Source organism: Artibeus jamaicensis, unplaced genomic scaffold, assembly GCF_021234435.1.
Source record: "Artibeus jamaicensis isolate MK-2021 breed Jamaican fruit bat unplaced genomic scaffold, CSHL_Jam_final contig_781, whole genome shotgun sequence".
Taxonomy (NCBI): Eukaryota; Metazoa; Chordata; class Mammalia; order Chiroptera; family Phyllostomidae; genus Artibeus; species Artibeus jamaicensis.
The window spans coordinates 6,777,446-7,006,772 of NW_026521968.1; the positions used below are offsets into that span (position 1 = coordinate 6,777,446).

The 229,327-nt window shown below is 43.0% G+C and overlaps 3 protein-coding genes and 2 pseudogenes across 7 annotated transcripts; 3 read left to right on the forward strand and 2 right to left on the reverse strand.

The window, feature by feature from the left end:
• Positions 1-1,068: 1,068 nt before the first annotated feature.
• On the forward strand, positions 1,069-148,821 carry MYH10 (myosin heavy chain 10). Of its 3 annotated transcripts, none has more exons than XM_037164952.2 (41): positions 1,069-1,276; positions 7,924-8,299; positions 25,839-25,995; positions 37,528-37,555; positions 51,650-51,752; positions 62,374-62,466; positions 73,625-73,688; positions 75,406-75,504; positions 77,311-77,454; positions 77,699-77,794; positions 82,935-83,053; positions 83,676-83,828; positions 87,902-88,075; positions 92,754-92,927; positions 93,178-93,292; positions 108,091-108,284; positions 108,380-108,501; positions 112,402-112,471; positions 112,556-112,716; positions 113,183-113,291; positions 113,386-113,517; positions 114,424-114,630; positions 117,524-117,661; positions 118,149-118,272; positions 119,424-119,595; positions 121,018-121,230; positions 124,026-124,170; positions 125,411-125,617; positions 129,457-129,561; positions 130,864-131,016; positions 131,443-131,691; positions 131,969-132,181; positions 133,935-134,147; positions 135,270-135,431; positions 139,375-139,503; positions 142,205-142,293; positions 143,145-143,268; positions 143,352-143,560; positions 144,783-144,891; positions 146,174-146,346; positions 147,185-148,821. In XM_037164952.2, the coding sequence occupies exons 1-41, from the start codon at positions 1,218-1,220 to the stop codon at positions 147,327-147,329; spliced, it is 6,021 nt and encodes a 2,006-aa protein (XP_037020847.2). In that variant the 5' UTR covers positions 1,069-1,217; the 3' UTR covers positions 147,330-148,821. The 3 variants fall into 3 exon arrangements, with proteins under 3 accessions (XP_037020847.2, XP_037020848.1, XP_037020849.1); XM_037164953.2 differs by lacking the exon at positions 1,069-1,276 and adding an exon at positions 1,316-1,543; XM_037164954.2 differs by lacking the exon at positions 1,069-1,276 and adding an exon at positions 2,211-2,227.
• LOC119063569 (60S ribosomal protein L30-like) lies at positions 12,422-14,558 on the reverse strand (annotated as a pseudogene).
• On the forward strand, positions 60,534-61,091 carry LOC119063565 (ferritin light chain-like). The gene has a single exon (XM_053672657.1). It carries the CDS (start codon positions 60,584-60,586, stop codon positions 61,082-61,084), a length of 501 nt encoding a protein of 166 aa, XP_053528632.1. The 5' UTR covers positions 60,534-60,583; the 3' UTR covers positions 61,085-61,091.
• Positions 148,822-154,332: 5,511 nt separating the features above from the next.
• NDEL1 (nudE neurodevelopment protein 1 like 1) lies at positions 154,333-213,971 on the reverse strand. Of its 3 annotated transcripts, XM_037164949.2 has the most exons (10): positions 193,164-193,344; positions 180,713-180,810; positions 179,251-179,404; positions 176,713-176,861; positions 174,851-174,987; positions 170,168-170,341; positions 166,429-166,520; positions 162,230-162,381; positions 159,117-159,151; positions 156,027-156,120 (listed from the first exon to the last, which is right to left on the reverse strand). In XM_037164949.2, the coding sequence occupies exons 2-10, from the start codon at positions 180,796-180,798 to the stop codon at positions 156,113-156,115; spliced, it is 987 nt and encodes a 328-aa protein (XP_037020844.1). In that variant the 5' UTR covers positions 180,799-180,810; positions 193,164-193,344; the 3' UTR covers positions 156,027-156,112. The 3 variants fall into 3 exon arrangements, with proteins under 3 accessions (XP_037020843.1, XP_037020846.1, XP_037020844.1); XM_037164948.2 differs by lacking the exons at positions 159,117-159,151; positions 193,164-193,344 and adding an exon at positions 213,905-213,971 and having other exon boundaries at positions 154,333-156,120; XM_037164951.2 differs by lacking the exon at positions 159,117-159,151 and having other exon boundaries at positions 154,335-156,120.
• Positions 187,053-189,120, forward strand: LOC119063598 (bifunctional methylenetetrahydrofolate dehydrogenase/cyclohydrolase, mitochondrial-like; annotated as a pseudogene).
• Positions 213,972-229,327: the final 15,356 nt, after the last annotated feature.

A 229,327-nucleotide genomic window follows, 5' to 3' on the forward strand; every position in this document is an offset into this window, starting at 1 on the left:
ACCAACCCTTCCTTATCATTTCCTGCCTTTTTGTTTTTTGCTTTAGTCACATTTTTTTTTTTTTACTCCAGGCTGGATGTTTCCTGAGCTTAGCCACTTACATCATCTCACACATATTAAAATGCACAATGTACCCATATCCAACATGAAGTAACTATATCTTGCTGTAAAATTTTTTCATTTTGATAATTTTTAGTTTTTGTAAAAATAAATCATTTTTATTCTTGTGACTTAAACTTTGTTATATCTATATATAATCATTTGAGTCATGTGGCAGTTGACTAGATTCTGCAGACATTCCACTAAATAGTTATTTAATTTGATCTTCCCAGTTTCCTTATTTTGGAGCCATTTTTTTCTTCAAGTCTCAAACATTTCTAAGGCTTTTGAAAAGCTTATCGGACCTGAGGGGATTTGACCGCCCAGCAGAACCTCTCTAGACCTTGTCACGAAGGAAACTCTATTTGATGAATGAATGAATGAATGAATGAACAAATGAACAAACGAGTGAGGTGAATTAAGTCCTTCTCCCAAGTCTTCTCTTTAAGGCGGGTAGGTTTCACATTCTTCTGGAATCTAAACCCAGCCTGGAGGCTGGGTAGGAAGTTCCCTCCCCTCGAAAACACTAGAACTGGGGCAGCGGAGGAAGCTGTCCCGCATCCAGACCTCAACAGACCTGGAGATCCAGAATGGAGACAGTGGACAGAGCGTGAAACACAGTCGGTGCCCTAGCGGAGCGGGTGCGCATGGGCAGAGGTGTACCCCGAGCCCTGCCTCCCCTCCCCCATTGCAGGTGAGCCTCTGAGCCGCGGTCCCCACCCCCTGCAACCCCGGGGGTGACGTAAGGCCTCTGGACTGCGCTCCTGCCCCGCCCCTGCCGGCAGCGCTGGGGGCCGCGACTCCGCGGTGGAAGCCAGTCCTGCTACCGGACTCGCGGGTTGCAGCAAGCACAGAAAGAGAGCAAGGCGCTCAAGTGGGCTGCTGCGGCGGCCCGACGCCAATGCGAGGCACGTCAGGTGGAGCTCTGTGCTCCCGCGGGGCACACCTGCCCCACTGTCCGCACTGCCGCCGCCCCAGCAGAGTCCGCACTAGCTGCCCGGCGAGATAGCAGGGCGTTCTGCCAGCCTCAGCTGTCCATCTCTGCCCAAGCCAGCCAATCGCCCAGGACTGCTCCGGCCGCACCTCCCGGAATCTGTGACGGGCGTGCGGAGCAGCCTATGAGATTTGGGTTTCGGCGTCCAGGGTTGGGAGCGAGAACCAATGAGCATAATTTCAGGTGGGTGGAGGGCGCGGACCTCGGGAAGGTAGCTTCGTTCGGGTTGCTAACGTCTTCCCTTGGAGATGGGCGCGCAAACGGACCAGTGGGTCTGGGGGCGGCGGTGACGGGCGTGGAGCTGGCCCAATGAGGCTGGGGGTGGGTGGGGCAGTCCCGAGCAGCAGTGCTAAAGGAGCCCGGCGGAGGCAGCGGTGGGTTTGGGACTGAGGCGCCGTATCTGTGGTCGCGGCTCGGAACGTGCGCCGGCGCCACCATCTTCGGCTGAAGGTGAGAGGTGTGGTTGTCCGGGTCAGAGAGCGGCGGCTAAAAGCCTAGGGACGGTTTGTCGGGTAGGGAAGGATCCTGGGTTGGGGGACCCTTTGGCTCTGGACGGCAGGAACGGAGCCGAACTGGGATCCGGTGGGAAGCTAGAGGGGTTCTAGGCAGAGGATTTGTGGTGCGGGGGTCGTAGATTCTTCCAGGAAGGGACCAGGGAAGTGGGGTAACGGAACCCCAGTGGGTGGAGAGACTCCTGGAAAGGCCGGGAATGAGGCCCTTGAGAGTGAGACCCCTGCAAGGATCAGGGCCTGGGTGTGCGGGAGGACCTTTGGGGGTCTGGGGATGGAGATCTGGGGGTGGGGATGTAGGGAGCTGGTACTCGTTGTGTGGGGTCCAAGTGCCCCAGGGTTTGGGGGCCTGGTGCTTAGTCCCAGGGTGTCCCGCGAGTCTGTGTCTGCCCCCCGGGAGGGGAGGGAGTCTTGGGCGGGCTGTAAAGCGCGATCCTAGTTGGGGGTGGGGAGACGCTGGACGTGAAGGGCTCCTGGTGGGTTCTTGGGGTTAGGCCGGATTGGGCACTCCGAGTACGCTAAGGGGTTCGCCGAGGGCTCGGAAGGCGGGCGGAGCGCCCCAGACCTGTGGGGCTGGAGGAACCAGAGGGCAGGGGCTCTGCACCGCCGGGAAAGCGCGCCGCGGGTGAGGGTCAGAGGAGCCAGCCGCCAGCGTAGGGAAAGTCGGGCTCAGCTGGTTGAGTGAAAGGAGGGCAGGAGCGGGCGTCCTATAATGCGCTCCGTAGCCCGCGGGGGCCGGGGTGGACGCCGGGCAAGGCCCCGGCGGTTTGGGGGGCGAGGCGGGAAATGTGGCGGGGGCGCGCTGCAGCAGGGCGGCCGGGGGGAGGGTCAGCCCTAGCTTCGGGATCCCTTTATTGTGTGTAAGTGGTCTGGGAATGGCTCACCGCGGAGTCTTCCTGGCCTTCTGCATTTGGGGTCACAACCGGATCCCATAAAATCAAACTGGAATGGGGTCGGAGGGAAGTTGAAGCCGCGGAGTCCTAGACTCTGCAGGGCTTTGTGGGCCTGTGGTGGGCGGATGGGGCTCAGGGACCCGGGAGGCCCCCAGCCTGGCCTGCCTGGGAACTAGGGCCTTAGGAAGGAGGTTGGCGACTCGGTGGGTTTGAGCTTAGCTAGGGAGGTTTGGGTAATGTGGCCTCTGCCTATGACCGTTATCTGTTTCTTAGGGCCTCTGCAGCTCCCTTCAAGATCACTGCGGTTGGTGGAAGGGGGTGGGGTGGGGTGGGGTAGGGGAGAGCAGGCGGGGTAGATCCAGACTGCAAATGAAACAAAGACTGCTGTTTTCGCTGAAGAATATAATACTAAATATAATACTTTGGCTTTGCTGAGATTTTGCTTTTTAACGTTGAAACTGAGGATTCTGGAGTCAGGCTTAATTGTTCTTGATAGTATCTCAGTCTGGAAAACTTTAATCTATTTATTGTTTTATTTCCTTAACCAGTCTGTCCTTATTAATTATGCTTTTAGTCCCGTGCTTTTAGTGTTTACGTATGCCCTGTCTGTCTCAGATTCTGGAAAAGTGGCCATTTTATGCATCTCCTTACTTCTGCATCTTAAATTCAGTTCTTCCCCGTGCTTATCTGGAGAAAGCATATGGTGTAATTGTGTGATATAACAGGAGCTTTTGCAGCAAAGGGATGTGACCCGAGAGCCTGGCTTTTTATTTGGGCTCCTTGGGGAAATAATTACAATGAAGACAGACTGCATGGAAGGTGAGATGGAGGAAATTTTGAAGGGCATGTTGTATGGTGAAAGACTATGCTGCTGCGGTTTATGTACTTTCTCATCATATATGAATTAAAATTCCTGGTGTTGAGTTCACATCTCAAAAATATGTGACACAAATATTAACTGAGAGGTGGTGCATGCCATGAATAGCCATAGCATCCTTTTGCATCTGGTTTATATTTGTGATCATTTGATTAAGCAAAATATTGATAAATTAACAGACTTGCACTATGTCTCTAGTGCAAGTGACCTCCACAGTAGCATTACACAATTGGAACAGTTCTGTTCTTACCTGTCTTACAGGGATGCTGTATCATGGAATATTTATCCATCATCTTTGTTTGACTTTTTGTACAAGATATTCATAAAATTGAATTGTTTTCCAGGAGCCATACTGATAGTAGGTGCTGGGAGGCAGTTGAGAAATTTTCTGTGTGGCATATCGTTGGGAGTGGGAGGGAGTCAGGAGCGTGTGCACCTAAAACCAGTGAAGGGCGTGGGGTTTGGACTGTTCAGATAAATGATTTAACTCTATAATTAGGCAGTTATTTCAAATAATGCCAAGAACCTTTGCATTCTTTATGTCTCCTGTAAAGAGGTTCCTATTTATTCTCCCCCCACCAAGTATAAGGGTTTTTTCTTTCTATAAAATGTAAAGCATTGCCCAGATTGTGCAGGTGTGTTCATTGGCTGAGCCTCTACTCTTGAAGCCATAATCGATAGGGTTTTTATTTAGTAGAGAGGCAGTATATAGTGTACCTTGTGCCCTTGAAAATTTCCTCCTTCTTACCTTCTTTCGCTGGAGAATGAACCCAGGAGCTGAATTTAGGGTTTAATCCCAGCTCTGCTACTTGTTAGCGCTGTGATCTTGGGCTGGTTTTTGGCTTTCTCTGTACCTCAGGTTCCTCATTGGTTAAAAAGAAGATATACATAGTACCTACCTCATAGGGCTATTGTGAGGATTCAGTTGATATATGTAAACTGCTTAGAATAAATATTGTCTGGCCATAATTAGTGATATATAACAACAGTATTTGCTATTTTAAAAATTATGGTGTTATCCTTTCTGCAAGGCAAAGCATTTGGGAGTGGTTCACTATTAAATACCAGTTTTATCAAGATCGGGTTCCAAATATACAACGGAATGAAAAAATACGGCATATTTGGCAATCACAAGTGAAGAGTAAAAATGAACCCAAAAAAATCTTCACTGGCCTCGTGAACACTATAAATTAAACAGCAGCTTGAATACCTACTACCTGCTAAGCCCTCTGGGACATGCAAGGGAGGGCAAGAAAAATGCCGGAAGGGCAGCACAGAATGTTAGAAGGATGAGGATTAAATTGCCAGATTGACCTGAAAAGAATTTCTGAAAGGGTGTCATTTGGGTCAGGCTTTGAAGGCACGGTAGGTTTTTGGTTGTGGAGGAGAAGCCTACTGTGAGAGAGGGTGAGGACAGGTTATGTAATGTTTAGTCAGTGCGTCTAGGCCCCTCGTTGGACAGGGAGTAGACCGAGTGCTTACCATATAGCAAGGGACAAGAAAGTGTCCTCGCAGCATTCTTTATTTCATTGTGGGAAACTCTGGAAAAGTAAAAAATATGTAATCAATTTCACTACCCAATGAGGACCCATGAATAATTTGTTCCTTCTTTAAAAAAAAGTACATATATGTAATCTCCACCTACAAAACCAGGAACATTTTGTAACTACACTTTTGTGATCTGTTGGATTTTTCTTAAATTATAGGCATTTCCTCACCAAAATAGTACTGATTTAATCCATTTTAAATCCATAATTTACTTTTTAAAAAATGACCTGCTATAGAAATAATCTAAATTATTCTAATGTGCAGGCACCTGCTGAATTTAAGTGTGTGCCCAATGTAAAATTAAGGAGCTATGTAAGCCTGCCAGCGGCAGGGCAGTTTCCTGAGTGTTGTGTGGGGTGTGCAGTTAATACCTGCCGAGAATAATAAGACTGACCTGTTACCGTGTTTTATTATAGTTGGATATTTTCACTTTTGATAGACTGTCCTTTAGGCAGGATGTTTGCCTGGATGTCTCCAAATTCATCCAGGATAAGTCCCACTTCAAAGCCGAGCCTCCTTAGCAGTGTTTAGTGTAAAAGACAGAAAGCTTGTTAATAATCTTACAGAGCAGTCCCTAGAGGGGCCAGGCTTTTGAAACCATTCTTCAGACAGATTGTACATGTGTCCATGAATATTTTCTATAAGAAGGCAAATGCAAGTTTGGTTGAAAAACATGTTCGCAGTTTTATTTGTAGAAGTCTTAATGTTACATGTTTTGGGATTTTTTGTTATTTCATCTTGTGATTTTTGTGTTATCCAATTCCATTATCCTTAAAACATTAGCATAGTCTTTAAATCTTGGTCTGAGTTGGTCTAGAACATTGGTTTCCAACCTTTTTTTTTTTTTTCCCTACCTCAAATACCTGTTAATGACTGTGGGTCACCATGGCAGCCCGAGAACTATGGAGCAGTAATTCTCAGTGTGCTCCCCGGACCAGCAGTGTCAGCATCATCTGGGAATTTGTTAGAGGTGCAAATTACTATTCTCCACCCCAGATTTACCTAAATCAGAAATTCTGGGGATAGGGCCTGGCAGTCTGTATTTTAATGAGCCTCGTAGGTGCCGCTGACTGGTAGACATGCCAGAATTTGAGAACCGTGCTCTAGAGCAGTGGTTTTCAACCTTTTTCATCTCATGGCACACGTGGACTAATTACTAAAATTCTGCAGCACACCAAAAAATATATTTTTGTCAATCTAACAAAAACCAATAGGTATAATTTTGATTCATTCACACCGAATGGCTGTTGTTGGGTTGGCTGTTGTGCAGGGGACAAGAGGTCACCTGACTAGTAGTCACATATTGCATGTTTTGAAAGTGCTCGCAGCTCACCGGTTGAAAATCTGCTGCTCTAGGGCATGGGTGTTCGTGGTGCATTACAACGTGACAAATAATTTCTGAAGACTCTTAGTTATTTGATTTAGTAAATTCTTACTAGAGGGAAAGGGGTAGTATCTATACCCGCTATCAGTGATTATTAATCTTTTAGGACACAAATAGATCCCTTTAAGAATCTGAAGAAAGTCATGAGTTTTCTCCTTTTAGAAAAGCACGCACGTATATAGTAAGTGTACAACATTTTTATACCATTTCAGCTTGAAATTTATCTATGGACTCAAGGTTAAGAACCTCTTAAAACTTTGGATTACTTTATGGTAAACCTCTCAGCCTTCTATTTTGCATACAAAGAATCCCCATCATTTGGGGAGTGGGATAAGTTGGGAGGATTTGATGGAGCTAGAGCAGGTACTCAGTTGGCGTCTTGCATTCACTTGGACGAGGTCATGGATGGAATCCCTGCTTACGAAGTTTGTAATTTGGAGTGATAACAAAAGTGTTTAATAATGTTATTGGATTCCAAAAAGATGCTGTCAACTAGAAATGATTAGTCACATACGAAAGGTGAGTGAGGAATGTAAACTCTGGTCATTTGATCCAAGAAGCTAGTTGCGTAAGTGTAAGAGGCAGGGAGGTGACTTAGAACAGCACATGTGGAGCTTTGGCTGACAGTTCATTGTGAGCCAACAGTGAACGAATGCTAAGTATACCAATTAGGGCTTGCGATACATTAATTGTAGAAGTCATAGAAACTGCTTTCCCTAGTGTGGCCCTATGGTTTTTAATGGTTCCTTTTTCTTCTGTACTGGTGAGACTGTATCTAGAATGTTATGTTTGCTTCTGGGTTCCACACTCCAGAGGGGCGTAAGCACATGGAGTCTGTTTAGAGGCAAGAGCTCAGGGTAGTGGAATGAGTCTTGATGAATGACGGAATGCTGAAGAGACACAGGGAGTAGGAGCAGCTGCAGGGATGGGAGTGGAGACCTGAATAGCTACCATCACATACTTGAAAGGCTGTTGTGTGAAGGCTGTTGTGTGAAGCCAAGTTACGCTTATCCTCCGTGGCCTTATTTGATCACATTAAGACCACGTTGGCCATAGGTAAGCTCTGGGGGCCTGCTTAGGGGTATTTGTAAGACAGAACCTTAAGTGTGTTGTCTGAGGGTAGAAAGGGAGGCCTGTTTTAGCCCCTGTGCTGTACTCTCCTGGCCTTCCTCATGTGCTCTGTAGCTATATCCTGGTGGTCAAACTAATTTTGGTACCACTCCATAGGCCGTTCCTTATGAATCATTTTCTTTTTCTTCATTCTCCTTTCCCTTCTTAACTCTCTGTTTGATTTGTGGTGAGGGTGAAAGAGGAGATGAAGAGGAAAAAAGGTCAAACTAGAACTTTACTTTTTCCTTCTGCTTGTTTTTCAGTCCTCAGTAACTCAGGGCATGTCTTGAGTGGCCTTCAGACGACCAGTCATAATTTGTGGTCACCCCTGAAATTTACCTTGGAAATCTGGTCAGTATGGCTGTAAAGAGGAATACCCCAGCTTCTTAACTCAAAGTGTATGTTTTCTGTTTACCAAAGGTTTTGTTTTCATTTTCTTAGAAGAGTAAAATTTGTGGATCATTTTATATTTTTAAGTATCTAACTTTATCCTTCTCCTCTTTTCATAGAGGCGATTGCTCTTGGATCCTTGTATTTACAATGGCACAGAGAAGTGGACTTGAAGATCCAGAGAGGTATCTCTTTGTGGACAGGGCTGTCATCTACAACCCTGCCACGCAGGCTGATTGGACTGCGAAAAAGCTAGTGTGGATTCCATCAGAACGCCATGGCTTTGAAGCAGCTAGTATCAAAGAAGAACGGGGAGATGAAGTTATGGTGGAGTTGGCAGAGAATGGAAAGAAAGCAATGGTCAACAAAGATGACATTCAGAAGATGAACCCACCTAAGTTTTCCAAGGTGGAGGATATGGCAGAATTGACGTGCTTGAACGAAGCTTCTGTTTTACATAATCTGAAGGATCGTTACTATTCAGGACTTATCTATGTAAGTATGCTCTCTAAATAAACATGTGAAATGTGGTGACTGGGAATTAATGTAAATTACACCTACGGTCATAATCAAATGAGAATGTGGACTGCCCACACTCTCTATTTAACGTTATTTCTATTGCAGATAGTCTCTTGCTCACCCCAAATCTTGCTGTGCTTTAAGTTTTAACACATGATTTTAAATAATCGAGTCTGCAGTTAAACAGACTGAATGGTATGTGAAGACTTTTGTGGTATTGCTCTGGAGCATAATGAGATGGGGACAGCACGTGGCAGAAAGGCCAGGGAGCTTACTAGGGGGCTGAGAGTTGCATTGACGGTGGGATGCAGGCAGCAAATGGGTGGGAAATCCAGAGTATATCCGGGAGTGGAAGGGCTGCGAGGAAGAACAAGTTCACTGGATACAGAAAGTGGGAAAGATGAAACTGAGGTTTTTAAGAGGAAATAGTTCAGGGCAAGATTGAGGCTGGGGTTGTCCTGTGGTTAGTGGTCCACCGTACACACGTGGCAGTCACTGACAGTGGCGCTGACCATATAAAAGTTATTGAAAATAATAAGGGGTAAGGTAGAGAGGAAAAATGCAAGTCAGGTACTGAAAAATCTAGGGTGACAAAACAGGTTTAAAGGGATGGTAGATGTAGTTGGCAAAGGTGTAAAGAAGGTGGTATAGCTAGAACTTAGACTTAGAATGAAGAGAAGTAGAGAGAAAAGTTGACATTGTAATGGTCTGAGTTGGGAAAAGAATTTTTTGCAAAGGCCATGATAGTGAAGCTCATGTGTAACCCAAAACGTCAACAGGTCAGAACTAGCTTTACTGTAGGAATTAGTTTATTTGGTGAATACTTGCTGAGCACCTTCTGCTGGGAAGAGTGTTGTGGACAGGACAGGTCCCTACCATCCTGATACATCCTATACGGAAATGAAACGTGATAGAGTGAATAGGAGACCGACTTTCCACAGCAGGTCAGTGAAGGGCTCTTTGAGGAGGTAGCATTAGACCTAGAATATGACAGATAGGAGGGAGCTAGCCATGGGAAAATCTGAGAAATGAATAGTTCATTCATGACCTTTGCCAAAGAAGTTTCAATCAAGCCCAATGGTCTCGGTCTCTCTCTCTCTGTTCTGCCATGAGGTAGGATGTAAAGTAAGAGACCAAGAGGCACCAGGTTTGGGAAGGTGGCTTGAGGGGAATGGGAAAGGTATGGAAAAGAAGAGAAGCCAAAGATAAGGAAACAACTGGAGAGTAGCATTGAGAATCCAGCTGAGACTGAACGGCGTGTGTACAGGGACCACATTTTTGTCTGGCTGTGTGGTTTTGCCAGATTTATAGGCTTGCCCCAGGTCTGTGAAGGCGGGGAACCTATTCACTGTTGTGTCTCCAACTGCTAGCAGTTCCTTTCTCTCCTGTCCCTTGCCAAACAAGGCGAAGGGGCCTGGAGCAAAGGTAGTGGGAGTGAAAGAGGGAGAGAACTGGAAAATTAAGAGAGTGTGGTCAGATCTTAATGTTGACAGCAAAAATTTGAGCTGTTGGTCAATTTTGGATGACAAGTGGTGCAGCGAGGTGTGCAAGGCTGGAAGCGTGATGGCACGAGCACGAAGCTGTGGAAGACTGGAATGTGGGGCGGAGCCAGGCTCTTTCCGCCAGTCTTCACTTTGCTTCCCCACCTTGGACCCCGTGGGTTCCTGCAACCAGGAGGAAGAGGGAGAAATGGAAAGGGAAGGAGATCGTAGGTGAAAGACATGGGGTGAGGGAAAAGACATTTTATTTGTAGTCAGGCTTCATGATTCTTCTACAGCTTTCTTTGCAAGTACCTTTTATTACGTTTCAGTTTTTCCAACTTAGGTACAAATACAACCTGAGTGAATTTCTGAGTTTCCTTTCAAAAGCATGGACCCCTTGGTCTTAAAGAAGGAAAATGAGAGTTTTTCTTGAAGTATTAAGGTCACAGCAGAAGGGAGGTTTTCGAGGATCATGTCTGCAATTCGTGGGATGGAGAAAGTGTTTCAACCTAAGGTTTAAGTTGGAGCACTGGACTCTAGAGAAATCCTATATTGAGAGCACAGGGCTGTGGACAGCCATGGTTGCTGGAGTTGTGATGCGTGTGTAGGGCTTTGGAATTAACCAGTCAGTTGAATTGATCAGTTGAGGTGCCAACATATCAGCACTCTGATAACTTGCATTGGACCTTTTTGTACATATATATTTCTATAGATAAGATACAATATATGTTCATTTAAATAAGTTGGTTATTCACAGGTTTAGTTTCCTTATTTTTTCTTTTATTCTCCCCAACATACATCTTCTCATCCAATATTCATTTTTTCTAATAAAACAATTTAAGAGCCATGAATATTTCCTCTGATATTGATTTAGATCACCTCACATGTTTTGATCTGTAGTATTTGTATTATTTAGTTATAAATATTTTCTAACTTCTATTATAATTTCTTTAACCTATGAACCATTTAAAAGTATACTTTTAGAAGTTCCAATGTTGGTATCTAACCTATGTTTTTGTTGTTTTTAAATTAATTGCATTGCAGTCAGAATTAATTGCAACTAACAATGGTACATTGTCGGTTTTTATGAGCGTTCAAAATGTGTTGGTAAAGAAGGCATATTCTGTTATTATTGGGTGTGGAGTATATGGTCCTTAGACTAAGATTCTTAATTGTTTAAATCTTCTATAGCCTTACTAATTTTTGTCTGCTTGGTTGATCAGTTGCTAAGAAGTACCTTAAAATCTTCCAGTGTGTTTTATCAACTAAGTATGCATTCCTAAGCAATACAGTTGAGTTTTACCTGTTTATGAAATTTTTATATGAATCTTATATAGCCCTTTGTGTCTATTTTTTATTTGCTCAGCATTACATTTTAAAGATCCATCCATATTGCTTTGTGTTGTTACAATTTAGTAGTTCTCAAAGCGTGGTCTGTGGACTCCTAGGTTTTTTCCCAAGACTCTTTCGGGGGATCTGCGAGATCAAAACTGTTTCCGTGATTATGAAAAGATGTTATTTGCCCTTTTCACTGTTGTCATTGGTAATGATATCAACAGTGACAAGGCAGTGACCCCACTAGATGGAATGACCTAATGGTCACTTTAACTCAGTTTCACTCAAGAATGTCTTTGATAACACTCCTCCTGGGAGCACACCCACACCTACGTATCTTCCCCCACAGGCGCATCTCCTGAACTCAAAGGGTCCCCACAAGATTTGCAACCAGGGGAGCAGTGGGCACTGGCAGCTCACCTGGCTGACCCCCCGAACCTGTCTCTAAGGCCCCTTTCTCTGATTTTCTGAGGAGCTGACAGCAGCCCCGCCCAGACTCTCCCATTGCTTCTTCTGTCCCGAGCTTTTCCTTGTTTCACTATCCCCAGCTTTCATAGACGTACTTTCAAAATAACAATAAAAAATAGAAGAATGTCTTTGATAAAGCGGAGAAATGATTGGTTTCATTAATTCTTAACCCTTGAGTATCTCTTTTTAATATTCCCTGTGATGAAGTGGTAAGTATGCATTAAGCACTTCTGCTGTGTGTTGAACTATGAGGGGCGCCCTGAGGAAAAGCATGTAATTATTTACGTTGCAAGATAATTTACTGCTTTTTAAACAAAATGCCATAGTTATTTCATAGAATGACTAATAGGTAAACTGTGGTTCCTTCCATTGCAGTATTTGGCAGACATTTTCTTGAATATAAACAAAATGAACCTGTCACTTTAAACAACTGATTGTATTTGCTACCAATGATAAAATTTGAGTTTTCCCGTGAACGTTAAAATTTGGAGAGACTTGTGTCTACCACTGTGAACTTGATATCAATATTTAAAAGCCTTTCTGATGAGATAGATGAATGCAATTATGAGTGCAATGTCATTATTTGGAAGACTTTCATACTTCAGTGAATCTGTTTTCCAAGTGATGTGTGTAGATATTCCAAAGTCCTGCGTGGGTAAAAGATTTCATTCAACATGCAAGATAAGATGGTGGGTTTCGATGAACACAGTGTGGAAAGTTCATCGACAGGTTTTCAGAAGCTATACTGCCCCTGAATGTTAAGAAATGGTCAGTTGTTGAGTTTCGGTGTAGTATCAAAGAAGAATATCCACCATTAGTTGAAAAGACTGTTTAACTGCTTCTTCCTTTCCAACCGTATACCTGTGTAAGGCTGACTTTCTTCATATGCTTCAAAACAAAATATCACGACAAATTGAATGTATAAAAAGGTATGAAAATTGTGCTGTTTTCTGTGAAGCCAGATAATAAAAGATTTGCAAAAACATAAAAAAGTGCCACTCTTCTTACTTTTGTTTAGAAACATAATTTTTTAAAAAAAAAAACAAGAAATGTTACTTACATTAACCTATATTCATTGTTATTTAAAATGAATATGTATTTTAAAAGCTCAGTTATATAAAACAAAATGTCTTCGGAATCTTTTTCTAAGAGTGTAAAAAGGGCTCTGAAATAAAAAAAGTTTGAGTTTTTTGTTTGAATGTAATATTTCATTATACTTTCTTTTTTTAAAAAAAGAGAGGGAGAGAAACGTCAATGTGTGGTTGCCTCTCACACGTTCCCCACTGGGGACCCAGCCTGCAACCCAGGCACGTGCCTGGACTGTGAATCAAACCAGCAACCCTCCACCTCGCAGGCCAGCACTCAATCCCTGAGCCATACCAGCCAGGGCCCATTGTATGATTTTTTTGACCCATTTTTAAAAATCCAAATGTTTTTGGACATTTGTTTTTTCCAGTTTGGAAACTGGAACATTATGAACATTGATCATTTTAATGAACAGCATCGGATATGTACCTACTGCATATAATCATGCCTTTCTGTAAGTTATAGAACTAGGAGTAGGGTTACTGGATGTTAGAATATGCATATTTTTAACTCCTATTTTGAGCTTTTTTAGATGACACCTGATTTAGTCAGAGTCTAACCGGAAACAGAAGGGCCTCAAAGTAGATATTCTAAAAGGTTTATAAGGGGACGATTTACAAACATGTGGGTAGAGTTTAGAAAACAAACACTAGTTGAACAGTATCCAGCTCTAGTGGTGGCGGAGAGCCCTTGATACAACTCGATCTTTAAAGGAGCAATAGCAAAGAGCCGTTGCCTCAACCAGAAGAGGATAGCTGTGTGGAAAGGGCTTCCTGGTAGGAATTGTGTCCGCAGCTCATGACAGCTGGCAGGGAAGATCCTGGGGCATAAATATCCTATCTCTTTTCACCCCAAGTCTCCTGCTAATGTCTCAGCTGGTCAAACTCAGTTTGAAGCCAGAGGAGAGGAGAATTTGTTGATACACATTTTAGGTCATTCTCAGCCCATTTGCAATTGAATTTATGTACAGTGAAAGATTAATTTTCTTTTCCTTTCCAAGTGGCTCTCCAATTGACCCAGTGCTATTTAGTGAAACTCCAGTCTCTACACTCTGACATGTCACCTTTGTTATAAACCAGGTGTTCCTAAATTTGTTGCCTCCCTTGTCTGTTTCATGGGTCTGCATGCTTGTGCTTGGACCAGTAGACAGTGCTATTTAAAAATGGTGTTCTAAATGTTCCTTTTTAATTGTTATCATTATGTACAAATACAGTTGCTGTATATTTCTTCTGTAGATGAGAGTAAATCCAAATCTATAGATAAATTTACAAGAGTTTGAACCAAACAATTGAGGACCGACCCAGAGCAAAATCCCAAAGGATTGAAAAAATGCTCTAGAGAATGACAGTTTTGCCCGCCCTCCCTCCCTCCCTCCCTCCCTCCCTCCCTCCTTTCCTTCCCCCCCCTCCTTCCTTCCTTCCTTCCTTCCTTCCTTCCTTCCTCCCACCCTTCCTTCCTTCCTTCCTTCCAGCTTTTAAACCAGGCTGTGGCCAGTTTTATTAAAGAAAAATTTTTGCATGATTTACCTTCAGCAGTCTGTTCTGACATGCTTCTGATGCCTGAATCGCCTGGATCAGTCATAGCTAGTGTGCGGACTTGGTAGTATTTTCCACACACTGTGCCCAATTCAGTATCATTGCCACTTTAGTGGTGGGCAGCAGCAGTCTTCGCCAACATGGTGTAGTGCTCTATTTCAGGTTTCCTCAAGGGTGGACACTGCTGGCAAGCATGACCAGTTTCTCTTTGCCTTGTCTGATCATCAGAGTCTGCTTGTACCCCACCACGTACTTTCCACTTTTCATAGCAAGTAGGAGCCTAGAGTCAATGGACTCCAGTGACTTTTTCATCTCCTTTGCAGCCACCATCTTCCTGCCTTAAGAACAGGATGGCCTCTAACCGAGAGAAGCCTTTTTATACATTTGGAATCAAAGGAGGTTACATTCAGTCCATTAGTAGTGAAGAGGTGGGAGAAAACCAGGGAGAGGTGTTTCCAGGATTGATAAAAAGCAAAATGGAGAGATACATACTTGTTTCACGTCAGTGGGTACAGGACAGTTAGCACTGACCTTTTCCAGTAAATAGAGATGGGACGGGACAAGACAGTGAGGAGTTTGGGGGTCATCCTGTGAAGGAGGGTGGTTATGCCTCTGGCATGTCTGGAAAAGATACTGACATTCCAAGGGTATGTTCTCTTAGATGCACGAAAACAGTGGACAGGGCTCCCTTAAGGCAAAGGTTGACCTTTTATTAAGGCATCTAGAAGCCCAGAACATGACTACGCCCCATGACCTGCCCAGTTAGGAAATTTATGATCAGACCATTCTGTGTGGCTACGTGGTCCCTGCCTTTGTCAGGCTTGGTAAAAGCCCCTCTTTTCCATTCACACTTTAACTTGCTTATTGCACTGTTCAAGACCCTCACTAAATAAATGCATGCTGAATAGGACTGATTGGAGTCATCTTTCTACCATTTCTGACTTCAGAGGGAAAGCTTTCAGCATTTCACCATTAAGGATGATGTTTGCTGATGAAAGGAGACTTGGCTTGGGGTGAACACAATGCAGGGGTACAGATGATGCACAATAGAATTGTACACCCAGCCCTGGCTGGTGTAGCTCTGGATTGAGCGCAGGCATGCGAATGAGAGGATCACGGTTCGATTCCCAGTCAGGGCACATGCCTGGGATGCAGGCCAGTTCCCAGCAGGGGACGCATGAGAAGCAACCACACATTGATATTTCTCTCCCTCTGCCCTTCACTTCCCTTCCCTTCTAAAGATAAACAAAATATTTTTTAAAAAAAGAATTGTACACCTGAAATCTATATAATTTTGTTATCCAATGTCACTCCAAAAAATTCAGTTTTAAAAAATACCGTTTGGAGAGTTCTTACTCTGTTCTTCAGTTCTCCACAACATCTTTTTTTTTTTTTTTTGTAATTTTAAGTGTTAGAGGCATTTGTGAGAACAAATATCTAATATGGTAAAATATCCCAACAATAAAACTTATTTATATTTCTGTAATCTATGAAACATTCACAAGGTTCAATGATCATGAAAGATATTTTCTTAGTAAGAATAGAATTCTAGATGAGTTCTCTTGTGTTCTATGGGGTAACTTTTATGGAAGGTCACTGACAATGAACAAAAAGCAATGTAAACTGACTACTTAATTTCTACTATTTTAATTGACATTATAAAACAATTTATGTTTTTAAAAATGCAAAATAAAGGTTTGCTAAATTAATAAAAAATGAATGCTCTTTGCAATGAACTATTTTTCAGCCATTAAAAAAGCCATGAACTCTTGCCATTTAGGACAACATGGATGGATTTAGAGGATATTATGCTAAGTGAAATAAGTCAAACAGAAAAAGACAAGTACCTCATGATTTCACTTATATGGGTAATCCAAAAATCAAACAATGGTCACCAGAGGGAGGGAAATTGAGGGATCAGGTGAAAAAAGTGAAAGGGATTAGGGAGTACAAATTGCCAGCTATAAAAATAGTCACAGGGATGTAAAATATAGCATAGGGGATATAGTCAGTAATACTGTAATCATTATTTATGGTGTCAGATGGGTGTTAGACTTATCAGGATGGTCACTTTTTTAAAAGTATTTTTATTGATTATGCTATTACAGTTTTTCCAATTTTCCCCCTTTTATCCCCCCTCCACCCTGCTCCCCACAACCCTCCAGCATTCCCCCTCCTTAGTTCATGTCCATGGGTTGTACATAGAAGTTTTTGAGTTCTCTGTTTCCTACACCATTTTTTATCTCTCCTTGTCCATTTTATGCCTACTAATTATGCTGCTTCTTCCCTGTACCTTTTCCCCTCTCTTCCCCTTCCCCTCCCTGCTGAACGCCCTTTGTATGATGTCCATTTCTCTGATTCTGTTCCTGTGAACTGGCTGTTTGCTTAGTTTTTGTTTTCATTGTTTTTCTTTTAGGTTCATTTGTTGGTAGTTATAAGTTTGTTGTCCTTTTATTGTTCAGATTTTTTGTCTTCTTTTTCCTAGGTAAGTCCCCTTAACGTTTCATATAATAATAACTTGGTGATGATGAGCTCCTTTAACTTGACCTTATCTGGGAAATACTTTATCTGCCCTTCCATTCTAAATGAAAGCTTTGCTAGATAGAGTAATCTTAGATGTAGGTCCTTGCATTTCATGACTTGGAATACTTCTTTCCAGCCCCTTCTTGCCTGCAAGGTTTCTTTTGAGAAATCAGCTGACAGTCTGATGGGAACTCCTATGTAGGTCTCCTTTTCTGTTGCTGCTTTTAGGATTTTCTCCTTCATCTTTAATCTTGGCTAATTTAATGATGATGTGCCTTGGTGTGTTCCTCTTTGGGTCCAACTTCTTTGGGACTCTCTGGGCTTCCTGGGCTTTCTGGAAGTCTAGTTTCTTTGCCAGATTGGGGAAGTTTTCCTTCATTATTTGTTCAAATAAGTTTTAAATTTCTTGCTATTGCTCTTCTGCTGGCATCCCTGTACTTCTGTTATTGGAACACTTCAGGTTGTCCCAGAGAGTCCTCAGCCTCTCTTCATTTTCTTGGATTCTTGTTTCTTTGTTCTGATCGAGTTTGTTTATTTTTCTCTTTTGTTCCAAATCATTGCTTTGAATCCTGGTTTCCTTCTTGTCACTGTTGGTTCCCTGAATATTTTGCTTTATTTCATTTTGGGTATTTTTCATTTTTCGACCAAGCTCAATCAGTTCTGTGAGCATTTTGGTTACCAGGGCTTTAAATTCTCCATCAGTTAGTTTTGCAATGTCCTTGTCACTTAGTTCTGAGGTTTTGCTGTGTTCTTTCATTTGGGTCATATTTCCTTGTCTTGGTGCCCCTAGGATGGTCACTTATTAAGTTATGTAAATGTCTAATCACTATGTTGTACATCTGAAACTAATAATATTGTATGTCAACTGTAATTCAAAATTAAATTTAAAAAATATTTTAAATGGTGCTTGCTACAGTTTATATTTTGAATATTCTTTTATCAAATTAAGAGAAGTTTCACTCTACTCTTAGTTTTTACGCTGCATGGATGATAGTGTGATTTTTCTGGTTATTTTGTTATTGTGGTGAATTTTAGTGTTAAAACTAGCCTTGCAAGGACCCAAGTATTCTTTTTATAGATATGCTTTATGTATTTTACTAGATTCCTAGATTCTATATTTTGTTTAGGATTTTTGCATCTAATGAGTGAGGCTGACTTACAATTTTCCTTTCTTGTACTGTCCTTGTCATATTTTGCTAGCAAAATAATGCTGGCTTTATAAAATGAGTTGAGTAATAGTTTATCTTCATGTGTTCTCTGGAAGACTTTGGATAGGATTGATGTTATTTCTTTTAAAATAATATAGTTTTCTTTGTGGAGAAGTTTTTCTTTAATAGTTGTATCAGTTTTGGTAACTTTTTCTAGGAATTTGTTCATTTTATCTAAATCTTCAAATTTATTGGCGTAAAGTTGTTTGTAGTACCCTCTTATTTTTTCTGCAGGATTTGTAGTGATGTTCATTTTCATTTCTGATACTAATAATTTGTTCTCTGTTTTTTTAATGAGTCTCATCAGAGGTTTATCCATGTTATATGGACAGAAAGGGGCTGCCTGCTAACCTCGACAAGCTCAGGGAGGTCTGCATGACGGCCTCACAGACTCAGAGACCAAAGTAGTCACTTAGGATGGTCTGAAATGAAAAACTTTGTAACTAAAATTAAGTCGTGGCAGGCAATCGTGTCCTAGGCTGGAATTTTCCTGGACAAAGTCAGTCTTGACCTTAACTGAGCCTGTCTCTTGCCTTGTTTTTTGCATCTACAATAACAGACCTCGGGAATATTACGTTTCCTTTTCCCAGCCCCCTTCAGTGCACAGGCACTGCCCCAGGTCTCCTCATTGTCATCGCTGTTGTGTCCTTTGCTGACTGTTAACCACCCTGTACCCGCCTATGTAAAAGACAGCCCATCATTTTTACTTTTTATCCAATCCCAGAGGTTTCTCTGCTTTGCTTTCTTCCACCTCTCTAATCAACAACGGCTTTCGTTGAACCCACTTACGTCTTCTCTTTTGATGTAATGTATAAAATAAGGTGCAAAACTGCCATTTTCCGGAGCATTTCCTCAGTCTGTTGAGGTTATGCTTTCCAGCAATTGTTGTTAGTTGGCTCAACTAAACTCATAAAAATTCTTCCAGGTTTGGCCATTTCTTACGATGGCAGTTATTAGTCTTTTCAAAGAATTGGCTTTGTTGGTGCTCTCTTCCTTCCCTCCCTCCCTCCCTGTCTCACCTCCTTTCTTCCTTCATCCAACCACCTTATTCTTTACCTATCTCTCTACCTTTAATACATTTGTTTTCTTTTACAGTCATCTGCCACATGATGTTTTGGTCAGTGATGAACTGTGTTAATATGACTGTTGTCTCAAGATTATAATGGAAGTGAAAAATTTCTGTCACCAAGTGAGGTGGTACTGTTGGAGCACAAGGCATTACACAAAGGCTCACCATTTGTATAATGGTGAGCATTACACAAATGTAATTCAGCTGCCCACGGCATTCAGCACAGTAATGTGCTGTACAGGTTTGTAGCCAAGGAGCTTATAGGGGAACAGAATTTGTCACCCCAAAATAATGTCCCTGGCTTAGGGATTATTTTAGGCTGGTTAATTTTTAAGAAACAGCAGACTTGGGAGAAGCTCTGAAAGCCACGTAGCAGTCACCCTTTGTAAAAGGTGACTTAAGTTTGTCAGGGAGGTCTCCGCTCGTCAGGGTGCCTCCCTCCTGTACCTGGAAGAGGGGGTGACCTTGTCTCTAGAAACTCAAATCAAGTTGGAATACTTATATTGGCATAACAGCCTTACCGTGTTTACTGGCTTCTTTTCCCTAGTAAGCTTCCATAAACGACACACCCACCCCCAAATCTTTTGTCTTCAGCTGACGATGGTATTTAAGGTAGTGGCTCCAGCCATTTTGGCAAATTACTCAGCTTTCCTGGGTCTTCCCATGTATACAGGAAGTATACGTGTTACTAAGCTTCCTTTTTTTTTCTCCTATTAATCTTTTATCGCAAGGATGTCTCAGCCAGGATCCCAGTCAGAGAGAAAATTATTTTTCCTCCTCTGCAGAGCAGTAGGCTGTACTGTGCAGCCAGGTGTGCAGTGGTTATCACACCCAGGTCTGTGTAAGTGTGCCCTGTGGTGTTTGCACGGGGACGCAGTCACCTGACACCATGTTTCTCAGGTGTGCCCTTCTCATAAGTGGGCACCATGCTGTACCATTAACCTAAAAATAAAGGGCCAAAGTGAGAGACAACATGCATTTATCTTGAGATTTAAAAAAAACAGCTGTTTGGAAAGCACTGATTAGGCAGATGCCCAAATAATCCTTCCATTAGGAGACAAAGGCAAGGGGCGTTTATGAGAAAGGGAAGGGGAGCAACCACGTCAGTGGACGGAAGGCGTTTCTACAGGTGCAGATGAGCCAACTAGTGACTCTAATTCTAAAAAAGGTTTTTTAATTTTTTAGTCTGGTAGTCATTAGTCCTAGTAGTCATAATAGCTGATTTCTTGTCATCTTTGCAAACGATTGAGACACAGTGCATTAGGGTTATTCCGCGGCTTTAAGGTTCTGAAGCTTCGAGGTACGCGATCTGCAAGGTAGTTCCTCCAGGATGCGGCTCCGACTCCATCTGAAGTGGTCTCCCCCCCCCCCGCCCCCCCCCCACACACACAGAGTCCGGCAGAAGTAAGGCCTGTTTGAGTGTGGTCGGTAGGGTGATAGTATGGGTGTAATAATTTACAGCTTTAATTTAAACATTTCATCTAAAGTGTCATATGGTGTGCTTGAGTGTGATATTGTTATGGTTATAGAACTACATGCTTATGATTTTGTAATAAAAAAGCGTTATTTGTGCTGGATGCTGTACTTCTTTTTTATAGTACTTTCTATGAGGTAATTTGTTCATTATCTAATTTTTGAGATGGATACTTAGATCACTGATTTTTTTTTCAGCTAGTCATTTTCTAATAGGTACTTTAAAGGCTATACATCTCATTCTAAGTAATAAACTTTAGCAGTATTCTACAAGTTTTAATGTGTTTCATTTTTATTGTCATTTGGTTCAAAATAATGAGGACATCTTTGTTGCCTTCACAGGTTATTTAAAACTAAATTGCTTAATTTCCAAACACAAGATGATTTTCAGGTTTATTTTGTTATTTCTAATATAATCTGCCCTTGGTCAGAGAACATACCCTGAATGATTTTAGTCCTTTGAAACCTATTAGACTTGCTTCGTGGTCCATCTTATGATCGGTTTGGACAAGGGGTCTTCGTGTACCTGAAAAACGCTCACGGCCATCATTGGGCGCAGTATCTCTTACACGTGCATTGTCACTCAGTCTTACGTGTTCCTATGATTTTTTATTTTTATCTGCTTGTTCCATGTTACTGGCTTTGTTTCTCTTTTTAGTTCTGTCAATTTTTTGCTATATACTGCTGAGGTTATCACATATGTACAAATGTAGAATTTTTATATCTTGCTGGTGAATCATCATGATTTCTTCTTTTTTTAGAGAGAGAGGGGAAGGGAAGGAGAAAGAGAGGCAGAAAAACATTAATGTGTGAGAGATACACGGAGCCTCTCGCATGGCCCCAACTTGGGACCTGACCTGCAACCCAGGCATGTGCCCTGACTGGGAATCAAACTGGGGGGTGACCTTTCGTTTCACAGGCCTGCACTCAATTCACTGAGCCACACCAGCCAGGGCGATGATCTTTATTTTTCAGTGTGCAGCTTTGTCTGACATTAGTATTAGATTGGACCTCAGAGCCCTTAAACTCCATTTACTCCTCCCTCCCAAATTATGTGCCACCGCTGTTTAACACTCTGTGTTTCAAAACCCACAAGACACTTATTCCTTCTCAGTCGGTACCCACTTAGTCTTATCCATTTACTTTCTATTCTACTGCTTTTAATTTTTTTCTACATCTCTTAGCTTTCATCTTTTAGAAAGGGTTTCTTTATTTGTGTGACAGTGCCTGTATTTCATCTTCATTTTAAAGTTCTTTTTTTCCCCTTGTTTAGAATTTCAAGCTGGCAATTATTATTTTTTTTGCCTTTAAAGATACCATTGCAGTGTGTTATCCCTTCCACTTTTTAATTTAATTTAATTTATTTTTAGAAAGAGGAGAAGGGAGGGAGAAAGAGAGAGAGAGAAACATCAATGTGTGGTTGCCTCTCACTCACCCCCTACTGGGGACCTGGCCCATAACCCAAGCATATGCCCTGACTGGGTATCAAAACGGTGACCCTTTGATTCACAGGCTGGTGCTCAGTCCATTGAGCCACACCAGCCAGGGCCCTTCCACTTTTTATGTTAAGAATTAAGCTTATCATTGTATTACTATTTTTTTAAAGATAATCCTTTTTTCCACACACACACCCCATTGGTGGTTTCTAAAATTTTCTCTTTGCCTTTGGCTTTCAGCAAGCAGTTTTACTTTGATGTTCTGATGTGCTTAGGTAAGGTGTTTTGTTGTTGCTGGTTTTGTTTTTGTTTTTTTTAGAATACATTCTGGTTGGAGTTTGTAGTGTTTTTGAATCTGTGGTCTGATGCCATTTGTGAGTTCTGGAAAATTCTTAGCCATTACCTCTTCACATATGCTTCTACTCCATCCTCTCTAGTTTTTCTTTCTGGACTCAGATATCTTGTATTTCGGACCTTTTCATCATGTCCCATATATCTCTTACATTCTTCTATATTTCCATCCTGTGTTCTTCCATAGATATTTGCTTCTAATTAAAATGTCAAGTAACTAATTCCTCAGCTGTATCTAATTTGCTGTTACACACAGCCACTGAATTCTTTTTCTTTTTTTAAGATTTTATTTATTTATTTACAGAGGGAGGGGAAGGGAGAAAGAGGGGGAGAGGAACATCTACCAGTTAGTTGCCTTTCTTGCACGAGCCAACTGGGGATGTACCCTTACCCTGACTGGGAATTGAACAAGTGACCTTTTGGTTCACAGGCTTTAGCAATTCAGTATTTACTAGACATTCTACTGGCCTCACCTATTATAATGAGTCTTCTGTTGATATAATATACTACAGTCTCAAAATGTAGTACTCAATACTGAATCTTAAAAGATTCAGTATTTTTCCCACAAATTATTTCCCTTGTCCAACAGTAACTTTTTACTCTCTAAAGCTTGCAAACCCTAGAGTCCTTAACTTGTATCTTAAGTAGTTTTTCTCTGGTCCGAGTTCCTAAGTACTGTTTAGTCTCCGCCCAGCTTTCTCCGTGACTCATCCCTTCTCCGTTCTTGCATTGCCTCTTCTCTCATCGAGGCTGCTCTCGGCCGGGGCTGCCCCGCAGTCTCCATTTCCTGCCCCTCACCTCTTGCCCTTCACTCTGTTTTCCACATGGCTGCCAGATTTATACTGTTTCAAAAATGCTTCTTTCTTTTCATCACTCTTCTGTGCCGAACCTCTAATACCTAATCACCGATGGAGAACAACATCTAAATTCTTCAGTGTGACCTTTTAGGTCATTACCTCTCACATTCCACTGTACGAACAATTTTCAGCAAGACTGGACTTCTCACTCTGCCTTGGATATATCCTATCACCACGTTTTATGCTCTTACTATTTTAATAGGGTTTCCTTTGTCCTGCCTTTTGACCTCATAGTCTTTAAAAAGAACATCAAAGACTATGTAGGTCTGAATTTTTGTACCTAGTCTTCGAGTTTCTGGCAAGATGGCCATGGGTTTCAGTGCCTGGGGCTTATGTGTTCTGCTTCAGTAGTTTATTTATAATTTGTATAAATCTTTCTCTGTTTGTACCACGCTCTTTTTAATGCCGTATATTGTGTCTTGTTTTTTTTACCATATATTCATTGTCCTCATCTCTAGAGTGTGTGTTTTTAAATACTTCAGTGGAGTTTACTTTGAACTTCAGGGTGTCAAAGAAATCACTGAGACACGCTGCCCTCCTAGCACGTGCCTTAGGGAAAAGACAAAAGCGATACATATCGATTATGCAGGAGCCTAACATTTGAGCTAATTTTCTAGATAGAAGTTACTTCTTTAAGTACTTTGATTTAATATTTCGACTTAAACATTTATTACTGCCTCTCTTAGGCACATGTAGGATACTGGTGATTATTTAACCTTGTGCTTTGATGACTTACTCATATTTGTGAGACTTACTCATTTTTGTAATCCTAGTCCTCAGAAAAGTATCCAACACATGGTAGGCACATGTTAGAATTATTTCTGAATAAAGATATCATTGTTACGATTTGTTACCATGTCATACATATAGAATGTATGTTTCTGGGAGCCTCTTTTTCTCTTTTTTCTTTTTGCCAGTCTGTAATTATTTGTTTCCTGTAAAAGTAAAGTATAAAATCTGTAGCTTCATGAAGATATATATATATATATATATATATATATATATATATATATAAGTTCATTATGATATATAGTTATTATTTGTAAAGTTTATGTAAATAAACCCAATAACAAATTATTCAGATTGCCTCTCCTCAGCTGTCTCACCCTTCTTAATACAGTAGTCTTTGTTTTTATTGTCCCTCAGTGCCTCTTAGTCACATGGTTAGTGGAGAGAGGCTGGACTACTAGGTGAGAGACTTGATTAGGGAGACAGAGCCAAGTCGGTGGTATGAGAGGCCCAGGAGTTAGCCAGCGCTGTCTGAGCTCTGTGCTACCCTATGGGAAAGCCAGCAGTCTGAAGACCTAAGTGGTCAGCAAGGAAGGGGCAAGTGCAATCATTACTCTGGCTCAGGCAGACAGGGGCGCATGTCCGTCTCATCGCTTCAGATGTAAGGTGGACAGCCCAGATCAGTGACCTTCAGCAGGGGCTCTTTGCCCTTTGTTCTCTCCTATAGCTCTGATCTAGGTAAGGAAGGGCAGTCCACGGTAGAGTCTACCATGGTGAGTTAAGGAAAGATAGGGAACAACTACGGAGACAGTTCTGAGCACACTTAACAGCCATTTCTGGCAGGGTTTCAGCCTCTTGTTTTAGCATTAGTAACTGCCGTATTCAAAATAGAGTGGTCTCCAGAATGCCTTCTGGTGGCAACTGCCAAGGGTTTCAGTCCTTCGCACGCAGCTGTGGTGAGAGTCTCCCTTAGTGCTTTGGGGAGGCAGGCCGTGGAGCTGGACACCATCAGTTCTCGTCCTGGGTTAGCGTCCTCCTGCCTTTAGATTTGGTTTACCCCAACCACCTTAATAAAAGGTCTGCGTCATAATGCGACTGAGTGTGCTTTCCAAGTACCTTCAGTCCCTCAGAGGACTGCAGCATCTGGCAGCAGTCCTAACTGACCTTGTTTTTCTGTGTAATTTCCCAGGGTCAACTTTGCAGATTGTTCTCAGAAACTATTCCATGTGCAATTACACCCACAAGTCATAAGTATCAGGTCTGAGTACTGATATGGATCAGGAAAGGATTGTATCTTTCAGACTAGTGGCTCATGAAAGTAATTGAGGACCTCCAAAGAGATTTTGTTAATGTGGGTTATATTTATTTATATTTACTATTAGAAATTAGACCAAAATTTAAAAATATTTATTAGTTCATTTATTTAAATAAATTCACTTAACTATATAACAGGTTAATGTACATTATTTTAAGGAAAAAAGCTATATTTTAAAAAAATTCAGAAGAGTGAAAGGTTTTCTATGTTGTGCATTTCTTTTAATAATTACCTTTTCAGATAATTATGGATATTTTTTTGATAGAATACCCAACTTAAATGGTATTTTCTTTACGATGTGTAATCTGAAACTATATTAATGAACTATCCATACCCAGTACTCTCGGGAAAGAATGAGCATGAAGAGACCAATAGCCTTGTTTGAACCTTATAGTAGCCCTGTGAAGACATGAAACATATATTATTATTTCCCTCTTACAGATGAGGGATTGAATCCAGGAGAGACTCACTTAATAATCTCTCTGTGACAAAACTACTTGTGGTTTGGAATTGCCTGTTGTGGGCTAGATTTAATTTTGGGAATAGATTAATTATCCAAAGGATAGAGTCTCCCTGTTCAAATTACTGTGTGATTACTGTTTGTCCAGTGTATGAGTTTTTTAAACATTGTATTTTATTTTTATTCTAGACTTATTCTGGACTCTTCTGTGTAGTCATAAATCCTTACAAGAATCTTCCAATTTACTCTGAGAATATTATTGAAATGTACAGAGGAAAGAAACGTCACGAGATGCCTCCTCACATCTATGCTATATCTGAGTCTGCTTACAGATGCATGCTGCAAGGTAACTGGGAACGTTAGCACACTAAATGCTTAAGATTTCTTAAGTGTGGTTAGGTATTTTACTAGATGCTAGTCTTTTCAAAAAATTTAAATTTTAAGTCTTTTTTAAAAGATTAAAAATTAAAGTAACAAATGTTATTGTAAAAATGTACGAATTCTTAAGATTAGAATGGGTGAAATGGCCATTTTTATAGGAAGCTGGTATATTTGTTGCTTCACATGTTAATTTTTACCTTAAAAAGCACCTAGTTTTTAGACATCTGGTCAAGATTGAGGTATAGGTAGACACAGCTTTGCCTCCTTGCACAACCATATAGAAAGAATTACAAGTAGATCTAAAAAAACCCCACCCAGAATCATCAGAAATCAAGCTGTATGGAAGTATGACAACCAAGGATTTAAAGAAGCCACAATTGTGCAGATGGTTAGGAGGGGTGGAGTCGCGGAGAAGGGTGGAGATCCGGTGTGGCAGGGAGAGGCGGGGGTGGCATAACAGACAATTCCACATTCATGTGTGGTGGATGAACATTGGGAGGGATCACTTGGGAGCGAGCAATCTTAGCTCCAGGCCCAGCACACAGCTCAGGGTTCCAGCACTGGGAAGACAGATCCCCATAACTTCTGACTGTACAAACCAGTGGGGGTTGGGGCAACAGAAGAAACTGCCAAATTTTCAGGAGACTCAGCTTAAAGGGCCCACACTGACTTAGAACATATGCACACCCACCCATCACTCTAAATATTATTGAAATGTAAAGGAAAAAACAGATGCCTCCTCACATCTAGCTATATCTAGTCTCTTACATCATGCTGAGGTAACTACTGCACACTTGGATTTACCACCAGGGCAACAGCCAGAAGAAGGGCACCAGTTGCCTATGGGAAGTGGGTGAAGTGACTGAAAATGGGGCAAGTGCCAGGCAAATCTCCAGAAACCAGGCAGTGACATTGTCCCCTCCCCCTACACAGAGACACAAAGCGAAGCAGGTTGCCCTGCCTTGACGATTACCTAAGGCTCCGCCCCACACAATTTATACACAGGTAACTTTTCTACAATAGGCCATACTACTAAGAAAGGGAGTCAAAGCAGCTCTACCTGAAACACACAAATAAACACAGGAAGGCTGCCAAATTGAGGAGACAAAGATATAGCCTAAATGAAAGAACAGAACAAAACCCCAGAAAAAGAACTAAATGAAATGGAGATAGGCAGCCTATCAGGTGCACAGTTCAAAACATCAGGATGCTCAAAGAACTCACTGAATATGGCAACGACATAAAGGAAGAAATGATGGTTACAGTAAGTAAAAAAGGAAAACCTATAGGGAACCATCAGTGAAGAGGAGGAAGCCGGGATTCAAATCAATGATTTGGAACATAAGGGAGAAATACGCATTCAACCACAACAGTAAGAAGAAAAAAGAATTTAAAAAAACAAGGGTAGTATAAGAAGCCTCTGGGACATCTCCAAACGTGCAAACATATGAATCATAGGGATGTCAGAAGGAGAAGAGGAAGAGCAAGAAATTGAAAACGTAGTTGAAAAAATAATGAAAGAAAACTTTCCTAATTTGGCAAAGGAACTAGACCTACAAGTCCAGGAAGCACAGAGAGTTCCAAACAAGTTGAACCCAAAGAGGACCAGACCAAGATACATAATTAAAATGCCAAAACGTTAAAGATAAATAGAGAATCGTAAAAGCAGCAAGAGAAAAGCCGAGTTACCTACAAAGGAGTTCCCAAAAGACTGCCAGCTGATTTCTCAAAAAGAAACTTTTCAGGCAAGAAATATTCCAGGTGATGAAAAGCAAGGGCCTACAACCTAGAGTACTCTATCCAGCAAAGCTGTCATTTAGAATCGAAGGGCAGAGAAAATGCTTCCCAGACAAGATAAAGCTAAAGGAGTTGATTAACACCAAGAACCCTTATATGAAATGTTTAGAGGGACTTACCCAAGAAAAAGAAGATAACAACCATGAACATTAAAATGGCAACAAATTCACAACCATCAACAACTGAATTGAAAAAAAACGAACTAAGCAGATAACAAGAACAGGAACGGAATCATAGATGTGGAAATCATTTGGAAGGTTATCAGCTAGGAGGAGGGAAGAGGAGAATGGGGGGAAAGGTACAGGAATTAAATATAATTGGTAGGTACAAAATAGACAAGGGGATGTTAACAGTATAGATAATGGAGAAGCCAAAGAATTTATATGTATGACCCATGGACATGAACTAAGGGGGGGATTGCTGGAGAAAAGGGGGGTACTGGGCAGGGGGAATGGGGAAAAATTGGGACAACTGTAAAAAAATTTTTAAAGCATCTAGTTTTGATGTACATTTGATCTGCACCACAAGCCAGTATAGTAAAAGCTCTTTAGGTTTTAAAACCAACAGGAATGGCCAACAGGAAGAATAATAGAAAAGGTGAATGCTTCATTGGGGAAATAAAAATTGTGAAATATTTCTGATTTAAATTCATGTAAAAGAGGCAGCAAAAGTTAAATTAAAATGTATGTGTTGAATTGGTTGGTTTTGATTGTTTTCTTTTGGATTTAGAATGAAATATAAATTCGAAGAGTCATTCATTTGAATCATGGCTTTAAACACAGTGGTTTATGGAGGGATGTGTTTTTAAAAAGACACAATGTGGCAGTTTTGAATGCATTTAACATTGCTCAAAAAGGCTACATTATACATGGGACTTCCTCGTGCTATGTGAAGTCTTTTATAACTTCTCCCTCTATATCCTTTTATTTCTTTAAAAACAAATTCTATAAAGTATATTAAAATCTATGTGGTTCTTATACCACAGTAGTTCCCTGATCATCAGGAAATAGGATACACTAGCCCTGGCTGCTGTGGCTCAGTGGATTAAGCACCATCCTGCAAACTGAACGCTGGTTTGATTCCCAGTCAGGGCACAGGCCCAGGTGGCAGGCCAGGTCCCCAGTTGGAGGAGTGTGAGAGGCAACCAATTGATGTTTCTCTCCCTCTCTCCCTCCCTTCCCCCTCTCTAAAAATAAAGTCTTAAAAAAAGTAAATAGAGGATATGCTATATCCACCTGTCATCAAATTTTATAGGTCATGAAAAGGCTGTCATGGTGGCTGGTTCTGAAGGAGAGTGTGAGAGAGTGAAGTACACTACCCATTTCTACGTCAAGTTTTACTTGGATAGTTTTACTTACCAGGTTTTCTGAGACAAACAGATACTTCAAGACTAGAATAGAATAGTGTCATAGATTGGTAAGGACAGGTTTGATATCGGTTCGATATCCAAAATCAGTTTAGGCTTAAAAAAAGATTAGATTTAAAAACCTTTTCTTGCCCTGGCTGGTGTGGTTCAGTTGGTTGGAGCATTGTCCTGTAAACAGAAAGGTCAGGGATTCGATTCCCAGTCAGGGCACTTATGAGAGGCAACTGATTGATGTTTCTCTCTCTCTCTCTCTCCCCCCTTCCCCTCTCTCCTAAAATTAATGAGCGTGTCCTCAGGTGAGGGTAAAAAAATGACTTAAAAACCTTTGTTAAGTTCAGAGCCAAAGAATACTAAGTGACTATGGCAGTGATACTAGAGAATGAAGAAAGAAGCATTGTCAGCTTCTTTTTTGAGTTTGTGTCTCTGTTAAGAATAACCTTTGTGTTCAGAAAAGCATTTGTATGAATGAGCAAACTTCGCCTTATATGGGAAAAGAAACTGGAGAGAGTTCACTCCTCTAATTGAATCATAGTTCCTTGTCTAAACAAATGCATCCTTACTGTTGAGATTGCTGACTCCCTGGTCTTTGAAGTGTATAGAAGGGGGGAGTATTTAGAAGGCTGGGGTAGGCTCACAAATGTAATTCTAATTTTTAAAAGGGAAGAAGTTCCAGGCTACTGAGCGTTAACACACCTGCCAGGAAAGATTCTAGACTCTATTGTTAACAGTCTGAAAACAACATGAGAACATTCCCCATGTTACTTCAGCTTAGTAGGAAGGGAAATAGAATAGACAGTGTAAACAGACAACTAGGACACATGGCATGTCATAGTCTGCCGTGACATCCTTGTGGCTGTATGCTAAAAAGTTGCACTTGAAGTGCTGTTATTGATTGAGGTTGGCTGGGTTTTTCAGGGTTTGCACAAAGGCCTTGTGCCCTTTTATCAAGACACTTTAAAGATGTGGGATGCATGCCCATAAAATTTGTAGATGATGCAAAACTGGGAAGGAAAATAAATACATTTGATGAAGTAGAATTTTAAAAATATCTTGGCAGGCTGAATGGGGAGTTAGATCTAACAAAATAGTTATCAAGGATAAACGTTAATGTCCCAACACAGAATGAGTGGCTCTCTGGCTACACAATACCTGAGGCTGATGTCACCAGGATCCTGGGGGTGGGAGCTCCGCTCTCCTCATCTTTCAGTATAGCTGTTGGTTTAAAAAAAAAAAAGAATGAAGATGTGGCTTATCAGTACATTATAGTATTATTAATATTATTAATGCTAGAATGAATATTTATTGAATATTACTATGTGCTAGGCACTGAGGTAATTGCTTATATGTATGATTTAATATACAACAACAATCCTATAAAGTAAATAGGATCACTTATCCCTATTGTATGGGGGACAAAAAGTTAAAAATTTGACCAAGAAAGCGTAAACAGTAAGAAGTATGATCTAGGATTCAAAACCAAGGCAGTGTGACACATTCTTACCCACAGAAATAAACTTCTTTGTGAAAGTTAAAAAGTGTTACAGTAGTTGATAGTTTTGATTACATAATAATTTTAAAAATTGATACAGAAAAGAAAAAAAACATGCTAAACAATTTGGCTGTATTCCATTCTGTAATTAGGGTCTGCCGGCTGATGTACTCTATACACAATGCAATTGGGTGGAGACATCTGCTAGGGTGGTCAGGTACACCTAGATTGGCTGATGAAGCTTATGCTGCCTTTTAGTACTGATGAGTCTAGGCTTTCAGTTACAAATGTGAGCAAGTAGCTAAATATAACTGGGCATGTAAAGAGGATCTATGGCTAGAGAGGGTACAATGCAGAGGATTCAGAGCGTACAGTCCCAGTGAACAGTTTGTTTATTTAATGCAAAAACAGAAAGCTTAAAAAAAAAGAAAGAGCTTAATTTATTTTCTTAGGTTTGCATTCTAGAAGATACTGTATCAATGAAATACTCAAAGCAATAATTTATTGAATGAATGAATGAATGAAGGTAAAGTTCTTAGACATAAATTTTATTACAGAAATTACAAATTTGCCCTGGCTGGTGTGGCTCAGTGGACTGAGGGCAGGCCTACAAACCGAAAGGTTGCCAGTTTGACTCCCAGTCAGGGCACATGCTTCGGTTATGGGCCAGGTCCCTAGTAGAAGACCTGCAAGAGGCAAGACAACTAACTGATGGATGAATCTCTCACACATTGATGTGTCCCTCCCTCTCTTTCTTCCCTCCCTTCCCCTCTAAAAATAAATAAGTACAATTTTTTAAAAAAATTACAAATTCAGATTTTATTAGGTTTATATTTAAATATATACCTTAATATAACTAAGTACTTCATGTTTTTAGTATTAAGTGGAGCTTTATTTTTTTTAAATTTTTTATTGATTATGCTGTTACAGTTGTTCTATTCCCCCCTTCATTCCCCTCCAACCTACCCCCGTCCCCATTAGCCCCCTTTTAGTTTATGTCCATGTGTCTCAAGTTCTTTAGATTCTATATTTCCCATGCTATTCTTGCCCCCATCTATTTTCTATCTACTGTCTATGCTACTTATTTTCTGTACCTTCTCCCCCCCTTCTCCTCCTCCCACTCCCCTGTTGCTAACCCTCCTTGAGATCTTCATTTCTATGTTTCCACTCCTGATCTAGCTGTCCTTTTAGTTTGCTTTTATTTTAGGTGTGGTTGTTAATAACTGTGAGTTTGTTGTCCTTTCGCTGTTCATGTTTCTTTAACTTCTTTTTCTTAGATAAGTCCCTTTAACATTTCATATAATAAGGGCTTGGTGAGGATGAACTCCTTGAATTTGATCTTATCTGAGAAGCACTTTATCTGTCCTTCCATTCTAAATGAAAGTTTTGCTGGATAGAGCAATCTTGGTTGTAGGTCTTTGGATTTCATGACTTGGAATACCTCTTTCCAGCCCCTTCTTGCCTGTAAGGTCTCTTTTGAGAAATCTGCTGACAGTCTGATGGGGACTCCTTTGTAGGTGACTGTCCCCTTATCTCTTGCTGCTTCTAGGATTCTCTCCTTCATTTTAATTTTGGCTAATGTAATGATGATGTGCCTTGGTGTGTTCCTTCTTGGGTCCAACTTCTTTGGGACTCTCTGAGCTTCCTGGATTTCCTGGAAGTCTATTTCCTTTGCCAGATTGGGGAAATTCTCCTTTATTATTTGTTCAAATAAGTTTTCCACTGGTGGCTGTGCCTTTCCCCCTTCTGGTACCCCTATAATTCGGATGTTGGAGCGTTTAAAGATGTCCTGGAGGTTCCTAAGACTCTCCTCATTTCTTTGAATTCTTGCTTCCTGACTCTTTTCTGTTTGGCCATTTGCTTTCTTCTGGTCCAGTGCATTGATTTGAGTCCCAGTTTCCTTTTCATTGCTATTGGTTTCCTGTGCAATTCCATTCATTTCAATTAGTTTCGCCTTCATATATTTGTCTAATTTGTGGCTATAATCATCCAGTTCTGTGAGGATCCTGATGACCAGTGTTTTAAACTGTGTGTCTGAGAGTTTTGCTATTTCTTCATCGCTTAGATCTATGGGCTCTGGGGCTTTGAGATCTTCCTGAGCCATTTTTGGTATGTTTGCGCCCTTTAAGTGTGAGAAGCGGAGCCTTGGACTCCCAGGTCGCTGGGTTGTGACGCTGTATGTGGGGGCGTGGTCAGAGCGGGGAAATGGCGGCCCCCTCTGCTGTTACGGGCCTCTGGGTGAGGAGCAGAGGCTTAGGTGGTTCACCTGGGCCGGGCCACTCAGAGTCGCTGGGTTATGACGCTGTATGTGGAGGTGGGGTCAGAGCAGGGAAATGGCGGCACCCTCCCTGCCGCTGGCTGTGGGACCCGCTGGGTCCCAGTCCAATCGCCCACTCCCTCGCTTGTCTATCCGCGCACAAATGCGCAACCGCAGTCAACCCGCAGCCCTGCTCCCTCGCTGTTTCCCCGTGGTGGCTCGCTGAGTCGCTCACTAGGTCCAACCCTGCGCCTGGATTCCTCTCGCCTGAGTCCGTCTGACCGAGTTTTCCTGTGCAACCCCGCTCCACCAGCTGCTGGTTTCACCCCTTACCGGTCAGGCTGAAGAATTTGTTGTTAACGGACTTCCGAAAAGTTCAATTTTCTGTGTTCTGGCTGTGTTTTCTGTTGCTAATATTTAGTTGTCTCTAAACTTGGTTGTGTGAGAAGGCACGGTATATCCACCTATGCCTCCGTCTTGGCTGAAGTCCCTGGAGCTTTATTTTTAATATCTGTTTCCTGTTAATGTATAGAAATATTCTTTTTTAAATATCCAGTATATTGACATTATATTTTGTGACCTTGCAGAACTCATTTATTCTGGACAGTTTTTTTGTAGATTGGGATTTTCTGTGTAGACAGAAAATTGTCTAATCTTATCCTCTAGATAGAGGCGTTATTTCCTCCTTTCTAAGTCTGTTTTTATTTATTTTTTTTCTTGCCTTGTGATGTTGAATAAGTATGATGAGAACAGACATCCTTTTGTGTTCTAGAACTTAGGAGGGCGGCCTTCAGTTTTACACTATTGAGGATGATATCAATGAAAGGGTTTTCTGTAGATGCCCGTTATCATGGTGATGAAATTCCCTGTATTCCTAGTGTGCTGAGGTTTTGTTTGTTTGTTTAATCATGAGTGGATGTTGAGTTTTGTCAAATGCTCTTTCAACATCTATTCAGATGATTATATGATTTTCTTCTTAGTCTGTTGATACAGAGAATTAGATTGTTTGCCTTTTGGATGTTGAGCTAACTTTGAATTTCTATAATAAATACCACTTGCTCATCATGTGCATTATCCTTTTTATATTTTGTTGGATTGGATTTGCCAACATTTTGTTAAGAATTTTTGTGCCCTTGTTTATGAGAGATATTTATATGTCATTTTCCTTTGTATAATGTCTTTTTCTGATTTTAGTATCAGGGTAAGGCTTGTCTTTTAGAATGGGTTGGAAAACGTTTCTTCCTCTTCAGTTTTTCTGAAGTTTATATACAATTGGTATTATTTTTTCCTTAAATGTTTTATAGAAGTCATCAATGAAATTATGTTTTCTTTGTGGGAAGATTTTTAATTACACATGCAACTTATTTTTTTACTGAGGTATAATTGACATATAATACTGTATCAGTTTCACACATTCATTTTCTTTAATAGGTACAGGACTGTGCAGGTTATTATTTCTTCTTGAGTGAGCTTTAACAGAAATTGTCCCTTTTATCTTGGTTATCTATTTTTTTTGACATACAGTGGTTCCTAATATTTCCTTATTATCCATTTAGTATTTGTGGGATCTGTAGTGGTGTTGCCTTTCATATTCCAGATACTGGTAATTTGTGTCTTTTTCCTAATTGGTCTGTTTAGAAGTTTATTGGTTTCATTGATTTTCCTCATAGAACCAGCATTTGGTTTCACTGGGTTTTTTTTTTCCTTCCTTTCTGTTCCTTATTTCATTGATTTCTTTATCATTTTCTTTCTTCTACTTACTTTGGGTTGGATTTGCTCTTGGCTAGTTTTTCTATAAAGTAGGCACTGACATCATTGATTTGAAACCTTTTTCACTGTTGAAAATATGATTTAATTTGTCATGATTTATTAAGTACCCCCATAAATGGTAGGTGATTTGGGGCAGGTGCTTTGGAAATATGTGTTATCAGATGAATCACTAGTCTTCAAAAGGCTAGTTGCATTTTTTAGATTGAAATTGTTTTCCTTAAATATCAACATAAGGCTGTATCTGGTCACATTGGTAAGTTTTTAAAGATCTTTGTGTAAACTGTTGTAGTGCTGAGTTGGCCCTTGAAGGGCATTGGACTGAATGAAGCAGAAGGTGGGAGTGAGGCAACCATGGTTGGAGGGAATCTTGGAGGTCACAAAGCCTGTCCCCTGTTGCACTGATAGTGACACTGAGGCCCGAAGTCCGTAGAAGACCAGACAGACAAATAACGAAAACAGACGAGTCTTACTGGTGGTGGGATGGGGAATTGAGCAGCGGGGGGGAATGCAGTCTGGGGCAGATCTGAAGGGCAGATTGCAGTTGTGTAAGGCCTCAAATTTTGGACAATGATAACAGCGTGTACAAATGTGGGAAGAGAGCCATTCTGAATGAATTAAGAAGCAATTTGATTTTGTCTTTAACTTTTTTGTCTTTCAGTTTCTTTAAATCTGTAAACCAGTTCACAAAAGCCATAAAATTAATTAATTAGTTAATTAATTAATTAGTTTTAAAACCCTTTGGCGTAGTGGAGTTCTGTAGATCTTGCTTAGAGCAGAATTTACCAATCTGATAGTTCATATTTAGAGTGAATAAGCAGACTTGTTAAAACCTAGTTTATGGGTAAAGAAGTTGAAACCAGTAAGGAATCAATGCCTCATTTATAGACATACTGGTCAGTTTGGGGCAGAGCTGGAACAAGAACAGAAGAGTCCTGTCCCCACTATTTTGCCGGTGCCCAGCATGGGACCTAGCACTGAATCTCTCAGCAGACCTAAGCCAACTGGCAATTCTGGTAATAAAGAATTAGACAGTTTCCGATCTCAGTCAGCACATTCTACTGGGCAAGCGATTGGCAGAATTGTTTGTCTATCTCCAAAATATGGTTCAAAGAGGGCAACAGTGAGGAGGCAGAGGGAGAGTATGTGGGAAGGTTCCCCAGAGGAGATCCAGCTGAGCTGATCAGGAAAAGACACTGGGGATATCCAAGTATTCGTGGATCCTGGAGGAGTATGCCAAAGAAGTGATGACCTCTGGGAAAGGGAACCGGCAAAAGAGGCAGACACCCGCTGTGCGCTAGGAACGCTGCCTCCAGCAGCCAGAAGGAAGGGACTGGGTGGGAGCTGTAGACATGCCACGTTTTACTGTACTTGGTTGTGCTTCACAGATGTTGCATTTTTTTTTTTTTCCTTTTTTTTTTTTTTTTAACAAATTGAAGGCAAGACCCTCCACCAGCAAATTAACCACTTGCTTAATTGCAATATTCGTTTGATTGTGGTGGTCTGGAACCCAGCCACAGTATTTCCGAGGGATGCCTGTTTTAGGAATTAAATTAGGCTTAAGGGATCAGGCAGTAATATAACTCAGTTTATACATAGAATATATGAATGGATTTGCTCATCTTGCTAATATTATGTGAAAAGAGTGTGACATAGTGATAAACTATTTCTCCTTCATGGCATTTATTTGTACCTGAATGACTGTGAGACCCTCATGGGCACGCGGTGGCGTCCACCGGAGGGAAAGCAAGCACAGCATAAGGGAGTGACAAAAAAGCAAACTGGCCTTGTTGGGAGCACAGGCGCTAGGAGCAGACCTAGCTGGCTGTCACCCCAGCATCCTTGCCCTTTGGTGGCTGTGTAACTTGGGAAGATTACCTACTCGGGGAACAGTTCTCATCTGTCAACTGGAGATAGCAATGCTTGTAAGTGATTGGAAATCATACACCCTATATTGGTGGTTTTGCCCACAGGCTAGATGTGAATTTAATTTCACCTTTTCATTTTAAAAATTGAGTTGAATACTTAAATCATTAATCACTTTAAAGTCATGTTAGACTTTTTTCATTGTGCTCTCTTTCCTTATTTTTAGTGTATGTAACACTTGATAGTGGCTAAACTTCATATAGATATTTATCCTCCTTCAACCTTCTTTTCTGCTCAGTGTTTGATACTGGTTTTTTTTTTCCCTTCAAGGTCACATCAATACTGGTTGTGGGTATTCTTTTTTTTTTTTCATTTGGGTTTCCCTTTTATTTCATTTTGGGGGGGGGATTTATTTATTTATTTTTTTATTGATTATGCTGTTACAGTTGTTCTATTCCCCCTTTCATTCCCCTCCACATGGGAAATATAGAATCTAAAGGACTTGAGACACATGGTTGTGGGTATTCTTGAAGCCATTCTGAAAGGCATTAGTTTTCCAAAATTGGCCCTGCCTCAGACTCACCTAGGGAATTTGTTTAAAGTGGGATTTTTCAATTCCTACAGCTCCTGAAAATGATTTAGCGAAGGTTGGAGCTCCAGGAAGTACGTTGCTACAAAACTTCTGAGCTGAATTTGATAAGCATGAAGGTTTAAGAATCAAGGTTGATTAGGTATATAAAGTCTTCTAAGCCTGGGTTGTTATTTACTCCCAGAGAATTTGGCAAAAGAATAAATGAACTTGGCTGGACAATGTAACAGGGTTGGGGAGAATTAACTTGACCTGAGAGGTGTAGAGTTACTAATAGGCTGTTGCTGTAGCTTTATTATATCGAGTATTTTAAAAACCAGGCAAATGGTCACTCTCTTCTTTTGTTTGTTTTGTTTTGTTTTCTAGATCGTGAGGACCAGTCCATTCTTTGCACGTAAGTAAATGTTGAATGTTCAGATTTATTTTTGATTCTGTTGAAAAGTAAAGCAATTACTTTTTTTGTATGGAGGGAGGGAGGTAAAATAGAGTGGTAATTTTTAAGAGTTTGATGTAAACCTTGTTGATACTGTTCTAAGACTAAGATTATATAAATTGCTTAAATTTGGTATTACTGTTTAATTCTGAAACTGGGCTTTTCACACATAATCTGTGACATCTTTGGTTTGTATGTCTAAATGTTTACCTACTAAACATTTCAGTAGTTTATCCATGTTACCCAATAGATATTATTGGTTATTATGTGCCTTGTGTGCTATATGCTAAGTACTGAAGACTCAAGGTTGAATAAAACAATATCCACAGAAGGAAATTATGAGACTGACGTGCTACCTAGTACACTAACGAGGCGCCTTGAAGGAAATTATTAGATTTGCATATTAGAAAGACCTCTTTAGCTGTGGTGTGAAAAATGGATTGGAGGAAGAGTTAAAACAGCAAAACCAGCAAGGAGGCTGGCTGTTCAGTTGTCTAGGCAAGAGGTGATAGGTAGGAATTTCAGGTGGAGGAGTTACCATGAACCTAGAGAAAAGTGGATGAATTTAAGTGGCGTTCAGTTGAGACAACTCACCAGGCCTTGGTAGTTTGTATGCCTAAGAAAGAGGAGCTGAGAGAGAAGGTGGGGTTACGATGACTTCGGGATGTTTCCTGACATGGGAACATGGGAGAAAAAACAGACTTGGAGTGGAAGATAATGAGTTTGGTTGAGGACACACTGGCTTTGAGGTGCCTGTGGCTCATCTAAGTGGAGCTGTCCACCGGCTCTTGGGTACGTGGATGTGGAGCCCAGAAGAAAGAGCCCCGTCTCACCGGGGACTCACTCCCACGCCTGAGTCGCCTGCGGGGCTGCCTGGGGCTGGCTGGCGACTGGCTGCGTGTCTCGGTTCCTTCTCCACACTCCCCTGGTGTCCGCCTCCTAGCCTGTTTCAACATGGTGGCGGGGCTCCAAGGGCAGCAAGAGAGCAAACTCTGATGTGGGACCATTCAGGTTGCTGCTCGTGTCACAGGTATTGCTGTCCCCTTCCCAAGCAAGACACATGGCGAGGGCCGGGGCCAGGGTCAGTGTGGGAAACATGGCCAAAGGCAGTAGATACAGTGGGACTCTTGCTTAGTTCACTATGAGGGTGTGGAGTGGAGCCGGATCCAGTCCACCAAGGGTGGAGCAGTTGCAGTTGTAGCAAGTGGGTGCAAACGGGACCGTGGAACACAAGGGTTGAAGATATGGCCAGGAGAAATCACCACAGTGGGCACGGGCCACGGGCAAAGAGGAGGGGATTGATAGGGAAGAAGTACATGGGTCAAAGAACCAGAGATCTGGAGGAAATGGAACCGTTCATCTTGGAGATCCTGGAGTGTCAGAGCCGGGAGAGGAGGCGGCGTGGCCACACAACATGAGAGGTAACACCTAGTGTGTGGCAGTAGGAGTGGGTGAGTGAAGAAGAGGGGTAGGAGGAGGGTGCAAGGAGCCAGGCGGCCTGGGGTTTGGGACCTCGTTCTCATGAGCAGTGGGGTTTGGCAACACACACACCAGTGACGTGAGCAGTGGCTACTGGCGAGCACTTCATGAGGCTTGGAGGAATGTTCTTTATTCCGAGGTAACGTGCTTTTTACTCTTTTGGAATAAAAACTAATTGCTTTTTTGAAACAGTAATGGGGGGGTTGTTTTTAATGATCTTACCAGTCAAAATAAATCTAAAGGGGGAACCAGTGTTCCTACTACATGTGACGTCAGGAGGGGTAAGGGGGAGGAGCTTTTATGATAAGAGGGTCTGGAAACATTATTACGGAGAATAAAAAGGGTGCTGCCAACTTTCTCCCTGACGTGTGTGTGTGTGTGTGTGTGTGTGCGCGCTCATGTGCACGCATGTGGGCGTTTGTCACATATGTGAGGGGAAAAGGGTGGTGTTCACTCGAGAAGGCTGCCTGGGGGAGTGCCAGGGCTCGGCTGGGCCAGGAAGGGGGGGGGAGCTCAGGGAAAAGGCTGAGGGTGTAGGTAACTTTGCTCACCATGGTCTGGGGGTCTCAGAGAGTACAGAGGAAACAGTGGGGTGGGGGCAGGAGATAAGGGCTTGGTATCAGGAGAAAGGAAATAGTGCGAGAGCAAAGTGTAAGAGTGAAAAGTGACCAGAGGAGCTGACGTTTGTAGCAGTGAATAAGGATGGGGGTGTAAGTCTGAAGGAGTCCCCAAAGTGTTTATGTCTGTACGCCCCTGGTGGATAGAAGAGGGAGACTGGGCCTTGGGCAGCAAATGCCGTGGCTGGTACTTACCGCCTTCCTTTCCAATGGATTCCTAGCTCAGGTGGGCAGGCACTCAACCAGGTTAGCTTCTAGACCCTCATCCTTGTCACAATCGCTGGTGGCTTTTTGAAGAATCAGTGTGCCATGTGTACAAGGGTGGCCTGATAAACCTTCCAGGCGTAGAGGACAGCAGATGAGAAATAGTATCAGGCAACTTACAAGTAATTTGAGCATAAGATGTGAAGTAGGGCATCAGTGCCAGTTAAAACTCAACATGTGTTATTCCTGTACAAACACAACTCACCTCCCAATTTTCTTATTTGTCATCAACCCTGTGTGTTTTAGGACTTAAGACTTAAAGTCGTGCCGTCTGCTTTGACTCCCCCTCTTTTATGCCCCTGTGTCTAGTTAGTCGCCTCATTTGACATTTCTTCTTTCTGCCTCCCCCTGGCCTGACCCATCATCACCTGGCGGCTCGCTCATTTTGGGGCCCCAGCTGACTTCCTGGCCTGTAGCCTCTTTTTCCCTCCAGGAAGGAAACGGGGCCAATGTGGAATCCCACCTGTACGAGAAGTTCCAGCCCACATTGCTTTTCTTGCACCAGGTCCTTCTTTATTTGGGTCACATTCCTTATTTGGGCCATATGTGTATTGTTTTACAAATACATGGTGAGATAGGAACTGACTTACCTTGATTGCCTTTTAATTATCCCTTGAGAACCTAGCACAGTGTAAGGGGAAACAGTGGGGGTGGGGCGGACAGTAATATGTACTTAGAAAATGGATTAACATTCCGGACAACAGGGTGAGTCTTGTAATTAAGTAGGAACTAAGCAACAAGCTTCAGTATAGATTAGAAAAATTTATAAACTAATGATACTGTATGTATTTTCAAAGGGTAAAACCTTTCTGATACCATTTTAAAAAGGCATTTTATTTTGAAACTGCAAACCTACACACAAATAGAATAGCATGTGACCCCTTAAATGCCCATCTCCCAACCTCAATGTTGTAAGAAAATTTTACTGCCTTTTCTTTACTTCATTTTTCCTCTTTTAACCTTTGCTAATGCATTTCCCCAAGTTTTTATTGTAAAAAATTCAAACCCTGAAAAATGCAAAATTTTACTGGAAAGTTGGGAAAATGGTACTTTATGTACCCGTATAATCTTCACTTATATTTGTCAGTTCACTCTCTCTACACACAAGCACTTTTTTAAAAAACCATTTTCAAGTCAGTTGCAGACATCTAGACACTTGACCTCTAACTTCAGCAGGCATCTCTTAAGAACAAAGGAAAGTTCCATCTTACCACAGACCATCACCACACTTAAGAAAGAAGATTAACATTGATTCAATAATAGCATCTTACACAGAATCTATATCAAATTTCTGTAATAGTCTTCAACATGTTTTTGTAACTTTTAAAAATCCATGGTCCTGTCGAGGTTCACTTCTCAGTGAAAACTCAGATAAAGCTCATTTGTTTTATCTGTTAATTTTTATTCTGTATTCTACAGTAATCTCTCTTTCTCTCTCTTTTTATTTGCTTTAAAAAAATTACCTTGGCTTGGATTGTTCAAAAAAAGTCACTTGTTGAGAACCTGATCTGCGAACATCTTTTAAAAATTCTGTTGCAATGCAGGTCTGACACTGCTGACCTCCGAGGGCACTTGGTGCTCACACTATAGGTACCAGCTGCAAGCTCAGGGGTTTGCAGGCCATGAGTAGTTCTGACAAAATAACACAAATTTGAGGGTTGCCACTACCCCTTCAGATTCAGTAATTCTCTAGAATGGTCTTTCTGAACTAGCTGAAAGAAGAGACACAGGGTGAGGCCTGGGAGGGTCCCAAAGAATCGGTCTCCGTGCCTCCTGGACACTTCCTCACCAGCACATCACCAACCGGGAAGCTCCCCTAAGCTTCCAAGTCCAGAGTTTTTATTGGAACTCATTTTGTGGGCATGATTAATTGAATCACTGGTCACAGGCTGAATTCAGTCTCTAGCCCACTCCCCTCCCAGGAGACCTGGCCGATACTGCAAGGTTCATCAGCCCAAACCTCTAAACACCCTTTTGATCTTTCAGCCAGTTCCCCTGCAGGAACTATCTTGGTGCCACTATGAGTCCCCTCATTAGCATAAACTGTCAGGGCCCAAGTGAATCAGAGAAATTCCAAGGACGTAGAGACTCCCTCCCGGGAACCAGGGACAAAGACCAGCCAAATTCTTTTTTTCTTTTTCTTTCATTTTTTCAATTTCTTTATTATTCAGCATGAGCTGATAGAGGAAAGTCATAACCAGAATCTAGTCACTGAAACTCTCTGTGGAATGGGGCTCGTGTGTCCCTGTCCGCAGCCCCGCAGTCAGGGCTGTGCGGCACAGTCAGCCGGGGGCAGTGCAGGCCGCCTGCTCTCCTTGACTGGGTGCTGGGAGCTTGGGTGGCCGTTGGGGAACGTCTGGGAGCAGGAAACATTTGGGGAGGGAATGACTGCCGTTGGACAGAAGGAAAGGTCAGTGAGCCCTAATTTACTTTTGTCACCAAAAGTGACTATTACAGGCACTAACACGTGTAATCAGATGGTTATTTTTATTTTAGACTGACTTTCTTCAATTCTTAGGCTTCGATTTATGAGGTGAATCTCCTTAGCAGCTGGTTGTCTCTTGGGCACAAAGTAGCAGCCATCAAACACCATATTTGTTTTGTTTCTTCCCTCCCTCCCTCCCTTTTCTTCTCTCCGTTCTTCTTTTTCTTTCATCTTTTCTGAACATCTTGTTATATTTTTACGTAAGCAAAGTTGAAAGAACTTTGCATTCAAGACCCAAACATCCACCACCTAGATCCTACCATTAGTACTGTTCTATATGTGCTTTATTATATACTAGTCTGTTCATTCCTCTAGCCAGAAACCCATTTTATTGTTTTTGTGAGAGGAAAACTAACTTTGGCAACTGGGGTCCAGTGGTTGAGGGGCTAGCCTGCACAAAAGATGGGTTAACAGTAGAAGACGGTTTATTACACACGTGTGCGATGGGTAACTTGCTGAAGAACCAGAAGTAAAAGGCTTATAAAATATACTCAACTTTGGCAAAAAGGTGAGAGTGGGATGATTGGGGCTTCAAGGGGAGAGTATGGGCCTCACGATGCTAATGGACAGCACTTGATGGTGCTAAGGACCGGACTCTTCCCATTAGGAAGGGAAACTGTCCGGGGTGGGGATCCATTGGCAGCTGTATTTTCAAGAGGCCCTACTTAAGGTTAGATAATGTTTCTTTCTGTGGCTGCTGAGTGTTCAGATGTTTTCAGTTTAAGTTTTCATCTCACTTTGATGGGCTATTAATCCCTTAATTTGATGCATTTCAAGTTAAACGTAGACATCCACCTTCCCCTTAAATAACTTCAGCATATGGTACATTAACTAAAGTCCAGAATTTTCTTCTTCGTCTTTAGAAACAGTTTATACATAATGATTGAAGTGCATAAATCTTAAGGGTGCAGGTGCTGAGTCATTTGTGTAGCCTAAATCCTTGTCGAAATGGAGAATGTGAATGTTAACCGTCCCCCCAGAAAGTTCCCTTCCAAGTCCTTCCGGCAAAGCCCTGCCCACACTTCTGATAGTGTTGCCATGTTTCCTTAATTTTAGGTAGATATTTAATAGCCACCTGTTGTGTTTGTATCTAGTATAAAGCTACATTGTAACTTGAGAAACATGACTATGTGCAACACATGTATTCTAGGTTTGAGAAAAATATGCTCTGTGGTTCCTTTAAGAACCCACCAAAAAAAGAGCTCCAAGAGTGTAACTAGGGTCTTCTTTAACTGAGTACATAGCCAACCTAATTAAGTTTTCTGTATGAGAAGGATTGTTTAGTGGATTTTATTTAATAGTTATTTTATATTAAGTGTGTGTGTTTGCATAGCATCATAAACAGAAAATACAATCGGAAGCAACATTTCCTTAAGTAGTTTGATAGCTTCTGGTTAAGGTTTACTTTTTTAGTCATTTACTTTCTCATTTACTTTTCTTCCCGAAATGGTGAACATGTAATTTACCCCCCGGCCTCATCTGCCTGAAACTCCCCAGCCAGCCTTTATTTTGCAGACTCAGGCCAGGCAGTGCGAGCTCCCACTCCAGGGTCCAAGCCTCCTGCTTCGTTGCTGTTCTAGCGTCCTGACAAGCGCTTTGGTGAAGGCGCCAGAGAACAAGCCAGACGGGGCACTTCTGCACGTGCACTCCCTCTCATTGGAAGTGAGGTCCCATGAAGAATATAGTCCTGTTGAATTTCCTTCTCATTAGAATTAAAATTCACAAAACAGTCACTCCAGGTGATAAATTTACTTTGTTGGTTAAGCCCCTCCTTTTAAAGAACGCTCTGTTTTCATTTTATAACTAACTTTTGGTTAGCTCAAGTTATTTCCTTTAAAATATATTTGAATATAGTGCAGCAGTTATGAAACAGTGTTTACTTCAACCTTCTATCATGGTGTGACAACAGATATTTTTCGCTAAGGAGTTTTACCTGTCATATATAAATATCACATTAAATGGTGAGGACCAAGCCAGTTTGGATATAAAACAGTTGATACTTGCTACGAGTGACATATTTTTACAATGTTAAGATAATCATATCAATAGGATTGATCAAATAGCTAAGGCAACACAGAAATAGACCCTGTCAATGTCTATCATGGGAGCGAAGGCAATACGATGGAGCAGAGAGAGTCTCTTTAACACATGGCGCCGGAACAACAGACATCCACATGCAAAAAAAGATCTAGATCCAGAACTTAACACCCTTCACAAAAATGACCTCAAAATATATCATAGACCCTAATGCAAAATATAGAACTATAAAACTCCCAGAAGAAAACCTAGCTGCCATTTTTTAAACAACATCGAAGACACAATCTATGAAAGAAATAATTGATAAATTGGACTTTATTAAAATTAAAAACTGCTCTGCAAAAGATATTGTCAAGAGAATGACAATAGCTTCTCAGATAAGCTACAGATTGGGAGAACATTTTTGGAAAAGATGACATAAAAGAATATTATCCGAAATGTACAGAAAGCTCTTAAAATTCAACACTAAGGGGAAAAAAACAAATAAATGGCCAAAGAGCCCTGGCCGGGTGGCTCATTTGTTTGGAGTGTCATCAAAAGACTGGGGGTTCAATTCCTGGTCAGGGCACATACCTAGGTTGGGAGTTTGATCCCCAGTCAGGGCCCACGTGGGGGGCAACCAGTCGATGCTTCTTTGTCACATTGCTGTTCCTCGCTCTTCTTTCCTCTCTCTCTAAAATCAATAAACATTTTTTAAAAACCTTTTAATGGCCAAAGACCTTTACAGACATCTCACCAAAGCAGTTGCACAGATGGCAAACGAGCACGTGAAAAGACGTTTCAGACCACACACTGTCATCACTGTGCACCTCCCAGAACGGCCTGGACCTGGACCGCTGACAGCAAGTGAGACGCAAAGCAACAGGAACTCTTGTGTGTTGTTGCTGGGAATGCAAAATGGTACAACCACTTGATATTTGGGTGATTTCTTATCACACTAAACATACTCTTACAGTGTAACCCAGCAATCAAACTCCTTGGTATGTACCCAAAGGAGTTTGCACAGAAGAGTTTGTAGCAGTTTTGTTCATAATTGCCAAAACTTAGAAGCAACCACGATGTCCTTCAGCAGGTGAATGAATAAACAAACTGTGGTACATCCAGACATTCAGTGCTAAAAAGAATGAGCTCTCAAGCCATGAAAATACACAGAGGAACCTTAAATGTGTATTACCAAGTGAAAGAAGCTAACCTGAGAAGGCTGCATACTATGCAATTCCACCAAGATGACATTCTGGAAAAGGCAAGACTATAGAGACAGTGAGCTGATCAGTGGTTGTGGGGGCGGGGGAGGGGTTGAAGATGAGTAGGCAGAGCACAGGATTTTTAGGAAAGTGAAATCACTGCGTTCCACTACAATAGTAGATACAAGTCATTCTACATTGATCCAAACCCATAGAACACCCAGAGTGACACCCAGAGTGAACCCTAATGTAAACTATGAACTTTGGTCTCATCCTGGGTTAAAAAGTAAATGTTCCATTCTGCTGAGTGATGTCGATAGTGGAGGAGGCTCTGCATGTTGGGGCCAGGGGCAGGGTGCAGGGGCGTATGGGATATCTCTGTATCCTTCTTGCAGTTGTATTGTAAACCTAAAACTGCTATTAAAAAGTCAAGTCTTGAAAAAATAGCTAAGGCAGCCCTAGCTGGTGTGGCTCAGTGGATTGAGTGCCGGCCTGCAAACCAAAGGGTTCAATTTGCAGTCCAGGCACATGCCTGGGTTAGAGGCCAGGTCCCTAGTTGAGGGCCTGTGAGAGGCAACCACACATTGATGTTTCTCCTTCTCTTTTTCCCCCTCCCCTTTTCTAAAATAAATAAATAAAATCTTTTTTAAAATTAAAAAATAAAAATTCATTTTTAAAAGAAGTAGCTCAGGCAAAAGCGTGGAGCAGGGGAAGTGTCCCTGTGTTGTCAGATCCTTCCTGGCGCCAATCGAGTGCTCTTTCTTGTCGTACCTTTACTGTGAACCAGCTCCGTGACCCCAGGTCAGACAGTTAGCTTTTTTAGACCACAATTTGCTTTTCTTATAACTCTTTGTTTTAGATGTTCTCACATCTTAAAACTATGGGAATTTTTAGATTATTGTAGCTGTGTCTCAATGATAGCTATGTTATAGGGGGAAAGAAGTATGCAAATCAACTTATATTTCTAAGTTTGAAATATTCTAGGCAAATCTACGAGGAAGGGGAACTAACATCTTTGCAGATACTACCTCCCTTAATCTATACAACACCCCAGTTATTCCTGTTTGCATGTGTGATGGGAAAATTGAACCCAAGCCTATCTTGATCATAAAGTTTCTGCTGTTCCTAGTAGCCTGCTTTTTAACAGAAGAAATTGACTAATGTTTTACATATATATGTGTAATATATATCTTGTTTTTCAGATTGAGGTCATCTAAAGCAAGAACTTCAGGCAAAGGTTCTTTTTGAAGCTAGGCTGAATTTGATGTTACAAATAGCTAGAGAGTAGCTAGAGAGAATAAAAACAAAATAATTAAGACCTGGGAGAGGGGTTGCTGATTGAGGAAGCACCTGTGGTCCAGAGGGATTCAGAGCCAGATCCCAGAACTGATCACTCACTAATGATCTGCTTTACCGCTACTCACTGCTCTTGTTTCTTACTTTTTTGTTTTGGGTTGCACATCCCTTTGAGAAGCCAGTGAAAGCCATGGACCTCTCTAGAAAACACAGATACCTCCAGATTACAGACTCCTGGTCTTTTCTCTCTGAAAGTGCTGCTACAGACACAGGGGACCCCTCCCAGCAGGCTCCTTGTTTTGTTCTTCCGTTAGCCTTGCCCTTGGACCACGGAGACCAGCAATGAAACAAGCAGCCACTCATGTTTAGAACCTGCTACATCAGCAGATCGTGCATTGTTGATGGAAGTGAGGTCAGATTCCCTTTGTCCTCCTACTCTTTGAGATCTTGTCCTCTTCTCTCAAGATTCTCCTAATTTCTTCAAGGGAAGTCAGCTGAGCTTTCTTTTTGGTTCCTTTTCCCTGTTACTTTTGTTCGAGCTGTTTTATTTGCTTTGCTTCCATCTGGGACAGATGTGCCATTGCCCTCTTAAAAAAATATCTTTTTCCAAGAATTTTATTCCTTTGATATGGCCACCTCTTTCATATTCAAGTCAGGGATTTTTATAAAACTTATGTTAATAAATATCTTTATCATTGCCATTGTTAATCATCATCATAGCTATTACCACTGCTACAGCCATTTACTGAGAGACGTGGCCAGGTACAGGGCCAGGCTCTTCACATGTGTAATCTCAGTCCTATGAAGTAACTTAATCTCATTTTTTTAAAGATTTTATTCATTTGTCTTTAGAGGGAAGGGAAGGAGAGAGGGATAGGAATATCAATGTGTTGTTGCTTCTCATGCATCCCCTGCTGGGAACTGGTTTGCAGGCCCGCACTCAATCCACTGAGCTATACCAGCCAGGGCTTAATCTCATTTCTAAAGGAGTGTAAACTGAGGTTCAAAGAGCTAAGCAACTTGTCCAAAGCCCCATAGCCTGGAAGTGGTAGAGAGGATTTGATTATAGGTAGGTCATTTTGACACCGTAGCCCATACTCTTAACCACTACACTATCACTGTCAATTCATAAAGTAATGTGGAGTTTAGTCAGATGACCTCATGTATAGTGGATGAATAGTGGAAGGGCCAGTAATGGTAATGTTTGTTGAATAATAATTATGTGCTTTAGATGGATGGTACTTTTCTTCACAACAACCTTACACAGTAGAGGCTATCCCATTTTAAGACGGAGAGTATAAGGCTGGTCATCCTCCCTTCTTGGGAACTTGGCAGTAAGGTATTGGAGTACATCTAACTTTGAAACAGTATTTTCTATAGCAAAGTTACCACAGACCTGAAATATGTAAAAGGTAGTAGAGTTCACAAACAATTGCTGAAGTAGAGCCTAGAAAGTGTGCTGGTGGTGAAAGGATGCTTTCGTGACAAACAAGCATGTCCGGTGGAGAGGGCTTCGCTGAGAAACTGCAGAGGCCAACTCAGCTGAAAAGTAACAGCAGAGCATAACTGTTTTCAAGTCATCATCAGTCTAAGTGAGAGGCTCATTTCTTAGCATAATAAAAATGACCTCTTTAAAACCGATAGCCAACATCGTAACTAACCTTGAAACACTTAAGTATTTTGAGTAAAGTTAAGGAAAACACAGAGAAAACCACTACCATAACTATTAAGAAATTACATGAGTAAAATCCAAATTCTTTCCCACGACTCCTGGGTCCATCACATCTACCTGTTCGTACATCAGTGTCTCCTGCTGTTCTCTGCCTTGCTGGGTATTTGTTTCACATCCTCCACTCTGGCTGCCAGTTCCTAGAATATATACCAAGCCTTTTTTTGCTTTGGAGCTTTTGTGTTTGTCTTTCCATCAGCCTGTACACTGTGTCCCCTGCAAGTTCCTGCTCATCTTTCAGGAAGCTCTTCCCGGACCCTCACATGGGCGGGGAGGGGTCCTCGGCCCTCCTCTGCTTCCCTCTTCGCCTCCTGGTAGCATCCCTCATGTCCTGTAATCATCCTATTTTTTGGTTTATTTTCTGTCTCTTCTCCTCAATTTGAGCTTCCATGAAGACACAGTTTTTTTTCACAGCTGTATCTGTAGCACTTAATGCCCAACACATAGAAGTTGTCTTGTAAATATTTGTGGAATGAATGAATGAAAATTATTATCTGTGTACCCGTGGTAGCCAGGTAGAAAATAGAATGGTGATAAAAACACATTAATGACAGGAACAAAAATTATTTAAAGGGGCCTAGAAGTAAACATAACATTACGTGTGTAGGACCAATATTCATATGTTCAACAGCATATACTGTGATTTTAAACATGAACAAGGCAAATAAATGGCCCTTGCTTGTTTTGAACTTAGAAAAATACAAAATTCCCCAAGAGTCAGAAATGAAGACATCATTTCTTCTAAAAATAGCATGTATATTATTATTTAACTCAAAATTCCACCTGTTCTTTTTTATTTGGCGGGGGCAGGAAATGGGAGATGCATAGCAGAACAAAATTATATGAAATTTATCTGAAAAAGTAAACCTCAGAGACTACCTGGTATTTTTTTCTTGAAGAAGAACAATGATGGATACTTTGATTAGTCATATTTCAGAGCTACTGCAATATGGTACTGGCTTTGGAATAAGCTATATGTATAAGAAGTAAGTGTAAGATAAAGATAACATTTTTTTTAAAGATTTTATTTATCTTTAGAGTGGAAGGGAAGGAGAGAGGGAGAGAAATATCAATGTATGGTTGCCTCTCATGCGTCCCCTGCTGGGAACTGGCCTGCAACCCAGGCGTGTGCCCTGACTGGGAATCAAACCGCGATCCTTTGGTTCACAAGCCCGCACTCAATCCACTGAGCCACACTAGCCAGAGCTAAAGATAACATTTCATATCAGGGGATAATGACTGTCTTTGTGAACCATTGATATTAGGATATAGGCTGAAGCATTTGGAGGGAAATCAAATTAAATCTTTACCTCTAACCATGATTTTTTTAACTGATTAAAGATTTAATTATGAAAAGTGAAACCCTTAGAGTTCTGGAAGAAAATACAGATAGATTGAATAAAGTAGATAGTTAAAAATGAGAATATAGATGGTTATAATCTTTGTGCAGAAAAGGCCTTTTTAAGCCTGACTAGCAGGCAGAACCTGGCAACAAAGTTTGTAAATTTGAGTACCTAACAGTCAAAACTTGCACATGGCAAAACAAAGAAGGTGAAGAATTTTAGTGTAACATAGATGATGGTTAATAAGCATAACATATAAAATAGTCTCATAAACCAAAAGGTGGCTTGTGTCCAGAACCATCAAATCTTGGAGCTAGAAAGGGTCTGCTCCAGTTCCTCCACTGTGCAGAGGGCGATGCTGGGCCCAGAGAGGGTAGTTTTCTCACTCGAAGCCGTACGACCAGTGGGTCAGTAGGATGGGTCCCTGTGCCCGGTCCCTCTGCGGTTGAGACTGTGGGTATCCGTGCAGAGAGTTAGGAAGAGAGTGCAACCAGTAAACCTACTGAGAAATTTAAGTTGGTGGACAGTTCAAATAGTTTAATTCTAAGTACAATTCCAAGGAAGGGTCAGAGTTTGTTAGAAAAATTAGATTTTTCACGCCTTAGCTAAAACAGGCTTAGAAGGTTGTTAGTTGGCAATGTGTCAAAAGATTTTTGAGTATCTGGTTTTTAAAAAAATAATTATATATTAAATTTTACATTGTGATCTAAATTGCGATTTTGATTGTCGGAGTAGGTTTGCTTAGATTATGTCTTAGGGAAACTTAAATATTTGAGCAGAGAGACCACAATTCAGGTATTATTGTATGCCAGCAGCTTACCTGAATTTCCAGCTTAGCCCTCAGGAGAAATAAGCGAAATATGCCAGTCCTATTTAAAAATATAAATCATATAAAACGATGGCATTTGCCCCACCTAATTCAAAATGAAATTCATAGTATTCACTCATTTTCTCTACAAAGTGCCTACTGGCCACACGTCGACACTGCACAAGGTTGTACAGAGCAAACAGAAACCTATGCAAACAAACACGGACACACAGGTAAACAAATGCACACAGCCCTGGTCCTTGCCACAGGGAGCGCGGCGGGAGGCCAGCAGTCACTGTGCATGTGTCTAACTAGGATGTGTACCCAGCAGTGAACACTACCGGGGAGAGAACCGTCCTTAGGGTGGAGTAAGGGGCAGGCTGGGAAAGCGTTGGCTGGTTCAGCGGGTGAGTATCAGTGATCAGTGGGCACTCTGCAGTTTGCTCAGTTCCTTCAGATTAATTATTCACATAATTGTTTGAGGCGTTTCATTGCCAATGCTGGATATGTTTCTTCAAAAACTTTCTAATAAATGGCATTTCTGTGGCAGAACCCATAACACCAAGGGGAAAAAAAAAGTGTTATGAACATTTTCCTGTATCTGCTTACTGCCCTCTACCAAAAAAATACTTGGCTTCATTTAATACCTTTTAAAAATAATAATTTTTAACGACCGCTGACAGTTTTTTTCTGTTTATGTTCTTTTTATTTTCTAGTAATTCTTGTTTCAACTCGTTTAATTTTGTCAAGTATAGTTTTGGAATGTGTGCGCTATGCTTTCTTAAAGGCAGCCTATGTTAATATTTCTTCCAGGGGTGAATCGGGTGCTGGGAAGACTGAAAATACTAAGAAGGTCATTCAGTACCTTGCTCATGTTGCCTCTTCACATAAAGGACGAAAGGACCATAATATTCCTGTAAGTTTTTGTCCTATGGTAGTTTTAAATCTTACATTTATTCTTTTATAATTTCAGAAACAGTAAGGAAGCAGATCTGTGCAGTGCCGCTGTGAGGGGCAGCTGCCTTGTTCCCACTGCTCCCCCCACCCCCACGTAAAAAGGAGCAAACTGCTCAGAAAATTGCTGTAAACTAGTTGTTCTAACAGGGAAAACTGGAATTATGATTGTGGTTTGAAGCCTAATTTCTTGCCAAGATTTGGTAAGAATTGTTAATGGATAAGCAGTGCCCGTGAAGACTCATTTTCCACCAAAAGAAGACCCTCAAATACTTTTAGCAATTCTTTGTGAGCTTCTCAGGGCAGCCTGTTGCTGCCCACAGTGGCTTGCGGGGAGGGTAGAAATTTGGGAAGAATTTCCCAAAGATAGAAAAGGGGTAAGAATATAAATGTCATTTATCCTTAATTTGTAGAGGTGCAGAGTGTTAGTCAATGTGGCCTGAAAATGCGCCCACCAAACCAGCGCTCACGGTTTTCACCGGCACGGTGGCGGGTGCTTTGGATGTGGCTTTACTGCTAGGAGAGACCTGGCCTTGCTAACATTTGCATTTATCTGTTTGTAACAAACAGCAGGAATCGCCTAAACCGGTGAAACACCAGGCAAGTGCTTTTCTGTGTGCTTCTTAGTCTTGAGTGTTTGCACTAATTTTTGTCATTAGATCGAGTTTCTACTAGAAACAAATGCCATTAGTTCTGAGTAAAATCTATCATGAAAAAAATTGAAAACGTGTTGCTTAGATGCTTATTCTTTTCATGAGAAGCAGCATGCCATTTTGCTTTAACTTTATTTTCTAGATGAATTTTAATAACTATTTACCCTTTTATCATGACATTGAATCGCACATTAATGAAGTCGATAAACTCAAGGTTTCACATGCCAAGTACTTGGTGGAATTAAACACATGGAAGCCTGGCTTTGTGCCATATTTTAAATTTTGAATTTAGGGCTGCAACTTTAAAGATGGTACCTTTTGTGTTAACACATTTCTAGTCTATTAAAATTTATGACCATGTGTGTTTTGATCTAAAGGCCTTGTATTTTATAAAATCAGAATTTTCTAAGCCACAGCAAGTAGTAGGGTACTGTCATTCTTCCCATCAGATGCCCACTTTGTTAGCTCCACAGAGCAGAGCAGTGAACAGACCTGAACTGGAGCATGTGCCACTACCTGGGAGGAGAGGAAGGGCAGAGCCGGGCCAGGTACCTGGAGTAGAACAGTCGTCTGTACGGGATTTAATCCTTTCCCTAGCACTGGAAAGGTTTTGGTTTGTCTGTCTTCCACAATCAATACTACAAAGCCAATAGAAAGCAAGAAAGGATGTTAAGTTATGGAAACAATCCATAATATTACTATAAAGAAACTATCATAAATTTACATTCTAAATAGAATAGAAAAGAAGTAAAGGACTCATCATAGATACAAAGATTTTCAGATCTTTCTTAAAATGTTAAGAAATCCTCAGATTCCCAGAGCTGTACTCTATCTCTGAAGGCCTGTGATGTTCTTTTGCTCTTTTAGCTGCACACCAGACCACTTACAGTCATTGGAAAGATTAATAAAATAATGCACTACAGGATATTTAAAGGCTTCTCTTCCAGTTAAAGAAGGAAAAGCTGGATCAGAAAGCAGCTTTTCTTTGTGCTTTATAGGTACATGCTAAATGACCTTTTAATATGTTGTTAGATCACCACTTCAATGAAGTACAGATTTAGGTTTCCCCAGTCCTCTGTTGAACACAGAACTCACTGTTAACATTTTGTTTCGATGTCATTGTAAACTACCGCGTGGATCCTTGTTGTATGTGAGTTGCATGCCTGCCCCTAGATTTTACTTTGGGTCCCATCGATCCCTGGATAGCGAGCTCCCTCGAAGAAGGCAACAGCTACTCTGGGCCGTGCTTCACTGTCGTTGATTTGCATGTCTTACTGCATGTGTTTCCTGTGCGTCAGTGCTGCTTTCCCCAAGTTTACTTTAATAATAGTAAGGAGTACCTATGCTCACGTTTTTAGAAACGTGAGAAGAGCCCTGGTTCTCAATGAATTGTTCTTTCCCAGCACACTTAAGGACTATATGATACTCAGGAGTAGTAGGGAATGGTTACACCCTGGAGAGGGTTCTGTCAAGAAATTCTCCGCCCACACTCCCTTCTCCCTCGGGGGGTGTCCCTACGCATCACTTCAGTACTCCATTTTAATGCTACATATCAAAGTAACAGCTATAATGTTGAAAGTCTGTGATTGGAAGGCAGTGTTTCTTCTGGTCTGATGTTACTGGTTTGGGAATTTACCTTGAACTTCATAGACTTTGTATAAATTTCTAATATTTAATCATCAGTGGTCTGAGTTGTAAAAACTAAAAGGAAAGCATTTCGATGCTCCTGATTTTGTGAGTCTTATTTACTACTTTGTGTATTTGCTTATTCTTAAAAATCGGCTTTATTTATTCAGGTTTAATTTATGTATTATAAAATTTACTCATTTAAAGTATACAATTTAGTGTTTTTAAGTATATGGAATTATCACTACAATTAATTTTAGAACATTTTCATCGCTCCAAAAAGAAGCCCCTGTACCTATTAGAAGTCATCTTCCATTTCCTCCCAGCCCCTGGAAGTCACTAATCTAACTTCTGTCTCAATGCATTGGCCTATTCTGGGTATTTTATATGAGTAGAATCATATAATATGTGGTTCCCTGTGACTTTTTTCCCTTAGTGTAATGTTTTCAGGGTTCATCTATGTTATAGCATGTATAAATATTCCATTTTTTAACTCTGAATAATACTCCATTATATTAAACATGGCACATTTTGTTAATAGACATTTGGAATGTTTCCATTTTTTGGCCATTATGAATAATGCTACAGGGAACATTTGCATGCAAGATTTTGTGTGAACAGATTTTTCAATTGTCTTGGGTATATTCTTAGGAGTGGAATTGGTGGGGGTCATGGTCATTTCTGTTTAACATTTTGGGGAACTGCCACACTTTTTTCAAAGCAACTGTGCCATTTTACATTTTCACTGGCACTTCAGGAGGGGGCCAGTTTCTCTGTATTCTCGCCGACACATGTCATTGTGTTTTTATCATAGTCATCCTGTCATGTAAAGCGACCCGTCATCTTTATATTTGCCTTTGACACTTAATCTTCATTGTGGAAATATGAACAAACATACGAGACATCAATTTTTAAAATTAAGCTCACAGTATTTAAGTAAATGTTACATAAACATTTACCTATAAACTTTTTATGTAGTTTTTGTAATAATAAATCTTATTTGGCTTTATCCCTCAGCCACCCGAAAGCACGGTGTTCAGTGCCGCAGCGAAGCCTGAGCACAGTGAAAGTTCAGAGAAGATTTGAAAACGACTAGTTTCTAAAACTTGGCCATTCCCTAACAATACCTCCTTCAAGCCAATTCACCTTCCACACTGGCTGTTGAGTCATCCAAATCTAGGCAACAGCTTCCGGAAGACTTTGCATCTACTGGTCTGGACTGCCCTGAACTAAGACAAAAGTCTGTTAGCTAGCAAGTCCAGGAGCGAGGGCCTGCCAGTTGAGACTAGAGTCCGTTTCTCATCGCCTTGACTAACTGCTGCTGCCTAGGTTCATCCCTTCTCTTGTGGTTAGTGAGACACCTGCGTCCTTGCCCTGTCAGGCCACAGAATGGTACGGAATGATCTCAGCCCAAGTCCCCTTGGTGGCTGAACCAAAATTTTGATAGAGGTATATATATATTTTTACCAGTTTTAAACTCATCCTCTGCCTATCCATAGCACGAGTATATTACGCACTATATAATAAAACACAGGGTTTCCATTATGATTGGTAAACCTTTAACACATAATGTAATTCTGAACACTTAACATTTAAAAAATAACTTCAAACACTAATACTGCTTTTTTCTACATTCCCAAATGATATTTCTCATTACATTGAATAGAAATAAAAGGGACACTGCCCACCCAGTTCTAGTGGGAAGGTTAACAGTTAGTCACTGCCCCCTGATGGCTAATGAGTGGTTTCATAGCTTGGTTTAGAGATCTTGGCACTGTTTAAATATGAAATGGCTCAACACAGGAATGATCAAACTTAGTGGTAATTTCCTAATTTAAGACCATTTTTGTATATTCTATGGTATTAGCTTTGTGTCAAGCTTTTTTTGTGATTCATCTGTGAGTTTCACAGACCCATTAGGACAGAGGATGCACCACAACACTGTTAGTGTGGTGGCCCCAACAGCAGGGACACGGGAGTGCCCACATCCACAGTTAATACCGCGACTATGAGGACACTTAACCCAAATGTTATTACCACCTTTCAGCTCCCCACCATCCCCTCCTCACATACTCCTAGCATGTCTTAGGGTCCCAGATTATACAGTCATTCATCAAATATTCCTGGCACATCATCTTGACTTGTTACTGACTGAGCTAGGTACAGGAGATAAAGCCGGTGACTACGCACACAAACTGGTGTGCCACAACAGGTTTTAAAACATGCAGTACTTGGCTATTTAGTTAGCGGCACTGACCTGTTCCCCTGAGACTGTCAAATTTTAAAAAATGACAATAGCCAACACAATAGTCGTCCAGTGTGAATGAGTCAAAATTAAACCTATTTATTGTCAGATCAGCAAAAACTACATTTTGGGGGTGCTGCAGAATTTTAGTAATTATATGTGCCACAAGATGAAAAATGTTGAAAATCGCTGCTATAAGCCAATAGGAAAAAGAATAGAATCAGGAGACATCTCTCTCTATCTTTGTCTTTCTCACTCACACACACACACACACACACACACACACACAAGGAAAAGAAATCAATAAATTTGACCCAAAGTATTCTTGTAGCCATGACTAGGAAAAATTAAAATGTGATATGCAATACTTGTTTCACCTCCAAAGTTAGGGAATTTTAAAGGCTATATATATGGCATATGGTGTTATTACTTAAAGCATTTACACTATGGTTTTATTTGGCAGGATAGTGTGTGATCTTGAGGAATCTGTATTCTAATTACTTGACCTAACAGTAGATGTTTAGTGTTGTAGAGGTAACACGCCCCGTGCATCAGCAGTTGGTTTTCTGGCGGTCGATGCACTCTGCTTACATACCCTGAGTGAGGTGACGTGGTCGCAGAGCCAGCACTCCAGGGCTTCTGTGGGATGTTAGCCATGGGCACACTGACAGAGGAGACCTCAAGGGGAAAGGCACTCGGTTCCGTCATTGAATGACAACTAACATTTTTAGTGATGACTCTCAGTCATTAAAGGTGGTTCAGGGCATCATATTTAAGAAATTTTGGTAGCATATAATATTTAGAAAAATTTACATTAGAAATAATCTGGTGTTTTGAAGTTAATAAACTAAAAGATTCACTGTAAAGGGAGCATATCATCTAATGCCAAGAAAGTGACCCAGTACTTTGTAGTGAGAAATTCATGTAGCTCAGGGCTCTTAAAAGGACTGGTTCCTGATGGTCTCAATTAAACACAATCATAGACCATAATTAAGACCTGTGAAAGCCTGGGCAATCCAGAAATATGCTAGGGAGTAGACGTAAGGAACATATCTCCTCACTGTGTCACGTGCCTCACCCTTAGGAACACTTCCTCACCTTTTCAGCTGAGTACAGGAAGCCAAACTAAGAATGAAGGCTGAGACTGTAATATGCATGGCATGTAGTTTTTGGATTGGATTAGGTTGGCCAAAAAGTTCATTTAGTTTTTTTCCATAAGATGACTCTAGTAGTACTTAGTTGTCTTTAACCTCATTTGAAAACATTTTTCTTAGATTGTATTATGACAGCTGTTCTATCAACATGCATTTTAAAAAATTTATCAAAATTGATGAATTTTTGTGTAGCTATTTTAATATTGAAGATAGAAGAAAATATGCAACATTTTTGGTATACTGTGCCTTTATTATTTCAACAAAGGTAAAAATGCAACTGAAATGAAAAAAAAGATTTGTGCAGTGTATAGAGAAGGTACTATGACTGGAATGTGTCAAAAGTAATTTGGGAAGTTTCATGCTGAAGATGCTTCACAGTTAGGTAGACCAGTTGAAGTTGGTAGCCACCAAATCAAGACATTGAGAGCAGTCATCATTTTCCCACACAGGATGTAGCCAACTACTCAGAATATCCAAATCAACAAAGTTATTGGTAAAAATGAAAAATACATCTTTTACTTTATGGGGAAAAACTAAACAGACTTTTTGGCCAGCCCAATATAATTAATCACATAGCAACTGGCTGTTAGTTAACAAATCTTATGTGAGGTTCTTTATATTCTTTTTTTCCTTAAAGACTCACATTTTCTAGTGGTTTTTACTACTTTCTTTTGTTAGGTCTAGAATACTGTGGGTATTTTAAAACATAGTGGTAAGATTTGTGTTTGGAAAAAGCAGATTGATTGAAATCATACAATATATTTCTGGAATGACATTCCAGGAACATGGCATCACTTTCTAGTGCTTTTATGGCCAGAAATGACATCATGCTTTCTCATACAGCTTTCTACTGTATTTCATGATTAAAGCACTTATTAATATACACACATCTTTTTGTGAAATCTGTTTTATAGCCTAATTTGTATATTTAAGACACTGATTGAAACACTTTATACTTAGCCTTTTAAATTTGACTTCTTAAATTAAGAAGTCAGTAGTATTGCCATCTTTGTCATATCCGATCATGGAGATAGATGAGGACATTGCCTGGTCTACATTATTAAAATAGTTTGAGAAACTTCCGGTCAAGATGGCGGCATGGGCAAACATGGCTTTCCTCTTCACACAATGACATCAAAATTACAACTAAAGTATACAGCAACCATCACTCAATACTGTCAGAAATTGAGTTGAATGGAAGTCTAACAACTACGAAGTTGAGTTGAATGGAAATCTGACAACTACAGAATTAAAGAAACCACATCCATCCAGACCGGTATGAGGGGCACAGATGAGGAACAGGTTAGTCCCACACCCACATGTAGTGGGTACAAATTCAGAAGGGATATCTCGGGAGCCAAGAGTCCTAGGCTCCCTGGCCCAGGGTTCCAGTTCCAGGAGGATAAGCCCCTACAACTTCTGACTGCAAAAACCCATGGGGATTGAGTTGGTAAAAGAAACTGCTGGAGCCCCAGGCAGTTCCTCTTAAAGAACCCACACACAGACTCACCTACCGGATTCACTCTGAGCTCCAGCACCAGAGCAGCAGCTTGAAAGGCACCACTGATATACAGGGAGAAACTGAAGTGTCTGGCTTCAAGGTGAACTGAGCCCATTTTCCCTTTTCTAAACTCTTCTCCCCACAAAGCCATTAAGCTGGTGCATATGAGACCCCATCAACCTGGGTAACATGGTTTGATCTGCCTTGGAGATCCCCAGAGACTCTGACCCACCCAACTTATGGGCCCACCAAAACTGCTTTTTTGTATGAATGGCTGGTCTTGGCTTATGCCTTACAACTTCCTAAATCCTATCAAATGAGCAACAGCAGGCCTCCATGAAACTCAGGCTGAGCCTCAGCAGTAGCCAGCTTAGATTCACAGCTTGGCTTTGCCTGGGAAATTCTAAGCCCAGCAGAGTAGCAGCCATCTCAGATTGCTCAATAGCTCAGGCAAGGTGACCCAGGCTAAAGATAGTGAGGGCTGACCTTGGCCTGTACCACCTGGGAAACCCCAGGGCCAGTGCACCCAGTGGATAGCTACAGACCACATTGGAGCACCACCATTCTGCCCTGCACAGCTAATCCTCCACTGGAGGTCAGGTTATGGTCAGTGGTCACAGCCAGACTTTGTAGCTAGCTGGCCTAGGTAAATTCTCCCATTGGTGTGCCAACAGCAACCAAGGCTCAACTACAAGAAGAGGGTGTACTCAGCCCACATGAAGGGTGCACCTCAAGTAACAGTAATATCCTTGGGTGATAGAGGAGGCTGTGTCACTGGACCCTACATGACACCTACTATGTGAAGCCACACTGCCAAGACACAGAGTCAAAGCAGACCTACCTACACAGAAACAAACACAAGGAGGCTGCCAAAAGGAGGAGATAAAGGAACATGGCCCAAATGAAAGAACAGATCAAAACTCCAGCAAAAGAGGTAAGCTAAATGGAGACAGACAAATCTATCAGATGCAGAGTTCAAAACACTGGTTATAAGGATGCCCAAGGAACTTAGTGAGGACCTCAACAGCGTAAGAAAGATCCAGTCAGAAACAAAGGATGCACTAATTGAAATGAACGATTTACAAGGAAACAACAGTAGAGTGGGTGAAGCCAAGAATCAGATCAATGATTTGGAACATAAGGAAGCAAACAAACAACTAATCAGAATAAGAAGGGAAAAGAATCCCCCAAAATGAGAATATAAGCAGCCTCTGGGACAAATTCAAGAGGTTCGACATTTGTATCATAGGAGTGCCAGAAGGAGGAAAGAGCAAAAAGTTGGAAATCTATTTGAAAAAATAATGGAAGAAAACTTACCTAATTTGGCAAAAGAAATAGACATGCAAGTCCAGGAAGCATAGAGAGTCCCAAACAAGATGTGAAGAGGCCCACTCCAAGACACGTAATGAAAATGCCAGACACAGTGCCCTCGGCGGTCCTGGGATCTGTCTCTTGCTTCAACAGGGTTTGGACAGAACAGACCTAGGGACACCCCTCCTTTCCAACTCCCTTCCACCTCCTTTTTTAGTGACCATCTTCGAAACCACCTCAGCCTCCGAGACCAGCTGGCACCGTTTTTTCGACCTTAATTCTTCACTGCCGAACATTTGTATCATGAGCTCCCAAATTCACCAGAATTATCCTACTGAGGTGGAGGCGGCCATCAACTGCCTGGCCAACGTGCATCTGCGGGCCTCCTACACCTACCTCTCTCTGGGCTTCTATTTCGACCCGGACGATGTGGCTCTGGAGGGAGTGGGCCACTTCTTCCGAGAGTTGGTGGAGAAGAAGCGTGAGGGCTCTGAGCGTCTCTTAAAGCTGCAAAACCAGCGCAGTTGCCGCATTCTTCTCCAGGATGTGGCGAAGCCTTCCCAAGATGAATGGGGTAAAACTCAGGACACCATGGAAGCAGCCTTGGCCTTGGAGAAGACCCCGAACCAGGCCCTTTTGGATCTGCATGCCCTGGCTTCTACCCACACAGACCCTCATCTCTGTGACTTCCTGGAGAACCATTTCCTCAACAAGGAGGTGAAGCTCCTCAAGAAGATGGGCGACCACCTGACTAACATCCATGGGCTGGGTGGCCCAAGCTGGGATGGGAGAGTATCTCTTTGAAAGACCAACCCTCAAGCACGACTAGAAAGCCTTTGGAGCGCAGAGACCTTCAAGGGGCCCCTCTGCATTTCCCTGGTGTCTGGCTTTTGTCTGAACCTCATAACCCTGGAACCCTCTCCCATGCATTGGACCAAATGGAAACAATAAAGCTTTCTGCAGCAAAAAAAAAGGAAGGAAGGAAGGAAGGAAGGAAGGAAGGAAGGAAGGAAGGAAGGAAGGAAGGAAGGAAGGAAGCCAGCCAAAGGTTATAAATAGAGACTCTTAAAAGCAGCAAGAGAGAGGTTAGTTACCTGCAGGGGAGTTCCCATAAGGCTGTCAGCTGATTTCTCAAAAGAAACTTCTCAGGCTAGAAGGGACTGACAAGGAATATTCAAAGTCATGAAGAGCAGGGACCTACAGCCAAGATTGTTCTACTCAGCAAAGCTATGGTTTAGAATTGAAGGGCAGATAAAGAGCTTCTCAGAGAAGAAAAAATTTAGAGTTCATTATCACCAAACCATTACTATATGAAATGTTAAAGGGACTTATTTAAGAAAAAGAAGATCAAAACTATTAATAATGTGGCAATAAATACATATCTGTCAACAATTATCTAAAAAGCAAATGAAGCATACAAGAAGAACAGAGACAGAATCATGGATATGGGGAGTGTTTTGATGGTTGCCAGATAGGAGAGGTGTGGGGATTAAGAAGTACTAATAGGTAGTTACAGAATAGCCGCGGGGATATAAAGTACAGTGTAGGAAATGGAGTAGCCAAAGAACTTATTTGCTTGATCCATGGACACGAGGGGGCAAAGGAGGAAAGATTGGGAACTGTTAACAGCATAATCAATAAAATATAACTTTAAAAATAAAATATGTGAAACCCTTGGAAAAATGGCAAGCTTTATACCATTAATTATAAGTATTAGTATATTCTTAATTAAAATGTCATGTTAAATTTCATTCTGTGAGAGCCAGTTTCTTTGTTTTTATTTTCAGAATCCTCTGCCTAACTTATTTGCCACCCTTTAATTTATCTCCTCTGTCAATGTGACATCTTCTTCGTGTGATCACTTTATAGATGCTATTTTTTTTCCTTCAGCAGAGTCTCTTGTGACCTAAAGTAAGAATCCAGTAAAGGTTGCTGGACAGCAAACTAAGTGATAGAAGTGAGGGAAAGAAACAGTTTTGTTTAGCTTTGTTTTTCCCCTGAGGACTGGGATCAAATCACTGGATTAACATGCATCTGCTGTGTGTGTGTGTGTGTGTGTGTGTGTGTGTGTGTGTGTGTGTGATGTCTTTTAGGGAGAACTTGAACGGCAGCTTTTGCAAGCTAATCCAATTCTGGAATCATTTGGAAATGCGAAGACTGTGAAAAATGATAACTCATCTCGTTTTGTAAGTTGAAAAGGATCAGAAACTTTTCATTCCTCAGTTCTCTAGTTAAATGTCTGCTATGATTAACTATACTTTCTAGAGTTTTAGAAGAAGCTAATTAATGTAGTATGAAAAAGTACTAGCTAATAGAAATATAATGCAAGTTCCCTGTAATTTAAAATTTTCTAGTAGGCATATTTTAAAAAGCAATGAAAGGGAAAAATGTGAAGATAATTATAATCACATTTATTCTATATAAATATATAATTATATATTATTGAATGGATATATATAATGATATAACCTCTCCGAGTTTAATTTATTACCTTTGATTGGGGATGATATATAATGCCTTTAGGGGGTTGGTGTGGAGATTTAAAGATGCTTGTTTTCTACTAAACCCAGTAGTGGGCAAAGTAAATGCTCAACAAATAAGGTTGGTATTCAATATAGTAAATTGTCCTTTTTGTACCTTACTGTTTCTATGACATATGGACTTCAGAATAATTTGTCATTACTATTACTTTTCTTTAAAAATTCTTCTTCCCCTGGCCAGGTCACTCAATCACTTGGAGCATTATTCCATACTCCAAAACATTGCTGGTTTGATTCCTGGTCAGGGCATGTACCTAGGCTGTGGGTTCAGTCCCTGGCCAGGGCATGTACAGAAAGTACCGTATTTTTCAGACTATAAGATGTGCACCCTCTCTCCGCTCATTTGGAAGGAATAATGGTTGTCACTGCTGGTGTTGAGTTCTGTTTACATTAACATTGGTGAAATATTGTTATTTATTTTATTAAATATTTTACCACATTTTTTTGCTTCAAATTTTTGTTTCCTATTTTCCTCCTCTAAAACCTAGGTGTGTCTTACAGTCCAAAAATATGGGTAACTGATGTTTCTGTCTTACATTGATGTTTCTCCTCTTCTCTTCTCTTCTCTTCTCTTCTCTTCTCTTCTCTTCTCTTCTCTTCTCTTCTTTTCTCTTCTCTCTTTCAAATTGATAAAAACATATCCTGGGATGAGCATTTAAAAAAAAAGTCTGTTCAACTATCTTAATTCGTTGAAAGCTTTACTTGCTCCTTCAGTGTGATCAACTATAACAGTTTGCCTGAGAATATTGTTGTAAGTGATAGCCACATTGGTATTAGTACGAGGATACCATCCTCCCCAGTCCACCTGCTCAGAATCAACCTTTAATGGCAAATCATCTCCAAACACCCATTCAACAAAGTAAAATGGGCATTCCTTCAGTAACTGTTTACTCTGGATTATAGTCATCAAGATTCAATGACCATTTCTGTGGTCATTTTGAAAAGGGTCTACAATTTCAGTTATTTCTACTTGAATTGTTTGAGTTAATTCTGTTTTTTCTCCTTCTGATATTAGAAGTATTGGCAAAAGTATTGGGAAATCTAAAATCATTGTCATACACTTTTTTATTCTGGAAATGTAAAGTCATGGGTTGCATGTAACCTTTCTGATGACATGGTCTCTTTGCTCAGTGGAAGTGACCAGATTCAAGATCACAGAGGGCCTGGTAAACAGAAAGGTAGCCCGACAGCCCTCTGAGTTTGCCAGGGTGGCCCTAAAAGCACCACAGACTGGGGACTTAAACCACAGAAATTAGTGTCCGCACGCTTAGAGGCTGGAAGTCTCCGGTTAAGGTGTTGGCAGGGTTGGTTTCTTCTCAGAAGACCTCTCCTCTTGGCTTGCAGGCGACCATCTTCTCCCTGTGACTTCAAGTGGTCTTCCCTCTGTGTGTGCCTGTGGCCTATTCTTACAAGGACCACCATCATTTTGGATAGGATTAGGAACCTCCATAATAACCTCATTTTAACTTCATTTCCTGTGAGAGACCTGATCTCCAAATATCCTCATGTTCTGAGGTGCTGGGAGTTAGTGCTTGAATATATGAACTAGAAGGATGGGGGCCAAATTTAGCCCATAACACCAGCAGAGAGAGTGGAAGTACAAGAGGCTTCCCAAGCTGTGTAACAAATAGGGATCTATTTGCTTGGAATATTGTTTATTCCTAGTAAGGCAAAATTTGACGATTCACTTAATCCACATTCATCTAGTAACTATTTTATTTTTTATGTACAAAGCGAGATAACAAATGTGCCTGTGGCAGTAGGAAGCCTGGCTGTGACTCCTGGATTTACAGAACATCTGGGGAAGCTGCACTTTGTTTACAGAGTTTCTGCCATTCCATGGGTCATCACCACTGAGCCTGAGCCACAATTAAATCTTAAAGTTTTCCTACCGAAAGCCCTGTGTTTAGCGGCTGTATCATGAGACAGAAGAAACAGTGAGCTGCCCGCTTAGGTATGTGAATCTCCGTGAAGATTTTCAAAGACTTCGTAGTGGAAAATATTTTATTTCACCACATAATCAAGTTACTAGTCCATTCCGACTTTCTCCCCTAAACAACACTTTAAATTCAGGAGGAAGAGTTTTGAGCTTGTTTGTCTCATTTTTGCACAGAAAAGATAAATTGCTACTAATCAGTCGTTTGTGTCTTAGAATGTAGTGATTCTGTTAGTAAGTGGTAAGGGTTCATATACTTGCCAGGGTTTCTGCATTTGAGACAGTCAGAAGTGCAATTCTGTGTCAGTGACCATTGCTGTATAACAAACTACCCTAAAACCTAGTGACTTAAACAGAGTCCCTGTGCGGTGGGTGGTTCTGGCTCAGGATCTCTCATGAGGTTGTCGTGTAGATGTTGTTGGCTAGAGCTACAGCATCTTCTTCCAAGCTTACTGAGGTAGCTTTTGTCAAGGAGCCTCAGTTCCTCGGAGTGGTCGCCTTCGGTCCTCACCTTGAAGGCCTCTCCATAGAGCTGCATGCTCCTGATATGACCCCTGGCCTCCTCCCAGAGCAAATGCTCCAAGAAGGCAAGACATGAGCCACACAGCGTTTTTATGACCCCACCTCGGAAGTCACAGGCCATAACATATTCTATTGGTCACACAGACCCACCCCAACACAGTGTGTGAGGGAACTACATAGTGGTGTGGATATCAGAAGGTAGGGGTTATTCGACTCACCTTGGGAATTGGCTACCCCAAATCATTAGTGAGATTTCCATGCTGATATATGTAGGTTATAATCTCTAATTTGCAACATTTTGGATCAGTACTTCTCCACTGCGGACCCCCCAGGGGGCATTTCGTAGTGTCTGGGGACAGTTTTGGTGGTTCAACTCAGGCAGTGGGTAGTGTGTGCATCTGGCGTCTGCTGGGTAGAGGCCGGGGTTGCCACCAAACATCTGTGGTGCACAGGCAGGCCCTGCAGCAGCGGGTTACCGAGCCCAAAATGTCAGGCATGTCGAGGTTGAGAAACCTTGCTGTAGCTTGTTCCTTTAAATTATAGTCTAAATTAGGGTAGTTAACTTGCCGAAATTTATTTGCAAAATAACTACTATACATGAATCTACTTAATGCTTGTTATTTATATATCCTAGTTCAAAGATTAACAGTTCTGGTAGGAACTCGTATGTTCCATTGGTAGGAAGAATTCCTTAGACTGTTTACTAGCAAGATTGATTCTAGGCAGAATCCCCCATCCGATCTAAATTCTCAGCAAACCCTGTTTCAGTTGAAGACCCACCTACCACAGTGCATGTGCTGCTGTGCAATAATCTGTAAGTGTGCTCAGTCTAATACATTGAAAGCTAATCATTTTAGAAAAAAAATTTTTTTTTAGAAAAGATATTTTTGATTAAGGCAATATTCTTAGACATAGCTCTTCAACCAAGGAACAAAGGTATCTTTAAATTGTTGACTTTGGGCTTTAATTTTTAGAAAATCAACTTTATATTGATTAGGATAATATCTTTTTAAAAGAAAGCTTAGTAGCTGGCTACTGCTGTCTTAAGGCATTGACTACACAAGACTATGACAAGTGGCGATTTTAGTGATTCCATAAAAAAATAGTGAAGTAATTGGTTCCACTGATTGACTGAGGTTCGGGTAAAACATCCCTTTAGCAGTTGTCCATGGGTGTTGCCAACACTTTGGTTCTCAGGGGTTTAGAGAATAGCCAGTATTGGCTCATTTTTTAATTAAATTTTGTATAATTTATGTATATATGTTTTGTTGTTATTGTGCATTTTGGTTCATTATTAAGCACCTATTCCTTGCCAGGCACCATGCTGCCTATGTGTTATCTCTACTTGGATGTCTAATACACTTCTCGGATTCAACATACTCCACACGGAACTTTTTTTTCCTGTTCAAAATTTGTTTAAGTCTTATCGTCAATATATGGTACCATCAAATCACCTAGTTGCTTAAGCATAAAATTTTTAAAAATCTATAAGAACAAAATACCTAAGAGTCACCCTTCATTCAGCCTCTTTCTTGAGGGCCATGTCCAGGCCAGGGGTAAACCCTGTTGGTTACACTTCCAGCATGTATTTCAGATCTGTCCACATTTCTCCTTCTCCCTCTCTTAAGCACCGAGTTAGTCTAAAACCCTATCTGAGGAATTTCGTCTGTTCTCTATCACAGTGTCTTACTGACCTCTCTCATAGCCCTAATCATAATCTATAGTTAATTTCTCTGCTTATGTCTGGCTTTCCTGTGAGAATGTGAGATCTCTGCTAGGGAGCTGCCACGTTTTCTGGATCCCCAGTTTCTGTCTGTGCCTCTCACACATGAGTACATAGCGGTTGTGGGATCCCTTTAGTTGAAAGGCCTGCTAAGTGCTGGACACTCTTCTAAGCCCTGGGAATATGTCAGGGGGTGAAAACCAGTCTCTAGTCTCATAGAGCTCACCTTCATTTGGATTTTACCTTTAATCTACTTTCAGTGACATGCCATAAGGTAGAGCTGAGCTCAGGGAGCATGTTGTGTGTGCATGCTCCCGTGTTCCAAGGAATGGCAGATGTGCCAGATGTGTTTGGAGTATGTGGCAGAGGCGGTGACTCTGGACAGGACAGGCCTTGGGTTGGGACTGGTGTTAGACCTCATACTGAAAGAGTAATGAGATATCAGAAAAGTGAGTTGGGTTTACAGTGGAATTTCATGTAGTCAGTATTTACAAACCACAGCCTTGCAGTGAAAAATATTTGAAACTGTAAACTGGGTAAGCTTTAGTACCCATTTGTTTCCATTTCTTTGATCTGAAATAGACAAGTAATTTCCTGAAGAATATCTTTCTTTCCAAGCTGCTAACATACGGTTTGTATTAAGGGGGATTCCTTAGGAGAGCATTACCTTATGAAAATAATCGTTTACAGTTACTCCAGTTCTCAGCTTATGGGGAAGTAAAATGCAGTCCAGATGGAGGGGATCTTACATAAAATGAATCTCTTGTAATGAAACTTTAAAAACAGGGATTTCAATTTCAAAAAGATTGTATCGGCAGATGCATCTTCCTTCAGAAAAGCTTTAGTAGAAATCACTTCCTGTATTTGTGCAAATCTTTTTTTCCAGACTTATGTAAGCCACTTTGGCTATTCCCAAGTTTATGTGCCTTTGGTAATTAGCTTCCAATAGTTACAGCTATATCAAGGCTCTAGGTATACTACCTACCACTTGGCTACCAGATTACAATGAAAGAGAGAATTCTGCACCCTCACATACTTCGTTTAGCAAGCAGACATCAAAAAAGGTTTTGTGAGTAAATTGGATGCAGCCCCTACTCTGTCATTAGTGCTCTCACCTACCTTTCCCTGAAGATTTACTGATGCAAATGGGACAGTGTCAGAGACAGGTGTGGTTTGTACCAGGCAACCAGCATCCTCCAAATCGGTGGCTGCACATAGCCATTTTTTCCCTTTTAAAAATTGTATTTTATTGATTATGCTACTAGAGTTTTTTCCCCTTTGCCCTCCTCCACCCAGCACCACCACCACTCCCAGGCAATCCCCACACCGTTGTTCACGTCCATGGGCCATGCATGTAGGTTCTTTGGCTACTCCTTTTCTTATACTGTACCAAGGTCAGCCCCCACCTGTGTTCTGCCCAGGGCCACACTGCCTGAGCTATTAAGCAATCTGAGAAGGCTGCTACTTACACTCTTCACTTGAAGATCCCCAAGTGAAGCCAAGCTGTGAATCTAGGCTGGCTGCTGCTAGTGCAGAGCCTGGGGCCACTTGGCAAGAGGTACAGGGGCTGGGGGCTCCCTGAGACTGGCTGCTGCTTGTTTGAGAGGATTTAGGATGTTGTGAAACATGAGCCCAGACCAGCCATTCAGGACATGGCCATTTGAGTGGAGCCCTAGACAGCCTTCCATCACTACAGACTCCAGGCCTTCCTGAGTCTTCGATACCTTGTTCATGCCGGAGTGGGGTGAAGGGTGGGCTATGTATTTCTAATCAGTCCATGTCTCTTAATGCCACTCATTTTACCCCAGGAATTTTTAATATTCATGATACTAAATAATAAAGCTACTTAGTTCATACAAAACTCATTACCAAAGCTTCTGGGGTAGTTTGGAGATTAGGATAGCAGAAGCATATAAAATAGTCATAAAATAGTCATTCTGGTCTTTAGGTAAAATTCTAGCTAATTACTCCTAGAATGGGTTTTCCCATTTACAGTGAAGAGCTGCCTCTAGACAGTGAAGGTTTTTAGTGGAGTAACTAGCACACATACATAGCACACTATGCTGGCATGTTTTAAAGTAAATTACAGCCCTGGCCAGTGTGGCTCAGTTGGTTGGAGCATAGTCCTGTGGCTGAAGGGTTGCTGGTTCAGTTCCGAACCCAGCTGTGTTCAGGTGCAAATGGAAGGCACCCAATCAATGTTTCTCTCTCTCATCCATGTTTCCCTTTCTCTCCCTTCATCTCTCTCTAAAGGCAATGAAAAATGCCATCAGGTGAGGATTTTAAAAAAGTAAATTACAGATTTTATTTTATAACAACTTTAAATACCAGATTAGGAAGGAGAAAAATATTTTCAAAGTGTGAAACAAACCTGCATTACCCTGTAGTACATTGCTGACAATCTAGGTTTAATTACTACAGATACATTGTAACCACCCAGACAAAAAGATCTAGAAAATTAATGTGGATTCAAAAGGAATAACATTTTAATAAGATAATTTTCTTATTATTTTCTTTTTTAAAGTATATTTTATTGATTATGCCATTACAGTTGTCCCATTTTTCCCCTTCACTCCCCTCCACCCTGCACACCCCCTCCCACCCGCATTCATCTCCAAGTGTCATACTTATAAGTTCTTTAGCATCTACATTTCCCATACTATTCATACCCTCCCCCTGTCTATTTTCTACCTACCATCTATGCTCCTTGTTCTCTGTACATTCTCCCCCCTTCTCCTCCTCCCACTCCCCTGATAGCTGTCCTCTTAGTTTGCTTTTGTTTTAGGTGTGGTTCTTAATAACTGTGAGTTTGCTCTCCTTTCACTGTTCATATTTTTCATCTTCTTTCTCTTAGATAAGTCCCTTTAACATTTCATATAATAAGGGCTTGGTGATGATGAACTCCTTGAATTTGATCTTATCTGAGAAGCCCTTTATCTGTCCTTCCATTCTAAATTAAAGCTTTGCTGGATAGAGCAATCTTGAATGTAGGTCTTTGGATTTCATGACTTGGAATACTTCTTTCCAGCCCCTTCTTGCCTGTAGGGTCTCTTTTGAGAAATCAGCTGACAGTCTGATGGGAACTCCTTTGTAGGTGACTGTCCCCTTATCTCTTGCTGCTTCTAGAATTCTCTCCTTCATTTTAATTTTGGCTAATGTAATTATGATGTGCCTTGGTGTGTTCCTTCTTGGGTCCAAGTTCTTTGGGACTCTAAGTTTTCCACTCGTGGCTGTTCCTCTTCCCCTTCTGGTACCCCTATAATTTGGATTTGGAGCATTTAAAGATGTCCTGGAGGTTTCTTAGCCTCTCCTCATTTTTTTGAATTCTTGTTTCTTCATTCTTTTTGGTTTGGTCATTTTTTTTCTCCCTTCTGGTCCACTCCCTTGATTTGAGTCCCAGTTTCCTTTCCATCACTATTGGTTTCCTGTGCATTTCCCTTCATCTCAATTAGTTTAGCCTTCATTTGTTCCTCTAATTTGTGACTAAAATCAACCAGTTCTGTGAGCATCCTGATCACCAGTGCTTTGAACTGTGCATCTTATAGGTTGGCTATCTCTTCGTCACTTAGTTGTGTTTTTTCTGGAGCTCTGATCTGTTCTTTCATTTGGGCCATTTTTTTTTTTGTCTTGATGCACCTGTTAGGTATGAGGGGCAGAGCCTTAGATGTTCGCCTGGGTGGGGCAACCCAGTCGCTGGGTTGTGATGCTGCATGTGGGGAAGGTGTCTGAGAGGGAACAATGGCACTTGCTCGACTCTCTGCCGGATTTCAGTCACTTCCCCCACTTCCCCCAAGCAAACTGGGCCTTTCTGGTGCTGATTCCCAGGTGGGTGGGCCTGTGTACATTCTAGGACCCCGTGGGTCTCTCCAACAAACTGTACTCTGAGGTTGGGAATCTCTCCCAGCACCTCAACCCCCACAGGTGTTTTCAGTCAGTGTTTTGAGGCCTTATTTCCCCACACTAGGGCCCTGGGTTGAGTGGTCTGTCTCGCTCCTCAGTTTCGCCTGGTTTATCTGTGTGAATGTGGGACGCCCGGCCCTCCAGCTGCCTTGTGCGCTGTGCCCCTCCACAATCCACAGCCTGGCTGTCTGCCTGCTGCTGCTGTTATGTCCACATGGGATCCACCAGCCACCACTTTTTTTTGTGTGTGAGAGTGTGTGTGTGTGTGTGTGTGTGTGTGTGTGTGTGTGTGTGTGTAGACCCCTTTCTGCCCCGCCCCTCCTACCTGTCTGGATGACTGCGTCTACTTTAACTCCTTGGTTGTCGGACTTCCATACAGTTCAATATTCTGTCAGTTCTGGTTGTTATTTTGTTTCTAAATTATTGTTGTCCTTATTTTGGTTGTGTGAGGAGGCCCAGTGTGTCTATCTACGCCTCCATCTTGGCCAAAAGTCTTCTTATTTTCTTGACAATATGTCAATATATCCAGGTTGTCCAATTGCAACTTTTAAGTGAAGTTTTTGATTTCTGTTTTACATACAGGAGAGGATTCTAGTTGTTACTGCCCAGAGCTCTGGCAGGGAGTGCGTAGCCTCAGTGGTTCTTGGATTGGCATTCAACACATGTGTGACGTCAAATGCGTGCTCTATAATTCATACATAATGTACTTGTCATGTTTTTGGCTTTTTTCTTTTTGTTTTTATAGCTGAAATTCTAGTCGAATAGTCTGAGTACCATAATCTAACCTGTGGAAATCGTATACAGAGGGGGCACTTTTACCACCAGTTTGTTTACATAATGTTTAAAAGATTAGCAGACCCACTTCAAAGAAAAACTCTTTTTTCCATTTTAGTCTAGATCTGTATTTTAGTAAAAATGTTAATTCTGAAAGAATACTTATCATTGAAGAATAGGCTTTTTAACTTAAACATTTTATTTCACCCCTTCCAAAGAGGAAGCGATTTTGTAGTCCACGGCCTGCTTCTTGGCTACTTTGTCGGGCTCATCAACGTCCTGGACTGTTTGGGGATGTTCAGTAAACTGTTTCTTTTTAGTCCTGAAATTTCACTTTGTCAAGTTATCAAATGGCTTGGATAGATCTCATAATGTAACTGAATGTGAAAGTCACTTAGCATAGAGAGTTGATGATTTTCAACTTTGTAAGGTTTTCGTTTTGTTAAAATGTTTTCAAAAGAATCAATTTTAGAAGTTTTGGCTTATAACCGGGACTTATTAGTTACTAAGTATGCTGTTTTGTGAGACTCTCGGTTTCTTTGGGGTCTGGATAGAAGAAGCCGGGGGAGGGCAGAGGAGAGTTGGAGGGCTCCCCTAATCCACTCTCCCTCCTCCCCACACGGCAGGCTTCCACTGTCCCATCTCTGCCCTCATTCTGTCCCTTTTTCATTACTCTCTGCCTGACCATTCTCATTTAGCCAAAAGCTACCTCTTTGCACTCTCCGTGTTGGCTGGAACAGTGGTGGGCACCAGTCAGCTACAAGAAGAAAGGGAGCAAGCAGAGTTGACGGGGGTACCAATGATGAAATCAGATGTTGTATGTTGGTGACTTCTTTTATTCAAGTTACTGACCACATGTATAAATTATTTTGAGACATTTTTTTTTAGCTTACCTGTTCAAAAAGCCAAAACCCTTTGTTTCTTCCACTTCTCCCTTGACTTTCTTTTCTATTTTATAATTTCCCTAGAAGTAAGGAAAAAAATAAATTTACTTAGTATAAAATGAGGTAATGTTCAGTTTTATATTTTAAATTTATTAGAGTTCTAAGTTATCAATATAATAACTTTGTCTTATTTGTCAAGATTATCTTGTTTAATGAATTTGGACATCTAATTTAGGTGATCAGGAAAAATGAATAGGAAATACTATAAGAAATAGAAAGCTTAAACAGCATGTTGATATATACATAATAAAAAGTTAGACATGTTGAAATCGGAAAGTCTGTATCTCTATGTAATGAATTCTTTATTTTCTTAAGTGAGAATTATGTGATGCCATATGATTTTGATTAACCTTTCTGCAGTGTTAAAATGAGTTTGAGAAAGTTTTTCCTTAAATAGTTACATTGACAATGTATTCCTTGCAACTTTAAGTAATAATGTTGTCTTTTGACTACTGTCTCTTAAAAATAGCAATTTATTATTAACTTGATGAAGTAGTGTATAGATAATACAGCTGTTTAAAATGTGTAAAGAATTTTAATGCACAGTATAACATCAAGACCCGATTTTAGTTTCTGAGTTTCTTTTTTGAGGCGTTCCAAGTATTTATAAGGCCTAATTATTTTTTATCTATTCTTTTTAGGGTCTTTTGAAGAACAAAGACAAAATTTTTTTTGGGGGGGTGGCTTAAGCAATGGGTATCTAAGGTAGTTTCAATTTTCTCCCAGTTCATAAGGCTGACATCAATTTTTTAAAAGTTCTTGACTATTAGAGTTTCACTTTTATTATGCTATAGTCCAGGAAGGTTGCCTGGCCTACTGCTACTGTTTTGGAATTTACTGAGGCTTTTTCTTTCTTCTTTTTCATTTGAGGCAATAGTTAAGGTTCATTTATGTAACCAACTCATGGATACTTTGCAGGGCACCTGGGCTTATTATTTTATGATAGTATTCAGATCCTGTATGTCCTTATTTATTTTCAGTTTCTTCTTTGTAATTTATTTTCAGGGCAAATTTATTCGGATCAACTTTGATGTAACTGGCTATATCGTTGGGGCCAACATTGAAACATGTATCCTTTTTCAGACAGTATAATCCAAGCTAAAGAGTCATCTAATCCTCCCCTGGCCACAGAGCAGCCCTTTGTGATATCACTCCCACGATCAAGATGTTAGACTCCAGCCCAGAGAGACTTCGACCTGGTCAGATACTTCCAGCTACTGAATATTAAGTCCAAAGTGATGTTTAATTGTTGTTTGTTTGTAACGCCAGGTTGTAACCTAATGACATGGCCGAGGAGGTGGAGAGCCCTGCTGAGGCAAGGATTACCTGACGGTCGTTATATGGAGCTACTCTTCAGTTGCTGTTGTGTCCACTTGCTTTTTACCGTCCGTCTCTGAGGTTCATAGGGTGGGCATGTGCCCATTGAAATGAGCCTTATACAATAAAAGTACAGAGTTAAAGCAATTTCAGGTAGTGTTAAGCAAAATAAAACTAAAGGGGAAAAATAAATACATAGACTAGTCCTAAGAAATGATAGGTCTACATAGAATTAATTGAAGAGATAGTAAAATAGAAATGGTTCTGGATTGGTACTGTGCCGGTTAGGAAGGGCTGCAGATGACAGGTCCTGATGCTTGTTAGAGTGACTTCCAGTGATAGCAGTGTGTTGTTCCTGTCCCTCAGTTACAGGATAGATCGACATTTTCTTGTGAATACAGAACTGTGTTTCACATTTCTAAATACATTCAGCCAGAAAACACAAACACTTGAAAATGATGGGACTGGCGCTCGAGTTTCTTCTCATTGGTTTGCTGTGGCATCATTCATCTGAGTGTGCTTTTTACCAAATGTGGAGGATGTGTTTGGTATAGTGTGATTTAAATTTCAGGCCGTGGGGCACAAACAGAATTAAATCAGTTGGTGGCCCCAGCAGTGGCGGTCATCTTCCCAAGCAGTGAAACGGGGGGGGGGGGTGTGAGAGCCCAGTGTGACTGTGGACCCAGTGACAGCCCGGGAGCAGCAAGGCAGGGCGGACCAAACAGGTCTCAGGCACGTGCTTCGAATACACAAGCAGGTGTGCGTGCTCCGAAGGAGGAACTGACTGGGGCAGGGCAGCTTGCACCGTGGAAGCCCGGCCAGAGTGGGCAGCGGCAGGCTCCAAGTCCTGGCAGTGGCGGGTCTCTAGAGTGTATGTGGAAGGAAGGCCAATAGGTCTTCCAGTCCTGGGTCTCTTGAGGCATCGTGTAGAAAATGTGCGTGAGGTGATGGGTGGTAAGTGGCTGGCACCACTTCTGTGAAGCTTTTGATGAGGGGGGGCTCTCATGGGTAGCCCAGTGGAGAAGCACATGTATTTTGGAGTTTGAGTTTTGATTCCTAGCTCTAACACTTACTACCTTTGCTATTTTAAGTAATGTCTTTGTGTCTTGGTTTCCTTACTTGTAAAATTGTGATAATTCTGATATTATAAGGCTTTTCCTGTCTTAAATAACTCAACATCATTTTTTATAGATTCTTACAGTCCCTTGTATGGTGCTGTGTTCTTTGAATATAATACAGGTCAGGAGCAGTGTGGGGCTGAGTGGGTGTGGGGAGCACGCTGAGCTTTACACTCCCTATTAGTCCAGTAGTGAGAAACATAAGCTGCATGTATTTTCTTTCTTTTCTTTGTTTACAAAGTTTCTTGCAGGTTAGTTGATATATATCAGAGAGAGAAAATGTTTTATAAATTAAAGAGCCACAGGAAGAGCACCACCTTTTCAATTTAACCCTTAACCGTCTTTGCTCAGACCTTCTGGAAAAATCTCGTGCTGTTCGTCAAGCAAAGGATGAGCGTACTTTTCATATCTTTTACCAGCTGTTATCCGGAGCAGGAGAACACCTGAAGTGTACGTTACAACATTTTTTACTATTTCACATTCATTTAAATATCTGTTAATGTTAATTTTTTTTTCGAGAGGGAAACATTTGGGGAAATAAATGTCTCTCAAAATTCTAGCTGGTCACATTATGAATATGAAAATGAAACTGAATTTCAGTGCCCAGGGGGAAATACTTTTAAGTGGCAGGCATATGGGTGCTGTTATGTTATTTCTTGTCCTTTTGCTTCTCTTTAAAACATCTCATTAAATGAGAAGAGAAATGATGCATTTTCATAAGGTTTCTGTGTCAACATTTATATAAATATAAGAAAAAAATTAATTTCCTTAAAAAATTTAGTTGAATAAACATTTGTATTACTAGATTAACCATTAAATATATGTTATGCTTCTACCAGTAGTAAGAAGAGCCTATGGTAGATTTTCTTTCTTTCTGTGGTTTTTTGTGGGTTTTTGTTTTTTGTTGTTGTTGGGGGTTTTTTGGTCATGAATCACAAGAACTAGATGCGTGGGCCTGAGCAGGGTAAAATGTAGAATTCTGTTCTGGATCAGAAATTTGCTGGGTATTTGAGGGAGAAGAGAAGATGCACAACTTTCTGGTTTTTCTTGAGTCTCAAATTCAATGCTTTTGTGTGACAGTTATATACGTTCTCTAACTCTCACAAATAGATACATGCACAGCTCTGCTTTTCCCATCAGAGGTGTAGGCTTTCTCAATAAAATGCTTTTGCTGTGAAAGCACTGAACCCAGAAGTTGATTAGAAGACCTGCAAAGGGTTGAATGTAATTTCAACTCCTTAACAGTTAAGGAGTGGTTACATTTATACAGTCCTAAAATTACGTTATAGCAAGCGATGCTGAAGAGAAGAAAACCCTTAGGCTACCAGATGGTGAGTTAACTCTGCAATAGTAATGATCAAAAAAGTAAAATCAAAGTGTTAAAGATAGAGAAAAAGAAAGCAAGCAGTACACAGTTGAAGTTAATAAAATGTGATGTTGATAAGAATTAAGGGCCAGGATGATCAGAAATTATCTGTAGGTGAGCATTACAAAGAAAGCTGTGAGCATGGGATAACATCCATTACAGGGATTAAATAGCCCTGTCTATTTTGACCCCTCCCGAGAAACATCCTTCTGCTCTCAAGGAAACGTGTTTATCAAAAGATTAAGTTTTCTCTAACCTGTGGTCCCTAAAGTACAAGTAGGCAATGGGGGTATCCATTATAATATTCTGTCATAGTATTATACAAGTCGTATGTTGCACATCGTGCAAAAGCAGATTTGCCGCTGACTGGCTGGGAGAGCTGGTTTCAGGGCTTTGGCCGGGCGTGCCTGGCTCATCCCTCTGTATCTGCGACCTTGTCTTACATCCACCTAATCTTCATGTTGATCCTGTATTGTTTGCTATTAATTACATGCTAAAATAAGAATAAGGAATATGGATTAAAAGCTTTGTAAAATACATATTTAAATCTGAAAACAATAAGGTTTTAGTTTTCTGGAAAAGCTACATCCTTTGCCACTATCTGATTTCAAATACAGTATTATATAAACCACCGTCCCCCAAACTCTAGTTGAGATGTTTGCAGTTTACATTATTATTTTCTGGTCCTGATACAGATGATGGAAAACTGTGTGTGTTTATTTACCACGAATATCTAAAGAAAGAGAAAGTGCGGGGGTAGGAAGGACGTGGGGGCGACGGCAGGGTGGTGAGCTCCTGTTCTCCGGGGCTGCCAGTGCCGCCTGGGGGTGGGCATGCTTCAGCCTGCTGTTGAGTATTTACCTATTGTATTCCATTCTATTTTCTTTTAGCCGATTTGCTTCTTGAAGGATTCAATAACTACAGATTTCTCTCCAATGGTTATATTCCCATTCCGGGACAGCAAGACAAAGATAACTTTCAGGAGACAATGGAAGCAATGCATATAATGGGCTTCTCTCATGAAGAGATTCTGTGTATGTGGGATTTCTCTTAAGATTCTGATACTCATTTACTCATTTAAATAAGACCTAAATTGGGGGTAAATAACCTAAACTAGAAAAGGATTGCATAACTGAGAACTGCCTGTAATTTTATGAAATCCTGAGGCATATCTCACTGAAAAGTTTTGTACAGCTAATTTTTAGTCAATAAATTAGAATGTGTCTCTGCTGTATGTTGATGCAATATTTTTATTAGTTTTTTTTCTTTTTAATAAAGCAATGCTTAAAGTAGTATCTTCAGTCCTTCAGTTTGGAAATATTTCTTTCAAAAAGGAGCGAAACACTGATCAAGCTTCCATGCCAGAAAATACAGGTAAACTGATGACTGATGATTTTGTATTTCTTTTTTTATTATATTTTATTGATTATGCTGTTACAGTTGTCCCAATCTTTCCCCCTTAATCCCCTCTACCCACCACCGCCCACTTCCTGAGGCAATGCCCCCAGCCTTGGTCATGTTCATGAGACATGCCTGTGAGTTCTTTGGCTGCTCCATTTCCCCTGTAACTACCTATTTGTACTTCTTAATACCCTTAATTCTCACCCATTCTCCCCTTCCTACCCCCCCATCTCTTTATCTTTAACATTTACATTTTAATTATGCTGTGTCTGCATGGGCCTCTTTGTATGCATCTTGTTTGCGACTCTCTGCTTCCTGGACTTGCATGTCTATTTCCTTCACCGAATCAGGGAAGTTTTTCTTCATAATTTTTTCAAATAGATTTCCAAATTCTCGTTGCTCTTTCTCTTCTCTTTCTGGTACCCCTATGATGTGAATGTTGGATTGCTTAATGTCGTCCCATAGGCTGCTTACACTATCTTTGTTTTTCAGATTCTCTTTTTTCTGTTGTTCTGGATGGTTGTTTTTTGTTTTCCTTATGTTCCAAATCATTGATTTGATTCTCAGCTTCATCCACTCTACTGTTGTTTCCCTATAAATTTTTCATTATTTCAATTAGTGCATCCTTTGTTTCTGACTGGATCTTTTTTATGCTGTTGAGGTCCTCACTAAGTTCCTCGGGCATCCTTGTAACCAGTGTTTTGAACTCTGCATCTGATAGATTGATTATCTCTATTTAGTTTAGCTCTTTTTCTGGAGTTTTGATCTATTCTTTCATTTGGGCCATGTTTCTTCGTCCCTTCATTTTGGCATCCTCCCTGTGTAATAGATAGATCTGCTTTGACTCCGTGTCTTGGCGGTGTGGCCTAAAGTAGTAAGTGTCCTGTAGGGTCCAGTGGCACAGCCTCCCCCATCACCCAAGATGGTTACTTGAGGTGCATTCTTCACGTGGGCTGAGTACACCCTCTTCTTATAGTTGAGCCTTGCTTGCTGTTGGCGTATCAATGGGAGGGGTTTACCCAGGACAGTCAGCTATAAGGATTGGCTGTGACCACTGTCCACCAACCTCCACCCTCTGTGGAGGATCAGCTGTGCTGGGGCAGGGTGGTGGTGCTCTGACGTGGTCTGTAGCTGTCCACTGGGTGTGCTGGCCCTGGGGTTTTCTGGGGGGTGCAAGCCGAGATCAGCTGCCACCTGAATTTTGCCCAGGGCCATCCTGCCTGAGTTATAAAGCAATCTGAGATGGCTGCTACTTGTGCTGGGCTTGGAGATTTCCAGGTGTAGCCAAGCTGTGAATCTAGGCAGCTAGTTCCGGGCCGGCGGCTCTTACCTGGAGGCCAGCTGCTGCTTGTTTGAGAGGATTTAGGAAGCTGTGAAACATGAGCCAAGACCAGCCATTCATAAGGAAAAGCAGCTTAGGTGGGTCCATAACTTGGGTGAGGAAGAGCCTCTGGGGATTTCCAAGGTGGGTCACACAGTGTTAACCAGGTGGATGGAATCTTACGTAAGGTACCTGTCTGCCAGCTCTTTGTGGGGATGGCCCTGGAAAGGGACAATGATGAGATCTTATGTTTGTAGTTAGATGGTTTGTTGTTCTGTTCTCCCACAATATGTTTCAGTGCAAACATACAATACACTCCTGAAGCATTTCCACAAGGCTGCGAGCCTGCGAAACGGCCAATCTGATGTCATAAATGAGGGAAGAGGGAACGTGCAGGACAAAACGTGGTGCCGGAGGCTGTGCCGAAGCACTGGGGAGCATTAGGAATTGGTGGACAGGAGGAGACGAGAGCTGCGGCTACTGAGTTCTGACTGGTTTTACCTTGGAACAGAGGCCCAGTCTTTGTCTCTTGTGGCTTTGACACTTTTGAAGAATGCCAGCCAGTTATCAATAGTTTGAAAAGTGTTCCTGCTTTTGGGTTTGTTTGATGTTTCTTCCTGATTAAATTCAGGTTACGCACTTGATATGAATATCACAGAAGTAATTCTGTGTCCTTCTTGACACATTGTATCAGGAGGCTATGTCAATTTGCCTCATTTTGGGGATGTTAACTTTATCGCTTGGCTAAGGTAGAGTCTGCTAGGTTTCTCCCCTATCAGATTACTATTTCCCCTGTGTAACAAGCACTTGGGAGAGGAGGGAGGGAGACACTTTTTGACCTACTAGTTAGAGCACAGGTGTCAAACACGAAGCCCGAGGGTTGGATCCAGCCTCCACCTTGTTTTATCCGGCCTGGCACCTTGTTTCTACCTGGCAGCGCCAAGCTCCTTGCCCCTAGTTAAGGAGTAGTTACACTTATACAGCCCTAAAATTGTATTAGGCCCTTTGAAGGCAGCCTCAAGGCTGATGTGGCCCCAGGTGAAAACGAATTTGACACCCCTGACTTACAGCATCCATTTATGATTCTTACCTGAAACAGTATTGCTTGTGGTATATGTGGAGTGATAACTTTCTATTTACATCATTCTTTTATAGTTATTCCCTGGAATTCTACTGTAAGGAAGAGCTTTCACTTATTTATTTATTTAATTATTTATATTAGTATAGACACATGGACTCTAATTTAAACAATTCTATGGGTTTGCAATTCATTTTATAGTTATTTATTTTACCTTGTCCTAGATTTGGTCATTAGAAGTTAGAACCCCTTCAGGTTAGCTCTTAGGTTATTTTGACACAACTCTGTCACTTTTTTAGGTTTTTTTTTTTTTTTTTTTTTTTTTAAGATTTTTTTTTTTTTACAAGATTTTATTTATTTATCTTTAGAGGGGAAGGTGAGAAGGAGAGAGGGAGAGAAACATCAATGTATGGTTGCCTTTTGTGCGTCCCCCTGCTGGGAATTGGCCTGCAGGGAACCAGCCTGCAACCCAGGCATGTGCCCTGACTGGGAATCGAACCGCAATCGTGTGGTTTGCAGGCCCGCGCTCAATCCACTGAGCTACACCAGCCAGGGCTTACAACTCTGTCACTTTTTTAAAAAGCAGTTTCTTACTTTATGGCACCACAAAATGTTCCAGCCTCATCTTGTATTTTTCCACCCCCGGCCCTGGCATTGGCCTTTTCTCTCCTCACACTGAAGAATGGTGTTTCACTTCCAGGGTCTGGGTGCTGGTGGTGCGAGGGTCTCGTTTGTTTCTGGCTTCTCTCAGAGGACACACACATAGTCTCACAATCCTCTTGTCATTTTTGTGTGTATGTATATTAAAGACCGCAGACTTACACTGATCCAACACTAAAGGTTTACTCTAGCCATCTCCTGCGCTTTCTTTGAAACCCCTTTCTCTGACACCAAGAAATCTGGCTTCTCTACGATCTATTTGTTTACTTTCGTTCGATCCTAGAATACCCGTAAAGTAGCTTCATAATCACTGACATCTAACCCTCTGAAAAACAAACATGCTACTCAGTGCGCAGTATCTGTGCGGTTCTTTAGCATTAGAGTGTGTAGTCAAAACACTGCTGCACTCTTCTCGCTGCCTTCACATGTTTTCATTCATACTGTAGGTAGCGTCATTGATTTGTTCATTGCATTTTGTACCTCCCACTACCATCCTTTGTTTGCTTATTTTTTAGTATATGCGACATATAAATAATTCAAAAAGTCAGAACTACAGAAAAATGTGTAGTTCTCTTTTATTTTGTTTCCCCCAACCACCATCTTTTCCACTCTGTCCCCTCCCTCCACCCTTTCTGCCCTGTTTCCTCCTGCCCGTCAGAATCAGTCTCATTTGTTGCTGATTTATTCTTCCTTGAGCAGCACTTTTCAACCCTGCAGTAAGTGTTCAGCCCTCAAGGTGCCATCTCTCCATAAGATGAATAAGTTCCGACGTCTGTTTAAACATTTAGTCACATTTCTTTATGATAACATCATAAAGTCCAAGTGTACTTGCCATGGCCCAGATGACTAGTAAGTTTTCTGTTTCCTAGGCTTTAATTATTGTGTTTTATTTTACTTCTGGGACTTTTCCCCCTAAGCTTGGCTCTTTGAAGTAGTCAGTCTCAGTAAGAAGGAATAAGAGGTAGACAGAACATACATTGTGCCGAAAGATACGTGCTTCAGCATTTTAATGGCAAAAAGGGAGCTACCTTAAAATATCCAATAGAATGAAGTAAACCAAGATATAACCACACTGTGAAGTATATTTGTTAACTGTTAAAATGGCATTTATCATGATGCAAAGCAAAGGCGTATGGGCAATTTCCCTTTGGCACTTCATATTTTTTAACTTCCTGCCCAATACATATACGTGTGCATTCATACACTAACTAAAAGGAGCCAAGACCGTGCAGCTCAGGCAGAGCAGTCAGTGAGAGGCTGTGAGAAGAGTCCCAGAGCAGAGGAAGTGCTCGCTGAGGCCCAGCCCACCTGGTCCAGCCCGGCCCAGACAGGGCACCTGGTCAGGGGCCAACAGCTAGCCTGGACTAGGGCTTTGAAATAACTTGGGTAGGTTACGCTCATAATAAATATAATGCAAAGTATGCTTACCCTTGAGAATTTTATTGTTTTTTAACACTTAATTCAAAAGTAATTGTAATAATTTGTACACTCCTTGGACCTTGGCATATTAGACAGTGAACTTCTGGTGAGGCAGGTGCCCTAACGCTGATGAGAATCAACGGTAATGGAAGTCACAGCGATGTGCTGGGAGCTGCATGGATAGCCATGTATTCACATAATTACTTTTTCTAAAGCTTTTAGATTTCTTGCCTACTAAAATGTTATTAGGATCATTATGTGAGCATACCCAGTTATCTTAGTAACATGATGATTTCAACTGGAATCAACACCGTTTCTCTCATTCTGTGTGTTACCTTATGGGTTCTAAGACTTGGTGACCTGCATTATTAGCCATAATAAGTCATTGTTGGCTAACCATCTCTCACAGCCTAAAGTGAGTGTTATTCATCTGAAAGAATGAGGTGCTTTTTCATCAGACCTAAAACTTTCATGTAGTTTATTTCTTGACGTAAATTAACAATCATTAATTTTTATATTAAATTAAATTACATTGTATTGATTATGTAATTAATTGATTATTAAAGGTTTTTCAAGTGACTGTGACCAGATAATAATTAGGAGTCTAGTATTTAGGAGACTTTTTTACACTCTAGCTGCGCAGAAGCTCTGCCATCTTCTTGGGATGAACGTGATGGAGTTCACCCGGGCTATCCTTACGCCCCGGATCAAGGTCGGCCGAGACTATGTGCAGAAAGCCCAGACCAAAGAACAAGTATGCTTATCGTTAATTACTATGCATTTGTTTGAATGATTGGCCTGTAACAAACTGAATCAGTTAACTCTGTATGGTGTGGACGTTTCTTGGTACTAACTGAATTTTTTTTTCTCACATATTTTTGTTTTTTGTTTTTTTAGAAAAATTTTAAAGCTGACTTTTTTTTATTAAAGGAAATTTGAGATACCACCTTGAGTTTTCCCCAGGTAGACAGATTTTCCAGGGGAACAAAACTGTATACTTCTGGAGCCCACCCAGCAGGGAGGATCCTGCCCCCGTCCCTGCTTGGGCGGCGCAGCCTCAGGAACAGGAGTGGGGTTCGCCGTTTCCTGGCGGACTCCTGTAAGACTCCAAGCAGATGTGCTGCACAGAACCCCAGGGACAGGGGGAGGGGCTTATTTTCCGTGGGCATCTTCACCCTTCCTTTAAATTCATAATCTCTAGTTTACATTTAATTGTACTGACACCCTTTATTGGTGTGTAAAATTGAGCTATGATTAAGCACTTAATTGCTATTTCAATTTTTTGAGTGCTGTAGAACATTAAACTCCATATAACAGCCATTAATGCTTTGTTGAGATCATTTTCAGAATAAAAGGTTGGTGTTGTGTAATTATAGGCAGATTTTGCAGTAGAAGCTTTGGCAAAAGCTACCTATGAGCGGCTCTTTCGCTGGCTTGTTCACCGTATCAATAAAGCTCTGGATAGGACCAAACGCCAGGGAGCATCTTTCATTGGAATCCTGGATATTGCTGGATTTGAAATTTTTGAGGTATGTCTCTTCCCTCCTGCTCTTCCTTCGGCTTATTCTTATAACAGCTATTAATTAAGGTTCACTGTGTACATTCACTGTGCTGTGCCAGGCACTGGGGATTAACGGTGGACAAGCAGGTATAGTCCCTGCCATTCTAGGAGAGAGTCAAACAGTGAATGAGAAATAATCATTAAATTCTCAGAACTGTAAATAATGAAGTGGAGGGGGTGCTGTGACAGGAAAATTGGGGGGACCCACCTTGGACGGCTGAGTTATGGGAGGTGTCTCTCCAGTGGGGACATGAAGCGTGCTTGAAGGAGGAGACGCCCCAGCCTCTGCAGTTTTCTAGGCAGCAGTCCTGTCTGGGAGAGAATCTGTCAAATGTTAGAGATTTCTAGAAAGCCAGTGTGACTAGTTGTAGCTGACCAAAGGGAACTGTAGTGTGGTATGGGGCAAAAGCAGAAGTATGGAGACCACTGAGGCCATTGGCCATTCATTGTAGCAGACTGGGGCGGGGGGTGGCGCTGGCTCAGGAGTCAGGAGGGGGCAGGTGAGATGGGGAAGTGAGGTGAGGTCGTGATCTCTGTTTTGAAGATAAAACCACAGGATGTGATGATGGGTTTCAGTGTATTTTATTATTGGTCTGACTAGATTTTTCCAAACATTTACTCACCATCAATCCATCAAAAGCTTGTACAATAGCTATATACCTGCAAAGAAAAGTTGATAAAATTTTGGTCTCATAAATATATCTTTACCTCTCCTTTAATAGGCTGACTGTATATATACATAAGGAACAAATAATAAATTAAGTACTCCTTGGGATCACTGTGCTAGTTTGACTATTCGGTATGGAATTGCTTTTCTAAGTCTATTTTTAGAAATTGGTAGTGTTACTGGTATAAGCAGTTTTGTCTGAAACTGCAGCTGCCGCAATAAGAAATGGCTTTAATCTGTACTGATTTGTAAACAATTTGAGCAATCATGAAAGGTGGCTGGGTAAATGGGCAGAGTTCACAGGGAAGAAAACAGAAATGTCCATAACTTAGATATTTCATTGCCTTTCTATATATAAACAACCAGAAAATACAACGAATGGAAAGAATCCTATTTCCAGCTGGAATACAAACAGATGAAATATATAAGAATAAATTTCAGAGGACTCGCGCCAAGATGGAGGCATAGGTGGATGTGCCGTGCCTTCTCACACAACCAAGTTTAGAGACAACTAAATATTAGCAACAGAAAACACAGCCAGAACACGGAAAATTAAACTTTTCAGAAGTCCGTTAACAACAAATTCTTCAGCCTGACCAGTAAGGGGCGAAACCAGCGGCTGGTGAGGGGTTGCACAGGAAATCTCGGTCAGACGGACTCAGGCGCGGAATCCAGGCGGAACCTGCAGGGTTGGACCTAGTGAGCAACCGAGCGAGCCACCAGGCGAGCGACCGCGGAGGAGACAGCGGGGAAGCGGTGCTGCGTATTGACTGTGGTCGCCCATTTGTGCACGAGCGGACAGGAGAGGGAGTGGGCGGTTGGACCAGGCCGGCGGGTCCCCACAGCAAGCAGCAGTGGAGGGCGCAGCCATTTCCCCACTCTGACCACGCCCCCACATACAACCTCACAACCCAGCGACCTGGGAGGCCAAGGCACCGCTTCTCACACTTAAAGGGCCAGAACAGACCAAAAATGTCGCAAGATCTCAAAGCCTCAGAGCCCATAGATCTAAGCAATCAAGAAATAGCAAAACTCTCAGACGCACAGTTTAAAACACTGGTCATCAGGATCCTCACAGAACTGGATGATTATAGCCACAAATTAGACAAATATATGAAGGCGAAACTAATTGAAATGAATGGAATTGCACAGGACACCAATAGCAATGAAAAGGAAACTGGGACTCAAATCAATGCAGTGGACCAGAAGAAAGCAAATAATGGCCAAACAGAAAAGAGTCAGGAAGCAAGAATTCAAAGAAATGAGGAGAGTCTTAGGAACCTCCAGGACATCTTTAAACGCTCCAACATCTGAGTTATAGGGGTACCAGAAGGGGAAGAGGAACAGCCACAAGTGGAAAACTTATTTGAACAAATAATAAAGGAGAATTTCCCCAATCTGACAAAGGAAATAGACTTCCAGGAAATCCAGGAAGCTCAGAGAATCCCAAAGAAGTTGGACCCAAGAAGGAACACACCAAGGCACATCATCATTACATTAGCCAAGATTAAAATGAAGGAGAGAATCCTAGAAGCAGCAAGAGCTAAGGGGACAGTCACCTACAAAGGAGTCCCCATCAGACTATCAGCAGATTTCTCAAAGAGACCTTCCAGGCAAGAAGGGGCTGGAAAGAGGTATTCCAAGTCATGAAATCCAAAGACCTACAACCAAGATTGCTCTATCCAGCAAAACTTTCATTTAGAATGGAAGGACAGATAAGGTGCTTCTCAGATAAGGTCAAATTCAAGGAGTTCATCATCACCAAGCCCTTATTATATGAAATGTTAAAGGGACTTATCTAAGAAAAAGAAGTTAAAGAAACATGAACAGTGAAAGGACAGCAAACTCACAGTTATTAACAATTACAACTAAAACAAAAGCAAACTAAGAGGACAGCTAGATCAGGAGCAGAACCATAGAAATGAAGATCACATGGAGGGTTAGCCACAGGGGAGTGGGAGGAGGAGAAGGGGAGAGAAGGTACAGAAAATAAGTAGCATAGATGGTAGGTAGAAAATAGGGGGAGGGCAAGAATAGTAGGGGAAATACAGAATCTAAAGAACTTGAGACATGTGGACAAACTAAAAGGGGGGATGGTGGGGGAGAGGTGTACAGGGTGAAGGGGAATGAAGGGGGAAATAGAACAACCAATGCATAATCAAAATAATTTTAAAAGTATGGATTTGACACATAAATATATAAACAGTAGAAAAATGTGTGTTGATGCTAGACAGGCACGGTTGCTTATTGATTATTATTCATCACAGGAAAGGAATAGAAAAAGCCTAAATGCCCACCTTTAGGAGGTTGGTTCAGTCACTTATGAGATACCCATAATACTGAGCACTAGGCACTCGTTATAAAGAATGGGGTAGCTTAACTTACTGATATGGAATAACTCCAAATACACTGCTAAGTTATAAAATAAGACAACACACATTTATAAGTGCATAGAACATTTCTGGAAGGGTCACAAGAAACAAGTGACAGTGCTGGACTCTAGGGAGATGATGAGGCAGTGCAATTCTTTGTACGGTTTTAATTTTATACCATGCATCATCCATTTAAAAATTGATTATTTTAGTTGGTAGCTTAAATATGGAAGAAAATAGAAATTTATTTTTAAAAAATACTACCACACATAGCAGGCTAGACAGAGAGAAAAGGCAGAGCAAAAACCCGTTCACATAAACATGAATAAGCACAATTGGCAATCCGCAAATATTTCTGTGCTTCACTAGAAATACTGGGTTTGAGTAAGCAAACACCACCCCAGCCTTGCTGGCATGACCTCATTCCAAAATAGTGAGTGTAACACCTCTGTGGGGGTAGAAGACCGGAATGCCTTCTCAGACTGTAAATTATTCCTCGGAGACTGATTATACCTGCCCTGATTAAGGATCACTCTTCATAATGAAAAAGGTTATTAATGGGCATATGCTATTGTGTGAATAGTGTGAAGGCAGGAAAACAGGTTAAGTACTTCTAATATAGAAGGTGATTGTTTTAAGAATATTGTACCTATCGATTCATCCATTGTCCATTTATCCCATTTATAGCACAATAGAAAAATGGGCAGAGTTCACAGAGAAGGAAACAGAAATGTCTATAACTTATGAAAAGATGCTCAAGTTCACTTCATAAGAGCAATGCACTGTCACTTTTGACACTGGCAAAGGTCAAACACTTGGGTGTGTGTGTGATGGGGAGATTGAGAAAGACCCCCCCCCTCAGTTTAGTCACTGTCATTAGATAGAAGCAATAATGTAGATGATACCTAATTAGCTTCTAATGAGTTTTTTGATAACTAGGTGACTATTCCTGTTTTTCCTTCCCCTCCCCATGTTTGGAAAATCATTCTTTCAACATTGTAGCTGAACTCCTTTGAACAACTTTGTATCAACTACACCAACGAGAAGCTGCAGCAGCTGTTCAACCACACCATGTTCATCCTGGAGCAGGAGGAGTACCAGCGTGAAGGCATCGAGTGGAACTTCATCGATTTTGGCCTCGATCTGCAGCCGTGCATTGACCTGATAGAGAGACCCGTAAGAGTATTTACTTGTTATTTGGCTTTCAGTTACTCTGCAGGCAGGGCCTTGAGTTTTTTCTTGGCATAATCTGAGACAAATTACCCTTCTAATCAGCATTAATTTTCTAATCTAAATTTCCCTGGAAGGTGATACTTTGATAAAATACCTATTTAAAAAGTAAGTAACATGCCCATACGAACCTTCTTTGGCTCTCTTTTCTTGCAGCCTTATTCTTTTGCTTGTGCGTGTGAATATATTGGCTAATGTACCCTGGGTCTTCACAGACTGCAGATACCATGGAGGTGGTAGCGGTCACATTTGCCTTCAACCCTCAGCACCTGTCAGAGGGCGTGGGGCTCCACCTGGTTCACTTCCCGGGCAATGTGGGGAGACTTCGTTTAGCCAAAACTAAGACATGGCATGTGAATCCATTTTTTAGGTAACTAAAACCTATCCTTGTAGTACAGAGATATTCTCTTTTGGAAAATAGTTTATTTTTTTTTTAATTTAAAAATTACTTTTAAAGTTGAGGCAGATATATTTTTTATATCAATCTTAGCAAGTATTAAGAGATTAATATTTCTTTTGGTCCATTGTCATGTAGAAGTACATGAAACATGTATGACTAATTCACTTAGGAAACTATGACCTCAAGCATATTGATGATTTGGTTTTGTATACCCTGGTAGCAGGTAGCTTGTGCTCATTTTATTTTGCTGACTACCAAAATGTAGGAAAACTACAACAGAAGTTTTCCTGATGCCAGTAATTGACATTAAGTTCTATTGCTAGTTCAGTAGGTGTGTTCTTACCACGAGGGGTCTCCGGTGAGGGGCTCTGGGCTTTGAAGCGGTTCTTTTTTGTGCTCTCGGGTCTCTGCCACCTGTGCTCTCCATGTGTGAGGGCATCTAGGGGCTGATGCCCGCAGCCTGGATGGCATGGTGCCCACAGTCAGAAGCAGGGAGACAAAGGCCTAGAGGACTGCCACCGTGGTAGAGGTACATTGGGGCACGTGAGGAACTGGGGGTAAGGGAAGTCACAGAGTTTTGTTTCACTCATACGTCCGAGGTGCTTTTACCTTTCCAGGCACTCGAGCTGCTGGTTTAGAGCAGAACTTGGAAACTCCCGGTGGTTGGGAGGAACCTGCTCCCACGCGCCTGACCGCACGGTTTAGAGGAAGCGGTCCAGGCGTTCTCATAGTGGCTGCCAGCGAGTGCCCCCATGTGCACAAACATGTGACTGCATTTGCTTGCTGCTCTGTTGTCCAAAAAGTTGTTTGGAATTTATATAAATAAAAGAATGGAATATTTCATGTTAGTATTATCAATGATCATACAATTTATTTAAACAAATTTATGTAATGTTGGAAGCTCTGTGTTTTAAAGTATGAGCTATGTAATACTGCACTCATACTTTAGGATGGAAAAGAATCTGTAAGAGTTGCTAAGGGCATCTCTGCAGGAATAATTGTACCAAAACTCTTCCAAGTGGAAAATTATCAACTCTGTTTTTAAAAATAATTTTAGAGGGTTTTAAAATCTGATGGTTTTGTGACCTTTAAATGAATCTTAGGAATATACATTAATTTTTTTTTAATCCTTGCCTGAGAATATAGTTTTTAAGTTGATTTGAGAGAGAGAGAGAGAGAGAGAGAGAGGAAGGGAGAGATGGGGGTGGGGTGATAGAGAGAGGACATCAATGAGAAAAACACCAATCAGTTACACACCTGTACACACCCCATCTGGGGATTGAACCTGGAACCTGGATATGTACCCTGACTGGGAATTGAACCCACAACCTTTTGATGCTCTAATCAACTGAGCCACTAGCCAGGGCAGGAATATACATTTTTAATGTTACTCTACTGCATTCCTTTTGCTTTATCTTCTAAAACAAAAGTACTTTATCTTTTTTCCTCACTCTCACATGATGCTTTCACTGTAAAAGTGAGAATAACAGGGAAAAGTAAACATTTCCACCTTAGTGATTAACTCACAGGAAAAATAGGTGAGGCAGAAAGGGTTTGGTGGTCACATTTTTAATTGTTTTTATTGGATTTCAGTTATTTTATTGGGTATTGTTGGGTTAGGATAAGATCAAGGCAGCAAAAAAAAATTATTAAATCCTCAATCACAGCCTGGACATAAAAAGATTGGGGGTGTTGTGGGGTTGTGGGAGTAGATAGCATGGCCCTGGTCTAAGCTTAGGGGCCTTGAACTCTAAGCCAGGGACCAGAACAAAGTGTGGTGGTTAGTTCATTGGTTTCATGATTCCTGGTCTCAGTGATGCTGTGAACTGAGTGAAGGTAAAGGCCACGCGTGGCTGCCACTGTCACAGGAGGTCTCACAAGGTGGGTCATGAAGGCAACGGGAGCACATTCCAGAGCTGCATTCCCAAAATCAGCAGGGGAGCAATGGATTGATAGTAGTATTTAAGGAAAATTATTCAGTCAGGGTGTTCAGAAAGTATTGGAACGGGGAGGATATGCCAGCGACGTCTAGATATTGAAGAACAATGAGCAGAATAAAGTACCTCCTTTTTCTCCTCCTTTCCTGCTCCCTACCGCCACTCCTCTCCCCCTCCCTCCTCTCCCCCTCCCCCCTTCTCTCCCCCCTCCCTATACTCCTTGTACGGGCACTGCTGGACTTTTCCCAAAAAATCTTATAGAATGTACCTTTTTATTTCTTCCCTGAGTAGTCATCGTAAAGGAGAGCCATTTCTTAAAGGGGAGGGAGGGAATTTAGGACATAATGCTGACTTGCTCTTCAGGTCAGTTGTTCTTTAGGGTTACCTTTTTCTACTTATCCATAAAAACCTACAGAGTGCATAATAGTAGCAAATTTAACTACAGCCTGTAGAGTGATAATGGATAATGATTCTGTTGATGGTTCTTTCAAAATAGAGAGTGAGGACACTTTCCAGAAGGAGAATAAATACCTGAAAGCGACTTGCCAGTCTTCGCCTCCTCTCCACAAACCCAGCCCCTACCCGGCTTGGGGAGGGGCAGCAAGAGGGGAGCCTCTATGCTCAGAAAGCTGCTTACAAAGCCCATGACAGTAACTCTGGCCTCAGATGGAAAATAGTCTCTCGTACTTATAGCTCTTTAAGAAACCCCTAATTGAAAGAAGTGTTACCAGTGAACTTAACATTGAAGGATGAAGCAGGGCAAATAAAAAGGAGACACGATAATGGATACTCATAATTATGCTGTCACAGAGTCTTTTAGAAAAGACATTTGGGATCCTATTTTGTAAGCTAGAAATATTTTTATTAGAAGGGAATTGAAAATGTAAAAATTGTGGTCAAAAATGGAATGTTGCTTATCTTAGTATTAATATGGTACTTCATTTCTCAAAGTTGTCAGGTGACTAGGGCATTGAGTTATCTGCCACTCTGAACCTTTGTTTTTGTAGGGTTTTCCGAGTCCCAGTTGCCTTTGATTATAATCTCCTTTTAGCTGCTTCAAAACCCTGCAGTTTCTTTTCAGTAGGAGAGCCACAAACGAGACAGCCGTTTGGTTTGGGCCTGGGGGTCAGGGCTCACTGCAGAGTGGTTCTCAGCTTCTGCCTGCTGCGTTTGGTTCCTCCACCACCTTCCTCTGACCATATTACTACGTTATTTCATTTATATTTAGCTATAACCTCTTGTTACTTCTTAAGCAGTATTTGTATAGAGCCTTCTCTTCCCCAGTAAACATAAAGGAAAGGCTTTGTGAATTGAAGAAAACTGATCCTAGGGATTTATTTAAAAAACTGATACACCCCAGAATTGGTAAGTTCAGTCTTATATCACAGATTGCCATGTTGGCATCATGGCAATGAATAATGATCCCGAAACATGACAAAATAAACCACAATTTAAATATTTTATTTAGCTTGCGTGTGTGCCCCCACCTTCCTCCAAAAAAGAAGTCACTGCACTGATTCTTGAGTTCCCAGAGAATGGCAGGCTGGAGGCACATACCCTAAAACTCACTCTTTTAAAGTATACAGTTCAGTGGATTTGAGTGTATTCACAAAGTTGTGCAGTCATTACCACTGTCTAATTGCACGTTTTCACCAGCCCACAAAGAAACGCCCTACCTGTTGGCAGGCGATCCCTGCTCCCCTCCCCCCAGTGCCTGGCTGCAACTCATCCACTAGCTGAGTGAAATAAGCCTCTCAAATCTTTGTTGAAATAAACATATAAAGTATTTGATAAATCATTTCATCACCTTCCATATACTCTACTTAGTTTAAAATATGTCACCAAGTGTGAAATAGTACATCCTATTTAATCTTTACTTAACCAGAAACTTAAATTGACACCTAGTGGAGGTTTTTGAATAATTTATCCATCCAGTCATTAAATACAAATATTCAGTTTCATCTTTTCATATCCTGGTTCCTTTTTGGTGTCATTTATTTGCTGTGTTTTTGAGACCACCTACTTGGAATAAATCACCTACAATTTACAGATAACGTGTTTATGAGGGAAGTTGCCCATCTGTTGTCCCCCCAGCACTCGATTAGCTGTCTGAGACCTCTGTGTTTGGATTATACGCATGGTGTGGACATTGCCATCTCCCTCTCCTAACAGTTTGTGTTTCATAGATCTTCCTAAAACGCTGTTTTGGGAAGTTAAACAGCCAAACCTAATGGATATTTAAAGTGACATGCAAAACTTGTCAATTCCTATTGCCTCTCATTACCAGGCTAACCCTCCTGGCGTACTTGCCCTTTTGGATGAGGAGTGCTGGTTCCCTAAAGCCACTGATAAAACCTTCGTTGAAAAACTAGTTCAAGAGCAAGGTTCCCACTCTAAGTTTCAGAAACCTCGGCAGCTGAAAGACAAAGCTGACTTCTGCATTATCCATTATGCAGGGAAGGTAAGAGTGGACTAACTGATTAAAAGTTCTGAGTTTGAAGTTTCAGTACATTTGGTGAAGTTTATAAGAAATATGCTAATAAACATTTATAAATCCTTAAATATAGTATACATTACAGATGCATTGCCTTTGAGATGATCCATTGTTTTAGATCGATCTGTGAACATTTGTGGGGAAGACTTTAAATGTTTCTTGGGTTTTTGTTTGTTTTTTTTCTCCATCTCACCACGTTTGCCTCTGCTGTGGGCAGGTGGACTACAAGGCAGACGAGTGGCTGATGAAGAACATGGACCCGCTGAACGACAATGTGGCCACGCTCCTGCACCAGTCGTCGGACAGATTCGTTGCAGAGCTTTGGAAGGATGGTAAGAATGTGCTTGTGTTTGTGGTTAGGATTGGCCAGAATCGTTTACAATTAAGGATTATATATGGTTCTTTTATTTATATAAATGTGCATATATATCAATAGTTTACTTTAAAACTCTTTCCCTAGAGCAGGGCTGCCGTTCTCTAGGAATCATCCCACTTTAAGAATACGTGGGTAACAAGACATCTGCCTCCTCGGGCAGACGCTATCGGGGGTGTGGAAACATTCTGGCTCGGAGACAGAAAGACCTGCGCCTATGCCTCAGGCCACCCTGGTCGCAGTTAGGTTATAATCCCAGGGTCCTGAGTCGTACTGTGCACTTCCTCTGTGGCCTACAGGTCAGCTGAGCTGTGTCCTTAGCCATTGCAAGCCTTCCACACACACACACAGTGACTGATGAGCACACTCAGACACCTGAACATAGATCAGTTTCTATTTCCATAAGTCCTCCTAGTTCTTTGTTTACATGAACCTCAGGCAAAGATTTTAGCAATTTTTTTAAAAGACTTTATTTTTTAGAGAGAGGGGAAGGGATAAAGAGAGGGAAAGAAACATTAATGTGTTGTTGTGCCTCACATGCCCCACAGGGGGGACCTGGCCTGCAATCCAGGCATGTGCCCTGACTGGGAATTGAACTGGCAACCCTTTGGTTCTCAGGCCTGTGCTCAATCCACTGAGCCACACCAGCCAGGGCTTAGCAATTTTTTTTTCTTTTTATCATGGACTAGAAAGTTTTGCTAGTACCAGAGAAACAGACCATCTTGTGTGTATATGGCTAGTGGGATCCCGTGTCTTTCAGAGCTGAGCTCTCACTGCCACTTTTCCTCCCGATTTTGTCCCGCCTCTTCACGTGGCCTCAGGCCACGCAGGACCTTAGCTCAGATCTGCCCCTTGTGCAGCCTTGACCCCGAAGCAGGGCCTGTTCAGTAACCTGCCTCGCTGGCTCCCTTCTGCGTTTTCTGTATTAGATATGGAGCTGGTAATCTATCTAGCTGTCTTCTCAGAGGTAGAGAGAAGGAAATACAGAAAACAGAAGCGTTTAGCCAGCTGGGGCAAAAGGAAAGACATAGAAAAGAAGAGTGGAGACAGAGAAAGTGAGTGGGGGGAGAGATGACCCTATCCAAGGTAATCCAGTCAAGAACGATCTTGTACATCAGCCCAGGTGAATGTGAGGAGCCTGCAGGGTGGGGTGCACTGTACACAAGGGGGTGTGGGTCCTGGGAGGAGACTGTAAAAGGAGGGATTTGTGAAACACGTTAGGTGTCCAACAAGTAAAACGGAAGCTTTTTACCATTATGCCATTGGGTGAGTCTTCGACCATGCTGAGTGTCATTGTGTTTGCAGTGACCCGGTCAGGCGGATGCCGCAGGAGGAGGAGGAGAGAAGCAGGAAGCTCATGTGGCATTGGCGGTGCTTCATAGCTGTGGGAGCCCTGACCCTGTCGCTATGAAATGTTAGAGTGGAATCTGAGGAACTGGAGCCAGAGCAGGAAAAGGACTCTGAGCTCCACTTGTCATAGGGTGTCCACAGGTGCTCAAAAACAGCACCAGAGGGTGAAACTGCGCGTGGGAAGTGCCACAAAGGGAAGAGGAAGGAGTGATGCCCGTTGTGCATGGCTGCACTCTGTCAGGAGTCGATTCTGTTGTGCCTGGACTGGGCACGGTGTGGGTTGGAGTTGCCCCTGGTTCCCCTCCTCCGGGCACTCTTCTTAGGTCTGAGAGCACGGGACAGGGAGTGAGCCACGTAGCCAGGTTCGAGGACCGAAGATACCCGGTGAGCGCTGTGTCAGTGGTGCGGAACGAGCTTGTAGCTCTGCACAACACAGCAAGGGCCTGCCTTTTTCCTGGGGTGCGGAGGTAAAGTGTCATGGAGGAGGAGGCAGTTTTCCTTGTCTTGGAAAGATAATAATTCGGTGAAAAAATAAGGAAAACTGACATGTACTGAACACTTACTGCAGTTTTTCAGCACTAATTTATGAGTGTCTGTCCTGATCATGCCTTAAACGTTGAGCAATGAGTAGGTTCGCGTGAGCTAACTCAGCTAGGGCTGGGGAGCGTTTAGGGGAGTGAGGTGGGCATGGGAGAAGGAGGGGGTGAGCGATCACACTCGGAAGTGGGAGATCACAGCCCAGGGTAAGTGTTCCCTTTGGGCTTTGGAGCAGAGCTGGGGCAAAAGGGTGTGAACAGGAAATGAGGCCGGTGACAGGTGTAGACAAAACCGAGCAGAAGCCTGGCTGCCAGCCTCAATGGACTGGACTTGATGGAATAAAGAGCTTCGGCTGGTTTGTGAGCAGGGGCGCGGGGAGACGGTGTGGACTTGAAGAAGTGAAATTGGCAGTGGTGGGCTGGCTGGATTGGTGGGAAATAACCTGGAGGTGGGCCTGGAAGGAATGAACGGGAAAAGAGGAACAGAGGACACTGGCGTTTTTATTCTGGAAGCCTCAAAAATTGATTTTTTTCCTTCATTTTGAAGGGAGGAAGATGCAGGTAGTTGGGAAATTAAAGATGGTGATAGAAGAAATTATGTCCTGAGTTTACATACTGGTTATTTCTTAACCCAAAATGATCTGTGGAAGCCCCTGTGGAGCACGTGAGCCATTCAAATAACACTGCATGTGTAACCATGTGCACCCTGGTTGTCATCTGTGAGGTCTGTCAACTTGGGAATGCAGAAGGACATGGCCCCCCCTGGCCTTGCAGCCTGTCCATGGTTAGACACTTGGGATGGGCACAGACACGGTCATAGGACTGAGCGAGCCTCTGTCTTGGCTCCCAGCTTCCATGGCTTCCTCCTTCCACTCTTCCCCTGTCACTCCAGGCCCTGCCATCCCCCAGAGTGGGAGAGCCTTTGGCAGCAGTGGGTCAGAGGCTTCAAGAATATAAGGTCTGGCCGGCAGTTGTGTCAAAGATGATGTGCCCAGGGGCAGGGCCAGGTCTGCAGAGGACTCCCCCCGCCTTTTTGTGCTTTCCAGAGCTGCAGGGAAGCTACTTGCTTGATTCCAGAAATGCTGAGTGAAAACCCTTGCAGCCTCGAGGAGCCCCTTCAGTCCTGGCCTGAGCTGGACTGAAGTCCCTCTGTGTTCAGTCCACAGCTTGGACCCCAGACTGTATAGCCCTGTATAACCCCGTGGTTGCCCTTGCCTTTCTACAGATAGGTGTTTGGCAGCATGTGTGGCCACTTTTGTCAAGACAGGCTGATAGGAATCCTACCTACCCTGGTTTGATTTGGCTGTGTTAATATCTGCTCTGGTATATTTCCTCATGCCTGCTCTACTGATAATGCTGCTATTTGTAGGAAGTCCTCTTGCTCATCAGCTTAGGTGGACAGTGATTTGGTGTCATCTGAGTGACAGGATCTGGGAGGTCACTTCCTGTTGCGGGAAGGGCAGGCAGAGCAGCAGTAGCGTGCTGGTGCAATTTTGAGGGCTGCGTGTTCCACACATGAGGTCTGAGGAGGGTGCTAAGGTGGAGTTCATCACCGCTCACTCCGAGTGTGGAGATCACTCTGGACCAGGGTAGCTTTTTCTCCAGGAATAGAAAATCACCTTTTCTACCTTTACAACTACATAAATTCAAAGGCAGAAAATAACAAGTGGACTTAAGAGTGTGTGGTATAGGAGTACAGTTTGCCTGTGAGGGTGCCATGCCTTGAATATAAAACATTATATGTTGAAATAACTTTGTGTTAGAGTTTTACAGAGTTTTCTCAAGGCCAAACCAGGACAAATAAAATTTTTTCGTGGCAGCCCTGCCCTAGAGATTCATAGTGCCCTCCTTTTTACTAAAAGATGTTTTGGGATCTTGCTACCAGCTGCACAGGACTTCTTTGCCACTTCTTGGGGCTTATATACAGGGAAAAAAACCAACTAAAGATTGCATTTTTAATGTAAATGTACCCCATCGGCTGTTTTTAGGAGGAATGGTATGATAAGTTCCCTCCTTATGATTTAAAGTTATTTTAACATTTTCTTGCCACAGAACTTGAATTTTGCTTTCCTTAATTGTAGTTACCTGTTAGTAATTTGTGTTTGAAGTAAATTATATTTCTAAAGTCTGTACTGGAAGCAGTGTAAATTTTGACAGTAAAAGCTACTAATGTATACATTTCCCAGAGTGCCGTGATTTATTGCAGCCTTGCTCTAATTTGCTAATTGCGGGATCATTTTATGAAGAACAGCTCAACTAGTACCTTATAACGCTTAGAATTTCATCCTGCATCTACATGGGGGTAATCATTTAACATTGTTGTGATTAAATGTTCACACCTGGAGTTGGGAATATGCATTTTTTATTCAGATTAAGTTTATTTTATAAAGAACTTTGTCCGAATGTGCAAGTTCTCTAAATAGTAATGTTTGCATGGGATCTGCCCTGGACTGGCTACTTTCGTAGCTCGATTTCAAAGTTTACTTGTGATGTCGAATGTCTCTCGCACTAACTGAAGTGTTTGTGTATTTGCTCTTCTGTCCTCCTGTTTTTGCTGTTTCTCTGCTTTAGAGATTCAGAATATTCAGAGAGCTTCTTTCTATGACAGTGTTTCTGGTCTTCATGAGCCACCAGGTGAATGTATGAAGCCTGTAGGTCTTCCAAAGCAGAAGGGTTTTATGCCCACAGGAAGAACGTGCAGGGGGGCGGCAGGGGGGCCTGGGAGGGCAGGGCAGACTGGGGGCGGGGCTGGTTTCTGGGTTTTTCCGTTTCCGTTTTGCTCATCGACCTGCATGAACCTTTCATTTCATGCTCAGTTTTATTCTCCTTCAAGGCGACTGTTTGAGTGCATAAACAATCCAATCGCTACTGCCTACACATTGCTTCTTATTTGACGCATAGCACTTGCAGCACTGCATATTAAAAGGTATGTCACTACCTTTTCCAGTAGTGCCACTTTGATACACAGTCCTCTAAGGGGATTGTTAGGAATTAATCTTCTAAATAAGGTCTTCTTTGTCACTGAGTTACCTTTAAATATTCAACTCTAAAAAATTCTAAAGAGGAGTTTTTTCTTGAAGTCATTAACATTTTGTGAACAAATAAGTCCATATTTATCTCCCGTGTGTTGGTCTCATCATTATACCTTTTGTTTGGGATTTATGTGCATACCTGGCTACTTGGCTTTTTCTTTTGAACTGGAAATAATGAAACTCTACAAGGTTTGATATATGTTAAGGCGAGACTAAGAATGGACTGGTGTCAGAATTTGTACATTGAATGTGACATTGAGCTCCATATGTGTGGGCCTTGTGGTCTAAATCCTCACCCTGCTTTAAAATACAGCCTAACTATGGCTAATGGTCCCCAAAAAAGCCCAATATAAAGTGAATATCACCCAGCCTTGCAGTTATTTAGTAAAGTTATCATGTAGAGAAATTTAAAAATACAGTCCAATTTTTTTTTAATTTCCATTTAAAATTTTTGGACCATGATAATGCTGAGATCTATATCCAATTCAAAAGTTTTTTTTAAATATGTTGGAGGAATATATCCATTTTCATCCAAGTCAGGATTCCTGCCATCTGTTCTAGTTCACGTACTATGAAAAAGTTGATTGCAGGCGTTGGGGGCGGGAGTGGGAGGAGATAGAGTATGCCAGAGATTATCCCGTGAGCGGGAATGAAGACTCCACAGGAGAACTCCAAAGGAAGAAATCTTCGTGCTGGGCCATCCTGGGCCTGGGGCAGTACTGGCAAAGCTGAGTTAGTCAGGAGAAGGGGAGAGAACCAGGAGGTAGTTTTAAGCGTATGGTCTGCCTGTGACTTGTGCTTGATTAAAGGGTTAGTGCTTGACCTTTTGGACTTTCTCCCAAAGCGGAGTGCCCTCTTTAAACTAATTCCCTTTACTTTTTTTGGATTTCTAATTTTTCAAGGGAATTCCAGGTTGTGAGCTCCTTGAGACCCAGGGCAGCGCCTGTGTTTGCTTACCCTCATTTCCTCGGCACCTGGCACAAAGTAGGCACCATAAATAAGTCACCAAGTGAGGGAACTGGTGCAGCAGCTTTGCCTCACATGCCCACTGCGGCCCTCCCCTCTCCTGCAGGGTAGATGTTCTTTCTTGCGTGTCATGATCTCCAGGGTGTATGAACCAGGTGTTTTCTGGGCCATCGGGATCAAGGACAGAGCCACTCTTAGATGGCATCATTCTGGCAGGAGCCTCACTGTGGCACTGACAACGCCTGGTTCTCTCTCTCTGTGAAGTATCCTTTGGTTGAATTACTCAGTGGAACTAAGCATCAGGGGTCTCAGCCTCTCTTCCCCTTAGAGGGCCTTCCAACCCCTATGGCTAAACGTGGTCTTTCTGTGGAGTATGAAGCGTTGCTATACCAGACGTCTTCCTCCTCTGTGTGTGTCCATGGATTCAAACCCCAGGTAACAGGTTTGACATGAAAATGTGGCCTTTCACATTTTCAGTGATTTCTCAGACGACGGTGGTAGGAAAATAGCATTATGAAGAATATGAAGGCTTTTGAGAATGAGAATGAGAGACTAGGATAAAGAGAGGTTTCCAAAACATCAAAGTAACAGAATTCCTGGGGACAAAATAGGGAGGTCATACAAGTTTGTGTTAAAACCAAAGGACTCTTTTCTTCCAAATATAAGTCTAGACATCTGAGCTAGCTAGTAATGGAACATGTAAGCCCAGTGAACCAGTGAAGAGGGATCTTAACCTCAAAGTTACAGGCGGGGTGTTTAGATTCAAAGGGTCTGTGACAGGGCTTATCTGTGGCTTTAGTTCTGATCCAAAACCATGTGGGAGGAACAGTTGTGGCTAATCTACCCTTATGCAGGTTTGAACCCACCATCCCCCTCACGGAGTAGTGCCCATTTAGGTTCTGTGAGCTGTCAGGAGTGCGGGGTGGCCGCTGACACCTGGGAGGTACCACCAGAGAAAATGTGAGAAGTATGTGAAGCAAGTTTTAATTATTGATACAGAAGTCCCTCAATCTTCCATAGAAGCCCTACTTGAAAAGTGGTCGCAGCAGTTCAGCTGAGACTTCGAGTCACCGAGGAGAGGCTGGCTGCCGCTGCAGGGGCCTTCCCTGGTTGCTGCTGGCTCCTGAGTCTTCCCTCATCCGCTGATGCCCACTGAGCCCTTAGCTGCCTCCTGTTATCTCAGGGAAAGGCTCTGCCTTAGCCACACTTCAAAGACATTCCAAAACTTTGAACCAACCTTTTTTTGTTTTGGGTTTGTTTTTGTTTTTTTTGTCCCAGTAAGTCATTAAAGGAAGTTCTACTTAGATTGAAGTAGCATGACTGATAAAATAGTAATCATTTATTCTCCTTGTAGGTTATTGTATCAACTGGTCATGAATCTCTATTTTTAGTGCCATTTTAGGATCTATGGTTTAGGCCCGACCTGGTTTATGTACTTACTAGTTCACTTGCCGTCATTTTCAGCAGCTGAAGGTTTGTTGTTGTTTCAGTACAGTCTACTCTCCCTATTTTATTTTGAGTCCTAATAGGAGTTGGGAGCCCTAGAAGAATCAGCTTTCGGGTACTGCAGCTTGAGTGAGTTCCTGAGGTCGAATGGGGACAGTGGCACTTAGTGCTCAGGGTTCTTGTGAGATTCACACAAGGCAATGTGAGCCTGCACCTGGCACACCTGGCGCCCAAGTGCAGGACATCTGGCATCGCGCTCGCCGAGGCTGCTCCGCAGTTGTTGCAGTTGCTGGTGCACTGTTGTCGCCGTTGTTGCCGTTGTAACTATGAAAAACAAAATCAAGTAATGTCTGTTTCCTTGGCCGTTATTTAATGCAAGTCCGCTTTTATTCACAGTGCCCCAAGGCCAAGCAGCTCAGCAGTCATGCTGCACTGCCCAGTGCCAGCATGAATTAAGTACGTGGGACCTGCCAAGGGGAGAGAGCGAGCGAATGAATGGGGCTTCCTGTTTGCCCAGCAGCTTTGGCTTCTGCCAGGGAGGGGAAAGTACAGTTTGAGGGAGCTAAAGGAGGCAAATTTAAGTTCAACTTACACTAGAGCTTGGGAGAAGGAATATTGCTGTCAACCTCTGGACTTCCTGCAGTTTTTCTAAAAATTTCCAAATATTGCAGAACAATGAACAGCCATTGTAAATTGATTATTGTTGTGTGATAGGGACATTGTGGAGATATTCTATTTGATGTTAAGATTGTTATTGTTTAGGAATTGATAGCAGTTAAATATTTGTTTCTGAATTTGTTTTTAACTGTTAGTTACATTTCAGTATATGTTAGAGTAGAATTGCCTTAATTTGTTTAAATAAATGAGTATTGAGAACATGCTGTATGCCTAGAACAGCATCAGGTACCTGAGGCCTTTTGAAGGAGTATTTGATGGAGTTTTTATTTATCATTGTCTGGCTATTAAAATAAGTTTTTCTTCCTTTTTGTAGTTTTTAGCTATCTAAATCTCACCGCAGTGAGATTTTTGAAGAGCCGGCTTAAATACTTTAAATTTAACTTAGTAACATTAATGTTTGGGCCCATATGCAGATTTGGAGAATGTGAAACTCTCACGTACCTCTTATCCCTGAGGCTGTGGGCCAGTGAGCATTCGGGCTGTAGACAGTGTCCTTTATTTGTAAAAACTGTTATTAATGGCAGCTTTATGAGGAAGATGATTACAAACTGCATTTTTCTTCTATTAAACTAATATGTGCTTACAGATTACAGGTCTGTGGAGCTCCTCTGATTTCTCACTGTCCAAATAAGTTTGTATATTAATAAATTAAGTGTGTAAAATACTTGGAAATCTTTTCAGGCTACTGGGCAGCCAGGTAATGGATTACGGTGCCCACCAGCAGCCATCACCAGGCCCCCCTGCTACCTCAGAGAGAAGAGTTGGCAGCAGGAGGATAAATAAAACCACTCTCCGCCCGGAAACCATGGGCACTGAGATACTTGCAGGTTTTAGCCGCAGTATTAAGTCCCAGAAGGAGCAATGATGCTCATTTCAAGGAGCTGCTAGAATCTTGTCTTTGCACTTTCTGCCTTTCTCTGTTTGATTCCTGCTTGAACCGTTTTCAACAATAACATGTTTTTGTAAAATTGAGGTTATAGTCTTGATTTTTAATTTTTTTAGTGAACTCACGTATTATTAATGTGACTCAAATCATTTAACGCAGTTCCCAAAGATAATTTTACCCACAAGATAATTTTGCTCATTGGTGAAAGCTGACCCTTAGTTTACCTTGTTTTTTTTTTCAAGTTGATAAAAGGCATCTCTTATTTATTTTTTAATATTTTTATTTCTCATTTTTAAGTACTTTTATTGGTTATACTATTACACTTTTCCCAGTTTTCCCCCTTTATTGCTTCTCTACTCCGCTTCCCTAGCCCTCCAGTATCCCCCCCGCCTTAGTTCATGGCCACGGGTTGTGCATGTAAGTTGAAGCCTCCGTTTCCTATACCGTTTATTTCTCCCCGTCTATTTTATGCCTCCTAATTATACTTCTTCCCTGTACCTTTCCCCCCTACTCCTCTCTTCCTCCTCCTCTTTGAAATCCCTCCATGTGATGTCCATTTCTCCGATTCTGTTCCTGTTCTAGTTGTTTGCTTAGTTTGTGTGAAAAGACAAACTTTGTCTTTTCCTTTAGGTTCATTTGTTGATAGTGTGAGTTTGTTGTCAGTTTACTGTTCATAGTTTTGATCTTCTTTTTCTTAGATTCTAAGGCCTTTAACGTTTCATATGATAATGGCTTGGTGATGATGAACTCCTTGAACTTGACCTTATCTGGGAAGCACTTTATCTGCCCTTCCATTCTAAATGAAAGCTTTGCTGGACAGAGCAATCTTGGATGTAGGTCCTTGCCTTTCATGATTTCAAATACTTCTTTCCAGCCCCTTCTTGCCTGCAAGGTTTATTTGAGAAATAAGCTGATAGTCTTAAGGGAACTCCTTTGTAGATAACTGTCACCTTTTTTGTTGCTGCTCTTAGGATTTTCTCTTTGTCTTTAATCTTGGGTAACTTAATGATGATGTGCCTCGGTGTGTTCTGCTGTTCTTCTCCTTCTGGCACCCATGTAATTTGGATATTGGAATGTTTCGGGTTTTCCCAAAGGTTTGTAAATCTCTCTTCACTTTTTTGAATTCTTGTGTCTTTATTCTGTTCCAGTTGGATGTTTATTTTTCTCTTTTGTTCCAAATCATTGCTTTGGCTCCCTGAATATTTAGCTTTATTTTATTTTGCATATCTTTCATTTGGTTTTTTTGTTTGTTTGTTTGTTTGTTTTGTTTTCATTTTTTGACCAGGCTCAATCAGGTAATTAAAATGCCTGTGTGCATTTTAAATTCTCCATCAGATAGGTTGGCTATCTCCTTATCGCTTAGCTCTCTGTCTTTTCATTTCAGCCATATTTCTTTGTCTTAGCGTACTGGTCTAGTTGTTCTGGTTGATTTTTTTCTTTAATTCCTTGGTTGTCGGAGTCCCCTGGAGTTTGGTTGCAGTTTGATTTTCTGGCAGTTCTAGTTGTTTGTTGATTTTAGATTGGTTGTTATTCTCCTTTTGGTTGCGTGAAGAAGCAAAGGGTTTCTACCCTCCATCTTGGCTGGAATTCCCTTTTTTTTTTAAGACTTATCTATTTTTAGACAGACGGGAAGGGAGGGAGAAAGAGAGAAAGAAACATCAATGTCTGTTGCCTCTCACATGCCTCTAACTGGGGACCTGGCCCACAACCTGGGCACGTGCCCTGACTGGGAGGAATCGAACTTGCGACCCTTCAGTTCTCAGGCCAGCACTCAATCCACTGAGCTACACCAGGGCCAGAACTCCTAAATTTTTTTAATTTAAAAAAAAAGAAAAGAAAAGAAAATCCAATGCATGCTGAATTTTGAGCTTTGGATTATCTTTATTAAAAATAAATTTGAAAATCGGATACATTGTGATTATATTTTCATGTTAGTGCCGTAAAAAGCAGTTTGGTGCTGGGACCCGCTTAGTTAGGCCTCCATCATGTTGTGTGAGGAGCAGGAGAACTGCACACCAGCATGCACGGTCCCCACACAGTAAGCACAGTGCCTCCTTTTGTTTTGGGGGCAATTTTGTGTTCATTCAACAGATAATAAATAGCTTAATTAAATAGCTGCTGTGTGCCAGACACCACATTCAGGCCAACATTGGGTGCGGTGGGGGTGCAGAGATTCACTGGGGAAGCTCAGTCCAGCGAGAAGATACACAGAATAGAGAGAAGTGGTCCCAGAGGTCTGGCCTAGGTGATTTGAAGACTAGAGGAGGGAATAGCCTATTTAGTTTGGAGGCAGGTGGAAACCAGAGCCTAAGAAGAGGTAGCCTAAAGAATGGAGATTTAAAGCCATTGGGCCTTTGCCAGAATGGCTAGACAGAGGGAGGGGCCTGCCTTCCAGGCAGAGAAGAGGATGGAGGCTTGAGGGACTTGCTTCGGCACGTGTGGCGAAATGGCAAGGGCAGTACCTTGGCTGAACACAGGAATGTTTTGCAGGCCCCCCGCCTCCAGTCCTGAGGTGGGTCGCATGAGCTCCGTTTTACAGAGGAAGATGCTGAGGCTTGGAGCAGTTGGGTAACTCGACTCCAGATCACACAGCTCAGGAGTGGTGGGTGTCTCTGACATGCTGAGTTGAGTTCTTCATCACTGGGTTCGATTTCTGGGCTCAGTTATTTGGACCATATTCTGTAAGCTATAGGAGAAAATGAAGAATTTTAAGTATAGGAATAAATAATGTGTATAGTTTTGTCTTTTGAAACTACCTGTTCCCCGGTACACGGGGACCAGAGGCACAAATGCCGAGAACATCATGGCTGAAGGGGAGAGGATGACATTGGAGTGAGGCCGGAGGAAGGAACCGGTAGGAGGGTATTGCAGACTCCAGGGGAGAAGGTAGAGCCCAAGCCAGGGCAGTAGAGAGCAGGATGTGGATTGAAGACAGTTGGAAATTTCGCTTGGCCCTTGTTGGCAAGCAGCTGGATGTGAGAGGAACCAAGTCTGGTTCCTGGTTTCTGGGTTGAGCAAAGGTGGTTCCATCTGCATAGGAAGTGGGAGGGGGGTCAGGACAGAGGTGGGGTAGAGAGTGTGCTCTAGGTTAGGGTGTTGACCTCTGTCCCTCCTACTCCTCATCCTCATCCCCATCCCCAGCTTCTTGGGGCTTGCTCTCAGGCTGTGTCTTTCCATTCACCCTTTAGACGGTTCGCCCAGTCTCATAACTTCAAGCACCGTAAGTCAACAACTCCCAAATTTACCTTTCTAGTTTAGACCTCTCTTCTTAGCAGCGGACTGGAATGTCTACTTGGCATCTCGTCTCCACCTTAATGTCTCCCAGGCACCCCAAACTTAAATGCAGTCAGGATCCTGTCTTCCGACCTGCAGAACCCACTTCTCCCCACCTCCCCAACGGCAGGCGCTGCAGGCCACTGAGTTGCTCGTGCTAAAATCCTAGGAGCTATTCTTGACGTGTCCCTCTCCCTTATTTTCCTGTCAAGTTAATCATTAAAGCAAGTCGAATATCCCACCAGAAAATGTCTTGAACTTTCCTTCTCTGTCCATCTCCTCTGTAATCTCAGTAGTTCAAGCTACTCTCATCTTTCTCAGCACCTGGATTACTGCAGCAGTCAGCTCTCTGGTCTCCCCGGCCTCTGCCCCAGCCCACTCTGTACATACGTAGGAGCCAGAGGAGCGTCCCTCCTCATAGTGCTTTGTTGGCACCTGCTGCTTTCACGTCTTCCTGCCCCTGGTCCTTCACACATGCTGTTCCCACTCTTTGCTGGAATGCAGTTCCCTTCAGAAACGTAGTTTCTCCAGAGAGAGCTCTGACCACCCATCTCTCTCACAGCATCTCGTTCTTTTCTTTCAATGCATTTCTCACTTTGTGATTATAAATGTATTTCATGTATTCACAAACTTGCATGTATCGAGCCCGTCATATGCCAGACCTCATGCTAGGTATGAGAGATGCAATGTTGTAAAAGCAGGCATGACAGGCACTCACCGAGAATGTGTGGAAGGCAGAGGAACCTTTATGACTTCTGGGTGGAGAGGAGAATATAGGTTTTTGGTAATTGGTGCTGGGGAGCTGGGTGTAGCTAACTAAAGTCACACGTACGATCACCCAGGATGAGGCTATGGCTTGAGAAAAGCAGGTCAAATCATGTTTGCCTATACCTGCACCTTGCCTTAGTCTGAAAGGACTTCAGGTGAGTTGAGTCTCGGCCCCTAGGGAGTGCCGCGGTAATAGGAAGAGCTGAAGAGATGTCATCAAGGAGCCTGCGGTAGCTAGGGAGGTAGACGGAGGTCAAGGAGAAGAAGCAGTCGACAAGAGAAGCCAGGAGTCTTGAGAATGCTGCTGCTGTGGCCAGTGGGTAAATGTGCCAGGGTCAGGTGAACACAGTGCTGGACAGTGGGCTGTGTCAGGTAGAGGGAGAGGGGGGCGAGCTGGAGACCAGGTAGCAGCCATGCAGTGGGAAGAGTGGGAGAGGGCGGGGTGGCACATGTGTGGACCCCTCCAGAAAGAAGCTGGGCTCTGAGGGGACAGAAGGAGAAGCGGGCAGGTGGGAGTTAAACAAGTTCATAGTCTCATGGCACACGCCGGGTGGGGTTTGGTGCTGCTTTTCACTGGAGCAAGTAAAGACGGACAGGTGAAGGCACAGGGAAGAAAGGTGGTCTCTGAGCGGACGGTAGACAGACTCCGGGGCACAAGCAGGAGAAGCTTTGGCCGAAACCCTGGAGTCTGGTGGCTTCACGTGGGAGAGATGGTGGTGTAGTGTGTGTGCTCCCAGTTTCCATTCAAGACCTGCATAATTTGAGAAGTTACCTCCTGGGTCATGGTCTTCTCTTCTGTAAGAACCTCATTCGTTGCAAATCAAGACTTGCATGAGGTCTGGATTATAAAGCTCTCTATATAGTGCCAGTCCTCATGTACTTTCCGTTCTTGGGGACAAGGGAAAGAAATGGAGGTGGCTGTTAAAATGGAAAGGGGCATTAACAGGGTAGTTCAATCAGTATCTTCATTAAAATACTTCAGTAGTGTGTTTTGTTCATTTAAGAATTTTAAACGTGTGCATCCTGTGCACCGAGTGTGCCGTGCCGGCGGCTGGCGCGCTGTGCCAGACTTTTGTTTACAGCCCGTCGTTAGAAGTGTTAGGTCCCTGCCGGCAATGTGAACTGTCAGCTGCTTTAACAAAAGCAGAGCCTCTGAGAAGCTTGACCATCATTAAACTTAGCGTAAGCCTGACTCTTTTTAGGAGACCCTTTTCTATTTTGTGTTCTTGTCCTTTAACAAGTGTTATTCGTGCTTTGAGGAGAGAGCCAAAGTTTACTCCTCTCTAAGTACCTGAATTGATGGAATCTAATCTTCCTGCAACTTGAATGACTTTTTTTACTGAAATTCTTATGACCAATAAGAGATGACCTTGGTCCCCAATCCCTGAGCCATATCTGTTAAGTGGACCGGCTTGCTTTGTACAGTTTGTGTATTATATCTTAAGCCATTTCCTATTTTGAGACTTGTCACAGTATCAGTTTGTGTATCAATAATGCCAGCCAATGATCTCTCATTTGCCAAATAATTGTATATGTAACAGGCAAAATGTTGACAAAGACAGTGAACTCCTGAAAGTAGCGCAGCGGAAGGCATCTGCTGGTACGTGGTATGAAGTGGTCAGCGCTACAGTCTCCCGCCGTAGAGTGTGTGGCTGTTAGTTCCACGGCTTGTGCAGTGTCTGAGAATGCTGACTGCCTTACCTATACGGCACCTCTCCCCATCTGTTCACAAAGCTTGTGCTGCTGCACTATCACTGTCTTTTCTTTCCCTACAAAGGAGTCCAGTTTGACTTCTTTCCCTTTTCCTTTTTATTTTCACCAGTGGACCGTATTGTGGGTCTGGATCAAGTCACTGGTATGACTGAGACAGCTTTTGGCTCTGCCTATAAAACCAAAAAGGGCATGTTTCGCACCGTTGGACAACTCTACAAAGAGTCTCTCACCAAATTGATGGCAACTCTGCGCAACACCAACCCTAACTTTGTTCGCTGCATCATCCCAAATCACGAGAAGCGGGTGAGTGTTAATAAGCAAAACCTAGGCTGGCGTTTGAAACCGATGTGGGTCAGGTTATAACAACTGAAGTGTGGAACTCTCCTTTACCTGACTAGGCTGGGAAACTGGACCCGCATCTGGTGCTGGATCAGCTGCGCTGCAATGGTGTCCTAGAAGGGATCAGAATCTGTCGCCAGGGGTTCCCCAACCGGATAGTTTTCCAGGAATTCAGACAGAGGTATTGCTAACTTTTCCCTTTTTCCATATGTATCAAAGCTCATCTTATATGCATCAAAACAGGGAGGTGATGAGGACCCGCTGGTTGTGTCCCCTGGGCAGTTTCAGTTCCCGTCTCACGTGGGGAAGGGGAGACCACTACTGCCTTGGTTGTTGGTCAGGACCGTGGGGGCCTAGTGGGCCGGTGGCTGCTGTGGGGCTCCGAAGACGGTCTGTCTTCAGGGTCCCGAAGTCAGTTGTGCGATAAACATTTAAAGCTGAGAACTCACAGTTACTTCATGTAAACACTTCTGTCTGGACTTTAAACATAATTACTTTTTAAGCTAATACTTTAAAATACAGTCCTGTGCCACATAACGACATTTCGGTTAATGACAAGCCTCATATATGATGGTGTTCTCACAGATTACAGTGGAGTCGAAAAGTGCCTGTCACCCGGTGACCTCGCCGCCATCATATGGTCGCAGCGTCAGTCGTGTGTTTGTGGCGATGCTGACATAAACAAGCCTGCCGAGTTGCCATCCGTAGGAAAAGATAGCACATACAGTTATGTGCAGTATAAAATACGTGACAGTGTAATAAATGACCACAGGTCTATGTATCTACTGTGCTATACTTTATCACTATGGGAGAGTGTACTTTGTGTTCAAAAGATGTTTGATGTGAAATAGCATGCCATGTTTCATTGGCAGCAGCCTCATTTCTCCCAGGTTCACCGCATCTCTTGATCACGTCATTTTCTCTGTGCTTGATTTAATCTCATGTTTTGTACAGTGACATGCTGTACTGACTTGTGGGTTAAGAACACTAGGCCACAGCACACAGCCTGGGTGTGTAGTGGGCTGTACCATCTAGGCTTGTGTAAGTGCACTCTGTGACATTCACGCAGTAGCGAAGTCACCTAACAACACATTTCTGAGAACATATCTGTCGTTAAGTGGTGTGTGACTCGATGAATATGTCTGTATTTATGTGCAAATGTACATATTTCGCTACAGTGCGTGCATGTACACGCACTACAGTCCTCTCACTAATAGAGTAGGGATCAGGGTAGAGTAGAACAAAAGGGTAAAGAAGAAAACAAAAGAGAGAAGATCCGTAGAAATGGATGCAGTAGAAATTGGTGAAAACATATGATGGAAAATTTATTTTTTAAATGTACTATGTAATTTTCTTTAATATTTAGTTCCCTTTTTTTTTCTCCTGGAAATTGGATTTCTGACTGTGATCGCACTTGTCCCCTAGTCCACACAAGGCTGTGGGTCTGAGAACGGCTCGCTCCCCACGGTTCCAGGTGGAGTCGGGTGGGGAAATCATTTCAGTCCTCATCGCGGGTTTGGGGGAAGACCTCACTGTGGCCCCCACCGTGCGATGTGCAGCCTGATAGATTGTCACTTCCTGTGGATGGGAAGAGGAGTGTAATTAGCATCCAGAGTACAAAGTTTATAGATATAACCAGGATTTATCCTTTAATATAGCCAACTATGTATTTGCTCAACTTGATTTTTACTGAGGTATAATCTACATAAAGTGCACAGATCTTTTCTTTTTCAATTACAGTTTATATTCAATATTACTTTGTATTAGTTTTAGGTGTAGAGCACGGTGGTTAGATAACCATGTGCTTTACAAAGCGTTTCCCCCGATACTTCCAAGACCTACCTGGCAGCACACATCGTCACCGAGGTGCACAGCGAAGTGCGTGTGCGTGCGCCCAGACCAGGGCGAGTGTGACTGTCCCCCGGTGCCTTCTCGGGTTCTCAATAGGGGCCTCCAAGCGCTGCTGTCATCGCCTCCTCTGTTGTCAAATAAATGCCTGCAGATCAGTGGGCAAAGAGCCGGGCTCTCCTTGCATCTTCACATTTGGGGGAGTAAAAAAACGTTTTTTAAAATACCATGCTTCTGTTCTTCTCTGCCACGGTTTTTATACCTGGTCTTCAACATGGGAGAACTAGCCTCATACTCGTTTTGTTTCTTACTTTAAGAAGTCGAGACTTCCGCCAAGATGGAGGTATAGGTGGATGTGCCGTGCCTTCTCACACAACCAAGTTTAGGGACAACTAAATATTAGCATCAGAAAACACAACCAGAACACGGAAAATTGAACTTTCCGGAAGTCCGTTAACAACAAATTCTTCAGCCCGACCGGTAAGGGGCGAAACCGGCGTCTTGTGAGGGGTTGCACAGGAGGACTCCGGTCGGACGGACCCAGGCGCGGAATCCAGACGCGCGAATCCAGACGCACGGGTTCCAAACGCAGGATTGGACCTAGCGAGCGACCGAGCAACCCACCGGGTGAGCGACTGCTGAGGAGACAGTGGGGAGGCGGTGCTGCGTGTTGACTGCGGTTGCCTGTCTGCGGGCGAGCGGACAGGCGAGGGAGTGGGCGGTTGGACCAGGCCCGGCGGTCCCCGTGGCACGCGGCAGTAGAGGGCCCCGCCATTTCCCCGCTCTGACCACGCCCCCACATACAGCGTCACAGCCCAGCGACCTGGGACTCCAAGGCACCGCTTCTCACATTTAAAGGGCCAGAACAGACCAAAAATGTCGCAGGAAGACCTCAAAGCCCCAGAGATAAATCTAAGCGACGAAGAAATAGCAAAACTCTCAGACGCACAGTTTAAAACACTGGTCATCAGGATCCTCACAGATCTGGTTGATTATAGCCACAAATTAGAGAAACATATGAAGGCTAAACTAAGGGAAATGAATGGAATTCCACAGGAAACCCATAGCGATGAAAAGGAAACTGGGACTCAAATCAATGGAGTGGACCAGAAGAAAGCAAATAATGGCCAAACAGAAAAGAGTCAAGGAGCAAGAATTCAAAGAAATGAGGAGAGTCTTAGGAACCTCCAGGACATCTTTAAACGCTCCAATATCCGAATTATAGGGGTACCAGAAGGGGGAAAGACACAACCACCAGTGGGAAAATTATTTGAACAAATAATAAAAGAAAATTTCCCCAATCTGGCAAAGGAAATAGACTTCCAAGAAATCCAAGAAGCTCAGAGAGTACCAAAAAAGTTGGACTCAAGAAGAAACACACCAAGGCATATCATAATTACATTAGCCAAAATTAAAATGAAGGAGAGAATCCTAGAAGCAGCAAGAGCTAAGGGGACAATCACCTACAAAGGAGTCCCCATCAGACTGTCAGCAGATTTCTCAAAAGAGACCTTACAGGCAAGAAGGGGCTGGAAAGAAGTATTCCAAGTCATGAAATCCAAAGACCTACAACCAAGATTGCTCTATCCAGCAAAACTTTCCTTTAGAATGGAAGGACAGATAAGGTGCTTCTCAGATAAGGTCAAATTCAAGGAGTTCATCATCACCAAGCCCTTATTATATGAAATGTTAAAGGGACTTATCTAAGAAAAAGAAGTTAAAGAAACATGAACAGTGAAAGAACAACAAGCTCACAGTTATTAACTACCACACCTAAAACGAAAGCAAACTAAAAGAACAGCTAGATCAGGAGTGGAAACATAGAAATGAAGATCTCAAGGAGGGTTAGCAACAGGGGAGTGGGAGGAGGAGATGGGGGGAGAAGGTACAGAAAATAAGTAGCATAGACAGTAGATAGAAAATAGATGGGGGGGGGGGCAAGAATAGTATGGGAAATATAGAACCTAAAGGACTTGAGACACATGGACATAAACTAAAGGGGGGTAATGGTGGGGATGGGGGGACAGGGTGGAGGGGAATGAAGGGGGGAATAGAACAACTGTAACAGCATAATCAATTTAAAAAAATAAATTAAAAAAAAAAAAAGAAGTCGAAAATCTGGTTTTCACCGTCACCTATCATATTATCACCTCCTAGAGAAAGCAGAACTCACAGTTAGTAGGTGAATATTTTCACAAATTTACAAAACATCTTCTGTCTGCTTTTCTTGCAGATATGAGATCCTAACTCCAAATGCTATTCCAAAAGGTTTTATGGATGGCAAACAGGCTTGTGAACGAATGGTAAACTTTTCTTGATTTTTCTGGTTTGTGGGCTACTGGTCTCTTTTCCTGCAGCAAAAAATAAACAAACTCTATCTCTTTTAGATCCGAGCTTTAGAATTGGACCCAAACTTGTACAGAATTGGACAGAGCAAGATATTTTTCAGAGCTGGAGTTTTGGCACACTTAGAGGAAGAACGGGATTTAAAAATTACCGATATCATTATCTTCTTCCAGGCTGTTTGCAGAGGCTACCTAGCCAGAAAGTAAGTGGGTAATCATAAAAGGGGAAGGAATGTTTCTTCGGTGACAGATCAGAAGAAAAAGGAGGACATAGCTACTAAAGGAGTAAATCACACAAGCAAAGGGAACGAGGGGAGCCTCTGGCACACTGTGTTCCTCACCTCAGGAAAGAAGGGTATTTACTCGTACCCAAGAGTGCGCACATGTGTGCGTGTGTGGGTGGACGGCAGAACAGCACTGTCTAGGGCAGCATCTGGGAAGAAAGTGCAGGGTGTCTGTGACCCATGCCGGAGGTCGTCCGGGCAGGCTCCTGAGCTGACAGGGACTCACAGGCCTCCCCCTGCCCCGGGCATTTCACCCGACAACTCCGTCCATCTCACACTCCCTGCCTCAGCCACAGGAGACTGTTTGCCTTCGGAAGTGGTCTTATGGCAACAGCTATGAAGACACATTTTCTTTACATAATAAGTTTTTCTTACTGTTCTTCAGGGCCTTTGCCAAGAAGCAGCAACAACTCAGTGCCTTAAAGGTCTTGCAGCGGAACTGCGCCGCGTACCTGAAACTGCGGCACTGGCAGTGGTGGCGCGTCTTCACAAAGGTGGGCTCCCCCGCTGCCCTCGGAAGAGCGGCGTTGGGCCAGTAGCAGTCCACAGGAAGGGGCTGTGATGGTAAACTGCTCGATTTTGTCATAGGTTAAGCCGCTGCTACAAGTTACGCGCCAAGAGGAAGAGCTTCAGGCCAAAGATGAAGAGCTGTTGAAGGTGAAGGAGAAGCAGACGAAGGTGGAAGGGGAGCTTGAAGAAATGGAGAGGAAGCACCAGCAGGTGCGTGCACCGCCTTCCCAGAGCCACACGCTCCCGGGGGCCCGCGAGAGCTCCCGTGGCGGGAGCTTGGTCGTGGGTAGCTAACCCTCCCACACCACCTTGGCTTCTGTGGGTTTTCACTCCTTTCCAAAGCGTAGGCATTTGAGAACAGAGGCAACAGACACATTATGCCACACATTTGGTTTTCTGTAAACCGAAATCAACCTTACCTCTTGTATCTTTGCCTTTGTTATTCTCTGGACACACGGTGGATCTGTTTGCTGTCAGACATGTGTTCAATGCATTTTCGGTGAAACTCCCAGCATTAGTTATCACCTTCCTGGACTACTCGTGAGGAAAATCGAAAAAAGTGACAGGACGAGCTCATACAAGGTCACCCCCCTGCTTCTTCTCCAGCCACAGTGGTTTCAGATCAGTGTCCCTTTCCCGGGCAGGTATGCTGCCTGGACAGAGCAGAGGCTCCAGAAATGTTTATTATCGATGACAGTAATAGGATTGTGGTGTTCAAGGCCAAAAACATGAACACTAAAGGCCAAAGCGTAGTACTTGACACCAAACAGCTTTAGTAGTCACTGTGAACTTGATTGCACTTAAATATTCTCCCTCACCTGCTTTTCTGTCCCTTCATAAGTTACCTTTAATAGAAGAATGGGAGTCCCTACAACAGCATAAATTCAGCACATATTACTCAGGAAAACCTGAGACAACAGCAACAACCAAAAGTGTTTTCATTTCACTTATTTTCCTACAGCCAGACATTTTTGAGAAATCTTTGCCAGTGATGTTAATATATTTTTAACTTTCATTTGCGTTGGGGAGGTGTATTGCCCCTTGAAATCACTGCGACTGGTTCTCGTGTGTATACTGGGGGCAGTCATAGCACTGGATACTTTATTGTGGTTGCAGCTTTTAGAAGAGAAGAATATCCTTGCAGAGCAACTTCAAGCAGAGACTGAGCTCTTTGCGGAAGCAGAAGAGATGAGAGCAAGACTTGCTGCTAAAAAGCAGGAATTAGAAGAGATTCTACATGACTTGGAGTCTAGGGTTGAAGAAGAAGAAGAACGAAACCAAATCCTCCAAAATGAAAAGAAAAAAATGCAAGCACATATTCAGGTACCTATGATCTTTTTTTTTAAATATGATTCTTTTCACTTAGAAGTATATTTTTGGTTTTCCAAGTGGATCTATTGAATAAATAGAAGCCATGGGTTGGCTTCTTAATTGCATTTACAGGCAAAAGGAGTCTGGGTTATAAGTAGCTACTCTTTTTTATTGAGTTTTTCAGGGTTACATTGGTTAATAAAATTACATAGGTTTCTGGTGTACAATTCTATAACATATCATCTGTTACAGAATGATATGTTCTATACATATCACAATATAATAGGTTGTATTGTGTGTTCACCACCCCAAGTCAAGTACCTACTCTTAAAAGATGACCATCATTCCAAGCACATGAGTAATAGGTTTTCTTGAAATATAGACTTGTTATTTTGAATAGGAATCTTTTTTGTGTTCTGATGTGGCATCTTACAGTATGCAGAGTGAGTCAAAGTAGAAATCTCCCAGGGTCTGTAGCCTTTCGTAGGGTACCTAATTTGTTCTTTGTGTGGTCACCATTAATTCTGCTGCTCATCCCACTTGTTAGATAGGCATCTATTAGGTGGTTTGGTTCACAAGAAATACTTAGCACTGACACAGGAGGAGGCCAGGAATCGGAATAAAACACTCAGGCCCTCCTGGTAGTTACTCTCTTAGAGATACTGACTGAACTCACAGGAAGCACAACTACCTCTGTGGTTGAATTACCCAGATGCACGTGGCCAGCCGGTACTCTGCCCTCAGCCCAGGGTCTGCACCCCTCGGCCTCTCCAGGATGCTCTTGAGTGTCAGGGCATCTGCATCAGTCACCATTGCTCCAAACTTGCTTTCTTCCATGTCTCTCCCTTCTTTTCTTACCCCATGACCCACTGCAGAACATAGGCAATTCAGGCCTTTGTCAAAACCACAAAAGATACATTATTTCTTTGGCATTTGCCTGCTACAGTAAATCATCTGGACACTTTCTATTCTTCAACATTAACAGCCTTCAAATATCCCATAATAAATTAACAAACCTTCACAAAAGTGGTCATCCAGCAGTTCTAATTCTAGACTTTATTCTAGGAATAAATCAATGGAAGCCTTCTAATTATCTAATATTGGAGAATTATTAAACCTTGGTAATGCTATATGTGATAAAAAATGTAAAGATGTTTTCATAGGTATTTATAATATCTTGATATAGCTGCAAAAGAGTATACACAATAATATCTAATTTAAAATATTTGTATATAGCTTTCAAATTTATATGTGTGATTTTATATTGGAACATACAGAAGATCTAGAATAAAATCCACCACCAACAGTGAGTTTTCCCTGGTGGCATTATCAACAGTTTTGATTTTCTTTTCTGTTTGTTCAAGAACATGTGTTTATCTCAGTGATGTATTTTACTCATGTAGAAGCCAGACACCCAACTTCATCTCCAACCTCCCCAACCTGTTTTTAATGTAAAATCTCAGCAGTTTACAGTGAAATACTGGCATTTCTCTGCTCTATTTAGGAAACGGTACATCCTTACAGAAATGGGATGTGTTTTCATTTTTCTTTGGTTTTTCAAGGCTTTTTACCTTCTTCACATTGTGTACCAACTCTTATATTTCTAGTTTTTTGCACTGTTATCTAATTTATCTCCCTTTTTGACTATATAAACTCATTCGAACGCATTCTGAAGATACGTATGGTGATACTGTTATGACTAAGCGTGTTTCTTTTTCTTCCGTGACCTCTCAGAGGCTCTCTGAGCTGCGTGGACCTTGGGGAGCACCTCCCCTTGTTGCTCCCTTACTTTTTTTTATTTGGCTTATGAGGTTTGATCACAATGTGTGAACCTCATTTGGATTTTGACTTAAACAAATGTATGTTTAAGTGGTCGTTATCTGTTAGAGCTGCCACCTGGAGGTTTTACAGATGAAATGAGGTTTGTTTCAGAATGTGTGCTGGGGCGGGGGGGCGGGGGGGGACAGGAGACGAGGCCGGCCATGCCGGGTGGTGCCCGTGAGTCCGGCCGACGCGTCTGCGTGGGGCTCGCTATGCTGCGCCGTGCGCTTAGTTTCTGGGTTTGAAGTGTACGTAAAGGGTTTGTCTCTTGCAAGTGTGTCATTTCAGAATCAAGCATGAGTAAATTATTTAATTTAGCCAAGGTTACCCTCGAAAGTTTTTTTTTAATAGACCATATATTGATTTGTATATACAACCCTGTTCTATAATGTATGTTATTATATACAATAATGTTAAAGTATAAAATAGAAGCGTGTCACAATAAAAATAGGTGTAAGCACTGGACTCGCCCCCAGTTTGGAGATGTGCTCATGTTGTGAGAGACTCGCTGGAATGGAGGCGGCCATTTCTCACCGACTCTGTGAATTGTTGTCATGCCCTTGTTCTCACCTCTGTTGGCCAAACGTGTGATAGAATACAGACCAGTCAAGTATGTGTTTAAGGTAGCTTTACTGTATTATTTATGTTTCCCTGTGTCACTAATTATTCCAAAATAGGAATTTTAATTACTTTGTTATCCCATTTTATAAACGTGCCAACTTTCAATTACCAAGACTTTTATGTAGCATGTTCATAGTTCCTCAATATTATACATATTTCACTTTTTTTATATGAACCACCTCTGTGACTAGTTCCTAAAATTGCTGGCTTAGAAGCAATGCTTATTTTAGAAGCTTGCCACACTTTCTCATGTTGGGTTCCAGAAGGATTGACCCAGTTTGTACCTGAACCTGTAGTTCACACAAATGTCTGTTTCACATAGCTGCATTTTGTATTTTGAAAAATATCCCTGCCATTCTGCAAATCACCGGCTGGTGTTTTAACATGTATTCCTTTGCGTATTATTAACGCGTGGTGGAATTTTCTGGAGAAGGTGCGAGGCTGACTGTGTGTTCTTCACAAGGACCTGGAGGAGCAGCTGGATGAAGAAGAGGGGGCTCGGCAGAAGCTGCAGCTGGAAAAGGTGACGGCCGAAGCTAAGATCAAGAAGATGGAAGAGGAGATTCTGCTTCTTGAGGACCAAAATTCCAAATTCATCAAAGTGAGAGAATATTTCCATTAATAAGTTAATTTTAGAATATGAGAATATTCATGTTGATTCATTCATTGAAAGTGGCTTCAAACAAAAAGTTCTAAAAAAGATTCCAAGTTCATTAACCTTCTAAGTCTCTACCTAGATAGATTTCTAAAGACAGAGTAACAATTTTTTAACTCCACTAAATATCCTTGTAACCCTTTAGACTTTTACCTCGCGCGTTTTGTACACGTGGGTCATTCACCGATGACTTGCTCCCATCCACTGGCGCGTGCATCCACTCAGCCCTGGTTGTGGGAACCCGAAGGCCGGGCAGCTGGGCCAGGCTTGGGGGATCGGCACCGCGATGAGGGAGCCTCCCTGCCTTCTTGGCCTGTGTGATCGGATGGGGGAGGTGGCGCCATCACATGTTACCCTGTTTTCTAAGTTAGTTATACCAAATCCTAGTTGTTACTGTGAGTGGCTTTTCTGAAGCAATTTTTTTTCTATTCAGGAAAAGAAACTCATGGAAGACCGCATTGCTGAGTGTTCCTCTCAGCTGGCTGAAGAGGAAGAAAAGTCAAAAAACTTGGCCAAAATCAGGAATAAACAAGAAGTGATGATCTCGGATTTAGAAGGTTAGTGTGGGGCTAGGAAAATTTAGGGATGGGACGTGTGAATGTTTAGATTTTACTTTAATCAGAATGTGCAATAATAGAAAGTGTATGTGATTAGAAATAGTAAGAACCACATATTGACTTATTTATTAACATATAATAGCAATAAATTGTTCTCTAAACAACTTTTTGAATTAGGTCCTGTGGTAAAATGCGTTGCCCTTGGGGGGTATATTTGGAATCTAGGTTGTGTTTGAGTTTACAGGCCACTGGACCTATGTGGGTTTAATCCAGAAAATGCATCTGGGTTTCACTTCACGAGGGGCCTGCTTACTGACATAAAAACTGGCAGGGACAGGAGCAGCTGGACAGGAGGGTAACAGTGTCCCACTCCGATGGCAGAAGTGAGGTCGGGAAATCCTAGGAATTTTTGCTTTCTTCAAAATTATTGCTTTCTTCAAAAGGAAGAGAAAAGGGGGTGGACATTGGAAAGCTCACAAAAAACCTTCCCTTCGACTGGCAGCTACAGGTGGGGCTCGAGGCTAAAGAAGCACATGTAAGGCAGATGCGCCTGTTCCCCTCGCTCCCGTGCGATGCGCCTGTGGTGCTCACTCTCGTCTCCTCAGCATCTTGGTTCCCACTGGAGAACACAAAAGCATATGGTTCTGTTGTTGAGAAAGCATTTGAGTGGAAGGATCACCAGAGTTAATTAAAGAATCCCTGCAGAATTTTGGAGGGGGTAGGGGAAAGATACATAACCCTCACTGCCCACGCTCTGCCCTCTTTCCCTCAGTGCTTAGAAACTGCGGTCTGGGCTCCAACCAGGATTCCCAGGGACACCCCACCGCCCTGGCCTCTCCCTGGGCGCAGTGATGGATATGTCGTGTGAGGGTTTCTGATCACTTCCCTCTACTCGTGTGGGCTCACCATGAAAGGGCAGCCTTAGAACCCACCCAGTTTCTCCCTTAAAATACCCTCTTCCCACCAATTCATCTTGCCTTCGGTCTGATCTTAACGGGTTTCAAAAGACTTGAGTTATTGGTACAATGTTATCAACACAGTGACATGTTTTGAATAAAATCCTTATTTTCAACTTTAATCAGTTTATATTGGGAGTTTGTTTATATGGTGTGTGATTCAGTACATTGACCATCTTGTGTCTTGCCTTAAAGAACGCTTAAAGAAGGAGGAGAAAACGCGTCAGGAACTGGAAAAGGCCAAAAGGAAACTGGACGGTGAGACAACTGACCTGCAGGATCAGATCGCCGAGCTCCAGGCACAGATCGACGAGCTGAAGATCCAGTTGGCCAAGAAGGAGGAGGAGCTGCAGGGCGCTCTGGCCAGGTCTGCTGGCCCCGCACGGGCCTTTGTACTGGACGCATTACTGTGGCGTTTTTTTCCAAAGAGTGTCTCATGTTCCGGTGCAGACAAAACCCCAGGAGAGTGACACACAGTTTCCTTGTTGTTGAGTTAGACATAAGACCCTAAAAACCCAGCAGTACATCATTTAAGTTGGGGCAGCAAGGAAATCTCCTAACCTGTCCTCTGTATTTACACTTAAAAATCATTAGTCATATCATGAAATCCTTGGAAATTCACAGCAGCAAAAATGGTTTTTGTCATATCATTTTGGTTTCTGTACATTACAGATTTCATTCAGTATGTGTTTTTTAGTGTGAGGTTGTTGGGTTTTTTGTTTTTGTTTTTTAAGACAGGGGAAGAGAGAAAGAAAACGGGAAAGAAACATCAATGTGTGGTTTCCCCTCGCACGCCCCCTACTGGGGACCTGGCCCACAACTCAGGCACGTGCCCTGACTGGCAATCCAACTGGCAACCCTTTAGTTCACAGGTTGCCACTCAATCCACTGAGCCACACCAACCAGGGTAGATTTCAGTATATTTTAAAAAACAGAGAAAATCACTTTTCAGAAATAATATATATCCACCTTGTACACTTAAAGCATTGAGTTGCTATTCAGTTCTAAATCATTCACTTTTAAAATGGAAATCATATAGTAAATATATTTATATCTAAAATTGTCATTTCTTTATAAAGATTGACTGGCTACATGGTCATAGGAATTATAGTTTATAATTATTACAATCAAAATCCCATGACAGAAATTTTTCTGTACTCTATCACTATGAGTCTTACTTTGGCCAGATCTCTGCTTTTTCACTTGAGAGCTAGAATCAGAAATTCAAGTTCACCACCACTCACAGTCGTATCTGTCAGCTTCCCCTCCCTCATTCACAAACATCCCAACTCTTCCCAGTGAGAAAATGTGCCAGCATTAAACCGCATGCTAGCAAAAACAGGCAATGTAGGAATGTGAAGTGTAGGGTAGAAGGTTCAAAGGTGGTGTGTCTCTTTCTTTACTGTGCATTCTAAGAACTTTGAATCTGCTATTGTGCACAGACTACAATGCTGTCTTGAGCAGCATTCTAATTTTAATACACCTTAAGAGGGAATTTTTTTATGTTTTAATCATTAAAGTGAGATTGTCCTACCTTTTAATGGAGATATTTAGCCCTTTGGAAAGGGGGCTGGGCCCGATTCTGAGTCTAGCTTTGCCATACCAGCTTTCTGGCCTTCACTCATCGCCTGCGTACCCTGTGCGTAGCCAGCGGCCCTGTGCGGCGGCTCTGGCCTTGGGCCACAGCAGAGGGTCTCCTTGTGAGGAGGTGCTCGGGCATTGGCTCACTCATGACTCGGGCCATCGTGCACCAGCTCTGAGCACGTCCCATGCCTGCATGTTTTAACAGGGGTGACGACGAAACACTCCATAAGAACAATGCACTTAAAGTCGTGCGAGAGTTGCAAGCCCAAATCGCTGAACTTCAGGAAGACTTTGAATCCGAGAAGGCTTCACGGAACAAGGCAGAAAAGCAGAAAAGGGACTTGAGTGAGGAACTGGAAGCTCTGAAAACAGAACTGGAGGACACTCTGGACACCACTGCAGCTCAGCAGGAACTACGGTGGGTGAGGGGCAGGTGGCGTGTCACCCGCGGGGCTCCCCCAGGTCACACGGGAATGCTTTGGCTGGGCTGGCCCTCTCTAAGACATAGTGTGCTTTATGTTATTATTTTGAATATCTTCTCTCCATCCTGGAAATAATGGCGGGTAGAACAGTAACAAAATAGCAGTGATTGAAAACAAACCAGCCTAAGAGAGCATGTGAGCAGTAAAGCCAGTCACTGATGGATGCCTAAGGGGAAGGCGGGACAGATGTGTGCACGCCCACACACACAGAGGACCAGAGAAGTGGGTGGGACAGACACAGAAAGAGGGGACACACAGGAGGCCAGGCATGTGCTAGCAACACCTATTGGTGTGAACGATGGTGAGCAGGCAGATGAGGGAGGTAGACATTCATGGCGGTGAAGAGAAAGGTGAGGCGCCCAGACAAAGGCCCACTTGGCAGAGGCACGTGCTGTAACAGGGGAGCCAACAGCCATGTGGAGGCAAGTGACAAGCACAGGCAGGGGAGCACAGCTAGAGAGGTTTCATATGACCTTAGCGTGTCAGCCCGCAGAAAGTCACAGGAGAGCTACAGCAACAACAAGCGGTGAGCAGAACAGGTAGAGAGGCCAACCTGTGGCTCTTGCTGGCAAATAGATAGGGTCCTTCTAGAAGCCGCCACATGTGATCACCGGGGCTGCTGTCTCCTCCCTCCTCCAGACTCCAGCTGCTGGGCACGTTAGCCCTGCCCAGGTTGCCTCGGCTGGTAGATCGAGCTGGCCACTTGCCCTTGACAGCTGTTGCAGAGTGTGAGTGATGGGAAGGGTAGCCCGTCACTCTGAGAAGGTGACTATGGTTAAAACAAGGACAGGGGGGTCACTGACAAAGGCAGGTGTGGTCAGAGAGGCAGGAAGTGATCTGGAGCAACAGGGAGGAAGCGCGTTGTGGTGGAAGCCTGTGGTGCTCTTGCCCAGGAGGAAGGGCCATGCTCACCTGGGGGTTTAGGACACCGACGTCACCTGGCCTGCAGAGAAGGCTGCCCCGAGACTGGTCAGACTGTGGGTGTCGGGAGTGGTCAGGGGTGAGGAGACGGAGGTGGTGGGTGTGTCGAGGACTCACCCACGGGTGCGCAGTAGCAGCACTACGGAAGACGTGTCTCCAGAGAGGCCGTCTCGGCTGGAGCCCCTCTGAGCAGCCAGGGTGAGGGGCTTCCTGCCCCTTGTCAGTAGAGCAACTGCTTCCAGTCATTTTAAGTCCTGGCCTCTCTGAAACATCTGCTTTTTTAAAATTTGGAAACCACTGAACTAGACTTGGTTGAAATATTTATTCTCAGGTGGTCTTCTGAACACAATAGAGTAAAAGTTCTGATCATTTCTTCCATTGAAGCACGGGTAGACTCCCACAGACGCTCACTGATTCTACCCTGTAGAGACTCACAAGTGCCTACAGCCCAGAGGTGGCAGGTCCTGCCCTCGTGCTAAGGACTCAGGCCCCTACCCTCCACCGGTTCTTTCCTGAGTCACATGATTAGTACAAAAGTAACAGTCCTCAGCAAATCCGACAGTCCTTGTTGGACTCACTCTTCAGTGGGCATGTGAGCTCTCTTTAGGACTTAGGATAAATATTAGGGGGATGCCTATCTTTTACCTCTGGTGCACTGTGGCTGGACCAGGCTGGGCCTGAAGATTTGTGGCCAATTCCTTTTGTCTGGCTACATGCGCCCTGGAGCGAGCAGCTGCTCCTCTCAGGGCCCCCCGCCCCGGGCTGTCCCGCCATAGGAAAGGCTGGAGTGTGTGCACACTGTCCTGACTGGTTACTGATTTATAGTGTAGAGTTAAAGAGTTTTCCAGAGTAGAGCAAGTTTGCCAGAGTTGTACTTCAGGTTCATGGTAAAGTCATAGTTGTTTAAATTCTTGACATTATTACAGCTCTTAGCAGGAGTGATATTTACCTTCACAGTTTCCGACTTTATCAAGCTATGTGCTTAAAGATGGCATTCAGATTGACAAATTTAAAGCGTGACTTCTGGCGGGGCTGAAGTTTCTTCTAGTCAGTGAAATGATGGTAACTGGTTTTTCAAGTTACCCTACATATAATAAACAAAATTCCAATGCTACAAAAGCATTGGAAAGCCAAATAAAATACTAATGTGATCTTCATACCCTAAAGCGCATTAGATAACACCTCAGTTTATCTCAGGACATTCGAAGTGTATGGTCTTGTACCTGCTATGTTCTCAGTCAAGTTTAGAGACCCTTTCTGACCTGCCTTCTAATTCTCCCGCCTCTCCTCCCAGCCATAGCCCTTCCCTGATAGAGTTGTTGGGGGGGGGGCGGTGTCAGTTAACTTCTGCTGTTTCCCACAAATGCCAAGAAAGGTGCCTACTGTTTGGTCATGGTACAGCGTCCTGACTGGTTTGGCCTCTAACCCCCTTTTGTCTTGAACGCCTCTCTGGGGTTCACCCTTGTGCAGTTTTATGGAAGCGTCTGCTGGTGCTGTAGTGGGCAGTTTGGCATCCGCGTTAACCAGCTCCTGGCCTAGAATGTGACCAGCCTGCCCAGAACAGTACGAAGCCCCACGGGATGCCCCACCGCCTGCTGGCTGTGAGGCAGGTGTGGCGTGGGAGCCATGCTGGCTCTGGAAGGGTGCCCGGTACCACAGTAACGGCGCCCCGGCCCGCCAGAGAGCAGCACGCCAGACACTTGTCAAAGGAATTGATGTAATCGATTTTAAAAAGAAGCACCTTAAAAAAGGTATTTTAATTTAATCAGTCATTCATTCTGAGTTCCTTTCTGTAAAAATGTTTCTCTAGTACAAAACGTGAACAAGAAGTGGCAGAGCTAAAGAAGGCTCTTGAGGAAGAAACCAAGAACCATGAAGCTCAGATCCAGGACATGAGACAGAGACACGCCACGGCCCTGGAGGAGCTCTCGGAGCAGCTGGAGCAGGCCAAGAGGGTAGTAGGGGCGCCGTGGGTCAGGCCGCCATCCACCCGGGTCCGGTCCCAGCCCTGCACAGCAGCTGTGGGCCGGTGGAGAAACAGCTCATCAGTGGCCTTTCTGAAAGCACCCTGCTGCTTTTTAAAGAGCATCCAGCCACCATCTGAAATCCCACGGTCCTTCCAGTGCCTCCTTTTACTAGTACCCTCCTTCTCCTGGTGTCTTGGCTTCAGGACCTTGAACAGTTTGGAGGCTTTCTCTCACTCGTGTGCTGCCAGCCCGTCGCCAAGCCCTGCCCGTGTTCCGCGTGTTCCTTATTCCTGTCTCTCCCTCTGCCCCTCCCTGCCTCTAATCCCAGGCCTCCATACGCATTGTTGCCACTCGCTTCACTGTTTGCTCTTCGGTATCTGAGACATGGGTTTTCCACTCAAATGAAACTTAATTCCATGTACCCTCAAAACCAAACCCCCCCCCCCCCCGTGTCTCCCTGCCTTCCCTTTCCTCTCACCGTCGGCTCTTGCTCTCCCTCCCCCATCTTCCTCTTCCCTGCCTGGCTCATGCCAACTGTTCGTTTACACAGTGACAGCAGTAACAGTTGCTGAATGTTTACATTCGTATGTGTCGGCCACTGCTAAGCACGGTCGCAGTGCACGGCAGTCAAGGGCAGTGCCTCACCTTCGTTACAGCGCCATAGGCTGGTCTCTGCCATTCCAGGATGAGGACACGGGCCCAGTGCTGTTGGGGAATTAAGCTCGGGTCCTGCAGCAGTAGGTGGGGAGGCAGACCAAAGCCAGGCGGTATGGCCGCAGAGCCCCATGTAACCCCCACCCATGTCCCGGGTCGCCCCCGAGGTGGCCCCTGCAGGCACCCAGCCTCCTGTGATCCCCTCCGCCCACACGCGCTGCTCACTCGTGTCTTATACCACCTTAGCCAACAAAATTCGTCCCAAATGGGACGACGTGAACGGTTACTCTTCAGACGGCATGTGTCGTTTGTCACCCCAGCCTGCACTGACAAGATAAATGACAGTGCAGTGAGTCCCTAAATATCTGTATCTACCACTCTGAGTAGGGTGTACACAGGTGTTCTTTCATAGAAATCTTCACACACAGAGTACAACAGACGTATTCATTCATTTGTTCATCCCACAGATGTTGGTTGCAGACTCACTATCTGTCAGGCACAAGTGACGGGAACAAAAAAGCTATGCCTCTTACGGACTGTTACACAAGTACTGTTTTTCCCTCCCCCCTCCTAGTTCAAAGCAAATCTGGAGAAGAACAAGCAGGGCCTGGAGACGGACAACAAGGAGCTGGCGTGTGAGGTGAAGGTGCTGCAGCAGGTCAAGGCCGAGTCTGAGCACAAGAGGAAGAAACTGGACGCCCAGGTCCAGGAGCTCCACGCCAAGGTCTCAGAAGGAGACAGGCTCCGGGTGGAATTGGCTGAGAAAGCAAATAAGTTACAGGTGAGCCTAGAAAACCTTCACGCTGGACATGTCCCGCAGAGCGCATGCACGGACTGCCCGACTCACCCCTCCGTGGCCGGAGGGGAGCCCAGCCGGTGCCCCTCAACGCCCAACACGGGCTGTGCCCAGTGAGCACGTCCAGCGTTGGGGCCCTGGTGTGCATCTCTGTGCATATTTCTACAGTTAAAACAATGTCCTCATAATAGATGAGTATTTATTGGTGAGGAGAGATGGACATTATGTGTTGCTGTCCTGAAAACAAATGACCAAACTGTGTTGTGTGGGAGACCCAGACTCAGCATGTGGTCCTACTCACAGCACCAGTGAAGGGCAAACGTACCTGGCGCCGTCTTGAGGAAGCGCACAGCTTCTGGCGCCCCCTCATGGCGCAGGCAGTGGGGACAGGCCCACCCCCCCCACACAGTGGGCGGTGCCGTGGGTGGTGCTGGCAGCGTTGTACCTGGGGTTGGTCACAGGCGCCCTCGGCTGACAGACCAACACTCCAGCCTCCAGGAGGAAAGCGGGTGTTCGGCATAAACTGCAGTGTCCCTACAGATGTGTTCTGTTGGGGACCCAGCCAGGGCCACCCCACACTTCACAGATTCACTGAGCAGACCTAGGACTCGGCTATACTCCTACGCATGGTTTCCGGCCAGCACGCCGTCTTACTGTGTAGGGAATGGCAGGAGGACTCCCAGCCCTCCTCTGTCCACTCTTTTCTGTAGTGAGACCGTGTGTGTGCGGTGCACAGCACAGGCCTCACAAACCTGGGGCAGTTCAGCTCCTGGTGTTTATTTTCCCCGCCCCAGTCCTCGCCTCACCTCCTGGGAAGCCTGGTAGATGAGGAGCATGAGGCTCAAGGAGACTAATCCTCTCACCCCCTCTGGTGACCCCTTGCAGGTCACAGGGCTAGAGTGGTCGGCAGGAGGCACGTGGAGGCCAGAGCCCTTCTCTACCAGTCTGTTGCCAAGGCTGATGGAGGGTGGGCTCCCTGAAGGACGTTGCTGAAATGAGTAGAAAGAGAAAGGGAATTGGCCTGAGTGACACATTTAGATGTGTCCTCTGTGTGCCCTTCCTTTGCTAATTGGGCTGCAGGACAGACTAGAACAAAGGGGACTCTGCTGTCCCTTCTGAGTCCCTCTACTTCTTTCTTATACCTGCTTCCTAGCAAAAACTCGGTGACGGGACTTAATATATCACGGGGATTTTTAAGGGGATGTGAGGGCAGTTTTTTAGAGTTATCATTAATTGAGAAAAAAGAAAAAATATTTTTACCACATTATTCATAAAATTTGACCATGAGAAATAGCTAAATATTCATGATAAATGTATAACATCAGGTTTTTTTTTCATTAAAGTATAGTTAGCATACAATATTATATACTAGTTTCTATATTAGTGATTCTACATTTAATATTCCTTGTGGCGTGATCACCACACTATCCATGCAGAGTTATCACAATCTTACTGACTGTATTCCCTGAGTTAATAGCAGATTTTTTTAAGTTTAAAAAGAACTTCGGACTGTGAATATGAGAATTTAAATTTTGAATTTCTATAATAAAATTTTCAGGTTCTATAAGAATATGAATTATATTTGTCTTTGTCCCCACCCTGCCAAAGCCTATGGTTACTGCATCTTAGTGTGAAAAGGGGTGAGAATAGCACATTCACACATAGTGCTTATCTTAGCACCTCTTTCCACAGGATAGCAGCTGAAGAGCCTTTGGTATCACGATAAAATACAAGTTAGTAAGCTGGTTGGGAGAACCCCCCTCCGCACGTGGGCTCCACGGTTTTCAACTCCCCGTCCTTTCGGCAGGCAGGCTGTTCCGCCGTCTGTGGCGGCTGGTGCAGTGCCTGTTTACTTGGGCACTGTTGGGAGGCCACTGACTCTTGGTGATGAAAGTCTTCCTCAGTCAAGTTTGGCAGTTTCAAGTTCACCCTGTCCTCCCTGCAATACTGCTCTTTTCATGTTCATTTAAGAGTGCTGATTCTGGGACTTCCGCCAAGATGGAGGCATAGGTGCAGACGCCGTGCTTTCTCCCACAACCAAGTTTAGAGACAACAAAATATTGGCAACAGAAAACACAGCCAGAACACAGAAAATTGAACTTTTCGGAAGTCTGATAACAAGGAGTTCTTCAGCCTGACCAGTAAGAGGGGTGAAACCAGCAGCTGGCGGAGCGGGGTTGCACAGGAAAACTCAGTCAGACAGACTCAGGAGCGCAGATCCCAGGTATGGGGTTGCAAAGAGCCGACCCAGTGAGCAACCCAGTGAGCGTGACCCAGTGAGCAACCGATGGATCCGGGGAGGGTGAAGGGCGGCGGGTTGACTGTGCTGGCGCATTCCTGTGCAGATAGACCAGTAAGGAGTGGGCAGTAAGATGGGACCGAGCGGGTCCCAGCAACGGAAGGCAGCAGGGACGGCCGCCATTTCCCGGCTCTGACCCTGCACCCACATACAGCGTCACAACCCAGCAACCCCGCCCTGGAGGCCCCACCTCACCACTAAGGCTCCGCTCCTCATACTTAATGGGCATGAATAGACCAAAAATGGCTCAAGAAGATCTCAAAGCCCCAGAGTCCATAAATCTAAGTGACAAAGAAATAGCAAAACTTTCAGATGCACGGTTCAAAACACCGGTGATCAGGATGTTCACAGAACTGGTTGATTTTAGTCACAAATTAGAGGAACATATGAAGGCTAAACTAATTGAAATGAAGGGAAATGCACAGGAAACCAATAGTAATGGAAAGGAAACTGAGACTCAAAGGAGTGGACCAGAAGGAGGATAAAAATGACCAACCAGAAAAGAATGAAGAAACAAGAATTCAAAAAAAATGAGGAGAGACTTAGGAACCTCCAGAACATCTTTAAACGCTCCAACATCTGAATTATAGGGGTACCAGAAGGGGAAGAGGAACAGCCATGAGTGGAAGACTTATTTGAACAAATAATAAAGGAGAATTTCCCCAATCTGACAAAGGAAATAGATTTCCAGGAAATCCAGGAAGCTCAGAGAGTCCCAAAGAAGTTGGACCCAAGAAGAAACACACCAAGGCACATCATCATTAGATTAGCCAAGATTCAAATGAAGGAGAGAATCCTAGAAGCAGCAAGAGCTAAGGGGACAGTCACCTACAAAGGAGTTCCCATCAGACTGTCAGCTGATTTCTCAAAAGAGACCTTCCAGGCAAGAAGGGGCTGGAAAGAGGTATTCCAAGTCATGAAATCCAAAGACCTACAACCAAGATATCCAGCAAAACTTTCATTTAGAATGGAAGGGCAGATAAAGTGCTTCTCAGATAAGATCAAATTCAAGGAGTTCATCATCACCAAGCCCTTATTATATGAAATGTTAAAGGGACTTATCTAAGAAAAAGGTGATGAAAAATATGAACAGTGAAAGGACAGCAAACTCACAGTTATTAACAACCACATCTAAAACAAAAGCAAGCTAAAAGGACAGCTAGATCAGGAGTAGAACCACAGAAATGAAGATCTCATGGAGGATTAGCAACAGGGGAGTGGGAGGAGAAGGGGGGAGAAGGTACAGAAAATAAGTAGCATAGATGGTAGGTAGAAAATAGATAGGGGAGGGCAAGAATAGTATGGGAAATATAGAATCTAAAGAACTTGAAACACATGGTCATAAACTAAAGGGGGGGAATGGTAGGGATGGGGGGTGCAGGGTGGAGGAGAATGAAGGGGGGGAATAGAACAACTGTAATGGCATAATCAATAAAATAAAAATTTAAAAAAAAAGAGTGCTGATTCTGGACCCTTTTATCTGCTTACTGGTTCATTGAATTTAATTTTGTACTCTTCCTTGCAGAATGAATTGGATAATGTCTCAACTCTTCTGGAAGAAGCAGAGAAGAAGGGCATTAAATTTGCTAAGGATGCAGCTGGTCTTGAGTCTCAACTACAGGATACACAGGTATTCTAGGGGAGTGAGTGGCCTTTGATAGTAACTCTACCATTTCTACGGTTGATACACTGGTGAAACATAGTAACCCCAGAACTGCCTTTTTACCACCTCCTTCTGGTTTTGTGGTGTGCACGTATTTGGCGCCATCGTTCACTGTAACCAGCCTTGATACTCAGGAAATGTATGAAGCCCTTGGTTCTTGTGTCTCACAGGCAGGTAGGGCCTGGGAAGCAGCTCCTGCTGGCACCAACAGCAATCCTGTCGTTTGCCCAGCAGCAATCCTATTCCATGTACGAGTGCATGCCAGGCATGTGCCCTGACCAGGAATCAAACCGGCGACATTTCACTTTACCGGACGACACCCAGCCAGCTGAGCCACACCAGGCAGGGTTTGCTGGCTGTTTTCAATAAGATTGTTGTGGTTGAAGTTTCATTACGCTGACCTAGGAGAAACAGCCCATTTTGTAAAAGGGTGGGTTGAAGCTCGCTTATCATAATCTTCTTAATTAAGCCTTGTGTCAAATTATTTGTTAGGGCTGTTTTTAAGTAGGATGGAAGTTAATGACTATTACAATATGAAAATAATGTAGCAACACTCTTGGAATTCTACATCTTATTTTTGTTAAGTTTGCAAACTTAAAATGGATGCGTATTTGTCATATTCAGGGCTCAGTGCTGGGGATGTGGATTAAAAAATCTCAAACAGAAACTGCAATAAGCAGGTAACTGAGAACAAGTCCGTTGTAACTGGGTCTTACACTATGACGGGCACATTCTGGTGAGTGAGATTAGAGACGAAGGGCCACATCACAGAGAGTTCCAGACGTGTGCCTTTGAAATTTTTAAATCTGAACAAAATAGAAAGACATGCTTGCATTTACATTGTAGAAAAATTCCTCTGGCAGAAAGTGTAAAGGAGAAACAAATGAGAGTTTGCCCAGCATGGGACGTAACCCTTGTGAGAAATGCCACGTTCCTGAACAGAGGGCAGGGGCAAGGCAGGGGCAGGGCGGGACTCCAGGAGGGAGGAGCTGCAGGCCAGGGAGGCCTCTGGGCCCCCTCACAGGTTCCTGGCCTGGGCCCCGGGTGGCAAGATGGCACTGCCATCCTCCTGAATGAGTTTAAAGCATATCTGTGTTAAGAGCCTTTATAACATTATGTGTGTTTTAAAATCATTTGTTTATTAATATCACTGAATAGTTCTCATACACTGAGGCTCTCTGTTCTTTATGGCATGGTTTTTTTTAATAGAGGTGTTTTGTTTCCGTGGTTAACCTAACTTAAGTATCGCTCTCGGGTCAAAATAAACAGGAGCTTCTTCAGGAGGAAACACGCCAAAAGCTGAACCTGAGCAGTCGGATTCGGCAGCTGGAGGAAGAGAAGAACAGCCTTCAGGAGCAGCAGGAGGAGGAGGAGGAGGCCAGGAAGAACCTGGAAAAGCAAGTGCTGGCACTGCAGTCCCAGGTGTGTCCCCTTAGGGGCCGTGGTGGCCCAGAAGTGTGAACGTAGCACCTTGTGTCCCCTCCGTACTGGATTGCTTCGACTCGGTTTGGTACAGTTAATGAGGCTGCACTAAATGAAGCCCATTAGGTGTATTTTCTTTGACCCAGCCAAGTGCTGATACTTGACAGGTTCTAATGTTGGAGGCATTTAAAACAAAGACGCAGGACTGGGTCAACTGTGTAAGGCTTTAATCCAATCATCATTTTATAGATTAATTGCTAAGAAATTAAGTTGCAGTCTAAGATTAATTTTCTCAAAATCACATAGTACTGATTTATGTGATTTCTTCTCACAAAATATTGAAAACAATTTTTTTCTCTTTTTCCCAAATGCAAAAACCAGTTGGGTTCTTCAATACTGATCTTTTCTTCTTTACTCAAAACCTAGTTGACTGATACAAAGAAGAAAGTAGATGATGACTTGGGAACAATTGAAAGTTTGGAGGAGGCCAAAAAGAAGCTGCTTAAAGACATGGAGGCATTGAGCCAGCGCCTGGAGGAAAAGGCTTTGGCCTACGACAAGCTGGAGAAGACCAAGAACCGCCTGCAGCAGGAGCTGGACGACCTGATGGTGGACCTGGACCATCAGCGCCAGATCGTGTCCAACCTGGAGAAGAAGCAGAAGAAGTTCGATCAGGTGGGGTCCCTGCCCCGGGCTCCGGGACCAGTGCCTTTTGTTGTCTCCTCCTGGCAAGGTCTCGGTTTTATTTTAGTTCAAAATGTTTTCGTATTTAAAAGCAATACCCATTTACGGCAAGATTGGGGGAATAAGTGGAAAAGCAAAAGGAAATAAGAGAACACCCATAATCTTCTAGCAGTATTCTTTGCAGTGAGTCGACTAGACATATAATGAATAAGAAGAGTTCATTACTTTTAAAATTCTTTTTAATGTCTCCCCATGCTGTTTCGTGTAGCTGTTAGCAGAAGAGAAAAACATCTCTGCTCGCTACGCGGAGGAGCGAGACCGCGCCGAAGCAGAGGCCAGAGAGAAGGAGACCAAAGCCCTGTCGCTGGCCCGGGCCCTTGAGGAGGCGCTGGAGGCCAAGGAGGAGTTCGAGAGGCAGACCAAGCAGCTGCGCACAGACATGGAGGACCTGATGAGCTCCAAGGATGACGTGGGGAAGAACGTGAGTGTGACCGGTGGCGGGTCCCTTCAGGGGGGGCAGGCAGTGCCTTCAGCACCAAATGGATCAGGGGACGCCTAGCCCGACAGCAGCAGCATCTGGGAGCCTTCGGCCTGTGTGTAAACATGGGGTTAAAGTCTTCTGGAGTAAACTGGCTGGGCTTCTGCATTCCGTTCTCAGCGAGGGGCTCTGGGAGCGGCACCTGCAGGTGCAGACGATTAGTCTCTCGTTTTCACGGGCCTCCTGGCCCAACGCACATTCTGGCAGGGGACCTGCAGATGAAGGAGTTCCTTGTGCCTGAGTCAGCAGGTTCTTACCAAGCACAAGCATTGAAAGGCCCCTCAGATACAGGGAGTGGGGTCTGTCCCCAGCACAGAGAGGAGTGACTCGGGGACTGCCACTCCCTCTGACCTCGGACTCCCCAGTGAGACCCCATTGTTTTCTCTGAAGATTGCAGATGCTTTGGGGACTTACACAATCTGGAAATTCTTGTGATACTGTTTATCCTTCCACTGTATACATATGCCACAAGAGCTGCGATGGTTTTTATTTACTCTGTACCCCTCCCTTAGTATATAATGTGTTTAGGATAGTGAAGCAAGCCCAGGACTAGCAATCAAAAACAGGTTCAGACTTGGCTTTTCTACCAGCTTCCGTTCTGACCAGGAGAAGCCGCTTAACCTCTCTAAGCCCAAGTTTCTCATCTGTCAAATGGGCGTTATACTTGCCCGATTTCATGAAGCTCCTGCAGATGTGCTTCGTAAAGCACAGGGTCTTCTGTGAAGGTAGTCTTGTGGGACCTAGACCCTGCAGCCACGTCATAAGGGAAGGAAAACTCCTTTCCACTGGGTCTTTCCTACAAACTCTTGCCCGGGGGACCAGCCCTGTGCGTGAGAAGCAGCCCCCTAGGGCAGAGATGGCTATGATCACATAGTAAAGTGTAGAGCGAGGACTCCACAATTAATTCCTTTTTCTTGTTCCATGTTAGTTTTCTCTAGAATAACTGACAGTGGTACATTTATTCCACAAACATTTCTTTTGTGCTTATGAAGTGCCAGGCACTGCTAAGAGTCAGAGGCCCCCCACCCCACCCCACTCACGTTGTCTTCTCCTGCCTGTCCGTGGGAGCTGACGTAGCCGTGAACCTCAAGGGGATACACGGCTGCACCTGCACACACCTGTCTGAGGGTCGTCCTGGGAATCAGAGGGGACGTGAGGTGGGAGCACTCAGCCCAGAGAACTAGGTGAATGTTCGTGGTGGGGATCTTGGTCCGAAGAAAGGTCAGGCCTCTTTTATCTGTCCATACCCTTCTTCCGAGGCCTAACACACCCTAATATTTAACCTTCCACTTGGGCACTTTCAGTACAAATAATCTTTTCCACAGCGAGAAAGGGTGCGCTGCAGTGCCTGTTGCAGACAGCAGGCGAGTGCCAGCCAGCGGACAGGCTCTCTAATACCACACTCTTTTCGCTGTTCTTAGGTGTTTAAAGATTTCTCAGCGGTGAGGCCACCAGAATTGGTTGATTGCAGAGCCCATGTGAATAACGAGTCCGTACTGTCGTTGAAGGGGCAGGCTCTGCAAAGAGCACTAGCAGCAGCCATAGAAGGAAAGGGAAGCATGTGAGCAGGGTGTCAGGAACCTGGGCAGGTGCCGAGCACATCCAGCGTGCTGTGCAGGGCCTGTGCAATAGTAGACTACGTCCTTGCTGGGCTCAGCTGAGGGTCTACTCTCTGCCGGTGCTTTCTGTGGTTTAGGTTCATGAACTTGAAAAATCTAAACGGGCCCTAGAGCAGCAAGTAGAAGAAATGAGGACCCAGCTAGAAGAGCTGGAAGATGAACTTCAGGCCACAGAAGATGCTAAGCTTCGCCTGGAGGTCAACATGCAGGCCATGAAGGCCCAGTTTGAGAGAGATTTGCAAACCAGAGATGAGCAGAATGAAGAAAAAAAGCGGCTGCTGATTAAACAGGTGGGTTGAAGGAAGTGTGGCCTCCAGAGCGAGAGCCTGTTCACTCTCAAAGCCCCGTTTGGGGTCAATAACCTGTTCATTCACGTTAGAAACATGAACCGAAGTAAAGTTAGTGTATTTGGTCACTTGATAATTTTATTCTTTACAATTTAATGTAGTTGGCTTGATTTCCTATTTCTCAGACAATAGCACTGTTGCTCCCAAGACAGGCTAGCCATCAGTTGAAAAGCCCTCCGTGTGTAGTCAGGTTCGACTTCTGTGAGTTCTGACAGTGTCGGGAGGGAAAGAATCAAACCGCCCAGCAGGTGACCGAGCCTACGTCTGAAGTTCAGGTCTGTGTCCTCATTGAACTACTTTTTGAAGGAGAAAAACACAGATATTCGAATTGTTTTATCTTAAAAAGTTGCTAGGCACTTAGGATTTCTATTCTTTTCTAAATGTATGCTAAACTTCTAAAAGTTTACTTTCAAATATTTTCGTGGATATTGTGACACTCCTTAGAGTTCATGGTATCAACTTTAGGTTATTTAATTTTTTAATTTTCATTCCACTGATGTTTATTATATCAGTCATTTAGTGCTAGATAATAAATGACCTCAAGTTTAGTGGCTTACAGCACCACCTGTTTAGTCCCAGCTCCTGTGGGTCAGGAACCCCAACTGGCTCGGCGGGGAGCGCCGTCACAAGGCCTTGGCAGGGCAGGGGGTCCTCGTCCAGCTGGCCCAGCCACATGGTGTTGGCCGCAGACCTCAGCACTTGGCCCCGTGGGCCTCTCCAGGCTGCTTGAGTGTCCCCAGAGAGGACCCCCTGGAGGGAGCTTCCCCAACAAACTGCCTGTGTCTGTCAGTTTTGTTGGTCACCAGAACATGAGCCGAAAATCGGGACTCGACCTCCTTAGTCGCCCTTGTAGCAGTCGGTGGAAATGTGCGTTCCAGGTGGTGTTTTTTCACGGTCTCTCTGAACAGTACTCAGCTACCGCGGGTTTCTGTTAACAATCGCCACTGCTCGTGAGCAGAGGGTGCCCGCGCAGAGCTGTCAGAGCCCGGACACGACAGCCGGCTGCCCGTTCTCTCCGGGGGGGTCCCCGGGTCTAACCAGACCTGACCCAGTTCTGTCCATTAGGTGCGGGAGCTCGAGGCAGAGCTGGAGGACGAGCGGAAACAGCGGGCACTTGCTGTTGCTTCCAAGAAGAAAATGGAAATAGACTTGAAGGACTTAGAAGCTCAAATTGAGGCTGCAAACAAAGCCAGGGATGAAGTAATCAAGCAGCTTCGTAAGCTTCAGGTATGTGCAGCCAACCATCAGTCTCTGGTGGCATCATCTGGCCCCGCTGAGAGCGAACATGGTAGGAGCCATGGACCCGGGGGGAGGCCCTGTGCAGCACCTCACCCGCCGTCTCGGCAGCTGGGCCGTGGGCTGTGCAGCAGGCCACGAAGCTGGCACACGCCCTTGGCGTGGACAGACAGAGGCGGGTGCAGTCAGCAGGTGGAGCCTCTGCCAGGGAACACGCACTTCAGGCTCTGAACGGCTTCGCAGGATGCGTACATAACCAGCGCAGTCACTCGAGCCACTAGAGCAGCAGGTGGTGTTGACCCCCCTTTTTTGCCATGAGCTTTAGTAATCTTCTCAGTCTGATTTAATCATCACTTTTGTACTCAGATGCTTTTCACTCTCGCAATGACAAAAAGGAATTTCTATAAAAACATCCTACTCGGCAGGATGGAATGGGCCCTCTCATAACTTCTCTGGGGTGGTATTTGTCAGTTGTGACAAAAGCTGTAGAAAAATTCCATCCCTTTGACCTTGATGATTCCACATCTCCAGAATTTACTCTAACAAGATGTAAAGATGAGAAGAAATATTCACACACCAGGATCACAGCTGACATGTTATTTCTGGTAGCAGAAATGGAAACCACCAGAATGTAAGAGGACTGACAACCATTTAACCTTACAGAGGTCACACTCAAAAAAATACAGCAGAGGTCTTGTGTATCACACACCCTTACCAAACACCTGTTATCACCAAACTGCTTCAACGTTATGGCTTAACATTAGTCACATACATACACGCAGCTGGTCATGACCTTGAACCTATGCGCCCAATATCTGTAACAATATTTAAGAAAAGAGTTTGTATCTCTCAGATCAGGCGGGAGCTCCTTAGGGTTAAGTGATGGAGACGTGTGTGCAATGACAGCAGGCCTTCCACGAGGAGGGAAGTCGCCAAGCGGGACCATTGAGTTTACAACCCTGCGCACGTGTCTGTGTGCTCGGTGTGTGCGTGTGGACACACAGATACACATACTTAGAAAAAGGTGGCAGGGGTCCAACCTTGTGGCATCTCTGGGCCACACCAGAAGAAGAGTTGTCTTGGGCCACCCATTAAATACACAAACACTAACAAAAACTGATGAGCAAAGGAAAGGTTTTAAGTAAATTTATGATTTTGTGCTGGGCTGCATACATAGCCATCCTGGCCGCGGGTTGGACACCCCTGATGGAGGAAGTCATCCCCGGATGTAAGTTTATGAGTAACTTGTTTGCTTGTACATTTTTTAAAAAGCTAAGTACAAAGGTTTTTTGTTTTTAATAGCTAATTACAAAGGTTATTAAGTTAATTACAAAGAATATCAATAACATTTAATAGCTTTATTGAGATATAATTCACATACCATACAATTACCTATTTAAAATGTTTTGTGTTTTTTAGTAAATTCATAGTGGTTTGCAACTGTCACCACTGATTCTAAACATTTTGGTTCCCTCTGAAAGGAACCCTTGACCCATTAGCCGTCACTCCACACTCTGCCACATCCAGAACTGACCGACCACTACCCTGCTTTCTGTCTCTGTAGACCAGCCTCTGCTGGGTGTTTGGTGTACATGACACCGTACAATGCGTGGGTTTTGTGGCTGGCTTCTTGTACATGGCGTGTTTTCAAGGTTCATCTGTGTTGTAGCATGAATAAGTATTTTGTTCCTTTTTATTACCAAATACTGTTTATTCCATCGTATAGATATTTGTACCACATATTTTTTATTTATCTTTAGAGAGGAAGGGAAGGAGACAAGGAGAGAAATATCAACGTATGGTTGCCGCTCATGAGTCCCCTGCTGGGAACTGGCCTGCAACCCAGGCATGTGCCCTGACTGGGAATCGAACCGCGATCATGTGGTTTGCAGGCCCGTGCTCAATCCACTGAGCTACACCAGCCAGGGCTTGTACCACATTTTATTAATCCATCAGTCACTGGACACTTGGATTACTTCAACTTTTTGGCCACTACGATAATGCTGCTATGAACATTCATTCACATGTCTGTGTGGACTTGTGCTTTCGGTTCTCTTAGGTATATATCCAGGCGTGGAATTGCTAAGTCGGAAGGTAACTTCTGTTTTCAGGAACTGACCTGACGAACCTTTCCACAGTGACCGTGCCACGGTTCCAGTCCTACTGGCCGTGCGTGAGGGCTCCAGTCTCTCCACATCCACACCGGCACCTGTCTTCCCACTGCAGCCTCCCGTGGGTGTGGACTGGCTCCCCGTGGTGCCTTTGATTTGCATTTTCCTAATGACTAATGCTGCTGACCCTCTTCTCGTGCTCATTGGCCATTATCTTATCTGGAAAAATGTCTTTGAATCTTCTGCTCATCTTTTTGAGTTGTTTTTAATAATTGAGTTGTAACATTTCTGTATAAATTTTGAATGTTTCATAATATATATGACTTCCAGATATTTTCTTCCATTCTCCGTATTGTCTATTCACTCACTCAGTGATATTATTTATAGCACAAAAGTTCTTATTACCTCCTTTTTAAATTATACCGAAACCACTTTTTTCTCCTCTTTTATCTCTTTTCCAAAAAAGAGCCAGGACCCGCCCCAATGCTCTTTTATAAATTTCATTTTGAGTTAATATGTCAACTTTATTCTTTTGGGTGTGGATATCCAGCTGTCCCAGAACCATTTGTTTAAAAGACTGTTCTTTGCCCCATTGCATTCCATTGATCTGGTGTCTGTCCTATGCAAGCACCACAGGGCCTTACCATAGCTTCGCAGTTTTGAAGTCGGGAAGTATGACTTCAACTTTGTCCTTTTCGAAGACTGTTTAACTGTCCAGGTCCTTTGCAATTCCATATGAATTTTGCCAATTGCTGCACAGGAAAATAAATAAAACTTAAAAAGCCAGCTCAGGTTTTGATGTTGTGTTGACTCAATGGATCAGTTTGGAGAGTGTTGCCACCTTCATAGTGTTGTCTTGCCGTCTGTGACCACGACCATCTTCCCAAGATGGGAAGCTATTCTTTAATTTAGCTATTCTTTCATTTTTTCTGCAATGTTTTATAGTTTTTGGTGCACAAGTCTTACACTTCTTTAGCTAAATTGATGCCCCAGTATTTTATTCTTTTGGTGCTATTTTAAGTATATTCACTTTTCCTAATTTTTATAATGTTTATAATTGGTGTACAAAAATACAACAGATTCTTTTATATTGGTCTTGTATTCTGAAAACTTCCTGAACTCATTTATTCATTCTAGTTTTTTGGGGGGAGGCAGGGTATGAATTCCTTAAGATTTTCTGTGTACAAGACCATATCATCTACAGGTTGAGCTGGCTTTCTTCCTTCCTTTCCACTCTGGTTGGCTTTTGTATCTCTGTCTTGATCTAACTGCTTTGACTAGAATCTCCATCCGTATTGAACGGAAGGGGCGAGGTCAGACACACATCCCTGTCTTGCAGCTGCTGTTAGGAGGGAAGCATGCAGTCTCTGGCATTTATGTATAATAGTTGTCGGTTTTTCGTGGATGCCCTTTCTCAGAGTTGAGGAAGTTTCTATTTGGCTGATCATTTTTGTAATGAAAGGTTGTTAGAGTTTCTCAAATACTACTTCTAAATTTTGAGATGCTTCTGTGGTTATATTAATTATTTTTTGCTGTCGAACCAATGTTGCATTGCTCATGTAAATCTCAGTTGGATGCTGGGATGTAGTGAAGTATAAATATACATGGTGTACAATTTCTTATATAAATTGCTGGATTTAGTTTGCTTCTATTTTGTTGCAGATTTTTGCACATATATTAAGAGGTATTGATTTGAAAGTTTCCTTGTGACATCTTTGTTATTTCTATATATTTATATATTTATAATAAATGTATATTACTTTTATAATCTGGAAAAATATGTTTGAAAACTACCTCAAGACATTGTTCCTATTTATCTTTAGGCTCAGGTGAAGGATTACCAGCGTGAACTAGAAGAGGCTCGTGCATCCCGGGATGAGATTTTTGCTCAATCCAAAGAGAGTGAAAAGAAATTAAAGAGTCTGGAAGCAGAAATCCTTCAATTGCAGGAGGTTTGTTTGTTTGCTTATTCATCTGTTTGTTCAAAAATAGCTGCCCTTGCAATTTCTCCCAGAGCAGATAACTATGTCTAAATATCTTTGTAGCCTTATGTAATTTAACTATCCATTTTTAACATGCTACTGGACCACCTTATTGCTTCAGTTCAGCAAACTGGTTATACTTTGACACTTCTCACACATATGCCTCTACCTGGCTGAAGGCAGGGGAGCTGATTAATGACTTCTCAAGCCACTTTCCAGGCTTGTTCCATGTGTGAAGAAAGGAGTGATCATTTGTTTATTTAGTGCTGGTTAGCATCAGAATCACTTACCTCAGAACTCTGACCTAAGTGATATAAGATTGCCTTGTTTTACACAGAAGCACTATATGTGATACTTACATGGAGAGAAGTTATATTTCATTGCATTTCTAAGTGAATCACCTTGCAAACCAACAATTCTTTAATGTATCTTTCATAAGTTCTCCTGGGGAGGGATTGATGAAGAGTTCCATATGGTATGGGGTTGGTTATGTTAATGGTAGGCACACTGGACTACATACATACATTTCCTTTATAAAGGTCACTGGGGTATCAGTGACAAAGAACTGCACATATTGAATATATACATAAACTTCTATTTATGTAAATGAAAGACTATCAAATTTATTTGAACCTGGAAAGATAAGGCAACTTAAGTTGAAATGTTACCAGTTAATATGAAAAAACTCCTAGAAATGCTGGCTAACATGTTACCAAACACATAAATGTGGATCGAGTTTCCAGAAAGGAAGGGGACTCCCTAGGAGTCAGGTGTGTAGAAGGAACTGAAAACCAGGTACGCAAACTCTGCGCAGACGCAATGCCATCTTTTGGTTTCAGTTCCTCTTTGTTTTCTACTCCATTGGTTTTTGCTTATACCTTTATTCCTTTGGATTTTTTCTTTTTCTGACACTCATTAATTTCCAAGCTTTTCTCTTGTCTATTATGTTCATAGAACACTATAAATTCTGCTCAGTGTACTGTTGTTTTGTTCGGGGGTGTTTTTTTTGTAGTTTTATTGCTGGTGGGTAGAGAACACTGAGACTCGAGCAGCTCTAGGGCCTAGAATGTGGTCGGTCTTTGTAAAGATTCCACATGCACTAAAAAAGATCACGTATCGTCAATGAAGTAGAAAGTTCAAGACCTATGTGCCTCATCGTGTAGTTGGTCAGCAATGTCCCCAAAGGTGACGGGGCTCTGGGGCTGTCTCCTGGAGAGCTCCCGGGGTGTTACACAAAGTCCCTGCGGCCCAGTACTCTGTTCTCAGAAAGCTGAAAGCATGTCTTTTAGTCCTTCAGACGAGGGATCGTTGCAGTAGAGGGCAGAGACTGATCTGGAAAGCTAGCCTTGCCCTCCCGTCCATTTCTGTGGTTTTCTTTACCTCAGACGCCTTTGTTCATCTGGGTAGTAGGCCCTAGGGTCCTCTCTTTCTCCCACGGGCCCCTCGGCCCATCTGTAGCACACCCAGCCAGTGGTCAGGAAGGCGCCCTCCTGGGCCCAGGAAACTAGACCCCCAAAGGCCAGATGGTGGGGCTGGTGCTTACACAGTGTTTGTGAATCAGAGGCCTTCGGGTCAGGCCCTAAGTATTGTGTCTGCTGCCTTCGGGTCCCAGACCCACACTGTGTCCCGCGTGCTGGGGTTCTGTGTGCCGGCACCCAGGCCTTTCAAGGGGCAGAGGGCACCACACCCTGTGCTTGAACGTAAGAAGCAGGTGCACAGCAGCCGTACTCCACGGGCATCTTACGGTGTGCTTTTGCGCAAACGGCATCTTTTGGAAGGAGCAGCTGGTGGGAGGAGGCTTTGGATAGGGAGGGAGTCAGAAGCAAGTTTCTACTGTTGACCAACCTTGAGACTTTGGGCAAGTCCCTCATCTGTACGGGCCTGTTTCTTCCATAAAATAAGGGATATGGTGCAGTTCTCAAGTCCTGAGAATATGATATTTACCCAGTCGGGTAAGAAATGACACCTGCTTGTGGAAAATCTTCTCTCCAAGAAAATCTGTGGGAAAGCAGCCATCGGGCAGTTCTTCCTAAGGAGGGCCACCAGCTGTCGCCAGACGGTTCCCTTTTCCTGCCCTGTTCCCTGGGAGGGCCCTGCAGAGCTGCAGTAGCCTGACTGGCCAGGGCCCCCATCTCCTTCCAGAAAAAGGCCCTGCTCAGCACAGAGGCCCAGCTCTGCCCCCCGAGGTCCCACTCCACCCACCTGCTCCCATGGGACCTGTGATCCTCATTGCACTGCAGGAGCACCTCATTTTCTGGTGCCTAGCTAGTTAGTGTACTTGATCTCCAAACTACTACTTGTATATGTGACAGATGCTTTCATGACCATGAATTAGTGTGACTCTGAGTCTGCATAAAGTTTGTGCTCCGTTTATGATAAAGAAACAACAGCTTTCTGGGGAGGGCAGGTCCTTCTGGGACCCGAAGGCAGCAGAATGCATGTAGCTGCATCTTAACTTGGGACGGCCACGCCCTTACACAGAGTAGGACTTCCCTCTCTGGGCACATCGCCCAACTGACCTGCACCCAGACTTTCTCTCACCAAACCTGCCAGTTTAGTTCTCACATCGAACTTGTGGTTTGAGGCACACACAGTGCCTAGAGCGAGGTGGTTACCGCCTGTAGGCATTGCCAGATTTCACAAGCTACAATCATGGTCTCAACTCATTTAGGAACTTGCCTCATCCGAGCGAGCCCGCCGGCACGCCGAGCAGGAGAGAGATGAGCTGGCTGATGAGATCGCCAACAGCGCCTCTGGCAAGTGAGTCTCCCGGCAGCCAGTGGGATGAGGTGGGCATCCAGAAACCAGTGGCAGCCCTGCCGGTTCCCTCGGGCACCTGCGGTTTGCACCCCGGGGCTTGCCTGCTGCACTGAGGCGGCCATGGTGTTGTCTGGAATAGGAGTCCACAGTTGGTTTGCTCAGCTGTTCAAACTCTGGAAAGATGAATACAAGATGCTGGGCCTCTGTGCCTTCCCCGCCACCGCTGCTGCCCAATGAGGGCGGCTCACAGCTCCTTACTGCCCATCATGCCCGCACTGGGCGTGGAGGAAGTACGTTCAGAGCTAACTTGGTTTGCACAGCCTCGCAATGCAAGTCTCCACTCTCAAATTCATTAGATTTGGCAAGTAGATTCTTTGACTTACCTTTCCCTGAATGATCTTTCATTAAAAGATACCCTTTTTTCCAGTTAGAAAATTGCTTTCTCAGGTGGAGAGGTCATGGTGGTCATTTCCCAGCATGCCATGATGAGGAGTCAGCATCTTATCTCAGTGCACTGGAAAGCCAGTGCAGGTTAAACTAGCAGTGCCGGGATCTATTTGTGCTTTTGAAAGCTTCTGGGGGAACAGGCAGAGAAGCAGCAGGGGGGTGAGCAAGGAGGCTGCCACAGGGGTGCAGGCGAGACGTGGTGGGGCTCGACTGGGGTGACAGGCGGGAGGGTAGAGAGAAGTTGGTGGCCTGTTTGGAAGTGTGATCAGAACTTGACAGATTGGGCGATGGGTGCAGGGGACAGAAAAACTGAGACAGCGCTCAGTTTATAGTGGCAGCGTGGAGGAGCCACCCCACTGCGCGCCCCTGTGTTGTACTAAGCTAGGTCCTCCTCGCCCTGCCAGGTCTGCACTGCTAGATGAGAAGCGGCGTCTGGAGGCTCGAATCGCACAGCTGGAGGAGGAGCTTGAAGAGGAGCAGAGCAACATGGAGCTGCTCAATGACCGCTTCCGCAAGACCACGCTGCAGGTGGCTCATGCAGCAGCCCATCACCTGGGAAGGGCTGTGCTGTCCCTCTGGCACAAATGACTAAACCCGCCCGTCCTCTCCAGGTGGACACACTGAACACAGAGCTGGCAGCGGAGCGCAGTGCTGCCCAGAAGAGCGACAATGCACGGCAGCAGCTGGAGAGGCAGAATAAGGAGCTGAAGGCCAAGCTGCAGGAGCTAGAGGGTGCTGTCAAGTCCAAGTTCAAGGCCACCATCTCGGCTCTGGAAGCCAAGATTGGGCAACTAGAGGAGCAACTTGAGCAGGAAGCCAAGTAAGAGGTTTTTGATGCAATAAATCAGCACTCACTGCGTCTGTGCTACTGAGCAGGTCTGGGCTCAGCCTGTGAGCCAGAGACCAAACAGACACTTGCCCTGTGGTGGGGAAGAGATGACAGACAAATAGAACCAGAGTGAGAAAAGGAAGTGGTGTGAGCTTTTCGGGAAGGCCGGGCTCACCTGTTAGCTTTTCTTGGGCTCAGCTGGTCATACTCTGCCCCGTGGTTGTCTAGGTGCCATAGTTTACACCTCTACCCAAAGTTGTTTTTCCAAGTTGGTGGCATCACATGAAACGCTACAATTTGTTGCCAGGAAAGGAAAAAAAAGTTTTTCTTTACCCACAGGGACAGCTTGACAGTTTGTTCCGTTGTAGTAAACCATTTCGTTTTTGAGGAGTTGTCCAGCACAGCTTTTGGCAGGCGTTTACAAACCTATCAGACCTTCAGAGTTACTGTTGTTGGGGAGCTCGGGGCCAGAAGTGCAGGGCCCGTGCTCAAAGCCCAGCACCCTCCCTGACCCGGCATTCCTACTTCCGCTCCACTCTTTCAACCCCAGTGAGCTCAAATAAAACAACTGAGGGTTTGTTGTTAGCTGTCATTAACATGACTCACCCTTCCAGCTAATTCCATCACTGTCCATTTTTGCATAACATGTGTCAAGGAATAAAAGGACTTGTTCTGTTTTCAGTGGAGTTCACCAAGTAAGTTCTCGCTCCTCTGTAAGGAACACTGTAGGCTTGTCGAGAAACATGGCGATCTGACTGCCAACTGAAGAGTGTGGGAGGTTCCCCCAGTGTTAGCTGCCCTGCCCGTAACATCACAGTGGGTCTTTGTTTTCCAGGCTAACGATTTAGGAGATTCAGGTAGCCAGCCAAGGTCTTTGTCTCCAAAAGGCCTGCACTCAGTGTGACAGGTAGCCTGTATGTAATACTGGATCTTTAGATCACTAAAGTGCTTCACCTGCGTGTGAAGGAATATGCTTTTTCTACCTATCTGTATTAGGCTACGTTAGAGGCCATTCATACTGTGACCAGAAAGGGAAAGTTTCCGGAAGGATTCACACTATGAATCCTGATGTTATTCTCATCAGAGAGGTCCTGGAAAGCACTCCAACATATGTCATCTTCCAGAGGAAAAGGACTTTAAAATGTACATTCCCCATCCCACCTTCATCTTAAGAACTACAAAGACTAATTAATGGGTTGATCACCTTCAATAGGGAGCGAGCAGCAGCCAACAAACTGGTCCGACGCACCGAGAAGAAACTGAAAGAAATCTTCATGCAGGTTGAAGATGAGCGTCGCCATGCGGACCAGTATAAAGAACAGGTAAGGAAGAAGGTGGGACAGGGCGAAATGTCTCCTGCCCTAGAAATGGCTATATAAGGAGACTGGTGCAGACTGGCTAAATTCAGAAAATGCTATTTGAAACTCTTAATTCCAGTGTTCTAACAAACGTGCTGTTTCCACCAGGCACTCCTGGGTGCTGGGGGTACTGAGGTAATCCAGACGCAGCTCCTACCCCTCAGGGCTCGTCCAGACCCCAGAAATGTGGAGAAGTGGGGGAGAGCACAGGGTGAGGGCCTTGAAGTGTGAGGCCAGAACTCAACCTTGAAGTTCTGTTTCCTCCACTGGATCATAGGCTTCCTGAGGGCCGAGGTTCCAGCCTGTCAGCGAGTGTCAGTGGTTCCGACGTCTAACACGCCTGGAATGGCTCCTGGGCGTAGAGGGTGGGCACTGTCTACAGGGTGGGTGGAGGGGGAGGTGCTGAACGGAAAGCAGAGAGAAAATAAATGTGCTGCACGCAGGACCCCAGTGGTTTTCCTTGTCTGCGTCCAGGCATCCTTTTTCTCTTTAAGTGTCAAGAGAATGTTCTAATGCCCTGGCCAGGTACTCGGTTAGAGCATCCTCCAGAAGGCTGTGGGTTTGATCCCCGGTCAGGGAACATACAAGAAATACAGGAAGCAACCGATGAGTGCATAAATAAGTAGAACAACAAAATCGATTTTTCTCCTTCCCTTTCTAAAATCAATTATTTTAAAAAGAGTATTTTAATAAAGATGTGGTCAGGTCTGCATAGATAACGGCTTAGGTAGCTGAGGTGGACGGAGCTGAGGATTCTGCTGCCTTTGGCCCAAACCCTTTCCGTCCTCTGCTCCAGTCAGGCACCCAGAGCCTCCCCTTCGTCCCCCACCCTCGGAGTCTAACAGCACGGAGGGCGGTTCTGGGCTGCGCGAGCTGGGCCCGTAGGAGTGCGGGATCGTGTCCGGTCTTCAGAGTGCTGGTGGACTCAGGTCACGGCACACCATCCGAAACCCCCACACTGAAAGGCGTACTCTCCTGGGGTTGGAGACTGGCGCACTGCCGACTCTTCTGTGTTCTGCGGGAATAGCAATTCCCTTTCACAGTCCCATAGGTCACTCATGAAAAACCTCAAAAGGGTGAAAATAGGGTTCTAAGTTTCCTCTGTAGATGCTCGCCTTGATGAGAATAGCAGGGCAATCCGCAGTCTGAGCACGCTGGTGCGGCTGGCGGGGCGGGAAGCTGTGCTGACACAGGCAGTATGCAGTGATCCCGTCAGGTGTGACTTGACTCATGTGACTCTCCCAAGATGGAGAAGGCCAATGCCAGGATGAAGCAGCTCAAAAGGCAGTTGGAGGAAGCAGAAGAAGAAGCTACCCGTGCCAATGCATCTCGGCGTAAACTCCAGCGGGAGCTGGATGATGCCACGGAGGCCAACGAGGGTCTGAGCCGTGAGGTCAGCACGCTGAAGAACCGGCTGAGGTGAGTGGCCTGGGGGAGCCTGCGCCCTAAGCCTGCCCAGACAGCCAGGCCTGGGGCTCAGGCTTTGTCTTTTCTGAAGTGCTTTAGACTCCTGTACAGTTACTTGTTCTCGCTCTTAAATCACCTCCCTTTCCATTCAGGATTTCTGGCCCTCGGTAGTCCTCAAGGAGAGGAGAAGAGAAGAGAAACGGCTCCCCTTCCCCTTTTTTTGCCATTTACTAATGGACCATACAAATACACCACACAGAGCTTGAAAGCCCGTCCAGGTGCCCATCCATGTTCACCATCCGTAGTGAGGAGAGGCCCCAGCCTCACCGCCACACTGGGTTTGACGTGCACCAGGGAGTGGGCAGGACCTGGAGCGCTGCACCGCTTTCTCCCCCAGAGAAAGAGGGTAGCGAGGTGCCCACACACTGGCCCACAGCCGAATTCTGACCTGCCCGGCTCCTGTGTAGCCAGTGAGCTGAGGGTGGCTTTTACATTTATAAAGGTTTAGGGGGAAAAAGAGAATGTGCAACAAAGACCTGATTTGGCCCACAAAGCGTAAATAAAATATTTACCATCTGCCCTTTTTAGAAACATGTTTGTTGGTCAGCAGGTGGGGCTTTGCCGTCAGCCTCCTGCGCGGTCCCCCTGCGTGTTGGCCGGGCTGCTCGTCCACGGGCGCGGCTGCAGGGGAGGTGGGAACCCCGGGGCCTGTCCTGCCCCTGCCCGCCCACCCCGGGTCGTGTGTTCTGAGGAAGGGGCGGAAGTTGGACGTCACGAGGTGATTGAACAACTTGACAGCCACACGTTCTTGTGCGTTTACCACACACGTGTCTACTCTCCTTCCCTCCAGGCGAGGCGGCCCAATAAGCTTCTCGTCCAGCCGATCTGGCCGCCGCCAGCTGCACATCGAAGGGGCTTCCCTGGAGCTGTCAGATGACGACACCGAAAGTAAGACCAGTGATGTCAATGAGACGCAGCCGCCACAGTCAGAGTAGTCACAGGAAGCCAGTGGAGGCAGTACGTGGGACACGAAGGAACTCCCCGCACCAGCCTGCCTCGGCCGCCTGCAGACGTAGGAAACCGGCAAGCTGCGGGCTCCTTCCCGAAAGATCGACTGTGTCTTAAGGCTTTCCAGCCTGCACATACTGTGTCCTGCTTCAGATTAGGTACAACTGCTCCCCTTTTTATATATAAACATACACAAAACATGCACATTTTAAACAGATTGTCTCATCATTGCATCTATTTTCCATATACTCATCAAGAGACCATTTTATAATACATGTTAAGAAGAGAACCCTTTTTCAAACAAACTCCAGACCCTTGTTGCCAGTCGCCGGGTCATCGGGGCAGCCCTGTGGTTGTTGCTCAGTCGCTCTGCATGCTCTGTCCTACAGACAGGTAACTTAGCTCTGTGTTCCTGTGGCCCCGACTCCTCAGCCACATCGAGTCTCTTAGAACATTGTGAAGCCTAAACTGCACTTGTATCTCTCATTTCCTTTGAATAATGATCAACACTATTTCAGTGAGCAAACTGTGAAAGGGGCTTTGGAAAGATTAGATGGGGTGGGTTGGATTGGGGGGCACAGCATTCATTTGGGGTCCCCATCTTCCTTGGGTTGGTGGTATCCCCACATCTTGTCATGTGAACTGTCCTTGGCCAGGGCCGTTCTGTGCGTAGAAAGGATAGTGGCCACGATGCAGCTGCAGCCCCAGAGGCGGCAATCGCGTTGACTTTGGGGCGGTCTCCCGCACCCTCTGCCTTTGCCAGTGTCCTTCCCTCACTTCAGGAACAAGCAGCTGCAGGCTCCTGAGCAGGAGTCAGTGGAAGGCCCTCCCTTGCCAGCCAGACTTTCGTGCTGACCTTGCAAATTCAGCCGCTGCTTTGAGCCCAAAATGGGAATATGGTTTTGTGTCCGAGACTCGTTCCAAGCTTGTCGATGAGGTTTACAGACCTCGAGAACAGATGCCATCTGCCTGAATGTTGACATGCCAGTGGATGTGAATCCTTTTTCATTTTTCCTTTTCCCTTCCCTTTGGACAGTGTTACAGTGAACATTTAGCATTTTGGGTTGATAGTTAAGCAAACTGACATTACAGAAAGTGCCTTAGACACTACAGTACTAAGACAATGTTAAATATATTATTTGCCTCTGTAACAATTTAATGTATTAAGTTTTGACTGTGCTTCATATCATGTACCTCTCTAGTCAAAGTGGTATTATAAACATTCGGTGACAATGAATCAGTGTTAAATATAAATCCCTGATCCTCTGCAACGTGCTTGAAAACACAAACCTTTTGGGTTAAAAGCTTTAACATCGTTAGGAAGAATTTATCATGTGGGTTTGGAATCTTTGATTTTACCCCTATATGAATTGTACTGGCTGTTGACCACCAGACACCTGACTGCAAATATCTTTTCTTGTATTCCCATATTTCTAGACAATGATTTTTGTAAGACAATAAATTTATTCATTATAGATATTTACGCCTGCTCTATTTACTTGGAGGAAAAAGCACCCGTTAAGAATAAACAGACCTCAATAAACAAGAATAAACATGTGAACGTGGAATGTTTTCTCACCTTCTGTTCTCATTTCCCCTCTGATCTGATGGGAGATTGGGAGTTTCACGGACTTAAAATGCTGACTGCCAGGCCCGTTTTTTTTTCTGAGGGCGCTGCACTCCCCAGAATGTGTCAGATAATGGGCTAATTCTTTGGGCAGTCTTGGCTCAAGTCTTACTCTCCCCAGTGGCGTCTCTGTGTGAAGATGCACTGGGAAGGAAAGAGCCCACAGGGGCTGGAGACCTGATTGTTAATGGAAAAGGGAGCCTCTGGGGGCTGCAGGGTGCAGCCTTGCAGAGGGTTTTCGATGCCATCTACTGGATCAGAGTATTTTAAGAGATCCGAGAAGTTTCAAGCTGCATTTCCAGGCAGTATATGCACTGAAAATGATTTTGGGAGGATTCAGTGATAAGACACAAGGGCAGCCATATTAGGGTGGGCCAATTAGGATGGGCCTGAGACAGAACTAAGGGAGCACAAAACCACAGAGAAAATGCTGCATTTTTTAAATTACTCCATAATATTCTTAGGCTGGTTCTGGTGGAATAAGGTATATATCCAGGCTTCTTGGCAGTGGTGAGAATGTAAAAAAAATGGGCAAAAGTACTTTTCTCTCATGTCACTACCATGGGGGGAAACAGTTGCAGTTACCATGTTTCATGATGTGTTCTCATCTTTATACTCAGGATCTCAAGTGTTTGTGGAATTCAAAGGCTGGTATTTCTCAAAAAGTAAGAATGCTTCCCACCTGGCTGGTTTAACCGGTGTTAAAGTCACCGTTTTCCAGCTACTCAGTCCATGAGGAGAAGCACGTCATCTGCATGGACTGATTTCAGTTCCTGATTCCAGAAATGCCAACTAGAGGGAAGCTCTTTCTTTACCAACCACCATTTCGTAGTCTAGAGAAAGGTAGCTCAGAAAGCATCTGCTGGGTGTGTAAAGCACAAGGAAGACAGTTCATGGGACTGAGCTCTGTGTCAGCCTCAAGCTGGCCGGCTCCCACCCAGCAAGAGTGGTTCACCTGGAGAAGGAATCCAGGCCAGACTGGGAAAGCCCTCACATTTACTAAGATAAAGTTTAGATGCAGTGAGATGGGGGTTTTAACATGCAGCTTTCGTGCTAATGAATGCCCTGTCTGCCCTCGACACATCAAGGTGCTTCCTTTTTAATGCATACGCTCCAGGGAATTAAATTGCTTCGGTAGGGGTAACACAACTAGTGTTCCTAGTCTGACCCACCCAAGGGTATACTTCTGACATCAGAAGGACTCTACAACCCTGTCACACTACCTTTCTGTCACCAAGTTTCCCATTCCTGGAAACCTGAGCTAAGATGAAGCGAGGCCAGAAGACCAAATTGTAAGTTGTTCCCGCGGCCAGCCAGCCCGCAGCTCTGCCTGTGACGGACCCCATGGCCCTGGATGCCTGAACAACACTGGGGAAGAAGAGCTCAAAACTGTCAAGGGACAACCACTTCCTGTCCCCATCCTGACCCATCTAAAAAAAAAAAAATCAAGCCAGAACAGGCCTTTGGCTCGAATATTTTAGAAAGTGGAAAGGATGGCTCCTCCCACAAGTCCCAGGCAAGACAGAGTGAAGCCTGTGGCCGAGACCCAAGGTGAGTTCCCACACACAAACGGTTCCTAGTCACTGGGAAGTCACAACGGCACCAAATTCTGAGCTTTTGCTAGAATGCCATTTCCTGTGCCAGGACCAGGCAGGGCAGTCCCCTTCCTCGTGTAGCCTTATGTCATTAGGGAATCTAGCAAATCATATGAAGCACTCATACAATAGAAATCTCATATGAAACTATCAGTAAGGGTATACTGGCATGATGTCAGTTTCCAAAGACAACTGCAGTTACTGTACCTGTCTACAGTATACAAAAAGTGTGACCATGTCCCTCAACCCTTACCAAGACCAGAAATTTATGTTTGATTCATGACAACACTGAGGTCTGTTTATTTTTTCAACGTAGCCCAATAATGGACTTCCTCCCTACTGACTGGATGTCATGAAGTCTCATTCAAGAAGTAAAGCAACCTAATCTATTAAATTCAGGGTCTGACAAGCATCCAAGCACAGCACTGCCTCCTTCCAAATACTGCAGAGCTTGTAAGACACCCGCACCCTCACTTGTGTAAACTCCTGCGTCTTGCAGTGACTGCCAGTAGGTGGCAGCTGTGACAGGCTTGTCAGGGTAGGGTCAGTAGAGCCCCGCAGAGGATCTCACAGAACGAGCACGGGCAGCTGAGAAGACAGTTCTGGAGAATGTGCTTTTCAGAAATGCTGCATCACCCGCGCTCACCAAGGCTCAGAGGACAACACTGTTTGGGAAAACATGGACAAGGGCAATTCTAGGCCGAAGTGTGCTTCAGAACATCAGAATCACAAGTTTTAGGAATGTTCACATTTTCCTTTTTGTACAAATTTTGTATGAATTATGGGTAATATGATGAAAATCTGTCCAAAGTCTAAAAGAGCTCTTTCAGTAAATATAAGAAGTCAAAATAAGCACATTTTTTCTAGTTGGTACTTTTTTCTTCTTAATGGTTCACAAAATGAAGGTGTATCTTACAACTGGCTAGTGTTTGAGATTCTGTGAAATGCAGTGCTCTCTTCACGAAGCTGGTGCTGGGGCGGAGCCTGGGGGCTGATCTTTAGGTCACTCCACTGGTCACCCAGCAGTCAGGGAGCCTCTGCTTTGAGCTACTTGCTCAAATCTCAGAACTTCTCAGCACAGGTCTTCAGGCCAATTTAGGTAATGAAAGAAAATCAGTCCCATTAACTTAAATTTTTCTAAAGGACGAATTTTGGCAACTTTTAAAAAAATTCAAACGCTAAAGAAGTAAACCACTTGCATCATTTGAATTTCACTTCTGATTCCTTTTATACAGCTGTAATCAGCAAGCTCACCTGGTTCCTGCCGTCCTCCCACTGGCCGCCTCCGTTGCTGGTCACCCACCACACTTCAGGTTCAGTGGCTCTGCGGTGCCCCATACAGCTGCTCAAGTCTCCCTGACCACTCCCCACTTTCAGACAATTATGTTATCACCACTGGGACTGATTTTATTTGTTCTTACTGCTGGAAAGACGAGTTTTTATAGCATATGTTACACTGATTCAAGACTTACACAGACTAATTTAGTGATACCAATAATGTAAAGGTGTACCTATGCCCCTAAATTCTAGGTGACAATGGAATTTTTCCTAGTTAAAATAATCCCATTTTTCAAACAAACAAAAAGAAAAAAAACAGCATTTCTCCGTCCCATCATCTACTGATCTACTGACGGGGAGCAGTAGGGCTCTGGGCCAATGCGGACGCACACTCTGCCTGTGCCAAACAACTGACCGCCGGGCCGCTTCCCCAGCACCACCCAGGCCTCCACCAGCGAACCACGGTCCAGGCAGGACCTCTGCATTTTAGTGGCACAGCAAACTTGACACCTGGTTACAAACACCCCAAAGTAAACAGGTTAAGAATTTCTGTTCAGTTCACATGTTTCCCTTGGTGTCCGTTATATTAGGAAACTCCTGTGGGTGCGGTCAGATACCATGACTCCAAACTGTAGCCCACACAGCACAAACCCACTTGGTCCCCCAAAACCAGCCCTGTAAGCTTCGTGGTTTCCACATTTGCCTCTTCACATGTGCTACCTTATAAAGGAAGTCTGTTAAATTAACACTTACTCAAGATTACTACTTTTCCTTAACACCTAAAAAAGGGCTACTGTATTCCCACAGATTCTATTTTTAGTACTCACAGGAACAGTCGACAGACGAGAGGCTTTAAGTCATCTTATTCTCCCCTGCTCCCATTTTTAGGAATGAATCAAATAATATCTAAATTTTAAAGGCCCAGCGAGTGTTCTCAATTTGTTTTAACCTTTGGGGCAAATATAGAGAGGAAAACAATCCTTGAGATAATAACACTGAGGAAAACGCTTACCTCCGCATTTTGTAGGCAGAGAAAACAGTCAACTGCTTGGACCCATCCCCTTTCCGGGCTTATTCCTACCAGAAGCCAGACCGTCTCAGTGTGAGCCAGGAAGGGCAAGCTAGGGCTGGTCCCAAAGCTGTGGCTCCACCCCAGGCCACCTCCCCTTCCCCAGAGGTACCTGCTTCCACCCTGGCTCTCGGATGCTAATGGCACTTCTAGGACAGCTTCTGAGAGAAGCACGGTCAACACCCGACAAGCACAGGACCAGAAGCAGGCTGAGCGCACCATCCCTCCTGTTGCGAGGACTGTGCCAGCCTCACAGCTCAGCCCCAAGTCAGCTCATCTCCTGAGACACAGGACAGAGTCAAGGCCAGCAAGGCCTCAATTTGGACAGGTGGAGAACACAGAAGAAAAAGACCCTGAGCTCATTTCCAATCCTGGCTTTTCTTGAACTAGCTGAGTTCAGGCCAGACACTTACACTCTGGGCCCACCTTCCCATTTATAAAATGAGCTAAAACCAGCCCATCCTGCTCTCGGGTCACCTATAACTAATTCTCATGTGCCTCACTTGTGACTCAACATCCCAACTTTGGCTTCTGGATCTGAACTGAGTTGGCTGTGTATAATATAGTTTCTACCTCTCTGTGCTGAAAGTTTTAATGAGACCCAGGCAAACCTGGGCACTGTGCAGCCCCAGGCAGAGAACCCACTCAGAGGCAGGCGGCTGATAGGTAATCTTTAGCTAGATGGGCAAACAGTATGTAGTGCTTTCATGCCAGGTAGCAAATGCTCTACCTGAGCAAGTATAAAGAAACGTCTTGAACCAAATAATCCAAACAGCTGAAAACAGGCCAAAGGAGTCAGCCAGCTTCCTCATGAGGTCTATATATATATATAAAACATATATATAGGGGGGGGGTTCTCTTCCTAAAGGAACTGATAATAAGCCTAGCAGCACGCTGCACTTCCGTGGACCTGGCCTGTGCTCTCCCAGACCCAAAGCAGTGGTGATGTCCAGTGAACAACACGTGGGCCTCTGGGGCCTGGGCCCCTCCCCTCCATCATCTGACTGAACAATCGACAGAACCATCTGGATGAGACGACCCCAGGGGTGTTCAGCTGGAAAGGAACTGAGAAACCACTGGGGAGCCAGGGACAAGGACTCAGGTCCAGAACTCATCTCTGCTTTAACCACAGTAGCTCTGCTCATCATGTGTTAGATTTGGGGTTTCTGCATAAACAAAGAAGTCTACTGAATGCTTAAGCTTTTGATCTAATCCAACCCTTCCAATGACTGGGAAAGAAGCGGGAGTTGGTGCCCATCAGGAAGAGGCTTGACGTTTTCAGCTGCTCGGCCGGCACACAGCGCACACCACAGCAACATCTCTCAGTGAGCCCGCTTCCTGGAAAATCTCCAGGAACAACTAATAGAAGATATTTCTACCCACATATTAACAGACAGAAAAAAATTTTTAAATGTATCCTACTTGAGGTTTTTTATTCACTTAGGAATTGGATTCACTTCTCATTTATTTATGGTTTTAAAACTATACACTATACTGCTATGCTCTTTGTTATAAGCAATGTCCAGAATCTGATACACTCATAGACTCCATTTACACATTTCTCAAGTCCAGTCACCTTATGCTTTGCTACCGGACATCTGGCACATTCTCTCACTTGCCAACATCAACCTAAGGGAGAAAAGTCCCAACCCAAGTAACCTCTAACTATAACCTCTAACCCCAGAACACCAACATGTGCCACGAAAGGCAGCACAGCTGATGGACCCATTCCTGGATCTATCCTGGTTATCCTGCGACCTAGCAAACTGCCCCCTCAAAGTCCCAGTCTTTCCTCCCAGGTTTGCATGAGGGGTCGGAGCCACTCGCCAGCTGCTCCTGGAGTCACAGCAAGGAGGAGAAGCCAGCACCGAGAGTTAGCTCAGCGGCGCACCGGACAGCGGCAGGGCTATGGCCCACCCGCACGTCCCTCGTCAGAGCAGCAGTGGCAGCCGAACTCGGCTTTGTAACTTCAGTTCTTCTCTCACAGGATGGCAGGAACACAGTAACACAACCTTGATACTTTTTTGTGTGAAATTTATTTTTTCCACATTAAAAGATTTTTTTTGAGGGGAAGTATTTTCTTCTTCTTCTTTTTTTAACCACATGATGATCCTATACAGCTGCCCAGAGTAGGACACCATCGTAAGTCATTAACATGCCATATGAGTTCTGAATAAATAAAAGCTACAAAGCCCAAGTTATATACAAATATCTTAGGCAATGTTTACAAATCTATGTACAATAAAACAAATGTAAACAGTAAACGCAGCATGAGAGCAATCAAAGGACACACAGGGACAGCCACCCAGTCTGCCCCCCGGAGCCGCACCAGCCAGCCCCTGGAATCAGGGCACTCACTCCTCCCTTCCTACACTAGAGAGGCCCTCAGAAGACAAAACAAAAAAGCTGTGAAGCCGTCACTTAACTGAAGGGCCAGAAACGCCACCACCTCCACCCCTGGCCTGAGGAAGCCGGAGGAGAAGACAGCACAGAGGCCCCGCCCCCCGGCCCCCAGGCCCCGGAGGCCCCTGCTCTGGGAGGCAGGTCTACGGGATGACGACTGCTGAAGTCAAATCAAAAGGTGCAGCAAATGTTCCCTAACTCCAGGACCTTCCTGACTCAGCCAGCAACAGGCCCAAACTGTGTGGGGCGGAGCTGGGGGACACGTGATCGTGAGCACTGAAGACGCTGGGGCAGGAGCTCGGGAGGGCGCACGTTGACCTGATTTGGGAGAGAACTTCTAGAAGATTTGCAATGTCCTAAATACGACTAAACCCTATCGGCACTGCAGGGTGGAGGCTGAGGCAGGTGTGATGAACGGGTACTTCTGTATCCGGAGACCAAGTAATACACGTATGTATCACTGTGTGACCCACAAAGTGCAATCGTGTGAAACCAACGGCACTACGGCGAGAGGAGAAAATAGCCAGTATTGATATCGCGCAGAGTCCTGGGGCTGGGCAGGGCCGGCAGCCGCCACTGCATGCAGCCCGCCCTCTGCCGGCCCTGGGAGGCAGACAGAGGGGCGCGGGCCGGGCCCAGGCGCTGAAGGGTGAGGCGTGGGTGTCCCGGGTTGATGGAGGAGGGCCGGAGTCCCCACCTGCAGGCTGGGCACTCACACGCTGAGAGGCAGCATACCCGGTGCCGACGAGGGGCGTGAGGAGCCCAGACCAGGAGGAGGAGGAGCCGGGTCAAAGCCGTTTACTGCCCTGTGGGGGTGACCAGAGCAGAGAAGGGAAGGGGGAAGAGAGACACTGTCATTTAAAAATCACTTGACACACGGCAAGAAATTCATTTGCTCTCTAAAACTGTTTCTCTTCCGGGCCCGCAGAAGAATCCTGAGGGCCCAAGGGAAGAGCGGCTGCCTAGGAAGCACCAGTGGGTCCGAGACTTGAGCACTCAGTGGTTGTCCTCAGTGAGGAGACCATGGGTGGTGCAACCCTGACTTTCCCCACAGAACAGTTCTAAATGCCTGCCAACAGGGAACCAGCCAAATCAATAACTACATGACGAAATAGTATACAACCATTAAAAACATTCCAGAGTTCTTCAATGGCATGGAAAAATATTCAGAATGTAATTAATGGTAGAAGAAGGTTACCAAACGGTATGTGTTCAATGATGTGAAGGAAAAAAATGTACGTAGCATATATTCCAAATTCCTGACTAGAGGTGGGCAGTGCTATCTATGTAGCTAAGTCTAGAACGTGTGCGGATCCTCACACACACACACACATACACACACATATGTACATAAAATCATATATACTGTAGAAGGAAAATTTAACAACAGTTACCTTTCCTCCCTCTGAGATTGGGGGTAAATTTTGTTTACTACTTTATACTTTTTTTATTGTTTTTCAAATCTCCTACAATATACATGAATATCTTAATGAAGGGGGAAAAGTACCTTTTTTATGTTGTTAAGCAAGCAAAGCCGGATGATAGGCTCCTCTGGTGACTGGTGAGTAGCCAGCCCAAGGAGGACCCAGCCCCCCAGCCCCATGAGGCAGAGCGCCCCAGCCCCAGCCGCCTGGCAGCGCAGCCATGGAAGCAGGGAGGGAGGGAGAGCGAGGCCTGGACCCTCTCTCAGGAAGCAGCTCCTGCCTTCCCATCCTGAAAAACTTCCTAGGAAATGCTGTCCCACCAGCAGTTGGGGCAGCGCAGCCAACTGCAAAGGGCCACACTGCACTATACCTGCTCGCCACTGTGCCCCCAGCCACTCCTGAGAGGGGTCTAGAGAGTTGAATACAGACTCATGGAGACAGTGCCTCTTACCAAAAATGTACACATTTTCCCCACAAAGGCGAACTGTTCTGTACACTGAGAGGCGAGTGTAATCTCACAGAGAAAAAGGCACGCAAGGAGTCTGAGTACTCTGAAGAAACTAACCTCAGAAGATGGACTTCGATGTCTGAAACAAGCCTCCCACACAAAGGCCCAGAGCAACAGGAGGGACTCTGACAGGTAACTTCTCCCTGCCGTACACTGTCCTACCTCAGTGACGCACAGCCAGGGTCTCCCCTTTTCTTTACGGTGTTGGGGAGGTCAGATAGTTGAGCCTCATTGCATTTGAAAACTTTAAATCATCCCTCCCTACACTCCCAAGGCTTATGTCTGTGCCTTCTCTGGCTCCTCATGCAGGTTAGGACAGACAGCCAGCATTTTCAAGTTACACGGACCTTCAGGGAACATGAAGTTCATCCCCACTGTTGTATTGCTAAGAAAACCAAAGCAGGAGAAGGTCCAACCATTTCCCTGAGTTCACCTGTGAGCCCACCAATGGGGAAGCAGGGCTCATGACCTGCCTCCAGACCATTATCCCTTCCCAGGATCCTCCGGGCCAGAGGACCTCTGACAGCCCTCAGTGAGCAACCACTTTGGTGCTCCTGGTGCAGGTCAGCTCCAATGGAAAAAAGCAGCAGTGTGATCCAGAACACAAAGGGGAAACAAGAAACCAGGAAAGCCCTTTCTCTATGTGAGTGCAAACGGGAGTTCTGGTTTACAGGTTGGGTAGAATAGAGAGATAATAACAAACTGCTAGGTCTCACCCAGCACTTCTTTCCTGAGTCAAGAAATGGGAAGTAAGAGACTCAAGGGAGGAGAAAGCTGACCCCAGAGGTAGGACTGTCAGTCTGGTGATGTACCTTCAGGGAACTGCCAAGTTGCCAAATGGGAGAGAAAAAAACACCTCCACACTCACCAGACAGCAACAGAGCGACAGGAGACATCCCAGTGGACCACACAGGAACAAATGGAAAGAGAACAGGCATGGGAGATAAAGATCTGGGAATCATCTATGCAAAAAAGGTTAGAGATGCTATGAAATTCCATGGTCTTATCACTTAAATCTAGTTAAAGTGTCTGAAAAATAGAGAATCCAGCTGAGAAAAGAAACTAAGGTCAGCTGGAAAATGACAACAAAAGAAGTAAAAAGAGAGAAAGAACCAAGGCACATGTGGTAGCTAGTCAGGACAACAAATCAAACACAACAGAGATAAAGTACGGACACAGAATCCATCAAAGCAGCGGGGTCGAGCACAGCCGAGAAGGCAGTAGAGCTAAACATGAGTGGGCTGGAGCCGACTCCGGAGAGCAGGCAGACCACTCCACACCCCAGGCTCCCTAGTTAGATGAGCAAATGGAACACAGCACGCTCCAGCCAGCGGCAGTGCCCGTCCCAGGCTCTACAAACTGAAGTGTACCTTCCTGAAAACTGAAAAGGAAGGCATCTACATTCCAATGTACTCTGGGAAACAAGAGTGACTGCAGAGGGCAGAGACCCCACACAGCAAGGCTCCACAACCATTAGTTCCTGCTCTGAAATAACAAGACACACCGAGTAACAGGAAGAGCCCCAGTCCCACGAGGACAGTCAACTGTGGTCCCAGGGCCTGCCAGTGAGCCTGACCCCCAGCGTCACCACCACAGCACCTGACCACACACCAAGAGTGCTGTCGGGCCTGCTGCGCACAAGTGCCCCAGAACCACCATGACTGACATGTGTTTGTTTTGAGTAGCTGAACCAATAGTAACTGTATACAATCAAGTCAAATAGGAACTTGAAAGCTCACATATGAGCCGTAAGTTGGTTACAGCAGAGTCAGCCCCATGCAGTTAGTAAAACCAGTCTGTTAATGTGTCTTCCACCACACACCAGGATTGAAAAAGAATGAGAAAGAGCACGGCAAACAAATTCAGTTACCCATGAACAATGTGGGAAATATGACTTTTTCTTGCCTAATAAAAAAAAAGGAAAAAACATTAAACAGCAATACAAATACTATTTTCACAACATGCCCTAAAATTAGTTTATGTCCACCTGCCTACACACAGCCCCCCCAAAATCTAAATGGTTTACAAAATTAGGGTGATACATAAGGAATTAATACAAGCTTGAGGGGAAAAAAAAGAATGTTTGGGAGAGAACTGAAGCGCCCACACTACACAAGGATGCGGGTTAATGCCAGGTGAGTGACATTAAGGGCTGTGAGTGGCGGGGAGAAAAACAGAACACCACCTGGGAGGGAGGCCCAGCCAGCCGCATTTTAGGAACTCACAGGCGTGACCACAGACTAGATAAAATCCTGGTTCCAAGAAGCCCTCACATAACCAGGACTCACAGATATTTTCAAATGCCATAAAGGTAATATGTAATAATAAGGTTTTTAATGCAGTAAGGCCTTATTCCACCTGCAGATCTGGAGGACGGTGGGAGGGTGGGGTGTGTATGTCTATTCCCACACACGCACATGCACACAAACCGCCTTTGGGTCACCTTGCCCCAAAGACGCCCCTCAGTCTCCAGGAGTGCGAGGAAAACTGGTGACATGCTACAGACACGCTCCTTGGGAGTGAGAGGTAGGGCAGGCGCATTCCAGAGCCACGGACTTTAAAATGAAGAGTTTTTCCTCATACTGAAACTAGAGCCCACACATAGTGTAAGAACTGGCATTACTTCTTTTAAACTGACAGATTTAATAATGGAGCTGGGAGTTAGAATGCTCCCCCTTCCTGTTGCAGCTGGCTGGTAAAAGCCGTCATGGTTTTTATCTAGTCAATAGGTCTGCAGGGACAAAGGCCAGAGGTAAAAAGCCAGGGAGGCCAGAAGGAAGGCAGAATCAAAGTAAAACAGCGAGGAAGTCAGAACACAACAAAACCTACAAAAAAGAGTTATCCTCAAGAATGTGGAAATTAGACAAATGCAGCTAAAGCAATAGGTTAACATTTGAGTGTGCATATATAATCCATTTATCATATAAACACCTGAGCAAAGACCAACCCACAAAAGCATATTTATTTAATAGAAACAATACAGCTAAAAATCTGTACTATTTAAACCAAAACTAAACATCATCTATAACTTTCCATCAGGAAGTACATTCCCAGGTGCAGTTTAAGCAGTAAAGCCTACAGCCACATCTTGGCTTCTCAGGGGATGGAGTGCTCCTTGACAGCACCAAGGCTCACACCTGGTTCCAGGAGTTACTCTGAACCCTACCGAGGGCTGGGCTCACCTCTGGCCAGTTGCTGCCCTGGTGCTCTGCATCAGGGGTCAAGCAGAAGCCAGTCTCTCATGAAGACAGGAGCAGTGAGGCTGACAATATTATGCCTCCTTCATCAAGACTATTCTAAGGATTTGCTACATGCAAAGCCATCTGCCCAACCAATCCATTTCTGGTCCATGCCTATTCTCACATCATAAGGTGCCCAAGGCAAGAATTTGGATTCCAGATAGCAACTAGTAACTACTCTATTGGACGTCATTCCAGGTTGCAGGAAAAAATAATTAGGCACTGTTTCTAACACTCAGGAAGACTACCCTAAACTTTCCCCATATTGTTGGAGGTAAATGGCAGTTTTAGTGCCAAATACCTGTTTATTCCTTTTACTATTATAGTATGAAAATGAGCATCCCTAAAACTCCTAAATCTGAGCAAAATTAAATTTATACTTACTCCCCCTTAGGGATCCCAATGATCAGAATAAAGTTCTGATTTATATATTGATGTTTTAAAATGTGCTCCTTAATGAAATGTGTATACTTCAAGGTTGAATTATCTAAAGGAAGAGAAGCCAAAACACCCCACTCCACAAGAACAGACACAGGAAGCTTTTTAGAGGGGACCAGGTACCAAATCAGGTCCTCCATAAATATGCCCCAGTTTTTGAGGAAAGCAGAACATACAAGCTCTTTTAAGAGACTGACAATTCCTAGAGTTGTGTCTGTATTGCTTTCACAGAACAAGAATGAGCAGCTTCTATGAATCTAAACAGAGACAGGGGCGAGGGGTCCCGGTGCCTCAGGCTCTGTTCTAGTAACAGCTGCCTTCCCTCCGTAGTGGTCAGCATGCCCAGGCCACAGGTCTAACTAGTTACCTAAGTTAAGGCACGCCCATAGAGGAGTATAACCACGCAATGTTTTGTTTTGTTTTTTAATTGAGATAGGACAGTATCTACTGACATAAAAAGATACTGGCAATATAAATTATTACAGGCATGTTGTGGAACAATATTTGAAGTATAATCCCATAAATTTCTAAAAGCATAAAGAAGATACATAAAAATATGATTTTACATGCTTAGAAATAACTATAAGGATACAGAAAAGAGCGAAAACAAAAAACACTTTTTACTTCATAAACGCCTGCTGAAACAAACTGAAATTTGTTTGTATTAAGAATATATCACTGCTTCAATGTTAGGACACTTTTTTAAATTCTCAATTCCTCAAAAACCATCTTTACATCATGCAAAAGTTGTTATCTCCTAAACAATATTTGATCCAGTGATCTTATATTTTTCTAAAATCTTCAGAAAGAAGGTCTGTTGCAGGCTTGCACATATACATAATTATAGTGTTTTCTTCTATCCTTAACAAACACAGGGAGGCAAAAGTAGGTTTACAGTTGTGCGTATGTGAAACATAAGTTATTCTTGAATTATTTATTATTGTATTATTTTCCATACAAACAACTATAAACCTACTTTTGCCCCACCCTGTATTTGCTAGGAACGTCTACTAAACACCTTGAGAACAAGGATTGTGTCAAAGGCATCTGCAAGCCCAGGAGCCCTGCACTGCAACCTTTCAAGAGTCTGCTTCCTAGGATGGAAGTTTCGGAGTCAGGATTACCAGGGCAACAGACTCCATGGGGACCAGAAGACAACAGATTTCATGTCCCCTGAGACTTGAACGATAACAGGCTTCGGGTAAACTTATCAAACTGTATTTACCTTTTCAAAGCTTGAACAAGCTCACTTACTAAATGTGTAACTCTACCACTCAAAAAAAGATTTAAAATTCCCAAGACTTACCCTTTGTCGAAGAATGACGTATGCCCTGATCTAGAGAACTTTGTGCCGTTGCTATTCATCACCCCACAGTTAACATTCCCTGACATATAGGATTTCCGTGATGCTTGGTCCTTTGCAAAATTCCTGCAAGCTGCTAATTTGGATTCTAAAGCCTACAGAGGGAAGAAAGAATAATTTGGTTGTCAAAACAGTAGCTGCATATAAAATACGCATTTCACACCATCTCTATTTCAAGACTCAAACATTACTCTCTCAGTTGATAATGGTGGCTACTTAAGCCAGAATCAATCACCTTTCTAGTAGGAAAAGGAAATGTGTATGCTGACTCCCTTTCTAATGAGCTCAGAATAGTTTACTTATTCTTATTCCTCTCTGTATTACTGAGGGGCACTTGATAACCCTCGCTCATATAAGAAAACTGTGGCATAAAACAGACAGAGACCGGACCCCAGGTCTCTTGACCCCATCCGTGGTGCCCTTCTAAGTCATGCACTGTTCGTCAGTTGGCTAGCTGGGGTGGGGGGGCAGGGTGAGTGTGGGTGCGTAAGGGGGCTATTTGGCAAGCAAACACTAAAAAGAATCCCAAAGTATCATTTGAGAATTATTAAAAGCAGCCAATTCTTCCTATAGCATTTCAGGTTAGTTATTTCTAATCCATTTGAATGGATAAGAACATTTACAATACCTCATGTAAAGTTAAGAGTTATTCTATTTCTTAGAACACAGTGTAGTGTCTGATACCCACTGTCTACAATTAAATAATTCACCTGAAAATGACACCAGGCCTGTAGCACTTACCTCTAAATTGGGTGCCCTTCTTAACACCTGTCACCACAACACCTGGCCAGTGCCAGGCTCTACAAACAGATGACATGAAGAAGACAGGAGTACCTCATCTATTTCCATCACACACAGACACCAGCAACTCCCCTTTCCCGTAAACAAACTCAAATCCCTCTCCCTGCCACAAAAAAAAAAAGGCAAAAAATAACCCATTTCTATTATCTGTGACACCAAGGGATTAGGAATAAGATTTAAATAAGCATTATTTCAGCAACTTGTTATATGATCACATACACAGTAAAAATTGAGAGCCATATATTCCCTATGCTCAAGACACTCTTTCACTCAAGTATGTGCTGAGCATCAATTATGTAGCTGGCACACACTGCACCTGAGACATCCAAGTACAAGTATTGGGTCTGGACCTCAAGAGAAAAAAGTGGTCTAGAAATCAAGATTTAAAAGATATCTGTACCAGGCCCTGGCTGGTGTAGCTCAGTGGATTGAGCGCAGGCCTGCCAATCAAAGAATCACCTATTTGATTCCCAGCAAGGTACATGCCTGACTTGCAGGCCATATCCCCAGTATGGGGTGTGCTAAAGGCAACCACACATTGATGTTTCACTCCCTCTCATTCTCCCTCCCTTCCTCATATCTCAAAAATAAATAAATAAAAGCTTTAAAAGATATCTGCACCAGGTAGCAGGCAAAATCATAGTTGCAAAGAAGATGAGGAAATCAAAGACAGAGTCTGAATAAAATGAAGGCAGATGAAGACCCAATGAGACGGCAGAGGAACGGGCAGGAAGCAGAGATGACACGGCATCAGAAGAGCAGAGGAAAGAAAGCACCCCCCACCTCACCCCCAAAATTGGTGTTGAGTATTTCAAACAAAATCAGGACAAAACAGCATCCATTGTGTTTTGTTAGCACCAAGATCATCAATGAGCAACTTGGGTGGGGAGAGCAGGGAGAGCAAACTAGGATGTCTGGGGAAGAGCACATACAGTCACTGATGCTCATAATAAATAGAGACATGCTTTCAAAAAGCTTGGCTGGCAAAGGAAGACAGGAAACAGGATAATGGCTAAAGAAAGATGGAGGGTAAAAGGGAAGAAGAGCTGCTTTTACTTTTGCATTCTAAGATAAAAAAGTACATAATATGTACTATAGAAATACCACACACAAATATTAACATACATGGAGTAAAAAGCTAAAGACCCAGGAGACAAGAAGATGAGAAGTCTAGAAGGAATGGGATCCAAAGCACAAAAGGACAAAATTAGCAATGGGGAGGAATGATATTTTTACCACTGAATAAAAAGGAAGAACAGCTACAGAGGAAATAAATAATAAGAGAATAAGAGAAAGAAAAAGAAGCAAACAAAACTTGAAATCAGATGACCTTGACTCCTCAGTGGAAGATGATGCAAAAGTAGGGAGGAGACTTCTAGGTAGCTCCAGTCAGTGGACAAAGGAGTGCAAAGACGTAAGAAAGCAAATAGTCATAAAAGTACGCAGAGCTGTAGGGAAGCAGACCAAAGTTTTGATGACATCTTAAGACAGGCTGTCAGGTGAATAGGTAGACCATGCAAGAACTCCAAGTTCAACTTTCATGCACCATTTCTGAATAGTTTCCTTATGGCACTAAAGCAAAATAAGTAAGAACAAAGAAAGAAGACAACTTGGGGTTCCAGAGTAGGCAGTACCAACCCGAGTACATAATGAAGAGAAATTCAAAGATGACAGTGGTACAGCAGCTCTAACAAGCGTAACACAGTTTTCGGCATAGAGAGTGAACAAGAAACTGGAAGGTATGAGATATTGCAAAGAGTTTATTTTTTTCTATCCACAAAAAACTGGAACACTAGGAAAAAAAGAAAAAGGCATACAAGTCAGCTCTGACACAATACAAAAAACCTGTCATGATTTTGAGTAAATGATAAAGAACAAAATGCTTGAACCATCTGCTGAACAGCACATATAAAATGACCCAAAAGGCCAGCTCCTCCTCTGTGATTAAGCAGGAATATATACATGGGCATATTATAGATGTTGCTGACTAATTTCCAGTCTTCAGAACCAATGAAGAGTTCAAGAAGGTACAGAGAGACACACAGTAAGGAACTGAGATATAATCTAACAAACTCAAAAACAGATGTTTTATATTTAAAATTACAAAAAAAAAACCCTAACAAGACAAAAAATAATTGGGAGGATGTGAGTTAAATTCATCTTTTTGCTTAAAACTCGTAAGTCAAAATACACAAAAATAAACACATTACTTCAAGTTATAGAAATAAATACTGTAACTCTTTCACTAAATGGGATAAAAACTACTCTATATACTCTGAGTGACTTGTGCACATTACTCTTTACAGCAACTTTAAAATGTAGTTTAGAGTTAATCTGATGATTAAAAATAATTCTATAAGCCAGAAAAGGTAAACAAGGGACCTGTATCCTGGCCTCTCATTTCTTCATAGAATGTATAATGCAACTTTTTTCAAAAAGTGTCTCACAAAAAAATAAGTGAAAAGGTACTGGATGGTGGGAAGTTGCAGGGGCAGATTATTGAAAAGAGAGCTTAAAGTCATGAGGGAAGTAAAAGGGGAAATGACTAATGCTAACTTTATAGTGTCTTAAATCCAAACAGTTATATTAACATTATTGTTTCCAGTGATCTGGATGAAGGAAAGAAGTCCAATTTTTTGACTGACCCAGATGGCAGGTCTCCTCCAAGGCCAAAAACACTGTGAGCAACAGTAACAAAGCAAGCAATCTGCGGGATCACAGATAAACAGGAACAAAGTAAGAGATCACTACGAAAAACAGAGTACTACTCTCGCAGTAAGGTCGAAGAGTATTATTATACAGAGTAAAAAACTGAATAAGCAAAAAAAAAAAGTTTAATGTTTCAAAAGCCAAACTGCTCTGGAATACAAGTTGGAGCCAAGGAGATGGCACTGAAGTTGAGGTGGCCAAGGAGCAGGCAGATGCCACAAAGAGCAGCAAGTCATGCCACAGGCTGTGCCAAAGGCCTACAGAGAAAAAGGTCAGGGATAACCAGGAGGATGGACGACAACAGCAAAGGACAGAATAAGAAGGAGGTATAAGACCTACAGCAGGAAGCAAAAAAAATGAAGGACTCGTGGCCTTATAAAAAGAGCCATGGGGGAACACAAAGAATGCCCAGGGGAAACTCAGGAGCTCAGCACGCTGGGCCTTCTGCAGAGATACGCCCTGAAGGAGATATCTGGCCCCGCCTCTGCTGGTCACTGGATGCTTTGGCTTCTCAGCTTAATCACAGCCTTTATGACAGAAAGGCATCCTTTTTTCTTCCCTCACTTCAAATTAAGTAATAATCCAATACCTTGGCAACTGAAACACCTAGTGATAAATAACTGAATGCTTACCCCTACTTTCCGTAAGAGATCCCCCACAATGTTTAGTGCTGATATCCTAGCTGAAGGAGTTAGTGGACTGGTACCAAAACCGTTTGGTATAGCTAGAGAGAGATAAAACACAGGTGATTATTATACATGCAATTTGGGTTTCGATGTTATTACAAAGCAGTATACACTCAATGTCAACACTCAATATTGTATTCTAAACTACAGATAAAGTATAATGTGGACATACCATGCTTAACTGTTCTCCAATTGATGGATGTTTAGATTATATACAAGTTTACATTGTTGTAATGCTTAAAGGACATATATCCTTAAAACATCCAGACAAGTATTTCTGAAGAAGAGATCCCTAAAAAATAGGACTGCAGGGTCAGAGGACACGATGCATCTGTTTTGCTTACCCTAACAGATACTGACCACCAGAACGCTCTCTACAAAGGTTATGTCAGTATCAGTATCAGCAATTTATATGGTGTTGTTGTCAATAATACTGGACTTTTTTTTTTGCAAAATTTGACAGTCATTTTGTTTAAATTTTTATTTCCTTAATAACTAGTAATTTGAATATCTTCTGGAAATCATCTGTTTTAACCTTTGCACTTGTTTCTACTGGGTTGTCATTCCTTTAATCAATTTGCGAGGGCACAATACATTACAGATATTCACCCTTTCTCTTACGTGTGTATGTATGTATGTTGTATTTCTCAGTGTGACATTTATCTTTAAACTTTGTGTTTTGGGAAGGAGGCCTTTGGCTCCTTCATCTCAACATTATAAAAAACGTTCCTCATATTTGTCTCCTAATGGCTTCCTATAATTTTTTTACACTTAGGTCATTTAACCCATCAAACATTTACATATTTTTCCTCCAAATGGAGCCAATTGTCTGAATACTACTTACTGAAAAAAACTTATCTGAAATGTCACTAAAACCATATACTGAGTTCCCTATGTATTTCAAGTTCCATTAAATTATTAGTCTACCTGAGCAGAGAGATGCTGCTTTAGTTATTAGTGTTAAAATAAATTTTGGCATGTTGAAGGGCAAAGCCTCTTCCCATTATTAACCTATTTTAAACTTTTCTTGGTTATTCTTACACATTTAATCTTCCAGACTAACTTCAAAATCAACTTGACAACTTAAAAAATCCTGTGGAGGTTTTTATTAAAAATTTAAATGATCAACTGATTTGGGGAGAATGGATACTGCAACAAAATTAAGTCTTCTTATTCAGAACCATGGCACTGAGCATGGCATGTTTCATGCTCTTTGTCCACACCCCTTGGCAAAGGTTTTCAACTGTGCACATTTATTCGACTTATTTTTGAGACAATATAGCATAATAGTTGAGAGCGAGTGAAACTGCTAGATACAAATCTATCACTGCCATTTAATAACTGCGTGACCTTTGAGTAAGTTACCCATACGTAAAAGAAGCTAATGATTAATTTACTTCATAAAGTTGTTGTGAAGTTTAAATTAGTTGACCTACTTTTTAAATGCCTAGCACAGTAAGTACTCAATAAATGTTGGCTATTCTTTCTTGACATTTTCTAGAGAAAGCTAGTAGGCACATAAAATGTTTTGTATGGCTGCTGCTGTTGTTTATTGTCCTTGTCTTCTAGAATGTAAACTCACTGAAAATAGGGACTTTGTCCTACTCACCGTTATACTCTCAGCATCTAGAATAACACACAGACCCTGGCTGGTGTGGCTCAGTGGATTGATCACTGGCCTGTGAACCAAAGGGTCACTGATTCAATTCCCAGTCAAGGCGCATGCCTGGGTTGCAGGCCAGGTCCCTAATTAGGGGCCCGTGAGAGGCAACCACACACTGATGTTTCTCTCCCTTGCTTTCTCTCTCCCATCCCCTCTGTCTAAAGATAAATACATAAATAAAATAAAATAAAATAAAATAAAATAAAAGAAAAGAAAAGAAAAGAAAAGAAAAGAAAAGAAAAGAAAAGAAAAGAAATGAAGACTGCACAACATACAGTAGCTGTACTTCCCTTGGCAGGGATTTCTGGATCTCAGTTCTCCCCATTCTCCTAAAATTTCATACTTTGGGTATTAAATCTGTGTTTTCTGGTGAACTGTATTAATACGATGCCATTAAAGACAGACCATCCACAGAGATCAGCTCTTCCACCTTGCCACGATTTCTCTGACCTGCTGCTCCGATGTCTGTGTCGGCCTCCTTGTCACAAAACTGCAGTTACCCAGCACACAGCAGCTTAGGTTAGTAAAAGTTTATGCTGTCAGTTCCAGTCCAAAACTGGGTCTATCTGGACAAATGTTACTGCCATAGGGTTCACCTATCTTAATTCTGTGCAGGACTAAGCTCCATGTCCTCCTGACACTCCCCACCCCAAGTTCTTGCATGGAAACTCTAATGAGCTATGACAGAATGTACACCTCCCTCTGGAGTCACCTTAATTTAAGCTCCTGACTACTCTGATTAGTGCCCAAATAAAGAATTTTCAGAAATAATCTGCAGAATTCTAATTAGTAACATAAAAGCAAAGCTTTGTTAATTCTCAACTATTAGTAATTCTGAGGGCCTCAAATACACAAGGACTGTTCCAAAAAAATGAACAGTGAAAGCTTCTGACGACTGCTATAATCCACACACTGCCTGCTTCCTATTGACTATTTGGCATTTTCACATACCTTATCCAATTTTATCTCACAACGAGGAGAAAACAGGATGAATTCTCTATTCAAGGGCTACTGAGCAAGTGAGATGTGACTAATGCAACCAAAAACTGATTTTTAAATTTTAATTCATAGTAAATTAGTAAATATTTCAATTCAAATAGTTGCAGGAAGCTAGTGGCTACCGCATGGTCAGACCGCCCGGACAGGAAACCTCTATCACCACAAAGGGAAAGTCCTATATTTAAAGAGCAGTAGGAAGATGCTTCCATTTGGGGAGAGAAAAAGTACAGGGAGTGGGAGTGGCTGAAGCATAATCCGCAAGCAGCCAAACTAAGTAAATCCGAACTGGGAGCTTCAGGATTCCATTCTAAGGGTCTATTCTAATGACTAAATGGTTTTCCTGCTTATTGAGATTAAAAAAATACATTGGCTGATGGCAAAAGAAATATTCTCTATGAACTACTCAACAGTAACTCTAAATGTCACGAAAATAGCAGCTATAGAGGCACGCATTAGAATGCACATGTCTATCTAAGCCAATCTTACTCGAGTCTGGTAACTCAAGTCTCTATGTATCCCGTGTATAAAGGCTTCTAGTCTCCCCATGATGTTAAGTGGCAAAAGCAAGAAATAAAACCATATTTAAATATAATCCCAAAATGTGTAACAAGGAGGAGGGCACAAACACAAATAAGCTCACACAACAGAAAAAACTCCAGTGTTAAGAGTAGTTACCTTTAAGCAGTAAGATTACAGGTGTTTTTTTCTCTTTTATTTTCTGTTTTCAAATTTTTCTACATGAATATATCTTACTGCTATGATTAAAAAATAAACTTTTCCTTAAAACCTCCAACTTCTCAAAATCCCAACTTATTAAGCTACTCATCTCTTAAATGCAGCATCATTCTCATTCCCTATATCTGAGTGGCCTAGGAAAATAATTCCTTCTCCAATACACAGTGCTAGATTTAACCACCTTTTAAACTGAAATTATTGCTTAAACCTTAGCAACTCCTACTTCATCAGCAAACCCTCTTAAGGTGATAATCTACCCTAGAGTCAAAAAGACAAGACATTACATACCTTTTGGTGAAGGAAAACTGTTCTCTGTTCCTTTGCCAACAGGAGTAGCTGGTAACGAAAGTGAGGCCTGGACAGCAGAATCCGTCTTTTCACAGTCTAGAGTTGGAGAACTGGGGGCCGATTTTCTGGTTACTTCCTGTTGCCTTTCCCGAACAGCTAATTCTTGTCTCAAATCTGTAAAATGTTACAAAGGAAGTAATACTCACTAGAGGAAGCAAATACATACAGCAAAGTCACATCTAATGCCATAAAGACATTCTCTCTAAATGATTATTTCTCAAGTATAAATTTTTATTTCTAGAGGAATAAACTGATAACCCTATTGTCTAAATCATCTTTTAGAATTAAAAAATGCTATAACCAAAAAATGCTATATAACCTAAGAGAACAGTTATCTATGCCCATATGCAAAAGGAAACAGAGCGGAGTCTAAAGTGAACGTGTATGACACAAAAATGAATTCTCTTTAACAACTCACTTGTTCTTACTTTGAAATGACGTAGTATGGGGATCATTATAGAAATCAATAAAGTGCATTTTTATAATTTTAAATGGGTTGGTACTTTTTATTAATTGTCACCATGAAATATTTTGTTTTAGAAAAGAAGTCAGAATAGTTGCAATTTTTTTCTTGCTTTCAAGGTTGAATTTTCAACCCAAAATTAATGTCTTCTTTTCAGTTATGCAACTGACCTACAGAATACTTGCTTATGTTTTTTTAAAAAAGGATACAAAGTTATCCCATTTTGGGGTACACATCCAAAAGAATTCAAAACAAGATCTCCATCCCTGGCTGATATGGCTCAGTAGACTAAGCACTGGCCTGCAAACCAAAGGGTCTCTGGTTCAATTCCCAGTCAGAGCATGTGAGAGGCAACTACACATTGATGTTTCTCTCCCTCGCTCTCTCTCCCTTCCCCTCTCTCTCAAAATAAGTAGATAAGCATTATTTAAGAAAACAAGCTCTTCAAGAGATATTTGCACATCCATGTTCAATGCAGCATTATTCACAATAGCCAACAGGTGGAAGCAACCCAAGTGTCCACCCACAGATAAATAGATCAAAAAATGTGCTGTACACACGTGCGCACACACACACACAGGGGAATATTATTCAGCCTTAAAGCAAAAGGAAATTCTGACACATGCCACAATGCGATGAACCTTGATGAGCCTTTAGGATATTATGCTAAGTAAAATAAGCCAGTCACAAAAAAACAAGCACTTCAAAAGTTTGACTTCACTTATATAAGTTATTTAAAACACAGCAATGAAAAGCAAAATTGTAGTTGCCAGAGGTTGGAGAAAAAGGAAAAATGGGGAGTTGTTCCTCAATGGGCACAGTTTCAATTTTGCAACAAAAAAGATTCTAGAAAGCTGTTACATAAAAATGTGATGTAGTGAACACTGCTGAATTGTATACTTAAAAATGGTTAAGATGGTAAATTTTATGTTATGTGTTTTTTAGCACAACTGTAAATAAATAAAATACAGTTAATATTTTAAACATAAATTTAAAAAAGAGATACCACTTTCAGCTTTCAAATGAATTTTTAAATAATTCTTAAAACTATTTTTATTATTCACAACGCTAATTACCAGTGTGAGAAGGACACTCTCAGTCACTGCCACAGGGAGTATAAACATACACACTTACCTAAAAAGCAATTTAGCAGTGCCTTTTTATATCATTTGCCACTTCTAAGAATTTACTCTAAAGAAATGATCAGGACTTGGCCAAGATGGAGGTGTAGGTGGAAACACTATGCCTCCTTGCACAACCAAAATTAAGGACAACAAAGATTTAGAAACAAAAACACAAGCAAAACAGAAAATTGAACCGTACAGAAGCCTGACAACCATTCATCCAGACCCGTAAGAGCGGTTGAGTCTGCAGCCAGTGGAGAGGGTTCACAGCAGAAAAAAGTGGTGGCTGGCAAACCCAGGTGTGCAGGCGGCACCGGGCTAGCAGACCCTGGGCGTGGGGAGGTAACAAGCAGATCCAGTAAGGCGCGCAAGGCAGCTGACTGACCATGGAGACACATTTGCATGCAGATAAACCAGGCAAAAAACAGGCAGCAAGACAGACCATGCAACCCAAGGCCCCACTGATGGGAAATAAAGCCTAAAAGCACCAAATGAAAACACTTGTGGGGGTTGAGGTGCTGGGAGAGACTCCCAGCCTCATAGGAACATTTGTTGGAGAGACCCACAGGGTCCTAGAACGTACACAAGCCTACCCATTCAGGAACCAGCACCAGAAGGGCACAATTTGCTTCTGGGAGATGGCAGAAGAGACTGAAATCCAAGACAGAATGGAGCAAGCGCCATTGTTCCCTCTCTGACCCCACCCCCACATACAGCATCACACCCCGGCAACTGGGTTGCCCTGCCCTGGTGAACACCTAAGGCTCCACCCCTCATACATAACAGGAACAACCAGACCAAAAAATTATGGCACAAACAGAAGAACAAATCAAAGCCCCAGAGCCAATACTTTTAAGCAATCAAGAGATAGCCAACCTATCAGATGCACAGTTCAAAACACTGGTGATCAGGATGCTCACAGAACTGGTTGATTTTGGTTGCTAAGTGAAATGAAGGAACATGCACAGGGAACCAATAGTGATGGAAAGGAAACTGGGACTAAAATCAATGGAGTGCACCAGAAGGAAGAAAGAAACAACCAAACAGAAAAAATGAAGAAACAAGAATTCAAAAAAATGAGGAGAGGCTTAGGAACCTCCAGGACATCTTTAAATGTTCCAACATCCAAATTACAGGGGTACCAGAAGGGGAAGAGGAAGAGCAACAAGTGGAAAACTTATTTGAACAAATAATGAAGGAGAACTTCCCCAACCTGGCAAAGGAAACAGACTTCCAGGAAGTCCAGGATGCTCAGAAAGTCCCATAAAAGGTGGACCCAAGAAGGAACACACCAAGGTCCATCATAATTACATTAGCCAAGATGAAAATGAAGGAGAGAATTCCAGAAGCAGCAAGAGATAAGGGGACAGTCACCTACAAAGGAGTTCCCATCAGACTGTCAGCTGATTTCTCAAAAGAGACCTTACAGGCAAGAAGGGACTGGAAAGAAGAATTCCAAGTCATGAAAGGCAAGGACCTACATCCAAGATTGCTCTATCCAGCAAAGCTTTTATTTAGAATGGAAGAGCAGATAAAGCAGATCTCAGATAAGGTCAAGTTCAAGGAGTTCATCATCACCAAGCCCTTATTATATGAAATGTTAAAGGGACTTATCTAAGAAAAAGAAGATAAAAAAAGATGAACAGTGAAAGGACAGCAAACTCACAGTTATCAACAACCACACCTAAAACAAAAGCAAACTAAGCGGATACCTAAAATGGAAGCAGAGCTACAAAAGTGGAGATCACATAAAGGATTAGCAACAGATGAGTGGGAGGAGGAGGGGGGGAGAAGGTACAGAGAATAAGTAGCATAGATGGTAGGTAGAAAATAGACAGGGGGGAGGGCAAGAATAGTATGGGAAATGTAGAAGCTAAAGAACTTATGACACACGGACATGAACTAAAGGGGGGAATGTGGGTGAGAGAGGGTGTGCAGGTTGGAGGGGAATGAAGCGAGGAAACTGGGACAACTGTAATGGCATAATCAATAAAATATATTATAAAAAAAGAAATTATAAAAAATACTCTTAATTATTAAGTACAAGAATCCTATTCATGGTAGTACTTATAGCAAAAAATTAACTACCAATTATAAAGATCCCATTAAATATATATAGTAAATATCATGCAACATTTTTAAAAACTTGTTTTAAAGGGTCTTTTTGCTATGGCTGGTGTGGCTCAGTAGATTCAGTACCATTCTGCAAACCAAAGGGTCACTGGTTTGATTCCGAGTCAGGACACATGCCTGGGTTGCAGGCCAGGTCCCCAGCAGGGGCATGTAAGAGGCAACCACACATCAATGTTTCTCCTTCTGCCTCCCTTCCCCCCTCTAAATAAATAAATTAAATATTTAAAAAGAAAAGATGGAATATTTCTCAAAAAAAAAAAGATTTTTTAAAGGCATGGATTATATTCACTTTATTAAGTAGTTTAAAAAAAAAAAAGACAGAAAATACATATGCATATATAGTGTGGTCCTGACTATGCACATGGAAAAAAACACCAATCTGTTAGTGGGTTCTCCCAAGATAAATGGATTGGCACTGGTTTTTAGTTTCTTCTAATATTTTGAATGATACCATGCATTTTTGAAAAAAAGGGAGGGAAGGAGAATTTCAAAGCAAAGTACACATTCATTATATATAATATGTAAATGGCAACATGTGTACATGTTATTATGTATATAACAAAATTCTTTAGGTAGAAGCAAAAAGGGGGGAAAACCTCAAACTAAGCAAGCAGTATGTGCACAACAGTAGCGGTCTGGGCTTTGGAAAACAGACCAGGGTTTGAATCCCAGCTGACAGGCTACAGACTTTGGACAAAACGAAAACTTTCTGTGCCTCAGTTTTATGCCTATAAAAATAGGGATGATAATACCTACCTCCTAGAGATGATGATGCAGGTATTAAGTACTTAGCATAGTGTTTCACAAAATATATAGACACAGAGCTTTAACAAGTTGATCCTGAAGCTGGCTTAGAGCTCTGGCTGAGAAACAGTAAGGTATAGTTTAGGTTATAAAGTTTACCTCTTGCTTCATCCTTTAACCTCTGTACAGAGACCAACAAAGATTCCTTCTCATCAAGTTCACTTTCTAAAAATGCATTTCGTTCAATGGCCTGATTTAGCCTTTGTTCGAAGTCTTCCAGCGAAACTATTGTTGCCCTAAAAAGAAAAATTAGAATCCATGAATTAATATTGTGCAAACAGGTAACAGAAAAGGAAGCTGTCAGTTTATCTCATATCATTTCCTGACCTAGGAAGGAAGGCTGCCCTAGAAAGGCTGGCCAGTTGAAAGAGGATGACCTCGCTCCCTCTGCCCTCTGGGGGCATTCAGTGTCTCTATCATTTAGGGCCATTAAATATATTCATTTCTCCTAAAGTCCCATCTAAATCCCTTAAAGTTCCTTAAAGGTAAGCCACTGACTGTACTATTTATATCTCCCCACTAGATTTTAAACAAGAAATTTTTAATCAGGATAATTTTTCAATAGTTTTTTAGAGTAGGTAAAAATAAACTAAGGACGTGTTTAAAACACAAAGTACTAGGTCCCACTCCATTTACTTTCTGCCTACCAACCCTTTTCTTCTTCCTGTACTTCTCATCTTACTCCTTTATCCAACAAATATTAATGTGTACCTACTATATGCCCACTGCCTGCTACAGGTATACTATAAAGTTCCGTAACCTCAAGTCAGCTCTCATAATGCCACGCTGAAGTTTATCAAGTCCTGTCAACTGTCAAAACCTCTCTCAATTCCTTGTGCTGCCCCCTTCAACCTTCTGCCCCGGCTTAAGTCTCCACCCATCACCCTGATTACTCCTAAATGTTCGTTACATCTCTTCCTCTCCTTTCCAATTCCTCAGTATTATCTACTCAAATCACAATCACTCTTTTGTTTAAAAAATCCTTAAAGACACCCTCATTGCCTAAAGAATGATATCAAACATCACAAACAAGGTTCTTCACAACCCTGCCTCAACCAATGTCCAGTCACATCTTGTTTGGCCACGTCTCTGTACATTTCAATCAAAATGAAACATTAATACCTCACACACTTTCCTGCCACTCTGCCTTCACATCTCCCTCTTCACCTGGGTAATGTCTATTTCTCCTTCTAGGCTCTGCTTCTCCAGTCCCCCCCAAGCTACTTTAGCTGCTCCTTGCTCTATGCCCCGGAGCAACCTGTACACTCTTTTTACTAGAGTGGTCACCACATAGAATGCCCATACCTGTTGCACCCAAGGGCAATGACTAGTTTACCAACTCTAACAGCATGTTAGTCATTTAAAAGTCACTCAAATATTATGGAAAGAACTACCAGACAGTAAAGTAATAGGGATGAAGTGAGAGGAATTAATTTGGAATAGTTGAGAAATAACTAACTTACAGATATATGAAAGCTTGGCAACAGTAATGGCAACCCACTAATAGTTATTCAGCAAAATCGTAATAAAAGTATTATTTTGAGAAGATTCATCAGTCAGTATTAAAACAGAAGAGAATAAAAATAAGTAAAAATTTAAAGACGGATTGGCTAGGAAATAACTGCAGAAATCAGGTGTCACATGGGAGGGTCCTACAAAAAAGTGTGGTAGTACGAAGAACAGAGAGGGAAAGATGGAGGAATGAAAGAGACATGTTTTAATGAAAAGCCAGCAGGAACAACAATGGTACATGAAAGAAGGAAAAAGAAAACTGGGGAAAAAAAGCTTAGAAGGGCATTCTTGGGGAGATAAAGGTTTCTGGTAAGTTTCAACGAAATTGAGTACCAACAGGAAGTGTTGTGGGACTAAGACTAGGTAATATAATAGGTTGAATCTAAAGACAAGTATTTTATTCACTGATTGCCAACTCTGGTTACACTAACAAAATGCCCATCATTCACCTTTTTGCTCGCTCGAGGTCATCATTGGCCTGCTCCAGCTCTCTCACATACTTATGCAACTGCTCCTTAATGGCTCGAGTCTGACTTAAATCATCTTCTAACACTGAGACTTGCTTGTAGCTTTGTGCGTACTGATGTTCTAGTTTCTCCTAAAGGCATGAGTATACAAAAAGGTATGCGCCATTAATATACAGTTTTCTTTAATAAAGGATGCTACCCAAGTTAAAGGGGAGGAAAAATCCAAAAAGTTCACCCACAATCCAAGTTGATGATACTGTAGGAGGGTACAGTCAGGGGGCCCCCAAAAGAAGAATTTGCAATGGGGTCCAGAACTCAGGGTGTTCTGGAAATATTAAAAATATGGGATGTCCTCACCCCCACAAGTCTGAGTTAGGGGAATGGGATACATGGAGCAGGGCCACTGAGTTTTTTGCATAGCAACAGTTTCACAGATAACCTCTAGAATGATCATTTAACATATCTACAACCTTTAACTAGTTTCATAGATATGTTAAATAGCTGTGGCCATGCTTTGAGCCAGGGAGAAGGGAGTGACTTCCACTCAAGATGTAACTGGGAGGCAACTCCCCAGCCCTTGTTAGGACACCTGTGTGAGAGCTTGGAGATGACTGGCTCTACACCATGGGGCCACACCTGCCCAGACTCACTATGGCAAGCCCAGTAAAGCTGGGAGGATATGGGAGTCCTGGGGAGTGTAGCTGATTGTGGGAGGAGTCGGAAATGGGACTGCAGAGGAAGATTGGCCTGGGGATTTAAACGCGGATGCAGCAGCCACTGGAGGGAGAACCATGTGTTTTTGGCCAGAATGGGGACTCTCGTAGCCATGTGACCGAATCACCAGGTAGCTTTAGCAGAGAGAACCAAGCGGCTTTGGCCAGAGTGGGGGACCCCCGGGGACACCCCCCACTCCTGCAACCATGAGAAGAATCATCATGCAACTTTAGCAAAGAACCACCACGCAGCTTTGGCAGACAATCACCACATGGCTTTCTATTTCTTTTCCTGAGATACGATACCTTGGACTGGGCAAAGGGTAAAAGAAAGACTGTGTTTGTGGGTGTTTTAAGGGACTTTGGGATTTTGATGAAGACATTAAGTCATTACTCTTAAGTCTGTATAACTTGAATAAATAATCCCTTTCCTTTTCACCAATCTCTAACATGGACAGCTATAATTCTCTGGCGAAGGAAAAGGCAAACCTAGTACAGGGGGACCCCAGGAGAAGGGGGGGTCAAGTAGGTAACATTGTGGGACCCCCTTCCCTGGTGGCCAGTCTGGGAAAACCATGGGAGACCACATGTGCAGTAGCTTTACAACTACTTGTCACAGTAAAAGCCTGCCAAAACTAGCCAGGAAGGATCCGCCCTATAAGAATAGAGTCCCTCCAGCCCACGAGGTCAAGCTCTGCTTGGAGCTGGCCTGTTCCCAGGTTCTCTGCTATAAACTCTGGGTGTTTGGTTCAAATCTTTGTCCCGATCACCAAGAGCCTGGTTACCTGTGCCCACCTGAGACAGTACCTCTTCTTTTTACAATATTTATAAATAATTACACATTCATTCCAACTCCTTAACTCACATAAAATTTAAATAGTCAACCATTCCCCTTTCCGAATCTAATAATAACTTCTCGGAAAAGAAATAAAATAATAAAACCACTGCCTCAAAAACCCCCGAACATGGTAGGGGAACTTCGGAGTTCTCAGGCTGCATGCAACTCAGGGTGAGCACAAAGAAGAAAACTGATAGAGGTTAAATTCCCTGCCCCTTACCTACCTACTCCCTACCCTTCAGCACCCCCCACACCCCACCCCCTCCTTCCACAAAACCACCTACTCCCCAAACACTGAAAATCTCCACACCTTTGGCTAAGGCAGGTGGTTAAGAACAGCGAAAGGGGCTAATCGTTTTACTTCTGAAAATTCCTTTTTAGAAGGCAATCTTTAAATCCAAACTAAACTCTAAAACTAAAAGGACTATGAACAATAATGAAATAAATGTGTATACTCCATACAGACATAATTTTAAAGTGCCACAAAATAAAGCAATATGTCAGAACAAATAATCAGTCAGCTTCTGAAAATTACAGGAACTACAAAATTAAGCCTCTTTTTATGTTTTTGGTACCCTGCTGCTCTTAAGCTCCCCTTAAACAAACATATTTCTCATTTTTTAAAAATCCTCACCCAAGGATGTGTTCACTGATTTCAGAGAGAGAGGAAGGGCAGGGGGGAGAGAGGTGGGGGGAGAAAGGGGGGAGGGGAGAGAGAAAGGGAGAAGGGGGGAGAGGGGAGGGGAGAGAGGGAAACTGATGTGAGAAACATCAGTGGGTTGTCTCCCATACATGTCCCAACCGGGGAGTAACCCACAACCCTGATCTGTGCCCTAGACGGCAGGGATGGACCCTGCAACCTGTTGGCACACAGGACAATGCTCCAACCAAGCCACCCAGCCAGGGCTACCTCTCTCATTTTAATAAAACCCGTACATTAGACACCAGAGCTTCTACAACCACAATTACCTTTAACGCTTCCACTTCATATTTCAGTCTTTGGTTATCAGCTTGCAAGTCTCTATTTCTTTGTTCAGCCTGTACTAATTGTGCCTCCAACTCTGCTTCTAATTCTCTGCTTCCTTCCTGAAATTCAACTAGCTCATCCCGAGCTTCCTGAAAGCTAATCAAAAACAAAGTGAGAAAGATGAGTTGTAGTAGGCTATAAGAATCATGTTGAAGAGGATCATATATAAATTCAAGAATTTTTGCCTAAATGCTTTGCTATAATATACTAAATAATAAAGACAATGTTTTACAACTCTTACCCTATATTCAAGACTCAATGAAAATTATTTATATATAGGCCCTAAAAGGATTTATATTTTATACACTCACTATCTCCTTATTTAATATATTACTAAAGAAGGCAATTACTATACCACAAATAAGTTTGATAATTAAATAAGTTCTTCAATATAGTTGGTTTCCTTTGTAATTCTGTTATTTGATTTTATGCATTTAAAGACATTATTCTTTTACTTTATGAGGGGAAGGGAGGGAGAAAGAGGGAGAGAAACAAATCGATCAGGCTGACGGATTGCCTCTCACAGGCCCTCAACTGCGGACCTGGCCTACCACCCAGGCATGTGTCCTCACTAGGAATCAAACCTGCAACCTTTCAGTTCACAGACCAGCACTCAGTCCACTGAGCGACACCAGTCAGGGCGAGACATTATTCTGAGAAGGGGTCTAGGCCTCCCCAGACTATCAAGTGTCTAGGGCACAAAAAAAACGATAAAGCACTCCTGCCATCGACACCTTTTATATCCACTGGCACAATATAACTGGCTTCAGCAATAACAATGGAATAACAGTAAAAGGTTTGATAAGGCTTAGAAAATTCCTTTAACCAAAGTAGAAAAAACAATATTTTTTTTAAGAAAAATCCCATTTTATAATGAAATTTAAGACCAGCTTTGGTTCTTAAAAAGTTATGTAAAAGTTATCCCAACTAATTAAAATATTTGAGATTTTTAAAAAATTCCCTATATGTCTGAAGCTCTTGAAAACTTTTCTGGCTTCAGCCACTGATAATGCTGGCCTACAGAGAGCTCAAGTCTGCTGTGTGAAGCCCCAGACAGCCTAGCAGAATCTCCAAAAGATCAAAACGATGAGGCAGACACAGTACACACGCAGCAGACCAAAGATGGTCAACGAAAGTAATAAACATAAAGGAGGTAAACTACCAGAAAAAAAATCACGAATGACACTAAGTTTTTTTTTACTATTTTAATAATATGAGTAATACAGGATTTATGGCATTTTTGTACTATTTAAATACAAGCAATGTTATGACTTTTTCTAGAATCCCACTCCCAAACCTGAAACTCTAATTTTAGCTTTATGTTTTATTTTTAAGATGCACATGCTAGAGACAGTATATTCCAAATTCCCTCCTCTATTTTTTTTTAATGTTTTTCAACATTACCTTTGCTTATACTTTATGGACAGTTCCTTCCAATAAGCAGTTTCCTCCTTTAAACTTGAAAAATTTGGTATATCTTCACCATCCATGATCAAGAAAGCCTGTGAAATATTAAAAACAAACTTACAAATTAATAGAGAACATGGGAACCTAAGTAAAAGTACAAAACCTGGGATAACACCAAATCTGCAGCATTTTGGAGTTAAATAAACATGAAAAATACTAGGAGTGGTTAAACTTTTTTAAGGGCAATTAACTCTTTATTGTAACCCAGGCATGAAAATCACTTCACTCCCCACTCTTGGGGACCACCAACTGAGGATCAGCTTATGACAGGTGAGGAGACCAACAAAGCTCTTTGGTGCAGAGCCTTTTCTGCCACAGCCCTGGGTTCCAGTGAACTGGCCCTACAGAATCAGCCTGCACACAGGACTCCAGCAGTGGAGCTTAAAGCCAACTGCTCTTCTGAGAATCAAGTGACAGAAACAATCTTATTGCCAGAGTGGTTGCTAATGCATGCCGTTCTCTGTTGTGTAATTGCTTCAAAACACCTGTGTGAAACATTTTATGTGAGGTGATCATACTAGGAGAGTGGATACCACATTCCCAATAATTCACTATTATTACATTTCTAAAACCTTCCTGTTAATTATCTTTTGAGCCCAAAGCTTCCTCCATTAAATCCACTAATCCTTCAACTTAAATTTCTTTCATCCTGGTTCTTCTCCCACAGAATTCAGAGAGGGGAGGGAAAAAACCTACCTAATTACCTTTGCATTTGGACAGACTACCTAAAACTACCAAATGATTGCCAAGGACAAATGGAATACCAAAGACAATGAGCTCCCCCTAACTTTAAGAAACAAAATTATGTTGGAGTTTTACCTCCTATAACCACCTCCCCCAAAGCATTCCACTTTATATTCCAGCAATAATGTTCAAAATTATCTTAACATACCACTTATTCCACTTCTGAATGTCTTCTCTATCAGGGGTGTCCAACCCACAGCCCGTGGGCTACATGCGGCCCAGGATGGCTATGAATGCGGCCCAGCGCAAAACTGTAAATTTACTTAAAACTTTTTTTCAGCTCACCAGTTTTCATTAGTGTTTGTGTATTTAATGTGTGGCCTAAGATAACTCTTCTCCTTCCAGTATGGCCCAGAGATGTCAAAAGGTTGGACACCCCTGCCAATGGCTCTCCCTTCCTTGTATATTTGGAAAGCTCTTTTTATACTTTTAAAACCTAGCTGTCATCTCTTCCAGAAAGCCTTTCCCACCCTACCCTCACCAGGATGGCGCTAAAATCTCCCACACTCCTGCCTATCTTTACAGTCACACATGCTTTTGTGAATATATTTTCCACACAGTTTACACTTGTATGCCCCTTCTTAGGCTGTGTATTACTTACTTCTACCCCAGCATACTGCCTGCACAGTAACAGATACTCAATATGCCTACTAAATTAAATCAGAATTGATTCAACCTAACCCATACCAGGCAGCAAGAATTCAAGACCAGGTTTAAAAGTACATTAACAAAAACTTGAAGTGTAGAATGCCACTTGTGAAGGTTGAGTAACAAGCCGCAGACAAGAACAAACACGGAACTTCAATTTCAGGGTAGGTACACACCAAAGAAGTACAAAAGTGGTTTCCAGTTGAATAAAATTAAAATGTAGTTATATACTCTTAGTGTCATTCCTTTGGGGCCTACTGCAATGTTTTCGGTTTTAGCCAAGTCTCTCCTAACCACATCATCTATTATTACTTTTGACATCTGTTAGTCAATCTTCCAACTACTTTAAAATACCAATCAGCCTAAGAGTTCTTTGAAAAAAATGGATCCTTTCCATACCTTGTGTCTCTTCGTGCCCCCTACCTAGCATAACACCTTGCTTCCGGAAAGTACAGAATGCTTGCAAATGTTTACTGAGCACTTACTATGTATCAAACATTGTTAAGTACTGAATAAACATTTAGTGCACTAAATGCACCCTCCTCTAATCTAATTATCCCTTCACTGGCACACTTTTCTCAGTATTATTTTACTCTTGCAGATACCCTTAAAGTATGATAACACATTAAAATATAAACCCACACAGAGCTGAAGTGCTGTTGAGACTGGGTTCTAGGGCTCCAGTTCTACCCTTAAATTCTCAAACTACTTAGCTCTCAAAGTCTCAGTTTTTTTTTCATCTAATGAGAGTTTAGACTAGACTTATGTTTCTTCAAATGTTTCTGACAGCATCAAAATACAAAATTTTGTACAGAAAGAAAACCATCAACAAAATGAAAAGACAACCCACAGAGTAGAACATATTTACTGACACATCTGATAGGGGATTAATATTCAAATTTTATGAAGAACTAAGAAAACTCAACACCAAAAAAACCAAACAACTCATTCAAAAAATGGGCAAAGAACCTTGAATAGACACTTCTCTAAAGAGGACACACTGATGGCCAACAGACATGAAAAGATGCTCAACATCACTAATCATCAGAGAAATGCAAATTAAAACCACAATGTAATATCGCCTCATACCAGTCAGAAGGCTATCATCAATAAATCAACAAACAACAAGTACCGACAAGGATGTGGGGAACAGGGAACCCATTTTGCACTGTTGGTGGGAATGCAGGCTGGTATAGCCACTGTGGAAAGCAGTAAGGAGACACCTCAAAAAATTAAAAATGAAACTGCCTTTTAATTCCACAATTCCACTTCTGGAAATCTAACCAAAGAAACCTGAAACATTAATTCAAGAGAAAATAAGCACCCCTGTGTTCACTGCAGTATTATTCACAATCACTGAACTGAGATATGGAAGCAGCCCAAGTGTCCATCAGTAGATGAGCGGATAAAACAACTATGGGACATTTACACAATGGACTACCACTCAGCCATAAAAATGAAGATAATTTTACCCTTTGTGACAGTAGGGATGGACCTGGAGAACATTTTGCTAAATGAAATAAGCCAGTCAGAGAAAGACAAATACCATATGACTTCACTCATATGTGGAATCTACTGAACAAACCAAACTAAGAAGCAAAATAAAGACAGACTCAGAGAGAGCAGGCTGACAGCTCTGGGGTGGGAGGTGGGTTGAGGGGGTAGAGGAAAAAACTATATGTTTCTGACTAGTAAATAACACTAATTTTCTAATACTATTCCTTTATCAAGATTCCCAATTCCCACTCTATTTTCCCAGATGTAGGAATAATCTTTTTAAAAAAAAAAGATTTTATTTATTTTTATTTTAGAAGAGAAGGGAAAGGAGGGAAAAAGAGAAGGAGATAAATATTAATTAGTTGCCTCTCACACTCTTCCAACCAGGGACCTGGCACACAACCCAGACATGTGCCCTGACTGGGAATCCGACCAGCAACCTTTCACTTTGTGGAACGTCACCCCACCCACTCAGCCACGCTGGTCAGGGTGGAACTGTATTTGTAACTGTAATAATCTATAGTAAGGTATGAATGAAAATGAGACTAATCCAGCAGCAAGATGTATTTGTATTTCAAAACAAAATCCAAAGCACTTAACGGCATCACCATATGATACCAATGACTCCTGAGATTTATTGCCTAAGTATCCTTAAGGAGAGGGACATATTTCATATTAACAGCCAGTTGAAGACACAATTACAGAATATGAGAAGTTATCTAGGGGTGAGGCAACAACCACTGAGTCACCTGAATGCTCTACAGAAGGTCTTTCACCAAAATGCCCCCAAAATATTGATTACATTTAAAACCTATGAATCCAGCCCCAAAGAAACTATAGGCACTGAGGTCCTCAAATTTGGACAGATCCACCTGCCATTCAAACACTGCCAACCATGTATCAATGTGCAGCTCAAATATTCAGTTTCTGATGCACAATTCAATAAAGTATGGTTTTGCAAAATGTTATGAAGATCAAAATGACAAAAGAAGCAAAGTTCATCTTAAACAAAAAACATATTTTAAAAAGTGAAGATTAAGTCTCTCTGTTACCACCACAGACTATCCAGTTGGAGCACCAGGGAGTCTGCCCCACTGGCCAAGATGGTGCAGGGGGAGGTTACGCTAAGCATGCCAAAAGCTAGAAAGATGAATGGATAGAGCCCCAAGCATGCCAAATGCTAGCAAGATAATTGGATAGGAGAAAAACCCTCCCTATCCCTGTAAGAACTGACAGCTTAAGCAAAAAGGGGAGATGGTCACCCACGCCAGTATGGCTTGGCTGGTGTGGCTCAGTTAGTTGGAGCTTCGCCCCATACATAGAAAGGTTGCGGGTTCCATCCCAGTCAGAACACATACCGGACACACTGCTGCTTCTCTGTCTGTCTCCTTTTCTCTTTCTGTCTCTCTCTGACTCTCCCCCTCTATCTCTAAAAGCAAACAAAAAATGTCCTCAGGTGAGGATTTAAAAAAAGAAGAAGGGGAGATGGTCTTTGAGATAAGGGTCTACCATTCTCCCAAGTCCCACAGCACCTGAATAAAACCTCCTTCCTTCTGCACCAGCACCTGCCTCACAAGTTTGGTTTTTGTTGTGGCAGGCAACCAGACCACCATTTGTTCAGTTACATCTCCAGCTAGTTCACTGAGGGCAAAACCTGTGTCTTATTTATAAGCACCTCTGCATCGCCAGAAACATGGAACACACCAGATATCCAACAAATGTTTCAACTGATTTATAATCTTTCATTATTCCCTCTTTACTTTCAAAGTACCACTTTACTAACATCTAAATTCCTATTTCAGGATGAAGTAAGCAAAAAGATTTGTGGCTAATTTATTTCTACCTCATACTGTACCAATATGTATTAAGTCAGAATTATAAAACCTATCATTCTCGGCTAGACAAAATTATTAGTCTGATGCATGCCAAGCCACATTCACAGTCACTTATAAAGCTCAGTGTATTCTTCTCCACATCAAAGGATACGGAGCTGATGGAACTTGCTGGAGAGCACCTTGGAGATAGCACTGCACACTTGCTACCTAAAATAATCATTGCCCAGAGCTTCGGTCTTAAATAGGAATGGACAACCAAGAACCATCAGACGAGTGAGAAAACCCAGTAGCATGATTAAGAAAATCCTAAGAACTCCTGAACTGAGAGGAAACAGACAATTCAGGAAATTAGAGAACTTTTTTCTTATACAAGAACTCACAAGGGTTACCTCCCACACACTTCCAGAGACAGTTTCTACAGAAGGGAGAAAGCCAAGACCTGGACAGCACAGGGTATGAGAAATAATGACTCCAATCTAGCACTGCAAAAAAGGAAGGTCCCACAATGAAGCCTAGTTCAACAGACCCAGAGAGTAACTCGGCCAGATGGACAGCTCCAAGAAAAATGAAGAATCCCACATAAGAAATAGCATGATTGGGAACCAGATAAATCTAAGGTTCTGGTGAAAGCACATCACTCATGTGTCAATAAGAAAAAAAGCAGGAGAAACTTCAGAGAAATCAAATCAAAATGCAGTATAAGCCCTGACCCTTATGTTAAATAAGACAAGGGTCTCAAGGTCTGAGCAGTTCTAAATGTTATTTCTTGCTAAATGTTAAAATGTAATATAGTACTTTGCAGATGTAGCACCAGGATAAAACTGATGGGAACCCGACCTGATAAGTGAAGCCAAACGCAAAGAAATCAACATGTAATTGACCTAATACTGTATATGCACAATGAGTAAGCCTCCTTCAGGGAAACAGAACTTTAGGTATGAATCCCCTGTCTAAACATTCTCCAAGCGAATGTTTAAATCAACATTTTGTGGGTCTACACTTAGACCAACTACTTTGAGACAATTACATCTCATTCTCAACTAGAGCACCCCAGGATCAAACACTTATACAAAACATTTTTTAATTAAAGATTTCAAGTCAAATTTTTTAACTTAACTGATTTTATATTATTGTATGGAATTGAGGTAAATTCCATAATTTTATAGCCATCAGTGAATTTTCCACTTTTGGTTTAACTTTACCATTTGTTTCGTGTGTTCTTGCCTTCTAAGGATCTAGGATTTTTTAAAACAAGCTTACATTCTTTTTTTATGCTGTTTCCGATTTTGTAGACTTTGGTAATAATACTCTCAGCCTTCATCTTCTCAAAGTGAGTATCTAGTCTTTTTAGTTTATATTCACTTAACAGCCATCTCAGGCCCTTAAATATTTTCATGGCCTGATCTAGATCGCATATGTGCCTTTCTGGAGTTGAGTGGTGATACTTCAGTATTTCATTATTTAATTCATGGGGAAAGCACTTTTTCTTTTAAGTTTTCAGTACCCCTTCTAATCACTGTCAGTGACTGTGTGGTCTGGGGCCAGTGTCCTACATGGAAGATAATCATAATGGCTATGATTTTAACATTTATTTGAATGTATTTGGACATGAAGCCAATGCTTCTACAAATAAGGTTAGGGTTGTTTTTATCTATGAATGTTATTCTCATGCCCGTTTTGAAACTTTTCTGTGTGAGGCTGACTTTTGTGGTTGTTACTAACCCATTATTACAGAAGGAGAGGGCCTACTAGCAGTTACTACTCTGAAGAAAGTTTAGCTAAGTATTATTCCCTGAGAAATCGCACTGTTCACACCTCTGGGTGTGCTGTAAAGGATCCATTTGTCCCTGATTTTTGATGCTTGAATAAGGCCATATACTTAATACAACTACCAATTTTTCCACCATTATCCCCTGGTGACTCAGGTTTTAAATAGCCTTTCATGGGAAACTTCCTGAGAACCTAGTTCTATTTCTTATATCCTACTTAACTATTAACTACTTAGTTCAGTCAAACTGTAGCAAAATTATTTTGCTTTTTTTTCCACACATGCTTCTCTATTTTCTTGCTAAATCTTACATAGACTGAAAGTTGGTCATTTTTCTAATTAACAGACTACTTCTACAACTTGCTTCCTGGCCCCTCAAACAGTATTATAATCCATACCAGAAACCTTTTACTAAAATGACCATCATCTTTTCCAAAATAAACCAATTAAAAATATTTAACCAGGGAACATTTAACCAGTGGTAACAGCACCAAAGCACAGTGGTTAAGAACCTATACCCTGAAGCCAAAATGCCTGGCTTTGAATCAGACTCCTCTACTCACTAGTTGACCTTGGGTAAGTTACTTAACCACTCAGTGCCCTATCTCCTCACCTATAAAATGAGGATAATAATTTAAGTAGGCTTGTTATGAAGACTAAGTTAATATTTGTAAAATACTTAGTACAGAGCTTGGCAGATAATAAATGCAGCATAAATTTATTAAATTATATAAAACTGGTTAGTTCAGTAGTGAACCTTTCAAGTCTGACCACAGAACAAATGTGCTTCAGGCTCTCCAAGCACCGGCATCACCAGGCCAAGCTGCTTCCCTTGGTCCCTGCTGGCCACCTGGCTGCTCCAGCCCACACCATCATCCCTTCCACCTCTCAGAAGTTCTAAATGAAGCTGTTGTTATTTTAGGAAGGAAACTTGCCAAGTAGATCAAGCAGGAAGTGCAGCTGAATGTGAAAGAGTAGGCAGCATCAGGCAACAAATAGCCACACCTGACAATGGTTTTGTTTGGTGAGAATCCTGCAAGTCACTCATTCCTATGTCAACAAAACTGGGGCTGCTGCAGATGTGGAAATCAACAGTGAGAATACTGTGAAACCAGCTTCAATGTCAAAGTAAGAACTGTTGGATTTAATCAATAAACAATAATGGTGATAACTAGATGGCCTCCTTGTTCAGCTGCCTCTTCCAGAGCACACTGGTAAAAGATCTGCAATGCTGTTTCTCCAGACAAGGATATTGATAGTTTTCATGTAATTAAGGTAGGGCTAATGTATTTGGCCCAGTATTCCATGTTACCACCCACTCCATGGGGTATAAGGCAATAATTAAGCAAACTACCATTCCAACCCTAGGGAAGAATGCAGTTGTAGTGGGAAGGTCAAAAAATATTGGAATGCCCATTGCAAAATTACTACACACAAATGCAGTACACGAATATCCTACAGGTGATGTCACTGTCACAATATCTCGATACAATACACTCCCAAAAAGCATCTGAAGAAATACATAATTCTTGCAGATATTGTGGTCTCCACTGCAGGTATTCCAAATCTGATCACTGCATACTCATATATGGTCAAGGAAGAAGCAGCCATTATTGATAAGGGAATAAATAAAAATTCAAGATCCCATCACTACTGAACTCAACTTGGTCAGAGATGTGAATTTTGCAGGAGTCTGGAAAAAGCCAGTTACATCACTCCAGTGTCTGGGGATGTTGATGCCATAGCAGCAGTGATGCTAATAAATAATCCCTTTATTCCTGGAAAAAAAAGTGCTGAGGCTTGAAGATCAGGAAGTACTGAATTCTAAGGAACTTGTAGTGGCGACTAATTAACTATTGTATCTTCTGTGTCTTAAACAGTGTAGCCAAGCCAGTTCAAGAGGCACAAGAGGCCAATAAAAATGCAGTATTTTTAATTGATGCCACTGACATGGTTTTAAATGATGCGTTGTATTTATTGAAAGCTTAAATGGTGGGTGTTTGCACAGTTTTGCAGTACCTTACCAGGGAGCACCCATTATCATGCTGGGTCATGTGACCTAGCCATAGGAGAAGCCATTAACCTAGTTACTAACATGGGGGACATTATCACAATGAGAATGGCTGCCTAATTTTATCAGAACACTTCAGTTACACTTTGCCTTTTCCAGGATTTTCCCAAGTGCTATTCCAATAAGGGTTGATACTCACTTTAGGTTCCAAACCTTTCCAGTTCAACTGGTCAAACCAAAGGGAAAAAGTTGCTAGAGAAAATTAGGAAAAAGTTAAAAAGGAAGAAATGATGGTAAATGAGTAGAAACAATTTACCCTAATTGTATACACATAAACTGATAACTAGAAGAAAAGCTACATGTTAACAGTATCCTGAGCTATTTTTATAGCTTAGTCAGTCATTGGGGAAAATGTCTAGGTTTGTTCTACGTGCTATTAGCCTTGTTTCATGTGTGTTACCATTCATGAGGCCTCGCCACTAGGATTAAAGTGCTTATTTTATAAATAATTCATGTGTACTGTCATATTTGGTTTTCCCTCTATCCTTAAACTTCATTGATAAATTTTTCTACTGTTGGGGTCTATATAGTTTCTTTGGTAAATCTGGAAAACCTATTTTCAAAAACTGAAACTTGGGCAGCTTTTCTACCAAAGTACTATCAGCAGCTTCAGTTAATATTGAATTTAATCAGGCTTTCTGTTTAAAGGATACACCTGACTGGGAGAAAAATATGTTTCAGAACTTAAAACATACAAAAATGATCCCTTAAAATAAATCACTTCCATAAGTTATATGCATATACCAGTAATACCATCATTACTGAAAACACTTCCAAAACCTTTTTTGAGAACACTCTTTTAAGAGCCAGATTAAAAACTAAGGAGCCCTGGCTGCTGTGGCTCAGTTGATTAGAGCATCATCCTGTAAACTGAAAGGTCGAGGATTTGATTCTGGTCAGGACACATGCCAGTAGGTAGGTTCGGTCCTAATCTGGGTGAGTACTAAAGGCAACCGATCACATCAATGTTTATCTTTCTCTCTCGCTCCCTTACCCTCTCCCTAAAATCAATAAGCATGTCCTCCACTGAGAATTAAAAAAAAAAAACAAAAAACCTAAGAAAAAAGTTCTCTGTGGTCCCACCTCATTCTCATTTTTATTGCTTCCTTAACTGGTATTTCCCAGCTTTATCACTCCAATTTTATTCACCAGACTCACCTTTTCCAAAAATTGAGTTTTTTACAAATGACAAGTTTGCTACTGCTGTGGATATTCAGGGGCTGCAAAGTCTGTTCAGTTGGCTTCAGGTTACAGTGGGAGGATATGTCGTTCACTGTGTTATTTGAAACTATGTAACTAGAGATATTAAGCCTATAGAAAGTTAGCCAAACTCCTAAAAGAGGTTTTAATAATACATCCATAATCTTCTGAAGCTGAAATAAAAGCAGGTAATTATGTTCTTTACTACCCAAATCTTCCCTCAATATCATGTCTCATACGCATGGAGTTATGTATCTCTAAAGTATAACAACTTTTACATGGGGCATTATCATACTGTATATATCCTTCAGGTATCTAGCAACTGACAAATCAACTCATTAGAGTATAAAACAACTTATCCAAAATGCTATATTTACCCCAAAAAAACCAAACTCCTCTTTGTACAATGGTAATGATATTGTCTTCTTGTTAATAGTTGTAGAATGTGCTAATGAGACTAGAAGTTCTTTTGCACTTCACTGTAGGCCAGTGATTTTCAACCTTTTTCATCTCATGGCACATATAAACTAATTACTAAAATTCCACAGCACACCAAAAGATATACTTTTTGCAGAGCTAACAAAATAGGTATAATTTTGATTCATTCACACCAGATGGCTATGCTGGGTGAGCTGTCATTTTTTTTATCTTATGACCTACAGGAAAAGATGTCAGTGCCCCTGACTAAATAGTCAGGCACTACGTGCTTTAAAATTTTTTGTGGCACACTGGTTGAAAATCGCTGCTATAGGTAATACCTGCCTTTCTACCAAAATTCTTTTATTTCTCCCAAAAGTGACATTTACAGAATGTTTAACTTTTCAAAGTTGATCATAAATATGGTCTCCCTTTTGGTCCTACCAAACTTTTTTCTACCCCATGAAGTGCTTAGAAACTTATGTCAGAAGTAATTTTAAGCTTTAACTAACCGAATTTATCTCAGCATGGTTTAAAATGAGAATAAAAGTAAGTTTTGCAGATGTCATGAAAGCAAGACCTAAATTTTTACTGAGGTTTCTACATATTTTAAGTGTTCCTTCTCTAACTTCCAATTACTTAAGAGTCAAAACAGAACTAAAAAAGAACAGCTTCATTAGATTTAGCAGAGCTAGCCAAACGTATTCTCTGTTCCTTGTGATCTCCAACTTCAAATAATTTTAATGAAAATTCAGAATAAATATCTCACTCAGTTCCCCTTCTCTTCAACCCAGGATTTAATGCTACACCAACAAGTTCACAATTTAGCAAAGCCATTACCTCCCTATTTGTTAAGTGGGTTAAGAACAAAATACCAGAAACAGACAACAGTATGATGATTCCCAGAGGAGGATGGGGAATAATAGGGAAAGAGGGGTGGGGGGATGTAGAAGTGAATAATAGGGGATAAATGGTGATGGAAAGAGACATGACTTGGGCTGGTCTCTTACAATATACAGATGATGTATTATAGAAGAGTACTTCTGAAACCTATATAATTTTATTAACCAATGTAGCCCAAATAAATTCAATTTTTAAAAAAAGAACACAATTTATCAGACAAGATAATTATTTAGCAACCCGTGAACACGTTTCAGAGTAGCATTTTTCTTGTAACTGAGTAGCAGTTCTTATCCTGAGTATGCTCAAAAACATTTAAATAAGTCTTCTACTAGCTTCTGGTATACAAGTACTTTTGGCAAATCAAATTTATTGCTTTGCTTTACAGCTGAGAAGGGTATAAAAATCTCACCCCGCCCCCCCCCCAAAAAAAACCATAACTCTGAGCCTAGAGATGTAAATTCTGAGCCAAGCGAACCCATTCACAAGTTGGTAGAATCCACAGTATAAATCACTTAATACCTCCCACCCCACCCGGGCTCAATTTCCCCATCCGTCGAACAGCGATAACACATCAGGCACAACCACAGGGTGATAAGGGTCAAGAGCCATAGCCAAGAGTGTTCTAATATATGTGAAAGCGCTGTAGTGAAAGGACCTTCACTTCCTTCGCAAAACTTACAGGTTTACTTCGTCGCTTACCAGCAAAAAGGAGGCGAGCAAAAGCAAGGCAAACCCGCTTGATGACACTCCCCTGAACTCCAAGAGGGGTGACTGGCCGTTCGGGGCGGACAGTCACGGGAATGCCATCGGAGCCCAACGTGGGCTGATTTCGCTCTCGTCCCCCGACAGGAGAGGCGAAGAGAGCTCAAATTCAACCCGGCTCCAAACAACCCTTGCAGCTAAAGGCACTTACGAGGGAAGGGGCGGGGAGAAGGCTGGGCACGACGCTGCCACTCCAGCTGAGCCACTCCTTGCGCCACCCGCGCCCAGGCCCACGGTGCCACGTCCCGGCCTCCGTCCCTGCCAACCCTCACCCCACCCCCGGACGCGGGCACAGCCTCCGGGGGCCACCGAGCTCGATCCCTTGCAGGAGCCTCCAGGACACCACACCTCGGACCAGGGTGGCTAGAGGACAGTTAGAGCGGCTGGAACAGCTGCCCCCGGGCCAGCTGCCCCAGAACTCCGCTCCGTCCGGCCCAGCGGGACCTCAGACAGCCCCAGGGCCTGGCAGGCTCCCCGGGGAGAGGCCTCCGCGCCGCCCGCACGGCCAGGCACCCTCGGAGCGGCCCCGACCCGCAGGCTCACCTCCGAGAGGTCAAACGCGCATGTTCGCCGCTCCCCGACCGACGTCTCCGCTCCGCCCGGCTCACCAGGCCAGCCCGGGCGCTCAGCTCCGCTCCCCTGCGCAGCCCTGAGCTCCACTCCGCGTACCGCCGCGCGCCGCTCCTCCCGACACGTCAGGGACTGCCTGGGTGTCCGAGGCCATTCTGTGACGCAAGGGGGCGGGGCTCGGAGCATGCGCGCGAGCCCGCGGGCGTCGGGGCGGGAGCGGTGGGAGGATGACGTCACGCGGGGTCGGCCGGGCTCAGCGCGGCCGACTTCAGGCTGCTGGCGGCCAATGCGCAAGCGCCCTCGGCGCCGCGACGTGCGAAAATTCGGCCCACGGAGATCCGCGGGGCGCTCAGCTGTTCGAGAAGGGCGCGACGGTAGGTGGGAGCCGGCCTCCAGTTTTTCAACCACCAAGATCCCTCACGTCTATATATCGTCCGCGTTCATTAAAGGAACCTCGGATCAGATTTCATCTACGAGTCCGCCCTGATCACCCAATAGAATATCGGGGGTATGCTCTACCCTTCATCACAAAGACCAGTGTTGTTTTTAGGGCATTTGCTATAGCTGAAATTTTCTGTTTCTTCAGTGTTTCGCAGTAGAATGTAAGTTCCATGACAGCTAGAACCTCTATTCGCTTTTCTTCTCCTAACAGATACTTCGGTGCGGACACAAAGTGGGCACTCAACTCTTTGTTGAATGAATGGATTCCTTGAGGACACAAAGGGAATATAAATATATCCATTTATATACTTTATATAAAATGAAGTATATTTACTTATGTGTGTGTTCATCCCCCTGGGTCCCCCGAGAAATGGAATCCATTTTATATTCTATACATATTCCCCCTAGGGCACTTGAAGAAAGAAGAGGGTTGGTGGGGGTTGGGTAGCTCAGAAAGGAGAGAGGTGGGAATGAGCAACGTCTTAGGGAGTGGAAACTGGAAGAAATAGAGCTTTTTTAAAAACAATTCTGAGAACTTTTGCTGTATATTGCACAATGCAGTTCTCTGATGTCAGTGCTTCTGGGATTGGATGTGGATTTTTTAACCCAATAATGATGTGAAGACAGGCCTCAAGGTGGGAGCAAGGTGAGCCTGAAAGGTTCAGTTATATTTTTTGAGGGCACAGCCATAAACAGAAACAGTACAAGATGGATTGTAAGAGGAATCCAAATCAATGAAGATCAGAAAAGTGATTAATAGGAAGAATGGCACTTTGAGCTAGACTCTGAAAGATACAGGGTTGAAAAGATCACAATAATAATGGTAATAGTGGTAGTGGTGGTAGTAGTTGCTTTTGTTGTACCTTTTGTATGTACTGGCAATTGTGCTAAATGTTTGGTTTGCATAATTCAATCCTCACAGTGACCCTGTGAGATAGGTACTGTTATTCCCATTTTATAAATGAGGAGATTGAGTTTCAGCAAAATAAAGTTTCCTAAAGTCACTCAACAAGAAAAAAGAGGACTCAAAATTCAAACCCACCTAGTCTGCACTGTCTAACTCCAGAAACTACACTACTAATCACTACTATACTGCTGCTCAAGAAGGGGGTCTATTAATAATAACTACAACTAGGCTAGAGCATAGTGCTAAGTGCTTTACATTCTACATTATCTCCCTCAATCTCATAAGTGGCTTGTGAAGCTAAAATTATTTCCTTCATTTTTTAAGTTGAAAAACTGAGGAGCTGGGGTTTTAAACCCCAAGCAGGTCTCAGTATAAGCCTGGTGACTTAGGACACCATGGAAGCTCTTTTAGGCTCAGGAGCTCTGCTTCCCTGACTAAAGCTGATGAGTTTTGACTGATGAGATCAGAGGAAGAGAGGTAATTGGTCAAGGAGGTTTTTCTGTGGATCTAGTGCCAATCCCAAGAGGAAAAAAATAAAGGCTGCAACCCTTGTCCCTGCCTTCTGGCTGAAGTCCTGGGGAACACACTGAGTCACCTAATGGCAGGCCAGGCCCTGCAGAAACAGCCTCATTTCCCACCAGCCTGGACCCAGAACTGATGTTTGTCAGGACTGATATGTTGGCTCTATTGTAATGAATGGGCTTTGCTTGGCAGAGCTCTCAGACACATCAAAGCCTTGAGTCTCCTCCCTCTGTGTTGGTTGAGCTTTCTCAGCAGCCTGTGCCCCACTCCCTGCTTCTGGTATGCCCGTCCAGGGAAAATAAAATGTAAGTGAAAATGGTAGGCGACCTCTAAGGGAAACAAGTTACAAAATCTGCTCTGTGAAGGTAGAAAAGGTGACTGATGGTTGCCCCACCCTCTGCTTTCATAACTCTCCATCAGGAAGTGGTTTGCTGAGGCATGAGTCCCAGCACAAAGTCTTTCTTGGATAGAGCCAAGGAGGTCAATGTCACGATTCCTGAGAGCACACACAAGCATTCCAACATCTTCCTGGTCGCACACTCTTGACACTTGGGAAACAGGCCAGGTTCCACACTGAGAGAGGTGGGGGCTGACCAGCTGTATTAGGAGAGGTCTACACACTACCTCATGAGGATGCTGGACTACTGCCACATCACACACTCTCAAAAGGTGACACAGTGCACACAGGCCTGCCATGAACACTGAGGAAATGGGGCATATGTAACTATTGAATCAGATGAGCATACACATTGAAATCAAAAGTTTGATTCAGCCTAATCTCTCCTTTTTTTTTTTTTTTTGGCCAGAATTTTCTGCTAAGCATTAGGGGCATAGATCAGGCAGGGCAAGGGACCCCAATGGCTAACTGGCTACTAATGGCTTGCTGGGTACATCCACCAGATGCCCCACCACAACCTCAGACTCTTCATCTCTAACCCCCCACACAGATCCTCATTCTTGCCCAGCTGAAATTTCCCGCACAGTCTTCACGTTTCTGCCCATAGTGTCATCACTGCTCTAGTCCCTAAGGCATGAAGGCTTCATCAAGTCACCCTTAATTATCTCCTTCCTCAGCTTTCATTTCCACTCATGTGGTCACCAAACCTGAAAGACTTTCCCTTCATAAACTCTAGAAAAAAAATCCATTTCCCAGTATGTTCCCCCTATGGCTCCCCAGTCCAAAATCTCCTGTTCATTTGTCCCTCCCTTTCTAAACATCTCTTCCTCAAATTTCTTCTTTTTCCAGCTCAATAGTCCACAGAGCCATCAGAATAATCTTTTTAAAACCCCACTCTACAGTGCTTCACTGGTTCTAAAACTTGTTTTGGCTTCCTGTTGCCTTTGTGATAAAGTACAAACTACAAAGTCTGGCATTCAAGGACCTCCCAGAGCAACTCCAACCCAATTCCACAGTCCACTTACAGTTCACCTATCTGGGCCTGAGCAGAGCCTCTATCGCATTCCCCAAAGAGACAGTCCCCTTCCTCTCTGGGCCTTTGTGTGACTCCCACTACCCTGTGCTCTACATCTCCTCCCTGAGTTTGGCCAGCCTGCCTTTCTGCCTTTCATTCATATGCTACCTCCATCAAGAAGCCTTCCCTGATACCTAAAGCCCCCAAGTGAGTGCTCCTTCTGAGCTCAAGTAGGGCTCCGCATGGTTCACAGGAGACTCACTAAACAGCCTTTTTTGGTCATGGAGGTGTCTGAGCTCCCCAAAGGAACCAAAGCTCATTGAGCACAGAAACATGCTGATGGTCTTAACACCCCCCCAGCAAAAGGGACTTAGCGAACACTTGTGTAATATGTTCATTGAAAATGAAAGACTGAACCAATGACTCAGTGGCTATAATCCAAATGCTAGAATGATGGCACTTTCTGGGAAGTGCCCAAACTCTGAGAAAAATCACCTAATAGAAAACTTTCACTGGTGTGAAAGGCTGAATTTAGGTAAGGCCAGGTAACAAAGGAACTGGGGTTAGGGTCCTGGGCAATTATGACTTTTCTCTAGCCCAAATCTTTTTTTTTTAATTAATTTTATTTAGTTATTTTTCAAGTACAGTTTTTTTGTCTATTTCTCCCATCCCAGCCTCCCATTTCCACCCCCCTTAGTTCTCATCCCTGTGTCCTTCCTATTTGTTCCTCCAAATCCCTCCCCCTTTTTCCCCTTAACTTCCCTTCCCTCTCCCCTCTGGTCACTGTCCCCTTGTTCTCTATTTCAGTGTCTTTGGTTGGTTTTTTTTTTCTGCTTGCTTGTTTGTTTTGTTGTTTAGCTTCCTGTTAAATGTGAGATCATATGGTATTTGTCTTTCAGCACCTTAGCCCAAATCTTAAACCTAGTTTATAGCAGCTACATTCTCCAGAGCATCTTCTGCTTTTGTAATAAAAAATAGTACTAATAATAGTTTTTTAATTTAAAAAGTACACACTTGGACCTACAGGTGATAAGTGGTTTTACAGAAAGAGGAGATTCTTTCATTCATCAGTTATGGGTTTAGTGCTTGCTCCATTCTAGGCCTGAGGGATTCATCCGAGTAACAGTAAAGGCACATCCCACCCCGACCCATCCCCATGGAGCATATATGCTAATGGGGAAGATAGACAATAAGCAGATGGACATGTCATGTCATAACAAGAGCTGTAAAGCAATAAACCAGGGCAAGAGAGTAGTAAGGTGTACAGGCGCTGCTCCCTGAGTAAAAATAGATCTTACATGTTATGGGATTCTTTGTCTCCATAAAAAATTTAAGGCCCTTAAATACAGGTATACCTCATATTTTTAAATATCTTTTATTTTTTTAAGATTTTATTTATTTTTAGCCCTGGCTGGTGTGGCTCAGTGGTTGAGTGCCAGCCTGAGAGCCAGCCTGAGAATTAAAGGGTCACTGGTTCAATTCCCAGTCTAGGGCACATGCCTGGGTTTTGGGCCAGATCCCCAGTAGGGGGCTTATGAGGGGCAACCACACATTGATGTTTCTCTCCCTTTCTTTCTCTCTCCCTTCCCCTCTCTAAAAAAATAAAATAAAATAAAATAATCTTTTTTAACATGACTTTATTTATTTTTAGAGAGAAGGGAAGGGAGGGAGAAAAGAAGAGAAACACCCATATGCAAAAGAAAACATCAGTCGCCTCTCACACACCTCTGACCAGTGACCTGGTCCACAACCCAGGCCTGTACCCTGACCAGGAAATGAACTAGCAACCTTTTGGTTTGGGGGATGATGCCCAACCCACTGTGCCACATTGGTCAGGACAGTCTACCTCATTTTATTGTGCTTTGCTTTATTGCACTTCACAGATGTCACATTATTTACAAATTGAAGGCAAGACCCTCCACCAGAAAAAGATCATGCTTTATTACTGCAGTCTGAGACCGAACCCACAATATCCCTAAGTTTGCCTGTAAAAAGGGCTGCTGTATAAAAATGCAACCGATGCCTTAAATAGAGAGGTTTGTCTTCCTCTCCCTCACAGTGCCTGGCACAGAGTGGGCGTTCAATAAACCCTGCTTGGACGAATGACTTGCTGGGTGGTTTAGTGAAGGCCGCAGCCTTCAAGCGGATGATCAGTTTCCCCTCCAGGCTGAGGAATTGTTACCCGTTCATGTTTGATACAAAAATGCCCACTTCTGGTTGGTCCCTGACTCTTGGCCCAGTCAGCCATGAACTGCCAAGCCTAGGGTGTCCCTGTACCCCTCAAAGGGAAGAGAAAGTGCCATTTGTTGTCTTCATTGCCTCCTCAGTAGCTTCTTGAACAAACAATGCCCACCAACTACCTAAAACAACTCAGGCTTCCAACCTCAGCCCTTCTATCACAGTTTGTCCCCTAAAGTCCAAACTCCAGTGGCTGTAAGTCAACAGAAAGGCAAGAGTTGGGTGTGATGGATTTGCTGCTAGGTATTTTTGGCTCCAAGTCTCCCTACTGTTCTTCCCATTCCCATTATGCGTGAGAATGCAGCCTGCTTCTGGCCCTAGGACCGCTTGCCAGCAGGGTGCTTCACTCATTCCTGTTTCCAGGTGTAGCTTTCTATAAAGTGGCTCTTTACAGAAAAATGAGGACAATTTAGGTTAAGGCTGTAACTGACCTTCCCGTCAGGGTCCTACCCTAATTGCTGGTACCTGGAAGGAAAGGGACCTCGCCCTCATCCAGGGGAGTAAACTGAGGTTTCAAGAATCTCTGCTTAGCCTTTTTTTCCCTATTGATGGAACACAAAACCCTGCCTTGCTCCCATGAAGCTCTCGGAGCTGCCTCCATCTCTCCCCAGCAGCCTACCTGAACTGTGGGCTTCCTCCTGTTCGGGGACTGTCTGCAGCCTCTTGGCAGCCCTTCTGGCTTCAGAGCCTCCACTCCCCAAAACTTCGGCTTTCCCCTAGCCCAGCCCCTTGACAGTCACTGCCCACACCCCAGAATGACAGCTACCTCCACAGGAAAGGATGGTACGACACTGTTGATCGCTAATTTGGTTCACACCCGGCAACCCCAAGGGCTGTTGGCATCACACCTATATAAACAGTGTGACTACCCCTGGACAAAAGCCATATCTTCTCACATAGCTTTTACACAGACAAGGCGGCACCAGTTTTACCTACTCCCAACCCACTCTAATTGAAATGACTGGGCTTAAAAGAAATGGAATGTCTCTTACCAACCTGAGCTGATTGCATCAGGCAATTTCAGGCAAATTCCCATCAGCAGGTAAGCCAATGAGTCAAAGTTACCAGAACCAAAAGATCACATATTCAACCATTCAGCAAATATAACAGAGTGCCTTGCACTGCCCTAGGCCCCAGAGATAGTTTTTAATGAAACAAACTTACAGAAAAGAAGGAAAATAGAAGGGAAACAAAATAAAGAAACAATATGTTGGGCAATAAGTACTGAGAAGAAAAAATTAGCAAGAACTTTTCAATACTTCGTATTTTTAGGGTGACATTTAGAGCAGCAGCTAGCATGTAATAGGCACTTAACATTTGTTGAATAAATAGAAAACACTGGGTGCTTTTAAGTTTGAGATATTTTCATTGCTCTGCTGCTGCTGCATGTTTTTTCTTGCATCAAATCACTTACATCGTTTAGAACTCTACTAGAGAACTCCCCCATAAAACAATGAACAACCAGAAGCAACTAACACAATTGTAAAAATACAGGTGGCTGCCCTGGCTGGGTTGCTCAGTTGGTTAGGGCATCATCCCGATATGCCAAGGTCGCGGGCCAGGGCACGTACAACAATCAACCAACAAATGCATAAATAAATGGAACAAGTCAGAGTTTCTCGCCCCTCCTCCCTCTCTAAAATCAATATAAAAAAATTTTAATGCAAGTAGCTAATGATCACATCATATTCCACGTTGCTCTAATCAAAAACATTCTAAGTACAACAGCAAAGAAGAGATTCCATATTTCGTCAAACAAACATAGGAGATTTGATTTTATTTTTTTTAAAGACTTCGTTTATTTACTCTTAGAGAGAGGGGAAGGGAGGGAGAAAGAGAGAGAGAAACATCAATCCATAGCCTCCCACAGGCCCCCAACCCAGGCATGTGCCCTGACCGGGGACCTGGACCAGTGACCTTTCTGTTTGCAGGCCAACACTCAGTGCGCCAAACCACGTCAGCCAGAGCCCAAGTGTATGGGATTTAAAAATATTTAGACTACAAAGTGCAGACACAAGCACAAAGAAACCAGCACTCCTCTGTAATGGTGACAAGGGGGTGTCACTACATGTGAATTTTCCTGAGAGACAGTTTAGCTGTGTGAACAAAAACTTGAAAATGTGCAACCCTATGATCCAGCCTCTCCCAGGAATTTACGTGAAGAAAAATAAGAATGCATCCAAACTTAACAGAGCAAGATAATTTCCTCAACAGTCTTTGCAAATTACTTTCCTTGGTTTTAGGACCTTTTTAAAATTCAGCCTTTCAGCTGAGTCACTTCAGCAGATGCAAGATTGATATGGACACTCTGGTCACCACTGAACTTTGACAAGAACATTCCCACTTCTGTGGCATAGATCATAGGAATTCATTCCTTTTGCTTTCACTCCCTACTTAGCCCAATCTGATATCACTTCCTTTTGTAAACATATACAGGGTGGAGCAAAAGTGGGTGTACAGGTATTCATGTGGAAAAATAATACAATAATCCATAAGTAATAATACAAGAGTAAACTTACATACTCACAACCATAACCTACATTTGCCCACCCCTGTACATACATGCTGCTTCTACAGATGTACAGTTTCCACTTCACACATTCTGAACACCTACTAACTGACAGTATAATGATATCTGGGACTTTAGTAGAACCACCTGGAATGTCAACTATAGGTGACCTGGAGTGTAAGGATTGCTTCTCCCAGGATGATTTGTCTGGTGACCGTTGTCTAAATAAGGGGAACAATACCCTGACCGTTTATAATTACAACCTAATAGGAGATCTTAGAGGAAATTTCACTCTAGTTTTCATCAATTCTTGTATTACATAACACAGGTCTTAAGGTCTACTTTGAAAATTGCAACAAGTTTTGTGGCCTTTATATGGAAAATATTTTCTGCTTAAAATTAGGAGATTGGGTTTTATTTACTCAGGAGTGTCCGTGACACAGAGGACAATTTTGATTCACAAATGCTGAAATGCAGAAACGAAACATCCAGGTTTCCTGTTAATCACAGTAGAAAAATCCCTTCTGTGGAAAGAAAATATTCATGCCTTTGCAGAGCGGGCCGGGCAGAAAAGGAGACAACTTATGGGCTGAAGTCAGGATAAGAAGGTAGCAGGGAATCCCTTTCTCCAAGTACAGTGCTGTTTCAACAGTTTTCTGAAGTTGCGATCTTAAAACACTGATAAAAGATGTTAGAGGAAGCAGTGTGAAAGCAAGAGGTGCAGACACAGACAGGAGGTGACCAGAGGATAGTAAGATCCACACTCCACCCCCAGCAAAGGTGCAGGCCCCACCCGTCCTCAGGGCTCCCCACCCTGGTGTGAGAAGCCAGTCCTGCCTCGGTCAGCTGCCACAAGCTGCCACAAGCTGCCACAAGCTGCCACTCCCTCCCACTGCCTTAGGAATTCAGCTGTTCGTTCTTTTCAGCCAGATCAGCCCCATCACAGGTGCTTTTGACCCTTCCGTTCCTTCTCGGAGCTTCAGTTTCTTCTGTAAAATGAGCAGGTTGAACCAGTTCCCACCAGTCAGGACCCATCCTGTCCTCTAGCTGCTAAGCACCGTCCTAGGGGACTGAGAGCCCTGCCTCCCCTTGGCCAGTTTGCCCATGGTGGCAGGGTCAGCCCTCTCCTAGACAGGTGCAGGGTAGGTGACCAAGGACAGTCTTATGACCAGCGTTCCTATGTCCCAAGGAATTGTTGAACATGCAGAATGCACCAACTTCAAGTGCGGCATAACATCTAATGTATTCATTTCCTGTGATTGTCATTAGAAATTACCACAAACTTAGTGACCTAAAACAACCGATTTCTTGAGAGTTCTGGCCAAGCATAGGCAGAAACCCTTTGCTTCCTCGCACAACCAAAAGGAGGATAACCACCAATCTAAAATCAATAAGTAACCAAAAGCACCAGAAAAATCGAACTGCATGGAACTCCGACAACCAAGGAATTACAGAAAAAATCAACCAAAACAACCAGACCGGTAAGGTGGACCATGCAGGCCCACTCAGAAAAACAGGTGCGAGGCGGTTGAGGGGCGAGGCTGACTGCGTAGCTTGTCAGAGCTTCTTGGGAGGGACTGACTGAAGGGGAGAACTGAAACTCAGGGCTGACTCTGGGCTGTGGCTGGGGTTGCTGCAGTGAGAGATACTTCCAGTCTGACACAAGAGTCCGTTGGAAAGTGCCCTAGAACCGAGCTAGCAAACTGTATTGCTCCCTCTCTGGCCCCTCCCCCACAGGTAGCACAGCAAAGAGGTTTGCCCTGCCTGGGCCAATGCCTAAGGCCCCAGCCCCTTACAACCTATCAGGTGCTCCAAGACAAAGAAATAAGGCCCAAATGAATAAACACAGCAAAATCTCAGAACTAAGCAATGAGGACATTCTCCAACCTAACTGATGGAGAATTTAAAGCCGTGGTAATCAAAATGCTCACGGATCTGATTGAGCTTGGTTGAAAAATGAAAAAACAAATGAAAGATACCCAAAATGAAATAAAGCAAAATATTCAGGGAACCAACAATGACAGGAAGGAAACTAGGACTCAGAGCAACAATTTGGAACAAAAAGAAGAAATAAACATCCAACTGGATCAGAACAAAGAAACAAGATTCCAAAAAAATGAAGAGAGGCTGAGGACTCTCTGGGACAACCAGAAATATCTGAACAATGTCCCAATATCTGAGTTATAGGGGTGCCAGTAGGAGAAGAACAGCAGCCAGAAATTGAAAACTTATTTGAACAAATAATGAAGGAAAACTTTCCCAATCTGGCGAAAGAAATAGACTTCCAGGAAGTCCAGGTAGCTCGGGGAGTCCCAAAGAAATCGGACCCAAAGAGGAACACACCAAGGCACACCATCATTAAGTTACCCAAGATTAAAGACAGAGAAAATCCTAAAAGCAGCAAGAGATAAGGAGACAGTTACCTACAAAACAGTTCCCATAAGGCTATCAGCTGATTTCTCAAAAGAAACCTTGCAAGACCCTTGCAAGAAGGGTCTGGAAAAAAGTATTTGAAGTCATAAAAGGCAAGGACCTACATCCAAGATTGCTCTGTCCAGCAAAGCTTTAATTTAGAATGGAAGGGTAGATGAAGTATTTCCCAGATAAAGTCAAGTTAAAGGAGTTCATCATCACCAAGCCCTTATTATATAAAACATTAAAGGGATTTATCTAAGATAAAGAAAATTAAAAATATGAACAATAAAATGACAACAAACTCACAACTATCAACAAATAACCTAAATGAAAAGAAAAACAATGAAAACAAAAACTAAGCAAACAACTAGAACAGGAACAGAATCAGAGAAATGAACATCATACAGAGGGAGTTCAGTGGGGAAGGGGAAGGCAGGAATAGGGGGAAAGGTACAGGGAAGAAGCATAACTGGCAGGCATAAAATAGACGGGGAGAGATAAAAAGTGGTATAGGAAACAGAGGACTCAAAGAACTTGTATGTACAACCCATGGACATGAACTAAGAGGCAGGAATATTGTAGGGTTGCGGGGACAGGGTGGAGGGGGGATAAAGGGAGAAAACTGTAATAGCATGATCAAAAAATACTTTAAAAATAAATAAAACAACACATTCATTCTCTTACAATTCTGGTGGTCAGATGTCAAAAATGAGACAAGGGTAATCAAGGTGTTGGCAGGACTGGCTCCTTCTGGAAGCTCCTAGGGGAAAATCAGTTCCTTACCACTTCCAGCTTCTAGAGTTTGCAGTCTCCCTTCGCTCATGGCTGCATCACTCCAAGAACTGCTTCTGTTATCACACTGCCTGCTCTGACTTTGGTCCTCCTGCCTCCCTCTTATGAAGACCCTTTTGATGACCTTGGGCCTGCGCAGATAACGCAGCCCAGCAAGCTGAAAGAAATGGGTTTATTTTCTGCAAAACTAAACCAGAGAAGCTCTAGGCCTGGGGAGACTGGGCACACCATAGGGCAAGGCTCAGTTGCTACATTTTGAAGGAAAGCAGGACAGAGGGAGGGAGAATTCTTCAAAGGCTGTACATTAAATAAGGAGACCCAGCTTCCTTCCCCCAGGACCTCCCAGAACACTGGCAGCCTGGTGTGTACCTTTCAGGCAGGAGACCAGAGAGTTTTTCTCTTCCCTCAAGCACGGCATTGGGAGGGATGCACATGGATCGGTGAGGGAGGAAGGGGACACCCGCCTAGCCAGCCAGATTGCCCTCACATCTGAGAGAGTTTTTGTCAACAGAATAACCTTCCACATCTCAAAATCCTTAACTTAATCACATCTGCAAAGTCCTTTTTGCCATATAAGGAAGCAAACACAAGTCCTGGGGATTAAGACGGGGACATCTGCCCTGGCTGGTGTAGCTCAGTGAGTGGATTGAGCGGGGGCCTATGAACCACTTGATCGCGGTTCGATTCCCAGTCAGGGCACATGCCTGGGTTGCAGGCCAGTTCCCAGCAGGGGATTCACGAGAGGCAACCATACATTGATATTTCTCTCCTTCTCTCCTTCCTGTCCCCTCTAAAGATAAATAAATATAATCTTAAAAAAAAAAAGACAGGGATATCTTTGGGGGGCTATTACTCTGCCTACCATGTCTGATGTTCGAATTCACAACCTTCCCAATAGGTGTCATTTCTGCATGTCATCTTTGATTTTTTTCTTTGAATTGACTCATTTTTCAGAAAATGAACTAAATCCTACTTTAGCCCTATTCTAAATAATCATAAGAAAAATCATAAAAATGATTGGTAGCCATTTCCCCTAATATTCCATAAATTTAATAAATATCAAAATGTCAAATGTTCATCTCTGTACCAGGTGACATCACTTTCCATTTCTCCAGTAGTACAAAGACCAGCCTCTGGGGAACAAAAATAGAATCCAGCCTCCTGGTTTTACAGAAAAGGGGAATCTTTCCAAGAGTACACAGCAGCGAAGAGCAAAACTTCAACTGCCTTCACAATCTCCTCCTCCCTCTCCATGCTCATTAATCACAACTTCAAAGTACATCAGCATTTTTAACATCATCTCTACATTGGTGATTCACGTCACTGAGGGCTCATTTCCCCTCCTGTTACACTCGTGGATATTGTCTATTTGAAAGTGGGGTTTCCTATTGCTTCCCCTGCCGATTGACACTCATGCATCCTACTTATCTGTGTTAAGCGGTTCCCCGTTCACCGACCCACATCTGGACAGCTTCCAGGGCCTGGGGAAGAGTGCACTGAAATGGAAGGTCATGGCTAGTGGTGACTTTGTACCGTGCTCCTGGGCTGCTTTTCCACATGCAAAACGACCTTTGAAAACCACTTTTGAGGAGACAAAGTTCTTGCACAGAGTGTGGGATGATGTCATTGTCCTCCTCTTACATAACCATCAGCATACAATAAAAATAGCTCTCATTTATTGGACAATTTAGTTTGGGACAGGCCCTGTGATAATTGCTCTACACACATCCAGTCACAATAACCTTATGAAGTAGCTCTGAGTGTTCCCACTCCACAAATAGAAAACAATGTCTGCAGGAGGTTAAGCAACTTGTCCAGACTCTGTCCAGGTGTGACAGAGTCTGTGTTCCCAGAACCTCAGAAGATACAAGAGAACTTAGAAATCCAGTTAAGATGAGACATGACGATGACAACCAGAGAGGTTGAGCAATCTGCCCAAGGACACAGTGGCCAACTCAGGGGCAGAATGCAGATCTTCAACTCTTAGACCAGTTCCTTCTTTTAGATTTCCTCTCTTTTAAGCTATTATTTCTTGGATGATTTCTTCAGAAGTCTGCTTGATCTTTTTCTTCATCATTTCATATACAACTCCTTGCTGGTGCTTTTTAAAAATTTTTTTAAATTGATTTTACAGAGAGAGGGGGAGGGAGAACGAGAGAGAGAAACGTTGATTTGCTATTTCACTTATTAATACATTGATCACTTGCTTTTAGTATGTGCCCTGACTGGAGATCGAACCTGCACCCTTGGTGTATTGGGACAGTGCTCCCACCAACTGGGCTCCCCGGCCAGGGCCTCACTGGCGCTTTTGCCCCTCACTGTGCTCACTCCGGCTGAAGGTGGTGGAGGAACCTAACGAGAATCTCAGAGTGACCCTTCTCCTTCTCTCCCTCTGACCCAAAAGACAAAGTGACAGAAAATCTCCATGAGTCCATATTCATTAATTTGGAATTGGTAGTAATTTAACCAAAAAAGCATTAAAGTTGACCTTTATCCTTCCCTCCCCCCAAAAAGAGATTGCTAAGCAGCTACACGATGGAAACAAGGTTAAATGGGTTCATGATCAAAAGAAATTTGTACATTAAAATTTTAACCCCATAAGAACCTAAACGTCTGTCAATAGGGTATTCGGTAAATAAATGATCCCATTTCCACACAATGAAATACAATGTAGCCACTAATGATGGTGTCATAGAACAATGTATAAGAATATGAGAACGGTCCTGACCAATGTAGCTCAGTTAGTTGGGCACTGTCCTGCAAAGCAAAAGCTTGCCAGTTGGATTCCAGGTACGTGCACACGCCTGGGCTGCAGGTTCAGTCCAAACCAGGGTGTGTACGAGAGGCAGCTGGTCAATGTTTCTCTCTCTCTCTTCTCCCCTTCCCTCTCTCTAAAAAGGAATAAATAAAACCTTTAAAAAATAATATGAAAACAAATTATAATTTAGTAAATCAAAATCATGAATACAAAATAGAAAACTTTTATCTTCACAAGTACACACCCACAGAAAAAGAAGACTGGAAGGATATATTTATAACCTGTGGCTATCCCTGGGTGATCTTTTTTTTTTTTTTTGTATATTGATCTGTTTTTTTCCAAATTTTCTACAGAAATTTATACAGATATTTTTTATAATCAAAATTTTAATCATCAAAAATTTTAGATGTAGTCCTGGCTGGTGTGGCTTAGTGGATTGAATACCCACCTGCAAACCAAAAGGTTGCCAGTTCGATTCCCAGTCAGGGCACATGCCTGAGTTGCAGGGCAGGCCCCCAGTGAGGGTTGTGTGAGAGGCGACTACACATTGATGTTTCTCTCCCTCTCTTTCTTCCTCCCTTCCTCTCTGTCTAAAAATAAATAAATAAAATCTTTAAAAAAATTTTTTTAGATGTAGTATTAAGAACTGCTACTTTCTGAAGCCTGTGCTGAGACCACATATACAAGAAAATAAGGGATCAGCCCTAAACTTCTTTACAGAGCCGGCCATACATCAACAATTTAACAGTTACTCCTACCCCAGTGGGAAGAATGGGCAGTGGGTATAAATAAGTGATTCAGAGAAGACATATACAAATAGCGAATAAACACATAAGAAGATCTTCAATCATATAATTAATAACTTTTACAATGTAAATTAAAATGACAGAGATATCACTTGTTGCTTATCAAATTAGCAAAGTTTAAAACAAATGATAACGCCTAGTGCTGGCAAGCATGTGTGGAGGACAAAGCTCTGGGACAACGCTGGTTGGAGTGAAAATGCTGCAACCACCTCAGTTACCATGATGGTTTGAATGTATGTATCTTTACTTCCTTCTGAGACACCACCAAACAGGACAAGAATTTTAAAACATAAAAACCCACAAGAACAGAGTACAGGAGAGGAGGCAACAGTGGACAAGAAATGTTAACAGAATCCTGGAAAATGGAAAGAGAGTGGCAGCTGATGGAGTGGATCACAGAAGGCTGGAGATTCAACGCTAACCAGAAGCAGTTCTGTGCCTCTGAACCACAGAAAGGCTCAGGAATTGGAGTGGCCAGCTACGTCAGAAGGCGTCAGAAGTCAGGGTGTGGTAGGGCCAAAAACAGGAAGTATGGTGTGTTTACAAAGCACTTAGACTTCACAATTCGGGCAATGGACAAGCCAAGGCATCCATCTCTCCCCCACACCTGCAGGAAGAGGGTTATTTTCTGGAGAAACTACACCAGCGAAACTCCAGACTGTGGGCACATTGGGCACACCAGAGGGAAAGGCTAAGTCACTGTGCTATAAAAGGAAGGGAAGTGGGACAGAGAGAGGGGGGATTCTTCAAAGGTCACATATTGAATGATGAGACCCCAGCTTCCTTCCCCAGATGGCCTCCCAAGAATGCTGTAGGCTGGCCAGTAGCTTCCATGCTGGATATCAGAGAGGACTGGCAACCACATGACATGGTGGGCCCCACAGAGGGGCTTAAAGCCAACAAGCACCCCACCCCAAACACACACACACATGACCTCAATCAGCATCCAGTTCCTGGATCATAAGAATGAACATTGGATAAAGAATCAACAAACATTTGAGAAAGCCTCCAATGCAAAAGATAAAATAAAACTCAGAATAATAGATAAAATGCAGGGAGCAGAAATAAGCTGGAAAAAGAAGAACTTTAATATCTTCATAGAAATAAAGGTATTATATCCATGAAGCAGAACACATGGCTACAAAAGGAGCGAGAACAAGAATCCTTTTTTTATTTTTATTTTTTAATTATTTTTTAAATATTTTTTTAAAGATTTCATGTATTTATCTTTAGAGGGGAAGGGAAGGAGAGAGGGAGAGAAATATCACTGTATGGTTGCTTCTCATGCGTCCCCTGCTGGGAACTGGCCTGCAACCCAGGCATGTGCCCTGACTGGGAATCAACCGAAATCCTTTGGTTCACAGGCCCGCACTCAATCCACTGAGCTACACCAGCCAGGGCAAGAATCCTCTCTTTAAATGAGGGTTGAAATAGAAGGGTATGACCATAAAATTGAAAAAATATCTCCAAAAGAAGAACAAAAAATAGATTTCCCAAATAGGATATTGAAAGAAAGAAAATAAAAGGATAAACCCAAAAGCCCAACATCCAAGTGAAAGGAGGTCCAGAAAGACAGAACAGAAAACATGAAGAAAAAGAAATTAACCCTGGCCACTGTGGCTCCACTGGTTGGAGCATTATCCAGTAAACAGAAAGGTCACAGGTCGATTCTGGGTCAGGCCACATACCTACGATGCAGGTTCAGTACCCAGTCGGCGGGGCATGCAGGAGGCAACTGATCAATATTTCTCTCTCATACTGATGTTTCTCTCCTACTCTCTTTCCCTCCCTTCCCCTCTCTCTAAAATCAATGAGGTTTTTGGGTGAGAAAAAAAGAGAAAGAGAAAGAGAAATTATTTTTAAGATAATAATTCAAGAAATTTTTCAGAATTGAATATCATCAGTACTCTGATGGAAATGGTCTCCTGAGTGTATAGCACTATGAATGAAAAAATACCCACCAATGAAATTTCAGAACCTCAGGGATGAAGAGAGAATCCTAAAAACTTCCATAGACATAAAACCAAGAATTAAGAATTGGAAGAGCATAGGACTTCTCAACAGTAGACCAGAAGAAGCATTGCCTTTAAAATTAGGAGAAAATTATTTCCAACCTAGCATCTATATCTAGCCGCACCCTTAAACAGGTGAAAGGATTTTTTTAAAGGCCTTTTTCTCAGTCAACAACTCAAAAAATTTACCTCCTATGTCTTAGAAAATGTATGTCACCAAAATAAGGAAGTAAATAAAGGGAAAGTGTGGAATCCACGCAGAAGGACAAGTACTGTATGATTCGACTCAAAAATCATAGAGACAGGAAGCCAAGTGGTGTTGCCAGGGGCTGGGGAGTTAGGATTTGATGCGCACGGAGACCCAGTCTGAGAAGATGAAAAGGTTCTAGAGACGGATGGTGGCGATGGTTGCACGACAGTGTGAATGTACTTGATGCTGCTGAACTGAGCACTTAAAAAGGGTTAATATGATAAATTTTATGTTATATACATTTTCTCACAATTCAAAAAAATGCAAAATATCATTTTAAAAAAAAGTAGGATCCAAAAGGGAGACAATCCACATAAGAGAGCAAGAAGGGATTATTTCCAAGACGAAGCTAGGGGTGTCCCAGGACACCACTCAGCAGAAAGTAGAGAGGGCAACCAGCCCACACTGAGCAGTGGGATGAGGCTGCAGGGAGATGTGTCTGAAGAATTAAAGACAGACAGAACATGAACACTGAGACATTACCTGATGTGTCTGATCGCACCGAGAGGAATTTAATAGCTCTGTTGGAGAGGAATCAGTGATATGTATATAAAATTAAGGAAACGGAAAACTTAGGCAACCATTAACTCTAGGGGGGAAACTGACTAAAGAAACAATCAGCGGCAGCAGCAGCCATGTAGCTCAGAGAACAATACTTAACATAGTCATAGGGAAACTTACTTGTATAACATAAACATCAACATCAATGAAACAAAACTTGTGATATAACCATGTTAGGAAGATGGGGGAGCAATAACGTGGATAGGATGACATGAGTGCAATATCCTTACCTTTGATAATAAGAAGTCAATAGATAGTGATCAGAATAGAAAAATAGCCATATAGGCACTTTCTTTGGAAATAAGAAACAACTAAGATAATTAAATATGTTTGTTTCTTGCCCTGGCTGGTGTAGCTCAGTGGATTGAGCGCGGGCCTGTGAATCAAAGGATTGTGGTTCAATTCCCAGTCAGGGCACATGCCTGGGTTACAGGTCAGTTCCCAGCAGGGGACACACGAGAGGCAACCATACATTGATGTTTCTCTCCCTCTCTCCTTTCCTTCCCCTCCAAAGATAAATAAATAAAAAATCTTTAAAAAATATGTTTGTCTCTATTAAGGAGAAATTGGAAGTGGGGAAGTAGAATAGGGAATTGCTATTTTTCACCGTAAGCTTGTATGTTTTAATAAAAGTGGATATGAAATTTAAAATAAAGTGTGGCATTTACTAAAGGAATCTGGAAAAATGAATTAAAACTATAAATATATATATATATACACATACATACACACACACACACACATATATATATCTTCTCACCCAGAAATCAACTTGTAAGGATTTATCCTAAGGAAATAACAGGACTTGTATGTAAAGATGTATGTTCAATGATGTTTACTGTAGCATTCTCTTTATTATTATATTAATAAATTGAAAACATCCTGACTATCCATTAAAAATATTGAAGATGGACATTGAAGATATCCATTGAAAGAGAATGGTTTAATAAATCCTGGTGTATCTACATATTGGAATACTATGCAGCTATTAATAAAAACAAGGCAGATGTTTATAAACTAACATGAGATAATACTCAAGAGATGTTATTAAATGAAAAAGGTTACATAATAGTAAGTAAAGTTTCAGGTAAAAATATTTGTTTTAGCCTTCCCTAGTGTGGTTCAGTGAATTGAGTGCTGGCCTTCAGACCCAAAGATAACTGGTTTGATTCCCAGTCAGGGCACACACCTAGGTTGCAGGCCAGGTTCCCAGTAGGGGATATGCAAGAGGCAACCACAGATTGATGTTTTTCTCCCTCTCTTTCTCCCTCCCTTCACCTCTCTCTAAAAATAAATAAATAAAATCTTTTGAAAAATAGAATCTTTTTAAAAAATTGTTTTAAAAGTCTAAAAGTCTAGTTAATTTCCAGGATATATAAAGAACTCATACAAGTCAAAAAAAAAAAAGCAATTTTGCTTTACAAAAAGTAAGGAAAGGACTAGAAGAAACATTTTGCCAAAAGAGATACACAAATGGCTAATAAGCACATGAAAATATGCTGCACATCACTAATTATTAGGGAAATGCAAGTCCAAACTACAGCATACCACTGAATACCCATTAGGATGGCTACAATTTAAAAAACAACAACAGAAAATAACAAGTGTTGGCGAGCATGTGGAGAAATTGTGCGTTGCTAGTAAGAATGTCAAATGCTGCAGCCACTACAGAAAACAACTACTATTGATACACTGATGTATCAATAATAATCTCTGGGGATGGAATTACATGAAAGTTTTCTCTCTGTGTATAATGAAGGCTCCTCATAAAATTAAAAGATGCAATTATCATATGATCCAGCAAATCTACTTGTAGCAAAATACACCCAGAAGGACTCAAAGGACTCAAACAGATATTTTCACACCCATGTTCACAGCAGCATTATTTACAGCAGCCAAAAGGTAGAAACAACCCAAATGTCCATCAACATATGAATGGATAAACAAAATATGGTATATACATATAATGGAATATTATTCAGCCAAAAAAAGGAAGGAAATTCTGACATATGCTAGAGCACAGATGAACCTTGAGGACATTATGCTGAGGGAATTCAGGCAGCCACAAAAAGACAGAGGCTGTATGACTCCACTAAAATGAGGTAAGGCACCTGGAGGGGCCAAATTCCTAGAGAGAGAGAGTAAGGTACCTAGAGACAGAAAGCAGAGCGGTGGTCACCAGGCTGTGAGGGGAGAGGGCAGCGCAGTGTTGGTGTTTATGGGCACAGAGTTTTCCTGTGGGGAGACAAGAAGAGTTCCGGAGATGGATGGTGCAATGAACTGTACGCTTAATAATGGTAATTTTTTTAATTTTATGGTAAGTGTGTTTTACCACAATCAAAAACTGTTTAATTGTCTTAATCTAGAGGTGTATATACCGCTGTATCAATAGTAATCTTTGGGGGTGGAATTATGTGAAAATTTTCTCTGTATTATTTGGATTTTTTCAACTATCATATTATCATCTTAAAAAGTCTAGTTTCATTTAGGAAATGAAATAAAAGGAACCTCAAACCCTGAAGTATACCATCTTACAGTTTACAAAGCACTTTCACAGTCATGATTCTGCTTAAGCATCACAAGAAATCCCACAAAATAGAGATGTTTTGTCATTTTGTAGATGAGGAAACGGACTCAGAGGGGAGCGAAGTGACTGGCAGCACGTAAGTAAAACTGAGGAGCCAGGACTTAATCACGAGCCCCTGACGTGCTCAGCTCAGCAGAATTTCAAGCATCACACCAACTGTGTCTCAGCCGGTCCCAGATAAACCTGTCTGAAGCCAAAAAACTCTCTGCACCCCAGAACAATGCTGTCTGGGCAGCCTGGGACCTAGAAAACCACGTCAAGGTGATGAGATCTGAGAAGAATGCGGGCAGACGATGTGTTTTAGGAAGCCACCAAAGCAAACCGTGGTGTCACCCCCATAGGAGCATTACCAACTTCACAAACTAACTTTAGCCTTTGACAGTCCCCCACCACATGGACAGAGGGGGTCCTCAGACCACCAGGAGGAGCCCCCACTGTGTCCCAGACTAGCCCTCACCTGGCTCAGACCTTCTCCCAGAAGACCCTCCCACCATCCCAATGTACCTGGTTCCGTGTCCCAGTTGTCACTGATCAGGTCAACAGCGGCACACCAGGACCAGCTGAAACAAAGCAGAAATCAACAGGAAGCATGAGAATCACCTTCTGACAAAAGAGGCACAAGGACAGGAAGTGGGTTTGGGCCAGGAAGGCTGGGGCTCGCCTTTTGGAGGTGAGGCAACAGTGTCTGCCTCACTGCTCAGCTGAAGTTGAGCAAGACTTCAGTGCTGGGGAAAGGAATAAAGAAATTTAAATCCTGTCTCCCTAGCCAGGCCTCCGAGAGCCCCCATTTCCACCGCAGGTGTGTAAGCTGCGGTCCCTGCGTTTGGAGGGGAAGGGCTCTCACTTGCCAAGGGGAGGAGATGCGCAAGCCCTGGTGTAGTGCATACATGGTCCTCAAGAGAATACACAAGTCCCATAGACTGACTGCACCTGCCACTTTTAGCTACCAGACCTTGGATGAGTTGCTTATGTCTCTGAGTCTCCTCATCTATGAAATGGAGGTAACACAGTACCGACTTCACAGCATTGTGTAGGCTTAAATGAGAGCATGTGTCCAATTTGTCTGGTTACCAGCTGGTGTTGTTCTCCTTTCTGTTGCTCCAAATATGACCCACTCCTGCAGTCTTTATCAGATCAGACCACCCTGGTCCAAAGCGTCACCCTGAACCCCTGTTGCCACCACAGTGGCTGCAGGTCTCACGTGTTATTTAGTCTCACCACATAGGAGAAGCACCATTGTGAAGAACCACTCCTGAGGCCCTTCACTGATTACTTCTTTGCTGTAGTGCTGTTTTATCTCCCCAGGCCACCCACCGAGGGTAGGGGCTGCGTGGATTTGTCTCTGTATGTCCAGGAACATTCCTCAGAACACTGGAAGTTAGTCTATCAATTTTAGAGGACCCTCGAGATGCTGTGGAAAGCTCTTGTGGAAACCACCATCTTTAAAGCTCTGAGGTAAACGTAAGTACCTGAGCTGAGGACTCCCCAGCAGCTGGGCTCAGTGTGTGCAGGCTACAGCGGAGCTTGCATGAGGGTCAGGCCAGGGTATCTTTGGCTCCTCTGAGCTCCTCTCACAAACCCCGAAAGGCAGGAAATGGGGGAGTGTGCAGAAAGCCAAAGCTTCCTCTTCCTGAAGTCCTGCTTCCAACCATCCTACCATTTCCAGAAGGAAGCCTGCTTAGCCTGCAGCATCCTTAAATCTCCCCCAAAAGCAACCCTTAGGTTTGCCACCTGCTCAGGAGACCTACCCTCCTCCTGGCTCTCTCTCTGTCCTCACATCCTTAATTTCTCTCTTATCAGACGATAGCACCTTCTTAGATTGCCCCTCAGCTCACATCCCTCCCATTTCCCACCCCACCAGGGCCGCCCACCTCACTGCATACTTTCTCAAGCCTTGTTGAGGCTTATTATGTGCCAGGCACTGTGCCAAGTGCTCTACATACAATACCCTGCATTAACCTTTAAGTAACTTTTGAAGGTAGAGACTGTTACTATTCCCATTTTACAGATGAGGAAACTGAGACCCAAAGAGATCCTGCAACTTGCCCAAGGTCACACAGTAAGTAGATTCACACTCTAACTGGTACTACAGACACCATAGTGAGATTTCACTCTAGGAAGATGTAACCATGGGTGTCCAACCTTTAGGCTTCTTCAGGCCACACTGGAAAAAGAAGAGTTGTCTTAGGTCACACTTCAAATACATTGCGACACGTAATCACAAAAAAAAAAAATCTCAATGTTTTAAGTAAGTTTACGATTTTGTATTGAGCTGCATTCACAGCCATCCCAGGCCTCATGGGGCAGTTTCAGAAACTCAGAAGGCAGAACCCACCCCCCGGATGGCACAGAGATGGGGCACCTTGCAGGCAGCGGGTTGTGAATGTTAGAATGATTGTGAGTCATCACCAGAGAACTTGGTAGAAATACAGAACCCCAGGCCTCACCCTAGTTTTACTTAATCATAATTTACATTTTCCCGAGAGAATGAGGTGATTGATTTGCTCATCAAAGTTTGAGCCACACTGGTCTAAATTGAATTGATGTTTCTATACAGGCACCCCTGATCAAGGTAAGCATAGATAAATAAAAAACACGCAGGGTTCTGAGTCTTTGGGGTTTCATCTTTGGAGGAAGCACAGGGCCGAATTTAGTGCTCGAATTCTCCCTAGGCTTCCATTAGTTTCCACTTCCTGGGTGCTCAAGCTGGGCCCTGGCTGTCTGGGTGGCAATGGGACGTCGTTAGAGCGCCACCTTCTGGTCCTTATTAGGTGTGCATTACACATTTCTACCTTTGGCATCCCCACCCGGAGCAGGGTTTCCTGAGGGCTGCATTTGATCTCCGGGATTCCTGTAGTTTTTCGAAGCCCGGTTTATTTTTGCTCCTTTTTTGGCCTTAAACATTCACCATTCACTACTCCTGCCACGGGTTCGGATAACTCCCTATTCTCTAAATGACAATAATGTAGCACCTCATGTTTGCATATTAGCCCCTTGACCTTCTCAATTGAGTTCAGTTCATCAGGCATTTGTTGAGCTCCTGCTGAGTGTAGAACGTAAGACTCGGGACTTCTCACTAACGTCAGAGCAAGTGGTCAGACCAGGCCTTGCTATTCTAACCAAACACAAAGATTTAAAACTGTTTCCTGCAAGAAAGTATTTGCAACATTCACAAGGACATATTTCTATTTACCTATATTTATATCCACCTGAAATCAATAGGAAGAGAAAAGCATTCAAATGTTTTTCTGAGCAAAAGATGTAGATAAGTTCATAGCCAAAGAAATACCAATAGTCAGACATTTTAAAGAAATGTCCTCATTTTAAACCTTTTTTAATTAGATTTTTTATTCTATTTCTCCCACTAACTCCTTAGTCATACATTATTTTATTATTCTCTTAATAGTTATCAAGAAATTACAACATTCATACTTGAATTATTAGTCTACTAGAATTCATACATTTACCACACCCTAGGTAATGCAAGAATCTTACAATTTATTAATTTATTTCTGCATTTCTTTGCTTCCATTGGGATTATTTTCATTCTGATAAAAAAACATCCATTTTTCTCTTAATGCAGCTATCTTGGCAATGAATTCTGTTTTTATTTGTTAACCTCTTCTTTCCAACTTCACTTTTGAAGAATATTTTTCTCTGTATAAAATTCTAGATTGGCTGCTATACCCTTTCAGTCCTTAAAAAAGTATAACATGTACTCTTGACTTTCACTGTCTTCTGGGTTCCACCATCTTTCTTGAAAACAAACTGTCAGTATTCTTGCTCCTCTAAAGGAAATGTGTGCTTTTTTTTCTCAGCCAATTTTTAAAAATTATTTTGCCTTTGTTTTTCAGAAGTTCTACTACAATGTGCCTAGTTGGGTTTGTGGGTTGTTGTTTTTTTTAATTTGGCTTAAGATTTGTAGAGTTTCTTGAATCTGAAAGCATTTCAGATTTAGAAATGGTTCAGGTTTAAACCTGGTTCAGGTTTAAAGCATTTCAGTAATATTGTACAATCTGTACTCATTAACTCTTCAACTGAACCAGTCACTCATTCTCTGAAATAACTCCAATTGAATGTAAACCTTAAGAAAAGAAGTGGAGAAGATCCCCCTCACCTCAGTGTTTTCTGTCTTTTACAGGATCGTGGTTATTTAAGTTCTGCCCACCTTGGCTACCCTCTGAAGCCTTGAAACAAGGGTGTACATCTGTGTGTGATCTAATTTTTACACTTTTCTCTAAAGGAATCCTAGTCTGATACAAATCAGTCTGTCATGACCAGAAGCAAAAATCAACACATGTACCTTTTTTTAAAAGTAACTGTTCTGTGGAAAACAGATGACAGGGCAGGGGAGGGGAGGGGGTAGGAGCGGGAAGGGAAGCTGAAGGGCGGCAGCCTCGGCATTCCAAAGGAGATGCTGATGGTGTGTGAGCTGGGATATTGACAGTGATGACAGAGACAATGGAAGATAAAGTTATAACAATACCCAAGCAAGATGAGTGAGGGCGACAAGACAATTTCATAGACTGCTGAAGGTAGTCTAAATTGGTATGACCTTTATGAAAAGAAACTTGACAGCATTTATCACTCATCTTTAACTCATCAATTCCACTTCTAATATTTTTTTAAGGGAAAACACCGACATTTTGCAATAAAAGCACTTACTACAGGATTTTTATAATAGGGGAAACTGGAAACAAATGTAAATCAATAGATTAATTAAATAAATGACTACGTCCATTGAAAATGACGTTGTAAAAGAATGTTTATTGGGGATCATAAGATAAGTAAAAAAAATCAAGTCCTAAAGTATTATATATTATAATTATGTATTATATAGTATGTAATTATTTTTAAGACTACCATATATGGTATATATTATTACATAGCCTGGAAGATTACACCCCAAAGTATTTATGATAGTTATCCACAGAAGTGTTGTAGAGCTTATGTTGTTTTTCACACATACTTTTATGAATTTCCCATGTTTTTTTCCAACATTAGTTGTACTTTTATATGAGAAACAATGTAAATTTTCTCCACTCCTAACTCATCCATCTCAAGCACTGAGGACTCTCAGCTAACAGGGAGGCTTTTACGGGATGAAGAGTGAACAGAAGACTCAGTAAACCCATCAAAGGCTTATTTCAAGCACTCTATCCTGTGGCTGCCACCACCCTAGGAAGAACGACAGGTTTCCTTTCCAGTACCGACCGACCGAGAACAAACCTCGGTGCTTCCCTTCCCCGACCTGTCTTCAGAGCATCTCTGTCCCTGGAGGTGGCGGTTTTAAGGGAGTGCGTTTTACAATAGGGAAAGGGAATCAGGGCCGGGAGCACGCACCGGGTGAGCTGCAGGAACCCGGCCCCACGCTGACTCGGAGCTGTCGGTTCGCCGGGCGCCTCTTCTCCCAGGCCCCGAGCCTTCGCCTGCGGGTCGCCGTCCGGCCTTGCCAGTTTCATCCTCGAGTCCAAGCTATTTGTCTCTTTTCTCAGATTCTTTTGATTGATCCCGCTCTGTGGCTTCCGGGCCAGAGAACTCTTGAGCATTTAAAGCCAGCTTTGGGCTCCACTGTGACCATCCCGCAGCGGCCTCTTCGGCTCACCAGGCCGCCCCCCCTTCTTTCGTCCCCAGTCCGTGTGTGCCAAGGTCTGTGCTCTGGACTTCAGGTGGACGGACCTTTCTTTTACCTTAACAATATGTGTTAATTTCTCTGTTTATTAAAAGTATAATTAGAACATCAGGACTATCATTTCACAGGTGTGGATGCTTAGAATGAGGTGAGACTGAAAACAACAGTTGTTCGTATGGACAAATAATACAATAATTAATGAATAATAATACAAGAATAAATTCTGTGTTTTGCACAGTCACAACTGTAAACCTACTGAATATTTTTGCCCCACCCTGTACTTAAGTTTAAAAGGCAGCTCAATTTAAAAAAAACAAATACACTATTTTGCTGTGTAATGAGCACCCACAGTTTTGCGCACATTATACCCAGGATTATTATACCCATTATTATACCCCTGGTATGTAATCTTTATACCCATGTAAAATGCTCACCCTTATTTTTTCTAAAAAATGTGGGCAAAGAAGGGCGAATTATACATGGCAAAATATGGTAAACAACTGCACTTGTGATACTTTGCTGTAGCCAAAACTACTAAAACAAACTACTAGATTAAGGGTTGTTTTTTTATCCTCACCTGAGGGGGATGCTTATTGATTTTAGAGAGAGAGGAAGGGGGGAGAGAAAGAGGAAAAATAAACATCCATCAGTTGCCTCCCATACATGCCTGGACAGGGAACCAAACCTACAACTTTTTGGTGAACAGGCCGGTGCTCCCTCCAACTGAGCACTCTGGCCAGGGCTAGACTAATTTTTGAAGGAGAAGATGCATCCTTCAAAAGCCCCAGAGTCCTTCACAAGTCCCTCACTCTTCACCAGCGCCCCTCCCCCACCCCTTCCCAGACTCACCTCCTAGAGAACCTGCCCGAGACCATGCGTTTTCAAAGACAGCAATGGCATACAGTGGCTCAGGGAAGGTTACCCAGGGGATGGGCTCTTTCTCCTGTCTCCAGCCAGGCCACAGGTTCTCAGACCATTATAATTTTGAGGAGGAAATTTTGGTTTGGAGTCCAAAGGAATTCAGAATGGAAAGCAGAATAGCTGTGATCCCCAAACTTCCCCTTCCCACCACCTTTCCTCCAGGCCCCACACTTGAGTTAGGCTTGAGAGAGTAGTGTTATTCATTTAACAAACATTGATGTGTTGAGCTCTAAAGATACCAGGTCTGTTCTGGAGCCTACAGAGATAAATGAGGATCCCTTCCTTCAAGATCTTAAAAGGTGGAGATGCTAGGCGAAGGTGATGAGGTAGAAAGGCGTTCCAGCCAGAAAACAACAACAACAAAAAAGCATGAAGAAAAATCCCAGAATCCCAAAAGTTGAGGCCGTCAGGGGATCTGAACTGCAAGCCACCCTTATGGCCATGCTGTTTGGCATGAGACAGCCAAGGAGGAGGGCATCTCTGGAGTGAGTCCTGGGAAGGCGGTGAGGGCCTCATGCACTGGCTGAAGAGTGTGGGTTTGTACTGCTGAGGGCAGTAGGGAGCCAGGGAAGTCTTCAGAGGAGGGGAGATTGAGGTGAGACCTGTGAAGATGTTGTGTGGCTGCTGGGTTCTGGGGTGCAGGTTGGGCTAAGAGGCTGAGGGCTGAGAGGTGACCAGCTGGGAATGAAAAGCAGTCTTTACCCCACCTACCAAATCGTGTGCTCTGGCAGGGCCTGCATCATCCTGGAAGAGGGGCGTCTCTATTTTCTGTTCAAAGGCCCCACATTTCCCCTGGACTTCCAGCAACCTTGGACTATGTAATAACAGTGGGGAGTCCAAGGCAATGGGGCCAAAGGAACAGATAAGACAGAGAGATTTCAGAGGTGTGTGCAACCTTGGGGTGAGGAGGTGAACCCAAGAAATTCACAGGGATGTGAATGAACGTGCCCCCTAAAGCAGGCCTCTGAGCCAGCTAGAACCAGGCCAGGGCCATCAGCAGCAAATGAGTGGGGAGATAGATGGTCAGGGATGCACCCAACGCAGGGTTCCTCTGGTCTCACTGTGGGGAGTGTGGCCTCACCTGGGGGGGCCCAACCAGCTGGACTGTGCTGGCTGGCAGGTGGCAGACAGATGAGTGGGGTACTTGGACAGATTACTGAAGCCTCAGCCTTTGTGCAGGCTTCCCTGGGGACCAGAAGATACTCCATGCCTTGGTGTCCCTCTGCCTTCCCTGCTTAGGATTTCCCATCTGCCCACATTCCTCGGCTCAATGAAGATGCCGATGAGTGGAGGCAGGGTAGGAGGAGGGTCTAGGGTCACACACTTTCATGGCAGGGAGATGCCACCTCCTGCCCCATGGGCATCACTTAATTGCAGCCACCATGAATGTGCACAGGGGCACAGACAGTTTGCCCCTCCTCCTGGATTCTTTGCATGACTTCATCTCATCCTGAGCCAGGACTGGTGGAGCTCCCACTGGCCAAATAAGGGCAGTCAGTGCCCCCGTGTTCTGTCTCCAAACCATACACAGTCCTTCTTGTCTGTTAGTGTCCCCAGTCGGGCCCTGGTCAGTGATCCAGGCATCCCACAGGAGCACATGCAGTTGGGGAACACCATTGTCATGTCCTCTCACAGGTGGTGATATAAAAAGACCAAGAGCTTCTGCCCTAGCAAAGGCTGGCACTGACCCATCCTCATGTTCTCCCCCTCTCCCTTTCCCACCTTTTCTGCCCTTCACTGGCTCAGGGCCCAGCCTATGGTTTCTGGCTCCACACTTGCTTCCCTGGTGCCCCCACCCTGCCTCCAGTATTTGGGGTAATTCATTTTTACCCTCATTGGAGTGTTGGCCTTGGCGGAAGGTTCTGAATGGTATGAGGGACTCTGTTCTCTTAGGGTGGCTCCTGCCTGCTGTCCCCACCCTGTCCCCACGCTGGGTGGAGGGAAGCTGGAGCGGGGAGCTGTGGAGTGCCCCTGCTGCTGGACACCTGGAGTCCCTGCAGAGGAACAGGAGAGTGAGGACTGGCGGGGGTCCCCCTTCCCTGGTGATGCTGATGTGGACAGGGCTGCATGGGGCACTGGAAGATGGTGGGGACAGAGGAGTGTCTCTGTCTGAAAGAGCTGCCTCAGCTTCTGGTCTTCCTCCACCCAGCCTGGAGGAAGGAATATGTGTCCAAGCGACCCCAGGGTCCCAGTTGTCTCTCAAGTCAGAGGTTTCCAAATGGGCCACCCTTTGACATTACCTGGAGAAGACACTGAAAACTTGGATTCCAAGAACTCAGGCTATCATGTGCTGATAAAGAAGAAAGCTCCAAGATGTAGGGTCAAGTAAGACAAGCAAGAGGCAGAAGGGTGCATGTGATACACCATCTTTTGGTAAAAAAAGGAGTAATACAAATCTATATTTGTATTCCCCTGTGGGGACAACTTCTCCATGAGTCCCCCCAAGTGCCACAGACACGAGTGAATAAATATGGCCATAGACACTCTGAGATCTGTTTGGTGGGGAGAAGTGGGCTGTGGCCAGTTTCTCCAGGGAGAAAAAGGCCCTGAGCGCCTTCCTCCATAGCCTTTTATTGGGTTGTAATACACAGGAATACAGGGCAGCAAGGATCAAACTGTAGATAACATTACAAAGAGATCTGAGTCAGTGTCTGTCAGGAAGAGAGTTGTGGAAACTTTGGGAGAGGTACTCATTTCCTCTCGGACCCTTATCATATGAATGAAAACACCCTTAGCAGAGCAGATTTCACAGGTTTATCTGCAAGTCTTTGTGAAGCCAGATTTTTCCCCAGGACACGCTCTAGCAAAGCAAGGAGCTGCACCTCTCCCCATCAGGTATTCAGGCTTAAGAGGATTAGAGCCAGGAAGTGCTTCTCCCAGAGAACATGGGGACTCAGGCTTTGACAAAGCTGGGAGGTGAGAGTCCACTGCTCTTTGTTGCAGCCCCCCCTCCAGTCCTTCCATGAAGGCCTCCCAGGTGATTGAGTCTGGCTTAGGTTGCCTCCCACTGTGAGGGGTCTTACCCCTCCTTGACTTCCGACCAAGCTTTGGGGGCAGGGCAGCGTTTGCTACCAGAGACAGGCTTTGTCTCCTGCGGCTCACATTCCAAAGGTGGTCTCTCACCCTTAGCCACAAGGGGTGGAGATACAATTCCTAAAACCAAGGCAGAGCACAACATTCCCTCGAGTAGATATAAATGTAAATAAAATGCACAAAAATGACCGCCAATGACAGTGGTTACTTTTTTAAAAAATTGTAAAAATTTACCATTTTAACCACGAAAATTGACCCTCTTAACCATCTCCCAGTATGTAGTTCAGTAGTATTAAGTGTACCTGCATTGTTGTGTACCCAGCACCACTATCATCTCCAGAACATCTTTCTTCTTCCCAGACTGAAACTGTCCTCATTAAACACTAACCCCATTCCCCTGGCAACCACCACTCTACTTTCTATCTCTACGAATCTGACTACCTAGGTAACACATTTAAGTAGAATCATACAATATCTGTCCTTTTGTGACTGGCTTATTTTACATAGCATAATGTAATATGTGTCAGGATTTCCTTCTCTTCTATGACTGGATAATATTCCATTATATGTGTGTACCAATTTGTGTCTGTCCATGTATCTGTCAATGGACACACATTGCTTTCAGGGTTTGGCCGTTGTGAATCATGCTGCTGTGAACACAGGGGCATAAATACCTGCTGAAGTCTGTGCTTTCAATTCTTTGGGGTCAATAACCAGAAGTGGAACTGCTGGGTCCTATGGTAATTCTATTTTCTATTTTTAATTTTTTGAGAAACCATCATAATGTTTTCCACAGTGGCGCCACTATTTTACGTTCCCAGCAGTGTACAAGAGTTAGAACTTCTGCATAGGAAACGGGCAGATAGGGAACAGGGAGAAGAGGGAATCTTCACTGCAGGTCCTTTACCGCCTTTCATTTTTTAATCATCTGAATGTATTACTTATTCCAGAAATTAAACTGATGCTCTGGCTGGGTAGCTCATTTGGTTAGAGCGTTGTCCCAATATGATCCCTAGTCAGGGTTCAGACAAGAAGAAACCAATAAATACATAAATAAGTGGAACAACAAATCAATGTTTCTCTCTCCCTCTCAAAACAATAAATACATTTTAAAAGAAATTAAATTTTTTTCAGTGTTTATTATCACAATTTCTGAACATACAGCAAAGTCGAAAGAATTCTGCAATGAGGACCCATATATCCAATACTTAGATTCTACCATATATCTAATACATTAGCATGTTCTATTATTGCATTATCACATATCAATCCATTTATCTATGCTTCCAATTAAAAAAATAAATGTAGACTTCCAGCCAAGATTGAGGCATAGGTAGATACACTTTGCCTCTTTGCACAACCAAAATAAGGATAACAACAAATTTAAAGACAAAAAATAACCAGAACTACCATAAAATCAAACTGTATGGAAGTCTGACAACCAAGGAGTTAAAGAATCGTTCATTTAGACTGGTAGGAGGAATGGAGATGGGCAGCCAGAGAGGACTCGTGGCAAGGCGGTGGCTGGCAGAGCAGGTGGTCCCATATTTGCATGCAGGTAAACTGGGAAGAACAACTGGGGAGTGAGATAGACCATGCAACCCAGGTTCCAGTGCAAGGAAATAAAGCCTCAAAACCTCTGGCTATAAAAATGTGTGGGGGTTGCAGTGGCAGAATAACCTGCCAGCCTAACAGGAAAGTTTGTTGGAGAGACCCATGGGGTCATATAACATACACAAACCCATCCACCTGGGAGTCAGCACCAGAAGGGCCCAATTTGCTTGTAGGTAGCAGGGAAAATGACTGAAAGCCAGCAGAGAGCTGAGCAAGCAGCATTGTTACCTCTCAGACCCCTCCCCCACATATACACCACAATGCAGCAACCTGGGTTGCCCCACCCTGGTGAATACCTAAGGCTCCACCCCTTCCAAAGTAAGAGGTGCTCGAGACAAAACAAATATGGCCCAAGTGAAAGAACAGACCAAAGGTCTAAAAATAGAACTAAATGATGAAGAGATAGCCAACCTATCAGATACAGAATTCAAAACACTGGTAATCAGGATGCTCACAGAAATAGTTGAGTATGGTTGCAAAATGGAGGAAAAAGTGATGACTATGAAAAGTGAAATAAAGGAAAATGTACAGGGAACCAACAGTGAAGGGAAGGAAACTGGGACTCAATCAATGATTTGGAGCAGAAAGAAGAAATAAACATTCAACCAGAACAGAATGAAGAAACAAGAATTCAAAAAAATGAGGAGAAGCTTAGGAACCTCTGGGACAACTTTAAGCATTCCAACATCCGAATCATAGGGGTGCCAGAAGGAGAAGGGGACGAGCAAGAAATTGAAAACTTATTTGAACAAATAATGCAGGGGAACTTCCCTAATCTGGCAAAGGAAATAGACTTTCTGGAAAGAAGTTGAACCCAAGGAAGCATGTACCAAGGCACATCATAATTCCATTACCCAAGATTAAAGAAAATCTCAAAAGCAGTAAAAGAAAAGGACATAGTTACCTACAAAGGGGTTCCCATAAGACTATCACCTGATTTCTCTAAAGAAACCTTGCAGGCAAAAAGGGACTGGAAAGAAGTATTCAAAATTATGAAATGCAAAAACTTACATCCAAGATTATTCTATCCGACAAAGCTTTCATTTAGAATTGGAAGGACAGATAAAGTGCTTCGCAGATAAGGTAAAGTTAAAGGAGTTCATCATCACCAAGCCATTATTATATGAAACGTTAAAGGGACTTATCTAAGAAAAGAAGATGATCAAAAATATGAACAGTAAAATGACAACAAACTCACAACTATCAATCACCAAACCTAAAACAAAAACAAAAACAAACACAAACTAAGCAACTAAAACAGGAACCGAATCACAGAAATGGAGGTCACATGAAGGTTTATCAGTGGGGAGGGGGTGGGGGGGAGAATGGGGGAAAAGGTACGGGGAATAAGAAGCATAAATGGTAGGTACAAAATAGACAGGGAGCCCTGGCTAGTGTAGCTCAGTGGATTGAGTTCGGGCCTGCGAACCAGAGTATCGCAGTTTGATTCCCAGTCAGGGCACATGCCTGGGTTGCAGGCCAGTTCCCATCAGGGGACAGACAGGGGGCAACCATACATTGATATTTCTCTCTCTCTCTCCTTCCCTTCCCCTCTAAAGATAAATAAATAAATAAAATCTTTTAAAAAAATAGGGAGAAGTTAAGAATAGTATAGGAAATAGAGAAGCCAAAGAACTTATATGTACAACCCATGGACAGGAACCAAGATGAGGGGAATGGGGGTGGGAGCGGGGTGCATTGCAGAGGGGAGTAAATGGGGGCCAGCAAAAGGAACAATTGTAACAGCATGATTGATAAAATATATTTTAAAAATATAATAAATAAATAACATTTCTTAGGCTTCTCCCACGACCTGCTAAGACCTGAGACAGGGCCTGAAGTCTGTATCTTATTATCAGCTCTCCGGGTGGTCATGGTATTTGGAAACTTTCGTCCTGGTCCAGCCATTCATCCCATGCAGAAACCAGGCCTGCAGTCCGCTGGTGGTCAGTCAGCCTCAGCCTGATTCTCCCCTTGTCCAACAGCTCCCTGCATCAGAGAGGCCTCTCCAGAGAAGGTCTATCGTACGGACCCCAAATGGTCTCCAGATTCATGCCCATCCTGGTTGGCTTTAGGTGCAGGACATGCTTCAGTGTTTTGGCAACGCAACCACTAATGTGACCCCAGAACAGGACACAAGTCTCCAACACGGCCTGCATGGATCAGAGGCCACAGGTCCCAATCCTCCCTAAGCTGAAAACTAGTCTTGCATCATTCAGACTGCGTTTGTCCTCTCTGCTGACAAGGACAGGACGCTGTAAAATGGGTGGTGGGATTGGCAACAGACACCTTATTCAGCAAGCTAACACCAGGACCAGATTGATTGGCCAGGCCCCTCAGAGTAAGAGGTATGCAAGTCCAAGTGCCTCTCTTCAGCTTTCTTTGTCATGATGATGAGGAGGAGGACTACAAAAACAGCAATGATGATGATGATGATGGTAGAGGGAGATCTTAATGCATGAGAGGTGTGGTTCCAGAAACATTATTTACAACCATTCATTTAATTGTCACAATCCTATACACCAAAATGGTCTCCATTATTATCCCCACTTTTCAGATGCAGCAACTGAGGCACAAAGGGATTCAGTAACGTACCCAGAGGTACATGGCAATTTCTCTTTATATGAACACACACAGCACCTCTGAATGCTCATGTGCTGACCTCAATTTCCCAGAGATCCTTACTACCAAATCCTATCATGTAGATCCTTCTGTAATATGAGTATGCTGTCAACCTTCCTGATAACAAATGCCCTGCTGCCTGCCAAAACTTAACAGCCCTATGCTATGTCCCCCTCTCTCAGGACCTTATTGGATGATTAGACCCAACTGATAAAGTCAAGCTAAGATTTCTCTAGCTGATGTATTTACTCCCTCAGCTAGGTTTGTATGTGTGTGTATACATATAGATATGCACATGTATATACAATTTTTAAAGGGGAAATTCTTATTTTAAAACACAAAACCGACGGACTTCCGCCAAGATGGAGGCATAGGTGGATGTGCCGTGCCTTCTCCCACAACCAAGATTAGAGAAAACTAAATATTAGCAACAGAAAACTCAGCCAGAACACGGAAAATTGAACTTTTCGGAAGTCCGTTAACAACAAATTCTTCAGCCTGACCGGTAAGGGGCGAAACCAGCGGCTGGCGGAGCAGGGTTGCACAGGAGGACTCGGCCAGACACACTCAGGCCCGCGGAATCCAGACGCAGGGTCAGACCTAGTGAGCGACCCAGCGAGCAACCTCGGGGGAGACAGCCGGGCCGGGGCTGCGTGTTGACTGAGGTCGCACATTTGTGCGAGGGTGGACAGGCGAAGAAGTGGGCGGTTGGACCAGGCCGGCAGGTCCCCACGGCAAGCGGCAGTGGAGGGCGCCGCCATTTCCCTGCTCTGACCCCACCTCCACATACAGCGTCATAACCCAGCGACTCTGAGTGGCCCGGCCCAGGTGAACCACCTAAGGCACTGCTCCGCCGCACCCAGCTGTGAGAAGCTGCAGAGGGGGTCCCCATTTCCCCGCTCTGGCCACGCCCCCACATACAGCGTCACAACCCAGCGACCTGGGAATCCAAGCCGCAGCTTCTCACACTTAAAGGGCCCGAACAGACCAAGAATGGCGCAGGAGGATCTCAGAGCCCCAGAAATAAATCTAAGCGATGAAGAAATAGCAAAACTCACAGACGCACAGTTTAAAAAATTGGTGATCAGGATCCTCACAGAACTGGTTGATTATACGGACAAATTAGACAAATATATGAAGGCGAAACTCATTGAAATGAATGGAATTGCACAGGACACCAATAGCAATGAAAAGGAAACTGGGACTCAAATCAATGGAGTGGACCAGAAGAAAGCAAATAATGGCCAAACAGAAAAGAGTCAAGAAGCAAGAATTCAAAGAAATGAGGAGAGTCTTAGGAACCTCCAGGACATCTTTAAACGCTCCAACATCCGAATTATAGGGGTACCAGAAGGGGAAAAGGCACAGCCACCAGTGGAAAACTTATTTGAACAAATAATAAAGGAGAATTTCCCCAATATGGCAAAGGGAAATAGACTTCCAGGAAATCCAGGAAGCTCAGAGAGTACCAAAGAAGTTGGACCCAAGAAGGAACACACCAAGGCACATCATAATTACATTAGCCAAGATTAAAATGAAGGAGAGAATCCTAGAAGCAGCAAGAGCTAAGGGGACAGTCACCTACAAAGGAGTCCCCATCAGACTGTCAGCGGATTTCTCAAAAGAGACCTTACAGGCAAGAAGGGGCTGGAAAGAGGTATTCCAAGTCATGAAATCTAAAGACCTACAACCAAGATTGCTCTATCCAGCAAAACTTTCATTTAAAATGGAAGGACAGATAAGGTGCTTCTCAGATAAGATCAAATTCAAGGAGTTCATCATCACCAAGCCCTTATTATATGAAATGTTAAAGGGACTTATCTAAGAAAAAGAAGTTAAAGAAACATGAACAGTGAAAGGACAGCCAACTCACAGTTATTAACAACCACACCTAAAACGAAAGCAAACTAAAAGGACAGCTAGATCAGGAGTGGAAACATAGAAATGAAGATCTCGAGGAGGGTTAGCAACAGGGGAGTGGGAGGAGGAGAAGGGGGGAGAAGGTACAGAAAATAAGTAGCATAGACAGTAGATAGAAAATAGATGGGGGGGCAAGAATAGCATGGGAAATATAGAATCTAAAGGACTTGAGACACATGGTCATA

What these genes read in the sequence shown, in the direction of transcription:
- NDEL1 (XM_037164948.2), bottom strand. Translation starts at nt 180,798, where the DNA reads ATGGATGGTGAAGATATACCAAATTTTTCAAGTTTAAAGGAGGAAACT. An exon ending in GTTAAAGGATGAAGCAAGAG is followed by an intron (nt 170,342 to 174,850) that starts GTAAACTTTATA and finishes AACATTTTACAG; the next exon opens with ATTTGAGACAAGAATTAGCT. An exon ending in CAGTTTTCCTTCACCAAAAG is followed by an intron (nt 166,521 to 170,167) that starts GTATGTAATGTC and finishes ATCTCTCTCTAG; the next exon opens with CTATACCAAACGGTTTTGGT.
- MYH10 (XM_037164952.2), top strand. Translation starts at nt 1,218, where the DNA reads ATGAGATTTGGGTTTCGGCGTCCAGGGTTGGGAGCGAGAACCAATGAG. An exon ending in ACCAATGAGCATAATTTCAG is followed by an intron (nt 1,277 to 7,923) that starts GTGGGTGGAGGG and finishes CTCTTTTCATAG; the next exon opens with AGGCGATTGCTCTTGGATCC. An exon ending in CTCTCATGAAGAGATTCTGT is followed by an intron (nt 77,455 to 77,698) that starts GTATGTGGGATT and finishes TTTTTAATAAAG; the next exon opens with CAATGCTTAAAGTAGTATCT.
- LOC119063565 (XM_053672657.1), top strand. Translation starts at nt 60,584, where the DNA reads ATGAGCTCCCAAATTCACCAGAATTATCCTACTGAGGTGGAGGCGGCC.